The 278,818-nt window shown below is 51.0% G+C and overlaps 10 protein-coding genes across 34 annotated transcripts; 5 read left to right on the top strand and 5 right to left on the bottom strand.

Annotated features, from left to right (window-relative positions):
* The first annotated feature begins 75,635 nt into the window (after positions 1-75,635).
* Positions 75,636-78,557, top strand: NTMT1 (N-terminal Xaa-Pro-Lys N-methyltransferase 1). 3 transcript variants are annotated; one of them, XM_082776002.1, is made up of 5 exons: positions 75,636-75,654; positions 76,337-76,384; positions 77,144-77,326; positions 77,437-77,689; positions 78,019-78,554. In XM_082776002.1, exons 3-5 carry the CDS (start codon positions 77,165-77,167, stop codon positions 78,273-78,275), a joined length of 672 nt encoding a protein of 223 aa, XP_082632128.1. In that variant the 5' UTR covers positions 75,636-75,654; positions 76,337-76,384; positions 77,144-77,164; the 3' UTR covers positions 78,276-78,554. The 3 variants fall into 3 exon arrangements, with proteins under 3 accessions (XP_082632128.1, XP_082632127.1, XP_082632129.1); XM_082776001.1 differs by having other exon boundaries at positions 75,641-75,675; XM_082776003.1 differs by lacking the exon at positions 75,636-75,654 and having other exon boundaries at positions 77,139-77,326; positions 78,019-78,557.
* A 769-nt stretch (positions 78,558-79,326) lies between these two features.
* ASB6 (ankyrin repeat and SOCS box containing 6) lies at positions 79,327-83,567 on the bottom strand. The gene is made up of 7 exons (XM_082775951.1): positions 83,529-83,567; positions 82,923-83,138; positions 82,475-82,656; positions 82,288-82,394; positions 81,881-81,989; positions 81,681-81,767; positions 79,327-81,172 (listed from the first exon to the last, which is right to left on the bottom strand). The coding sequence occupies exons 2-7, from the start codon at positions 83,033-83,035 to the stop codon at positions 80,493-80,495; spliced, it is 1,278 nt and encodes a 425-aa protein (XP_082632077.1). The 5' UTR covers positions 83,036-83,138; positions 83,529-83,567; the 3' UTR covers positions 79,327-80,492.
* Positions 83,568-88,771: 5,204 nt separating this feature from the next.
* Positions 88,772-108,677, top strand: PRRX2 (paired related homeobox 2). Of its 3 annotated transcripts, XR_014318813.1 has the most exons (5): positions 88,772-89,145; positions 105,171-105,355; positions 105,489-105,667; positions 106,180-106,440; positions 106,708-106,718. XR_014318813.1 is itself a non-coding variant. In XM_082775593.1 (4 exons), exons 1-4 carry the CDS (start codon positions 88,902-88,904, stop codon positions 106,313-106,315), a joined length of 726 nt encoding a protein of 241 aa, XP_082631719.1. In that variant the 5' UTR covers positions 88,772-88,901; the 3' UTR covers positions 106,316-108,677. The 3 variants fall into 3 exon arrangements, 2 of the variants coding, with proteins under 2 accessions (XP_082631719.1, XP_082631718.1); XM_082775593.1 differs by having other exon boundaries at positions 106,198-108,677; XM_082775592.1 differs by having other exon boundaries at positions 106,180-108,677.
* A 4,474-nt stretch (positions 108,678-113,151) lies between these two features.
* PTGES (prostaglandin E synthase) lies at positions 113,152-131,523 on the bottom strand. Of its 6 annotated transcripts, none has more exons than XM_082775378.1 (5): positions 131,394-131,523; positions 120,633-120,762; positions 119,780-120,068; positions 117,889-117,971; positions 113,152-115,828 (listed from the first exon to the last, which is right to left on the bottom strand). In XM_082775378.1, exons 3-5 carry the CDS (start codon positions 119,885-119,887, stop codon positions 115,579-115,581), a joined length of 441 nt encoding a protein of 146 aa, XP_082631504.1. In that variant the 5' UTR covers positions 119,888-120,068; positions 120,633-120,762; positions 131,394-131,523; the 3' UTR covers positions 113,152-115,578. The 6 variants fall into 6 exon arrangements, with proteins under 6 accessions (XP_082631504.1, XP_082631508.1, XP_082631506.1 ...); XM_082775382.1 differs by having other exon boundaries at positions 119,780-119,967; XM_082775380.1 differs by lacking the exon at positions 131,394-131,523 and adding an exon at positions 128,513-128,530.
* A 1,264-nt stretch (positions 131,524-132,787) lies between these two features.
* Positions 132,788-135,630, top strand: LOC309885740 (torsin-1A-like). The gene is made up of 5 exons (XM_082776000.1): positions 132,788-133,026; positions 134,086-134,354; positions 134,437-134,612; positions 134,787-134,914; positions 135,047-135,630. Exons 1-5 carry the CDS (start codon positions 132,840-132,842, stop codon positions 135,289-135,291), a joined length of 1,005 nt encoding a protein of 334 aa, XP_082632126.1. The 5' UTR covers positions 132,788-132,839; the 3' UTR covers positions 135,292-135,630.
* A 794-nt stretch (positions 135,631-136,424) lies between these two features.
* On the top strand, positions 136,425-141,626 carry TOR1B (torsin family 1 member B). Its single transcript, XM_082775961.1, has 5 exons — positions 136,425-136,686; positions 136,771-137,036; positions 137,822-137,997; positions 139,021-139,148; positions 139,562-141,626. The coding sequence occupies exons 1-5, from the start codon at positions 136,497-136,499 to the stop codon at positions 139,837-139,839; spliced, it is 1,038 nt and encodes a 345-aa protein (XP_082632087.1). The 5' UTR covers positions 136,425-136,496; the 3' UTR covers positions 139,840-141,626.
* A 991-nt stretch (positions 141,627-142,617) lies between these two features.
* LOC309885701 (torsin-1A-like) lies at positions 142,618-148,269 on the bottom strand. Its single transcript, XM_082775930.1, has 5 exons — positions 147,981-148,269; positions 146,972-147,237; positions 144,798-144,973; positions 144,584-144,711; positions 142,618-143,953 (listed from the first exon to the last, which is right to left on the bottom strand). The coding sequence occupies exons 1-5, from the start codon at positions 148,210-148,212 to the stop codon at positions 143,703-143,705; spliced, it is 1,053 nt and encodes a 350-aa protein (XP_082632056.1). The 5' UTR covers positions 148,213-148,269; the 3' UTR covers positions 142,618-143,702.
* An 865-nt stretch (positions 148,270-149,134) lies between these two features.
* Positions 149,135-154,227, bottom strand: LOC309885445 (splicing factor C9orf78). Its single transcript, XM_082775355.1, has 9 exons — positions 154,111-154,227; positions 153,226-153,285; positions 152,467-152,518; positions 152,197-152,267; positions 151,949-152,026; positions 151,277-151,474; positions 150,764-150,900; positions 149,905-150,003; positions 149,135-149,456 (listed from the first exon to the last, which is right to left on the bottom strand). Exons 1-9 carry the CDS (start codon positions 154,191-154,193, stop codon positions 149,365-149,367), a joined length of 870 nt encoding a protein of 289 aa, XP_082631481.1. The 5' UTR covers positions 154,194-154,227; the 3' UTR covers positions 149,135-149,364.
* Positions 154,228-154,282: 55 nt separating this feature from the next.
* USP20 (ubiquitin specific peptidase 20) lies at positions 154,283-189,079 on the top strand. Of its 9 annotated transcripts, XR_014318799.1 has the most exons (29): positions 154,283-154,470; positions 154,719-154,856; positions 155,269-155,307; positions 157,761-157,865; positions 158,230-158,283; positions 159,006-159,068; positions 159,211-159,342; positions 159,927-160,023; positions 160,185-160,254; positions 160,865-160,978; positions 162,075-162,153; positions 163,446-163,887; positions 164,801-164,938; positions 165,940-166,052; positions 166,499-166,671; positions 167,157-167,251; positions 167,811-167,844; positions 168,303-168,348; positions 168,619-168,799; positions 169,237-169,363; positions 169,478-169,647; positions 170,290-170,371; positions 170,773-170,881; positions 171,274-171,376; positions 171,638-171,709; positions 172,741-172,925; positions 182,533-182,824; positions 188,570-188,710; positions 188,861-189,079. XR_014318799.1 is itself a non-coding variant. In XM_082775339.1 (27 exons), the coding sequence occupies exons 4-26, from the start codon at positions 157,785-157,787 to the stop codon at positions 172,899-172,901; spliced, it is 2,736 nt and encodes a 911-aa protein (XP_082631465.1). In that variant the 5' UTR covers positions 154,283-154,470; positions 154,719-154,856; positions 155,269-155,307; positions 157,761-157,784; the 3' UTR covers positions 172,902-172,925; positions 177,946-179,397. The 9 variants fall into 9 exon arrangements, 7 of the variants coding, with proteins under 7 accessions (XP_082631465.1, XP_082631466.1, XP_082631470.1 ...); XR_014318800.1 differs by having other exon boundaries at positions 188,570-189,079; XM_082775339.1 differs by lacking the exons at positions 182,533-182,824; positions 188,570-188,710; positions 188,861-189,079 and adding an exon at positions 177,946-179,397.
* Positions 179,880-275,563, bottom strand: FNBP1 (formin binding protein 1). 8 transcript variants are annotated; one of them, XM_082775354.1, is made up of 18 exons: positions 247,726-247,847; positions 244,974-245,089; positions 240,987-241,043; positions 238,347-238,494; positions 227,170-227,232; positions 226,329-226,433; positions 214,263-214,391; positions 212,361-212,507; positions 207,167-207,364; positions 205,630-205,812; positions 200,223-200,324; positions 196,670-196,705; positions 193,156-193,265; positions 190,384-190,516; positions 189,097-189,218; positions 188,486-188,622; positions 187,460-187,618; positions 183,259-184,769 (listed from the first exon to the last, which is right to left on the bottom strand). In XM_082775354.1, exons 1-18 carry the CDS (start codon positions 247,834-247,836, stop codon positions 184,735-184,737), a joined length of 2,091 nt encoding a protein of 696 aa, XP_082631480.1. In that variant the 5' UTR covers positions 247,837-247,847; the 3' UTR covers positions 183,259-184,734. The 8 variants fall into 8 exon arrangements, with proteins under 8 accessions (XP_082631475.1, XP_082631480.1, XP_082631477.1 ...); XM_082775349.1 differs by lacking the exons at positions 183,259-184,769; positions 196,670-196,705; positions 200,223-200,324 and adding an exon at positions 179,880-182,333 and having other exon boundaries at positions 188,486-188,625; XM_082775351.1 differs by lacking the exons at positions 196,670-196,705; positions 200,223-200,324; positions 247,726-247,847 and adding an exon at positions 275,375-275,563 and having other exon boundaries at positions 188,486-188,625.
* Positions 275,564-278,818: the final 3,255 nt, after the last annotated feature.

The following is a 278,818-nucleotide window of genomic DNA, read 5'->3' as shown; positions in this document are numbered from 1 at the left end:
TGAGCAGCGTGCCGAGACCTTCCCTCAGAGATCTCCCACCTCCAGCAATGGCCTCTGAGAAGCCTCCTGAGCAAGGTGCCAACCCTGCATCCCCATGCTTCGATAGCCAGGGTGGTTTTATTCCTTGTGGCTTTGGCACTTGCTTCCCATGACCTCTGGGCACCCGCGTGGGACGCCCGTTCCTGCGCCGTGCTCTCCCCATGGCCGTGCTGCAGCCGCCCCAGGCTCTGCTTGAGGCGTACCCATCAATATCACTCCTGCTGATCGTTCTCCCTGCCACAACTTTAAATCCCCACCTCGACCAGCCTGGGAGAGCTGGGAGCACAGCGTGAACCCAGCTGGCTTGGTCCAAGTGCCGAGCCCTGGGTCCGCTCTGGTGCTGGGTGTCCTCGCAACCTTGCCGCAGCGCCGCGTTTTGTTTTGGTGGAAAGGAACCAAAAGAATGAAGGGAAATGCTTACCCACTCATTTTTAATGAAGATCCTGACTTGGGGACAGATCCTTTGTGCAGATACGAATGTATTTATGCTGGTGGCACCTTGCCACCGCCGACACAGCCACTTACACATTTCGTAACGTGACAGCAGCGCGGATGAGGCAGGACGGAGCACAACAGCCCGAGAGATCGGGGCTTGGCCTGTCCTTCCCCTGTTCTTTGTGGGGTTGTGCTGGCTGATACCAGCTGGGGAGAAGGTGCCTTGATTTATCTTTGATTTTTCTTTGATATTTTCAGAGGAAGGCCGTGCTCTGGTGTTCAGTATTCATTTTGCACCCGTGGGACCGCTGCGTTTGGGGGTTCTGATGTGAAGAACCCCTCGCGAAGCCCCCAAGCTGCAGGGCAGGAGGGATGTTGGGAAGCAGATGAAAATCCCAGCTTTCATCTTTTGTCCCAAATAGTATCCGAAGGAATTTGTACTATTTTTACTGTTTGTTTTTGTTTCTCCCCTCCCCTTCTAACTATGCACCTTAGCATTTTCTGCGCGCCCTGTCACTGGGATATCTCCACTTGGACTTTGAAACAGATTACTCAGCTTCATGGTTGTTTAGAATAGTTTTAAGTTATTTTTACTATCCAGCCCCATTTTCTATCATCATGCTGCAATTACTGGAGTGCCGACTCTGCAGGGGAACACTTGCTTCTTTTAAACAAATGGTTTCCTTCGGAATTAAAAAAAAAAAAAAAAAAAAAAAAAGAGTTCATGGAAACATTTCTGTGGGCCTTTGATTATTAATTTGTTATGGAGGGTCTAATTCTATCCGTATAAAAATACGAAATCTTAATTTTAGAAAACCTAAATTTGGAGGCCACTTTCGCACGGAGGCAGTTCCTTTAACACGGGCTTTGGGGCGTGTGCGTGTCTTTCTTGTTAAATGGCAAATCTGCTTTCTGCTGGCGCTGTTATGTGGTTAATCCTGTTGGGCCTGATCTGATCCTCCTGGCGCTGGCGAGAACCGAGCAGGGCTGAATATCGGCGCCGGACCGAGGGCAGCCGCGGGGCTGGCTTGGACCCGCTGCCCCCAGAGCTGCTGCTGCTCCTTCTGCCTGCTGGAGCCAGGGGCTCAGCCCTGGGGTTCAGTGGTTTTACATGTGCTAGGAAGGGCTTTGTCCATTTTTTTTTCTTTTTTTTCTCCACTTAATCAAAAAGGAGAAAAAAAAAAAAAGGGAAAAGTCTTTGCTGTCTTGTTGGATCCATAAGTGTGATTTATTTATTTATTTATTTTGCTCATGCAAGTGCGGCTGGAAACAGCTCAGACCGAGCTGGTTTCCAAACGGGGTGGCCCAGCCCTGCTCGGGGCATTTTGGGTTCATTCGCATGAGCTGGGGCACCACCCGGCTGTGGGTTTTTCAGGGAAAGGTGTGCTGGTGCCTGCCCCCGGTGACGTGCCACCTCCTCCTGCCCTGGCTCTTGGGGACGCAGGCAGTGGCTGCACCTTGTGCAGGAGAGCAGAGCCAAGTGCATTTGGGGGTGGAGGTCCAGAGAAACCCAGGATGGGTGGGATTTCCCTGGGCACCTAAGGATGGGGGCAGGCTCTTGCCTAGTGCAAGCACAGCTCTGCCTTTAAGTCCGAGGAGGATTCACCCTGACTAACCAAAACCACATCTCGAGGGATTCCTCCTCCACCAGCATTGATGAGGAACCCTCCTTGCTAGCCATGATTTTAGGTGCTGGGGATGGAGGTGCCCAAAGTGCCTGCTCCCCTGGGTGCAGCATAAACCTCACCAGGCTGTGGCCATCCCTTGGGTCCCCCATGGGGACCAGTGTGCAGGGTGTGAGTTTCCCAGTCGTTGGCTCCGAGCAGAGGGGTGCTCGGGCACTGGGGAGGGCTCCGTGGTGTCTGGGGCTGTGCTGGGAGCACGTATGGCTTTTGGCCAGATTGTCCCCTGCCTCCCCCTTCGGGGCCATGGGAAGGAGAAGAGCAGAGCCACATTCCCAGGGACGTTTTAGGGCAGTGCATGGATTATTTTTTTTTAGGGAGGGAGGGATGCGGCGCGGCGATGCTTGGCCTTTGGGTGGATTCCTCTCTCCCGCTGCCTCCCAGCTCTCCAGGAGCCTCTCGCTGGTAGCGGGGAAGGGGTTAAGGCTTCCTCGCTGCCCAGCCTGGGAGCAGCCGCCTGCTGCTGCTGCTGCTGCTGCTGCTGTGTTCCCCTTCCGGGGCTGCTGAGGTTTGCTGGTATGCGTGCAATGCGGCGCCGGCCGGCCGCGAGCACCCAGCCCTCGCCCGAGCGCTCTGAGACCTTCCCGGCACGGCCTCCCCTCCCCTGCTCTTCCCCCCCAGCACTGAGCCATGGGGCTGGGGAGCTGGGACCTGCCGGGAGAGCAAAATCAGGGGCTGGAGGAGAGCTGGAAAAGGGTCAAGCTGCCAAGCAGCGTTCCCCTGGGCTCCCCCACTTCGCTCGCCCAAAATGCTCCTGAGCAAGGGAGCATCTCCGGGCTCGTCCTGGTGCTGGCCCAAGGTTTTGTGGCTCCTCCTTGCTCACCTCTCTGCCTTTATGATGCCAAAGTTGGGGACGAGGGGGTGGCAAAAGGCTTTGGATGCCCCCAAAAGGGTTGAACAATGTGTTTTGTGTGGGTTCTTGCTTCCTGGGGCACGGGAGAGGGGTTAGTGCAGACGCAGGAGCTGGAAAATTGCAGCCACAGCAGCAGAACTCAAGCCGAAACGTAGCGAGACGCCTCGGAGGGGAGATGCAGGCTGCCTGGAGTTGTCTCTGCACCAAAAATTTATATCCCTTATATAACTGGGGAAAAGCAAACAAAGAAACTTGTCTCCAAGTGGGAACGTGGTGTCACTGGGAGAAGTCCCCCAGCAAGAGCGAGCCTGCTGATTTACTCCCAGGGCTGTTAACTCTTCGGCAGAAGGGCGATGCTTTTACGGCTAAATTCTCAGACAAACGACTCTTGGATATTCCTGAAGAATTGTGCGCGTGGGTTGCCTAATTTAGGCAAGCGGCAGGCATAATTTTTCACTCTGGAGATTTATTTTTTTTTTTGGTTTGCTGCGGCTCGAGGGCCGTGCTTTACCTTGGGTCCTCGCGCAGCGCAGCCATCCACGCTGGCAGGAACCATCTTGCGGAGCGAGGCTGCTGCAGGGCGCTAATTTCGTAGGCTCAGATAACACAGCCTCTCTAAAAATGTCGTTCGGGGGCACTCGTGGGGTGAGTTTGACATCGCTGACTTGTGCTGGGACGCCTCGTGTGTGCTCCTGGCCCTCCTGCCGGCAGCCTCGCTCCCGGCTCCTGGACGTGTGAGGCTGCCTCAAGGGGGACGCAAAAGAATTTCCTTTTCTTCTTCTTTTTTTTTTTTTTTTTTTCCCCTACTGTCGTTTAATCTACCCCAAAGTGATAAATAAAGTCCCTGGCCCTCGGTTGCTCCAGGCTGTCAGGCTGATGCCAAAATAAGATCAGTCAAAAAGGGCGCAAGGGGAGATCAGTCAGTAATGGAATTAAAAGGGGCTTGGTTTGGGATAGTGGCTACACCATAACTTTCTTATTAACTCCAGATAAGCTAAAAAATGAAATTTATTCAACCAAAAGAGGCATTTCAGATGCCAGTGGCAATAGACTTGATGGTTGTGTTGTGTCTTTTTTTTTTTTTCTTTAAGTTCTCGGTACGGGCAATTATCAAATTTAGCTAATTTGGTATGAGCCTAATATCAACACAATCAGTAATATATTTACACTTTCCAAATGACGATAGCCAATAAGTTGTTTTCCTGTTGCTTTCTTGAACTCCACTTTCTTCTGCCTTATGTCTCTGGTGAGACACGGGGTCAATTTCTGGGTGGAAATCCCCAAGTTCCCCTTTGAGATCCTGTCCTTTCATGGGGGCAGGATTGCTGTCCTTTCACGGGGGGCACCGTGACTGCAAAAAATGTAATCAGACTATAATTAGCAGCGTAAAATAGCTACGTATCGCTGCTTGCTGTTGGGAACGGGGCCGCTCTTGTGCGGGGTGCTGCACGAACGGCGGCACCGACTCTGCCCAGAGCATTTGTGCCGGCAAATCCCCAGCAGCTGACCCGGAGGGCTGGGATCGTGCGGCGCGAACAAACAGCTCAGCTGGTGCCCATTGCCACCGTAGTCTTACTTTGGGTTTAATTTTTCTTTTTAATTTTCTTTTTTTTTGTTCTTTCCCTATTTTTTTTAAGGGAATAGGGCCTCCACGATCCAGTCTGTGCATGTGCGTGTACGTGCCTCTTTCTCTCTCTTTCTCTTTCTCTCTCCATTTGTTCCCGCCTCCCCCTGTTTTCTACCCAGCGACGAGTTTCAATTACGTTTGGCTGAAGGGTAGAGCTCTTGCACGGCTCCCGCAAGTCTTGTGAAAATGGGTGGGTGGCTAAAGAGGAGAGACTCGAGCGCTCGGCAACTGTGTGCGAACCCAACCCTTACGAGCCACCGGAGAATCCACGTTCGCTTCGTTTGCTTCTCCAGCCAGGGGCTTGTTGGGAGGTGGGCAGAGGGGCAATTAAACGCAGCCTTGATGACCACGGCTTGGGGGAACCTGGACGGAGCGGGGCTGGTGGGGAAGGTTAGCCGAAAATCCCCTTTCCCCTTTAGGGTCTGTAGGTGCAAGGGCAGGCGGGGCTGAGTCAGCCGCCTCCTGGCAGGCGGTGAGATTAAATCTGGCCCTAGCAGGGGGTAGCTGCTAAGGGAGGAGGAGGAGGAGGGAGGCTCCAAGCCAGCTTTTCCCACAGGAACAGAGGGGCCGAGCCCTGCTGGGGTGAGGTTTGGGCAGCAGGAGGTGGTGCCCGCAGTAACGGGGACACCGAGCCGCATCCCGCCGTCCGTCCGCAGCCCTGGGACCTTCGGGGATGGACAGCTGAGCCTGGCAAGCTCCCGGTGTCACAGAGGGAGGACAGAGCCAGGGGGATGTGACACAGGACGGCAGCTGCTGGTGCCTCCTCGTGTCCCTCCCCAAGGGACCTTTGTGCTTGGCTGGCTCGGAGCCCACCGTGGTGCCCGCACCGGGCCCCGTCCTCGCCGTTCCTGCGGGTCCCGGAGCTCACCTCCGCTCCCCACGTGCGTTTTTTCAGCGCCGTGGTTGGGGAAGTGAAAGCTGACACAAGTAAATATGTTGACAGCCTGTTTGCAGCCGGCAGGGAATGTAAATTATCTCATTTGAACAAGGCTAACGCGGAATCGAGCCGTTGGTCCCAAATATCCCTTATAAGTGCAGATGAGAAATATTCACGGCACCTTCACTCCCAGAATATCGCTTTTATCTTTGTGGCTCCTTGAGTGGCAACACAAAGTTACTGATTTTGCACTTTTTATGCATCTGAACCTGCAGACTTTGAAATCAGTCGGTCTGCCTGTGTGATTTGCCTCGTTAGCTCCGCACCCTTGCAGGCACCTGGGGGTGATCTGCTCCGTAACCTCACTGAGCTTGTCTTGGGGGTGACATCCCATCTTGGGAACGTCCCAAGAAGGACAGTGGGATGGACGGAGGTGAGTTTGGGGTGGGTCCTGGGGCATGGGAGATGCCCTTGAAAAGACAAACCTGCGTGCACAGTGCTGTGGCAGGGCAGATACAAAGCTCCATGGGGCCAGCAGAGACTCCCGAAAGCTTTGGACCAAAGCCATTGCTGGGAGCCACGCTCTCCAGGCTCAGAGCCTTGATTTTTGGAGCTGGCTGCACCCAGGGCCAACGCAGGACGTGACTCTTCCTGCCCGCTTCTCTGGGTTTCAGGTGCCAAGCTGGGATGCGGAGCTTGGGCTTCTTCAGCACACCCAGGTGTCACCCATTTCCTCCGTGGAGCCCTGCTTAGGCTATTTCAGGGTCTCCGTGCCTGGAGCGTTGGGCTCCAGCTCAAGCAAGGAGCCACGGGGTTGGCTCGGGATGGGGATCCCAGGAGCTCGCCCCCCAGGGACGGCAGCTGGAGGTGGAAACTCACTCCAGGGCCTCACCCTCCTACGTGGCAGCCTTTGCCAGCGAAGGCAGAAGGTCAGATCGCCTTCAAACCTCGCCCGTGTTGGCGAGTGGCCGCCTTTCTGGCTTTGCTTTTTTGCTCCGTAACAGGTTTTTCCCTTTAAGAATGCAGAAGATTGATTCCCTTGCAGGGCACATCGCCGAGGCGAGCCATGTCCAAATGGTTTGCACGTCTGCATTTTTTACTGCTCTCGTTTAATATGTATGCAAATGCAGTCTCTCCTGTCCTCACTCTCTGTGTGGGTTTGCACAGTCAGGAGCACATTCCCATTACCGCTGCCCATCTCCTGCTCCGCTCGGCATTCGAGGAGACTGCCTTTGAAACGCTGATAGATGGAGGTGCAAGGGAAAAGAGAGAAATGACGGATTTTCGTAATTTCTTGGTTGGGGAGGGGTGGGGTGGGATGGCGAGGCAGGAGGAGTTGGGAAAGCAGAGGAGGGAGGTTTAAATATATGCAAAATTGTTTATTGGGAGAAAAGGTGGGGGGGGGGCGAGGCCTCCAACTCGGAGAGTCGGAGCGTGGATTTCGTATGCCGGTCCATTTTCAGAGCGTCGGCTCAGAGGATTTTAGCTGGAGGTTAGGGAAAAATCCAGGCACTGGCAATAATCTTGTGATAGGGGAAAGACGCCGTTTTTCTCCCAATAAATAGACACGTGTTGCAACCAAAGTTGGGGCTTCGGTCCTGAAAAGCAGGGGTGTCTCCTCTTTGGTAAATAAAGGGCGAGGTGTCCAGAGGTGTTCCCAGCAAAGGGTGGTGTATGGCTGCTGCTGCTTTCTTTTCCTTCCTTTTTTTTTTTTAGTGGCTGTATTTTTCCAGAGCACTTCAAAGCCAGCACCCGTGAAACTTGGACACTTGTATATCTAGCTCTACGTCTGTAGGAGTAAAATGGGAAAGGGTGTGCACCAGCCAGCACCAAAATGTGGGAACCACCTTTGGTGGCCAAAAGCAGGGTAGCTTTTCCCATCCCCAGGTGATTATATTGCTTTTTAAAGTCCTGTTGGTTGAAGTTGCAGATCTCCGGGCTTTGCACCTGCTTGGAGGTAACGAAGGAGGCTGAAGAAGTCACAGAATCACATCCAGGTTGGAAGAGACCTCCAGGATCACCTGGTCCAACCTCTGACCTGACACTAAGCAGTCCTCCACCAAACCAAGGTCCTGGCTCGTGGGGTGGGAAGCAGGGGACGAGGTGCCCCCTCCTCGCCCTGATCATTCTGGAAGAGAGATGAAGGTTCGTGCTGCCTCCCACCCTTTTTGACAAAACTTAGGTCCTTTAAACGTCCAAGGGCCGGATTTTCATGTTTGTTTGAGTTCTGAACCCCGTCACGTGGAGCCAGAGCCCTGTTTTACAGAGCTGCTGATCCTGGCTGGGCGCCCCGCACGGCGTGGGGCTGCGGGGAGGGAGCACCACGGGGGGGCTGCAGGCAGCCTCCTTCTACTTGTGCCCCCTGGGGCTCTGCCTGGAGCACCTTTCCCAAAAATCCTCCCCAAAACCACCTCCGAGGGGCTCCTTCCTTTCCTTTCCTGAGCCAAAACCGGGCTTTTTTTGCCCTGGGAAACCCCCTGGGCTGCGGCGCAGGCTTGTCAGGGATGTTTACTTTTGCATCTCCAGTTGTGCAAGAGTGTTTTGTGTCTCTGCAGCGCCCGGGTGTTGTGAAAGCCCTTTCCAGCAGCCCGCACGGACGTGCCCCCGCATCTCAGGGGGGGTCAGGCAGCAGCCAGAGCAGAACAACAGCCTGGCCGTGCCCAGCCCTGTGCTGGGGCTCTGCAGAGCACAGCCCTCGTCTCTGCTTTTGGCACGCTGTCAGAGGGATCAAGGGGGGATGTTCAAGAAGGGGCTGGGTGTTTGGACGTGCTCAGCTCCTCTGGTGATGTGCAAGGGCTGGTTCTGTTCATGCAACAGGCACGGAAAGCCTCGATGACCATGAGTCCGGAGCTCTTGCAGGCAGCCCGGTCCTCCCTTCACCTCCCCTCGCTCTGGGCAAGAGTTTAGGGCTGTCTCCGATGCAAAGGGCTGCTTCTTCTGCTTCTCTTCTTTCCGTGGTGTTTGGGAAGCTTTTTCTGTCCCCTGTTATCAGCCGTGGTGTCCAACGGGGCAAGGCACAGGGCTGCCCTAAGCAGCCACATCCCCTCTTTGCTGCCAATAAATATCTCGTGCCGCTGGGTCCTCGCTCGGGCGAATTCGTGTCGCTTGTGATCACAGGCTCCAAACTTCCCCCATTACGCTTGCCTTTTTAACAGCTTCTTTTTTTTTTACTGGCGAGTAGATTCGTGGAGCCTTTCTACTTCCTTCATCTGTAAATTGTCCTCCGCACAACTAAGAGACCGTTCCGGCTGGGGTTTGATGTGTTTGTCGCCCAACAGATGTCTGGGTGGTTAAAGTGCCCCCTGAGTACAAGTATCCTGTGTTTGCGAGCTCTTTGATAGTTGGTGCAGGAATCTTTTTGTTCTTTCTTTCTCTCCTCAAGTCCTGGGGGTCTGGAGCAGATGCCTGCCGCAGCCTCTCCTTTGTTTCCTGCTCCTGATATCCGTGCCCACAGTGTTGCTCCTCTACCCTCTCCCTTATCAAATTAGATTATCTCCCTCTCGTAAGTACGTTTGACACGTGTAAAGGCGTGATGAGCATATCGCAGCGCTGGGTTCCTGCCCTTCCCCTCTCCGTGCTCCTCTCTTGCACCGCTCCAGCCTGGCTGGGCAGCACCCGGGAGCGCGGCGGCACGCTGCCAGGCGCAAGGAACGGTGACAGCAAGGCCAGCGAGCTCCTTGGATCAGGCACAGCAGCCCTTCCTGGCACGGCCAGATCACCTTGCATGGGAACCCAGGGCCCATTTTGTCTCGGAGCTCTCAACCATGTCACCACGACCCTCGTTTCACCGCTTTTCCTCTCCGCTGATCTGTCTCCGGCGTCTCTCCCCGTGCCCTGGACTTGGCTGCGGGCACCGAGGCTGCTTTTCAGTGCTGTGCGCTGCCCCTTGCCTTGGCTCCCTGCCTTTTCACCGGGTTTCCTGGTTCCCACGTGTGATCCAGGAACCCTCGTTGTTATTCTGTCCTTCCTTCCCCGTCACAGCCCCGTGTTCCTGCTCCATCTTTCATGAAAAGGTCTGAGACTGAAGGTGAAATGTGATAACAGCCTTCAAAAACGTGTCAGCGGCTGCCGCAAACAGGGTGGGAATAAACGATTCCCCGTGTCCTCCCGTGGGTAGGACAAGAAGTTACGGGCTCCAACTGCGGCGCTGAGGGAGATTTAGGTCTGGTGCTCAGACATCTCGTGGCTGAGGCACCGAGGGGGCTGCCTGCATGCCCCGAGGGGCAGGTCATGGGGGCAGCTGTCAGGGATGGCTGTGGGGAGCCGAGGGGAGCAGGGTGATCCAAACGATCATTTTTCATCCTCGCTGTCCCCCTTTAGCTCCCCTTCTGTGTGCTGGAAGCCTTCGGCAAGGCAAGGAGCTTTTTGTGTCTTGCTCAGCCGGGCTCTTTGCTTTCCCTCTCCGTGCTTTTTGTCTCTGTTGCAGCAGTTCTGGCAAGCGCGACTGCAGCAAGCCTGGAAATAGCCCCGGCGAAGCCGCTCCTCCAAAAAAACCTTTCCTTTGTGCACGGTGGCTCTTTTCAGCCCTCGTACGCCAGTGGGAATGACGGCAGCTGCAATCAGAGCCCACTGGGACACGCGATAGCGACCAAAACAAACGTTTTGCTGTGCCCAGAGGGGTCAGGATCGAGGCTGGGGCAGCCTCGAGGACGCTGCCGAAGGTCCTGACGGGGAGCCCACAGCGAGCTTTGCAGGGGGCTGCGCTGGGTGGGAGCACGTAGGTGGAAGAGAAATGGAGAGGATGGGTCCTGGAAGCCGTGCCCCAGGTGGTGCAGGGCTCCCCCCATCCCCTCCCCTGCTTTGGCACATGTGTGGGGGTAAAGGGTTGTGGGCAAGGGGGTCGGGAGCTGTGGAGCTCCCACCTCTCCTGACCCCGCACCATCTGGTATCGTCAGCCTCGAGCTGGGTCTGGGTCCTTCTCCGCTCACCAGACCCCCAGCCCCTGTCCCCAGGATGCCCGTGGGCACGGGGTGGCCCCGTTTCTGGGTCCTGTTCATCCGTGACCCCCTTCATCCACCCCCCAACCCTCCCCACCAGCCCCCTTCCCAGCTCCCCAACAGGAGAGGCAGGCAGGGAGAAACCAGCGGATGAATAATTTATCAGAACGATGCAAAATAGGGTTTTAAAACTCTCCCCGTATAAATATTTATTTTTGAGTCGTTACCACCGCAGCCGCCTCTCTCCCCCCAACCCCCCCCCCAAAAAAAAAAAAAAAAAAAAAAAAAACAACACACAAAACCCTTCCCTTTTTCCTTCCCGAAGCCCCCGACAGCCTTGCAACTATCACGACTCTGCTTGTTCGCCTTTGCTCCGTCTGCCTGTCTCTCCCTCACTCGCTTTTCACATGATCTGAGCCCCGGTGCCAAGCGCTTCCCGGGAAGGAGAAAAAACTCTTTTCTCGCTCGCACACACACACACACACACAAAACAACAACCGGGGAAAGGGAAGGGAGGGAAGGGAGGGAAAGGGGGGGGGGAAGAAATGCAGAAACACACACAGGCACACGCACAAAACCCTTTGAAGCCTGTGAAGGGTAAGGGTTGTTTCTGTGGTAACGGCGCGGGGATTGGCGGCGGGCGGTGAGGCCCTCGATCCCGCGGCGGTGCTGAGTGATTAATGAGCCGGCGCTGGGCTGCACGGCCGTGCTCGGGCCGGGACGGGCGCCGCGGGGCTGATCTGCTGCCACCAGACCCCGGCTGCCTTCCTCTGCTCGCCCCGGGCAGATCCAGCTCTGCCCTGCCCGGGCAGGTGGTGCCCCGCGGGCCATCGGCACCTCGAGGGATGGAGAGGTGTCCCCAGGAGTGTTGGTGGTGGTGGTGGAGCATCCTTGGGACTGCAATGTCTGTCCCATCCCATCCCCATCCCCATACCCCATCCCCATCTCATCCAATCCATACCCCATCCCAATCCCCATTCCCGTTCCCAGTCCCCATCTCCAATCCCATCCCAATCCCCGTCCCCATTCCCAATCCCCGTCCCCACCCCAATCCCTTCCCATCCCATCCCATCCCCATCCCATCCCCAATCCCATCCCATCCCAGTCCCCATTCCCCATCCCCATCCCATTCCATTCCCATCTCCAATCCCATCCCATCCCCACCCCATCCCCTCCCCATAACCCACCCCACCCCATCCCCCCCGTGCCAAGCTTGCCCTCCCAGGGCTTTGGCATCTCCCGCAGCACCCGGAGGGCTCAGAGCCACGTCAGTGCCTGGTTTCAGTCCTGTGGCTCACGGCTGAGCGGGGAGGGCTCTGTTGTCCCCTCCTGTGGCCATCCCCAGGGCTGGCATGGTGCTGCCATATCCAGTGCCATCACCTCTTGAGCCGGTGGCACAGGGTGTGGGTACCACAGCCCAGCACGAGCTGCAGCTCCTGGGGACCCGACTGCAGCAGCAGCACGCTTTGAAACACATCCCGTTTTGTTTCCTTTCCTTTTTATTTATTTATTTTTTTTTTCCCAAAAGGCACAGAAGAAACGCGCATCACTCACATCTCTCGGGCAAACAATAATAATGAGTGAGTTTCAAATCTCTTCCCCCCAAAATAGCCAAAACAGAACACGCGCAGCCTTCCAGAGCCGCTGCCTGAAACAGATGTGCTGCCAGGGAGGCAGCTATTTATAATGTGCAGCCTTCCCTTTTAAGCCGTGGTGACTCCAGCCCTCGGCTCCCGCGCTCATCAGCTCCTTTTGAAGCCTGAGCTCTAATCCGGGGACTGGTCCTGGTGCTGCTAAAATCCCCTCGTAAACCCGCCGGGATGCCAGCGAGCCGCAGCCCTGCCTGCTCACTGCCTTTCGGAGGTGCTTTATCAGCCCTGGAGGCTGCTGGGCACGGGGACGGCGCTGGGCTCCCGTCGGGCACTGTGTCCCCGGTGTCTCCACGGCTGCCTCCTTCCCAAACCCTAATTGGAGAGGTTTTGCCATAGAGAGGAGGGTGAGGGGGGCTGGGATGCTGTTGCTGGAGGTAAAAGGCTGTTATGGGTTCGAGCCTGGGTGGGTTTGCTCCTCGGGTGCTGTTTGCAGGATCCAGCCAGCACCAGAGGAGAGGCTCGAGGGCGCAAAGAGTGTGGGACGAGCCCGCTCTGCAGCACGGGGAGGAGGAGAACTGGAGAGCTTTGTGTTGAAAAGGAGGTTCAAAGGGGTTTGCCAGCATCAGTGCCCACACTTGGGGCTGGTGTTCGGGGCTCCTGCAGCGTGTCCATGGGATGCGCTGGCGGTGCCACGCACTCTGGGGCAACGGGGTGCTCGCGGACCCCGTGGGGCACCCGTGGCCAAACGCCACCGCCACTGCTCAGGTCGCTGGCTCCCGGATGAATAATTTCCCTGGTATTTCAGGGCGGGGAGTGGGCGGTTAGGCAACGCAGCACACGGGGAAGCTGCTCCTCGCCAGGGCCCGCGCTGCCTCCCGGGGCGCCGCCACCGCTGGAACCGGCCGGGCTGGTGCCGCCGCGCCGCGTGGGGCCGGCCGCAGCAAGCACGGCTCTGCCGGCAGCCCCGGGGCTCCAACCTGGCTTTGGTTTCCATCGTGCCTCGGTTTCTGCTTGCCTTTCTCCCCAGCGAGGCGTTGGAGTGGTGATCGCTCCATCCAGACCGTGTGTTTCGGGGTGGCTCGAGCCCTGCTCGCCCTTCTCAGGGGGCTCAGGGCACGGCCGGGCAGCGGGGAGCTGTGGTGGTCGGGAGGGTGCTCCCCTCCCGTTTACAAAGGGCAGTGCTCTTGGCAAATGGATGGAGATCTTGCAAAACACCCCAAGGAGCAACCCACACGGAGCTGCTCTGGTTTGGCTCCCTGGGCACGTGCCCACCGCTTGGCAGACACCAGGGGCTGTGTGTCCGTGGGCAGAGGTCACCCTGACCGCTGTGCTCTGCCCTTTAACCTCCAAAGCCCGTCTCAAGGGTGAGCATTCGCCCGTCCTCCTGCCCAGTGAGCTCACAGCCTGCTCAGCCAGGAGGAGAAGAGGGTGCTGGTTTTTAAGTGGCACCGGGAGCCGTCTCCAGCTGAGGATGGGATGTGGGGAAGGAGCTGATGGCTCCAGCAGCACGACGGGGAGGTTTGGCTCAGTCCGGGGGGACACAGACGGCTTCCCGTGGGGCTGGCATCCCCGGCCAAGACCGCAGCCTTCCCGGTTTCCAGTGGTTACAGATAAACCTTTGCTGCTGGAAGAGGGGCTGAAATCCAGCCCGTGGCGGTGCAGCTTCTTAAGAGCCAGCCTCGTTGCAGCTCGGTTAATTATTAATAGGACGTGGGGAAGAAAACACTGGAAAGCCCCAACAGCTCGAGTCAAGCCGCTGCTTCATCTGTGTCCAGCAGCGTGGGCCTGGCTTTTCCCCGACCCGAGGGGAGATTTGGAGGTGTCTTTTCCAGCGACTGCTGTCAGCAGGCACAGAGCTTACCAGAGAGGCTCGGCCGTCCCTCTGAAAACCACAGCAGGCAGAGCCCAGGAGCCGAATGACTCACGTGGGGCTTAGCTCGCTCTGTAGCAAAGATTTAGCCCCCGAAGGGATGAAGTCCTGCTTGCCAGCATCTCGGCTCAGCAGGACTGGCAAGATGCTGGAGAGGCAGAGCCCACCAGGACAGAGGTGCCCCCGCCTGGGCACCCAGCGTGGGCAGGATGGGACCCCGAGGTGCTGTTTGGGCTGTGTATATGCAGGGAGCCCGAGCTGGGGGAGCTCAGCACAGCAATATTCATGAGAAATGAGCTAAGGGGGAAAATCCTCGAGGACCTGGTGGGCTTCTTCTCCTAGATTGGGCTGTGGGTACCAGGGATGTCTGAAATGGGGAGGCGTTTCCACGGAAAGCAGCAGTGGCTCGGCAAGGGGACCCCAAGGTGTGGATTTGGGGCTTCCATCGGGGCTGCAGGAGTGGTGCTGGATGTGGGGCAGCCTTGCTCCTCCTGCAGCAAGGAGACCCCAAACCACAGGGGCAGGGGGTGGCTGTAGGTGCCACCAACCCACCCCATGAAGACCCACAGCCTCCCCTGGCATGTTCCCCTCTCCTTTCGCCTCCCTTCTGCTCCCTCGTTCCCTTTTCTCTCCCTCTCTTCCCCTTGCTCCACCCCCTCCAGACTCCTCGGTGGGGCATTGATTTTTCCATCCGTCAGCGAAACGCCCGAGGAAAATGAAAGAGCATCTCCGTGATCGATCAGGAGAACTCTTCAGCCTGGGGTCAGCACGGGCTTGAATCAGCTGCTCCCCCGGCATACAATTACCCCCTCTCTCCCAGGCTGGGGCTTTTCATGCGCCTGCGGGGCTGGGGTCGGGCAGGATCGCTCGGGAGAAAACCTCCCCGCGGTGCCTCGGTGCTGCGCACGCGTGCACGGAGCTGCCCGGGGATGTTTGGGGTGTTGTTATTTTTGGGGCTCAGCTTTTGGCTGGGGTCCGTGTGCCTGCGCTTGCCTCATGCAGAGCGAGGTGTGCAAGGTGGGCACGAGCACGCGTGCACCTCTCCCTCTCCGGCATCGATCGCTCCGTGCGGAGCGGATCCCTGCAAGGGCGGGCAGCTCCGAGGCTGCAGGTTTAAAGCAAGTGGAAAGAAATTCAATCCAACAGGAGCTGGGCGCCCAGCTCCCTTCTCTCTTTTGAACATCCTGTGGGTAATCTGGCGTCAGTCAGGGGAACTTTGTTTAACCTGTGAGCGTTGCATCCCGATACAAACGTGGAGCTAACCCAGTTTCCTCAAATCTGTGTCGCTCCGCTGATAGCAAGGGAGAGAGGCTGGCTTATGCAAGTGGCTAACCTGGGATCTTTCCATTATTCCCTGCAAACAGAGCGCTCTGGTGAGCTGTCACCAGGCAGTGTCACCGCTGGGGTCAGGGGAGGCAATGGGGACAGGGGGACTCCTTGGGTTTCTCTGATGATCCACCAGCTTCTTGCTGCCCCTTGGTCACGTCCCTTGCTCCTCCCGCAGCCTTCTCTCTCCCAGGTCTGAAAAATGAAGACAAAATACTAGTTGACTTGCTGGGAAGCTCTCAGCCCAATTAAGAAGTGCGTGCTAATTAAAGCGAGCTCCTGTTCACATCCCATACCCATCGGTGGGGCGCTGGGAAGCCCGGGGATGCGGGACGGCGAGGTTGCGACAGAGACAACACAAGGCACTCTGACTGCAGAACAGAAAGCGGATCCACGTGTTAATCTGGGAAAAAGAGTGTGAAAATAACCACAAATCCTTCACGACTTTGTTGTAATTTCCCCCCAGAAAGGATGCAGGCAGGAAAAATGCGCTGCTCTGCTCTCCAACCCCCTTGGCTCCCGGTGGCCCCGCGCTCAGGGCCAGGCTGAGCTGACCCCGGGGGTGGTGCGAGAGGAGCTGCTCTAGCCAGAAACCAGCTGAAATCCGGGGGAAAGAGGCTAATGGCTGCATTTTGTTGGGCGAATGGGTCCTGGGAGGGAGCCCAGGGCTCTGCACGATGCTGCCTGGGCTGGTCCTCGGCTGTCTGCACGGAGGAGACGTGTGGGTGCCCGGGTGGCACGGCCCCGTGGCCGGCATCCGTGGGCGCAGAGCGCGGGCCCCTCCTGGCCGCCCAGCTGCCTTTCTGCTCCCGCTCATCTAATTAACCAGCAGCCTGGAGAGGCTGAAAGCAGGGCAGCAGGAGAGCTGCGGGTTTTATCCAATAGGTTCCCGTCTCCAGCTCGGGAACCAGAGGAAAAACCCTTTTCATGCAGGCAGATCAATAAGCAGGTGGCGTTCCCCCTCCCTTCCTTTCACCTTCTCTAGCTCTCCTTTCCCCTCCTGGGCATGGGATGGTTTTTCAAAGCCTGCAAGGGTTAACAAGAAGCGACATTTTATTTTGCTGCGCATCCTTGGTCTCTGGAAAGAGACGCTCTCCCTGTTGCTTCGGCTGTTGCAAACGCATTCTTCTTCCCAAGGTGTCTTCCGAAAATTAGCTCCAGCCTGTCATCAGCGGCGGAGAAATGATTATGGAAAAGCAGCTGTCCGTCCCCTCCTGCCAGCTCCCAGCGAGGCAGCGGGAGGGGTGACGGCTCCTCTGGGTGCCTGCTGCTGGCAGCAGATCCCGCGGTGGCTGGTGCCAAGGCGCTGGTGGAAGGAGGCAGCCCCCAGCTCCGGCCGCCCCCTCCTCATCTCAGCGCACGGAGCAAGAGCGTGGAGGTGGCCACGGCCACGGGGAAGGCAGGGTCCCAGCAGGGGCGAGTGCCTGCAGCCAGGCACGGAGCCTCGACCTCAGCTCAGCAGTTGACGTGGTTTGAGGGTAGGAGCACAGCTCGGTGCTCATCCTCAGGCTGCTGCTGGCTGGAAGGGGCTTTGACCACAGAAATGGTGTGGGGAGAGCTGGGCAGGAGGCACAACACCTCCCAGTGCTGTCGCTGGGAGGTTTCAGAGGAGCCTCACGTGTGTCCTTGTGGGTTTTCCAATGAATCCTGTCCCCGCAGGTGGCAGCTGACATGGGAAGGGGCTGCTGAGGGAGCCGAGGGTCTCCTGCTGTGCGGGTGCCGGCCCGATGCTGTCACCGAGTGTTGTTTTTCTTTTTTTTAACAACGAGAAAGTTGTGCAAATCTTCCCCCGAATGTCAGCCTGCTCCTGCAGCCTGCAAGGGGTCTGCTTTAGCTTCTGTATTGTTTCTCCCCACAGGAGAGAAATCACTGTCCTATTTCTTCATGCCAAAACGAGGGACTGGAAACAGGCTGAAGGGGAGAGGAGCTGGACGGGTGCCCCGGAGGCTCACAGTCTCGGAGGAGGACGGGCCAGGCTTAGGTTACCGTCTCTCCGTCCCTTCCCTGCCACCTCTGTCATTAATTAGGAGCTGGCTTTATTAGCTGCACTCCTGCACCAGGCTTCAAACGGTGCCGAGCAGCACCTGAGCCTGGTGCTGGATGCAAAAACCTCTCCGGATGCTCCAGCCAAGTGGGAGGTGAGCTCTGCACCTGGTGACGGGGGAGCCCGCTCGCAGCCAGATGCAAGCCCTTGTGCAGCTCTCCCCCCTCCTTCTCCATGCCCTAGCCTCAGGCCAAGCAGGGAAAATCCTTCAGCAGGACCCCAGCTGGGTCTGCTCGCTGCCTTTCCATAGCAACAGTCCATCAGGGGGCCGGAGTCAGCAGCGAAAAATGCTGCCCCCTCCTTCCCTCGCCTCGCCTGCCGGTCGCTATTTTGATTGCATTCCTGGGGAGCTGGGCTGCAGATGTGGTCTCCTTATCTTGGGAAGCTCTGAGTCAGTTTTTCCCCGTGCGATGGAGCAGGCGGCTGAGGTCTGCAGGGAGGGAGAAATAGCTTCTGAGGCATGTTGGGGGGGGCTTGTGCTGGGGACAGGGATGAGCCCATCCCAGATTCACGGTGCCCCCGTGGCACAGCACGTCTGCAGGACGAGGGAGGTGTCCCTGCAGTGTGACCTTCATGCAGCCTTGATATCTTGGCCAAGGGAAAGGAGGGGAGTTGGCCCAGGAGTGCTGTGGGCTGGATCCTGCCCCCAGGAAGACCCAAGGAACGCGTCCCCAGGAGAGGAAAGGCATTCTCCCCATCCCCACCGGCACGTGTCCAGGACACGGGCACTTGGCACTCCTCGACGCACCAGCTGATGTGCCAGCTCAAAAACTGATTCCCTCCTGTTTCCTCTGGCTGTAAACGAGAGCAGGATCTGGCCCTGGGGACCTCACCGACCCTCCCGTGCGCTGCCACGAGCGGGGCTGCATCCAGGTGCCACCAGCACGGGTCAGGGCACAGCACCGGTGGCGGTGCAGCTGGGGGTTAGGCTCAGTGTGCCTCTCCTCTTTGTTTTGCTGAAAGGGGAGCTGCTTTTTCCCCTCCCTCACACTGGTGGCTGGTGGATAGGGTGTCCTCTGCTCGCTTTTTGGCTCAAAAAGCTCACTCCTAGGCGCTTCGCCTCGGAGAGGTGCCGTCTCCGTGCCAATGCTGTCAGGGAGTGGGGAGTCCCCGGTGGCCGGCCCAGGTTCAGGCTGGAAGCTGAGCTGCTACAAACCAGGGCTCAGCCCGGGCAGAGCCAAAGGAAGGTCTTGTGTAAGGTCTGCTATCAATCCAGAGCATTAACCCCGCCACGGGTCGTGTGCTGAATAATCATCAGTGCAACTTCCAAAAAAAAAAAACACAACAAAAAACCAACAAAACCACACAAAACAGCCACGTTACACGGTAAGCACATTTCCCTTCTCTTGGTGAGCAACTTGGCTCAGGTCTGCCAGCTTTCCCCCAAAGCCTGGAGGCTCAGCCAGCCTTTCTGCCTTCTTAGCCTTCGTGCTTTGCTTTCTCCTTTCCAGAGAGGGGCTTCGCACGTGGACCCCCGCCTCCAGGAGCCCACGATTAAATGCTTTTTGGGGACAGGTGGTGCCAGGGGGCTTCAGGGATGGAGACTAGAGGAGAATGGGGACCCCCTCTCCCTTTTTAATCAGGACCAGGGGCAGCAGATTTGGGGGCAGCCCCTGTGGGGCCGGGCACCAAGGGATGTCCCGTGCCACCGGGACCGGGGGACCTGGCTTCGAACGTGTCCTCCCGGAGCTGCAGCCGGGAGCCAGGGCTCGGGAGAGGGTTTCTATAGCAACTGCTGCCACTCACTCCCCATCTCGGATGTAAATGAGCGAGGATTTTATTAGTGTGCAGAATTTCAAGAGGCGGGAGCTGGCGGAGAGACCTCGTGGCAGGAGCGGGGCAGCGCCCGCCAGATCAGGAGCATCTCTAGGAGTTTGGTGCCAGGACAGGCTCTGGGACATTGCACGTTGCCCAAACACCTTGCTTTTTGCCCCAATGACTGCCTGCAGCTCTGAATGGCTTTGGGTTTTCCCCCAAAAAATGTTGGGGATGGGGCACGGAGGCTGCAGGTGGGGCTGGCTGACCTGCCCCAAAGCCTGTAGGGTGAGCTCTGTGTGCTGGCTCGTGACCCCGATGGAGGCACGGTGAGGTGTGAAAGCCCAAAGCCCCTCTCTTTTTGGGACACGGTCAACCCCAACAAGGCATGGTGATGGGTCTGGCAATGTTGGTTAGGAGCCAGCTGAGCTGCTGCTTGGGTTTGTTAGAGTAAGGTGCTCCTTATCCCACAGATCCTGCAGTCCTAGTAGGGGTGGGAGTAAGGAGGGAGCAAGGATGTAGTAAGGAAGGAGTACAGCCTCATGGGGTCACCCAGGGCATCAGCGCCCCAGGACTGGGGAGCTGCATTCAGGTCCTGGCGCTGAGCACTCCAGGTGAGAGCCCCCTGCCCCTTTCCCCGCTGGCTGAGCCACCCCTTTAATTAGTGTTAACGAGGTGAGACCTTCCCGAGTGACCGCAGCTGGGGCAGCACAGCCCCTAAAGGGTTGGTTCTCGGTTAAAAAGTCGGTGAGGAAGCTGTGGGGTGGTTTGGCAGAAGTGCTGAGAGCTGCCCAAGGTCTTCAGCAGCAGAGAGGTAGGAGCTGGGGCTGCTTTTTGGGAGCTTAGGGGTGGGAGCACACTGGGGTCCTTGCTTGACCAAGGGTTTTTTTGGGTGGTTGGGCTATAGGGCTGCTTGTTAGGTGGGATCAGCTCATGCTTAGGCTTTGATGTGAGCATCCCTGTCCTTGGAGGAGCAGTCTGGGCTGTGAATGCTGTTCAGTTGGAGCTATCCTCTTCATCTCCTCAAGCATAAGCAAATAAGTGATTGTAAAGTCAGCTGCTGCACCCAAATCAAAAGGGTGCTGGAAGACTTGTGTGAAAAATCTTGATTTCCATGTGCTTTCTGCTTCGTGTGGTCAGGAGCCATGTTTTCAGGACTCATACTCTCACCCTCTTGCCTCTAACCACAAGGGCTGTGAATTTCTTTCTTTAATGAAAGAAAAGTTGTGGGCTCTGGATTTTTTTTTTTTTTCTTCCTTAACTTTGTGACTCTGGGAACTGGGCTTTGTGAAGTCAAAAGGCTTTGCACCATCCTGTGATATTGCTGTGCTATTTGCCAGCAGTGAGTTATAACAGGATGGTGATGTGTAAGGTTTATGTATCTAGTGTAGATATATCAATATGCTTCTGTGCAGTAAAAAAAAGAGGGCTGGAGGAGTCCTTAAAATGCTGGAAGTGTGGGGCTGGGCTGGCTGGTGAGTATTTGATTTTTATTTATTTTTTTCTTTTTTAAAGTAGCCTGAATTTTGACTTTTTTTGGTGTTTGAGTGCCCGATGCTCAGTAGGGATGGGTTGTGCCGGGCTCAAAGAGAGAGGACCCCAATGCAAGGCTGGCCCAGCTGCTGTCAGCTCCTCCTGGGGTAACCCCAAATGCTGATGCTGCTGGTGCTACAAAGCTTCCTCCTCTCTTCCCGCACGCTGCTTATGCTCTGAGCTTATGCAGCACTTCTCCTGGGGTTGTTTTGCCCCGTCCTTCGCCCTTCTCCCTCTTTTAATCCCTCAATGCACTGTGGAAGCACCAATTAATTAATCTGAGTAATGGCTGTTATTCGGGAGCTGCCTTGCTATTTGGCTGGCTCTGCTAGGGTGAAAATCTCCCATTCGGGCTCAGAGGGACCTGGGAGATTGGTGCTGTGGGGCTGGGGCTGTCCCTGCTTCCCTGGCCGTGTGCCTGGATGGGGACGTGGCACAGCACAGGGGGGCTGCGAACGGCACGGCCGCTGCCTGGAGGGGAGCACAGCCTCTGGGGATAAAGATAAATTGGCCTCTTGTAGGGGGCAGTGATGAAAAAGCTGGATGTGCTGATAGTGCAGCTTCAAACGGACCCGTGGGGACTTTGTGTTGCGGATGTTATTGTGAGTGGGAAAGAAATGGGGTGAAATGTGGGGTAACTGGGCTGTGAACTCAGCAGGGGGGTCAGCGCCGGTGTGGGAGGCACAAAGCAGGGATGAAACGGGGGTGCTGGGTGGGGAAGGTGAGCCTGTGGTGGTTGTGGTCAGATGAAGGCTTGGAGGCTCTGTTTCAGTGCCTCTGAGCTGAGTTTGGGCTCCGGGTCTTGGGGCCAAGTGCCCCTGAGCTGCTCGTGGGATGGAGCTGGAGCACAGGGTGTGAGAAACGTGATCTGTCCATCCTTGAGCTGAGGGAGAGACCACCCAAGCCTTCAGCATGGAGATAGCTTCTAAAAGCATCCCGATCCCCTGCGAGCTGGCTGCTTTTAGGGGAGCTCATCAGCTCTCAGCTGCCGCTGTGCCCCCTGCTCTGTAGGGCCGTGGTTTTTGGATGCTGGGGTCAGCCCAAACCTTCCCCAGGGAGCAGGACATCTGCCTTTTGGAGGGGGATCAGCCCCAGGAGCAGTGGGTTTTGCCTGAATTCATGGTCAGGGATGTAGCAGCCCAACAGCACCCGGGTGTCCTCCCCAGATTTGGGATGAGGAGGCCCCTGGAGGCCCTGGCTCGGAGAAGTGACCTCTGCTGAAAGCAGCTCATCACGTGCTAGCCCTTAAGCATGTCCTTCTGTTCCATTGAGGAGAATAGACTTGAAGTGCGTGCTTGAATTTAAGTGTATGGTGAAGTGCGTTCCCGTTCGCGGGCCTCAGATAGGGTAACGACTGCGGGAGGGAAGCCGGCCCCGATAAATCAGGAGCTGGGCTTGCGACACAGCCGGGGGCTCGTTGCCACATCACACGAGGCTGATTTTGGGACCGCTCGCTTCCCAGCCCAAGGGACGGGGCCCTGGCTTTGTCCTGTCCCTCTGCCATCCCGCAAAGCCTCCCTGCGTCATCCCCACCCCAGGCTCCGTCCTTTCCTTCCCTCTCTCAGCACATCGAGCCTTCTCCCCAAGGCCGCTCCTCTCCTCCTCCCTGCCTGCAGAGCAGAAGCGCCTGGCCCAGATATTTTGCTCCACATCAGCACAAACCCAACCCTTTCCATCAGACGGCTCGGACAGGCACATCCAGCCCCGTGGCTGTGCTGGGGACACCCCTGGGTGCCCCTACCCCTGCCTGGGGTTGCGTTCCCCCCTCCTTGGGCACGCAGCTGGCCGGGAAGCTGGAGCCTGCGAGCAGCTCCAAGCGCAGCAGCAGCAGCCTCTGCTTTTCCACACGTCGGTATTTTTAGCTCTGCTGTGCATTAGCGTGCAGGAGCTCAAACTGCGAAGCCTGGCTGAGGTTTTATCTGTTGTGACAGCCCTTAGGGCTGTAGTCAGACACTCTCTCTCTCTCTCTCTCTCTCTCGCTTGCTCGTTCCCTCTCTCCTTTTTTTCTCTCTCTTTTTTTTTTTTTTTCTTCCCCCTCCCCAAAGTTTGCAGCTTGGATCCGCTCCCTGTGTGTGGATACGCTGCAGCTGTCAAGACAAAGGACCAAAGGTGGAAGATCGGGTCCAAAGCGTGGCCTGAGCCCCTTTAACGGGGAGCTCTGCCGAGATCCTTTCTGTATTTTTCCACTCCTTGTTGCTGCTGTCAGGGCTGGAGCTCTGAGCTGACGTTGCAGGGTTAGGTGCTGGCTCGCCCTGGTTGCCCTGACCCAAAGGGTCTCCAAAAAGCTGCGCTGGCCAACAGCTGCACCTCTGCTGGGGACAGCAAGAAGGGGAGCAGAGGCCAGCCTGGTCCAGTGGGTGCTGGGGCTCAGAGGGCAGCACGCAGCCCCTGTGCTTCTGCTGCTTTTTCTTAGCTCCTTGTGTCTGTGCAAGCATTTAAAGCAGAGGTGTTGCCTGTTCTGGGGCAGCTTTAGGCTCCAGGCACCCCAGAGAACTGGGGAGAAATCAGAGTCCCCTCCAAGTCCTTTTCAAGCCTTGCTGCAGCTCAGCTCAGAAGGATTTTCCAGTGCTTGACCTCCTTTGATACAATGAGACTCCTGTATCCACCCTGACTATCCGCAAGCACCCACTGCTTTTGTTTGGTTTCAAGGGTGGATTTTCTTCTTTTTGCTTCTTTTTCTGGGCTCCCCTAAGCCATTCCGGAGGACAGGGACTTTCCCCCAGCACCGATCTGAAGCAGCATCTCCTTCCTACCCAAGTGCCTCTGACAAATGAGCTGGAAATGGGGTCGCAGGAGAGCAGCCTTGAAGAAGCCCTTCCAGAAGGACGAGGAGCTGTGGGGCTTTGTGATCCGTGTGCCAAAGCAGACCCAGCCTGGGGAGGTCTGGGCCCAAAGAGGAGCAGAAGTTGCCTGAATATCTGGTGCCCCTGGAGCTTGTCCAAGGTCAGGGAGGGAGCTGGTGGCAGAGCCAGGAATGGGCTCTGGCTTCGTGCCCCGTGTGCCCAGCCTTCCTCTTCAGCCCTCAGCACACGTCTGCTCCACGTCACTCCTCGTGTCCTTGTGCAATTCTGTCGTTCCCTGCTTTGTGCTCTGGATCTTTCTCCCCCTGAACTGAGAGCAGGTAGTTGGTGTGTATCTATGTTGTATTTTCTCCATCTATTCAGTTCTCCTCATTGCTCCCAGGATGTAAAGGCAAGCAGCAGCTGAAGGATGCTCTCGGAGCAAATGCAGGGTGTAGCCTCGTTACTGAGCAGGGGTGGCCATGGGGTCTGCTGGGGGGAAGCAGACAGGGGGGAGAGGTGTCTGTAGGTTCCTTTGTCTGTCCACACTTGTTTTTTTTTTTTCTGGTGATGCCTCCTTTAGAAGCACAGCAGGTTCAGCTCCCACATCCTTGTCTGAGCTGGTGCTGCCGGATGCTAAAAAGGCTGCAGCCATGGGCTGGGGGACACCAGGGCTGAGGAGAGCCAGCCTCGTTACCCTGTTATCCAGGTATAAACCCAAAAGGGGAGCCCAGGGTGTCCCCCAGGTCCTCCCATTTCATTTGCACTGATGAGGAGTGGAGGGACGGCCCAAAGTTTATCTAGAAAGCCCACATCTCGGGCAGCTTTTCTAATTAATCATCCTCACACTGTGTTTGTTCTGCTCTCCCCAACAGTTCCTCCTTTTCTTTGCTGGCAGCAGCCAATGCCGTGAACCACGGAGACCAGCTTCACAGCGCTCCTGCTCAACCTGCAGCAGGGAGCTCTGGAAATAGCTGGTGCCTTTGCCCTTTTGCAAAGAGCACCCAGGGATGAGGATTTTGCAGCTCAGCCTGTGGTGCGGAGCAGGGTGCGGGGGGGGGGGTTTTGTTGTGGCTGTGTGTTATCTGTGCAGGCTCTTTGTGCCATGTGCGAGTCCCAGGTAGCAGCCGGAGCATGGAAGGTGTCTCTGCACTGAGCTTTTCAGCATCTCATGGCCTGCAGTGGGAGTTTTGTGTCTGAGCAGCCCCCAAGCAGCTCTGTGGGGTCGGGCTGCTGGCATCCTCATCCTCTTCTCTCCCAGCCTCCTGGGGAAGCCCCGCTCGTGGCTGCAGGGGATGGATGCAGATGCTCTGCAGCCACGGAGAAGCCCTGTATGGTCCAAGAGCCCAGGTACGGGGCTGTTTGATCCTCTCTGTGCTCTTCCCTTTGCTGAGGGAAGCTGCAAAGGGCAGCTGGAGCTGGCTCCTGGTGCGTGCAGGAGCTGCCCCTGCCCTCTGCCATCACAGCGTGGGGCTGAGTGGGACCCTGTCAAGAAGCGATCCTCCTCCCAGGGATTTGACACCTGAATAGCTGGATGAGATCTAGGAGAAATTAAAGATCTGAGGAAAATCAAATGTCAGTCTGGGAGGTTGAGGGCTCTCCTTGAGGGATAGGGGAAGGTGGTATTTCAGGGGGCATTTAAACTTTCAAAATACCCCATGGCATCCACATTAATGCATCCTCCTGCTTGATTAAAATTCCTTACAGACTTCTAAACACCTTAAAATTTGGGCTTAAAGCACCTCAAAAATGCTGGTTTGGGGCAGATCTGCGTGGGGGCACAACCCACCGACTGCGTGTGCTCGGTGCCGTGAAGCAGCCGCTCTCCCCTGCCTCCTTATACCCTAAAGCTGCGCGCGGTTCCCCTGCTTCTCGCCCATCCCACTCCTTTGCCTCCCTGCTCCGGAGCTGTCTCAGGCTCTCGGCACGTCCGATGCCTCGGCGCTGCCAGGAGTTTGCTCTCCAACTGCTTCGCGGCCCCCTCGCGCATGTGGGCACGGAGGGGGGGCTGCGCGCGGGGAAGGATGAACAGCAGGAGCGTCTTCGGGGAGGGGATGGGGGAAGCATGAAGGGGGGAGCGAAGTGAGAACAGGGAGGAGGAGGGAGAAAAGGATGCTGCCTTGTCTGTTCTCAGATTTATATTGGTCGAACTGCGCTGGATTAGCTAAAAGTGGCGCAGAGCTGCCTTCCCCTCCCCTCTCCTCCAGGCAGGCACTTGTATTTGGGGCTGAATGCTTTAATTCCCTTCAGCTTCAACCTGCTCCTAATTGACTTAGACCACATTGAAAGGAGCTCGGCTTCAAGAGCAAGTGGCTGCAGCAGTTGCAAAATTGCACCTTAAGTTAAGGCAGCGTGATTCTGCGCATAAAGAGACCTCGAGCTTGGTGCGGACGTGCGCGGGGATAACTGTGTGCAAGGGGCTTGTGCTGCGTGGCCCTGAGCCTGGGCTGCTCCCCTCTGCCTTGCTTTTGGGCAGAGCAAATTGGGGCTTGGGGCCAGGGAGCTTCGAGCCACTGGGGTTCAGCTTTTGGGAGAATTGCGGTCCCTTCTGAGTCCTCTCTCTGCTCCATCCCTTTTCTCCCGCTGCAGATGTCTGCTATAAAAAAGAAAAAAAAAATGTCTCCACAAACAGCGTGGTAACATTTACTGGAGGGCTGTTTCTGCTGCACATCTGATGTGTATGACAGGGTCAGATTAACCCAGCCTCTGCTTTCCAGCCACAGCTATTTTGCAAGCACCAAAAACAATGCGAAACAAACCAGAGGAGCTCCGCTGTCCTGTCGAGGAGCTGGCAGGCTCGGGGATGTGTGAGCTGTGGGGATGCGCCCGCCTGGCTCTCAGCAGGACCAAATGCTAGGCATGGAAGATGAGATTGTACTTTGGGGATGAATCTGGTCTCCCCAAAGTTGGGCTTTCATGTGGCCAGGGATTTTGCTTGTTATTTAATGCCGGGGCTTTCAAAGAACAAAAGGAAAGCTGTGATAGTAAGTGGAAGAAAGCACCTAATGCTGGGGGGTGCTCCCAACACCCCCTCTTCCTCGTGGCTCTCTTATTGCTCCTGAATGTGTCTGACCTGAGCCCAGGAGCCTTTCTTCTTCCTGCTGTGCCCTCTCCTTCCAGCTCCTCTGCATCTTCCATGGCCATTTTGACTTTTGTTACGTTTCTTTCTCTCTCTATTTGATTACAAAAACACAGGCTTACCTGTGGTTCTGGCTCAGCTAACATGTTAATGACACATTTAGCCTTCTCTGGTTACTGGTTCTGGAAAACAGGGCTGGAAGGGACCCTTTGGCACTGACGTACCCCCGTGGCAGGAGGATTTTACCTAATAATTTTACCCTTACCCAACTCCTCCCCAGCAGGTAGGGTCTGTCACCCTGCTCCCTGGGGCTTCCTCTGGCTGAGGCCTGCAGCACTGCTCCCATGGGTGCTGCCCAAATGCTTTGTGTGTCCCCTTTGTGATGGGGAGGTGCTTGGAGCCCCCGGGGCTGGAGATAAGAGCTGTGCCCCCGCTGCTGCTCCATGGGTGCTCCATCCACTGCCCTCTCCCTTTAATGGGGTTGGGGGTCCTGAAAATGTCCCCCCAAACCCTGCTGCACAAGAGGGCTGATGAGCACCCCTGTAAATCCCCGCTCAGTGCTGGGAGCCTCCAGGGATGGGGGCTGAGGTGGGCACGGAGAGGAAAATTAGGGTGAGAGGAAGGTTGGGAGGTTGAAGAGGGGGGAAAAAGCCCCCCAAAACCTCCATGGGGAGGGAAGCAGAGCTGGAGTGGAGCTGCTCGGGCTGATGGGTTGCCATGGCGATGTGATGAGGAAGAGGGAAGGCAGAAAATCGCCTGGTGTGGGGTGAGGCCTGCAGGGCCCATAGCCAGGCCCCCGCTCCCCTGCCCCACTCCTGGCTTCCCTCCTCTCTTTCAGTTTTCCCTCCCTCCTATTCGGTTTTCCTCCCTGAGGAGCTGGAGACATCAAGGAGGTGCTGAGTTTTTTCTCTTCAGTTTTGGGGCTGAAGGGAGCGAGTGGAGGATGCTCCTCTGTAGGGCTGGATGCGGCCAAAGCAGTTCCCTTTGGGGCTAAGGTTCTGGGGGCAGCCCTGTCCCCCCCAGGGAAGACCTGAACAGGTTTGGGGTTAGATGTTGGAGGGCTGAGGGCTGGATGTGGAGATCCCTGGGCTGTCACAAGCTTGGTGGAAATGCCTTTCCCTGTCTTCCCCAAGAAGCCCCAGAAGAGCCCTTTGTCTCCACGGCTGGACTGGGAATTCGCCAGGAGAGGTTTTGGTGACTGAGCCGAGAAACTCGCGGTGTGGAGGATCCAAGGCTCGTTATCCAGATGGTGTGCGGGCTGGGCTGCCTTGTCTGTCGGCTCCTGAAAGGTGATGCCTGGCTTTTACGGGAGGAAGGAGCTTCTGTTTCGCATGCCAGATCACTTTCCTTTTTGGCCAAGTGGTGCTTTGTAACCACGACGAGTCATTTCCCCTCCGTGAGTCAACCCCGGGCCTCTCGCAGGGTGTAGATGGGGACCAACCGTCGAGGCCAAGCTCTCAGGAACAGAAACCCGGGCTGCCCGTGGGCTCGGCCGAGGTCTGCACTGGGGAGAATCCTTGTGTGGGGCTGGGGGCTTGCCCAGGGACCCGTGGCACCCACCTCTTCCCTTTGCTTATTCAGCAGCAAACGCTGCCTTTAAAGCCCCAGCTCATGCAGCCTGGTGGTCATGAGGTCTCAGCTTGAATTAAAAAAGCTGAAGGTAGGCTTTGCAATTCTTCTAGCAGAAGGAAAATGTGACCTAAAACACCAGGAAGCCGAAGCTGCGTGATAACCAGCCCAAGCTGAGCTCTCCATAGGCACTCATTCTTTAATGCCACCCTCTGAAGTCCTGCTGTCTGGCTCTGCCTGGGCTGTTGGAGGAGAGGTGTTTGTCCTGGGGGGGCTGGAAAGGGACATGGAGCCCTTCCCTCCCTGCCTGGCTTCCACCACGTGTTTATGCCTGTGCCGGTGATGTTCCTGGCACAAAGGAAAGCTCTGTAGCTGTTGTTTTAGAGGCTGGCTCCTCGTGAGCTGCACGGGCAGTTGCTGCCTGTGATTTCCAATGTGTTTGTGTTTTTTTTCCATACAACCCAGCTCTTCATTGCAAAGGAGATGGCTGGGGGTGTTTAGATGCAGCTGGAAGCGTGGGGGCAGAGCCTCTGACCTCCCAGCCCCATGCAAACCACCCCATACAGACAGCTCCTTCATTCCTTTTCCCAGACTAAGGAGGGGGAAGCACACAGTTGAGGTTTCCAGGCGTTGGGATTCTTCACGGGAAAGTATTCCATGGCTGAGGAAGCAGAAAGCTGCCCGAGGTTGAAGAAAGGCCTCAAACCTGTAGTAAACTTTGCATAACCACCATTTTTTTATCAAATCCCCTGGTCTTACGTGCTTTCTGGCCAGTGTCCTGGGGGTCTGGAGGTGGTAGGATGGGGGTTCAATCTGTGGGTGCTTCCCCATGCCTCAGTTTCCCAACCTGCACAGCAGTGCCTGGGAAGCTGCTTTCTGCCCCTTTTCTCCCCTCCTCTTGTCCTGGAAGTACTTTGAACATGAGCATTTCTCTGTGCAGTCTAAATATTAAGTGTAGCTTGGCTAAGAGTTCACCTAAAACTGGGTCTGGGCAAATATCTGAAGGTCATAAACACCCGGCTGAGTAATTATTTAGAGTGGTCTAAGGGATATGGGTAATGGGATAAGAGAAAGGGAGGAAAATGTAGCATAGTTATCAGAAAATTCTCCCTGACACCATGCTTAGTGCTGCAGAGGGAAATGTAGATGTCCTTGGTAAATCTGAAGGGGCGATTTATGGATTGGTTCAAGAGATGGTGGTCAAGTCCCCAAGGAGCAGCAGCGAGTGGTCCATGTCCTGGGACTCTGCAGACTTGGCTTTGAGAAGCAGGTAGACCACGGGACATGGGGTGAGAGACGAGCTGATTCACAGACAGATCTTGTACAGATCTTGTTGGTGTGCAACCAAGTGGCTCTGAACTGCCCAGGAATAAGTTCAGGGTGAGAAGTGAGGAGCTGGAGGCGGGGATGAGGATCTTGTCCAGCCCTGCTGGAGCATTTGAGGAAGCCAGCAGGTTTGGAGATGGGGCAGAACTGTCTGCATGACCTGGCTGCTCGCAGGCAATGAACTGGCAGCCTCCAGCCAGTCCTAAATTCCTGTGTGATGTGCTCTGTGAGGCTGGGGCCATCCTCACATGTCCGGTGTTGTGTTCCTAATAATATTCAGAGCTCAGAGAGCAGCAGGCTTCCTTGGCAAACATTTGGATGTTCCCCAGTGCATCTGGAGAGTTCCCTACCTTAGTGGGTGATGCATCTTGTAACACTAGGGCTGATATCTATGTTGTTTTTGTAAATGAAACACAGAAAATTGCTCACTGATTTGAGGCTTGGGCTGAGTTGCCCTTTTGGTTGGTTCTACCTGGGCACTTGTCTTGGAGATGCCTCTGATAGGGGTACCATGCACTGAGATGGCTCTTCTGATCTGATCTCCCTTTCCTCAAAGCTACAAGAAAAATTAAAATGGGGTGTTTTCAGGAAGCTTTAGGTGCAGCTGAGTGGCATTTCTGGAGGATCCTCCCTCCCCTGCATATCCCCTACCTAATGAAGGATGTGAGATGTCTCTCCTTGGGCTTTCTCCTCTCCAGACAGACAGATGAAAGACTGCTTGGAAGGACGCAGGGGAGATCAAGGGTTGTGAGTGCGAGGCCAGGGGCTGACACGGTCCTTCTTGGTGTCATGTTCAGCTTATCTAACCTCAAGGATGTGTGAGCGACAGCAGAATGGAGCTGCTCAATGCCCTGCTGCCCTGGCTAACACGGGAGGACAGGCAGCAGGGACAGACAGACCATTTTGGACAGACAGACCCTCTCATGGAGTGAGGAGCTGGGTGAGGATCAAGGATTTCCTGACCTCCCTCCAGACGGGCATTACCTGCCCATTCTCTGGCCCTTCTTTCTGTCCTGCTCCTCGGCAGCACTTTGCATCTTGCCCAGTAATGCCCGGGTTCCTTAATAGCATCTCATGTGGGATTTTATTAAAGGCTTTAGGACAATCCCAGTAAATTATATCTACTGCGTTCCCTTTATCCATTGTTTTGTTGATTCCAGCAGAAATCATCTCCCAGAGCAGACGTGCATGCCTCACCTTTCAGAAGCCCCCAGTTTGCTCCGTTCCTCTCTTAGCCATGTAATGTTTCAATTAATTTGTCTGCTATCGAGTTATTGTTCTGAGTAGCCCTCAGAAGGGATGATCTGAGGAGCACCACCGGCTTTCGTTGTGCCTAGGATCTGGATGTAGCAATCAAAGCTTCTGCTCTCGGGTGCCGAGAGGGATGTTTTGGTGGGATGCTCGCAGAAGTGCTGCGTGTGTTGAGACAATCCCTGCTTAGAGGAGCCGGGGACCTCCTGGCGATGAGATGTGCCTAAAATGAACCCCAATAGCCCAGGCTGAGGCTGTGAGATGTGATTTCAGGAGGACACTCATTTTCAGTGATGGTTGAGCTGCCTGAGCACTAAGTTGCTCCGGCTTCGTCCTTGAAACCCAACGAGCGGGAGCAGCGTGCGGCCGGGCTGGAGCGGGGAGGAGGCGGTGAAGCCAGCCCGGGAAGGGTTAATCATTTCCATTGCAATTGTGTCATCTCTTTGGGGACCTCTCGCTCATTTTGCGAGCGGCCGCTGAAAGCCGAGGCGCGGGGGCTCTTTCTTATTCAGCCGCACGCAGCGTCAGAAGCACCGGACAGCCGCACAGCTGTGCTCAGCCGCCTCGGCCGTGCAGATGGATGGAGAAAAGGATTTGTGTGCGTGTGCTTGCGTGTGTGTGTGTGTGTGCGTGTGTGTGTGCCTGAAACCTAATTGTCTGCTGTCTAATCCGTCAGCCAGGGGGACAGCTTGCACAAGCCCCTTCCAGGCAGGCTGATAAATGCAGCGCTGCCAGGCCCCGTTGCGATGCGCTCGGCTTTAATTGGGGTGGCTACGTGCGTGGGCTCTGCGCGCCTGCCTCTGTGGGTGCTGCTCGTGGGGAAGAGGGAGTCTGGGGTCCCAGGGGATGGAGCGGGGCTGGAGGCCTTGGGAGCAGGTTTTGGCACTGTGAGCTGGTGCTGGGCTGGGTGGTTTTTTACTACCTGGCGTAAAACCCAGGGCTGTTCTATAAGAGCAGTGGCAATGACAACAGCACTGGTTTGGGGGGCTCTGTGCCTCCTGAGATGGGGCTGGAAATGAAATAGAGGGGTGTTGGGGTTTGGGGATCGCCCAGGGTGTGATGCAGGAGGCACTGACAGCAGTGATTGGGCTTGGAGATGGCACCTGTGATCTTCAGCGTGGTGCGAGGAGCAGAGCCAGGCTCAAAGTGCCTCCCGAGCACGTGGCAGCTCAGGGACTTCCCCAGCCGGAGTGGCGTTTTGTCTTTAATACTCCTCAATGGATTTCCCATGAATTTGTCTAGTTGATTTTTGTAAACACATAAGCTTTAATCATCCCCAGAGAGCTGTGGCAAGGGCTTCCACTGCTTAACCACGTATCACGTGAAGAACCGTCTCCTCTTGTGTCTGTTGAACCCGCTGCCTCTTAATGTTATTGGATGCCTCCTAATTCTTTTATTGGGAGATGCAGCGAGCAATCAATCTTGGTTCACCTTCTTGAGGCCACAAACATGCCTCGCTGGCTGCTTGTTTTCCAGGCTGAGGTCTTCCTCCTGTGGACTTGTTTTTTGATCATCTTGTTCCGGATCTTTTTCCAGCTCTGCTGGTGATGTCAGGACTCCACGCCTGGTGTCATCCTTGCTTGTTATACAATTAGGGGTGATGTCATGATTACAGCAGGTGGTATTTGCATCAGCGTTGGTTGCTTGGTGCGTGTTGATGTCAGGCGAGCGTTGTGTCCTGCCCAGTTATGAGAACTTCTCATGAAGCTGCTGATCCTCAACGCAGGGGTTTAAAATAATAATAATATTTTGCCTTTGAGTTCCCTGCCTGAAAGGGACGGTGCCAGGCTGTTGTTTTTCAGCAGCCAGTGTGCTTTGCAAGATATTGCTGACTTAAATAAGCGATGTGTCTCAGTTACTTCACCCCCCCCCCCAGGTGCAGTCACCTCCAGGCTGGTGCCCACCAACTCGTCCATAATAAATGCACATCAGGTTTCAGGGCAGGTGACTCAAGGGAATCACATTTCCAGGAGGGATTATAGGATGGCACTCTGGCTGCTTGCTTGGCAACGTGACTGGGTGCCAAAATCTCCCCTCGTGGCTGCAAAAGCGTGCTGTGGTGCTTGGGGACCCCCAAACCTTTGGGAAGGACATGGGTGGAGGTGGCAGTGGGCTCGGTGGTGGTGCTGCAGGGTGCAGGAGGGGTGTCACTGCACATGGTCATCGTGGCCTGGCCACATGTGGGCACCTTGTGCACCCCCTGGAGTGCTGGGAGCCCCTGCCCATGGCTCCCTGTGCCCCTCTCCCTGCCCTCCTCCTCCCTTTGCCTTCTCTTTGCTTCTCTCTCTCCACACCTGCTCCTCTCCTTCCCTCCCCTTTTTCCTCTCCCTCTCCTCCTCCTCCCCTTGCTTCTCTCTCTCTCTCCATCCTCTTATCTCATCCCCCTTGTTTTTCTCCTCTCTGCCTGTCCGGCTGATTTACATGCATGCTGCGTTGAAGCAGCTCAGCTGGATCTAATGCCTCCTGCCGCGAGGAGCAGAGCCGGCTCCGGCCTCGGTGCTGCACTTCTCCGGGCAGGGGAGGGAGAAGTGGGGCCACCACTTTTGGCCCCTTTCCTCGTTGCCTTTCCCTTTTCATCCTTTTTCCCTTCCAGCCCATTTTTCCATTGCTTCGCTCCTCCTTTCGCTCTCCCTCCTGCCAGGTCCCTGACCCACGTCTCCTCCAGCCTCCCGTGCCCCTGCTGAGCAGCTCCCCATGAGACCACTGCTGCTCTTGGCTGGGAGAGGAGGGACCAAGAGCCTGCAGCCAGCTGGAGAGCTTGGGGGGACTGGGGGCATTAGGCACTGACCCGGGGATTGCTGCTGAGCGCTCCCAGGTGGGGTCTCGGGGCAGTTTTCCTCCACCCCTGTGTCCATGCCGAGAGCAGGGATCGAGGTGCCCACGTTAATCACTGGCTCTAATCACTCCCATTTCCATTTGGCTGATTTGCATTTCCGCAAGAGGAAGATGCCCTGATTAATATCCCCTCAGAAGAGCTTTATTGCGATGGCTCCTGCCTCTCTAATTGGAAAGTGGTCTTAACCTTTCATGCAAGTGGCTGGGACGTTCCCTGCCTGCCAGAAGCCCCAGGAAGGGTCTCTCTCGTCCTGAGTTTTAGGGGAGAGGAAGGTTTGGAGGCTCCCACTCTGCCTCCGAAGCAGGGCAGGAGCCCTCCACCCAAAGGGGATGCTCCTGGGGGTCCCAGCTGCAGTCCCCAGGGCTGTACCCACCTCCAGCATGGGAAGTTTTCCCAACAGAAGCCGCAAGGGGACAGGGAGCAGGGGGTTGTGCTGGGGCGATCCAACACCGGCGAGCACCCAGCCAGCTCTGAGCAACCAGCTGGGTGCTCCTGAGCTCGCACCCATGTCCTAATTAATGACCCAGGGAGGATGAGCTCCTGTGATGACAACAGAGCTGTTCCCCCTCTGCCCATGTGTGGCAGGGAGGCAGGATCGGACCCAGCCGCTGGGATCCTGCATCTTTGGCTCCCCAGGGAGTCCCAGGCCCACCACCAACCCGTGCTGGCAGCTTGAAAGCCTGCCTTGCACTCGGCTGCTTTCTGATCTTCAAAGGCTCCGGATGCCCAAGGAAATCAGACCTCGTGGCTTCTCTTCCAGTGCAGTCCCCAGCTCCCAACTCTCGTGCAGTTTGTTATCCCTGCCGTGTGCTGCTGCCTCCCCAGCCCTGCGTGGCGAAGGGGCACTGCTCTGTGCCTCTTCCTTGGGTGATCTCTTCCAAAATTTGCTGCTGAAGGAGATGTGTGCGTGTGGGCATGGCCAACTTTATCCCCCCAAACCTCCCTGCTGGCTTCCTAGCACCGCCCAGGGCTGTTTTAAGACCCCAACTCATCTCCCAGGTGCTTCAACCTCCCCTTCCCTTTCTTTCTTAGGTTAAGGAAGTGATTTTTTGATTATCATTACTTTTTAATTTTGGTGTTTAAGCTGCTTTAAGGGCCGCAGCAGCGAACGTTCCCGATAAACAGCCTGGGAGATCCAGGGAATAATCTCTCTGCTTGGTGACGGCAGAGGCGCATATCGCAGCTGCTGGCAGCGCGCGGAAAGCTGGCCTCATCCGCTGCGTGCTCCAGCAGCCCGGGGAGGGGAAAAAATTGCCTCCGTCCTTAATCACAGAATTTGAAATCCCAGCTAGTCTGCACCTTTTATTCCTCAGGTTTATGGGGTTGGTTTTAGCCTCTGAGAGAAAGGGCGATAACTCCCACCCCTGTGTAACCCTTTGCATACAACCGTCTGCAGAGCTGTGGGGTCGATCTTGGTGTTGTGGTTTTTTTGTTGTTGTTTTAGGGTGATGTGATTTGCTGAGAAGTCTGCCCCTAGACCTGCTTGTGCCGTGCAGCCTGCAGAGAGCTTTGTGCAGGGCTTTGCTGTGTGGCTGGGGGGAAATCGGTGGCTGCTGGGTGGGAAGCAGGAGCTGGGGAGGGGGCAGTGAGCAGCAGCTCGCTCCCCTTCCCCAGGGACTCATCTGTGACATCCTTGTGGTACCTTTCTCTTTGGGGTCTGGGAGTGGCTGTAATTTTTTACAGGTCACAAAATGCTGTTGGCACAGGCTGTTGCATGCTCTGTAGGCTTGTTTAGCACTGTTCTGGTTGGTAAAAGTGCATGTGTTGAAATGCATCCTTCTCAGGGTGCTGGAGCGGCTCCCCAAGAGGTGCCGGGGAAATATGGCAAAAAGGGCGGATGGAAGGATGGAAAAACATAGGGAACAGCCAGAGATGCTTTGTTCTCGCCCCATATACACATCAAATATCAGCCTTGGGGCTGATAGAGAGTGCTCTAACCCTAGCCTGGAACCAGCCTCTTTCTGCTGCCCTGTCCCCTCCATCCTGACGTTGGGGCTGGGTTTTGGGAGCACCTTCACGCTGCAGCCTGTGAGTGCTGGCAGAAATCACACACTGACCGACACGGGGCTGCCATGGTCCAGGGCTGCCCGGGCACTTGGCACTTTATCAGAAACTTTCCACTGAGTTCAGAACATCTCAGCTATTTCTGTGAAAAAAATAAATTAAAAAAAAAATCTAGGCTGATTCAAAAGGAAGAAAAGTGCTACTGCTTCAGCCAGGTCTGTTCTCAAGCAGAGCATGTTTAACATCCAAAAAAAAAATCCTCCTGTTTCTGAGTAAAAATGCTCAGGCGTTGACTATCAACGTGAGCAGCATCGCTCAGGCAAATGGTGTTTACACCCCGAAGCCTTCAGACTTTCTAGATTTCACCTGCTTCTCGGCAGAACCCCCTTGAGAAAATGTTACCAAACAAGGCAATACCGGGGTGGATAAATTGCCTGGAACAAATGAGCCGGAATTCACACGATCCCATTCTTCATGTAGGAAAGGTGTCGCTCCTCCAGCAGTCCCCGGGGCGAGCGCCCACCCTGCAGAGCGTGACCCCGTGGTCTCCAGCCCCTGCTCAGCACCGGGCACCGCGGTGGCAAAGGGCTCGCAGGCGCTGCGGTGCTTTCTGCCATCCCTTGCTGGGTGCATTGGGAATCATAAGCAGCAGCAAAGCGAGCTTTCTGCTTTATTTTTTTTTTTCCTAGATGAAGGGAAAGAGGGATTTTGCGAGCACTTTAGCATCGGCTGCAGGAATGGGGTGTCGAGAGGGAGGATTGGGGCTGCTGCTGTGAGAGCCGATCCCGCTGCCGGAGGCGTTTTGGGACACGCACCCTCCAGTCGTCACCGCCTGTCCCTCTCCTGCTGCAGCTATTTCTGCCTCAACTTTCCACCGAGCTGCTTCCAACGCTTCCCAGTCTAAAACCATGCTGGTTTAGACAGCCAGTTTCATCCCCCCTTCCATGTCTCGTTTGCATATATTTGCATAGCACACAGGTTTCTGGGAGGGGAGGAGGAGCTGGAGAGGCACATCCTTTATTCCTTTTATTTTTTTCCCCCTCTCAGCAGAATTGCATTTATTTATTTAAATCTGGTGCTGTTGCTAAGAGGGGCTCACTCCTCGCCTGGTCCCGCGGATGGGGCTGTAGGGGTGGGTTTGTTCATTTTTGGATCAAAATTTTTGACTCGAAAGGTGTTGAACAGGTGCACCCGGACCCCATCCTGGCATATTTGCCATTCCCTTGGCCTCACTTCCAAAAAAGCTGCCCCTTGATGGAGGCACTGCTGCAGCAAATGGTGCCCCCACTACCCACAGCCAGCCTGGCACCTTGCTGGGCTGGAGCCCGGTGTATTTTGGGGGGTGGTGATGGATGTTCTGGGGGGAATTGGCTTTCCAGGTCTGATTATTTTTTTTTTTCTAGTTTCCCAGCCAAATTGGAAATGCAAACTCTGGGCAGGCGGAGCTCCTGCATCTTGGCAGCTGGTTTTCCCTTCCAGGGATGCTCTGGATGCAGAATGCCCCCAGGGTCAGATGCGAGCCGGGTGTAAACTCGCAGGATTTGCCGCTTGCTGGGGGCAATCACACGGGTCCCAGCACTCGTCTGCCTTCCCACGGCACCTCTGCCATCGGGCTCTGCTCCTGGCTAAAAGTTCCTGGCTGGCCCAGGCAGGGGGTGACGGCACCCTCACCCCAACTCCTGCACTGGGATGGCTGCAGGGAGGGGAAAGAAAACTCCTCTTTTCGCTGGGCTCTGCAGGGTTTCCTTTCCCCAGGGGCTTTGCTGGGTTTGCATTCTCCTGTCTGGTCCCTGTCTGGGTTTGGTTGCCTCCTCGGCTCTCCTGAAGGTCTCCTTCCCGTGGGATTTGCTGCTCTTCTTGGAAAACAGCAAACCTTTTGGAGTAGGTTTCCCAGAGCCTAGCCATGGTCCTGCTTGGGGACCCGCAAAGAGCTCCGTCCCCATCCCTGTGGGCTCGTTCTTGCTTCTCCCAGAGATTAGAAGGCAAGTCCCTTGATGTCCTTGCTACAATATTTTTTTGCTCTAAGAGGATCAGGGCACCTCCTGGCTGTCCTACCAGGTGGAAGAGCAAACCAACAGGGCTGTGGGTGCGCAGGGCTCACCTCACCGGGATGGATTTCTCTTTCTCTTGGGGGCAAGATGAGGGAGACCAGTTGTGTGTCGAGATGGGGAGGATGAGGATGGTGATAGTGCTGCTGGGACCAGGGGCTTGGGGAAGGGAAAGGTCCCCGGGCTCCAGCAGCTGCCAAGAACGCCTCACGCCTGGCTGGGTTTAATTTTTTTGTGCTAACTTCTGCTCGCAACGAATGAGGGGTTGTGGTTCCTGGCGTTCAGGAGGGCAGAGGCGAGTGAGGGAGCTGCTGGCTAGGACCAAGCAAGGAAGGCAGAGGGCTGGCTGTGGCAGGCATGGCACAGCTCGGCTTGGCACGGCTGCCGCGTCCCCGTGCACCACTAGGACAGGGCAGCACCGGGTGGTGGCTCGGCTGTCACCTGGGAAGGCGAGCTCCGTGCTGGCTTTCTGTCTCCGGGTGCTGGACACCACAAACCTGAAGACCTAAACCAGGATCAAACCCCCAGCTCTGTGCCACGGGGACCCCAACCCCAAGGAGCCCGGGGGCTCTGCTGGGAGCGCCCTTTGCTCCCGCGCCCTCTGGCTCGCCAAGCTTCCCCAGCGGCGCGGCGCGGAGGCTGTTTGTCTTCAGCTTGACCGTTCCTCCGCCTCCCCCGCCTGTCTCCTCCGCTTCCTCATTCTCGGTGTCGGGTTGAGCAAGAGCAGAGCGGAGCCTCCTCGGGATCAGGGTGAGGCCGGGGGGGCCTTGAGTTCCAAGTTCCTTTTTTTTTTTTTTTTTTTTCTTTCCTCCTCCTTCGCCCTGCACACAAAGCCGGGCTGTGATGAAACTCCATCCCTGCCTCGCTTGCAGCGCTCACGCACGGCACACGCTGGAAATAATTGTCCTTGGTGGAGCTCTGCGAGCTGCAGGGATTTAACCAAAAAGAGGTGGCAAGCAGTTTTATTTCTGCGCTCTGCATTTCAGTCTCGCAGTGGCCCCTGGCTACAAGGTGGCTCGGAGGCAGGCATGAGCTGGGGGTCTCCATGCCCTGGGCCCGATCTGGGAGCTGTGTGACCGCGTTGTGTAGCACCAAGCCCAAGTTTCTGTCTCTTGCCGTTCAGCAGCGCGTATCGTGTTGGGCTTGACATGGCTTTGATCTGCTGGAGCTCCAGCGGAGCAAGCCGTGGCTGCCTGCAGCGCACCGTGCAGTGCTGGCACAGCTATGGGTGTGCTCCGAGCCCTCTGTGAAGTCCCTGTGGGTTTTGCCAGGGTTGGGGTCCCATCCTGCAGGGGAAATTTCTGTAGGTGCCAAGCCTTAGCGAAAAAGCAAACGTGCTCTGGCTCTGGGGCCAAGCGTTGGAGGTGTTTGGAGCAAGGATTTTGTCTGAGCGTCCTTAACGGTCCTTTTCCAGCACAAAAAGGGCAAGGACAGGCTGGCCAATGCCACCAGAACATCTCAGAGCAATTCTGGGGCTGTGCTGAGCAGAGCTCAGCATTTTCGGGGTGTCCTCAAGCTCCTGCATGGGGGTGCGTGCTCAGCACCCCGGGCACAGCTCGCCCTTCCCCTGTTTTGCTCCTCAGCCACACCAGCTCTCCTCCTCTCCTCATTCCCCAAACTTGCCAACTCACCCCGCAGTATTGCAGAGCTTGTCAGGCTTTTTCCCAGTTGTGGAATCTCTCTCCACAAAAACATTTTGTTTTCTTCAAAATCCCTATTCTCGTTTTCTTACTTTTTTTTCCCCCAACAGCCAACCCATTCTCCCATGAATCTCCATAGATTTCAGCCCTTGGCCACTGGGGATCTCCGTTGCTGGCTATCTCCGCTGGCTTTAGCTCTCTGCGCTTGGTCAAGGTCAGATGTGGCTCTTTTTTTCTGCTCCCACTGGAAACGAGCCCAAATCCTTTTGCTGTGGAAACGCGGGGCTGGTGGCACAGCGATCCACCCTCAGTGAGCACCCGCCTGCCACCGCTCCTGCTCTCACCACTTCTGCCTCCTGGGGACGTGCCAGCGAGGAGCAGAGATCCGTGCAACCCCTAAACTAACTTTCTCCCCCCCAAAAATCAGGCGGATGCGATCCCACGTGTGTTCCTCGGGGCTGTGCAGAGAGGCTCGTGCATTATTTACCGAGCTGTGCAGCCGGAGCCAGCCCTGACCCTGCTCTTGCCCGGCTGAGATCGGCGGCGGAGGGAGCGAACCCCTCCTGGTGGCACGGTGCCGGTGGCCGGAGCTGGGCTCAGGTTTCTTGCTGGATGGATCTGGTGGCCCAGCAGCAGTGTCTGGCCCTGCTGCCCCTTGGTGTGGTGCTTGGGGTTGGGCTCAGCCCCTTGTAGCCCCCCGGAGCTGCACCCAGTGTTGTGGTGCTGTGCTGGGGGCGCGCGAGGCGGGCTGACCGTCAGCCCTGTGCGAGCACTCAACAGCGGAGCCAAATTCTTGACTTTTGGCCCTTGGCGGGGGAGTTGTGGGGTGGGGAGGAGGAGGGATGTGTTGTGTTCGAGCCCCGTTTTGCCTCCACCACCCCCTCACCATGAAAACAGCCCCAGCAAAACGCTGCACCCACAGGCACGCAGCTTGGCCCCCTCCGCTCTCCCCATCGGGGCCGGCTGGGGCATGGGGGCACCCGCATAACACCCCCCTTTTTTCCTCCCCCCTTTTGTCCCCCTAGATCTCGCATCTCCTAAAAAAAACCCTTCTCCCCGGCTGCTTTTTTTCTCGCTAACCTCCACTCGCTTTGCCTCTCCTCCCCTCCCTCCCTCCTCTCCATCTCCCTCCCTCCCTCTCTCTGGGGGGAAAAAAGGTCATTGCGCAAATGATTAGTCAGAGCTCAGTTGCTGTAGCAACCGGCTGCTGGAACTGGGACAGGCGTGCAGCGAGGACAACGGAGAGGTCGACCATCAGCGAGGGCTGGGGAGCCCAGCCTTTGTATTTGCTTCCCCGAGCTGGCGAGCGAGGCGGTGCGAAGCCCCCTGCCCCACGCCACGCATGGGGATGCGTCCGTGCCCGGCCAGGGTGGCAGTCCCCGGGTTGGGACGTCGCCCCCGTGGCATGGTTGGAGCTGGTGGCTCGGTGCCATCACGGTTTTGGAGCTCCCTGGCTTCTCCTGGCCACGTGTGGCTCTGTCCCTTGGGGCCGTGCCCCTGCTTGGGGCAATTTCCCGCAGCCACGCGGGGCTCTGGGGCTCTTTGTCCCCTTGTGGCATCCCGCATGGGGTGTATGAAGCTGGGTTCCTCCTGTTCCAGCACGAGGAACTGGGTGTTGGCTGTGTCCTGCCTACGTCCAGCTCCAGAGCACTGCTCTCCATCTGCCTCTGACCCCCTGAGCAGCTTCAAGCAGAGACCTCTCCAAATCCTCCTCCTCTGCTCCCTGCCCCAAGCTCAAGGATATCAGCGGTGGCTGGGGGCTGCTTACCCCTGGAGGGCAGGGTGAGGACCCTGCTGGGGAAGGTCAGGCCACGTGCAGGGTGGTTTGCACCCTGCTGTGGTCTTCAGGAGGTTTTCTTGCCAGGCTCAGCCTGTCCCAGTCCAGGAGGAGCAGTGGAGCCTGGCGGGACCCTGTGCAGGGCTGCAAAATGGGGAGAGCAGAGGGGTCCCCATTGCAGTCCTTGCCCTGGGCAGCGCTGCCTCTGCAGCTCCACAGCTCTGCTATTTTCCTCTTTAGCCCCCCAAATCCTGCTGTGGCCCTATGTCTGCCTGTTCCCATCACCAGCTCAGGAGCAGACCCGGTGTCCCACGTTAGGGTGAGGTGGGAGAGCTGCCTCCATTTCTGCTGTTTGCCTTGCACACCGTTCAAGGTGTGTAGAAAGCAGGTTTAGCTCGTAGCACACGCTGCCTTTGGGCTGCTCCCTGCTCTTTGTGCGCTGAGCAGGGATCTGGGGCCACGCTTGCTGCATGGGGGGTAACTGGGCTTTGAGACCCCCAAGGGAAAACGCTCGGGAGGAGCTGGGGGCTGTGGCAGCTCCGAGCTGGTACCAGTGCTGCTGGGGAGGGGATGAGAAACTTCAGGAGCATCTCTGGGACAGCCGGCTGGGCTCCGGATGGTATTTAAGGGATGTCTTTGGTGTCCTGCATAAGGTCAGGCTCTGCCCATTCATCTAGGAGGCTGTGGTTTGGCGTCCTCAAGCCTAGGAAATGATTTTAGCCCGAGTTTGTGAGAAGTGCAGGAAAAGGCTATTTATGCAGAAAATGGCTTCCAATAAACAGGCTTCCTCTGGGTTGCAGAGAGAAATTGCTGAGATGTGCTGGAAGTCTTTTCACTTTGCTGGGACCCTCCTTGAGTGCCGAGAGAGACCTGGCTGTGCCGTGCTCCCCAGAGCCCTCCTGGTAGCCCACTGGGGTGGCTGCAGATGGAGAGGGGCTCGGAGGGCACTGCTCCCACCATTTGCCTCGTCTCTCATCTCTTCCTTCGTTCCTTAAAACCTCATTTTTTGAAGCCGTGTGGCTGCAGAGTGCTGGCAGGGGGTTGGCTGCTTTCAGGGCTCCTTTCCTTGCCGTAGCAGAGAGGAGCGCAGCAGCGTGATGTAAGAGTGGCCTACAGGCTCAAAAGCCAGTAGGGAAATAAAAACAAGCCAGCCACTCTCCTTCCTTTTTTTCCTCTCCTTCCTTTTTTTCTCTTGCAAATCTCATCATTTTAAAAGCTGTTCCCTGTTTTTTTCCAGGTTCTGGAAATCTTTGGGAGATGTGAATGCTCGGAGCTGACCCCGCTGTGTTTGCGCTCTGCTTACCTTCGGTGCTGGATCCGTGTTTTCCTTTGGAGGTGGTGGGTGCAGCTTCAGTCCAGCTGACTAATATTTCAGGTTATCAGAAATGACAAAAAGAATGAATGAAAGGCCTCCAGGAGAGAGGCAAAAATCCCTGTGACTCATTCCAGTGATTTGCATTTGAGCCCGAAACCACAAAATGGTGCCTGCTCCCTGCTGCCCCTCGCAATGTGCTGGGAGACCGCCACCACCCAGAGCTGGGTCCTTCTCCCTTGGGCAATGGGGCCACCTAGTCCCCAGCCCATCACTGCTCCTTTTTGCTACGTCTCCCCCTTTCTCAGCGCCCTCTTTGCTCCTGTAGGACCCCCAGGGTATAGGTAGAGGGGTGGCTGTGCTGGTGCTTGAAGGCTGCAACCCCTGGAGGGAGCATCCTTGAGCTGCAAGAGGCAGGGAGGAGGTTTGGGAATATTGGCCGACACTTCTTGTACCTGCTTGCTGATGGTGTCTCTTCCACCTTCTTATCCAACATCTTCTGGAGCTGTTTGCACCCTGCTGTGTCCTGCAGCATGACTCCCAGCACCGCAGTGCCTGCTTGGTGAAAAGACCCCGAGCAGGTGCCTTTTTGTGCCAAGCCTCTGCTCTGCTCGTGCCCTACTCCCAATCTGTGTGGATGGTGCTCATGGTTCCTGCATGTTTTGGGTGCTCTGTGGGGCTGGGAAGGAGCATTGAGGCTTTTTTTTCCCCCTTCAGGTGATATCTGAGAGACCTGAAGCAAGCAGTGCTGCCTTTGATGGTTTGGGAGCACATTTGTGGCTGTGTGACAGCTCACGGCTTGGAAAGGGCAGAGGGGGGGAAGACTAGGGCCACCCTAGTCCATCCCACAGCAGTGGTGGAGGTACATGCTGTCCGAGGAAGTAGGAAAGGCCTAAAGGTATTTAAAAACAAGTGCTTGAGGTCTCACCCACACCACTGCTGTGCTGTGCTTTGCTGGGAACCATCTGCAGGGCAGGATGGGGCCGGCTGTGAGGCCCATCTGCGGCGCACACCCAGTGGCAGGATGGATCCGGGCTGGAGGAGATGGGCAAGGAGCACGGGGGCGAAGGACTGAACCCTTTCCCTTCATTCTCCTGTCTTAACGCACTTCTGCTCCTCCCAAGAAATGTACTTGCGAGCGTTTGTCAGTGATTGCCATCGAAACCGGAGAAAATCTATAAGCTGGGGTCAGGCTCCTCTTCCAGGCTGTCGTGTCAGGAGAATCCCTCCGCCTCCTCCCTAAAACCGCAGGGAGCAGCCCCCATGCTCAGCTCTGCAGCTCGCTGACACGGGCACGGTGCTCGGGAGGTCTCCAGCAGATGTTGGCTGGCGGTGGCGAGGAACCGGAGCGGTGCCTGGGGACACCACGGGCCCGGGGAGGTGCCTGAGATGAGCCTGCTGTGGGCTTGGGGTGATGGGGTTTGGAGGAAGACCCTCGAGGGAAACCCACCGCAGAGCTAACGCGTGCTGTCCTTTGGTTCGTGCTTTTGTTGAGGGTCCTGGCTTGGTGCCCGTGGGCTGTGTGGGCAGGGAGTGCCCGAGGCCAGCGGGGAATTGTTCCCAGCCCAGCAGCTCCTTGTTGGAGAGGACGTTTCACCCAAATGGGATGTGGGCTCGCTACCGAGCGGTGATCAGGCAGCATGGGGAGGAGCCCAGATGCTCGTCTTGGTGTTTAGCTCACTGTGGGGTTGGGGGGAGCACGAGGAAGACGCTCTCCCCCAGGCACAGCAGGGGCTTTGCTCGGGGTTTGGCACATTGTTGGTGGTGCCAGTGGGGTGGGTGCTCGAGCGCCTGGCTCATGGTGCTGGGCAGAGACCTGCAAGTCAGCACCTCCAAAGGGTTGGAGGGTTCCTGGGTTGGTAATCTCTTAAAAGATCTCTTAAATCTCTTAAAAGTTGAATATTCATCAGTGCCTGATGGCTTATTTCTTGTGTGCCTGTGAGAAACCACCCAGCCAGCAGCTGAGGGAGCGCCTGATGGTGCTGGGTGCTGGCGCAGGGAGCCAGGCTGCCTTTCTGCTCCTTACCCACCCCATCTCTTCCACCTGGCCTGAGATGAGCCCCCAAAAGGACCAGGCTGGCTGTTCTTTGGTGATGTGCACCCCGATGGTGAGGGTCAGCCCTACTTCACCCTGTGAGGGCGGTGAGGAACAGCACGTCCCCGCGCAACCGAGCCCCGAAACGGCACGCGGGGAATGACGCAGCGAAGGTGAAATATCAAAGGGAGAAGGGGAAGTGCGTGGCAGGAGCAGGGGAAGCAGAGGAGAGAATAGCCGGAGCTGACCTCAGCGGGGCGGGAGCGGGGTGGGGAGCCCGGCTGCACGCATGGAAGGGAAATGGGGAGAGGATACAGCTGGGACCGGCCAGCGCCGCCACCGTCCGCGCCCTGTGCACCGGCACGCGCTGGCCCTCGCTGTTGGATTTGCCTCTTCCCCCTTTCCTAAGGGCAGGCGTTGTGGATGGAGCATCCCAGCGTGGTCCAGAGAAGCTGGTTGGATCCTTTCTATACCCCTCCTGTGCCTCCCAGTGCGCAGGGATTGCAGCAAAAGCATCCAGCCTGGTGCCACCGAGCGCGGTGCTCGCGTGTGGCTGCGTCCCCGTGCCATGGGTGGGCAGCTGGAGGAGCCAGCCCCCATCTCGTGCTCAGCATCCCTGCTCACTGCAAACCCCACTGCTGACAGCCACGGTGCATCCAGACCCGGTTCTCTGTGCCCTGGTGGTGATAAAGGCAGCACAGGACAGGGTTTTGGCCATCGAGCCTTCCCCGGCAGTGTCACGGCGATTGGGGCCATGTGCTTGGAAGTGGCACAAGCCGTCCCAGGGTCGCTGCTGTCCCTGCAAGTGCTCCCAGCTCTGCCCAAGGATGGCTGACTTTTTTTTTTTTTTTCCAGCTAAAAATAAAACTCCACATGCAAAAAAAAAAAAAAAAAAAAAAAAAAAAAAAAAGCCCAACCAGCCCTTAAAAACAAACGCACGCAAAGTTTTCGTGAAAAGAAAAAAAATAAATAAAAATCTCAACATAATGGAATTTTTCCCTTCTTCGCAAAACTGCCTGTGACATTTCTAAATGAAGGGTTCCTCCCGTCCTTCTGCTTTTCCCCCTCAATCTTCAGTGAAATTTCTTCCTTCCCTAAGTCGCCCTCTTCTCCTCCCTGAGATAAGCTCCCTCAGGAGGAGTAGCAGCGAGCACAGGGAATGTTTTTTCTGCAATGTTGCTTTTTGAAAAAAGGATAACAAGTATACTAGAAAAAAAAAAAAAAAGGAAAATATATTTTTTGAACCTATTAGAGTGGGATTAATAAGTTTTATTGTTTTTCCTCCCCTTTTTCAAGCAAGTTCTTATCTGCTCTAAGCTTTTGGTGTGGAAGGGCTGGGACAGCGGATGGCAAGGAGCAGCTCTTTGCTTTGCTCTTTCTTTGCGCAAGGGGAGAGGATTTTCCCCCCGGTTGTCTTCCTTTGGTGCTCGAGAGGAGCCCTGGGAGCTCGTGACGCTGTTGCCACCAAAAACTCAACACCTGGAGGGATTCGCACCCCAACCATCTCCTCTCTCTTTGCTCAGAAATCGGGGGAGTCAGGGTGGATGTGAGGATTTGGGAGCAGCACGGTAGAGCCCCCGTGTTCTGGGGTCCCTTCCCGGCTCTCCATCCCACTTTCTGGTGACCTTACGAAGGCCACTTTGTCCCTCTTTGCCTTGGTTCCCCGACCTGGGGAAGAGGAGGGCTCTGTCTTTGCACCCATGGGGTTTATTTAACGCCCTGTGATCGTGCTGAGTTGTTGCAGGAGTTTGGTCAACCACGACCCACTCGGATGGAGCGAGGGGCAGGAGTTTTCCTCCTGGTTTAGGAACCTCCGGGCGCTTTTCAGGAGCAGCTCCTGCTTTACAGGACTGGAAAGCACCAGAGATGGAGACGTTTTGTCCTCAGCCAGCAAAGCTCCATGTTCCCTGGTGCCCAGAAGCAGCACCCAAAGCAAGCCATGTGCCAGAAGCTCGGTGTGCCTGGTTCTGCCCAGGAGCAGCAGTTTTCTGTAGGTTTAGGGCTACGCAACCACATCTCCTGCCCGGGGACGTGGTGCCAGGGCTGAGCTCTTGGTGTGACGGACGTGCCCTGGGCCACTCGCTCCTTCTGGCCCCGGAGGCTTTGCAAAATTCTTGGTGCCAAGAGAAGAAAACACCCGAGGCTGTGCCACCCCAGTGCAAATCATCCCCTGAGGTCCTGCCTGAGGGGACGGCGTGGCTCAGCCCCACGTACCCCATCCCTCGCTCAGAAGGGACATCTTGGGAAGGGGCTGGTGCTCGTGCCTGCATCTTCGCATCCCTGCAAACCTCCCTGCCAAACTGCAGGGGAAACAACCTCCCCCTGTGCCAGCACCGCCTGCCTGCAGCCCCCGTGGAGCCTTACAGCCCCCGGCCGTGCAGAGCCGGAGCGGGGAAGGGGAGCAAAGCAACCACGCTCCGTCCAGGCTATTTATTTTGTGCTGGGGTAAGGGATTTTTTTTTTTATATATATTTTTTTTTTGCTTCAGACATGCGATGAGTGTGTTACTCAGCCATGACTCGAAAACTTGTGAGCAATAAAGTCATCCTGAAGTCTGCCAAAAAAAAATCTTCGCAGCACACCCACCTCCTCACACGTTCCCACTGTAGCTCCTTCAGTGTGATCTGCTGCCGAAACGCGGCTACCTCGAGGGGGGCTGCGGTGGCCATCTGGGAGCTTGCGGCAATAGCCCATGGGCACAGCATCCCGGGGTGGCACCTGCCTGGGGATTGGGGCCATCACAAAAATAGGGGGTTGGGGCTTGCTCCAAAATCCAGGAGAAAACAGGGCTGGAAGGGCGTGGAGAGGCCGTGTACCTTGGTGTAGTCCTCCCCCAAAGAATGGGTTGGGTCCCACGTTGTTGGGTTTGACTTTTTGGGGTCCAGACCAACCCCAAATCCCACGTGAGGTGGAGAGACATGGCCCTTGCACCTCCTGAAGGGAAGGGACTTTCAGGAGCAGCTCCACGGGGTCTTGGGTCCGTACGTGGCCCCGTGGGGACTGGCTGCACGTGGGGCTCCCCTGGGGCTCCGGAGCCCTACACCAGCCACCATTTGGGGTGGCCATCGGTGGTGGTCCCGGGAAGAGGTGCCACAGAGACGTGTAGGATCTGCTGCTGAACCAGGCAAGTGGGGTTGGCGTTGCGCATCAAAACCCAAATTCCCATTACCGGGGGCTGCACCGGGAGGCAGGGGGGAGCCGGAGCCATCACCCCTCGGGGTAAAGGGTCTGATGTCTTTGGGACCGGGGTGCTGTTGGGGTGGGATAACGGGGCTGCCAAGCTCTGGGGAAGCACTGGGGTTGGCCATAAGGGAGAAGATTAGAGCCAGAGGCACCCCGTAACCTCCCCGCGGGCGGGCAGCGGGTTGGGGGCAGCACCCCCCCTTTGCCCGAATTACCGGGGTAAAAACCTCCTCCGCCAAGGCCTCCTCTCCCCACCCTTTCCCCGCGACGGGGCCCTAAATAATTGATAGGCTGATAAATAATAGATCTGGGATTTGCTCCTTCGCTGTTCTCCGGCGGGGCGTGCGCGCTCGCAGCCTGGCGGTGCTGCATTAGGGTTACAGCGTGTGCGTGTGTCGGACGGGGTAGGGAGCTGTGCAGAGAGAGAGGGGAGAGCATTCCGGGGAGATAAAGGGCTGGTTTGATGTGTGTTCATGTGGCGGGGCTGTTTTGCCTTGCATGCCTTTCTCTTTTGCTTTATTTTTTTTTCCTGGAGTGAAGCCTGGCGCCAGCAGTCTGGAACCAGCCTGACAAGCTTTTGAGTTATGGAAAGGGGGGGAGGCGGCGGGGAGGGGGGGGAGGAGAGAGAAAAGAGGGAGCGAGAGAGGCAGGGAGGGAGGAGGAGGGCGAAGGGAGAGGGAGGCAGCTGGGCTGGGGGTTATTAGGGGAGAACGCACACAGGGGGCTGGAGAGGGGGGTGGCGAGGGCTGGGGGGCTACCGGGGCTGGTGGGGAGGGGACGGAGCTGGCTCCTCGCAGACCTTTCAAAGGAGATTTCTTGCACTGGGGGGGGAGGGAGAGGGGGAATTGAGTCATTTTGGGCATGAAACGCAAAGCTCGCCGCGTCAAGGAACAAGGAAGTTTTTTAAAGCTCCAATTAAAGGGCTTGGAGAGGTCCGGGGCTTTTAAACAGCCTCGGGAAGGGGGGGGGGGTGTGTGGGGGGGTCCTGGCTGGCGTTCAGGCTGCCGGCCCATCAGGACATTCCTTTCTGCTGAACGCTGCTGCTCCCGGCCCTCTCCTCCTCCTTTTCCAAGCTGCCGTCGAATCCTTTCCAAGTCCCGCGTCCGAACCCGGGGAACTTTTTGCTCCGTTTCATCTCGCGCCGCCTGCCTCCCCCGGCCTCAGGCTGCGCTCGGCGCTTTGATCCCGCTCCGAGCCCCCCAGGCGAGGGGTCCTGGGCTCACAGCTCACCCCCAGGAGCCAGCAGCAACCCTCCCCGGGGTGCTCTCTGCCCATTATTGCCCCAAAATTCCCCCCATCTGGAGGATGGAGACCCCTCATTTGCTGTCACCTCCCTGCTCGGCTCCTTGCTGCCCCGTGGGGGGCACCTGGCCCTGAATGGGGTGGGGTGGGATGGGGTGGGGTGGGGTGGAAGCACCCGCTGGGGATATCCAGGGGGTGGCCTGGGCAGAGCTTTTGGAAGGGTCCCACTGGGGACAACCCGTGGGGAACGTGCGAGCACCGTGGGGTGCCCACGGGGACAGCTCAGGACCTGCTCCAGGGCTTTCTGCGGCTCCAAGATCGTGGCTGGCATCCCCCGCAGATGCTCTGGAGCAGGGTTAGTGGCGCATTTTCCTCCCAGGTACCTTCTCACAGCCTTCTACAAACGCCCAGCACAGGAGGAAGCCCTACACCAGCTCACCTGCCCGTGCTCCTGAGCCCTGGCACCGGGACGGGGCTCGCCCAGGCTCGGGGAGGGAACTTGTCCTGCTGGGGCTGGGGATTTGGAGCTGCCTTTTGCAGGGGCTTTGTTGGTTTTTTGTTTCTTTTTTTTTTTTTTTTTTTTTGGTTTCAGCACAGCCCGTTTCTCTCTGGCGAACGTTTGGGAGAAAGGAGTTCTTTGTTCCAGATTGAACAGCCCGAGGTCTTCAAGTCAGCTCGTGCGGGGAGGCAGTAGGTGGGCTCTGGGAAGTTGAGGTGTCCGAGGGACGGGCTGGTTTTACACCGCTCGAACCCCTAAAGGGAGGAAACAGAATCGGGGTTCGTGCACCCAGCTCCCAGAGCAAACCCGAGCAGGAGCGCTGCGACGCGCCACCACCATCTGCCAAGGCTTTGTCTTCGCAGAGGAGGTGGCAGGGGGAACACCCAGCTTTCCGAGCTCTCCATTACAGGTTGCTTCTGAGCTGCGGCTCTTCGGAAAAAACACTTCTTTCTCTGGGTTTCCAGGAAGCAAAATGTTGCCCTCCACTGTTTGCTGAGGATCTGGAACACAGCTCGCTGCCTCGCAGCCCAGCTGGTGCCGTGCTCCGGCACCACGGCCCCTCAATCCCATGCCAGGAGGCTCGGGGAGGGACAGCTCCTGCCCAGCCTGGAGGCGCTGAGCAGACCCGCAGGAGGTCCTGTGCCCCTCCGCCAGCCCCCGATCCCAAACGCCTCCCGCTCTCGGGGCTCCCACCCTGCACATCAACGCAGGGCGTAGCTTTGGGTTCAGTTTGGACCAAGTTGGGTCCGCTGAAGAGCAACCTCCTCGCGCTGCGTTTCGTACAATAACAGCCCTGAGCAGCTTCTGTGTGCATCCTGAGACCAAATTCCTCCATCCCTCCCTTTCCCTCTGTTTCTTCTCGGTGCTTATTTCATCTCTTTCAGGTAACCATCAAGGCGCACGGGCAAACTTGTCCTCCAGCTCCTCCTGGCTGGAGATGGATCCATCCTGCTTGGCTTCACAGACCTCCAGCATTTAAAAGTTGGGGTCTTAGACCAGTAAATGGAGGGAGAGATTGCTCTTATCCGTTAGGCGAGGAAACTGAGGCACGGGCTACTCATGAAAAGCAGTCGGAGCTCAGGGCAAGGATCTCTGCTGGCTTTCTCTTGGAAACCTTGGCTCCCTTTGTGCTCGTTGCACCTCTGGTTCCCGAGATGCTGCTGGGAGGGAGGTGACCCCGCTCCCCTCCCTGCCCAGAAGGGAGCTGTTGGGGACGGAGCCGGGGACATGGCCCCGTGCCCAGCTCCAACCCGCTCGCAGGCGGCAGGCGGAAATAAAACATAATTCGGGGCTGCCGGAGCCGGGGAAGAGCGAGATGAGTCTTGGTGGGGAGACCAGCCTCACCTTTCATATTCTAATGCCTTGCCTTTGCCTGATTTGTGAGCTCTGGGGAGTCCTGCTGGGAATTCACTCGAACGGAGGCACACGCCGCCGTCCCTCGGTAAATTACACAGAGATATAATGAAGGAGGAGAAATCAGTTACTCTGTGACTGCGGCTCCCCAGGGGACCTTAATTCAAATATTTGTGGAGCTGAGCAAGTGGGGCGTTGGGGAGCCGCCGAGTTGGAGTGTCTCCAGGCAGGTTTCTTGCAGGTGGTTGGTGACGGCGGGGCCGCGCGCCGGGCTGAAGGAATCTCCTCAAAGGGGGCTTTGGGCTCCTGATGGCGCTTTGGGTGGCGTTAGCCAAGAGGAAGATGATGGAGGAAGATGGGGCCGTGGTCCAGGTGCAGCACATGGGGCACAGCTCCAGGCTCTGCATCACCCCAGCGCTGTCCTGCAAGGACAGGGACAAGGACAGGTACAAGGACAGGGACTGGGACCTGGTTGGGAACAGCCCTTGTGAGGTTCCCTGCAGCGAGAGGGGAGCAGGGCACGTGTGGGTTTGCATAAAGGAAGCCAGCTCCTCTCCACCACCACGTGGCCTTCATGTTCAGTAGGGAACGTAGAACGGGCTCCACGCTGCAGGGCAGCCAGGGGTGGGCGAACCCCGCGTCGCTCAACTTAGGGATGAGAAAATCCATTTTCCTCCAGCTCCGTCTCCAACCTGTTCCCTCCTGCACCCATGGCTTTCTCCTGCTTCTCCTCCCAGGGCACACCAGTGCTGTAGACCTTCGAGAGCAGCCAGGACCCTCTGTGCCTGGCCAGCACGCCGCGCCGCCAAACGGGGCAGAGCCGGGGCTGTCCCCACTTTTGCTGGGTGCGTGCAGCACCCGCGAGGTCCCACACCTCACCCTCAGGGCCCAGCCTGCAGCTCCACGAGGCCCCACACCGTAACCCGAGTGCTCAGAGATGCCAAGAGCGATGCAAGTGAGCGTGAGCACCCGCAGCCGTGCACACAACCCTCGTGCACACCCTCGCACGTGCACCAGCCACCAGGCCTCTCCGCTGCCGTGCCGGCACCGAGCGCACAGCAGCCACGGAGGCGCACACACGCTCACTCCCCACCGGAGCAGCAGGGCTCAATTTCATCTCCTGGTGCCGGGGCTGCCCCATGCCACAAGGGTAATCCCGTTCCCACCCCGTGGCACCCATGGGTGCCCTCCCCTTGTGCGCACAGCGCCGCGGCTCTGCGTGCACACGCGGCCGCGCACGGATCTGCAGCACGCCAACTGTTGGGAAGGGGAGAAAAAAAAACAGATTCAGCCGCGAGAGAGAGAGAGAGAGAGAGGGAGAGAGAGGGAGAGGTGGCGGGGGGAGAGAAAGAGAGAGAGAATGACAGACTGCAATCCCCCTTGAGTGCCTATCCTCATGAATATTAATAAGGTGGTAATTAAAATGCAGGGACACAGCAGGACGGATGCAGGCGCTGCCTTCGGAGCGCTGGGAACGGGGGGAGCGCGTCTTTCCAGGCAGGTTTTGATTCCGTTCTCTGATGAAAAGAAGAAAACGGAGCCTTCAACTTTAATCAGTTTAGAGTTTTTTTGACACGACATATCTTTAATTGCTGAGATTTCTGCTCTTCTCAAACCCGGCTCTACCGTCTCCAGTCTAACCGGAGATAACGAGCCGCGGTGAAGCGCCGCGGATCCGTGCCGTGTTTACGCCTCGACTTGTTTGCTACTTCGCCGGGGTTTCACTTCTCTGCCTCGGGTCGGAGGGCACGGCCCTGCCGCTGCTTCCTTCTGCAGCGAGGGGTGGGCGGCTGGAAACGCAGCCCAGCACCTCTTTGTGTAGCCCCCTCCCCACAAAGCGTCCCCATCAGCTGGGTGCTCGCCGTAACGCCACCTCCCCTGGGTAGGAGGGCTGGAAAATGGGACCTGGGTGGTGGCAAGAAGCTTGGGTTGGGCTGGGGAGGGCTCCTGAGGAGAGACATCCACACCAGAGGAGGTTCCTCCAGCGTAAAAACAGTTTTCTGCCATGATGTTGAGTTATGGAGGAGGAAGGAGGCTTTTTTTCCTCCAAAACCGGGGGTTGGAGGTCAGGTGAGGATCCTCCGGGGGATGCTCAGGACAGGCTTGGAGGTGAGCAAGGTGAACCCAAGCTTTCCTTGCTCTTGGAGACGAGAGTCCAACGGGTCTGGTCCATGGATGGTGAACCACATTGCTGGGAAAACAAACGGGGGGCGATGGTTGGTGCCCAAAGGGGTCGTGTCTGGTGTGGGAGCTGGGCCAGGGCAACCCAGAGCTGGGATTTATGAGGGGCTTTCTCACAAAGGGGGAAAAAAGGGCCCACAAAGTACCCCAAACCAGCATGAATGTTTGTTTCAGGTCTGCTTTGGGCAGAAAGGTTTTGGTTTCATCGTGCTTGGAGGGTGCTTAACTTATATTTTTTTTTTAGGTCTCCTCTTTCACACTGAGATTATATTTGAGCTGGAAAAAAAAAAAAAAAAAAAAAAAAAAGTAGATTTATTGGAATGAAAAGGTCACAAAATTATTTTAGAAAGTGCCCAAACACACCGATCCATCACGTGAACGATGGAAGAGGAAGGTTTGCATCTTCAGAGCCTCCTTCCCTGCCCCACACCCACCATAACCCTGCCGAGAAGGAACAGCAGAGCTGCAGCATCCCGGAGCCCTGGAGATTTTGTTGTCTGGGGGGACAGTGTTGGAGCCTAATGGGGTCTTCTCCACCTTGCCTCTTCCCCGAGGGATGTGGGATCCCTTCCCAGTGTCCAGGACGTGCTGTAGCAGGTGAGGGCTGCCTGCTTAGCCCAAGAGGCACCGGAGCATCGTTCCCTTGAGGCTCCAGCCAGCTCCCCAGACCCTTTTGGCCACCCGGGAGGACGGCGCCTGGGGCTCGGGGCTAGCAGCAGGGCTTGGCCCCACCAGGCTGATACCCTGGATGCTGCAGGGAGCAGAGAGGCTCCTTGTCCTGGTGCGAGGAAGCAGCTCAGCCATCTGTGGGCTTGGCTGGCTTCATCTCCTTGTAAATCCATCCCCACGTGGAGAGGTGGTGGTGGGTCTGGGTGCGGGTAGGGGCTGGAAATGGAGCTCAACCCCTTGGCTGAAGGGTGCTGACCCAGCTGAAGCTCTTTGCTGAGCGCTGGCTTTTTGTCCGAGCCGTCTCCCTGGGAAGCAGCGGTGGGCGACATCTCCCACCTCCTCCCCAGGGACAAAAAAAAAAATCCCTTCTGCACAGCCTGGCACCGGGGCGAGCTGCAGCCAAGAGCGATGGTGAAGAGCCACGAAGCAAATATCTGTGCGTGCCCTTAGCCAGCAGGGTCTTTGTGATGCTTTGTAACATGTTTTGGTGTGGCAGGGCTGGGGGAGTGATTTGCATCTCCCTTCTTGGCTTTTACTGGGGTGGGTGCTGTGGTTTGTGCCTGGGGTTGGAGCTCGTTGTGCAGAAAGGCCTCATGGACAGGCTTTTCTTGGCCTCGTTGGAGCTATGAAACCCAAGGAGATGCTCTGGATCCCCACCAGGCAGGATGGCACATGGAGGGGACAGTCAGGGGATGGACAAGGAGCCGGGAGCTGGGAGAAGGGGGCAGCTGGGGAGGGGGCAGCACCTAGGGGCCAGATAAAGCCAGAGGGAAAACCAAGCAAAGCTGCCTTGGGCACCATTTTTGGGGGCAAAAATAATCTCTCCATTTTTTTTTCTTTGTTTGTTTTTCTCTCCTTTCCCTGCTTCTCCTCCTCCTCCATCCCCTCCTCTCCCTTTTCCTGCAGCGCTAACGCAGCCGGTTTGAGGAGAGAGAAGGGCCGGGTCTCGTCCTGAAGCCCCTCCACCCCAAAACCTCCCCACGTTTCCACCGAGCCTGTGCTGAGGAATCACTGGGAACCGCCAGGTTTGCCAGGCAGACACCAAGACAAGGCAGGGTGACAGCCCTACATGTGCCCGGGGCGGGGAGCGCAGCACCCTACAGCAGCCAGAGGGAGAAAGGAGTCACTCGGGACAGGATTTAGGTGGTGGGGAAGGGCCGGGGAAGGGCCGAGGTGACGTGCAAGGGAGCCGAGCCCTGGCTGGGGCTGGAGCGCAGGGGAGAGGCTACAGGATGCCCCCCGGGCACTGCTTCCTCGTGGCACCCCTCCAGCAGTCCCCGTCACCCCGAGTCACATCCTGCTTGTGCTGGCTCGTGCCTCATCCTGCTGCCTGCAGTTTCTCAACCCCCCTTTCCCTCCTGCCAGCGTTTCCTGGCCGCTGAGGTTGCCGCAGGGCATGGGGGGAGCAGCAGGGGAGCAGCGAAACCCTTTGGGGGAGCTCCCCAGGCACCGGAGACACCGGGAAATTTGGGATCGAGGAGCAAACGGGTGCGTCCTGGCTCGCCCGGGGATGTTTGGAGCCTGACCCTGCTCCTGGCTGCTGCTTCATCCCCTGACCACAGGCTCTGATTTTGCAGCAGGCTCTGGTTTTGGAGCAGGCTCTGGTTGTGCAGCCCCGGCTGCTGCTTCCCGAGGTGGGAGCGCAGCGGGTGCCCGTTCCCCGTCCCTCTGCCGAGCCAGGGAGGTGGCACGCCGTGTCCCACGTCCCTGCCCCGGGCAGTGGCTGTGCCAGGATGCTTACACGAGCAGAACCCAGGGCTGCAGAAACCTCGGTGCTGCGGCGCTGCCAGCGAGGAGCCCAGCCTGGTGCTGCAGTCCCAGGCTGAGCTTGGGTCCTGCAGAGAAAAAAAAAAAAAAAAACTCGGCTCCATCCTGCCCTGTCCTACAAAACTGAGGCTTTGGAGCAGAGCCCCATCTTCCTCTTTCCAATTCCCTCCTGCCAGAGCAATCCCCATCCCCTGGGGTATGCTGCACCTCGCTGCGAGCATCCCAGCAGATAAAGGGTCCCCTGCTGGCTGCAGCCCCCCCTGAGCCTCCCCAGCTCCCCGTGCTTCGTGCCCGGAGCCCTTTTCTCCTCCGCAGCCCCATCCCAGCCCCATTTCTCACTGAACCAGCGGGCACGGGGTGAGCAGCAGCCTCCTGAGCCTCCTGGCTCTGCTCAGCGCCGGGGTGCTGGGCTTGGCTTTCCTGGCTTTGAAGTGTTTCTGCCACGGCCAGGAGGCTTCGAGGGGAGTTTTCGGCTGAGCAGGGGGGTGCTGCAGTACAGCAGCGAGCTGGAGCCTCGGGGAACGGGGTCAGCTCCTGCCTCTGCCACAGCCTTGCTGGGATAACCTCGGTCGAGGCTTTTTGTGGGGCTTGCCCTGCTTTCAAACAGGACTCCCTGCTTCTCCTGCTGTGCTGCTAAACCCGCTTGTGCCGAACCCCTGGCTGGGAAGGGAGGGGAGCAGAGGGTCCCCCCCAAAAAACCTGCTTTTTTAGCAGCTAGCCTTTACCGGGGGGGTGGTGGGGGAGCTCTCTCCCCGCGGGGTTTTCACCCAGGCATGACATTGCCTTTGCTTGCTGCTTCCTACCCACGGAGCTGGAGGAGAGGCTGCTGGCTCCTGCCAGAGCTGCACTGCAGAGCTCTGAGCCGCAGCTCCCCACGCCCGGGGCTCGCCAGCCCCATCGGGGGACCGGAGGAGAGACCTGGGGCCGTGGGGCAGCTCCGAGACCCCTGCCAGCATCCGTGGGGCTCCAGCTCGCACCTCGCCTTTTGCTGAGGCCTGTGGCAAGTCGCAGGCTCGGAGCTTTGGGGTTTAGGTGCCCTGGAGAGCAGCCAGGGTGGGTGAGGAGCTCCGCGGGGAGCACGGCACCTGGGGTGCCGCGTTCCGCCTCGCCTCCCCCACGGAAAGCCAGGACACATCCAAGGGAGCCCCTGGGATCATCGCACCCACTCGGGGCTCAGGGTTGGGACCCAGGGGTGCCAGCACGACGCATCCCACCTCCTCCATCACCCTTCTCCCCGTGCCCAGGGCAGCGTGGCCGGGCACCGAGCCCACCCAGGGGTGCCGGGGCGATGGAGCGCGGGTGGCTCCTGCCTGGGGGAGCCCTCGGCTCCCCGCTCTTCCCAACAGAGCACGCAACGGTTAAATTCCTTTCCAGCTGAGCTGGCAAGCAGAGCCCAAGCATATTAGTCAGATCCCTGTAGGGGGTGGGGAGGAGGAAGGAGCAGGCAGCGAGGAGGGGCCGGAGCCCAGCGCCGAGCGCTGCTATTCTCCGGGGCGAGTGCGGGGAGGCAGGCGCAGCAGGAGTTGCTGCTTCCCAGAAACTTGATTATTTTTAACCCAGGAAGAAGAAAGGAAGGAAAGGGGAGGGGGTAGAAAAATAAAATAAAATAAAATAAAAAAAGAGGGGGTAAATCTGGAGGAACAGGAAAACAAGCAGTTGGCATTTGCACACAGCTTGGCAGAAGGGGGGTGGCGAGGTGCTGGGGTGCCCGGTGCATGGGCAGGGGGACGCAGAGCGGTGCCAGCCCTGCCTGGGGGTGTCCCCGCTGGGTGCCCCAGGGCTGCTGGATGTGCCTGGGTTTCCTCCCAGCCTTTGCTTGCAAGTGGGGGCTCTGCAGCCTTGTGGGGCTGGGGCTGGCAGGGGCTCCATGGGGAGCTGGGGGTCCCCAAATCGCTCTGGAAGGCTGGCCAGGCTGCCCGAGGGAGGTTTGGGGTTTTTTTTTTTCAGGCAGCTGGAGAGGAGGTATGGCAGAGGAGAAAGTGAGGTCTTGCTTCTTTCATTGCCCAACAACGCTGCAGTGGGAGTCTGGCACAGGCGAGCTGCAGAGCCCTCTTGGTGCCGTTCCCACTGCGTTACGTGGATGTGTTTGGTCTGAGGTACAAAGCCCCTGGTGGCTTCGCAGCCCTGATGGGACCGTGGTGGGACACGCTGCAAGCCAGACTCCCCGTTGCCCAGGGCCAGCACGGGCTGGCACAAAGCTCCCCATGAAGGCCAAAGCCTTCCCCAAGCCCACGAGGTGAAGAGCTGCCCACCCCCAGTATTTCTGCATTGCTGCAGCACCCACGTTTGCGTGGAAACTCGGTGTCCCCTGTAGCTGCACCACCAGCCCGAGTCCTTCCATAAAACATCTCGTTCTCCTTGGTAGAAATCCTCATTTTTGTGCTTTCTTGTGCTGCTCGCTGCAGCCCTGCTCCCCCCGCGCTGCCCAGACCCCAGGGATGTGAGCAGTGGGCAGGGAGGGTGCTTTTCTCCTGGGACCATCACCTGGAGAGCCCTGGGTGGGGAAATGTGGCTCTGCATGGCCAGCCCACCTCGAACAAGGGGCACGAGTGCCTCCCCATACAGGCGTTGCCATCTCGGTCCTTTGTAGGACTTCTGCTGTCATTTTTTTCTGGTCTGCTGCAGGGTCTCACACAGCAACGTTGGTGCCATCTTCTCAAGGAGAAGTCCTTGTTTTAGCCGACGTGGCCAGGCCTGGTCAGAAAATGGATCCTGTTCCCCAAAGGTGACGATGACAAAGAGTTCACCCGAGCCAGACTGGGTTCGGAGCAGGGAGCGGGCGCCTCTCGAACTGCAGAGCAGTTTGCAATTTTTTTCCATCTAATTTTGCTTTAAACCAACAAAACCTCTCGGCCTCCTGGTCGAGGTGCCCCTGCTCTGCTGGGTCTCGGTGGGGGTCACCCACATTCAGCCCCCGGGGCAGGGTCACCCCGTCCTGGCCACGCAACCCGGAGCTCCCTCGCCCCCAGCCCGGCTCTCCAGTGCGCAAACCCTGCGAGCCCCTGGGTATTCCCCTGCACCTCCCTTTTGAGCATTAACAGCACTAATTAATCCCGGGCTGTGCTCGGTGCAGGGAGGGATCAGCTGCCTTTCCCAGCAGAGGGGCCATGGGGACGGTCCCCGGAGCCATAGGGCAGGGGAAGGTCCCCTCCTCGCTCAGCTCTCGGCACCCACATTTTGGGGACGGGCAGCGAAGCCTTGGAGACATGGGGTGGGATCGTTTCGGCTCCCCAAACTGGAGGCAGGGCAGAGGGAGGACACCCAGCCTTCCTCCTGGCCTCTTCCTCTCCGTCTTACTCGGAGCTGGCTCTTGCCGGAGGGTCGGGGTGGGCACGGCGTGGGCATTTGGGTGCACGGCAGGAATTCCTGACTCTCGGCCAGTTTTCGGTGTTAATTCCCTGCTAGGAGGCTCCAAAGGCACAAAAACCTCTCAGAGGGCAAAGGGCCTGAGAGGGGAAGGGGTAACTCGTCTGAGAGCAGCGGGGAGGGAGGATGGGGAGGGGAAGGGAGCAGCAGGGAGAGGGAAGGAGATTTTCTTGGGATTTTACCCAGGAGAATTCCCATCCTTTCCTTAAACCAGCAGAGCTGGAGAGCTTGCCCTGCCAGAGCAGCACACCTCGGGTACCCACGGGGAGCCTGAAGCACCGACCTCCCCAACCCCAATCCCTGCACCCCGGCACCCAGACAGCCCAAAAAAACACCCCAAAAGCAGCAAAGAGCCCCAGGGCTGCAGCAGGACCCGCTGCCACCCCCAGGGTCTGCAGGCCGGGGCTGGCACCCATCACCCCCCCGCCACGCAGGGCGCACGGGGCCGGGGTCTGCGGGGAGCGAGGGGTGACCGAGGGCCCTCCGAAGAGCCCCTTGTGCTGCAGGGAGACCAGCTCGCCGCTGGCAGGGTATTTTTTTTTTTTTTTTCCTTCCCCGCTCTTTGTTAAGCTCCCTTTCAGCTGAAATGGCAATGCCTGGGTGTTCTGAGCTGACAATAATTGCTGCAGTCTAGACACTGTCTGGTATGAGGCACGGGGAATCAAAGAGGCCCCTTCTCTCGCTGCGACTTTCACACATGCTCCCTCGCTCGGGCTCCTTCCTTCTCCCTCTCCCATGTTCCCTCGGTCTTTGCCTCTTTTTTTTTTTTATTATTTATTTTATTTTTTTTTGTTATGGCTCCCCTCTCTCCGCATCTCGCGGAGATGGAGGAGAAGCGTCAGCATCTTCCCCCCCACGCGCTCCCTCTCTGCCGTCTGTTCCTCTCCCGGCTCCCCCTCTCCCTCTCTCTCTCTCTCTCTCTCTCCTTCCCTCATCTGTCTCCTCGCTCTCCTTCCTCCACTCTTACCTTTATGCTATTCCCTTCCTCCCAAAGTTAGCAGAGAAGGGAGAGGGTGGGGGCTGCCTGCGCCGGGCTTTAACTCCTTCCTCGCCCTCTCGCGGCTCTCCCCTTCTCGCTGGGTGCTGGGTGCTGCCTGTGGGGCTCTCCTGGCTCCTCTGGAGGTGCAGGAGGTGCCTGCAGGGGTTGCAGTGGGCTGGAAGCAGCCTCAAGCCCCTTGCCAGGAGCCGAGGGCTGCCCTGGCACCCTCACCCTGGCACCTTCACCCTGGCACCCATGGGTGCGCAGCTCCCTGCGCCACCGGCACCGAATGGAGCTGGGCTGGGTGCCCTAGGAGGGTGCCCGCAGCCCTCAGCATCGTGGTGCTGCAGGTCCAAGGAGGTGTGACAGCTTCTGCAGCGCCTTTGTCACCTCCATGCCCAGTCCTCGGCAAGGGAGAAGGCGTTTGGGAGCCCTGGGGGGGTGGCAGAGCTCCCCAACCCCCTGCTCGGGCACAGCGCCTGTGCCCCAGCCCCAAACGTGGTCCAATTCTCGCTGGGATGTCTCCCAACCCCGAAGGAACCCATCCCTACCCGCTCAGGGACTTGGGTTGCTCCTCGCAGTGCTGCAGCGAGCCAAAGGAGGTGGTTTTGTAGCCACAGGCCCATGGGGACATCGGTGCTGTGGGGAGATGGCTCTGAGCTCGCGGCACTGCTGCTGCCTCGGACCGGACGCGGTCTCCATTTGGGGAGCCGCGTGGCACTTCCAGTCGTGCCCAGAAATCAGGTTTTTTGTGCCATTACACCATTAACAGAGCTCTTCTAGCTCGGTTCTGGACTTCTATCAAGCCCTAATTTCTGAGCAAAAGCCCCTTTTCCTGTAAGGCCCCCCCCTAAAGAACACCGAGGTGCTGCACACGCGTCCTGCTTGCTGCCAGATCTCATCGCAGAGGCAGGAGCACCAAAGCTCCCACTGCTGGGGAAACTGAGGCACGGGGCAGGGCAGCCCGCTGCCCCCACGGGACCACACAATTCTCTTCTTTTGGGGTCCAATTTGGGGCTCGGGTCTCCCCGTGACTCCCCCCACCCCGCTCGCCATGGCCCAGCATCTCGGTGGCGGCCGCGCTTGCTCGCTTACCGCGGAAAAGCCACATTAGGAAAGTATGCGCCGTGTTTTTAACGGCCTATAATGCAATTTAGCAGCTGGAAACGAGGAGGAAAGCCAAGCCCGTGCGAGCAGCCAGATCTCCGCCGTCCACAGGCGAGCGCTCGGCGGGCTCGGTGCGTTTTGCCACGGCCGGAGACGTCGTTTGGGGAAAGGGGCGAGGGGGAAAAAGCCTCGTCCTGGGAACGGGCTCTGCCTCCAGGGTGCGGGGAGGAGGCGAGAGGAGCCAGCAGCTGTAGGGTGACACGTTTGTCCCCAAAACCACCGCTGCTTGCCTCTAGCTGGCCAGGTCTGGCTCCCCCAGGAGCTGGGTGTCTTGGCTCTGCTTCGGGGCCGGGATTCTTCGCAAGATCTGGCAACGGGGCTTGCAGCGGGGGTGGCCGGGAGCCGAGCTCTTCTCAACATCTGGTCCGCACCGGAGGCACTTCGGGGGCTAAAATCACCCCCGCTGCCCCTCGTCCCAGGTCCCACTTGCACCTCTGCCCTCCTGCAAGGCCCCCAAGGATTTTTTGGGGGGACATCTCCCAGTCCTGCACCGGGGGAAGATCCCGTGGGGAGGCTCATGCAGGAGCTGCTTTCCCTGGAGCAGCAGGGGGACGGGAGCCTCCCGCAGCTGGGCTGGATCCTGGGTGCTCTGCGCCATAAAACCCAGCACGGGACAACCAGCGCCTCGTGGGCTGGGGGCTCAAAGCAGGGGGGGCTTCACCGTGCACTCAGGGGCTGCTCCTGCTGTCCCCTGGGGATGCTCAGGGCTCGTTTGCACAAATTTTGGGGGCTTGATGCAAAATCTCCCCGTGGTGGTGGTGGCCAGGATGCAGCTCCGCAGGGAGCAGCTGTTTCGCCTGGGCCATGATTTTTGTTGATTTTTTTGGTCTTTATTTTTTATTTTTTTAATATATATATATATATATATTATTTTTTTTAAGTGGCCCAAATGCTGCTGTCTTCATGGCAAACTCACTTGGCCAGATGCTGCCCGCCGGTGATGCCCGACAGACAGAGGCAGCCACGGGCTGGTGAGACCTCAACGGGCAGAGCCAGTGGTTAAAAATAAAAACAAAAAGGCTGTGATAGTGCGAGATAAAACAGGAGAGGGAGCACAGGAAGGGAAACAACTCGCCCAAGGGCATCCCTGGGCCAGCAGCAGAACCAGGAATGAAACCCAGGTGTGCCGAGGTCCCTGGGCTGTGCCCACACCCATGGGTGCCGCACGCTGCCGTCCCCGGGCAGGGGCTGCTCGGTGCACAGCTGGATTCCCAAAATCTCCAGCACCTTCTGGAGCCCCGCCGTGGGCTGTGGGGCTGCTCTGCACGTGGGGAAGGGGAATCCAAGAGATTTGGGGTCTCTGTTCCCCTTCCCGTGCCACCCCGTTGGGAACGCTGGGGGATGCTGGCTGATAAGGCAGAGGGGCAAAAACACTGCCTTGATTTTGGAGCTTATCTCCAAATCCTGATGGAAACAGACGCAGAGGGAAGCTGGGGACGTTGCAGGGGAGGGGACTCGCACCCAAGTGCAATGGGGCTGGGGCTGGGTGATGCTGTGTGGGGTGGATGTGGCTTGGTTTGGGGTCCGGGCAGCTCTGGTAGAGAGATACAGCACAGGGGGAAGGAGATTATAAAAAATCTGGGGCAAAACCAAGGAACTGGGGCAAAACCGTTGGGTCAGGGAGGGAGAACCAGGCTGGGGCACCTGTGATCCCCCTTCCCAGCCCTGCAGCACCCTGAATCTGGGAATCCTCCTTGTTGTTTTTCGTTAATTAGGGGCTCAGTGAGGAAGAAAAACCTTGAAACCAAGGAAACGAGGGAGACAAAAAGGAAAACGTCGGCTCCTGCGAGGCGCAGCAAGCCGGCCACGGCACCCCGGGGTGAGGCTGGGTGCTGCTGTGCTGGGGCACAAAGGTGAGGGGGGCAGGAGAAGGGGGAGAAGGTGAAAGGAAGGGCGATACGGGGGGGGCAAGTGGCTGAAGACGGAGTCCTTTGCCTTGAAGGAGGGATGGGGAGCGTTTGGCAGGTTGGGATGGCTCCACGAGGGAAATCCTGTGTGCCAAGGTGGCTTCGGCCGCAGCCTGGGCCACTTGGAGGAGACTTTTGGTGCGGGAGGTGCGGTGGAGGAGGCGAGCGGAGGTTTTTAGGGGAAGCTGTGGAGCAGAGAGCAGCTGGGGTGGGCTCAGCGAGCCCACGAGGAGCCGGTCCAAAAATCCTGGGGACAGCTCGGGATGGGCAGCGCGTGCGGGCGGGCGCAGCCACGGCCGTGCCCAGCACCAGAAATCGCAGCGCTCCGGCTCAGAAGCTCCACCGAAGGCAATAATCCCGGCCAGGTTTGTGAATTCCCCCTGAACAACCCCAAATTTCCCCACCGAGGGGCAGCACCCCCCAGATCTCCATCACGGCACGTGCCAGGCGACACGAAGCGGCGTTTCGACCCAAACCGCCCCGATTTTCCCCCATTTGGGCTGGCACCGAGCAGCATCCAGCTTACAGGGGGGCACTCTGGCAGCCCCCTACCCCTCTCCCCGTGCCCCCCATCCCCTGGCAGGGCGGCTGCCCCAGCTCCGCAGCCGCCTTGCGCTCTTTTCCTGCGCGTCCCCCCCCCGCACCCCGAGGGTTTTTTCCATGACACAGGCAGAGCGAGCGCGGAGCTGCCTCGCGCGCCCGGCTCCCCCGCCTGCAACCTCTGGCACCGCTTTTTCCAGCGGCACATTGTGCAAATGTAACCTTTCAGCAAGCCGCTCCTACGGCAGGAAGCCGTGGGGCCGCGGCTGCTGCCAGGAACGCAGCCGGCGCGGAGCTGGAAGGCAGCCCGTTAATCAGAGCCGGCTGACAGCGAGGCGCAGCCTGCCCGGCAGATTTCGGCTCCCTCTCCCTCGCCCGGCCGTGCCTGAGCCTCTCCTGCTGGCTGCGGCTCGGCTGAGCTTTTCCTCCTGCCTTTCTGCCTCCTTTTCTTCAGCCTCAGCCTCTTCCTCACCGGGTGTCCGGCTGGGTTTGCTCCCTGCTCCGGGCTCCTTGCTCCTTGCCGTGTGCTGTGCGGGGTGAGAGCTGCCCTCGGCGCAGGATTTGGTGTGCCCAGGGGCTGGGGGGGTCCTTGGGGGGCTCTGTTTGCCATCCCCTTTGGCCACAGCACCCTCCAGAAGCGATGCTTGCACCCACACCAACCCAAAACACACACCAGGGCATCAAACCCATCGCCACCCGGCACCACCATGCCCAGGACTCTGATAGAAACCCGTGTGGCTCCAGGGGGGGCTGACCGTGGGGCAGAGCCCCCATTCCTGAGCCCCCCCAGACCCTGGGATGGGGTCTCCCAGCAGGAACAGCCAGCCCAGAGCTCCCCAACAGGCACAGCTCAGCAGCACGGCAGCGTTTTGCCCTCTGGGAACAAACCAGCAGCATTTTGGGAAGCCTCTTGCCCACCTCCAGCCAGCCGGAAAACCCAAAACTGGAGCTGTGGGCCCCGCGGGGAGCTTTTAGGCTGGGGGAGGTGGCCGGGGTGACAGCCAGCAGTGTCACCTTGGGTGGAGTTTCCCCAGGCTCATGCCCTGGGGGTGCCCAGCACAGACCAAAAAAAAAAAGGGGCAGGAGCCCTGCGGTCACCTCCTGGTGCCCTGGGCTCTCGCCCCCTGCCTGCCTTTATTTTTCATGTCGTTTTCTTGCCGGCTTCGAAGCACTGAAGTGCTGCATTGTAGCATCTGTTTTTGTGGTATTTCCAGCCCAGCTGGAAGCAGGAGGCACTAGAAACCCAGAGATGGAAGGAAAGAAAAAAAAAAAAATCAATCTGGCAAGATTTCATCGTGCTGCCAAATTCACCAAAACCGGGGTGCTCGGAGAGCCTTGCTGCTGGCGCTCGAGCCCAGCTCCTCTCCTCGTCCACCCTTTCCTAATTTCTGGGCTTTGCTTGCCCCAAAACCATCCTCTTATTCCCCGTTTCCTTTCAGGACACGGCACAAAGCACAACCCCGGTGCCGGCGTCGGGGCCGGGCGGGTGCCGCAGCCGCTGAATTTCTTTCACCTTTTCCTCCGGTTGCCAATGGTCCGGGAGCAGATGGCGATTTTCTCAAGTGTGTCCCTTCTTCGAAGGCGCTCACCGAGACAGCGACGGCTCAAACAAATCCGAGCCCCCCTGCAAAGCCATCATTTGGTCTTCCCATCTGCCCAGCCTCTGCTTTCGGCCCCGGCTCGGCTTCAGCCAGCTCCGACGAGCGGGGCAGGATGGGGACGGGGTCGGGGTGGTGTTTGTCCCTGTCGTTCTGTGTTTGTCCCTGTGTTTGGTTGTGTGACACGGAGCCGTGACAGCCAGGGCAGCCTTTAGGGTGGACAAATATCGGGTGGAAAGCATTTGGGGGTGTAAGCAGCCTGGCCTGGCCCGGCAAACCCCGGGTGCCAGGGGCGCGATGCAGCGGGTTGTTTCGGGGCCCCTTGTTCATTATTAATTCCATGGAGGCTGTCAGGAGGTTTTAGGATCCCGGCGGTGGGGTTTTGGGGTTTTGGGGCTGTGCTCGTGCGGTGCCAACGCTGGGTGAGATGAGCTCGGCTCTCCCCAGCAAGGTGCCCGGTGCCAAACTGGGGAGCTGCCTCTCCAAGGAGGCACCGGGGGGGTTGTGTTCAGCCTCCCCGCCTGGACCAGGAGCCTTTGGGAGGGGGCAAAGGGATGCTTTTAGTCCACCCAACCCCCCCCAAAAACCAGGAAACCTCATCGTGTGGCTGTGCACGGGGCCCCCAGGCCAGTGGCACAGCCGGGACCCCCACCTTCAGCGCCCCAAAACGGGGCTGAGCCAGGGGAACGCGCTCTGGGGCCGCTCTGCCCCATTCCCAGCTGCATTTTTCCTTCTCCCCTTGTGCCCCCCACCCCCAGAGGAGGTCTGTGGGAAGGGGCCAGGACCCCCTGGCAGGGGCCGTGGGGAGGGGGCCGCTGTGTAACCGGACCCCCCTGCGCGGCCCTGCGCCAGGAATGCCTGCGCCGAGGGGGGGCTGCCAGGGGCTGACAAAGGGCGAGAGGCTTTGAAATGCAGTTTCCTCTCCCCCTTCCACCTCCCCCGTGGGTTAAACAAATAACCCCCCCCCGGCCTGGGGATGCCTCCCCGCCTCGAGCAGCCTTTTGTTCCCAGGCTTTTGTTTGGGGAAGGGGCCGGGACCCCCCCGGCTTCCCCCAGGGACCCCCATGCGGACGGGGTCCTGAGCTGCCCGGGGTGCTGAGCCTGAGGCAGGAGCCCCCCCCCCGGCCCTTTTTGCTTGTCCCCAGAGGCAGGAGAAGGGAGCTGCTGCTCGTCCTGTCCCCGCTGTGTCCCCTCCTGGTGTCACATCGCCACCAGCCTTCGGGTCTTTACGTGGGTACCCCCACCCCGGGCACCCCCAGACGGTAATGTGAGGGGGTCCCTGCACCCATGGGACCTCAGAGGAGTTGGGCACTGGCTGCGTCCTGGTGGAAAAAGCCCAAATCAAAGCCTGGGGGTGCTGCAGAGACCCCTGCCCACCAGGAGCCCCTCGGGTCACTTCTTATTTCGCATCCCAAAAGCCAAGGCACCAATGCCCTGGGCAGGCGTCGCTTCAGGCAGCCTCCTTCTGGGGCAAAAAGCTGGGGGGAATAAAACCTTCGGAGGGTGAAACAACCCAGATATGCCCATGGAAACCTCCAGCCACCTCCCCTGCCCGTGATGCTGTTGTGCTGTGCAAAAACAAAAACAAAAACCCTCCAGAATTAACCAAAAGCAAAAGGTGAGACCCGAAAACGAACCCTCCGGAGGGCAGCCCCTGGATGGGAGCACCTCGGATGTTGCCTGCTCCTGCTCTGCAGCTGGAATCACAGAAAATAAATCTCAGTTTGGTTGTGTGTGTGTGTATCGAAGCTGTGAAAGCAGCCCTGGGATGGGTGGAAAGGTTTTGTCCCACCTCAGCTCCCCCTTCCCATCCCCATCCCCTTGGTGCTGGGGGCGCTGACGCTGCTCCAGCCTCTCCAACCAGCCGGGGCTGGGGGGCGAGGAGCCTCTGGGGTCACAAAACCTCCCGGATCCCCCCCACCTCTGTGATTCCCCATCACCAGGAGGCAGAAGATACCCCAGGACACGGCTCCCTAAGGGCTGGGACCCCCGGCAAAGCTCTGCTGGGGGCTGGCACGGGGCAGCTGGGGGTGCTCGGAGCCTTTTTATCCCCTGAGTTTGCGGCTGGGGTGCCCCCAGGGAGCTGCGCTGGAGCTGCACCGAGCACCCCAGCACCTTGAGCACCCCAGCACCCAGCACCCAGCACCCCAGCACCCAGCCCTCCAACCCCATCCGAACACAGCGGGGAGGCTGCAGCCCCCCGGGGGAGAGCAGCCCCGCAGCCCCAGCGCCGCGCTCGTCACCCAGACAAGAGATCAATAACTAATTTCGCTGCAGCAGCAGCGCGGGTTTTTTTCCAATAATTGTGAGCCGGCGGTTGGGAATGAGGCTCTCAGCACCGCTCCACACTAACCTGCACCCGATCAATCGCCACACCGCTGGGGCAGCAGGAAAACTCATTTTTCTCTTTTTCTTCCCTCTCGCCAGCCTCCTCCGGCTCCCTCCTGCCTAACCCCGGCTTGGTGCTGCCAGAAGGGCTTGGGAAGGGTGGAGGTTGAGTCCCAGCGGGGTGCGGGATGGGGTTTTGTAGAGCCGTCCCCGTGCTTGGTGGCAGCCCTGGGCTGCTCATCCCGTGCCATCCCACAGCCCTGGAGGTTTGGGCCCATCTCCCGTGGGCCAGCACTGAGCATGGGGCTCAGCACCCCGCCTGAGGATCGCTGAGGGGTGTTTTCACCTCTCCTTCGTGGAGATGATGAGCTCCCGTCGGGTGTCCTGGCTAGCGGGCTGGGAATTTAGTGGCCCGTTAGAGCCTTTACGTCATGGCCCTTGTATTTTCAGTGACACAGGGAAAGCTGTAAGATATCATCCTCTGCGGGGTTGGTTTGCTCTAGGGCATGAGCCCTGCTGAGGTTCTCCCCTGTCATTTAGTCCTTCTCCACCTGTAACTGCACCGTGCCTCAGTTTCCCCACACGTAGCTGTAAGAGCTGGTGCTGAGAACACCCTGAGCCAGATGGGGCTGGGCCTGGGGCTGGAGCCGGGGCTGGTTCCCAGCTCAAAGGGCTTGGGATCCCCACGCTGATCTCCACGGTCCCCAAATCCATGCACCCAGGGAGCGATGGCATGCAGCACCCCCCGTGTGCTTCGCTCCAGCCTGGGGACGGTGCCACAGGGGTGCGCAATCCCCCCCCCGGGCAGGTTCATGCCTTTCTGGTGACTCCTACAATTCCTATTTCCCTTAACCCTCTTTCTAGGTGCTGATTTTTTAATTCGCATCATGCCCTGGCTGTGTCAGGCTTGCAGATCTCGCCCTGGCACCACCTGGCCAGCAGCTACAAGTCACCAAGGTTGCTGCCCGATAGCACGAAGGATGGCTATCAGCACGTAATTCCAGGGCTATGGCTAACATAGTCCTTGATGTGGCAAAACCCACAGAAAACCAGCACTGGGGCCCTCGTCCTAGCTCCCTAATTTCAGCCCTGGCTCCCCAGGGGCACCCCCGTGAATTGACCACCGCCTTCCCTGCGCAGCGCCAGGCGACGCCTGCATAATTTCAAAGTTTTATTACGTGCCTCCAAGGCACTTATTGATCGGGGTCCTCTCCAGCCGATGGAGCTTTTAGCGTGTCCTGAGCAAGGCTGGAACCTCAGCCCATCCAGCTTACCAAGCTTCAGACCTCCGTGGCATGGGATGCTGGCTGTGCTTCCCCTTGGGTTTTCGGCTCCTAAATCTGAGCCCAGGCCAGCTCCCCAGGTGGGGTCTCCCACAGAGAAGGATTTTCCTGGAAGGTGAGTCCGAGCTGTGTGCTTGGCACGCGGGGTGAGGGCAGCCGGGGCGCTTTCTGCCTCGCTGCGGCTCCGGGTGCTGCTCCTGAGTGGCACCAGCAGCCCCCGGGGGGATGCTCGAGGGGTCCCGAGCGGAGCTGGGAGCAGAGGGCACAGCTTTCAAACTTTTTCTTTACCACTGTCAGAAGCAGTGCTGCCATCGAGGGCCACCGAGCTGCCACCTAGGGCCACCACGGTGCCATCGACGGCCACCCGTCTGTGTTGGTGCAGGGCAGTGGGCGCACCCCCAGCCTCTTGATGCCACTGCCACCCCTGGGGGTCTTGGCACTGCTGGGACCCCCAGCATGTGCATTTTGGTGGCAAAACCCCTTGCACAGCACTGGGGGAGCACCACCACGATGGCCCTGGGGATGCCAAATTGGCCACCTGCACCCTCTCCCAGTTTTGGTGCACTCAGGGGCCACCGTGCTCTCTCGTCCCGGTGCCCCCCAGCCCTGGGGGCTCCCGGTGAGGGTGGGGACATCAGGAGGGGACTTTTGGGGGCCCCGCTGCCCACACGGCTCCTTTAAGAAGCCCACAACCAGCTCCAGGAACGAGCTCAAGGTCACAGCAGGAAACCTGCGGACTTGGCAGCGAGGAGGAGAAGGGAGCGGGCGGAGGGAGGGAGGAGGGAAGCAGCCGGAGATAAAACCCAGCTCGCCGCCAGGGAGCAGGGACGCTGCCGGGGGAGCCACAAGGTGGGGCGCAGCGGGGTGCGCAGCAGGGGTCCCACCCTTGGGTGCCCAACCCCAACACCTCGAGGCCCCTCTCCGCAGTGCCCGGTGCCCTCCCACCTGCCCAAAGCTGTCCGAGCAGAGGAAAGTCCCCTCCTGTCCCCACAGCCACCCTGTAACTGCCCTCCTGGAGCTGTGTCCGTGCCACAGGGACACCCCGCGAGATTTGCCAGCTCTGTGGGAGCAGAGCAGGAGGGAGGTGCTGGCCAGGAGGGTCGGATCCTGCAGCAGCTCCCAGCGCTTACCTTGCCCGGATGGTTTCATTTATAAAGCAGCAGCTCCCGGAGTCCCGCGCTCTCTGCCTTCATCCCAACCCTGGGGGATCTTTGGAGCTGTCCTCACCGTCCAGCACAGGGACTAAAAAGTACAACGCAGAGCCCCAAAGCCCAGAAAGTTAATGACGATTATAAAAAAGCCCTCCACAGCTTGTTTTTTAAACCCTTGGCATTGCAACTAACCTCAAGATTTCGGGAGGCCGACTTGCCCTCCCAAAGGAGGCGTGCGCCCTCCCCATGCCCACGGCCAGCTCGGAGCATCCTGGGGGCCCGATCCTGCCCCACCACCTGCAGCACGTTTACGTGCACGGGGAGCCGCTGCCTCAGCACGTTTTTGGTGGGCCAAGCATGAGCAAAGCCAGGACAAATGCCTGCTCACACGACCCGACCCTGGAGGAGACCGGAGCCAAGCTGGGTTTTCGCAGGGGCTGCAGCGCTGAGGCAGCTCCTTCTGGGCTCGCTTTGGAGATGCCCGATTTTAATTTTCATCAGCAGAATTAATCTGCGGAGCTGGTTTCCCCTCCTCCCCCCTTCTCCTTCTTTTCCTCCCTGGTTTAGAGGGAGAATCTGAGCGTTTCTCCGAGGAGCTCGGCACCATTAACATTCACTCCTGGCGCGAGCCAGCCGCGCTGCAGCACCAAGCGCAGCCCTCGCTGCGGGGCCTGGCGTTGGCCGGGGGGGCGAGGGACAGGGGAACCAGCCCTGACCCCTCCAGGCACCCTCGCCTGGCCCCATCCTCACCCCTGGAGGGGGCTGCTTTATTTTTGTCACCCCGGTCTTTTAGGAAAACGAAGGGCACAGCGGGGAGGGGAGCAGGGTGCTCCTAGCGGTGCTCAGCCCTGGCTGTGCCCAGGGGGATCCTGGCTTCAGGCTTTGCTCTGCAGCCTCTGGGCTGGCTGGAAACTTGGGGGTTTTGGCCAAATGACAGCCAAAGTGCTCCGGGGATGGGGCCTGAGCTGGGGGGAAAGAGCAGCTCTAAATCTTGCAGGAGTTGGAGTTTTATGTGATGCAGGTTGGTGGCCCTGGGCTGTCCCGGCCTTGCATAAAGTTCACAGAATCACAGAATCACAAAGTTGTGGGCTTCTTTTTTTTCTTTTTTTTCTTTTTTTTTTTTTCTTTAATAAAGATTAATAAAGATGAATTAATTCCTTATTACCATTATTATTACCACTACTATAATTATCTCAATACTGCTGCCCCCTGCAATAACTCACACGATTTCTGCAACACCTGCACAACCCCAGCCTGCGGCGATGACCTCCAGCCCCGGCCCCGAGATGCCACCTGCCCCTTCCCCGTGTCCCCTCCACGGTGCTGACCCCGGGGACTTCATCGCGTCCCCCTGAGCCCTGTGGTCCTCCCTTGTCCCAACTCAGCATCTCGGAGCTGTGCCCCCAGATCCACGTGTTGTGCACAGCCCAAGCTGCTCCCAGCTGGGACGGGGTGAAGGATGCAGCAGCTTTGCAATCAGGGGGGTGCCGGTGGGTAGCAGCAGCCCCTCGCAGGGAAAAGGGACTTTTGCAACAACCGCTGGCCTTCAGTTTAATCAAAGCCAGCAGCCGTGCGTGCACAAACCCACCCGCGGCACCCGGCTGCTTAAACCCTTCCCTCGGTGGCAATCCGGCGATCAGCTCCGAGTGGGAAGTGCAACCAAAGCAGCCCAGCCCAGGAAGGAAAAAAGCAGCAAAGAAAAAAAAAAAAAAAAAAGTTAAGTTGGGATGGAAAAGGAACGTTAACTCCCCGCCCCGGATGCGGCAGCCCTCTGACCCCAAAGCTCATCCCAGGCAGGCGCGGAGGTGAGCGTGAGCCTCACGCTGTGGCGTGCCGAAGCAATAGCTGCCACGGGCGCTTTTGCCTGGATGGAAGGAGAAGGTTTTGCTTTATCGGCATTCCTGGCTCCGTGAAGCCCTTTTTTTTCTCTTTTTTTTCTGGCTGTGGAAGGGATAAAGCCCCGTGTGCTGAGCCCGTCGAAGCCCAGGCACGCTGCTCCGCAAGGGCAGGAGGCGTTTGCCGAAAGGAGACGCCGAGCGCTTTATTTTTAGTCCCGGTTTAGCAAGTATTAATTAATAAGAGTGTGCATGCTAATGCTGAAACGACACAAACTGCAGTGCCCGAAATGAGTATTTGGGGCTTGCCTGAGCAAGGATTTACGGCCGCATGAGTTAATGGGTGCTAAAGCATTGCTCAGACTGCAGGGACAGGCTGACAAGGTGCGGGGGGCCACACTCTGACTCCTCCGTGCAGCACCCAAAAGTGGTGGGAGGCTTTGCAAAATTCGTTTCACTTTGGTCTGTCCCAGGTGGGGCTGCACTGTGTGGGTTATGCCTTGCAGAAGGTTTTACCCATGGAGAGCTGCAAGAGCGACCAGAAAGTCATCAGTACCTACGGGGAAACTCCATCCCATGGGGGGCACAAGCAAAGCCAGTGCCAAAGCCTGAGGCTGCTGCTCTCTTTCCCTCTCTGGGGCAGCTGGGGGCTCCTGCTCATCCCAGGGTGCTGTTTCGGAAGGGGACAGAGCAGTGTGAGCACGCAGGGAGGTGTCACATTGCCAGGGTACCACGATGCCATGTCTCAGTGGAGGTGTTATGGGGGAAATGTGCTGCATCAGGGCTCAGAAGTGGAGGAAAACCCCTGTTTTGGGGGTTTGGGTGCCCCACCAGAGCCACACATATTTTGGGGAGATTCTGAGCGCTTGGCTGCTGCCACCCAAAACGGTTGGGAATTAGGGCGAAGTATTGAGTCCTGCACCCAAGCCGGCATCGTGCCCCTGCCCCAGCGTGCTGGCAGTGGTCAGCTTCGTCACATACAGCACAGGGGCTGCATGAGAAGCCCTTGCCCACGGCCTCACCAAAGCCCCAGGGGACTGAGGCGCCTTCCCGTGGGCTGCAGGGTGGCCCTGGCACGGGCAGGGGTCAGCTCCCCAAGCGTCACCTCCCCACGCTGCTCTGCAGCGGCTCGGCTCCTAGCATAGAATTTTAATTTGGTTAGTTGAGTTCTTTAAACAGTGTGAACTTGCTAAGTGCCTTGCATATTTTATACTCACGAGTAACATTTATCAAACAGAAAGTACAATTAATCAAACAGGGAGCGTTGTAACTCGGAGCAGTTTGCCTTCGCCCGCCTCTCTCCCTCTGTGCCGCCGCCTCTCCCTCCCCTCTGCCCCGCACCGCGCGCCGGGGCCGTGTCACCGTCACCGAGCTGGGACACGAGGGATGCACGTAGTGCTCACCACGGCTCTGCTGATCAGACACGATGCTGCACCCTACGCGCACTCTATTGCTCGCTTGCTCTTTCTCTCTCCCTCCCCACCACACCAGACATACATATTAAAAAGTTTTATATATGTATACATAGTTTCTGTGTATATATATGCATGTGTATACAGGTACCCATATACTTACATGTATATCTGACTATCTGGTGTATAAAAATAGCTGTATGTAGGCATGGTGTATACAGTACATCTACATACATGTATATGCATGTATCCATAAGTATTTGTATGGATATACATAGTCCAATTGCTCTATGGAGATGTATATACATGCACTCATATACATGGTATTGTACTCATAATGTTATACACATGGTCTATGGAGATAATTTATATATATATATTATGTTATCTATTATCCGGTATCTAGTATATAACATATAAATACTATACAATGTATAGTACAAAGTATCTCATATATAGCTTATAATATAAAATGTATAGCATATAGTATAAAGTAAATAGTATATAGCTTATAGTATAAGGCAGTATAAAGTAAAATATACTATACACTATATACTATATACATACCTATATATATACTATATATATATAGTATATATATAGTATATATATAGGTATGTATATAGTATATAGTGTATAGTATATATATAGGTATGTATATAGTATATAGTGTATTATATATATATATACTATATATATGTAGTATATATATAGGTATGTATATAGTATATAGTGTGTATATATAGTATATAGTATATACATGTATATAGTATACATATAGTATATACTATATAGTGTATAACATATAACATATAGCACATAGCATAGACTACACTTCCCATGTAATAAATCGATTTTATATACTTAGAACTGCCGGGCACCAGACAAACAGCAAAGGGACGATGACCTCTGCCCCTAGGCACGCACACGGTGAGGGCAGGGTCACCCAAACCAGCCACGTTTCGGCTCTTGGGGACGTGGGGACAAAGCCCTGGCTGCACCGGGTGGACACCGGCACTGGGGCTGGGGGGGCTTGGAGCTGCTGGGGCTGGTGCTGGGGCACCCACATCACCACCAGTGTGGGGAGAAGCCTGAGCTCATTCATCACGACTGCCCAGACCGGGCCTTGGCTGATGGAGTCGGGGGCTTGCAGGGGGTGAGCCCTGAGCCCCCCAAGTTGTTCTGAGCCCCCCAAGTTATTCAGATCATGAGCAGGGCACACGGAGGGATGCGCCTTGCCCATCACCTGGAGCAGCTCACACTGCCCTGGTCACCTCTCCTCCAAATGCTGGTGCAAAACGAATTAGAATTAATTAATCAGAAAAGGGCAATAAGGGTGATTAAGCACCTGGAGTGTGGGGGGGTTCACTGGGTTTTGTACAACCCAGCCAGGAGCAGGGCAAAACGGGCCGCAGGGCCAGGGCCTTGGGCTGGGGAGGGGATATTTTGGGTTTGCTGTGAAATGGGGGATTTTCATTAAAAAAAAAAAAAAAAAAAAAAGAAACACAACTCTATGCATAGTTTTTTCTTTCTGTTGAGTAAAATCGTGAGGGCCATTGGCCTGGCACAGCCAGCATTGGGTGAGGAGAGCAAGCTGCTGCCTTCTGGAACCTTCCACATTCAGAGAGGCGAAGCCCCCACCGCCCCTCCTGCCCTCGGGGGTCTCCACAGCCCTCGGGGTTTTGGGAGCAGCAATTTGGGGGCAATTTCCCATGGTCCAGACTGGGTGCTGGGGCCCTGTGGTGTCTCTGGGGCCTTGTCCTGGTCCGGGTGTCCATGGGTGCTTAGGGGTGTTCGGCCCATTTCTATTTCTGTTTTTTTGTTTGTTTTTTGTTTGTTTTTGTCATAATTTTGGGCCAGGCTCCAAAACTGGCCTCCGTGTTAAGGTTGTGGGAGCAAAGGGGGGTGTCAGGGGTGAGACAGTTGCAGAGGCAGCAGGGGGGCAGCTGCGGGATGGGGTGAGGGGAGGCAAAAATGGGGGGGTTGGGGGCATGACGGGGGGAGAAGGTGGGCTTTGTGGGGAGAGGTGACGGGATGAGGGGCAAGAGGATGAGGGGGGACAGGATGGGGGGTGACGGGATGAGGGGTGACAGAGTGAGGGGTGACAGAGAGAGGGGTGACAGAATGAAGGGTGACAGGCCACGGGGTGACAGGCTGGGGGGTGACAGGCCAGGGGGTGACAGGCTGAGGGGTGACGGGCTGGGGGGTGACAGGATGGGGGGCAACGGGCTGAGGGGTGACAGGCTGAGGGGTGACAGTGAGGGGTGACAGACCAGGGGGTGACAGAATGAGGGGTGACAGGCCAGGGGGTGACAGGTCAGGGGGTGGCAGACCAGGGGGTGACAGGCTGAGGGGTGACGGGCCGGGGGGTGACAGAGTGAGGGGTGACAGGCCAGGGGGTGACAGGATGGGGGGTGACAGGCTGAGGGGTGACAGTGAGGGGTGACAGAACAGGGGGTGACAGACCAGGGCTTGACGGGCTGGGGGGTGACAGGACGGGGGGTGACAAGACGGAGGGTGACAGGCCAGGGGGTGACAGCCTGGGGGGTGACAGACCAGGGGGTGACAGGCGGGGGTCTTTTAATCCTTGCAGTGCCACCCGCACACCCTCCGTGTGCGGACACCCCCCGTTCCCGTGCCGCCCCCCAGCAGCAGCCGCTGCCCGCCGGCGCCCCCCGCTCCTCCTCCAGCGGGGCAACAGCGGCACCGCGCGGCCGGGGGGGGGCACGGCTCCCGGGGACGGGACAGCACCGGGACCACGGGGCCCCCCCCACCCCCACCGGACCCCCCCCTTCCATAAATCCCCGTTCGCAGCCCCCCCCTCCCTTAATACCCCCCCCCTCCCCCCGTTTCCCGGTGCTCCCCCCCCCCCCACCCCCCCCCGCCGGTAACGGAGGGAGGCCCCGCCCCCCCCCGTGCCCCCCCTCCCCCCCGTCGCGGTGACGTCACGGGGAGCGCCGCCGCCCGGTGGGTGCCCGTGGCCGCCCGGTGAGGGGGGGGGGGGGGGGGAGAAAAAGAGGGGATTTTGGGGGAAAAAGGGGGGGGGGAGCACCGGGGGGAGCGGGTACGGGGTTGTGGGGTGGGGGGGGAGAAGAGGAAGCACCGGGAGCCCCACACCGGGACCCCCCCCCTCAAATTAGGACCCCCCCCGTTGCCACCGGGACCCCCCCGCACACACCGGGGCCATACGGAGCTGGGGGGGGGGGTGGGGAGGTGGGGGGGGTCCGTTTAGGCCTCGCTGCCTCTCACCAGCCCCCCCCCCAACCCCTCCGGTTTGTGCCCCCTCCCCCAGCACAGGGAACCCCCCCCAGCGCCCCCCAAGTGGGTGGGGGGGGGGCAGGGGCACCCCCAGCACCGGTTACCGGGACCCCCCCCCCCCATAGACCCCCGAGGTGGGGGTGTAGGGAACGGGGGGGGGGTCCCCAGGCCTAAAACCAGGCCCCCTCCCCGGCCTGCAGCCTCCCCAGATTTGGGGATTCCCCCCCAAAACGGGGCTGTGGGGCCAGGGGGTGCCCACAGGGTCCCCATGGGGTCGGGGGGAGGGGGGGGTCTCACCTCCACCTCTTCGGGGCCGCAGTGGGTTCCCCCCCCCCACCTGCAGTACTGCGGTATTTTGGGGCTAAAAACCTGTTTTTTTTTCTCCCCCTAGAGTCCAGCACAGAGCGGCTCCACGCCAAGCTGGCCCCCCAGGAGTGAGGTGAGGTCTTTGGGGTCTCCAAACCCACCCCGAGCCCCCCCGGGGAAGGTTTTCGGGTGCTGTGACACCAGGAACCCCTCATATTTCTGTCTGTGGAGGTGTTGGAAGGGGCTGAATTTAGCCTTGGGCCACTTCAAATCCTGCTGCTAATCCCCCCCGGCGTTAATCAGACCCAGGGGGGGTGAGTTATGGGGTGTCCGGGGGGATTTATGGCTCGTAGGGCTGATTTAGAGCCTGGTTTTGTTATATCACAAATATCTTAGCTCACAGGCACGGCCAGGATTTACGGCCCTCGGGGAGGTGCTTGGGGGGACTTCCAGCAACTCCCCCTGGACCTGGGGGGTTTTGATCTGGTAATGCTCTTAAAAGGGGAAGAGAGGAGGCAGAAGAGGTGAAATGGGTGGGTCAGCCTTCAAAAAAAAAAAAAAAAATTGGGGATTTTAGGGTATGTTGGATATTTTGGAGACCCTCCTTGCCCAGGAGGGTCTCCAAAACTCTCCAGCATTGAGGTCCTTGTTCCTGCTTGTTGTTCCTAGAAGTTTTTAGGGTTTGAAGTAGCCCTGGTGGGAGGGAAAGGGGTGTCAGGCACACATTGGGATGCTCAGAGAGCTGATCCCACAGCCACGACACCGAGCTGGGGATGGCGGTGGTGCTGTCCCACTGTGGGGCTCACCGGGAGCCCTACCTGGGTTGGGGGGGCTTCACGCTGGGGGGCTTCTTTGTTCCCGACCCGTGTTTTTTCCCCTCCTGGAAGAGCAGCGAGTCCCCCGCTGGGCCAGCATGTCGAGCGAGGTGGTGGAGGACGAGTTTGAGTTCTACTCCAAGGCGGAGAAGTACTGGAAGGACGTGCCCGCCACGGTGGACGGCATGCTGGGGGGCTACGGCCACATCTCCAGCATCGACATCAACAGCTCCAGGAAATTCCTGCAGCGCTTCCTGCGGGTAGGTAACACGGGACGAGGTGCTCCCAAAGCCCAAGGCTCTTCCCTCTGGGCTGCTCCTGCTCGGTTGCCTCTCCGGGGAGCTCAGCCCCTCGTGGTTTTCGTTCCCAGGATGGCCCCAACAGGACGGGGACGAGCCGCGCGCTGGACTGCGGGGCGGGCATCGGCCGCATCACCAAGCGGCTGCTGCTGCCCCTCTTCAAGACGGTGGACATGGTGGACGTGACGGAGGATTTCCTCACCAAGGCCAAGAGCTACCTGGGCGAGGAGGGCAGGCGGGTGCGCAACTACTTCTGCTGCGGCCTCCAGGACTTCAGCCCCGAGCCCAACTCCTACGATGTCATCTGGATCCAGTGGGTCATCGGTGAGGGGCGCTCCGTGGCCTGTCCTCTCCCCGTCCAGCCCCACGGGCACCAGGGAGGGCTGGGATTGGGATCTGCCCCGTGGAGGGTGTCACACTGTAGGGTCTTTTTCCCCCAAACCCTCAAGGCCCAAGGTGTGGGTGGGACAGAGTTGGACTGAGCCCGTGGGACGCAAGTTGGACCCTCCCCCAAGCTCTCCCTTGAAAATAGGTCAAATATTTTGACTGCTTGGAGCAGGAGGGATCCTAACAGCCTCCCCTTCTCCATCACGCTACCCGGGGGGGTGGTCTCACACCCGCTAACCCCCCACTCTGCTCTGCTTCCCCCCTAGGACACCTCACGGACAACCACCTCTCCGATTTCCTGAAGCGCTGCCGCGCCGGGCTGCGGCCCAACGGCATCGTGGTCATCAAGGACAACATGGCTCAGGAGGGAGTGATCATGGACGATGTGGACAGCAGCGTCTGCAGGGACCTGGACGTGGTCCGCAAGATCATCCGCCGCGCCGGGCTGCACCTCCTGGCCGAGGAACGCCAGGAGAACTTCCCCGACGAGATCTACCACGTCTACACCTTCGCCATGAGATGAGGCTGCCCGGCGGCCGGAGAGGGGGGGGAGTCTCTCTCCAAGGCCAGCTCGGAGCAACAAGGGCAAGGACAGAAGGTCCTGCCGGGGCCGGGAGGGGGCGAGGACCGTGCCTTCACCGCCGGGGGGTGGCCAGCGGCGAGGGCGTCGCGACTCCCTCTCCTCCGGGGCTGGTGGCGAGGACGGGGCTTTGTCTTCCAAAGTTGCTGCTGGTTGTGGAAAAAAAAAAAAAAAAGAAAAAAAAAAAAGAGGTGTTTGCCAAATACACACTCCTGCTGTCGCACTCCTGCACGTGGGCTTTGTCAGGCGCAGCGCCGTGGTTTGAGGCCACGCTCGGGGGCTCTGCCCAATACTGCTCGCTCCTTGGGCACCCATGGGTGCTCCCTGCTTCACCAGGGGCTTGGTGTGGCTGTGACGGGCTGGACGCCCCTCCTCGTGTGGGAGTTTGCCCCTTTTCCCACTCCCGAGCTCGCTGCTGCTCACAGAAGCGAGGGTTTAACTCAGCAACAAGCTGGGTAAAGCAAATGGGAGAACCCCCCGGTGTTTCCTTGCAGTGGGCTTCGGCTTCTGGGGCTCTGAGGTGGGTTTTAAACCCATCAGGAGGCCCCCCAGGTGCACAACAAAAGAGAAGGGAGCTGTAATCCTGGCTCCCTCGTGTTCTCCAGAGATGTGGTAGCGCAGACAAAGCCCTGCCCTGCCTCCTGGAGCAATTTTACCAGCCCTGGTGACCCTGAGGAGAGATCCAGTGAGCACTCGGTGTTAGCAGGGCACCTGCTCTGAGCTGCCCCCTGACACCCTGGCACTGCTCCCCCAGCTTTGAGCGCTCCCAGCTCTTCCCCTGCCACATCCAGAGCATTTCTGCCAAGCCTCACCCCGTGCAATTCCTCCCACCCAGCACAGAGGTGAAATGAGTGGGCAGGTCCCACACGGAGCCCTCTTCACCACCCAAGCCCCCCCTGCAGAAGAAACGAGCCCCTGGCTGCTGTTACAAAAGGCTTTGTTTAATCGCTCTTTTCCAAGGGATTTCACATTTTTTTTTGTTTTGTTTTTGAACATCAGTTCCTCGGGACGCACAGCCCGGACTCCACAGGGTGGGAGAAGGTGAAGCACAGGAGCTGCCGGGAGGGCAGCATGGGGACACCCCTGCAGATCCCAGCTCTGCTTGCTGTAAATACCTGCCCACAGGAGATGATTTCCTTCCTCTTCTGCATCCGTTCTGAGGGCAAGGCTCAGCTCCACGGCATCTTTTGGACTTCACAGGGATGCCCAGGAGCTGCCAGACGGCTGCAGCAGGCTGGGACACGAGACCTTCGTGCCCAGTTCCAAAGGTCGGGGCTTTCTGTAGCAGCCTGGCAAGAAAACCCCGAGCTCTGCTGCAATTTTTTCTTCCTGGGCAGGAGGCGCTGGAGCTCGTGAAAGAGGAGCGTGTAAAAGGCCCAGGGATAGGGAGAAGCAAGGCACGGAGCAGTTAGCTGCCCAATCCTCCTCCCTGCACGCACAACACCGAAAAACAGCCACTTGTCTCGGAGCCCAGCGCCTCCAAGACGCATCCCCTGTGCCGAGAGGATCGAGTGCTCTTGGCAGAAGCTCTGAGGGCGCTCAGCAGCCGGGCTGCTGAAAGCACCACATCGGGGCGCAGAGCCAGGGCCTGCCCCCGTCACAGCAGAGCAGGAGGCACAGAACTGGATGCCAGTGCTCCCCTGGGGGTCTGGCTGCACTTGGCACCTCTCCGTGCTGCTGCTCAGCCCCCGGGACAGGCAACACCTCTTCTCTCAGCACCCAGAGGTGTCTCACAGCTCTGCCCCTCGTCCAAGGCACTGCTTCGCCCACCGCAGAGCCAGCAGGGCTGGAAGGAGGGGAGCTGTGCAGCCACACTGGCCCTTCACCCAACACCCACACAAACCTTTCTCCCCAGTGTCTCCCTGATTTCCAGCAGCCCTCTTCACCCGCAGAGGGCCAACCTCCCTAACAAGGTGCTCGAGGAGTATCCCCCGGGCTCCTTCTGGTGTAAAATTAAATCAAAATAAGCAGGTGTTCATCTCAGAGCCTCCACGGACGCGCGTGCAGCACGGTGCATGGAGAAGCACGGCCCTGAAACACAGCAGAGAGGCCCCGTGAGCACCCCTCGCTGCAGGGAGACCCGGTGCAGAGCAGCGAGCTGCTGGCTGGCCACGGGCACCACGAGCGTGGAGAGGGGAGGTGGAGAGGCACCAGCCAGGCTCAGAGGTCCTCGTGCCCAACAGCAGCGTGGTCGATGAGCAGGTACCACTTCAGCCTGTCCGGAAGAGGTAGAGCTTTGATTTTAACATCTACAGGCCAAGGCTTAAGGCGCTGGCGGATAAAAACCCTGCAGAGATGTTTCAGTGCCTGGGGGGTGTGCTCCAGCTGCTTCAGGGAGCAGAAGAGAGTCCTGACCTTGTCCCCGTGGTACCTACAGCTGCTGGTGTTGACCTCAAAGTTGCTGGGCAGCCGGATGGCTTGCGAGCTGGCCATCATGAGCTCCAGCAGAGTCTGACCCTTCTGCAGGAGGTCCGCGTAGAAGCTGTCCTCTTCGGAGACACTGAGGTGAGAGCAGAGGCACTCGAAGACGAGCTGGAAGCCCGACCAGCAGGCAGGGCCGTGGAGGCAGCAGTTGTAGGCAGCGCCCGACTCGAGGAGGAAGCGCAGGAGCGCGAAGTGGTGCTTGAAGTTGCTGAGGCAGAGATGGGTGAGGGATTCAGGGGCCGGGCACTCGCTGGGGTTGGCCCCGTGGGCCAGCAGCAGCTGGGCGACGCGGAAGCAGAAGCCATTTGTCACCCGCGCCTCCTCCGTGCTGCTGCTGCACACCCCCTCGCCCAGCAGGAAGATGAGGGAGGTGAAGACGGTGTCGCCGTCCTTGGTGGTGGCCCTGACGTCTGCACCTGGGGGGGAGACACGGAGAACGGAACTGGGAACGCAGAGAAACGGAGGGCACCCAGCACCAAACCCTCCTCTGCTCCCTTCTCCTTCCAGGGACGGGCCCAGGAGACCACAGAATTACCAGGGCCTCCCCGCTGCCTGCCCCAGGCAGAATTTAAACACCAGGACAAGATCGTTGTCTCCCTGTTATGAGAAGCCCAACACGTGCTCCACGAGGAGCCACGCTGCAGGCCATGATTTCTGAGAAAGACATTTTTCTCTTTATCCTATTCTACCTCCTGCCAGAAGCAAGAAGCAGAGAGCACGATTTCTACATTTGATATGTTTATCTGGGAAGCATCCTTTGGAAAAAACACAGCCAGAGAGACCAGGACAGCCCTAACCCTGCCTCTGCCAGGCTTTACTCTTGCTCAATCAGGAATGCAAAAGAGTCAGGAGGGCAGCACCCGCTGCTGTACAAAGAATCAGCCTGGAGGGGCTTTTTGTGTGCAGAGGGGAGCTTCTCCTCACCTCCTTCCAGCAGCAGACGGATGCTCTCGGTGTTGTGGATCTGGACGCCGTCGCTGCTGGCCAGGGCGTGCAGCAAGGCTGTCTTTCCTGCAGTGGCAGAAGACAGATAAAAATAAAAAAAAAAAGAGCTCCACCTAGAAACGCTCACCCCAGAAGCGGCTCCCTGCTCTCTGCAGGAGCACCCAGGGGGGCACACCCACCGTTTTTGTCGGCTGCGTTGACGTCAGCCCCCAGCTGAAGCAGCCTCTGGAGGCACGACAGCCGCTCGGGCTCCTCGCTGGCCAGATCAAGGGGACTGCTCTCATGGATCTGCAGAGATCGAGGGGGAAAAACACAAGCATTAACGCCTCTTTGTGAGCTCCTCTATAAAACCCCTGCTAGGGCTTCATCACGGCCAACATCAGAGCATTTATTTCACCCCATCCCATTAAAATCAAGAGCGACAGCCCCTCCACAGCATCCCAGTGACCACAGCTGGGTTAACCCAACCTCCTCCCACCCACCGCAGCAGGGACAGGTTTGTTTGGCCAAAGGCAGCGTCTCAGGAGGCCCCCAACAGCAGGTGACACCCGAGGGGGGAGCTGTCCCCAGGCAGCCAGGTCCGTACCCGGTCTCTGCGGTTGATGTCCGCCCCGTGGCGCACCAGCAGCTCCACCACGTCGGGCTGGTTGCGGAGCACCGCGATGTGCAGCGGGGTGTAGTAGGTGACAGGGTCTGGGGGCAAAAACACACCGTGTTTTTTGGAGAAGGGAGCAGCCCCGCATGCCCCCCACCCCCCTTCCCAGCGGCCGTACCTTCGAAGCTGAGGTCGGCGCCGAACTCCAGGAGGATTTCCGCGGCGGTGACGAGCCCCAGCTCGGTGACCTTCAGCAGGGCATAGCTCACGCCTTCCTGGTAGAAGGGGGAGTGGGTCTCCCTCTCCAAAACTCGCCTCACAGCCGAGAGCTGGCTCCTGTCGCTGCCCAGGCAGGCAGGGCTGGGGATGCAGAGAGAGAGACGGTCACTCACCTGAGCATCACACGTCTCAGATGGGTTTGCAGAGGTCAAAGCAGCACCAAAGAGAAAGAAAAAGCCCTGCTCTCTCCTCTTGTCCCGCAACCTGGTGCGGTTTTATCGATGTAGGCAGGCTCCTGGGGAGCACACACAGCCCCGTGCTTGCGCTGCTCCAACCCCACGCTCCCAAAGGTTCCCTGGGACCGGCAGCCCCCCGGGACAGCTCCGTTCCCAGCCCCATCCCGTTACCTCTCCAGCTCGCTCCGCCTCGCCGCGTCCTGCAGCGCCAGCAGCCCCAGGATCTCGTCCACCAGGGGCTGGTACTCGAAGATGATCCTGCGGAAGCCGTGCAGGAAGGGCATGCTGCTGCCGCCCGGGGGGGCCCCTGCATGGCAGTGGCGCCTTGCCCCACGCAGGACTGTGGAGGGCAGACGCCAGCAGGGCCTGAATTCCACGGGATTCCCCCTGTTTACAAACAAACGCGGGTTTTGAGAGATTTCACAGTTAAAAAGCACCCCCCAGCCGCCTTAGAGCTTTATAAAAGGCCACAAAGGGCAGCACAGCCCCCCCACACCCCTCGCCCTTATCTCCTGCGGGCAGCACAGGGCAGAGCCGGGCCCGGGGCCGGCCCCACCCGCACAGGCCCAGGCCCCACACACAGGGCCGGGCCCCGGGGCCCTGCAGGCCCCTCACCGGGGGGGGCGAGCCCCAAAACCCCCCAAAACCTCCCCAAACCCCGGGACAGAGCCCGGAGCACGGTCCCGGGGCCTCCCAGCCGCCCCCTGAGGCTCCCGAGGGTCCCACAAGGCCCCTGGGGGGGTCCCGGTGCCGCAGCCCCCCCTCCGCCGCCCCCACCTGCCCGCCGCCGCCACCGCCACTGCCCGGAGCGGAAGCGGAAGCCGGCGGCTAAGCCCGGAGGGGGCGTGGCCTGGATGGGGCGTGGTCTATAAAAGGGGCGTGGCCTCGTAGGAGGGGCGTTGTTTGGGTGGGAGGCAGATTGGGCGTGGTCTGAGGGGGCGTGGTCTCGGGGGGAAACGTGGTTTAAAGGGGGCGTGGCGTGAATGGGCGTGGTCTGAAGGGGGCGTGGCCTGGTGCGCGCGCCCGACAGGGGGCAGCAGAGGCCGCGCGGCAGGTGGGGAACGGCGGGGGGGGGGGGGGGGAGCGGCGGCGGGGGCGCGCACGGGGGGGGGGGGGGCGTGCTCAGCCGGGCGCGTGCACGTACAAGGTGCACGCGCACCCCCGCCTTGCACACTGCTCCGTGCACACGCAGTGCACGCTCACGCCCGTCCGTGCACGCGCACACCCAGTGCACGCTCACCCCGTGCACACCCAGCCATGCACACCCCCACCCCGTGCCCCGACCTGCTCCATCCCCCAGGAAGCACCCAAGGGTGCGGGTGCCCCCTCCCTGCCATTATTGTTATTATTATTGTTATTATTGTTATTGTTATTATTATTATTGTTGGTTTTGTTATTGTTATTGTTATTATTATTAATAATTATTTTTACTATTATTGTTATTCCGGTGGAATTTCCAGCTGCATGGAGCTCCGGAGAGCTGGCCCTAACCGAAGCCGCCTCAAGTTTCCTATTTACTTTTATTTATTTTATTTATTATTTTATTTTATTTTATTTTATTTTATTTTATTTTATTTTATTTTATTTTATTTTATTTTATATATTATTTTAATTTTATTTTATTCGGGGGATTTCTTTCATTCTGGCGGGGCGCTTCCAGCTCGCGGCGTGAGGCAGAGGGGGCGAGGAGGCCGCCCTGCCTGGGCGCTTTTCTCCTGCTCCCATCCCCAAAACCCTCCGTGGATCCCCCAAAAACACTCCATGGCCCCCCAAAACCCTCAATGGATCCCCCAATCCCTCCATGGACCCCCCCAAAAATCCTCCGTGGATCCCCAACCCCTTGGTGGACCGGGCATCGCCACCATCCCCGTGCGCACAGCACCACTGGAGACCTCCTAGACCCAACCTCCCCCGGAGGAAATTTCCCCATTTGGAGGGAATTCACCCCAAAAGGGGGCTGGGACAAAAAAACTGACGCTGGTGAGCAGGACACGAGGGGGACCCCGACCCCAAAGACCCCCCCCTGGGGTCACGGCGGGCGTCGTGCCGGTGCCCGGCCGGGATCAGCCCCGGCCTCCCCAGCGCCTTGGCGGGGCGGCCGGGGAAGAATGCGAGCTGGCGATCCATCAGGGAGACAGAGCAGCGGCGAGCCGAAGAAAGAGGGGCATTTTAGGAGGAAAGCCAGGGAAATTTGATCATTAAGAAATCCTCCTGGCTGTCTGGGGGAATTTAATTAAATTGCTGGAAAGGGCTGTGAGCACATCTGGATCCAATATGTGCAGCTTTGATTTTTTTTCTTTCTTTCTTTCTTTTCTTTTTTTTTTTTTTTTCTTTCTTTTTTTTTTTTTTTTTTAGTTCACTCTTTTCCCATCTCGCCGTTGAAGGGGGTTGGGGGGGGGGCTGTAGGGGGGGGGAATAAAAGGGAAATAGCAGAGCCACGGAGTATTGGTTCATCTGGGACTGGGATTCCTGGCAGGGAAAGAAAGAGAGCGAGAGAAAGAATGAGCGAAAAGAAAGAGACAGAACCGGGGGGAACGGGGAATGGGGGAGAAAAGGAGAAAAACCTTTACCACGGGCTGGGGGGGGGCACGATGCCACCAGGGACAAGGAGCTGGGGGGGGGGGGGCAAGGATGAGGCGTGGGGCACAAGGTGGGGCATGAGGCACCCTTGGGTGCTGGCAGGGCTGGGAGCCACTTGTGGATGCTGAAATATGGGGGGGGTGCCCATATTTTGGGGGCCAAACCGAGCACGGTGCTTGCCCCGATGCCCCCCCCCCCGGTGGCTCAGCTGGCCCCGAGCTGCCCCATCCTCATGGGTCAACAGGGCCCTTCTGCACCTCCAGCGCTGCGAGGTTTGGGGTGCTAATGTGGGGACGGCTGACCCCATCCCCTGGGGGGGGGCACAGAGGTGCCATCCCGAGGCTGTCCCAGCCTAATTTTGGGGAGGGGGCTCAGCACGGAGCAGGGCACAGTGGTGCCACCCACCCCGGGACCCTCTCCGTGTCCTGGCCAGGCACCGTCAGCCCCCGTCTCCATCCCGTGCGTCCTCCTCGTTTATGGGGCACATAACCCGAAACCCTGGGGATGCGGGCACCCCAACCCAGTTTCTTTGCAGAATAATATAGAAAGGGCAAGATTTGGGGAATATCGAGGAGAACGAGCATTTTGGTACTGAAAGGAGCCCCGAGTGCACCGCGCAGCACCGGTGCCCGCGGCGCTCCCACCCAGCATGGCACAGCCACGGGAGGTGGCTCAGGAACACCAGGAATCCCCTAGAAGGACATAAATTGAGATGAACCCAAATTAAGTTGTCCTTTTTTGTTTTTTTTTTTTTTTGTTGTTTTTTTAAGGCACCCTCAGGGAGCTGAGCTTTGGTCCCCCAGCCCCTCTCGGCGGTGTCGGAGCGCTCGCCCCTCTCGGGTTTAGGCACAGCAAACGTGCTTGGCTGCGTTTTCACCAAACATGCTTTGCTCAGCACGGCTGAGAGCCACCTTGCCAGCTCCGAGGTCCAGTTTTGATCGCTTAAAATGCATTTTTCAGAAAAAAAAAAAAAAAAAAAAAAGGAGAAGATCTCACACGAGAGGCTTGGGGAATGACAGGAGAGGGGGTTTCAGACAAATGGGTCTAGCTTCAGATGCCTTGTGTGGCTGGCGGAGTTAAAAAAAAAAATGATGCTTAAAAAAAAAAAAAAAAAAAAAGCAAATCCTAGAGCTAAAAAGGAAATTGCATTAATACAGATTGTTTTATTTAAAAAAAGCAAACCCTGACCTCTACTTCAAAAAAGTCATTAGACATTCTCCTTCTGAAAGGCCGACAGGGGATATTACTGAAAGGCCAGTTAATTTCTCAATGACTTACTGTTCTTGCTCTGCTCATGGAAATGTGTAAAGAGTCGGAGGGTAATTTAAGGCACCCTGCAGAAAGGTGTGTAAATCTTTGCATGTCTAAAGAAACTTTACCAGACCGCTAGGATTGGGAAAAAGAAAATGCTTGCCCTCTTTTTTTTTTTTTTTTCTCTCTCTCTCTCTCTTTTTTTTTTTTTTTTCACTTTCCTTTGGAACTCCGATCCCCTTTGATCATAAAAAAGGTCATATTTCACCCAAAAAAATATCGGCAATCACAGGGCCCGAGGAAGTGCGAACCCGAGGGGGTTTCGCCGACGATTATTCCCCCCCGTTTAATTATTTAATGCCAGGGGCTGAGCGAAAGGCCTCTCCCCTGGAAGAGCCAAACGCTTCCAGAACGAGCTCTGGCCCTGAGCGAGGAGGCAGGGGGGCAGTGCCCGGGGCTGCCCCCTCCCACCCCAACAACCCCCAAGCCCCCCAGCCCCCCAAATAACCCCCAAAACCCCAACGGAGCCGGGCGCATCGCCACCAGGACACCAAGCTCCAAGGGGTCGCCACCATCCGCAGGGGCCGGGCTGTCCCTGGAGCTGTTTGTGCAGCACCCGGTGTCCCCCCCATCCTGGGGACAGCACGTCCTGGAAGCCACCGCGGGGAAAAAAAGTGGAATAATGTGGATATTGGGCCAAGGGGGGGATGTGCTGGCTCCTCACACGGCCCCAGCACGTGGCACGTCGCCCCCCAAAGCTGCCTGGAGGGCTGGCGGCGACGTGTGCCACCCGTATGCCCCGTGCCATGCTGGGTGGCACGGCAAAACCGGAGTGACACCACCTCCAGGTTTACACGGGCAAGGGGAGGATGGGGATCCGGAGCTGATTCCGGCCTGTATTCAACCTTGGGGCCAGCAGATCGGGCCAGGAGGGGCAGTAAAACAGCCCCCAAAAAAAGCAGGAGGGGGGTTGGGAGGCCGGGCTGGCTCGTTTTTTTTTTTTTTTTTTTTTTTTTTGCACGCTGCGGGAGCCCCCCCGCGGACTCGGAGAGCCAAAATCTTGCCTTCAGCTACACCCCTTCCAATCTGCCGAGCTCTGGGAAGCTGCTTCCCCCGTCAGGGAGATCAGATTTGGCAGCGCTGGCTCGCTTCGAAATCCGCACGCCTCCGACTTGAAGGGGAGAGGGAGCGCAAGGAAAAAGCTTGCGACAAATGTTAAAATAACTCAGCCGGGGGCTCGCCTCCCCGGGACAAGGCTTTTTGGGAGCTCAGAGCCAGGCTCCAGCACCCAAACTTGCACGGTTTCACCTCGAAACCCCCGTGCGCCCTGCACCATCCGCGTGCGCCCGCAGCCCCATCGCCCCCCAGCCCCAAACCCCCCCCAGCTCTGCCCCCTTCTCTCCCATCGCCTCCTCCATCTACACACACACACACACGTATACCCCTAGCGGGACTGGATTTTAAAAGAAGGGGGGAAAAACTCCTTTTTCCTCTCCCGGCGGCTGGTTTTCATTAGGGAGGTTTCTTTCGCAGCCCCAAGGGAAGCAGCCTATGAGTTTTTAACTGTGGTGCAGGACGTAATTATCTCATTAAGGCGAGAGAGCCAGGCTTTTCCCAGGAGAGGTGACCTTGCTCCGGGGTTGCTGGGGCTTAGAGGAGGGGGGTAGAGGTGGAAAAAGAGGGGGTAGGGGGGGGGGCCGTGTCCCCCTGTCACCCGCGGGTCACCTCTCCCCCTCCAGCCCCATTTGGGGTCGGGGTGGCGCAGCCCCCCCCCCCCTGCGGAGCGCGGCCGCTTCCACTTGTTGATAGAAGCACTTGGAGAAGGGCTGGGGGGGCTCGCGGGGGGGGCAAAGAGGGGATAGCGGGGCTCTGCCCCCCCCCCTCTCCCCATAAACCTTCCCCCTAACCCCCCCCCGGGCTCCGCTGCCGCCGGTGCTCGGCCCCTGGCAGGGGGCAGGTCGCCGGCCCGGGGGGCGAGGGGCGAGGGGCGAGGGGCGAGGGGCGAGGGGCCGCCCCGCTCGGCTCGGAGCAGGGGCGTTTGTTTGAACAGCTCCAGAGCAAAGAGCAGGGGAAAAAAGTTTGGGCTGGGAGCGTGGTTTTTTTCCCCAGACGTCAGCACAAGGCGGAACAGGGGCTGGGGAGGGAGCCGGACTCGCAGGGCAGCCGGGATTTATTTTATTTATTTTTGCCTTTTTAATTATTATTATTTTAATTTTTTATTATTATTTACTTGGAGGGGGGCGTGGGGGGGGGAGGGTGGAGAAGGGGAAGGGGCCGGGGAGCGGCCCGGCACCTCGGGGTGGGCTGGGGGTGGGAGCCATGGACTCGGCGCCAGCCTTCGCCATGGACAAGCCGTTCGCCCCCGGCACCGTGCGCGCTCCGGAGCCTCCCGAAAACCCCCAGGGCCGGAAAAACTTCAGCGTCAGCCACCTCCTCGACCTGGAGGAGGTGGCGGCCGGCATGAACGGGACCCCCCCCGCCGGCCCCCCACCCGCCGGGGGCGGCAAGGCGATGCCGGAGCCGTCGGGAGGCAGCAGCGGCAGCGAAGCAGCGCCCCAGGACGGTGAGTGCCGCCGCCCCGGGATGTCCCCCCCCCCCGGCCCCGGTAGCCTTGGGGTTGGGGTGACCCCCCTGCACCCCTTTGCCCCCCCCCCCGGCCAGGTTACAGCCCGTGGGCAGCGCTGAGCAGGGGGGACAAAAGGGCTCGGGGTACCCCGATGGGGGGGGAGGCGGGATGGGGGGTGAGGATGTGGCGGGGGGAGGCTGAGGGGGGGCCGTCGGAGAGGTGGGCGACCGGGGGGGGGCTCAGGGATGCCGGTGGGAGAGGAGCCGCCGCCGCCCTGAAAGCCCCCGACGGCTGGGACAGGGGGACAGGGACACCGGGGACAGGGGGACAGCGGGACAGGGGGACATCGCGCCGGGGGGGGGAGGCACCGGGCACCGGAGGTCGAGGAGGGGGGACACGGGCACGGCACCGGCCGGGGACACCGCGCCGGGGGCTTGGGGACACCGCTGCCACCGGGCGTGCCGGTGCCGAGCTCCCTCCCGGTGCGTGCCGGGGCTGCGAGGCTGCGCGCCCCCCCCCCTCCCCATCCCGGGGCTCCCCGGGTCGGTTTCTGCGCCTCGGGAGCGGAGGCGACCCCGGGGGGAGCGGGGGGACCGGCCCCGGGACCGGCCTTTGTCCGTGCGCTCCCCCCCGGACCAGAGGTGGGAGCCGGTGCAGCCCCCGGAGCGCAGCCCCCGGAGCGGGTCTCATCCTGTCCCGGGGGGCTGGGGACGGGGCTGGGGCCGGGGAAGGTCCCGGTACCCCGGTTCTCGTCCGGTCCGAGCAGGAGGAGCACTTGTACCGGGACAAACCCGCTCTGCCCGGGCGCTTCCCGGCTCCGGAGCGAGCAGGATTGGCCCCGTCCCCGCTGCACGGCCCCGCTCCTGGGGTACCTGGAAGCCCCCCCGGGGTGCTGGAAGGGAGAAGGGGCTGGGGAAGCTCGGGGTGGAGGCGCAGACCCCAAACCTGCTGCCGGGCTGGGCTCGGGTACCCCCAGCTTGTTTCGTGCCCTGGCCAGGGCCTGACCCGTGCCTGGGCAGGGGCAGGGGGCTCAGCCCCCCCGGAGCTGCAGTGAGGGGTCCTGACGGGAGCAGGGTGCTCCCCGTGCCCCCTCCTTGTGTGTGCCTTGGGGCTGAAGCACCCTTTTTGCCCCCAACTTATTCCCTGCACAACCTCCTTCCCCCGCAGGGAGAGCCCCCCACCCTCCTCGGGGTGCTGAGGGCCGGGGGCTGCTTTCTGGGGTGGTTTCGGGTACTTTTGGTGGTGTTTTCCATCCTCCTTCCCCTTCCCTTGGGGTTTGTTTGCGTTTCTCACGTTGCCTTTGGGACCACGGGGGAAGTTTTCGCCCACGGATGGGACCATACAGGGGGGGCTGCAGGCAGCACGGGGCGGGCACAGCTTTCGGACCCCCATCCCATCCTACAGCTCGTCTCGCGGGGCTATTTGCAGAAGGGCAGAGAAATCACCGCACTGCTGAAATCCCAGCACTCCCCAAAGGGGCTCAGCGGGGACCAGGAGTGCTGCAAGTACCAGAGAGAGAGCCGAGGGGGCCGGCTGATCCTCACCAGCCCATTTTTTTTACCCTGGAAGCCCTTTCTTCTCGGGGCAGAGCCCCGTGGGTTTTGGCACGCTGATCCTGGCACCGCTGGAGGAGGGGGATGCTTCCCGTTGGCACCTGCTTCTGCGAAGGCACCGGGACGAAGACACCATCGGCACCTGGGATGCGCCAGCAGCGCGTGCAGGAATGGAAACCTTTCTCCCCACCATCCCACCTGGAGAGGGAAGGAAATACCTGAGGGATGGGAGCTGAAAGCAGCAGGAAGACGAGCAAGGAAACGGAGCGAGAAAACCCCAGTGCGTGAACACGCTGACCTGTGGGGCTGCCACCACCGGCACTGCCGGGGCTGGGATGCACTTTCCGAAGTTGGGATGGGGAAACACCAAATACCAGGCGAAAGCCCTGCCCTTGCCCTTCAGATCTCACCATGCATCAGCGTGATGACAGCAGAGGAGTTTTTTTCTGGTAGCGCTAGCTTTTGTCGTCGCCCTAAAGCGAAACGGGCTCCTGGCGTCTTCTCTCTTCTTCCTTTTCACCCTCGCTTTTTTTCCTCCTGCTGGGTGCAGGTCTGGAGCCCCACGGGTTGGTGGCAGCAGGTTAATTATCAGTGCAAATGAGCCCTGTATCCGATGTCTCTCCGCAGGGTGCAGCTCGGTGTCCGGCTGGGCGGTGGTTATTGGGGTCATTGCGCTGCTGGGCTGAGGAAGGGTGGCCCCAAACCTGCTGCAGGCACCCCATCCTCTGTGCAGGGCTCACCATGCTGGAAAAGGGAGAGTTTTATGCTTTCCTGAGGAGGATCCAGGCCCTTCCTCAGCACCCCAAGTCCCACAGCCCTGTATTTGAGGTCCTGGGCTGCCCAGCCCCTGCCCCAACCCAGCCCCGAGGGCACCCAGCGCATCCTTGCCGAGGGCTGGGCACAGATAACAGCTCTGCGACACATTTCTCCCCAAAGATAAGAGGCAGAAACCCCACAAGCCAGGCAGGACAGCGGCAGAGGAAATGGGAAATGCCACGGGGGCAGCGAGGGCTCGTCCCCATCCCCGTCCCCATCCCCGTCCCCATCCCCGTCCTCCCCCGGAGCGGCGCGGCAGCCTCCCGGCGAAAACCTTCCGCACAACTTCTGAGGTCTTGAAAGCTTGTTCACCTCCTTTCATTAGACTAACAAATAATGTGTAACGCGAAACATCTGTTAACAACAGCCCTTAATGTTCTCAAGATGATAAAGCAGGAGGGTAATTTTAGCCAGCAGGCCCTGACTGATGGCTTTTCAAACAATGAGCGGCCTTTTGGTGCTGCCTGCCGATGGGAGAGGGTCGGGCGCTGGCTCCGGGGGATGCTTTGGGGGCTGGCTGGGAGCTTGGCGTGAGCCAAGGTTGTCATGGGCTCGGGGAAGGGCTGCGACCCCATGGGAGCATCCCCAGGGATGGGGTGGGGTGGGGGAGAAAGTGTCCATCGCCTGCACGCCGGGAGATTTTGGCTGGTCCCAGATGGGAGCGGGCGATGGGATGGGGCTGGGTGGCAGCCCCGGGCACCCCACCAGCAGGTCCAGACCCTTCCTCTACCCGTCCCCTCGCCAGGATGTGGGGGGGACGAATCGCCCTTGGTCCTGGCGTGAAGCGAGAGGCTGCACCCAAAGGGGCAGAGGGGGGTTGAGGTGATGGATGTTACAGCAAATCCCTTTTAATTACACAAACAAGGGCAGATGGAAAAAGGAGAGGTGAAGCAGGGGCTTGGTGACAGCAAGGGGCTCGCTTTTGGGGTCAGGGGCTGGCCGGTTGTCCCAAGCAGTCCCAAAATTTCCTGGGGTCCTAGGTCACAAAATACATTTGTGCCGTGCCTTTCCTGCCTTCCCAAACGCTGCATGTCCCCATCAGACAGGGGCACAGCTCGGGGACACCTCGGCTGCTGGAAAAGAGTCGGTTTGTGCCTTTGAGGCCCTGGGGGCTCCTTCCTTGGGGTATTTGTGCACTGGGCTGCAATTAGGGACAGCAGCGTTAACTCATGGCCAACCCCTGCGCCTGGCCCAGGGGAGTACAGGCCCGTGGGGACCGGCACATCGCAGCCCTAAATCTGCAGGAATTTCCCCTGTGCCTCCCCCGCTGGGGGTGCCGGGGGAGGCGAGCTGCTTCGGTCCTTGTAAGGCCAGCACGGGTGGCACACGGGGCTGGGACAGGAGCAAAACTCACGTGGCCGTGGTGCCCAGGGGCTGCGTGCCACCGTCGCTGTCCCCAGGGTGTGGGGACATCTCCTGCCCTGCAGGGAAGGATGCAAACCCCAAGGCGAGGGGTTGTGTCCGCACAGGGGTGCTGCCCGTGGAGCTGGGAGGGGGGACACAGCACCACCAGGCTGGGTGTCGGAGCCCAGCACTCCCCCAGAGGTGCAGCATCCATCGTGCAGGTTGATTAATTGCCAATTAATTAATCCTGGCCAGCTTCACGGGCAGGATCTGAGAGCATCCCAGGCAAAAAAAAATAACGGGGAGGGACCCACCTTGGCCCTAACCCCCCAGTCTGCAGCACAGACCCTACAGCCAGACACCCGCTCCCCAAATGGGGACCCCCCCACCATGGTCACCCCACACTCCTGCTGCAGGACCCCCCATCCTACCTGGTGGTCCCCCAGGTGCAGTGGGACAGGTCCCCGGGTCTTGCGCATCCCAAAACCCTGCAAACCACCCCAAAACAGCACAAACCACTGCCAGGCACGGAGATACCCCAGCTACAAATGGGGTTTCGGGCGTGGGTACCCCAGAACCACTGCTCCCCATCCTCCTCCAGCCCCCAAGGGTGCCATCGCCCTCTGCTCCATGCCCTGGGAGGATGCTCCCAGCCCCAGGCTGCTTTCAAGCCCTTGCAGACCGGTGGCACCTGGGCTCCAATTTGGGTTGGATTTGCCCACAAATGGGCCGAACGCCCCCAGCTGGGCTCCAGGACCCCCCTCCCGGTGTGAACACCTCGCAGCTCGGGGACCTGCAGCCCCTGGCAGCGGTGCTGTGCGCTCAGAGCCCTTCCCAGCAAAGAACTACCAGCACGTGTCCTGCAGCGTTTGCACAGCTCTGCGGGGCTGCTCGCCTCTGTGGCGGGGTAAAGCAAGCCATTGCCATGGGGAAAAGACAAAAAAATCCTAAACCAAGCACCTGGAAATCCCCCTTTCTCCCCTATTGATGTGATTTTTCTCCCCTCTGCGCCCCCAGCAAGCTGGGTTTTTGTGGCAGCGCCGCAGGGGATGCTCCTTCCCCCCTCCTTTCCAGCAAGAAACGGGTGTGGAAACCTTTTCTTGGTGGGGTCCGGAGGGGACAGAGGGGTCCTGCGTGCCTTGGGGACACGGGGCTTTGCCCTGCTCCATCAAGAGCCCCCCCAGCAGCTCCGGGTGCCCGGTGCCACCGTGCCCAGCCCTGGGGGAGCCCGGACACGGGGACACCTTGCCTGCCCCCCCGGGCTGTTATGTCTAGCATGACCAGGAACAGCTCAGTGCGAGACTATTTCCCCTCTCCTTTTGGGCTGTTATTTCAGGGAACGGGGCTGATTCACAGGAAAAATATGAAATTTTCGGCTCCGCACGGCCAAGATGGGCGAATTTCAACGAATCAGCATTTTAAGAGAGCCTGGGCGTGTGTCTGTAGCTGGGAGGCTGATGAAATGATTTAGGGCTTTGAGGCTGCCTCGTTAGAAACCCTTCCCCTCTCCCAGGGAGCGGGGCGATCGCCCCCTTTCCCAGGGCTGCTTTCCTCTGGCAACAGGCAATTTTTTACCCCCCCCGGGGGGGCTGTGAAATGATTGAGCCGAAGGGATGGGGTTGGAGGCAGGATGGGGCCCGGGTGCTTTGCTGCGGTTTAAGCCCCCGGCGGCTCGGGGCTGGCAGAGCCTGGGCGTCCCCCGGGCTGGCACCGTGTCCCTGCCTGCGGCGCGCTCGGCGGGAGCAGCAGCTGGAAGGATTTATCCCGCGGGGGGTGGCGAGGCTGGGACAGCATCCCCGTGCCACGGGGGAAGCCCGGAGCATCCTGTAAAACACCAGGGTCGGGGGCTGAGCTGGGAACGGGGAAGGGTTTAGCTCAGGGCCAACACGGCTGGGTTTTATCCCGGCTGGAAAAAGCAGCGGGGAAGAGGGAAGAAGCTCCGGGCACCGGTGGCCACGAGGAACCATCCCCTGCGTGGGGCTGGCGGTGGCCAGGGAGGATGGGGCCAGCCAGCCCTCCTGCTGGGAAGGGGCTGCCTCGGGCTTTCAGGGCGAGATCTATCACCCGCTTCCCACCGTGCTGCAGAAAAGTTTTTTTTTTGTGTTTTGTTTTTATTTTCTCTGGACACCCCCAAATTTCTGAGAATTTGTTAAAAAAAAAAAAACAAACAAAACACCCTCACCCTCGAGGCGTTCCCAGCCCAAGGGACGCGTGGCTGCGGGCGACCTTCCCACGGCGCAGCGAAACCAGCAGCATCCCTCCCTGCCCCAGGGACCCCCCCCCTGGCACAGGGAACGGGGGATGCTGTGGGGACAGGACCCTCCTGCGTGCCCCCGAGTGGGGCAGGGGGTAAAGGGGCCGCTGGCTCTGGAGGATCTGGAGAGATTGTCCCACCTCGGGGCAGGGCACACCGCTGGGGACACCAGGAGCACAAGCGGGGTCCCCATCGGGAACCGAGCTGTGCCTGGCACCGGGCTGCAAACAGCAGCTCCCCGGGCAGGCGCTAATTAAGCAGAGGACCTAACGAGGCCGCCACCGTGCTGCTCCTTGCCCCCGGGGTTGGGGGGACAGCGGGCGGGCTGGGGGAGCGGGAGCGAAACCTCCGGGGGGCTCCGGAGCCTTCAGAGAACGGCAGCGCCAGCCGCCGGCCCCCTCCTCCTTCCCTCCTCTTCCCCCTTTTGGAGCGGGTATAATAAAGCAGCTTTTCAGCTGCGGCTGCAGCGATAGATCAGGAAGAATTGTATGAGTCTATTAAAGTCTGTGTGTCTCTGAATGGAGACTGTGGCTAAGCCAGGCGCCAGGCTCTCGCATTGAACCAGATGTGTGGAGGCGCCATCCTTTCCAGCCACTGAATCTGAGAGGCTGCAGGCTTCACACGCAAGGAAACTGGAGTGCACATGGCAGGGGAGCCGGGGGAGCGCCGGGGAGCACATGGCAGCGCAGGGGAGGGGGCAGAGCCCGGCGTCCCCCCCCTCCTGGGGGGGGAGCACCCGGAGAGGGGGCAGCGTGGCCGTGGCGGTGGCTCCACGAGGTGCGGGCTGCTCCCCGGGGTCTGCGGGGTGTTAACGCAGGGTGGGATGGCAGCCTGAGGTGTGCGGGGCACGGCGGTGTTATGGGGGGGGGAATTGCACCAGGAGATGTGCAGAGCTTGGGGGTTTTTGGGGGGTGGCGTCGCACCCTGAGGTGCTCAGGGCACGGCTGTTTGGGGAGGTGCATTGCACCTGGAGATCTACAGAGCACGGGGGGGTTTTGGGGGGGTGGCACCGCACCCTGAGCTAAACAGAACCATGGCATTTTTTTGGGGTGGCATCACAACCCCAAGCCATACAGAGCATGGCAGAATTTGCGAGCAGCTTGCACTGTCCCCCCGAGCTGTTGCAGGAGATTTTTTTTTGGGGGGGGGGTTCCCTCGCTCCCTGAGCCGCGCAGGGCATTGCAGTGGTGGTGGTGGTGGGGAGCTGCAGCGCACCCCAAGCCGTACCCCAAATCCAGCAGGGACGTTGCAGGGCCACCGTGGGGGAGTGGCACTGAACCCCGAGCCGTGCAGGCGCTGCAAGAGGGGCAGGAGCATCGCAGCACAGCCCCTTGGTGCGTGGGATTGAGGAGTTTCGAGGTGGGTGGATCCCACCGCACCCCAAATCGGGGGGGGTCGGTGATGGGGGAGCCCCGCATCGCGCCCCGAGCCCCGCACGGCCGTGGCCGTGGGACGCTGCCTCCTCCCCGATTTCACTTTCTCATCCTCGGCCGGCCACATGGCTGTAATTTGGGGGTTGTAAATACCTCCGGGGGATTCCTAAATTAAAAAAATAACTGTTTTCGTTTAAATTAAAAGACACTGCAGCATTTCTATTAGTATTAGGGGTTTGTGAAACCTAAAACAAATGTCAGAACTGAACTACCAGGCACTGTCCCCTCGGTGTGTGCGTTGGCTCCGGCACCACCAGGGTACCCATCGGGTCGTACATTTTAACGAGTTTCGTAGAAAAGAACCCAGAGGTTGCTGAATGGTGCCCCGGGACCCTAAAAAGCAGCCCCAATGTGTCCCCCACTGCGCTCCTGGATGGGTTTTGGGGTCCCAAGCATGGCAAGAAGGCGCTTGTCTCCCCAAGGAACCAGAGGGGACGGTGCTGGTGTGATGAACGCGAGGCTCTTGGCTCTGCCACCCTTTCCAGAGCAGGACCCCGAAGCAGCCCCCCAACCCCAGCACCTCCGAGCATCCCCCCCCCCCAGCATCCTCCCGCAGCCAGCACCTGCCCCCGGGGATCCCGATCCAGGACCCTGCGCCTTAACCTGGAAACGGTTAAATGGGCTGGGTTGAGAAAAAAAAAAAAAAAAGAAAAAGAAAAAAGATACGAGCCACTTATTAAAATGAATGTTTTACAATAAATTTGGCGAGAGGCCACCGACCTCAAATGAAAACCAGACCGAAGGACAGCAATTCTGCTGGCTGGCGAGGGTTTCCAGGATGAATGCGTGTGCAGGCGCCCACGGGGTGCTCCTCGGAGCAGGAGGGGGGGGACGGGGTCCCTGCAGGCACCTCGTGCCCGGCCCTCGCCCACCCAAACTTGCCGATGGCCCCGTCCTGGCACCCTGACCCGTGGCCGTGGGCTGCAGGGTGGGTTTTTGGCAGGTGCTGGTGTCGGTGCCTGCTGGTGACACGGGCGCTCGGTGGCATCTCAGCCCCCAGCCGGGCTCAGGAAGGAGCAGAGAGGCAGACGGGTGCCAGGGGCTGGTCCCGGTGCCCAGAGCTGGCCTGAGGGGGGGTCCTGCGGGGTTTGCGCCGTCCCCCCCGGTCCCTGCACGCCCTCTTCCCCCCGTCTTGGCAATGACCCTAATGCAATTAGGGCTGCGCTCTAACCTGGAGGGCTGGTGTTGGGTTTCAGTGCCAGATGCCATTGGGGCTGGCTCGCTACGGGCTTTTGCTTATTAAATTTCAAGAAACCACTTTTTTTTTTTTTTACTTTTTTTTTTTTTTACTTTTTTTTTTTTTTTTTTTTTTTTTTGCCGGGGGTGGAGAGGAAGGCTGCGATTGCCATGCCAGGGGGCTCTGGCTGGGGGCCATCCCCCTTCACGGCGTTCCTGCTGCGCGGCCATCCCCGAGCATTTTGATTTTCGAAGCACCCTGCAAAACTCCCCGGGCGCTATCCACGCAGGGCACCCACCCCCCATCCCCGGGTAAATCCACTTTGTAGTCAGAGAGGAGTTTTCAGCAGGTTTTTTGCGATCGCAGGTGGGTGCTGCATGAGTCTCGTTAGCGTTAATTAGCTGCACGTGCCCAGTGCCCTGCTGGTAGGGCAGGTGAGCGGTTTTAGCACCTCCGTGGCTGTGACCGGGGAGCTGCAGGGTCATGGTTCTGGGTGCACCAAGTGTGTCTGAAAGTGGTTGTGCCTGTGGGGTGGGAGGGAAGCAGCATCTAGCCCCATCGGCCTGGGTGCAGGATGGTGGAGTCCATCCCAGTATCGTTCATCCCAGTATCATCCATCCCAGTATTATCCATCCCATTATCTTCCATCCCAGTATTGTCTCTCCCAGTATCATCAGTCCCAGCACCATTCATCATCCCATCCCCATCCCCATCCCCATCCCCATCCCATCCCATCCCATCCCATCCCATCCCATCCCATCCCCATCCCATCCCATCCCATCCCCTCCCACCCCACCCCACAGTTCCCATCCCCTCTCCCCACCCCGCCACCGACCCCGGAGTCCCCCGGGGCTGCCCCAAACCTCTCCACGTCTGCAGCTTTCTCCTGCCCCTCTCCCCGACTCCTGGCTCCCCGCAGCAGCCCGTTCCCACATCTGTTAGCCATCAGGGCGCTGCCAGGCCCCGCTCTCGGCTCTTTTCCTGCACGGCACCGGTGGTGCTGGTGAAACCGAGAGGCTGCGCCCCGGGTGGGTGCCCGGGGGCCCCTTGGCAGGGCGATGCAGCAGCCCTGGGGCTCAGCACAGACCCTGTGCTGAGCTCTTCCCACCACTAAAGCTCTCCTGGCCGGCAGATGAAGGCAAAATTCCCCCCCCCAAAAAAAATGCCTCCTGGCCGGGGAGGCTCCCCACCGGCGGCTGGGGCAGAGCCAGCGCCTTTTGTTGGCCCGCGGGCCCCCGCCGTGGGGGCTGGCAGTTTTTTTTCAGGAGGAGAAAATTAAAAATTCCCGGTCCCCCGTCGCTTCTGTGCCGCTCGGAGGTCGGCCTGGCTCAGCACCACCAACCCGCTGCGGTGCAGCTCCGGCCACGAGCGTCCCCCCCCCACCCCGAGGAGCCCCCCGTCCGCTGTGCGCTCTGCGCGCATCCTCGGGCACAGCCCCGCCACACGCACCGCATCCTGATAGCCTCCGTGTCGGCCTTTTGCCCAAATTTGGGGCATTTTCGAGGGACATCCCACAGCGGGACTGGCACCGGGGAGTTTTTTAGGGCTCCGTGTGCCCCCAGGAGCCTGGATCCCCCCCCCCGGGTTGCTGAGCTCTCCCCGTGCCGCCAGGGAAAGCGGGGTGCAGGACGAGTGCTTATTTATTCACCGGGTGCTGTGTCCTGGTAGCAGCCAGCAGCTCGGGCAAGTTGTGCGAGCGAGGCACACCCGGAGTGTCACCGGGGAGTTTTGTGTCCCCACTGGGGTTGTTCTGGGGAAGGGAAGGGCAGGACCAGGCCCTTGTCCCCGAATCAATCCAACGAGCAGCCAGGGGTTGCGCTGGAGGAGAGCTGGATGAAAGCGCAGGCTTCGTCTTCCAGGGTGTCCTCCCCAAACCACAGCATCCCGGTCATCTCCTGGCTGCTCCCCTGCCCGGCTCCTTGTCCCCTCCTCGCTGTGACAGATCCCGATCTCGTTCCTCCGGGGCGTTTGGGTTTGCAGCAGGAAAATCACTGCCTTTTCTGGAGGGCTGGCTCTGGGCTGTGAGAGTGGCTGCTGCGGGGCTCAGACCCTCCCTACGAGATGCAGCATCCCATGGGACCGGGCTGCTCTTTTCCAGCTTCGTTCTGGCCCCCAGACCCCATAAAACCCCCACGGTCCCACCGTGCTGTCGATAGGGATGGGTGTCCATGGCTTTGGTGCCGCTTAGCAGCCGACGGAGGGTTCGGAGCCCAGGCTGGGCACATCCCCGTGGGGATGCGGGACGAGGTCCTGCTGCCCTTTCCCCAGAACCTTTCCCGGGTTCCCCGCGGGCAGGACCCTGCCGAAATGTGGGTGTCCACGGCGCTGGGTGGCTGCTGGCTGGTGCGGCGGCGGCTCCATAACCATAAAACAGTCGGCTGCTGCCTGTCAGTGAGCGGAGGCTAAGACCCTCCCGGGACAGCCTTGGCCTCTTTCTTGGTACAGGCTTTCGCTGCTCCTTTTTAACGGAGACACTTTTCCCCCAGCAAAACTGGCAGCCTGTAAAAACGTGTCAGCGTTTCAGTTTTTTCACAATTAATGAGGTGAAACATCCTCGGAAACATTTTGCTGTAATGTTTCTCCGGTAGCTGAGACTTGCCCCTCTCTTAAATTTTTCATGTAGGCCACTTGAGCCGGGAAAGTTTCCTTCGGACTCAGCACATTTGGACCCCCCCCCTGGGTCTCTCCAGCCCCCCGCTGAGGCTGGGGCTTTGCTGGGGTTTTGGGGGAGCTGGGGCTGCCCTGGAGGCGCAGGGAGCGGTGGTGGGATGGGGCAAGGGCTGGAGCCCTGTGTCGACAGCAGGAGAGCCCGGAGTGGGGCTGGCAGCCCCGGGACACCCCGTCCCCATGCCCGTGGGGTGGTCCTGGGGTGGGTTTGGGCGATGCAGCATCATCCTGAGCAAAGCTGGGCGCCGGCACCCCGGGGCTGGTGGCCCCAAGGGTTTCTCTGCGGGAGCTTCCAGCTGCTCCTCACCTTCCCTGGGCTTTCGGAGATGATTTGGGGAGATCAGAGGTGGGGTGGTTCCCAGCATCATTTCTGCCACCAGCCCTGTGCCCAGCAGACCCCTCTCCACGTCCCCATCCTTCACCCGGCTCCATCCAGAGCACTGCCCCAATGCCCCCAGCCGCTGCTTCGGGCAGCTCGGCCGCAAGTTACGGGAAAAAAAAAAAAAGGATCCGGAGCAGGGCAGGGGGGAAACCCCCAGAGGGAGAAATTCCCGGAGCAGGGAGCCCGGCACGACCCCGAGGGCAGCGCTTCCTCCCCAATTACGGGGCCGCGAGGAACAAGTTAACCGGCCGCGCACGGACGTCATCGCTGGAGCCTCCTCGCTTCCCCCGAGTATATAACGGGATGAAGGCAGTCCACATGTTTACCGAGAGAGAGAGACCATGGGAGAAACGAAAGACATTGTTTTTCCAAAGGATTTCTTGGCTGTAAAAGGCCTCCACCACCCTGCGGCTTCCCTGATGAAGGCCCAGCGTTAATTTGTTAAATCCACATCAAGTGCCCGGAGAACCAGTTGTTTATTTTTGCTAATTCAGCCGGCCGAGATCAAATTGGGGTTTTATTTGTTAAGGATAAACCTTAATTAATAAAAGCTATTTATTTGGTTAGAGCCGGCCGCAGCCTGAGGGTCAGATATGCCGCGATCATTATTTCAAGTAAAACAAACCTAAAACGTCTCTCAACAGTTTGAGAAACGTAGAAACTTAGAGGGCTGAATTTATTTGTCTTAGGAAGAATTTACAGCTAATTCCCTCCAGGCTATTTCAACCCTTAAATTATACCCAAGAAGAAGAAAGAAAGAAAGAAAAAAAAAAAATGCTGTTCCAGGAGGAGCAGGAAAGTAAATGGTACGGCAGATTTGATCATCTGGCTGGGGGGGGGATGGAATTTAAGGCTTAAAAGGGCCTTGGCAAAGGGCTTGCAAATAAATGGAACGTGTGAAATAATTTAATGGCAGACAACTGCGGCCGGGCCAGGGCTCAGGGTCGGCGCTGCGATGGAAAATGGAAAGCACGGGAGGAGAAGGAGCACCAAAATCCATCTGGAGGGTGGGGAGGATCCCGCGAGCATCCCCACGAGGCCAGCGCTGGAGCTGGGCACGGCCCCACGGTCCTAAATCCAAGCCGGAGCCCGGGTGGAAATCCAGCACGGATCACCAATTCACAGCCCGGCACGCCGTTCCTGCGGAAAACGAGTCAAAACGGGGAGGAAAAGGGCAAGAGGCGGAAAAGCGGGCTCGCTCCGTGCTCAGCTAAACCAACACGGCTCTGACCCAGCAGCGCTGGGGCCACTGCTCCTGCAAATGGGCCACGACCGCGCGCTCCCCCCCTGCCCCTGCCCCTGCCCCTGCCGCGGGGCCGTTCTCCAGCAGCACGCGGTCCTGGCGGGGCTCCTGCCCTCGTCAGCACAATTTGGGGGCACGGCTGGGGGTCCCGAAGTGATTTGGGGGATGCCCGTGGTGGCAGCCCTGGTGCTCGGCCCCATCGGGACGTGTCGTGCCGTGAGCCATGGGGCTGTGCGAGATGCCCTCTGCCCTCCCCACTGCCATCCTTTGCTGGGCAGTAATGGTATCCCCATTTTGCCCCCTTCCCCATGCTTTTTTTTTCTTTTTTTTCCTTTTTTTTTTCTTTTTTTTTTTCTTTTTTTTTTTTTTTTTCCCTTTGGAGGAAATTGTAATCAGTGGAAGGTAAATACGCCGAGGCAAGGGGGGGTTGCTCAGACGTCCCCTCTGACCTCCGGCTTGGACAATCAACCAAAGCCCCAGCCACGCCGCTGGCAGCCCCCCCAGGTTACAAGTGACAAACTTGGGGGCTCAGCTTTCACCAAAACCTCCCCCCAGCCTCCCCAGGTGAGGCTTTGGGGGCAAAAGAAATTCAGCATCGAGCTGTTTTTGACTTCGGGCAATTGCAACTCTTCTTCTTGGAAAGCCATCAGGGTGCGGAAAGGTTTTCTGATTCTTCCGTGAAGGTTTCGGTGAATTTGGTTAAATCTGATTCCCTCCGGCTGACAGCGAGGTGGCAGCAGGTCTTTGGGCTCCGTGGTGGCAGTGACATGGGGATGGGACCCAACCTGCCCCCATCCCCGCTCCCTGGGTGCTTTGAGAGTCAAGTTAAGCAAGCCCTTCTCCTCCTTTTTCTTTTCCTATTTTTTTTTTTTTCCAATTCAGGATGGGCGAGAGCAGCCATCGCTTACGGACAAGTCCTATAGCCAGAATTTTAACCGGGAGGAAATCAAACGGGGTCCATCAATTTTATTTATACATTTAATAGGGGTCTGTTGAAACCATCGCTCGGAGCCAGCTGGGTGGGGGCCGTGGGGGACAGCACTTTCTGACCCAAAACCAGGTCCCACGCTTCTCCAGGAGCCTCCAAAGTGAGCACAGCCCAGGAGCAGGCACCGCTCACCCGCTCCGTCCCACACGTCCTTCCCAACCCGTGGCCCCGATTCGGTCCCTGGCTCCCAAAAAACTCAGGGACAACCACGGCCGGCCTCCATGTATTTTAATCCAGCGGCTCGTTAGCTCGCTGAAGGAAAACAGGACCAAAAAAGGAGTTTAACTAAAAGGGGCAACTGGAAAGCGGAGACTGGCAGAACATTTGAAGCGGCAGAAACAAGGGCTTGGAGGGAATCCGGGGAATTTTATTTGTGAGCCTTTACGCCAACCGCAGCGAGGGGCAGCCTGCATTCTCCCAGGCAGGAGAAGGGCCCCAAACCCACACGTTATCACCAACACGACACCGACCACAACATCTTCACCCTACCGAGAAGCCCACGTCCCACCTACAGCAGCACGGGCAGCTCCCAGCCCAGCGCACAGCCAACCAAGGTCCAAAAGCACCCAGAGCACCATAAGAGACGGTGGTTGAAGCAATGCCACAGGGTTGGATGGAGCTACTTGTCCTCCTGGCCATGCCCTCCAGCCCCAGGACAGTTTTTCTCCCCCACGGTCCCAGCAGCTTGGCCCCATCATGACCAAAATGTTGCAGCATCCCTGCGTGCGCCCGGGGACCGGGGACGGTGCCGCGTCCCTGCGCCTCCTGCTCGGTCCCCCCGTGGGTCGTGGTGCTGGAGGCACCCGGAGCTCCCAGACCCTGCCTCTGGTCCTCGTGTGGCCAAGCCCTGGAAAATTGACCTGCTCCTTCCAAATCATGGCCAGCGATGGAGAGAACCGACCTGCAGCCCCTCCTGCTCTTGCTGCACCCCCCGAGCCATTCGTGTTTCGGGGCGGGCTGCCCCGGAGCGTGATGCACAAAGGGACCCAAGGGGCTTGGTGGAGAGCTTGCTGGCAGAGGTTTCACAGCTTGAGTTATTCGGAATTAAGGGCCAAGAAGGGTTTTTTGGCCTTAAGATCTTGGAACATGTTGTTTCCTCCTGCTCGACATCTCGGTGGTGTCTTGAAGCAGGGGAGTTAAGATCTTTTCCAGTAGATTTTGTTGCTCTCATATCGTCTGAGAACCCTGCACATCTATTTAATAAGTATCAGGATAGCTTATTAGCAAGTATTTGTTTCTTCAGCACAGACAGGGAGCAGTAATTCCTGCCATCGTGGCCTCTGCACTGATACAGAACAGAAAACCCGAATATAACCCTGCTATGAATCAGAGCGATGCCATAAAACTATTAACATTTCAAATAATTCCCAAATACTTTCCCACCAGTAGGTACAGATTGGATCCAGATGCTTTATTAACGGAAAAAATAATTACCCAGTACCTCCATGAGGAAGATCAGCAGCGCGATGCCTTTCCCATGAAGCCTTCGCAGGCAGCAGGCCGGGTATCAGAAAAAAAAAAATAAAAATTCTTCACAAACTTGCCTAAACCTGAGGATCTAGTGACAAAGAGCAGATTAATCCCGGCCTGGCGGAAAGCCCAGGATCAATAGGGAGAAATGAAGCTACACCCTGCGCTCCGTGCTGCCACGAGCCAGCGGAGGCTGAAACAAACCCGGGGGGGAGCTGAGCCCCAAGGGACGCGGTCGTGTCTCTCCCTGGCTGCGTGGATGGGGTTTGGGGAGCATTGCGGTTTTGGCTGTGGGATGGTGTTGTTCCGACAGAGCTCCGGAGGCTGCTGGAGGTGGGAGCTGAGCCCCAGATCTCAGGGGTGTTGGTGCTGAACCTTGGGTTAGGAAGGTTTAGGAAGGGCTGAGCCCAGGGCACCTCTGAGGTCTGGGTTTGGGATGAGAGTTGCCCCACGGGAGTCTCCGGAGGCTGGCAGCAGAAATCAGATCCCGGAGGGATTTAGCCAGGTGTGAGGACACCAAAGGTGCTGGGTTTAACCCCAAACTCCAGCAGGTCCCGAAATAGGTTTGGATTCCTGTGAATGCTGCAGGGCTGTGTGCGTGTGGCCATCACACGTGCCCAGGGGAGCGGGGCTGGTCCCGAGCCTGGTGGGGTCTGTGGGGTCTCACGGGGCCTCTTCTGGGATCTCCCCCCTAGGCGAGAGCCTGAGCCCGAGCCGCGGGGCGGCCAAGAGGAAGAAGAAGCAGCGGAGGAACCGCACCACGTTCAACAGCAGCCAGCTCCAGGCTCTGGAGAGAGTCTTCGAGAGGACGCACTACCCCGACGCCTTCGTGCGGGAGGAGCTGGCCAGGAGGGTGAACCTCAGCGAGGCGAGGGTCCAGGTGAGCGCAGGTTTGTGAGGCAGAAGAAGGACCCCTCTGCCTTCCTCCCCCGCACGCCACCGGGGTCTGGGTGATGGGAGGGACACCGGGGACGTCCCCGGGACCCCGCTAACGCCTCCCCTTCCCCGTGCAGGTCTGGTTTCAGAACCGGAGGGCCAAATTCCGCCGTAACGAGAGGGCGATGCTGGCCAACAGGTCGGCGTCGCTCCTCAAGTCCTACAGCCAAGAAGCCGCCATCGAGCAGCCCATGGCACCGCGGCCCACGGCGCTCAGCCCCGAGTACCTCTCCTGGACCAGCACCTCCCCGTACAGGTGGGTGCAGGCACCGACAGGGACAGGGTGCCATGGCAGGGACCGTCCCCAGCTCCGTGGCAGCCCCGTGCCACTGCTGAGGACACGGGGAGCTTCCTGGGGGTCAAAGGAGCTAGGGGCAGGAGCGCGCACGGGTTTGTTTTGGGGAATCCACACCAGCCCTGGCTGCACATCCTCTGCCCCCTGCAGAGCAGCCTCCATGCGTTTTGGGGCCGGGGAGGGGCTGGTCCCCACAAGGGGCCCTCCTGGCCTCGTGCTGACCCTTCCCACATCTCGGTGCAGGAGGTGGAGCGGGTCCCTTCGGTTCCCAGCTCTCCAAAAGCCAGCGGCAGGGCCTCCTGGCACATACTTCGAGGGGTTCCCACATGCGTCCAGCCACATAAAAATGCCGAAGAGCCTTGACTGCTCTTGTGGGAGATGCCCTAAGAGGGAGCAGCCGATGAGGGCTGGGAAGCCGGCGGGGCGCGGGGGCTCCTGGGCCGAGCCTCATTCCTCCCCGCTCCCCCCCGCAGCACTGTGCCGTCCTACAGCTCCAGCGGGACCGCGACGCCCACCCAAGGGGTGAACATGGCCAACAGCATCGCCAGCCTGCGCCTCAAAGCCAAAGAGTTCAGCCTCCATCAGAACCAGGTGCCGACCGTGAACTGACCGGGGGAGACCCCCCCCGTGGCCTCACCCAGGACGCAGAGCAGGGTCCTGCACCGGCCGGCACGACCCCGCTGCCCACCCGACGGCTCAGCACCTCTCCTCTCCTCTCCTCTTCCCTTTCGAAGGTAGAGTCAAGTCCCAGTCCGAAGTGGCACATAATTATAGCCACATATGGAGCAAACTTGGTTAGAAACTTGCTTTTCCGCACACCCTTATAATAAAGGCTATATATACACACACATACCCCCCGCACGCTCTTCGAGGACAAACAGACTTGCCAAGCGAACAAGAATTTGCTTCCAAACATGGAAGGATCTTGGACTTTTGGATTTGACCAATTTGGGTATCTTGCCCGGAGAGCCAAAGAGTTATTGGGTCTTCTCCTCCCGCAGGGCCGGCACGCAGCGCCGGGAGGATCACGAAGCTGCACGAGGCCCATTTTTAGGGCCCCCCCCACTTTGTGCCGGGCTGCGACCCGCGGTGCTCGCCCGTGCGGCCGAAGCCGACCCGTGCCTTCAACTCCTCGCTCATCGCCAGCCGTGGGGCTCGGCAGAGACTTTTTCAAGCCAAAGGCTCTTTCCCAGCTCCTGTCCCACCGGGCTCTGCCCCTCCCCAGAAGACTGAGCGGGGTTGGAGCATCCCAAAACCCTCACCGGGAGCCCTCGAGCTGTGGGGGGGACAGCACCGCGCCCCGGCCAGGCACCGCCGCCCCACGGTTGGCCGGGGCTTTGCCAGCAATCCTGCAGAGCCCCAGGTCATTGAACCGTCCCAGGGAAAGAGAAAATTGGAAAAAGCTGTTGGTTTCAGCTGAGTAGGCGGCTCCCGGCGCTTCGTGCCAACGGCAGAGCCGGCTTCGTCTTCCGGAGGCACAGCCTCCCCGGCGGCAGCTCCGCAGATGTGCCGCGGAGCCCGCGGCCGGAGGCTCCATGGGGCATTTTTGTGTTCGTGCCCAAAGGAAATGGTTTCCCCCTCGCCCCACCCCAGCACGCAGCCGAACCAGGGGGCTCCTTTTTGTAAAATGGGCACGGGGGAGGCGGCCTCGCCCCAGGGCTCCAGTTCTGATATCGCAGCGACGCGGGACGAGCTGGTGCTGGGGTGGTGGAGGTTGGAGCCCAGGGAAAACGTCCTCGGGAGGCCACGGCACCCAAGGCAAGGAGCAGCAGCCCAGTGCCAGGTTGGACGGGTGGAGAAGGCACCGGCCCTGCCTCTGCAGAAGGGCTTCACCCAGACGGGCTGATGGAGTGAATACGGAGTGGAAAAATCACAGAATTGTCAAGGGACCTTGAGAGATCACTGAAATGCAGCAGCAGAGCTGAGCACAAAGGCAGGGAACACCAAGATGAGCACCCACCGGTGCGCAAAGCCAAGGCCAAAAGCACCCAAACCCCTCGCGTGCCCACCCGAGGGCATCCTGCCCCTCTCCCCCCCCCCCAGGGCTCTGGCCACAGCCCTGTGCAGCTCCCAGCGGTGACACCAGGACCTCGGGGACACCCCAGGTGGTGCCTGCCCGGGGGCTTCACCCAGCACCCAGAGCCCCCACAGCAGCCGAGCTGGGATAAGCCTGGCCCCTACCCTGCTCCAACCTCCCTGCCCCATGCTCTGCAGCCAGGGAGGGGGCACAGCCAACACCACCCACCCCTCACGGGGGTACAGGCACCCCAAGGGGGATGCGCTCACCCCAAAAGCCCAACCTGAGTCCTCAGCTCTATCTTCTCCCCCTCTTTGCTGGGTGGGAAGGACGCAGCTCCATGGATAGCCACAGCGAGACACCGCGGGGACCTCAAAGAGCTGCTGGGGTGGGGGCAGCTTCCCCGCAGAGCAACCCCCCCAGGAACAGCGTTGGGGCAGGGGGCGAGGGGGTCCCATTCCCATGGAAAGCACACGGGGCTCTTTTTCCAGCCGTACGAGCTGAAACCACAGGGATATAAATGTCGCTGCCTCTTTGCGAGCATTAATGAAAATAAACCCATCTAATAGTTTGCAGATGCCGTTTCTGTAAACCTAAAAAAAGCAGGGAATAAATATTTCTTCACTAAATATCTATATGTATATATATATTTGAAAACATTCGTTCCTAATCTTCGGGCCCCTCCTTCGCCACGCTCTTGGCAGCTTATCACGGATTGTCAGTCAGCGTCGAAGCCTCACCGAGACGAGACGCAAATTGCACCCACGGAGGGGTATCAGGACGGAGGGATTAGTGTAACCTGAGCTTGCTCTCTCCCTTTCTATTTGTACATTTCAATTACTTGTAACAAGATCCACGGTGGATTTTTAATTTTTTTTTTTTTTTTTTTGCATGTCTGTGTTTTTTTGGATTTTTTTTTGTAAGGTTTCTGTAAAAACAACTCTTGTGAAATAATGGAGGAATAAATATTTTACTGAGTAGAGACTTGTCGGCTCCCCTACCTGCCCTGGCCAAGCGGCACCTCGCAGCCCCCCCCCCCGGGCTGCTGAGGGATTTGCTCTGCCCAGGGTTGTTGCTGTTCATGCCAGGAGCTGCTGCAGGTCCCCTGGAAGGTTTTGAAGGATGGGGAGAAACCCCATCCGCCTTCACACCTGCCCCCGTTAGGATCCAAATTGCATCCTGGGGTCCCAATTGGTCCCTGCACCCTGGGAGAGGGGCAGGGGGGAGCGTGCTGGGGGGCCCCACGGAGCCAGGATGGGGCAGGGGACCTCGGTCCCGCAGCCAAGCCCTGTCCTCAGGCTGGGGATGCTCAAACTGCAGCACCTTGCCAGGTCCATCCCAGTTCATTACAAGGCAATGAGAGCAGGCTATGGAGGGAAGGGAGCACTAAAAGGTGGGCTCAGCTCACTTTTCCCCTTTAGATCCATGCTGGGAGCAGCAGAACGACAGGGACCTGCCCCCAGCAGCCTGCAGACCCCCCAAAGCAGCACCCACACGTCCCCCTGCAGCAGGGCAAGGGGCTGAGATGGGACGAGGCCAGCAGCAGCCAGCAGAGCCCCTCACTGCTACGTTGTCAGGTCAAATCCAGCATCACAAATGGGGGTGGGAGCCTCCGACCACTAATTGATGCTCCGCAGATGTCAGGGGTGAGCATCTGCTACAGAAGGCCTGTCCTCCCAGGATGAGCGCTTGTCTGCAGGCACAGCAGAGACCAGAAAAGCACACAAATTTGGGAGCCAAAAGGACAGGCAGAAAGGTCTGGATCTGCCTGGAGAAGAACCCGAGCTAAGGAGGCGGCCGCCTGTGCTCTCATCGCAGCCCCGTGCCGATCCCAAGGGCACCGACTCGGTAGGGGCTGAGCATCGCCAGGAGCAGGAGGCAGCACCAAACCCTGCACACCAAGGCAGGCGCTGACCTGGCACATCGGACCCAGCACCCACAGCTGGTGAACGTGAAGATCAGAAGGGCAGGAACAAGGCACAGCTCACAGCACAGGGCTCCAAAACGCAGGAGGACAGCGGAGGTGCCACCGAGCAGCCCCGTCCAGCGCTGCTTGGGTGGAGCAGGAGACCAAAAGGGGTGAAGTGGATTCGGAGAGGGTCAGAAAGCCAACGGCGGGTGGATCTGCGGCAGCGAGACGTGGCCCAGATGGAGCCATGCACACAGCAAAGTCGCTGCCCTGCTGATTTCCAGCAGCAGCAGGGCTCAGTGGGGAGGACACCGCCTGTTTGCTGCTTTCTACCACCTGCTTCAGTCCCCCTGAGCCAGCTGGCATCACCGACAGTGACACTGACCCCTCCGCTAGCCATGGTCCCACACAGCAGCAGCTTGACCCCCCCCATGGGCTCCGTGCTGCTTCACTGCTGCTCCATATCCACTTATTTACCCCTTCAGGAAGGGACTCGCAGAGCTTTATGGCCATTCGTCCCGCCTGGCCCCAGGCAGAGGACATCACCCAGGCAGCATCCTCACATCCTCAGCATGTGGCCAGTGCAGAACATCCCCTTGGAGGGCATCCAGCCCCGAGTCAAGAGACCCTTGGAAGCGAAGACCTCGCAGATCCCAGGGCAGATTGCTCCAGTGACTCATTCCCGTTAGCTGCTGGAAATATGTCACTTATTTCCTGCCTCTGCTGCCCCCAGCTCGAGCAGGAGGTCCCAGCCGATGTCCCGCTGGCTCCTGGAGCTGGTGGGCTGCAAGCCAGGAGCCAGGCAGGGTCCACACATCACCGGGGAAGGGATCTGCCAGGGATGGGGAGCTCAAAGGCACCATGCTGCCTCCTCGTCTCCCAGCACAGGGGGCTTCTCCTCCTCGGCAGCGGTCCGTCACGGCCACATCCAGCACCAGAACCAGCTTCTGGTCTCCATCCCCACGCCCTAGCTCGGGCTGGAGGCTGGGAGGGTTGCAGGGCCGTGGTTTTCAGGGCCGTTTCCTTCCCTGAAGCAGCTGGTTTTCAGCCAGCCGAATCCCAAGCGAGAGGTCTCGGATGATGGGAGGACCATCCCGCACCCCTCTCCTCGTCCCCGACCCCACAGCCCGATCCCGGCACGGGGCTTTCCGCCCGATGGGAACCTGAAGTCTGTCCCGGCGATGTTTTAACGCAATTTTTTAATATTTTTTTTTGGTGTTGTCATCAGCACCGGCTGCCACGGCAGCGAGACAAAACAGAGCTCACATTTTCCAGCTCGCCGGGATGCCAGCCCCGTTATCCCTGTCCAGCCCCGTTATCCCCGGCCAGCACCTAGCGGCACAGCACCCTCCCCTCCGGCTGCGCTGAGCCCTCTGGTGGCAAGGGGAAGGCGCAGCCCCCCCCCCAGCCACCAAATCCCCGCCGCAGGGCACCCACAGGTCCCCTCCTGGCCCAGGGGATGCGACAATCCCCCCCCCAAACCCGAGCTGTTCGGAGGGAGCACCCCCCCGTCCTGCAGCGGGCGCTTTGCTCCTCGCTGCGCCTTCCCCAAGCCCCCAGAGGACGCAGCCCGAGGTGGATGCGGGGCTTTAGGGGGCTGCCCCTTCAATTTGGGACAGTTTGGGAAGCGAGACCCGCTTTGCAGCCGGTGTCACAAAGCCACACGGCAGGCTTGCTGCTGGGAGCCCCCCGTGCCGCCCCTTCCCCAAGCAGCTGCCCCAGGACCCCTCCCCAAACCCTCCCCGATGACAACCCCAAGGAGCAAAGTCACCAAACCCTCAGCAGGGGACCGAGGGGCTCGACTTTGGGCACAGAGGAGGGGGTCCCCCAGCTCCAACCCCCTCCTTGTCCTGCCCAGGACCCTCAGCCCTCCCCAGCACCCCGAATACCGGGGGGGGGTCCCCTCCTTGTCCCCGGGGCTGAGGGTGGCTTTGGGGTGCCCCCCCGGCCCGCTGCCACACGAGGGTGCTGCAGCACCACGCAGCGCAGCGCCGGGTGGCCCTGGGGACACAGCCCGGCCCCGCAGCTCCTTCCCACCGGCTTTTCCAGCAGGGGTTGGAAATATCTCCCCTCATCTCACAAAGCGGGGGGACCCCCCAGCCTCATCCTACTTGCCCCAAAAGCCACAGCCCCCCACCACACCGCTCTGCCCTCTCCGCACCCACCCCTGCCCAGCTCCCTCTTCCTGGGTGTCCCCAGGGCACATCCCACGGCTCAATAGCAAAAATCCTCCAAAATAAAGCTTTCCACAGGCTACCTTGAGCCCTGTAAATGCCAGGGACCAGGAGGGGAACACTCATCATTTCCCTAGAGGCCAAGCCTGCTGGATGCCTGTACCTGTAGAGCTGGCTCCCCGCTGTCCCTGTGAGTCACAGGAACACGGAATCCTCATGGAAAATAACAGGATTTGCATGGCAAAAACCCCACAAAGGGGACAAACAAAACACGCTTGCTAGAGGAAATGGGATTTGGGGTGAGGGCAGAGCAGGCTGGGCACACGTGGAGATGCCCCAAAACCCAGGGGAAGGTCAGGATGGAGCGGGGTGGGAAGGGGCAAGCACAGAGCCCGGGGGAGCGAGGGGTCCTGAGCTGGCTGCAGCAGGGGAAGGGGCTCCTCGCTGGGTCCCCGCTTGCTTTTTTCCCCCACCTCCAGGGTCCCAGGGCTCAGGGTGTGCTGGCAGAGTGACTCATATTCAAATCCCTCGGCACCGAACGCCGCAGATGTTTGGTCCCAGGTGGGGTGTGCAGGGTGAGCGCTTTGTGTCTGAGCCAGGTGTGGAAAACAAGCCCTTGGCACACGTGGCACACACACACGCTAACCCGGGGACTGGTAGCTGCAGCCACAGCCCCTCCAGGAGCTGCAGGGGACACCGGGGATCCCTTCCCACTGCACCGAGGCCAGAGCAGGAAATTTGGAGCTTCAGGATAACGTTTGAGCCAGACGCCCAAAGCCAGACGGAGGTGGAAGGGCTCAGCACGGGGAGCAGCGCTGGGTGAAGGTGCTGCCCGCAGGGTGCAGGCAGGGAGCTCCTCGCTGCTCTGCACCCTCCTGCCCCAGGGGACAGCACCTTGGTACTAACGGTGAGCAGCCCCGAGCTCCTCAGGGCAAGAAGGAGGATATCTGGCTCCATCACCCACCTCTCCCCCCCCCAAAAAAAACCACCCTGTAACACCCTGGCTCCCCACCAAGCCTGCTGGGTGCCTACCCAGGCTCCCCGCTCCCCCACGCGCAGCCAGCTGCTCCCAGTGACACGGTGCTGGTCCCAGTCCCGGCCACGCAGGGCCCAGCCGGGCTCTGTCCGGTCCCCCACCCACCTCCCTCCAGGGTTTCAAAACAAACGTGATGGCTGGGCCTCTCTGAAGTCTGCCTTGTGGGCTTTCTCTGTTTGTTTTCTTGGAGCCAGGAGAGTTCACGTTCCCAAGCTTTTTTTCCCTACAGCCAGTGCAGCAGGGTTTATTATTTTTTTAATAAAAAAAATAACAAAAAAAAAAAAAAAAAAAAGCAAGCAGAGCTCTGCACATAACCTTGGCTTCCCCGAGCAGGGCACCAGCCCCAGGCACCAAACCAGCAGCTGGGAGGAGGCTGGAAGGATTCGCAGCTCTGGGGGTTGGGGTTCCTGCAGCCCCGCTTCTTCCTTCCCATCCCGAGCCTCAGTCCAGCTCCATCCCAACACACAGCAACGTGTACTGGATGGAGGCCATCCCACAGAGCCACCACCTCCCTTGCTTGAAAACAAAAAGCAGAGGGAAAGGAGCGCCTGCCAGGGGAACCATTTTGTCCACCCCAGCCACCTCGTGCAGGCACGGGGCAGGCAGTGCCTCCCGAACACCGACAGCTTAAGGAAACAGGAAGGAATCGGGGAGGTGAGGGCTCTGCTTCCTAGCCAGTTCCAGCAAAAGGAGGGGGCTGCTGAACTCAGAAAACACAGGTGGCTCCTGTATAAGCCACAAGGACAGCATGGAAAACAACTACAGCTTACCTGCACATCTCCAGCCCTCCGGGATTTAAGCACCAGCTTGGCTCCACGAGGAAGGAGTGCAGGGAGAAAACTTGCTTGGAAAAAGCATCTCCCCTTGGGAACAGGCATGGAGAGGGGCTGGGGGCACAGCAAACCTTACAGCAGCCTGCTGCTCTGACAGGACAGCCAAACACAGCTGCTTTGTGAGCCCCAGCTCTGCTAAATTTAAAGGATCAGCACAAATGATGCCCACCTGGAAAAAAAAATTCCTCTCCAGGGCAGGTGGGCCTGGAGGAGGGGGTCCTCGTGTCTCCAGGAGCCCCGGGGGCACTGCTGGGGCTGGGCCCAGCTGCTGGCCAGCTGCATCGGCTGCTCCCGAAGGAAGGATGTATCAGAGCATAATGATTTGTTTTTATTGGGAATATTTGCTTCCTGCCACCAGGATGCATGTGCGGCAGCAGAGGAACGCGCAGGGGGCTTGAGACCTCGTGCGCCGCGTGAGCCAGCGAAGGCTCGTGACGAGGGGAACCCCCCGGCCATCTGCTGAGCCGGGGCTGTGCCAGCGAGATGAGGCCAGGGACAATCTGCTGAGCCCTCCCCGAACTGCTCAGCCTGAGGCCACGTCTCTGCTGGGGGCTCTGGACGGGGGCTGCTCCCCAAATTGGGTGTGGGTTCAGAGCCTGAGCTGCCTTTGCCCCCCGTGCGCTCTCGGTAAGAGCACCCAAGAGGAGAGTGTAGCAAAGGGAAGAGCTTTTGTGCTCAGGACAGCTGGAAAGGGAGTTTATTTTCTGCTCATCCTGCCATCTCCCTGTGATCTTAGCAAGCCCTGCGTTGCCCTCAGAGGAGGCCCTGAGCAGCAGAGGCTTCCTCCCTCCTGCCCTGCCCTCCAAAGGGGCGCCCCATCGCCTGCTGCCGCTCGGTGCTGGGGGACAGCTGCGTGGCAGCAGAGGGCTTGTCCTGCAGTGCTTGTCCTCCTGCAGTGCTTGTCCTCCTGCAGTGCTTGTCCTCCTGCAGTGCTTGTCCTCCTGCAAGGCTCCGGTCCCAACCCCTCTGCTCCACCACCAGCCCTTCACGCAGCACCACGGAGCAGCAGCAGCACCCTCCTCCCGCAGGGGCACATTTTTGGGCGCGTGTTCAAAGCGGCTCCGCTCGTTTCCAGAGCTCCCTGCCAGCACCAGCTGATCGCGGCAGCGGCGGACAGCAGGGGGACAGCTGAAAGGAAACAACCCCAAAGCAGCCACGGCACGTTCCCCAAATAGCAACGGGCTGCCCCACAGCCAGGGAAAGGCTGCGAGCGGAAGAGAAGAGATTTACCCCGCAGCCCCAGGAGCCTTTCCAAGCATCAGCGTGCGGATGCAGATGCGGGCGAGGGCGCAGCTCCCTGCAGGGCAGGCAGTTCCTGCCGGCTGTTTTGGGCACATCCCTGGTGCATCCCATGATGGGGCCGAGACCCAAAGCCTGGAGCAGCTGCCCCTGATCATGAGAGGGGCTGCAGGGGGCTGCGCTCGCCCCCGCTGCGCTGGCTTTGTGGTGCTCCTGGCACCAGGAGGGTGTTTGCTTTTGTCCCTCTGCCAGCACCCACGTCTGCCAAACGAGGGCTTCTGTTGGGCCGTGGGACTGCTGTTGGCTTTTTTCTCCCTGATGCATGGGGTGTCAGTGACTGAGGAGAAAGGACACATCTTCCCCACCCCAGGCTGGGTCAGTTAGGCAGAAAACCCGTTTTCCTTCGGTGAAACCCCTTCCTCAAGGACAGGACGCGTGCAGGAGCGAGGGAAACCTGCTCAGAATCCCCTCCCTTCCCCCTGGGGTCTCCCCTGCCTATTTTCCACCGCCGACACGGGGACCTCACAGCGGCCACGTCACAAATCCCCGCAGCGCCAGCAGCACCCCCCACACCCCAACCCGCTCCAGCCGGGGCCATCCTGGTGCCGACGCAGCTGCAGAGAGCAGGACGAGGAGGGTTTTGGGTGGCCGGTCTTGTTGGGCGTTACCAATACGGGGCGGCGGCGAGGAGGATCTGCAGGGCCATGGAGAAGCAGGGCAGCTGCGCCACGCTGTAGGCCACGGAGCGCGTGGGCGCCCTGAGCCGCAGGAGGTAAGCCAGGGTGTGCACCACGCGCCCCACGCAGAAGACGAAGAAGTGGAGCCTGGCCACCGCGGGGCTGGGCTCCAGCAGGGAGTAGATGGCTCCGAGGAAGAGGAAGGGGAAGATGTTCTCCATGTCGTTGCGGTGCGCCCTGGAAAGGGAGAGAAGGTTGCTCGTTCCCAGCGGGGTTCCCCGCTGTCTCCCAGCCCACCGAAGGGGTGGATGCAGCCCCCAAAAGGCTCCGATCCGCCGCCCTACGCATGCACGCAGCGGGATTTTGCACCTGGCATCCCTCCGGAGGGGATGCTGTGCTCCCAAAACCGGCGGCGAGCTGCCCTCCGTGCCTGGGACGCCTTTGGCGCGGTGGCTGACAGCTCCAGGGCTGGAGTTATAAACAAACAAAGCCAAACAAAGCCAAACAAAGCCCCTGCGCGGAGCTGCGAAACGCTGCGAGCTGGCGAGGGGCCAGCGCGGCACGGCCCCAAATGCGGCCGAGTTGCTCAACAAGCGGGTGGTTTGCAGGCAGATGTGTCCCTGGGATGGGAGGACTCGTGGCGTGTTCGCCCCTCGCCCCCTGCCCGTGGAACCGAGGTGTGTTGGGGCTGTGCTGACAGCCGTGGCCCAAAGGGTGACCCCCATGGATGGCCACGGGGCCAAACCCTGCCCGCTCCCTAACTCCTGTGCCCCAGCATGTTCAAATGTCCACAAAGCCTAGAGAAAATCTGCGATAATTTCTTCTCTGAAGCAAAAGCCAAGATGTTTCTGCTACTCTGTGCAAGCTGAGAAGTGGCCGTGAGGTTTTAGGCTGCTCAGACCCAGCTCATTAGTGCAGACATGGCTGCGAGGAGCCTGGCTGGAGGCTGGCTTTGCAAACAGAAGAGGAGCTGTGTTATAAAGCCCCTCTCCTGCCCCTGGAGGAAGCAGGGGAGATGTCCTGGTGTCTGCCCTGGCTGCTGCACCCCAAAAACACCAAGCTCCTCAGGACAAAGTCTGCCAAAACCTGAGTTGCTTCCAGCCCTGGCTTTGCTGCTGTGTGAGGGTGATGCCCAGGAGAGCTTCATCCAGGGCTTCCAGCACCCCGTGAGCCCCACAGGCAGCAGCAGCACGAGGGCTCTGCCCACTACATCCACCTCCAGGAGGGGCAGAGCCCGGCCTCAGGGCCCTGTCCCCCAGCGAGGAGGGATGGACGTGGCAAGGAGCCCGCTGGACAGCCCATTGCAGCAGCTCTCTGCGTGGTTTTGGGGCAGGAGGGAGGAACTGGCCTGGAGGAGGCACTGAAATGAGTCCCTCAGCCCCACCGTGCTGCTGTGGGTGCTGTGCACGGGTTTCAGCTCGTGGCTGCTCGTCCCTGCCACATCCAAACCAGTCCCCAGCAACCCAGCAACCCAGCCCGGCAGAGCTGTGGTGGGGCTGGAAGGACCAGTGAAAAACAGGGAGGAGAAAAGTGTTTTGTTTTGTTTTGTTTTGTTTTGTTTTGTTAAAAAAAAAAAAGCTAATTGTCCTTCCAGGGCTGAAGCTCAGCCAGGGGCCTCCAGGCAAGGCGAGGGGGAAACCTCACTTGCTCCACGCAGCCTCCACAGCCTCCAGCACAGCACCAGGGCCGAGCACCCTGCTGCACCCTAATGGGGACAGAGGCCTCGGGTTTAATTTGGCTCCCCCAGGGCTGCAAAAGGATTTGTAAGGTCAGACCTGGCCTGTGCTCACCGCACAGTTCAAGCCCCAGACTTCCCCAGGCTGCTCCTCCAGCTCCGGTTATTAATTTTTTATGGCAGCCTGTTTTATTTCTGACTAACCAACAAAAGGGTTATGATTAACATTGCTTCTATTATTTTCTTTCCCCTAGCAAGCGAACAGCTCACTGCCTCCTCCTCCTAACCCCTGGCAGCCCGGGGACTGGGTGATACGGGAGGTTTTGCAAAGCCCACCCAGCGCTGGGAGCAGCCACGCTGAAATTGGGGTCGTGTCAGCTGTGGGCATGGGACAAGCCCCCAAGGGCCAGCAGGGCTCTGAGCACTGGGGTTTTGTGGTGTCTGCTGGCCCCAAACCCGCGTCCTTCCACTTCTCCTCGCTCTAGCACACACCAGGCTCCCGTTAAACATTAGGCTGCCCTGGTGTACAGGGGCCTGCCTCGGACCTGCAGGCATTCCACCCATCTGGGTAATTACTTAATTAATGACCCTTTTAGCTTTCCACGGCGGTCCCGGTACTCGCCTGCGGCAGCGCTCCACGTCGGGGTCCTGGCGGTAGTACTGCAGCCCCCCGTTGCGCAGCGCGTCCTCGGGGTTGGCAAAGGCCTGCAAGAGAAAAATCCCCCAAGGGGGGGCTGTCAGGGGACACGTCTCCAACGTGGGAGCTTCATTTAGGGGTTTTGTGTGGATTTCCGTGCAAATCTTAAATGGGGAGGTTAAAAGAAATCGTTAAATCCGCTCAGCCGGATGGGAGGAGCACAGTCAGTGCTCGCTCGGGGCCTCTTGTGCTGCACCTCGGGGCGTGCTGGAGATCATTTGGGTGCTCTTGGTGGTGCAGATCCCTGCCAGGCCCCCATCCTCGGCTCACCGCGGGGCCCCCAGCCCACCCTGGGCAGCAGGCAGGGCTGAAGAAGGGTCAACATCTTGCCTGGACGCCAAGGAGATGTGGTTGATCCGCCACATTTATTGCAGGAGGTCCCAGCTGGAGCTGGGAGTTTCCACCCCAATGTCCCCATCCCTTTTTGGAGAGCTTACAATGCTTCCTGGAACTCCACAGGTGGGCTTTTTGCCCCTGGCCCTCGAGACCAAGGAGCTCTCTGAGCCCGTTTCTCACCACCCTTCATGAACACAAGGGCAAACGCACCTCCACGTGCACCACCCTGGGGGTTAAGCCCCGCTCAGTCCCCTGAAAACCCCACTGCCCCCCGAGCAGATCAGAAATTTGGGCTCCAAGCTCCCGGGGGTCCCGTGCTGGCCTAGCCCCAGCCCACTTCTCTCCGTGAAACCCTTTTGGAAGAGCCTTTGCCAACCCCCGAATGAGATCACTCCTGGCACGGCGCTTGCAGACGGTGAAGGAAGCATCCAAAAGATAACAGGGAATGACAGATCGGTTTGCCCTACCGAGACAGAAAATTCCCTGGCTGGCTTTTGGGCACCGATGCTCTGGGACTGAAACAGGCCCCAGGGGAGTTGGATTCGTCATCAATGGGCTCACAAATTGAAATGATTAATGCAAGCTCCCCACCTATGCTCAGAAGCTGCTCGGCAGGGACCTGTTTACACGCGACAGCTTCGCTCTGCAGCCTGCAAGGGACCCTGGCACTTCCTTCAGTCGTGTTACAAGCCCAGGCTGTGCCAGGGCTGCAGCATCTCTCACAAACTCAGGGAGAAGCCAAATTGTTAGCTGTGATGTTGCTGCAGCACAGGACTGTCCATCTTTGCATTTTGCCTGAGAGCAGAAATTTCTCCCTCGCACTCCCCTGATGCCGCAGGAAATGTCTTGAATGGTTTTCAAGTTATTTTTACAGACAGCGGAGTTTTGCCACCAGCTCCCACTGGGCTGCAGGCAGTCAAGCTCCTGCTCCTTTTCTCTCTGTGTCCAAGACCCATTTCCTCCCGCTATTGTTTTTGTTCACCATGACTTTTCACTCTCCTGGAGCGCCCACGAAGCGATTCAGCCTCTGAAAGCACACGAGAGCTTTCTGCTCCATCACAATGGTTTCTTCTGGCATTTCAACGATCTGTGCTCAAACCTTTCTTTTTTTTTTTTTTCTCCTGTTCTTCCAGACACAGCAAATTAACTGTAAACAGAGCCTCCTTCCAGAAGCAGCTCACCTGCATGGCATTTTAAATCTGAAATTGCTATTTAGATTAGGATTCAGGAACGATAAACATCAAGCTACAGATGGTAGAAACAAACAAAAAGAGCCAAAGAGAAGCGAGATATTTATCTGCCGCAGCTATAAAATATGTTTTGCTTTCAACTCAAGTCAAAGGAAACCCGCCTTGCTTCTGCAAAACTTTGCGGCGGCCTTTCCAGGATTAAAAGAAGAAAGGGCTCGCAGAAAACCCAAACAGAAACCCAGGCGAAAAAGCAGAAATGGGTGAGGAAGGGAAAGGAAAACGGAGCGTACCTTATTTCTGAGTCTCACTTGCCCCGTAATGATGGCGACGACGTACATTTTCACAATCAGGACCGTGCTGTAGAACGCAAACGACAGGAACACTTTGTTCTCCATCATCTTGGGGGGAGGCTCAGAGCCACCCGGGGCCGTCTGCAGCGCTTCCAGCCCCCGGAGCTCCTGCCTGGGCTGCGAGGGCTCTGCAGGGGCAGGGACAGCGGCGTGTCAGCGGGGCTGCAGGCAGGAGCAGGGGTGTTTCGGCACGGTTGCTCTCTCGGTGCAAGCCCACAGCCTCTCGGAGCTGGGCAGAAGCAAACAACGAGTGAAAACCAAGGGTGGGCAGCAGAGCGAGCCGCTCACCCTGCTCCGTGCTTCTCGTGCCCCCCCTGGGATGTCCTGAGCTGGGACACGGCTCCCTCGGCTGCTTGGGGGGTGCAGCAAGTACCACTCAGCCCTAAAACCCCCCGCCACGGCCCCCCAGACCCAGCTCTGCTCCCGGTTGTGTCTGGAGCTGCCAAGAGCATCCCTCACCCATCAGTGATGGGTGGGAGGGAGGAGGATGTGGAGAGAAGGAAGGCACCTACCTCGGCTGCACCCAGCCCGTGCTGCTGTGCTCCCTCTGTCCTGGATCCCGCAGCCACCCCTCCAATCCCACAGCCACCCCCACCGTGGCAGTGCTCCCAGTGCTCCCAGTCCCGCCCAGCATGGGCTGAGCAGAGGCAGGCAGCTCTCCCCTCCGCTGCCACCTGCCAAGGGACAGGGGACAGCAGAGCCCTCCCTTGTCCCAAAAGGGCACTGGGGTGCTCCCGAAGCCCCCAAGCACCAACAAAACCCCAAAGCCCCGAGCAGCAGAAGGAAAACTCACCGAGTCTCCCGTCCCGGGGACAGCGAGGCTTGGGATTTCTCCAGCAAGGTGAAGCAGGGGAGCCAGGTACGACGTGATTCCAGGTCTAGAAAAGCGGCACCTAAATTTGGAGCTGCCTTTCCTCAGCCAGCTAAAAAAAAAAAAAAAAAAAAAAGAAAAGAAAAAAAAGAGCAGGATTTAAGCCTTCACGGAGGGGTCGCAGCTCCGCTGTGAGCCTTTAACTCCTCCTTCCCCAGCCCACAGCGAGGGGCACAGAGGGGCTCCCCCAGCCTGGATCTGGGGCTGGGTTCCTTTAAACACACACCAAGACGTGTGTCAGGCACATGGAAACTCCCAGAGATCGAGCGGAAAATGAGTGCCTTGAGGATGTCAGCGGTTTTTTCATTAGCTGTTGTTTTAGACTAGAAAAAGTTGTTTCCAGCCACAGAAAAAAAAGCCCAGAAAACCAATGAGCAGGGTAGGATGGGCGGTATCTGTCGAAAGAATCTCCCGAAGCACTGCTGCTTCTGGGTCTGCTCCTGCTCTTTTGTGCTTTTTAACCTTTTAACTACCCACTGAGCAAGCTTTGCTCCAAGAGGAGCCAGGACCAAGCTCAGGTGCCAGCCACAGCCCCTCCCTGCTCCACGAGGACAGATTTAACCCCAGCAGCTCGCAGCCCCCTCTCTGGGGGGGCTCGGGGCAGGACGGAGAGCAGGAGCCCCCCTCTCCTGGCGCAGAGCTCTGCCACCTCTTTGCATCCACCTCTGGATCTCCCTCGCCGTGATGATCTCCTCTGCGGTGATGCCATGGACCCCAAGGTGCTGTGCCAGCCCTCTGCTGTGCACTGGCTTGTGTGCATCAGCCCCACGATGTTGTGAGCAGGAAAATGAGTGCTTTGATGGGCGAGGGATGCTCTTGGCAAGAAGGACCTCGGTGCCCAAGGGCTGGGTGATGCGAGGCACAGACCAGCCCTGCCACAGGAGCAAAGGTTCCTCTGGGAGCCTGGAGCCAGGGCAGGCTGCCGGGTCCCTCTCCGACCCCTCACACCCTGCTCTGGGTTTGCCAGCCGAGCCCACAGGCATCCCGCAGTGCCTTTGTCTTGTGCAGCACGCCCCGCTGAGCAGCAGGATGGCACGAGCTCGGTACCACCTGCAGGCAAGCCAGGACTTCTCCTGGCAGCTGGAGACGGATGGACGGACGGACAGACTTTCTCTGCGGTGTTATTCAAGCACTGGCAGGATGTCCTGGCTAATTACATCAATATAAATTACATGAAGTGATCAGGAAACGCAGCTTTAGGTGCAAGCCCCTGGAGCAGACCCAGACACACACGCTGGATGTGTGGGGTGAGATCCATGGTGTTTAAACCTGCAGCAGGCACAGAAAGGGCCTTCTGCTGTGGGTTTCTGCATTTCAGCCCCCTTCCCACGGGGCTGAAGCCCGGTGCTTGGATGGGGACGAGGGGCAGAAGCCACCTTTGAAGGCAGAGGGGATGCCCCTGGGATCCCAGCCTCACCTTTTGGGTTCCTCACACTGCAGGACACGGCCTCTGCAGGGCGGCACCTTCCTGGCACGGGGCAATGCCGGCTGCCAGGAGCAAGTTCAGCCCCCCCACAGGGTCAGGAGGAAGCAGGCTGTTACTGTCAGCGTGCTGATCCTCCTACACGGATCGCATCCTGCTGGGACAGAGCCACTGCTTGAACATAAACCGTGTCCTAAGGGCAGTATGGCTTCACAACACAAGCCCTGCCCTAAAGCCTTTAGGGCACAAGGTCTCAGCTCAGGAAAAAAAAAATACCCCAAAACAACCCTGCTAGCAAAAAACACAGCGTTCTTTGGAAAACGATTAATAAGAATCAGGGCCAGGCTTTGAAAGGGTTGAAGGCTTAGTCGCTGGGTGAGAGTGACCCCAGGAGCTGTGGGGAAAGGAAGAGGGTTTTGCTGCATGGCCCCAGGGTGCTCCTGCCTGCTGCTGGCCAGGGTGCAGAGCCCTTCCCCGAGCACAGCTGGGATTTTCAGCCACATTCCCAACTTGATCCGAGGCTGCTGCCAGCGCAGGTGCCTCCTGCCCCACTTCTCCCAGCACCAAGCCCGGGAGCAGGCAGATGGGTGCCAGCCCTGGGGAACCCAGTGATCCACGGCAGGCAGCGCTGCTCCAGCTCAAACACAGCCACGTTTTCAAGTAAAGGCATGAGTCGTTTCGGCTATTTATCAACCAGAAAAGCGCTCCACCTGCGCTCCCTGCTCAGCCTGCATGAAGCCAGGGTGACGCAGTTGGGCCCTGCCCCAGCTGGCAGTGAAATGCCCTTGCCCCACGCGCAGCTCCCTGTCCCCTGGGGGTCTGCGCTGCTCTTTGGGGTGTATGGGACAGGAGAAGACACCACAAAGTAACTCGGCAATGAAACCAGCAGCGTGAGCATCTCCCGAAGCTGCTTCAGCCTTCCTGCAAACTCTCGGAGATTTTGTCTGTTGCTTTGTAAAGCACTCTTCCCCACAGCTGTACTGGCAGGAGCTGCCTCAGAGGCCTCAGGCACAAGGAATGTGCGATGGGACTCTCCCAAATTGTGCTTCGTGCTGGGGAAGACCAGATGCTGGCAGCAGCAGAGGGGCCTGGGGAAGGGGTGCAGTGGCTCGGGGTCCCTAGCACAGCAGAGGAGCGGAGGCAGCTCCTGTTCCTCCTCACCAAGGCCAAGTGCACGAGGCAGTGGCACGTCCTCCCCGCTTCTCCCTCAGGGCTCCATCTGCTCCCAAACCCCACAGGGCTGCTGCCCTGCTCCCAGCCCCGCTGTAGCCCCGAGGAGGTGAGGCCATCAGGCTGCGAGCATGTGGGAGGCAGATTATTTTTTCTTGGTCTGAGCTTCCCATGGATTCACGCCTGAGCTTTCTCTTAGAGGAAAGAATTCCTTGGCTGGGCTGCAGCACACACAAGGATGCGGCCCAGCTGGGAGGGAAGCTCCTCTCCTCTCCTCTCCCCTGCTTTTTTTTTTCTCCTTTTTACCCAGCTGGCCCAAAGGCTGGTTCCTTGCAGAGCTGCACCTGCCACTGCTGCCATGGGGTGAGGGTGGGCGACGGGGGACGGGGCACATGAAGCCAGCTTCTCTTGCTTCACACTGCATCAACTCACGATGTGTTTCTTTTCCCCAGAACCAGATCCTACCAGCTGTAAACAGCATGAAAAAAAAAACAAACAAAAAAAAAAAAACAAAAAAAACCACTTAAGTTATTGGCCAAAACGAGGGGGTTTCCCAGCCAGGCTGGGGAGAGAAGAGAAATAAATCCCGCTGCCAAAAATTCCAAAATCAGGAAGCGTTTCTGAGACTTGAAGCAAGCATTTGCAAACATACAAAACAGATGCCCTGCTGGGATGCTCTTGAGCAAGAGTGAAGGTAGGTGATGCTGCACGGTCCTGCCCTCACACGCTGTGTTTTTCGGGGCACGTTTTACAGCTGTGAGAGCTCTGCCTAACACGGCCGGGACAGAGCGCAGATGTGGGGCCACTTTTCAGCCTTCCAGAGGAGCTTGAAGAAGAAAACAACCCAAGGAGGCTTTTTCTCCAGGGGCTGAGCACACTGTGACCTGCTGGGCTGCCCCACAGGGCTCTGATCACCCTCAGGAACACAGTGGGGTGCCCACCTCAATGGCAGGGACCTATTTGGGGCAGGTGGGAACCTCTCAGCTCCTCACTGACCCTGCCTTGAGACCTGGGATGAACAGCAGAACTCACCCATTTTGAAGCTTTCTGTTGAAAACGGGTCTTAAAAAGGCGTTTTCAGGCTGCTGCAGCGACACAAAGGTAGCACAAGGGGAAGGGAAGGGGGCAGCATGTCCTCACTTCTCCCAAAACCAGCGGATCAGTGACACCGTCCTGGCGAGAGCAGCTCCACAGAGAGCCTCCCTTCACAGCCTGCCACAGAGCTTCACCCACCGCAAACCTTTCCAAAACACGGTGCTTCTTTTCAAAACCCCCGAGTCCTCTCCGTCCCCTCCGTCGCCCCTAGACTAAACAGGGCTAATTCCTCCCTCCCGTCTTCATAGGTCATGTTTTCTAAACCCCTTTATCACACACGCCGATCTCCTGGAGGCTCGCACTGCTCGGGGCGAGGCACTTGTCCTCCTTCCCCAGCAGGCCTCCGCAAACCGCCCCGAGCTCCTCACCTCACCTCAGCCATGCTTTCCGAGCTTAGTCACCGAGAATGATGTGGCAGCCACCGTGAAGAGCTTAAATCAACCAAAAAACTGCACTTCCTCTCCCTGCCCTCCTCTCCTCCCCCCACCCAGGAGCTCGGTTACCTCGCCTGAGGTGAAACCAGGCTGCTTTGGTGGCTCCTTAGCGGGTTTTCTAAACCCACAACAAGGAAGAAGGGGTTGTAGGACCAGCTAACCTCCCAGAGGGAATGTCCAAGTGACATCATGGGACGCATCATAAACGGAGATAAACCGTCCTACAGCTTCAATGAGCAACCCACCAGCAGGCCTCCAGCAACCTGACGGGCCCGGTGCCTCGATGGCTCTCCTGACTCGCCGGCCGTATTCCCGTGTCCATGACGTGCGCTCCAGAAATCTGCTCCACGCTGTGTTTATGCAACCACGACTGCTTTACACAGCCCTCCACGAGGAGAGAGGTTCTCATGTACAAATATTTACACCGCTGCAGAAGGCATCTGCCTAGCACGGCACGTTTCTGTGGACAGTGCCACCGGCTTGGCCAAAACCGAACAAGCTCACCCATTAACAAGGGAGAAGCTGGACCAGGTGGGAAGAGATGAGGGCTGCAGGATGCCGAGGCCACGTTATCAGGGCTGGAGCTGCCCCAAAAGGGGACTTGGGGGATTAAAAGGGTTTTGTGGGATGCTTGCTGGTGGAAGGGAGCAGGGAGCTGCCCAGCCATGCCTCAGGTCCACCACCATTTCCATCACCTACCGGGGGTAAAAAAAGCAATGGACTGGGGCTCGCTGGCCCCGTACACGCCCTGCTGACCTTCAAAGGTTGGGGATTAATTTAAGCTCTGAATCATGAGGTTTAATTCTCTTTCCCAAGTTGTTGTTGTCATAGCTGACGGTAATGCTTGATAATTACACGTCTCGGGTCACTTTCCCAAACTGCTAAAATTAAATTGCCCGGCTGACAATGGACAGTGAACTCGCTACAGACAATGAGTTCCGTAATAAAACACAGTTTAAGTTAAGATGATGATAATAATCTTTTTATAGGATCTGCCTCCCCTCTTGTTCGTGTCACAGAGGCACGCCGGGGGTTAGGAAGAACGGCAGTTCTTGCTCAGCTTTGTCTAGCGTACTCCTCCTTTGATACATATCTGTGAAACCACCTCTTACTCAGCTTTATCACAGTCCCGTTCACTTTCATCTCTCTTCAAAGGAGATTCCTCCGTGCTTTTGATTATCCCAGTCATACTTTCTTATTTCCCTCCAACGCTGAAGCAAGCAGATGACCAGCACATGACTCCCAGCTCACTACGCTCCGACCGTCCTCCGGCCTCCTAAGAGCTCGTTTGTCTTTTAAATGCCACCAGTCCTCACTGAGGGGGGCTAGGATGACTCCGCACCAAGTTGTTTAGTTCTCTGGAGGGGCTACTTCCAAACTGAAGGAATTCCAGCTATGTTCTGGCAGGAGACAAGCCCGGGACACTCACCCCGCAGCCATCCGGCAGCAGATCTGCCTTCTCATCTCTGTTTTTCCAGGGTGTTTCTGTATCCCCCAGCACAATCTCCTCTGCTGCTAGCACAGCCCAAACACTGTTCTTTGTCGAGCGTGTCCGTGCTGTTTTCATCTCGCTCCAGCTCACTGCCAGCCACAGGGTTCCCAGCTCTCACACGCATTTTAACAATAGCTGGAAACCGAAGCCCTGCGTGCCATCGGCTATTCATAGCAGAGTCCGTTCTCCTCCCTGTTAGACCACATTTCTCCTGGAAAGAGAACCGAACCTTTTCAGATCCCTCCCTGATGCTGGCAAACAGCCTCCTCGTGCCTTGTGAGCAGCCAGCAAGCACCAGCCCAGCTCGGAAACCTCCAAGGGCAGCCAGGCTCTGCCTGTCGGAACAAATTGGGGAACAATTACAGCAGCACATGGCTACCTCCTGGTGGATCTACGTGTCCCTCAAAGCCAGGTTAAAATGAAGTTGAGGTCTTTAGCCAAGCATGAACCAGAGGAGCAGGAAAAAGAGAGGCGCCAGTTGGAATAGCTGCTTGGCAGGACTAAATTTGGTGGCCTGTATTTACTGCTCTTCCACAGGAGATGGGCGAAGGAGCAGGGTGTTTAGCTTTGCAAACCCCGAGGCAAACGCAGCCTGTGATTCGAGTCCAGCCCAAAGCCTCCTGAACACTTTCAAACCCTCTTTCACCTAAGGGTCCCGGAGCGCTGGACGATGATTCCTGGTTAATAGCTCCACCACCTTATGTACATTGGATGAGATACAAGCCACTCGCCACATCAGAGAGCCCATGACCGGAGGGCACTGGTTACTTACGCCCTATAATCCTCTTCCCGTAGCGATCCTCCCCCGCCACGTTGAGTGCAGTGTTTTCTTACTTAGTCAGGTTCAGGTTTCATCCTTTCACACAGTTTTCATCCCCAAGTTATTATTTTTTGCAATAGAAATCAAGTTTTAAGAGAGAAGGAAACACGGGGTAGAGTTTCCCTATTATTTCTTGCTCTCTCGGTGAGAACTGTTGCTACACAAACGGGCTCGGACGAGAACCACTCCGCTCCAGCTGCTTCCAAGCCAGCCTGGAGAACAAAACCAGAAAGCAGGTCCCAGCTCCAGACTGGAACCCCACAAGAGTCTCCAGTTTCAGATTCTGATCTCAATTGAAAAAAAAAATAAATATGGGAGTGAGACGGGCAAAACCCAGCCTCACAGCATCGCCACCCCACCGATGAGGAGCTCACCGAGCAGCTAAGGTGACTTCTGCACGGGGTGACACCTCCGTGGCCAGACCCTTGGGGTGGCAGTGCAGTCCCCAGACCTGGTCACTGAACCACAGATGATGTGATGTCTGCACCGGGAGCTTACGAGTCAAAACAGAGACTAACCAGCAGCACGCAGCGCAACCTGATAGCCCGTCCGCTGGCTGTCATCTCAAATTTGCCCATTTTTCACTCTCGATCTTGCACAACACAGGCCCTGAAATCCAAGCCCAGAGGCAAGGAGGCAGGAGAGGAGCCAGCCCTGGGCAGTGAGGGGTGACGAGGTGATGCTGGTGGCACACCGGCCCCCTCCTGCTTTGCCTCTCTCAGCCCAGGAGGATTTGCATGGTCCTCCTGTGGCTGCTGTGTTGTGCACCTGGCTTTAGGTGACACCGTCAGACCTGGACTATTCTGCCCTGCAACCAGAGACACCGGGGCCAGCACACAAAACACCTGGAGCCCCATTGTCCTCGCAGCTCAGGTACTTAAATCCTTTACAGAGGTTTTCTCCAAACTGTATCTTAACCTCTTCCCTCCTGGCACCAAAACTAGAAACACCTGGAGTGTGTTGATGCCACCAAAATCCATTTGGGGAACAAATGCCTCTTAAAATCGCACAGCTATGGATTTGAAAACCCCACTCTCAGAGCCTGTCACTCCAGCAGTCCTGGCATGTCCTGGTGCAGAAAGTTCTGTCCTCCCAAAGCCAAAGTGCTGCCCCACCGTCCCTTCTCCCCCATGGGCATGCTGTGGGGTGAGGAGGAGCAGAGCCAGGTTGGGTGCTGGGGCACGCAAACACCTCCCTGTGCTTGTCCTGAGAGCACTTCTCCATCCCTCTCCTTCCTCATTGCTGGAGGGGATGAATACAGCTCAAAGTCAGACAGGCACCTCAGCAACAGCTCCCAGCCTTTAAGGAGCAGAGCTTTAAGGAGCAGAGGGGCACCCGGCCACCCTGCACCTACCCCTAAAACATTACCTTCCAGGGGAGATCCCACAGGAGGCAAGGCAGCAGCTTCGCTCACCCACACCGGTGCTGTAGGTCCAGCGTGGCTGTGAACACCTTTCCTCCTCCTTTCGCTCCTGTCCCCACCAGGTCACACCACCCGGCTGGCTCCACCTGCTGAAAACCACCCGCTATCAGATTAAAAATCCCTTTTTATTTTTTCCTCCCTCTGCAGACCGTCAGCATTCACCCAGCAGCATCAGGAGCGTTGATGAACCTCGCTTCCCCCTCAGCTGCTGCACCTTGCTCGGGGTAGGTGCTGCTCGTACAGCGCGCTGAGGCTGCCCCCCGACTGCAATACAGGCTCTGGATAAAAGATTTCAGGTTGGGCACCCAGCTGGGAAATCCTTTCCTCTTGTAGGGGAGAACCTCTCAGCTGTGCTCTCTGGAGACAGCATCCAGAGGTAAAAACCCTACAGGTACATCAGCACTTCGCAGGGGTTCAGACAAAGGGATTATTTCACACGGGCAGAGGTTTTTGGACACGGGCACGAGGTTTCCCCTTCACCCACACCCCAAACACCTCCGTACTATTCCTCGTTGGACTGTCCACCCCCAGCAGCACACGCTGACATGAGGAACTCTGATTTTGTGTCCCAGACGAGGATTTTTAAACCTGCTCAAGGCAAATCACATCTCAGGCTCTTCAGCAAAGACATCAGAGAGAGAGCAGAGCTGCTAATCCCTTCGCTATAAGCTTTCCAGGTATGAACGGTCACATTAAGAACTTCCATTGCCTCCAAACCTCAATTTCCCTACCTACGGGAGGAGGATGACAGTCTCTTGACTCCCGGGGTGTTGCCAGGATTAGACAATGTTTGCTCATCGTTAATGTAGGTTTACGGTGCCCGGTGTTTTTTCTATAACCACCACGTTGCAGAAAGGCCAACGAACACATTCCGGTGAGTCAGAGCCTTCCCGCAGCGTCGGTGCCGTCCTCAGAGCTCGGTATTTGGATAAAGCCCACCGCAACCCCCTCCTTCAGAGGTCCCAAAGTACGTCAGAGCGACAGCCTTTTCCTGTCGCTGCCTCGTCTCTGTGCTCAGGGCTTGGAAAGATGCTGCTGAAATTGAAGAAGGGGAAGAAAACAAACCCAAACCGCACATACAGAAGAGGAGAAAAAAAAAAAAGTAAAAATAAAAGTCTCCTCAGAACAATTTCGAGCATCAGAGAGGGTCTAGCTAGGGTCAGACAGCAGGGAGAGGAGCATGTGGAAAGAGGTGTGCTTAGGTAGAGATTAAAATAATGATGGGAAACCAAACCTCTTTCATGGAGAAAAATACAGAGAACCTTGGAAATATAGAGAATATACATATTTTGCAACAAAAACACTGACTTTTTTTGGAAAGAGCATCGCTTCCTTGACCATACAACTCTTCCCGGATACCTCCTGCACTCCAAGGACACCAGGCAGGGCTGAAACCCCGATCCCTATCGCCCTGCCCCAGGACTGAAGATGTTTTTTCCTGGCTCTGCAGGTACCCAGCCCTGCTAACCAGCCCTGTCCCAAACTCCCTCAGTTCAGCCACGGGGCTGCGAGCTCGCAGCCAGCCCCGGGAGCGCTGCCTTGAAACCAACAACGCACAAATCAAACCGTGGGCGGGTGACAGCAAATTTCAACATACGGAAAGCAGAGAAAGGGCAGGCAAAGCTCTCTCCTGGGACTTTCTTCTCCTCACCCTTGGCCTTCAGCACTCCACCTCTGCATCCCCTGTCTCTCCCTGTGCAACACACCCTGCCCACCACCTCCCCTATCCCCTATCCCACCCCTGCCTACCCCCTGCAAACACCCCACCTCCTCCAGCCCACCCCACCGCTCCCCAAATCCCTCCTTTCCCCCGTTTTGTAATTCCCCCATGCCTTTACCCCTCCCACACCCTCGCCTTTCCCCCCTCCCACTCCCACCACCCATCACGGGCACCCCAAACCACCCCTTACACCCCAAACACTTTCGGAAAATTCTTCCCAGCCACAAATTTCCAGCTCCCTCAGCCTGGGGCGGCTGATTCACCATGACTGGCTGCTGGCTGACCGCCCCCAGCCCTACGCCCATGGGGGCCGGTGTCAGCACAGGACAGGAGGCCAGTTTGGGGTTTTTTGGGGGGCACAGGAGGGTGCTGAGCAAGGTGCTCATCAGCACAGCACAATTGGCAACAAGACGGCACGCTGCACGCTGCGTGTGCGGGGTCTGTGCTCCACTTGGAGCTTCCAGACAGCTGTTGGAGGAAATTGCCATCAGTGTCAGCCTCAGCACCGCTATTAGACATCTCATCCATGTCCGGGCCCAGCTTGAACCCATTTAACTTGTAAGGGATAATGAGATAACAGCATGACATGTTGCAGCTGAAGGTTATTTAAACACCCATCTGGTACCTGTTAGGCAGCATACATCCTATTGTTGTATAGGAAATATATGCCACCTCCCTCCCATATGGAAAGGAGAAGATCTATAGATGTGTCCCATGCTACCCCTTCTTTGTACGTGAATGAGATAATTCGCCTTCTCTGCGTTGTTTCTAGCGGCTCACTTTACATTTTTTAACCGAGTTTGGGAGATGTGGTCCCCTGCAGGCTGGTGGAAGCTTATGGGAGGACACAAGACCGAAGTGAAGGATTTGTCCCCCTCACACAGTCAGTCAGAAGAGGCTCGTTTCCAGATATATTTGAGGAGAAAACATAGATTATCATCTGTGAAGCCTACACACCCTTCCTAAGACACAACTTGCTGCTGTGCTTTATCCCAGAGGGGTTCAGGGCTGAGCGCCCAGCTCACCGTGCTCAGGACCCTGCTATTCCTACAGAGGAAGGGGAAAACATCTGTGGGGTGAGCGGTGCAACTTGCCTGCACCTTTACCTCGGATGTGCAGCCAAAGAAGCTCCCGATCGCAGCCCTGCCGCCTCGTTTCTTTATTCAAACTCTCCGTCCTCCTTCGGGAGATAACTCGGGCTGCCCTCAGCCCCCTCTGAGGTTGCCTGGTGGAGCCTGAGCAGCCCTGAGCACTGTCCTGTCTGATGGCCCAAGAAATCACATTTCACAACCCAACCTCTGTTTTTAAGGCGATGTTTTTAAAAACCTCCTTTCCTGTTTTGCTCAGGAATGACGTTCAGTCCCTGCAGTCCTCCTACCCCCGTAAATTCTGGCCCAAACCCTTTGTCTGACACCCCATCTAGCGTTCAGCCCAGCCAAGTGCAGAGGAGCGGTGCGCCGAGGAAACAGCGCTGGCTGGAAAATTCCCAGTATTTTCTTCAGCCGTATCAAGCCACTTCTGTAAAAATATCCTTTGAACTGAATTCAGGAGAGTCCAGGCAATGAGGAAACCTGCACGATGCCTCCAGTGCTGATCCCTTCCTCCAGGCAGCCTCTGGCTGAGCTGAAGGAGAGGTGGCAGCCTGACAGCCCAGCAAGCCCAGCTCCGTGTGCCTCAGCTCCTGGGCAGCCCAGGAGCTGAGGTTTTGGTGTTTTGGGGACACCCCCGTGGGGGAGCCGCCTGGGCAAGCTGCTTTGGAATAAAGAGCAAAGAGCAGGAGCTCGAGGGCAGCTGACAGCGAGCACCTGAAATGGGCAACGCCATCGCTTTCCCCATAAGCGGCACAGGGCAAACCTGGTTTCAAGAGACATCACATCTTGAATGTGTGTACTGGCTACCAAATAATGCTGTTTGGTGTTTTTCCAGCGAGGCTTTTAAAAATAAAGCGGGGATTATTTACATCTGCTTTTCACGTTTTATCGTTTTAAAAACTGTTTACTGAGAAAATGAAAAATGTTTCGCCGCCTGTCCCTCCCCTGTGCAAGCACGCTGTTTTGGCAGGGCAGGGATCACGAAGCTGTCAGGACGAAATACCTGCTCTGAGAACCTGCTTGCAAAAAGCAGCTTTCTGATGTGTTCAGTCCTGTGAGCTGCACAGAAGGAGACCTCTGGGCTGGGCGCAGAGCCCCGCGCTGAGCCCAGAACAAGCGCCGCTATGTTCCTGTAATCACCAGATCAATTAGCACCTCGCCTCAGATGCCGTGAGGCTCCAGTCCTGCTCCCCTCAGAGCTGGGCTTGTTCTGATCAAATTCTCACTCTCCCCACGCGGTACCGCCCGCTCCTGGGCGATGCCCTGCTCAGACACTTTCACTTCTCCCGGCACAGAGCCGTAACCCTGCCCTTGACACGAAATCATCGTCACATCCAGCTTCCAGGAAATTCGGCTCCCATTCGCTGGCACTGCCTGAAGCACCACGCTGCGGGGAGTTGCTCTGCAATTTCTGTTTCGCTTTGTTTCCCTCCTGAGCCAGGCTGGCTTTCAGTTTCCACCATGAAGCCTCTGAGCCTTGGTGTGTTCTTTCTTCTCGTGCCTGCCTTGGTGCCAGCCTTGGACCCGCTCAGCGCTTCGCTCCTCATGGGGGGGGCCGCGGTCACCTGGCAGCTCTTCTCCCCGCACTCCTGGCTCAAGTGCCGTCTCCTGGAGTGCTGCAATGTGAAGGACACGCTGAACTTCTCAGGTAAGGCAGTGGCAAGGGCACCAGGAGCCAGCTGCCAGTGGGGCCTGCTGATGGTCCCAGGGTGGTGAGGGCTTCCCTCGTAACGCCAGCATCCGCGGGTGGTCGTGGAAAGATGAGAGTCAAAGCCTCTCCAGAAGGCAAAAGCTTCTCATAAAGCTTATCCCGCACGTGGCCACATACCCTGTTTGTCATACAAGGACTGGAGCATTTTCCTCGCTCGTGTCTTGGTTTTCATTGGCAGAAGCAGGCAAAATTCTGTTGGCAAATTTAAGGCTAAGAGCCAAAAATCCCATGTCATGAGATGGACACCCCGGTGGTATCCCAGCCCCCAGTCACCAGTGTCCTATAATTGATATCAAGCGAGCAGCAATCAGTGGTAGCTCTAGGGGTCAGAACATTTGCCATTTCATTTCCCCGGGCCAAGCAGGCTGGAAGTCTCCTGAGAAAGGGGAAGACGGGCAGCTGGCTCACCCTGCCTGTGGGGAACTAGTGCAGAGTCTGAAAAAAGCTTACACAACCTTTCAACCATAAATTCTGGATCCTGCCACTCGAAAATCCCCAACCCCTTTGTCATAGGACTACAAATATTGTTTCATTTCAGAGCTGGGACACAGATTTCAAAGGGAATTCTCAAGCACTTGAGACCTGTGTGCCTCCAGGTACTTCAGTGCATCTCTTCACACCAGCTCTGGATTTGGCTGGTTACAAACAGGACGGTTTTTAACACGGAAAAAGAGTCGTGGTTCTTTTTTAAGAGGATGTGATACAGCAACAGAAGGACTTATTTCTATAAATATGAGGTGTGCTTGATGCCACAAAAACTGTTAAGGAGAATTTAGTGCATGTAGAAAATGTCTCTGCAAGTAAATTAGATCCCATCCCAGAGCTTCACGGGAGGCAATAGGTACCGTGCTGCTGGGATGTCTGCCCATCTCTGCTGGTTCAGTCTCATCATGGGCTGAGGGCAGGGAATATTTGTTCTCTCTGATGGTCATTCAGCTATAGCCGAAAAAAGGGAGGAATAAATGGCATTTTCTGCCTCCCCTCTCATTCTTCCAGTTGTGAAGATGGATTTGGAGCGAAAAGTCTTTGGCCAGCATCTCGCTGTCCAGTTAGTTCTGAGAGCTCTGAATGCAAATATTTACAACAAACGGCCCAAGAAACCCCTGGTGATGTCCTTCCATGGCTGGACTGGAACAGGCAAAACATTTCTCAGCAGTATCATCGCAGAGAACCTCTATCAGCCTGGTGCACCAAGAAGGAGTTTTGTGCATCACTTCAACACGGTGCTACATTTCCCACATGCCTCACATGTCCATCTCTATAAGGTACTTCCAGCTTCACCTCATTTTCTCTAATTTGTCTGCAACTGTGAGTGCAAGCCCCAGATAACGTTGCCTCTTCTCACAGGAACAGCTGCAGAACTGGATTCGGGGCAATGTCAGTGCCTGTCCAAGGTCCCTTTTTATCTTCTCTGAAATGGATCAGATGCCACACGGCCTGATAGACTCGATTACGCCGTTCCTTGGCTACCATGAAGAGATTGATGGAGTTTATTATGGCAAGGCGATCTTCATCTTCTTGAAGTAAGGAAAGCTTAAAAAAGGGAATTACAGTCCCAAAGAATCAGCAGGGACAAAGGGAGTAACAGTTTTGTAATAGGTTTGTGGCTGACTGCAACTTAAACCACTGCCAAGATCTGTGCAATACAGATGGCAAAGACACAGCTCTAATGAGCCCATGAATCTCTTTCCGAACAGCAATGCAGGCGGAAATAAGATAACAGAGATGACTCTTGATTACTGGAGAAGGCCAAAGAGAAGAGAAGACATCCCTGTGAAGGAGCTCCAGGATCTGCTATCTGAGGAAATTTTCAGGAACACAAACAGTGAGTACCTCTGGCTGCAGGTTCCAGGACCGCTGATGTCCGGTGTCTTCTGCAGACTGCTCCAGGAGGTGGGCAGCAATGCGCTGGCCTCCACGGCACTCGGATGGGAAAGCTCCCCATTCTCTCTTCTAGGTGGTTTCTTTCAAAGTCAACTGATCCAGAAGAACCTGATTGACTATTTCATCCCTTTCCTTCCTCTTGAATATAAACACGTGAAAGAGTGTGTCCGGAAGGAGCTGCGTGCACAAGGGCATCCTGAGGACGAGGGCCTCATCACAGAGATTGCCTCGGCAATGACCGACTACCCCAGTGGGGAAAGCATCTACTCCAGCAAAGGCTGCAAGACTGTTGCCTCCAGAGTGATTCTGAGCATCTAGACCTCACGAGGCCAAACGCCTTGTGTTCTTACTGCAAGACCAAAGTAGATGAAAGAACCAGTAACTCCCTTCCCCATCAAGCTACACGTTCTTCCTTGATGGGATTCAGGGTTTTCCATAGCAGAGGGGCCTTGAGATAAACACAAAGGGCAATGCAACAATCACAGCACAGAGTAAGCGGAAGAGGGACGTACACGGAGGATGAGGTTTGCTCTCCTTGCCACACGATCACCCCCAAATGTAAGTATTTCAAAGAGGACAATCTCCTGCTTTTGTGGCAGGACTGTTTGCACCCAGCATTACACTAATTAATACAATCTATTAATAAATAACCATCATGTGGAGTAGTATCTGCCTGCTTTTTACAGTCACCCACCTTCTTCACAGCAATCACGCAGGAGATCAGCACCGCAGCTCCTGCTTTACAGGCGTGGAAACCAAAGCATGAAGGAGGAGACCGAGTGGTCCAAACCCAGCCAGAGGTCCGGGTTCAGCAGCCCACCCGCACAGCACCACCGCCTCACGCCAACGGGACCATCCCACCTTGCCCAGGCTGCCACACTGTTCCCTCAGGCTGTGGTGAGGGAGCAGAGAGGAGGTCAGGGGCTGAGGCACTGTGGTGTGAGAGGTTAAAGGAGCTGGGGGTGATGCCCAGGGAGCTGTTTTAAGTGTCTCCACTCTGCTCTATGCTCTGCATGTGGTTAACATCTACGGTTGGGAGCCTAGGGGATGTGCACGGAGGGCAGCCACGCTGCGCCCTGGAAGCTTCTTCAGGGGCAAGGCTGGACGTGGTGCTTGGGACGGGGTGCAGCGGTGACACGGGTGGCAGGGGCCCGGTTGGACCCGGTGGGCTCGGAGGTTTCACAACCCTGATGTCACTGTCAACATGGGTTTCGCTCCTGCTGCCCCTCAGGCATGAGGTGGGATTGTGCCCACACAGCCCCCTCAGCAGGGCTCAGCTGGGAGCTGAAGCACCAAGTCCCGGTCCCAGCTCCCCCATGACGTCACCAGGCCCTCATGCTGTCACTCCTAGCCGTGACGTCACCCCAAGATCACGTCACAGCCCTCCCGAATCACCTAAAAGCGCACCCCCCCTCCCTGAAACGCCCTTAACAAAGATGGCGGCGGCGGCTACAGGCGGAGCAGGCCCGGCTTCATCCTCCCGCCCGCTGCCGGCGGGAAGGAAGCGGGGCCGTGGAGCCGCCATGCCGGGGGCAGCGGGGCTGCTGCTGCCGCTGCTGCTGCTGCTGCCGGGGCTGGCGGCGCTGGAGCCGCTCAGTGTGGGGCTGGCCATCGGCGTCGCCTCAGCGCTCACCGGTTACTTATCCCACCCCAACTTCTACTGCAGCTACGTGGAGTGCTGCCCCAGCGCCGGGCACCGCATCAACGCCACCGGTACTGGGGTTGGGGACAAGGGGAAGGGGACGGGGGGCAGCGGGGAGCCCAGGGCTGGGTTCTGAGGGTGGCATCTCCCCGCAGCGCTACGGGAGCAGCTGGACGAGCGGCTGTTCGGGCAGCACCTGGCCAAGGAGGTGGTGTTGCGGGCCGTGACGGGTTTCAGCCACAACCCCAGCCCCAAGAAGCCGCTGACGCTGTCGCTGCACGGCTGGGCTGGCACGGGGAAGAATTTCCTCAGCCAGCTGCTGGCCCGCCATGTCCACCCCGCCGGGCTGCGCAGTAAGTTCGTGCACCTCTTCCTGGCCACCCTGCACTTCCCGCACCCGCAGCAGCTGCAGCTCTACCAGGTGAGCATGGGAGAGGCACGAAATTTTGGGAGAGGGGACAGGGAATGGGCAGAGCGGCTGCCCCAGAGCCGTCCTGCCCGCCGGTGCTACCTGCTGCTGGCTTCGTGGGAGAGGAGCCTGTTGTTAAAAGCTCTCCTGAGAACTGGAGCCCTTTGTCACACTGTGCTTTGGGGTTGTGGCTGGAGCAGCCTCAGGGCTCATTTGCTTCTTCCATAGTGGGCTGGGAGGGGGATGCAGGTGGGAGAGCTGGCCCGGAGTCACCAAGGAGTGTTTTGCACCATGTAGCACCGTGCAGAGCACTAAGAACCACATTGCTGGGCCACGAGGAAGTGTAACTTGCTTGAGAGCTTTCAGGTGACTTCAGTCCTTGAAACAAGGGACTTCTCAGCTTCACGTTTCAATGCTTGAAGTTGCCCCAGGCTGATGAGCTGGTAGGCGTGGTTTCTGCATGGAGGAGGAAATGCTGTGAAATCAAACAGAAAATACTTTCGTTTCTCCAAGACTTCCCATCCTAGCCTGACTGTAGTGTCACAGCCGTATGCTAAGCAGGAAGAAAATGAAAGTCTCTGATTTGTGAGCAGGATCTGAATTCAGTTAAATTCAGTGTCACATCAAAGGTTCAATCGCAAACATTTTTATGGTCGTCTCTAGGGTACAGGATACAACCAGTGAGCGCAGGATCTGGGCGGCTGCAAGGGTGCCCCTGGAGTCTGTGACACGTGGCCACCGTGCAGTACGTCCCCTGCAGCCCTGGCTTTTCAGTGTTTCTCACCTTCTTGTTCCAGGAGCAATTGCAGAGCTGGATTCGGGGCAATGTTAGTGCCTGTCCTTACTCCGTCTTCATTTTTGATGAGATGGACAAGATGCACCAGGGCCTTATCGATGCCATCAAACCCTTCTTAGACTATTACGAGCAGGTCGATGGGGTGTCGTACAGGAAAGCCATCTTCATCTTCCTCAGGTCAGTAGCACTTCTTTCAGTTGTTGGAGACATCCAAATAAATCTGTATTTATGATGTTAACGACGTTCCCCTGAGACCTAGCTCAGGTACAGCAGAAGAGCTGCCCTGGGGTGAAGACCATCCCTCAAAGACAGAAGGCAGCACCCTGCACTTGTGAGCGCAGGGCCCGTGGCTGTGGTGGAGCAGTTCTGACGGCGCAGCAGCTCACTGCAGTGTGCTGAGCTCGGGAGACTGGCCCAGAGCACGGTTAAGCTGAGAGCTCAGCTTTTGGGACAGTTCTCTGGGGTGGGTGCACCGTGTACCGGGTCTGGCTGGGATGGAGTTAACTTCCCCCGTGCAGCCTGTTTGGTGCTGTTTTGCATTTGTAGCTAAAGCAGTGCTGATAACACCCCAGTGCTTTGGCTGTTGCTGAACAGTGTTTGCACAGCCTCAAGGATTTCCACCCCCCACGCACACAGAGAGAGCAGGCTGGGGGTGGGCAAGGAATTGGGAGGGGACACAGCCAGAAGAGCTGACCTGAACCACGTAGTGCCATGCTCAGCAAGAAAAATTGGGGTAGAGAAGGAAGTGTGAGGTGTCAGCCTCCAGAACGACAGCTGTTGAGAGACTGGCTGGGTACTGGTCTGCCTGGGAGGATGGCGAGGGATTTCCTTAGCCATGTGCTTCTTTTAAATTTTTATTATTGTCCTTTCTCTTTCCCTTATCTACTCAACTGTCTTTGTTTTGACCAACAAGTCTCCTCACTTCTGTTTTTCCTATTTTTAACTCCTGTCATGCTGGGGGCAATGTGGGGAAGTGAAAGTGGCTGTGGGAGTGCTTGGCTGCTGGCTGGGGTCAACCTGCCCCACACTGATGGCAGTTGATAAGAAGTGGAGATTTTCCCTTACATTTTGGCTTACAGCTTTCTGTTTTGGTTACTTCTGCGACTTCAAGGCGACTAGCAATTCATGTAACCAGCTAAAAAGGAATTCTGGCTTAATTGTGTCTCAGCTCACTGCTGTGAACTTTTCTTTTATGGACAGCAATGCCGGTGGTGACTTAATTAATAAAGCAGTACTTGACTTCTGGACAAGTGGGAAGGACAGGGAAGAGATTCAGCTGAAAGACCTGGAGCGTGTGTTATCCGTGGGAGTCTTCAACAACAAGAACAGTAAGTCACTTTCCCCAGAAAATGGGAAGTTCCCTTACTTCTTGAGACAGGGTTATTTCTGCAATCTGTTCCTCACCTGCCATGACCCTGCCCTGCTTCCTGTGACACCCCCACACCTTCCTGTGGTGTCCCAGCTCCCTGCCCTTTTGTCCCTTCACTCCAATGTCATCCTGCCAGGGGAAAGCTCTCAGCACAGAGGGTGCTATGTGGGGACACTGAAGAGTAGCAGCAACAACTGCAAGGTGCAATCCCTCTGCTCCATGCAGCTAACCAGCACGCCTTGCCTCCCTGGGCAGCAGTCGAGATAAATTGCTTTGTGAATTCAGCCTGGTCTGCTGATCCTGCCCTATGCAGGCCCAAATTAAGAGGAAATCCTTCCTCAGTAGCTGTTTTAATTCCCCCTTCTCCTGCAGGTGGACTGTGGCACAGCAGCCTCATCGACAGGAACCTCATTGACTACTTTGTTCCCTTCCTGCCCCTGGAGCACAAGCACGTGAAGATGTGCGTCCGAGCTGAAATGAAAGCCCGTGGCCATGCTGTCGATGAGAAGGTTGTGGAGGCAGTGGCTGACGAAATGACTTACTTCCCAAAAGAAGAAAAACTCTACTCCGATAAAGGCTGCAAGACTGTACAGGCCAAGCTGGATATTCACGAAGACATCGCAGTGAAATACACGAATGCCAAGGATTGATTACCCCTCACCTCTCCAAAGCACTGCCAGAGCTTTTGGAAACTTGTCTATTTGCACTTTTTTTTTTTTTTGGTTGGTTGGGTTTTTTTTTACTATTGCAGGGAATATGATGAAAATTCTGGAGAGAGCAGTGTGGGCTTTTAAACTTTTTTTTTTTTTTTAAAAAAAACAAAAACATAAAATCCCACTGTTCATCTCTAAACTGGCTGATACCCAAATATTGCCCCCTTTTTTTAACCTATAGAAAACTTCTGAGCATGGCACATACAGCGCTGGATAAAGCCTCTCCTCATTTGTTAATTGCTGGGATAGTTAAATCCCTGATTTGCCTTTCCACAAAACAATTCAAAACTGAGGAACTCTTGCAGGCCATTATACACCCTTCCACGTACACAGAAGGTCATGGGCTAGCGAAGTTGGAGGAGTTTATGGTGTGATCCTGCCTGTGATGTTGTCTGCAAGGGTACATACCTCGATATATCGCAGGGAGAAGGTGCAGTGTTGGAAGGCTCCCTGTCCTTCACAGCAGCCTGGTGCTGTTGTGGCTTCTGCTGATGAGATCCAGCTATTTAGGATCGGAACAGCAGGATTCTGGTTTGACTGTTACATCCTAGCACGTCTCCTACTGTGGTAATAAGAGAAAGTCACGATGAGCTCAGAAGATCTGGTACTAAATGGGGGAGAAAGGGAATGAATGTAATGACTTGCCACTCCACTCCTCTGGGGAAAAAGAAATGGTGATATTTTCTCTTTTAATACTTTTCTGAAGGGACTGGACTTACACGGTAACTCCAGGGTGTCTGTCTTCCTAAACAGAGGGGTGTCACTTGCAACCTACTAGGCTGGTGTCTTCTTCTTAAGCAGAAAACTCGAGGATTTGACTGCTGCAGCTCGTCAGGTTAGGCTGGGCGTTTGTTCCAACAATCTGAAGTTCTCAAGATCTTCGTCAGTCCCCCGAGCTGCATCCAAGAGCCTAGGAGTGGGTAATCCCCCTCTCGCGCTGCTTGGAAGACACGTCCATGGCTGAAGTTATTTTTAAGAGTGTATTTTTATACTGAAGTGTAAGCAACAAAAATGCAATGCTAGAGAACCAGAGAAGGGAGTCTGGGGAAGGAGCTCAGCCTCCGATAACCCCACACCTATCTAGTGAAGTTTGTTTTATAGGAGCTTTTAATGCCAAGTGGTGTCTGTGTGGAAGCGTGAGTGACAGTTTAGGAGGCTGGGAAAGATTGGTTTAACCTTCACGTGTGTGGTAAGGCTGGGGTTAGACGTTGTTACAGCTTCAATTCTTTCATCACCTATCCATCCCTGGTGCAGGGCAGCAGTACCTATCACCTGTCTGACTGCAGTGTTTTTAAACTGTTTTAAGGCAGCGGGCTCTTCGAACTGCAGCATCTAACCCCTCACCCATGCTTAGGCTTACAAATGTGACGCAAAACTTATAAGCAAATTAACATAATAATGTTGAAGTTGCAACAGAGAGCCCAGCGTTTATGTAAGGCTCTAAATCAGAAGTGTCAGTTGCCTTTTACAGCTCCACGTGGAGTTTGTCAAACGTTGGCAAACTCTGACACTGATGCAATCTCCAGAGCCAAATGCTGGCGAGCTGTTAACCTTGGGACATTGGACTGTTGCTTTTCCTAAGTAGCATTTTGCCTTATAACTGACTTATTCATAGGTGTAAGCATCACCAGGTTCAGTTACTCCAAGTGCCAACTACTCTTGCAGTTTCAAAACACTAAATAACCCTGCTGTACTGCAGTCGGAATAAATCGTAAGTCACTTTGTCTCTTGCCTTGATTATTTCCAGCCCTAGAGAAGTCCTGTTTTATGGCAGCTTTCCACTAAGCCTCCTTTAGTCCTGCAGGATCAGAAGGATCAACTCTGGGAGCGGGGTCAGGCGCACGAACACTTCTCTCACCCAGCTGCAGGCGATGCTCCGAGCCAGGTCTGGTTTAGAGAGGGGAGATGTGACAGGGAGCCGGTCTCCACCCTTCCACCATCACTTCCACCTCTGGGGAAAGCTTCTTCCATCCACTCTAAGCCACCTCGGGCTTGGCTATACTGAAACACTTGCTGCCAGTGCCTGTCAAATGCTCGTGTTGATGCTGCAATAGCACGAAGCACAACTAAGAGGCTGGAAGAGCCACGGTGCTGCTCCTTTGGACAGTTTCCTCTGAGAAGCTGCCAGGCAGCACCACAAGTTTATCATTCCCATGCCTGCTTTTTTCCATCAACTGGTCATTTGCTAAAATCATGAGGTCAAAGCAGCAAATAAATACCTGAGGCCAGAGCACTGGCTTGCTATCAGATTCTAGGCCATTAGCATATTGCACAGCTTCAGAGCAGAACTGGCCAGTCTTAATGACTTGTTTTTAATCCCCTTGGGGAGAAAACTTGAAGATGCTGCTTCTGAAAACGCATATGGCCTCGATCACAGGTAGGTAGGCAGTGGCACCATGGTGGGAGGATGAGAAGTGGGGTTTTACCTAGTTTCTAGAAGACAAGTTCATCCTTACAACAGCATTTAGCACATCTGTAGCTAGAAAGCCCTCTGCAAAAAGCATCTGAGCGCAGCCAGTATTAACGATCTAGTTTCCAGTACAAAGTCCACTTGATTTCCTTTCACCAGGCAGCAGAAAAAAGAAGCACAGCTCCCTGCACCCATTCCCTTTGTAGTCAGAAAGGGAAATACCTGCACTCAAGCACTGCAGAACGCTTCAGAAAGCATCAGGTCACTCAACGCAAAAACACCAGAAGGTAGCTATGAAATATGTTTCTGATGAGGAAAGTTTATTTGTAATAGAAACTGGAATGAAAAAAGCCTCTGCATTTAGAAGGAAGTCGGGCACTCTGCAGTCACTTCAGCTGAGAGCTTTCACATTGGTCACAAACGCATTTGTATTGCTCTTCATCCTTACCTCCAAGGCATGCAGGGTTGTGAGAACAGGAAAGGCAGAACCCTGCAATTTGGTTTCTGAATTCTACAGGGGGGTGAAGAGGAGAAACCTCTTTTCCAGTTCCTTGGTGTAAAATTTAACCTGTACACGTTTCCCATTACGTTACAGCCTTCCCATGAAGCTGACCCAGCACTCGCACAGCAGGCTTCTCTCCCAGGAGGATCACTCTTAGGGCAGAGCACTGTGGGCAACTTTATCCATTAAAAAAATAACCAAAAACTGGAACCAACTACAGTATACAAAGATTTTTCACTTATTTCCTCTTTCTACTTCATACTAAGTCTTCCCACTGAACAGTATTCACACCAAAGAGTTTCACACTAACTTTGACTCAAAGGAAGCCAATTTATAGCACTGTTCTGAGACAGACATCGTTACTGCACTGCATTGGAAAGAACATACGTATTTTTTAATTACAGAATGTTCCCTTATCTTTACTGTGGCCAAGCTACTTGGGGAGAAAATACACGTCTGCTTTTAATGCTGTTACAGGAATTCACCCACACAAGCCCAGTGCTGGCTTTCACAAGCAGGGACTTTGATCACGATTCTCAATCTTTCCTAGAGACCATCCACATCAAACCAAAACCCAATCAAAATCAGGTCATAATCTTAGTCCCAATCTATGTGCCAGCAGCCCGCCGAACGGTTCCGGCGATCGATACACGATTTGAGAGGAGTCTTGGGCACGATCAAAGAGTCCCCATGTTCACAGAGCAGCTCTTCCTTACCTTGATGGCACAACACGACGTACCTGGGAGCCGTGACAATAAAAACGCAGAGGCACTGCCACTTATTTACACACCAGTTTAAAACAACGGTCCTTTCTTTACAAAGTGCTTAAAAATGAAATGTCCCAGGCTCTTCATTTTGTGATTAAGTTAAATTCGCAGCAATAAAGCCTTAGAAGTCATAGTAATAATCCAGCTTCGCATCCACAGTTTTACAGCCTTTATCCGAGTAAATTCTCTCCTCTCGGGGGAAGTAGGTCATCTCGTCTGCTATCCTGGTTAAAATGTCTTCATCCACAGTGTAGCCACGTGATTGGATCTCAACCCTGACACACATTTTCACATGTTTGTATTCCAGAGGCAGGAAGGGAACAAAGTAGTCAATGAGGTTTTTGTCAATCAAGGTGCTGTGCCAAAATCCACCTACAAAGGGAAAGACAAGGGCCTTGTTTCCTCTGGTTAAACACAGCGAGATCACAGCCCTCTGCTACCAACCAGTAAGCATTCATCTGTATTTTTAGAGCCCTGTAACACACAAGTCGGTTCATTCTCATGGTGCTTTTTGTATGATCTTACACACACAGATGTGCACGGCCTGTTGGATCTCTTTCCAACAAACACATTTGCTCCCCAGACACTGGTCTCACACCCTCACCTTTTTCACGCAGAGAAGAGCAAATTTTCTGTTAAGAGCAAGACAATCTGCTCTGGAAGAGCTGATTTATTTTTTTTTTCCCCAGAGCCTTCATCCAGCCTTAGATTTCTTTTATTTTTGCTTTCCCCTTAGCCCATGGGCATGTCAATAAATGCAGAGCACAGACTTCCTCCCATGTATGTGAGCCAACCAAGGTGCACGCAGAGCTCCTAACCTCTATTTCCTCACAGGAGCTGTCCCACAGGCCCCCAGACTGCTCTGTGGCTCCTCAGTAGCCAAACCCCAGAGGTAACACCAAGCAGAAACCCACAGCAGTCAGAGTACAGCTCGTACACTAAACGAGACCATCGCTTTTGTGGGGCTTTCAGCACCTCCAAAACGATCACAGTTTCACTCACTATTTTTGTTGTTGAAGACAGACACGGACAGTGAGTTCTGTATGTCTGTGAGCTCTATGTCTTCCCTCGTCCTCCCGTTTCTCCAGAAATCTAGCGCCAGCTCCGTTATCTTTTCAGCACCAGCATTGCTAAGAGAAAACAAAGGTTGTACCCGAAGGTAGTTTTAAAAGGCACCAAGCGCACAGGACATCAAGCCTGAGGTGTCACCTCCTACCTGAGGAATATGAAGATGGCTTTCCGGTATGACACTCCATCCAGGAGCTCGTAATAGTCCAGGAATGGCTTGATGGAGTCGATGAGTCCTGCGTGCATTTTATCCATTTCATCAAATATGAAGATTGATCGGGGACAGATGCTCACGTTTCCCCGAATCCATGATTGCAACTGGTCCTGAGTGGCATGAAAACAGAAGCAGCTGAGAGAATTTGCGTTGAAAAGACAGAAAACAGGACTGGTGCCCATTGGGTTTTGTATTCTTTTCAATTGTGTCACTTCAATAGCTTTGGCTTCTTGGCTAAAACATGGCTGAAAGCTGTAAATAAAACTTATAAAACCAAATGTCATGCTAGTGCTGGGAAATTTTGAAGACACCAAGAGACAAGACTGAACAAGCAGGAAATCTCCTCAACAGATGTTCCTGAAAATGTATCAAAAATGAAAGCCTGTCATCAGGACAAAGGACAGGTACCACCAAGGAACAGCAACACAAAGCAAAGCCCTGTCAAGTGAGCTGATTACTTTTGGCAGCACTTTGGTCAAAACTACAAACAGTGTTATATTTACTACGTGAACAGCACCACCAAGAAATGCCACCTGTAGTCACCAGCACAAGTAGAAACAGAATTCAGTTCTCAGCCCTTAATCATTCTGAAGTTAAATGAAGACAATTATGGGCCCTTCTTAAACCACAGCATTGCTCAGACAGGCTGATGCTTTACTGTAAAGATTCTCTCACTTAATGGTTACATCTTCCTCTCGTGTGACATTTAAGATAAATAACAAAGTAAATCAGAAAAAAATGGGTTGATCTGCTGGCAAATGAATGAGAAGTAACCGCTCTGACCGTTTCCAATGATTCATCATTTTTTGAGATTCGCTGCACAACCAGGCAGCAAAGGAAGGTGGCATTGGATATATTGTGGACAAGGAGTGATTGTTCCTCCTACTGCCACGGGCAGCAACTTTACCAAGCAGTGCGTTCATCTCAAAAGAAAAGCAGAAAAGGGTCTGTTTTATTTTAGATCAGCTCAGCTGCAAGGAGGATAAAAGCAAGCTGTAAAAGAGGAAACACTTCTGCCATTTAGAAAGTAGGCTTGTAGAGCTATTCCTATTTTCGACATTCACAAATGGATTATAAACATCCGGTACTAGAAAACACAGCCCTACTCATTCAAACTCTGCTGTTAACACGGTTAAAACAACAACAACAACAACAAAAAACACAACAGAAAACATGCATCTGAAATACTGCCCCACGATATCCACCTGCCTACAACGCTGCACTGATGCTTCCCAAACCCTGGGAATGATTCCAACTAAATTTACCTACACCCTTCTGGCAACACAGCATTCTGTTATTTTGTTTTACAGCTGGGAGATGGTAGCATAGCAAAACTAAACAACTTGCTCAGTACAAGAAGCAGGAAGTTACACACGTGCCTCAGACAGCAAGCTTCAGCTTTCCACAGTACCTAACGTGCCTGGCGGCCACCAGACAGCTCTCCAGTGCCACAAACTATTCCTTGTCTTTCTCAGTGCCCCTCAGCAAATCATCTAACCATGGAAACCTGCCCATTGACTGTTAGCTTTAAGTCACACACATTTCTAAGTAAAGTGTAGAACGATAAAAATTAACCATGTTGTTCTTCCCTAAAGAGGGGCTCAAAACACATGCAAAAAAAGTCTTTACTTTCATGGGAAAACCCGTCCTGCTGTATGTTAGGATTTAACCAATTCTATGCAGAAGATTCCAAAACTGCCATTGGGTACATTTTACAGCATAAAAGAGCACCTAGGTTTTTAGTTGCAATGCTGATGTCAGAGAACATAGGAAGTCCAAACATATAATAATGAGAATACAATTTTAGACAGCTCATACAGCAGCTTTATTAACCACGATTGTAGTGAAAAAGCATTTGGGCTTGGGTGTGCAGTCAGTGCTGGCAGAGCCCGTGGGGTGGCGCAGCCCAAAATGCCTTAGGTTGGGTACAGGAGGTGCAAATACCCCCCACTGCCAGCTGTTAGGCACAAGGAACGTTCCTCTTCTTATGAAAAACTCAGCCATGTGTCTCAAATCATAAAGGTTAATAATTATAGCACCACGAGGCTGTAACGTTCACAACTGAACGCAGCAGTGACTGCTGCCCCCTGCCGCGAGTTCTGCCTTACCTTGTAGGTGTTGATGTCCTGAGCATGAGGGAAATGCAAAGTAGCCACAAACTGATGGACATATTTACTCTTCAGACCGTTTTTATAAATGCTTTCAGCGATTATCTTACTGACAAAGTTTTTGCCTGTTCCAGTCCAGCCGTGCAAGGAGAGGGCAAGAGGCTTTTTGGCATTCTCGTTGTTGAGGAAGCCCTTCACGGCCTTCACGATCACCTTGCTCACCAGGTGCTGCCCGAAGAGCTTTCTGTCCAGGTTCTCCTGCAGGGCTGGGGAGCAGGACGACGAGGTCAGAGGCGAGACGGGAGGAACCGCCCGCGGCTCCCGGCCCTTCCCCGGCCTCACGGGAGCCACGGGATCAAAGGGCTGGCCGAGCTGGAGTCAACCCGCCGTCCCCTCCCTGTCCTCCAGGCCCTAATTCCCCGTCCCCCTTCCCTATCCTCAAATTCCCCATGCTCCAGGGCCCCCTTCCCTGTTCCTTGGGGTCCTTTGGGGTCCCCTTTCCCTGTCCCCCCAGGACCCAATTCCCCATCCTGCAGAGCCCCAGGACCCCCTATCCTCAGGTTCCCTTCCTCATCCCCCAGGACCCCAATTCCCCATCCCCCTTCCCTATCCCCCACCTCCCATCCCCTTCCCCATCCCTTCAAGACCCCATCCCCCAGAGCCCAATTCCTCACCCCTTTCCCCTATCCCCCTTCCCCATCCCTCGACACCCCCTAGCCCCCAGATCCCCTAATCCCCCTCCCCACCCCCCTAGGACCCAGCCCCCTGCCCTCAGAAGCCCCAACACCCCCAGTTTCCCTTCCTCATCCCCGGGACCCCAACTCCCCGTTCCCCCATCCCCAAATTTCCTGCCCCCCCCTTCCCCATACTTTGGGGCCCCCTTCCCCGTTCCCCCAGGACCCCAACTCCCCGTCCCCATCCCCCAGGACCCCCGGGACCCCCCCCAGTCCTCCCGCAGCCACCACAGGACGAGTCCCCACCATCCCCTCATCCCCTCCCCGCCCGGTACCGGCGGCGGCCCGCGGGTCGTGGCGCTGCAGGCAGCACTCCCTGAAGTAGCAGTAGAGCCGCGGGTACGAGATGAAGCCGGTGAGCGCCGAGGCGGCGGCACCGGCGAGGGCCAGCCCCAGGCTGATGGGCTCCACAGCGCCCACGGGCCCGGGCAGCGGCGGCAGCAGCAGGAGCAGCAGGACCAGCGCCAGCCCCGGGGCCGCCCGCGGGCCGCCCCGCCGCCCCGTCATGGCCCTCACGGCCCCGCCGCCTCCCCGCCAACGCTCCAGCCCCGCCGCGCCGCTTCCGCCGCCGCCATCTTGGGACCGGGCAGAGGCGGAGCTGGCGGGCGGGGCGGCGGCCATCTTGGGAGGGGCAGATGGCGCTTCGAGGGTGGCGGCGGCCATCTTGGGTGTGGCGGCGGCCATGTTGGGAGGGTGCTGTAATTAAGGGATGCTCATTAAGGATGGGACAAAGACCGCAGTCAGCCAGCCTGGACGTTTTGTTTTGTGTTTTTTTTTTTTTTTTTCACCCCCTATTTCTGGCTAAAGGAGCAATTGGGGTTACCCCCGGCCCTGCAGAGGAGCATCATCAGCTGTAAAGGCAGCTGTGCCCAGCCCAGAAGGAAAAAAAAATGTTCGTTTACCACAGTTTCAAAACACTTTTATTGCTTTTAAATTCAAAGTTTTGCCTTCAGGCTCGCCCACAGGGCATTTCCCGGCTGGCAGGCTGCAGGGCCTCACCCCCAGGTGCCCAGGGAGCTGAAACGAGATGTTCCTCAGGCTCCCCAGGTACAGACACACAGCAGTCAGTGAGCTGCTGCCAAGGCCTACAGGCAGAAAAATACAAAAGGCCACACACAGTACAAAGCCCATAATCCCCATGCTGGGTGCCTGCTGTCACTCCTCACACTGTGACACGACAGCACTGGGCTCCTCCAGGAGCACCGAGCTCACTGCTCTGCACTGCACTACATGCAGCGAGGGCCCTTGGGAACACAGAAGAAGTGTTTTACAAAGTTGCATCCTCCCCAAGATGGCTTTAAACCTTCCCTTCAAATTCACAAGGCAAACAGCACTGCTGCGTTTAAACTATCTATGTTTTCCATACTGTTTAAGGTGTAAGAATCTGTAAAAGAAAATGTGTTTTCCCACTAAAAAAAGACGAAAGCTCACATTTTTATAAAAGAAGTTTTATAACTGAAAATAAATTATATACACAATTTTACCAACCAGAGTTCACAACCACCTGCAAACTGATTCACTACAAGATCACAAGAAAAGGTTTGTAGTTAACACCAGCACGCGAAGGCAGTGACTCTCCACCTCCGTTTCAGGACACTGACACAGAATTCTTTATTTGTAGAAAACAAGAACTTCTGCAAAGACTTCAGTCCACGTTCATTAGTATCGCCTGTTCATCTTCTTGAATTTCTCATAGTGATAATCGTCGGTTGCTTTTTCATTGGGTGGACGTTTGCGATTTGGAGGAGACCCTTCAAACAACAGAGAAGGAAATAAATAACATTTCCTGTCCTTTCACATACGCAACAGAAAGAAGTTTTAATTCTACCACTTTCCTTACGAACTCCACAGAACTACAGCCCCTTGCCATGAGAAAAGGTATTCCTTTAGTAACCCGTGCTCCTTAATCTAGTGCCCTTTGTCATCCCAGCTTTCAGCAAACCCTTGCCCATCAGCTTGGCCAATGTGTTTCGGTTCTGACCTTTGCTACTCCACCTTCAGGAATCCCTAAAACATCCTCCATCCTGTGTGACCTGCCATGGGTACAAGTGTAACTGCCCCCTATGGACTTCAAATACAGATTGCTTCACTTCCCCACTAACTCAGGGCACCCACAGAAGAGAAAGCAAGAGCAGCTAGATCGGTTCTCTGTTACATTTCAGCATCTTCCTCTTACGACATTTCAAGTTCGGAACTTACGCTCAGGTTCTGGCCTCTCTGTATCCCCCACTCTCAGAGGACGGGGCTTTGGCTCTTCTTTATTTCTTCTCACTGGTGCATTTAGCTCCTCGTGATAAACTAAAGGAGGGAAAACATCAGATAAGGAACATTTCAGAGGCGTGTTATTTAGACAGACGTATTTCTATTTGTTACAACTGATCTTTAGCAGAAAGAACAGAACAAGCATTCCTGTAATTGGCTTATATGGATAATCAATGCATGCAAGATGGGATACAGCAAATTTCAGTAGCACTGTTTCATCAGAAGTGGTCCAAAGATTCTTCATTTCCTTTGGAACACACAAATCTGACTCCAAATCACCTCTGTAGGCGTGGTTAGACACAGTAGAAGGCTGCCTTTCCTCCAGATGGCTGCAGTATGAGCGTCTCTCCCGGAAATTAATTCCCATCTCCTGTCTAGTAAGATCTATGTATGCTTGACCACCTGTGTGCTTTGGCAGCCCGGAAAATTGATTCTCTAAATTATAACCCATCATTTATAATCACAGACAAGGCAGGCATTTACAGCACACGTTCACGGAACAACTTAAAGAAAAAGTCTGGAAATTTATGAGGCACTGTCAGCTGGGAGTTCAAGAGCAGAAAGTTAGGCCGTCAGTAATACGTCCCCCTCCTTGCTGATGGATGGGAAAAACAGGCCAAGCCACATGGGGTCTATACGAGCATCCCAGAGAAAGGAATCAGACAGCTGCTTGTGCTGATCCATGAACTAATTTCTCCTGAACCAGACTCCACCCCAGCTGACCGATTTTCTTTAGCAGAAAGAAAGCAGAAAGGAGCAGGTCACACCTGGGTCAGGAGAGCTCCAGGAGACTTACATCTGTTGTGCTGGACATAGTTCACAGCCATGTTCGTAGGAACAAAGGAAGTTTCGCTGTCTTTCTTTTTGTTCTGCTGCTCTGCCAGCAGCTTGGCCTTTGCCTCTTCAGTTGAGATAATGTTTTTAATTTTTGCACTAGAAGGAAAAAAAAAATCATATTTAAAAACAACAACAACAAAATCATATTTAAGAAGGGTAACAGGCAAAGGAATTATCCTAAGCAGAAGGATTTGGGTGTAGTAATAGCGTTGCTATTGTATTTGATATGCTTTTTGAGGGAGGAAGCAGCGCTATAGAAACTTTGGTGCTTAGATGCTTTGCTTCCAAGGCACAAGGTTAAGCTCACATCTGCTGAACACCTCACTAATCCAGACCAAGGCTGAACCCCATCACAGAGCGCGGTGGGAGCTGTATAATCCAACCACACCACTGCTCTGCCAGTCAAAAGCCTCTAGTCGCAGTGCTCCCCCGCCACTTCAGGCCACGACTACCAGCTCTGTGAACAACGTACTCGATTCCCAGATCCACTTCAGGGATGCCGCTTAGCATCTGGTTGGACAGCATCTCTTCAGTCTTCTTGGCAGAGGAGACACGGATGTTCTCTGGCAGCTCATACAGAGAGTCCTCAGCATTCTTAAGCTTCACCTTCTGCTCCTCATTCTCCACAATTCCTTTCCTCTTCTTCAGCTCTGTCTCAATGTACTTCATCCTAAAGTGCAGCACACAAGGGACACGTGGTATTTAGCTCTGCTTTCTGTACTCTGTTCCAACGCTGCTGCGCACAGCTGCGAGCACTCTGTGAGCGCTCAGTGGCTGGGAGGGAGGAATGAAAAATGTTTCCAAAAGCACTCAGCTAACATCAACCACATGAAACAAGGTATTTTCAACTCTGTCCAAGAAATGACCAGATCCTCCAAGCTCTTTCACAACCAGCAGGGAAGGCGGCTGCTGGTGTTTAATGCCACATTGCCCGGCTGATTGGCACCTCCCAGCTTTGCCCAAAATGCCGCCTTAAGTCTGGCAGCCAAAAGGTGAAAGAGCAAGCAAAGGTTTCTGTGAGAATCAGGAGGATGTTTTGGGAACACGCAGTACTGAAGATAGGAAAACAAACAGCCACAACAACTGAGAGAGGACAGCCAACCCAGAATTCAACATCCCAGTCGCACAGTGCAGCTCAACTTACATGTCAGCATCTTCATCTCGCCTGTTGGTCTCAGCCGAGAAGGAGGTTCCCAAGTTGAGATCTTCCTCTTCATTAATCCTAAATGGAAACCACAGCACTGCAGTTGTTTGTTTTAACTGATTTGACAGGTTAACAAAACAGGAGCTAGCCAAACTGAATTATATTAAATTCTTCAGCATCTGCTCAGTTTATTGCTGTGTCTTAATACCAAGTCCAGGGAAAGGTCTTCAGAGCTCACACGCACCCACCTGTCCTTGCCTCGTTCTTTCAGTTTCTTCATGTCCACCATCCCCCCAGATTTTATCTTAAATGGGTCATCCTGGAATTTAAGAAAAAATGAGAAACCCTGAAGCTTCCCTTCAGCTTAATGCTAGTTTTCAAAATCTGAATGAAAACAAAGAAAACCACTGAGCTGTGACATCAGCCCTATTCCAGGCCAGACTGACCCACTGCACCACACCGCTGATCTCTCATCGTTACAGCTTAGCAGCGAGGTGCTGAAAGCATCGAGAACTTACCACAAGCGTCGCTTCTTCTTGCAGCTTCTCTCCCACAAGCAGAGCTACAGCGCTAATCAGGCAGATAAAGTAAAAAATTAAAAATCAGTAGAATTAAACATATTGCCAACAGCACCACCTTTGTTCACCCCTCACCAAATCTAACACGCGATCTCAAACATTTCACTTGTGCTGAGTTCTCAATCCTCTTAATCCCTTCACATGGGCAGAGGACCTATCAAGTTTTAGGGAGACGAGAAGATAATGCAGAGAGATTTTAGTGCCTTACTAATTTAGATTTTAGTCACCAAAACAAGGAACACAGCTCACTGCTGGGGCACTTTTCAAATAGCTCACCAGCTAACCAGTGACGGTAGGTAAGAGAGGAAAGAGGGAAATTAGGATGCAGATGAGAAGGGGCCCAAGTTACACCTACCATTCTGCTATGTGTACGGGACAGATGTAACCTGATTAAACGCATTTCATCATAAAAAAGATTAAAATTGGGATTTAAATATTTTTAATATTTTTTTTTTTTTATGGACACAGAACAGACTTTGCCCACTGTAAACTGATACTGAACTGCGTGCCTGTAACTGACTCACCCTCTTTTCCATCCTCAGGTTTTAACGTATAAACCTCTCTATCAATAACATCCTTTTGGCACTGCTGGACAAGCAGCTTCCTATGGAAAGGAGGCACAGAGCAATGGAGAAATTCACTGCTCCCTACAGCACCAGACAGAGCACATCCTCACCCCCCCGGTGCTGCAGCCCTTACCTCACCCCATTGGGTCGCTTCCTGAGGCTCTGCACTTCTTTGGCTTCCTCGAGTTTTAACCTGAAGAAAAAACGTTGGACTTGGTACCTGATGCTTTGGTTTTAGTTATTTCACTTGGTTTGGTTTCATGCATTTACGTATTAGTGCCCGCCTACTTTTACGGTTACACATTAAGTAGACATTTTCTATTTTACCTTATTAAAAGTTTTATTAAAGAGATCAGAAGAAACACGTGGCATCAGCTGGGCTGCCCCTCCAACATATCTGCCCTCAGATGAAGAGCAAAACACCCAGACCCCGCAAGGCTTCAAGGAGCCAATATGGAAAACACGAGCCGGGCATCCCTGCCCCTGGATTTGGTTTGTTGAGACCTCCAGACAACGAAAACCTCCGTAGCAGTAAGGCAGAGGGACACAAGGAGCTAACGCGGGGCTCATTTACTCCTGCAGCCACCCAGTGAGCTCACAGAACGACGCAGCCGCTTCTGTCACAGGGATGCGACAAAACGCTCGTTTTGGGCAAAACCAGGGGCAGCTCTGGGGCCGAGAGCTCACGGAGATATCAGCGCCTCAGGAAACCCCGCCCGCAGGGTTCCGCGGGGTGAAAGCGCAGGGAAGCGGCGGGGAAGGCCGCGATATGACGCGATAGCACGCGATATGACGCAGCACGACGTGACATGAGGCAGCGTGACGCCGCGCAGCGATGCCGTGACGCGACACAGCGGCGTGGCGCGGCGGTATGACGTCACGCTGCGGCACGGCAGCGCGACGTGACGCCGCGACACGACGCGATATAACGCGATATGCCGCGACATGACATCACGGCGGCGCGGCAGGCCCAAGCAGCGGCCTTGGCCTACCTCCCCCGCGGCCCCCGTGCTCTCACCTGACCTCCCTGGCCAGCTCCTCGTCCTCCTCATCCTCCTCGGGTTCCTCCCGGCGCTTCCTGAACATCCTGGCGGCCGCCATGCCGCCCCGCCCGTCCCCTCCGTCGCGGGGTGATGACGTCACTCCACCGCGCCGACACCGCCCCTTCCGCCAGGGCTTCGGCCTGGCAAAACGAGGGGCGTGCCCCGCTCCCTCCGCTCCGGCCGCGCCCCGCGGCCCCGCTCCTTTGGTTCCCCCCCCGCCTCAAACGTTCCCCCCGCCGCCCTCCCGCTCCCTTCCCGGCGGCGGGGCGGGGGCTGCGGCCGCGGAGATCCCCCGGGGGTCCTTCAGGGATCCCCAGAGGTTGGGCCGCGAGCAGGTGAGCGGGAGGCGGAGGCTGGGTCCCGGCCCTCGGCCCCGCTCCCGAGGCGCAGAGGCCGCAACGGCGCCCGTGGGCCTCAGCAGCGGGGCCCGGGGGCTCGGGGCTGGGCTGAGGAAGCCTCGGGAGGGGCCTGCAGAGCCCCTCGGGGAGCCTCTGGTAAAAGAGGGGCGAGCCCCAGCCGCTGTGAGGATGTTTATATATCTAGGGCGATCCCCAGACCCTCAGTGTTTAATATTTGTTTTCAGCCAGGTCCCCAAATCTCCGCGCCGTGCTGACCCCCCAGGGCTAAGGCTCGGTGGAGACGTGCCCGTGAGGAGAGCCGAGCCCGCGTCGTGCTGAGGAGCCCCTGGATTCTGGCTCTTTCTCGTCCAGAGAGCGGTTGGGTAAGTCATTCCCGTCGGTAAGTCATTAATTCCCTTCGGTAAGTCATTAATTCCCTTCGTAATTCCTGTCGTGGCGGTGGGTTGTGCGGGATGAGCGAGCAGATCTGGTGATCGCCTTCGTGAAAGCAGTGCCGGGGCTTGGTTTGGTTTGTGCCAGGCTTGGTTTTATTTGTTTATTTATTTATTTTTTTATTCGTTCCCTCTCCGAATCTGCGCGCTCTGAATCTGAACTGTTGAAAACCGGCTTTCGTTCCGGTAGCAGACCGAGCAGTTGTTTTGAAATGAAAATAACAAGAGAAACGTGTCGCCGTGCAGGCACAGCCGCTGATTTTGGCAGCGACTGAAGCGAGCGAAAGTAGGTTGCAGTTGCCGTGGAATTGTTCTGACATGTTCACGTCCTGTTCTTCCCCAGCGCTTCTTGAGAGAGACAGGCTGGAGGACTTGTTTTAAGGTAACTTTTTTTCCTATTGTGCTCAATACGTTCTGACAAGCAAAGCTAAGCTTTCTGGCAGTGCTTTTGTTATTAAATTCCTAGTTTCCTGAGCAGCGTTTGAGAGCTCTTTGTGCCAGGTAAAGCTCTTGGGGCAGAGCTGTGGGGAGGCAGGGATTTAGTACTTTCGTCTGAACAGCCACAGCTCAAACCTTTCTGATGCGTTTGGTCAGGGCTGAGAGGAGAAAATGATGATTTTGCTCTTTTATTTAGGAAAGGAAAGGAAAGTGTAGGTGGGAAGCTCGGCATCCTGGTGCTGGAAAGCTGAAAGGCACGGTTTTAATTTGGAATGGAGGGGTGGTCCCGTGGAATGCAGTAAAACCATCCACAAGACTGTGCTTAACGTAGTGAGTTCCAAAAGCAGTCTCCAGTTAGCTTAAACTGCTAGAGATTAGGGGGTCTGGAGTTCGTTTTAAAGCAATATTTTGTTAATTTGGTTTTCTGGGAAACCTCTTTTGGGAAAGGGATAAGAAACCAGGGAAGGCGAAATAGCAAAAATGGCACTGATACTAAAAGGAGTCGGTTTTGTAGAAGGATCTCTGAGTCTGAAAGCGTCCCAGTTTTCTGTGTTAGCCACGGATACAGCGGTCTTGTCACTTGTCTGTTAAATCAGTGTCTGTTACGAGGCACTGCTCTGCCTGTCTGTGAAGCTGCCTGACGTTACTCGGTTGTTTGTTAAGCATCTCTTCACAGGTTGCTGTGATCCTGGTTCCAACCACAGCTGTTTGTAGGATGTCAATATGATTCCTTCCCCCTCCAGTTTTGCTTTGCTCTTCCAATTCAGTTCCAAAGAGTGTTGCAAAAACACTGTTACAAAATTATCCTTGGGGTTTGTCTTCTGCCAAGGCAAGGTGCTAGGCAAGCTTTTCAGCTCCCAGGATGCTGAAATGGCTTATTTGTTTACCTCTCTTTTTTTTTTTTTCTCTGTACTGTTAGTGATTCAGACCAAGTAGCACTGGAAATTCTTTCAAATGTCCTCAAAATGTGAAAAGAACACAGAGTAGCAACCATTGTTAACTTTAAGTTCATCCAAATTTTTAGTTTTTTTGGTAATGATGTAAGCTTTTCATGTCTGCTTTGTGTCCAGCCAACAGCAATATTTTGGATCCTGGGTTGTGTTCTTAATATTACTTATCTTTTTTTTTTTTTAAACAGTCACAAGTGAGGTTCCTTGCTCTATGCTTAAGAAACACAAACCCTTTTTATCTTCTTTTTGTAGCTGCACGTTTCTGAGACATGTTTCAAGTCTTTAATGTGCCCGTGGACCACCATGAAAGTGTTTATTGTGCTCGGAAGCATGCAGCTCTGAAATCCTCTGTGCTTGCAGCGCTTGGATGCATGAGATGGGTGGAACAGGGTGTTACATTTCGTACAGTCTTTGAGAGCTTTGTGACTTGTTAAAAACCTATATTAAATACTAAACTTCTCAGAGGCTGAAGACTGGTTATCAGTTACAGATCTTTTAAGTCTTATTCCCTCTTGCACAGCTTCATTAAAACAATCATCATATTTTTAACATTTGATAAAGTAGCGTGATAAGGGACTAAAGGTTAGATACAAATCAGCACAGTATGGGCACCTCGAGGCCCCCAGACACCGTATGCTAAGTACTTGTCTTGGGCTGCAGCGCCCTTTTGCTTTTAATCTGAGTTTCATGCAAACAAGCTAGTTAGATTTGTATCTCTTCGTGCTGTGTGTTTGTTTGGCAAGAGGAATTACGTTCAGACCACCACATTTATTTTCCCATCCTACCTGCTGAGCTAGAACATAAAACCCATTTTCTAGGGGGAAAAGTGGAGTTTATCAGCCTAGTCAGGTTAATGGAGTAGTGTATTCATGGCACGTAAGCCCAGTTAAGGTATGTAGGCGAGGCATGTGTGAATTAAGGGCAGTTTTTATTTATTGCTTTAGGCCCCTGCATCGTTCAGAGATGCTACGTGATCAGTCTGGGAGTCTGAGATTAAGATGAGGGTGGTCAGTGGCTCACTGTACCACTGCTTTCATTTTGTGGTGTGATTTTACCAGCTACAGCAAATCGTCCCTCAGCTTGATAGCTTACCTGAAACCAAACCAGCAGCTGTGCTCCTGCTGCTGTCCCTGCGTGCTGAGCACCCTCCTACATTTCTGAACACACATTCCACGTTACACACATTATTAGCTTTGTTCATGTGTTTCCTCCACACCCCATTGCCTTGCTCACTTACCTACAATATCGTAACACAGCCGCTCTAAAGGGGGTCAGAACTGTGCTAGCTAATGTCAGTGGGTCCAGATTTAGATTTGTTTTGGTCTCATTGAACCTTTAAGATGAATATTTTAACCTCCAATATACAAAACAAGCTAATTTCTCTTCTTGCAGCCTGTGAGAGCAATTCTGACATGTGACTGAGTAGAGCTATCCTTTCCTGTCCTAGGAAAACACCCTCCCACAGGTGAGAATGGGGGAGACAAGAGACATCTGTCCTCACCTGGATTCCATAGGAGAGGTGACCAGGGATGATCTGCTGCTCAAATCCAAGGTACAGGGTGTTCTGGTTGTCAGTCCTTTCCCTTTTTGCTATTGTGCATGTTTTTGCATGTTTGCTTTTCAAAGAAAATGCTGCCTGTCTCTGTAGAGAAGAGTACCTTGCACATGTCCCATAAAATAAGCCCCTGTCAGTCCCATCTGGTGTAGTTCTCACTGACACTGTATCCTGCTCAGATGTTTCACCTACCTAAGGCACTGCAAATTGTATATTTAATTGGAAGCATGGGTTTAAGAAATGAAATACTGTGAGCTGCAGGCTGGGGAGGCCCGTCTCACTGAGAAGTTTCCCAATCCTGAAGGACTAGATTACTTTAAACAAACAAGCAAACAAACCTTCTTTTACCATGAATATGCAGGGAACCTGCCAGTCATGTGGAGCTGTGGGACCAAATCTCTGGGCTTGTCTTCAGGTAAAAATGGCTTGCTATTCGCGTGCATGATATGGTGGGGCTTTTCTTCAATATAAATCTAAATAAAAATATAAAAAGAAGATGTATTTGACCAGGAAAAAAAAAAAAAGAAAAAAGAAAATCAAGAGGGGGCTTTGCGGTAGAAATATGCACTGTTTTTGATGGATTCCAAGAAAAAGTCTCCCTAGATTGAAAGCTAATGCTGTCAAAATACACTCAGATTTAACAGTTTGCTTCTCATAGGTGATTTCCCCCCGAATGGCCCCACTAGGAATGAATATCATTCCCAGCATCGACTGCCTCTGCTGGCAGCTGTGAAGGGAGGCTGCAAGTGTGAGACTTCAGAAGAGAGGGCAGGTGCTCAGGGCAGTGAGGCAGAAAGGAATGACAAAGGGCACGAGGGTGGGCAGGGGCAGTTTATTTTTACACTGGAATGCCCAGATGCTTGGAGATTTGGCAAATGAGCTGCTTGTTGGAGCAGTTGCCTTGGAATGGGGAGGTTACACGGGTGCAAACCCATGTAGGGTTTGCAGGTTTTCTTTTCTTAAATTCAGCAATTCCAAATTTCTGTCTTATTCTGGGCCCTGGAAAAAAAGAAAAAGGCTAGGAAAATGGCAAGATCAGTTCTGAAGTTGCAGCTGCTGGTAGGACTGGGGTTGCAGACTGTTTTGTGAAGGGTTTAATTTGCTGTGCCACTGTACTTTTGCTCTTTCTCTCACCAGCTCGGTTGTTCTTATGTTGGTTGTGGGGAGTCCTTTGCTGACCACAGCACGCTTCACGCACAGGTGAGCTTTTCTCTGCTGCCCACCTTAAAACAGAGAGAATTGGATTTTTCCCATTACCTAATCCTCTTCTACGGTAATCTGGTGGTCATGTGTTTCGGTTTGAGCCAGCTGTCAAATCGTTATTTCATCTTTCAATTTCTAGGCCAAAAAGCACAACCTGACAGTGAATCTGACCACTTTCCGGGTCTGGTGTTACGCCTGTGAGAAGGAGGTGTTCTTGGACCAGCGGCTGGCCGCGCACCCGCAGTCACCGCCAGTGAAGTTCACTGAACCGGTGGGTCTGTGACACAGCACGGCAGGGTTGGATGCTTAACAGGGTTTTTGTTTACCCCTTGCAAAATTAGCCAAGAAATTTCCACTGTTGTCCAGGCTATTGTTGTGATAAGAACTCTTTCGCTGAAGGTGGCAAACTGTAGTCATATTCCAATAGCTTTATCTTACAGAATCTCCCCACAAGACGACTTACAAATGAATTCAATATCCATTTTGATTTTTTTCTAACCTTTCCTAGCCTCTTCTGTGGGGCATCTGTTTCTGGGAGGTATGACAGCAGCTATAACGTCTTAATTTTCATTGCATAGCCTATCAAAATTTTAGCTGTCAGACTGGAAACGCATGTACTTGTGACACTGCTGCGTATTCCCGATGCCTCTTTCATCATGCACACTGGAAGCAGTAATTGTATCATTTCTATTTCCTGTGTGCATTACTGAGAAGGACAGACAGCACAACTGGTTCTTCTCTCCCAAATGTGCTTTTCTAAAGGCTGGCTAGATTTACATATAAGATGATACCTCTCGTAACTCATCTTCTGAAGTAGGACTCTCACTGATGCTTATTTTTCTGTCTTTAATCTAGGATTCTCCATTGCCTGCTCACCCTTTGAAGGCCGTTCCAATTGCAGTGGCTGATGAAGGCGAATCCGAATCCGAGGATGATGATTTGAAACCAAGAGGTAACGCTGCATCGAGTTGATGAAAGGGCTGTGAGGGTAACTCTGCAATAGGAGCAGAGTGCAGAGCCTCCCTAGCAAGGGCCAGATTCCCTCTCCTTTGGGAAGGAATGTAGAAAGCAGCACTTCTGGAAAGTTTCATGCTTCTCTTGTTTGTGCTTTAGGCCTTACTGGAATGAAAAATCTTGGGAACTCCTGCTACATGAATGCAGCACTTCAGGCTCTCTCTAACTGGTAGGCATTAGGGCCTTTCAGTTGAGTCTTTACTAGACTACACTAAATATCAAAAGTGGCACCTCTGATCTGAGTCCTTTGTGAGTCATGCAAAGAGAAATCAGCCAGGCTAGGTGCAGAAAAAGGAATATGAAAAGGAGTGTGAAAAATTTAGTGTTTAGGAAAACAGAAGTTTTACCGTAGGAAAATGAGTGAAAATAGAAGTTTTAAAGTAGGAAATGGGTGAACTCGTGGCTTGTGTATAGATGAATAATGGAAGTAAATCTTCTTTCCACTGTGAAAGAAATGTATTTATCACATGGGAAAGCATGTCACCTCTTTCTGTTCTCCCAGATGATATCATTGTAACAACTCCTATCCTAAAATATTCGGTAGCCATCCTGCTGAAAACTAGTTTCAGGATCTCTTCTCTATACCCGGTACAGATTCACATCAGCTTTTTCTATTTAAGTTAGAAACTAAGTCTGCATCTGAAATCAATTCTTCCCTTGATTTAAAAGCAGTATCCTACGCATGTTTTTAAAAAGACATGCATTGAAGTTTTGATTGATCTTATATAGAGGCAAAAGAGAAGTCTCTATGTGCTGAATTCTTTGTTTTTTCCTGGTAGCCCACCTCTCACACAGTTTTTTCTGGAATGTGGTGGACTGGTCCGCACAGATAAGAAACCAGCACTGTGCAAAAGTTACCAGAAGCTGGTGTCTGAGGTTTGGCATAAGAAACGGTGAGTGGTCGCTCCCTAATCTAATCTGGACAGTTTTCATGTATATGTTGGTTCTGAAATACAGCATCAGCAAAAAGAAGTGGGATCTTCAGTGATAAAGGCACCTTCTAGGGCAGTCAAACCCTGCATAGACAGGTATGCATGGATTTCCCCTTATCTAGGAGATCCTACATGCTGTTCTGGTGCATGTTGTTGTCAGTGATCAAAATAATACATTCTTAATAACTTTAAAAAGGAATAATGGATAAAAAGATAATGGAATAATGGATAAAAAGATAATGGAACTCTCTTGGCTATTTCTGAGTCTGTTGCATGGACTGACCAGCACTTGAAGGCACTGCTCTTGATTAGCAGAGGGACTGATGATTTGGATGGAGAAAGTGGTACAGAGCTGACACTGAGATTTTACCAAAGAGAGTGGAAAATGCAGGTGGCTTTTTGGGAAGTGTTTGCTAGTGGCTCACCTTTTAGACTAGTTCAAAGCACAGTGGTAAATAATGCAGCTCTGCTGAAATTAAATGTCTGCTCTGTGCAACTGTAATTGATTGAGGGGGAAAAAATGCAATACTGTTTGGATTCCTGGTCTGATGTTTGTTTCAGGTTAGTTTTTAACAAGGGATAAGCAAGATGCAGAGCAAAAGTGAACTGTAACTTTATGTACCAGGCTGCAGACTTTGAAGCAGAAAAATATCAATTTAGTATTAGTTTTGACTTGCCTCATTTACTGGTCCCTGGCCAGCCCACCCAGATTTTGAGACAGACGTGCTGCTGCAGAAGGAAACTGAGTAACTAACTGCAAAACCCTGCTATAGAGAGAATCACTTGAGACAATTCAAAGTGTGGACAGAGCTTTAAATTAAACGTGCTCTGGGGACGATTCTGTCTGGAAGGATAGGCTGAAATGACTAAGATGTTTTCCTTCTCTTGATTTGTATGTCACCCAGCTAATAGAGGAACTAAGACCAGGATTTGCAGGTGCATAATTATTTTTTGTCCTCTTTAACTAGCGACCACACCCTGTTCTGTTGCTTATTGCACAAACTGGCTCCAGGCCTGATAAGCAAACTAACTTCTTTTTTTCTCCATATTTAAACAGCCCGAGTTATGTTGTTCCAAGCAGTCTATCTCATGGAATTAAACTCGTCAACCCCATGTTCCGAGGCTATGCACAGCAGGTGGGGCCTCAACACAAACATGCCATTATTACAAAGATGGTGATTTTTTTTTTTTCCTTCCTGCAATGGTGGTGTTGTGAATAGAGAGAAGAGCTTGAGCTCAGGTGTCACGCCTGTCTTGTGTCAATATTAGTGATCTGATGGAGCACTTGGGTGGGATTCAGGAGAATGGGTTCTCTTCTAGGCTCTGCCTCTGGCTTGCTGGTTCCAAGTCAGTGCATCTTCCTGTGTCAGCTTCATCATCTCTAAAATTATGATGGTGACCTCCTCTATAAAGGGCTTTGAGATCGATCGATAAGTGCTATATAAGTTGGGTATTGTTTATTGATATTATAGCTGAGAAACCTGGATTAATCTGTACTGAGAAGCTAAAAATACCGATGATCTATATTCTTTTTCTGGGGAATTACAGCCGACTAAATCTCATTTGAAAGATAGTATCTTCTTCTTTGAAGTATTTATCGTGGTCTCCAGTGTTTATTCTTTAGAATAAAATGTAAACATCAAACTATGTTTGATTTGAAAATTTACAAAAGAAAATGACAGTAGACAGTATATCTAAACTGTGATTCTGACAGCAAGTCAAAACAGAGGATAAAAATAATGATTAATGAAAGAATTTCTATATTTATCTTTGATGTGAAGTATATTGGATTGGAAAACTTAGCTGTTATGAGATAGAGTTGAAAGGAAGACAGGGCAGGCTGAAAGCCAAGCTTCTTTAAAATAACAGAAACATCATAATTAACTTTCTGGAATTGTCAAAATACCAAGTTGCTTTCAGCAGTTCCTTTGAAGGCAACATATCACTTCTTTTACCATGCATTGCAAATTTAGGAGCTTGCACCTTGACTGTATAGTCTTTGGTTTCTGGTTCCATTCCCTATTTATTAAAGATTTTAATCTGCCCTCTCTGAGAGGGATTCCTATAAGCAGACATCAGTGTTCATGAAAATTGTTTTGTGGTTAGGAGTCTGTTTTCTATGGCCTGCTGCCTTCCTCGGCTTTCTCCTGGTCTCTTGCTTCTTATCAGTGGTAAAACCCTGACAAATAAGATCGTGGTTTGCATGTTGCAGCTGCTCTCTAGTTTTCCTCTGTGTTTTTCAGCTGAAGATGTTCAGGTAAAAATACAACTCCAACTCCCTGCTTTAGGAGGGTCTCCGTGTGTTACGGAGCTGGATAACTCGTGGGCAGCATTGAAAGAGGCTGTGAATGGAGCTGTATCTGTTTTTTGCCCCTTGTTTGCCCTATTTCTGGATGGATGCTAACATGGAAATACTGCTGCTTTTCAGGACACTCAGGAGTTCCTGCGCTGCCTGATGGACCAGCTCCACGAGGAACTGAAGGAACCGATCGTTGCAGAGACGAGAGATTTGGATACCAGTGACCAGGATGACAAGCGAGAGGGTGACCGAAGTCCTTCAGAAGACGAGTTCCTCTCCTGTGACTCGAGCAGTGACAGGGGTGAAGGAGATGGTCAAAGCCGGACCACAGGGAGCGTGGGCAGCAGCTCCCTGGCAGAGACAGAGTTGTTGATCCAGGATGAAGCAGGGAGAGGGATCTCCGAGAAGGAGAGGATGAAGGACAGAAAGTTCTCCTGTGGCCATCGGCGCAGCAACTCGGAGCAGGTGGACGAGGATGCAGATGTGGACACTACCATGATGCCAGTGGATGGCAGAGCCTCACCCGAGATGCTTCCAGCTCCCCGTCCTGCCAGCCCATGCAGGACACCAGGTATAAACTTCTTCCAGGCACGGTGGTTTTTGAGATGTGGTGTTGTCCTACATGGGTGGTGGTGTAGTGCAGTGGCACACAGCACATGATGTGTGTGTTCCTTCTGTGGGTTTCAAAAGATTTGACATCCAAGACTCTCTGCAGTGTCTCTGGCAGTCCTTCTGCCTTAGTGCACGCTTGCTTCTGTAAGAAAACCTAAGTGAGCCAGGGAGGTGCTTAGTCAGGCTGAAGTGCTTATGGAGCTGAGCGAAGCCTACATCCTGAGGCAGCAATAGCTGCCTCTGCCAAGCCTGCAGATGCAGCATTTGTGCATTTTCCTAACTTAAGAACAAGTTTTGATGTATATACATTGCTTTATCTGATAGGCGGGCTTGGGGAAATGTTGGCTGTGGAAAAAAGACATGGAAGAAAATATTCATTAATGTTGGACTACAGACTCAAGAGAAGAGGGTGATGCACAGTTTGTGCCTTTTGGTGTGTTAGGGAAAAGAGCAGCTGTTAAGATGTAGGTGTGGAGTAACCCCAAACTGAACATATCCGATCTTTCAACACTTCTTTATGTAAGAGTCTTATTCTGCCAACTGGCACTGAAGGCAATGTTGTTTATGTGGATTAGGGATACAGGAGCAAGCTGTAAAACCTAATTAGTCACAAGTGAGAAAAAATAGCAGTTTTTTTTTTTCTATATATATAATTATTAGCTGTTCAGTATAGCTCTATATGCACTCTTATAAGTGCACTGAGAGCTGTATCTGCCAACCCATGCAAGTAAGACAATTCATAACATCTGAACTGTGAGTGCTGAGAAAGGTTCTGTGCTGGAACACAGAGCTGGGCTGACACTGACTCTAAGAGTTGATTTTCATAACAGGTTTTCACCAGTGCTCTTCTGCCTCCCCTTTTTCCCAAACAGAACCTGATAACGATGCCTATGTGCGCTGCTCCTCACGCCCCTGCAGTCCTGTCCATCACGAAATGCACTCCAAGCTCTCTAGCAGTCCTCCTCGCTCCAGTCCTGCCAGGCTCGGACCTTCCTACGTCCTCAAGAAAGGTAGTGCAAAGGGGTCGGGGTATGCTGGGAGGCAAAGGGGAGCATGTGGAGGAGGGGTTCAAAGAGGAAAGAAAGATTTCATGATCCTTGGTTAGCAGTTGTAAGAAGTGCTGATCCCCCTGGAATATCAGTGCTTTATAAAATCATGCCAGGCAAAGACTACAGGAAACCCACAGGTAACTCTCTGGGTACAACAGATGTTCTAGTATGCTCATACTGGGGCATGAAATGATTTCCATGTCTATGTCTGCATGCTGTGTTTAAAAAATAAAGCTATGAAGTCCTAGGCACGAGCCCCGTCCTTTTAGGGAAGCGTGTGTAAACGTTTGTCTGCCAGGCTTGCACGTCATAGCACGTGGGTCCAGGAAGTGTCAGATGATGTTTTACTGAGAGAGAGCTTCTGGGCTCCTAGATGTCTTGGGCTCACAGTAATAGAATTAAACTGCAAATGTCAGTCTGGTGGCGGGAGCATTGTTACAGTTCAGAGCCTGGTTTCTGTTGTGTCCAACTGTCTTCTTTGTCCCAAGCAAATTGCAGAACAAAATCTCAGCATTGCATACCAGCAAGCACAATGACATGTGCTTATACCACCGTCCCTACAGCTGTTCAATAATACTGTTCTGTCCAAAACCGTGCCCCAGCCCCTTGGCTGAGGTCAGCACAGCCGCAGATGTTCTGGCCTGATGAAAAGCGCTCTGTCTCCATGCCTATGTGCCTAGGGAAGGAGGTTTGTGATTAACCAAAACTCTGTGTTTGGCCAGTCCCTGCTGTGCAGTCTTCTCCAGCACAAGACACCTGGTGAACACCTGGTAAATGTTAGAGGGGAAAAAAGGGACAAAATACATGGACAGGTGAGGGGGACAGGAAGTCAAGTGTAAAGCTTAGAGCAAAACACACAGGATCAATCAGTTCTTGTCCTGTGTTAATGCGTGTCTGTGTGACTCTGCATGAGACCAGAGACTGGGAAAGAGCTACTACGTGGTGGTCTGTCTCTCTTTCAGCCCAGATGCAGGCTTCTGGGAAAAAGAAGAAAGAACTTCGTTATCGCAGTGTGATTTCAGACATCTTCGATGGCTCCATTCTCAGCCTGGTGCAGTGCCTCACCTGTGACAGAGTGAGTCTCCTGGTAGCTGTCAGTCCAAGAGCAGTCTTCTAGCTCATAGAGCTCTTCTTTGGAAACGGAGCTCCTATTGCCAAATACTGTGGGATGCATTTTGGAGGCCAGCTAAAATGTTGAGAGGGGGGTGGTGGAGGAGGTGTGAGAGACCTGCTGTGCCAAGAAATTGTCTGCCTCCATAGTGGTCTGTTTATCTGTGTCACTTAGTTGGTCTAGCAATATCACATTCACATCAGAAAACAGATTCCAGTGCCACAAACATGACAGGAGTCTTCCTGCTGACAGCAATTCAATAATTAGACAGAGAGAGCTGCTCTTAGTGCCAGGCCAGGTTTCTAGCCCAGACAAAATCCAAGCAGTGATAAAAGGTGATGATGAAAGTCAGGTCGCAGCTCCGTTACATGCACAGGAAACCCAGAACTCTTCCTCTTGGATATTTCCAGGTTTCTACAACAGTGGAGACATTCCAGGACCTGTCACTCCCAATCCCAGGGAAGGAGGACCTGGCCAAGCTGCACTCTGCCATCTACCAAAACGTGCCAGCTAAGACAGGGGCATGTGGGGACAACTATGCCTCACAAGGCTGGATTGCTTTCATCATGGAGTATATCCGGAGGTGTGTTCCCTGCGTGGGACCTCTTTCTTCTGGGGTTTGCCCTGCAGTGGCTGGAAGGCAGCTGTCCCTAGGCAGTGGTGCTTACAGCAGAAATGCCAGTTGTAACCGTTCCTTGGACAAGGACAGTGTGTGGTACCTCACGGGTCTGTTTTGGCCTTTTCACGTAAGCCAGCAGCTGCTGTTCTGCTTCTGTCATTCACCTTGAGATCTCGTGTGCAAATGATAATCCCTCAGTTCTGCCTTTAGCTCTGTCTTGCCCTCCAGAGCAAATGAATTAGCAGTGTAGTTCTCCAAATCGCTTCCAGTTTGAGCAATTAGAATTGGGTTATCAGCTGGGAGAAATCGTGCTTTCCCTGTGCCATGGGGGTGTGTGATGAGCTTAGGATGTACAGCTAGAAGAACGCCCGTCCACGTGGGGTTTTGTAAGCCAAAGTGTCCAACTGCTGTACGTGTAACTCTTTCTCTTGATCTCCTTTCCTCTGCAGATTCGTGGTGTCCTGTATCCCTAGCTGGTTTTGGGGTCCTGTTGTGACGCTGGAGGATTGTCTTGCTGCCTTTTTTGCAGCGGATGAGTTGAAAGGTGAGTTAGCTTCGGTGGGGTCTGACAGCCAGAAACAAGAAAAACTGCAGCGTGTTTCACATGCATTTGGGGGGCGGATTAAGTCTGGAAGGCATGCTGCAGTATTTCACTTAGGATCTGACACTACCAATACTTGACAGTTCAGCTTCTCTGAGCAGAAATGAGTTTTCCCATGCTCTAGGGTGCTGTTTGTTCATTTTGAATGCGGATGAGACTGTTCTTAGCAAGGAGCAGACATGGAGCAGACATGGCTGTTAGTTGTCTTTAAGTGCTACGGATCCTTTGCCTTCTCAGATTCTTTGCTTTCTCCATTCATTCCCTAAGTCCTAAAGGACTTAAAAAATTTGCTGTATTCACTTCTGTGTGAATTTTTCTCCTAGGTGATTCCATTCTCTTGCCTACATTTACTAAGGGAAATAGTTATTTGGATCTCTTCTCACCCTTAGAAGAGTTTCAGGATCAACTTAATGTGATCTTTCTGCATGAGATGGAAATGTATTCATATCAGAGTTGTGTGCTCTGAGTAACTGCATAACGGCTTTCTTCTCTTTGTCTACAGGGGACAACATGTACAGTTGTGAACGGTGTAAAAAGTAAGTCTGCTTTCCATGTATTATACCTCTGGAAATTTGTTTCTTTATCCTACGGTTAAACATTTTGTTATACCCTCTGCCTTGACATTTCTTCTGCTGAATGTCATGTAAAATCTGCCTTGTCTTAAACTGAGTTTCTCATACTGAGTGTTGAGAAGTCACTGACTGCAGGTAGGAGAAGTGCTGGCTTCAGGGGGGGGAAAGAAAGGAAGAAGGGTATGGACAGGGACATGGCTTGGCAGCAATGGAGTTACTGCATTAGAAGGAAGAGGCGTGACAAACCGCTCGTGTCGTGCCTCCTTTGGGAGGGATGTTGCAAAAAGCCTGAATTTGTTGCTGCTGCAAGTCAGCATTTGTCTTGGATTTCAAAGTGAGCAAGATGCAGCCAGACAATTGCCTTGCCTTTTGGCATCCCTTTACTTGAGAGTTTTCTCACAGCTAGTTTCTCTCTCCCTCAGATTGAGGAACGGAGTAAAGTACTGCAAAGTCCTCCGGCTACCAGAGGTGAGTAAGAGCACCTTGTTTCTTACTTTTCTTTCAGCAGCCACTGTTTGAGGAGGTAAGGCTGGATGTAGAACTGAAGTATCAGTTTTGGTGGCAAAATCCTGTATCTAGACCAGAAGAGACTTTCCCATTTTAAGCTGATAAGCCAGCAGGATTTGTGGCTAAAAGGAAAAAAAGCTTTGCAAAGATCAGATGCCCAGAGATACGCTGTTGGATCAGAATACCCACAGCAAAACTGCACTTTGTTGTTCTCTGTCTTTGGCCTTTTAGATTCTCTGCATCCACTTGAAACGGTTCCGGCACGAGGTGATGTATTCCTTCAAGATCAACAGTCACGTCTCCTTCCCCTTGGAAGGGCTGGACCTGCGACCTTTCCTAGCCAAGGAGTGTGTCTCCCAGATCACCACCTACGACCTGCTGTCAGTCATCTGCCATCACGGCACAGCAGGCAGTAAGTCCTCCTTCCTGGGAGTACACGGCAGAGGTGAACGGGAACGAGACGAGTATGAGCAAGGCAGAGTGTGTTCTGCTATCCCTCTTCTGGGATCAAGTGCAGTGTAAGGCCTGCTCCTGTGTTTCCCGGCCTTGCTCAGCCTCTGCCCTTTGAGAAGTGAACTCGACAGCTTCTGACAGATTCTCTGCAGCTGCTGTGGCCTCACCCATGGGTTGGCCTAGAGGCCCTTTCCCAGGAAGGCAAACCATGGTGACAGTGACAGACTGCCCTGCTCCTGCAAAGCTGCCTGAACAGGAATTATTATTACTATTATTATTTTGTTCTCTCTCCTGTTTCTGCTAGCAGCTAATCCTGTTGTGCTGCTGACCTTACCCCGGGCCTGAGTTCCACCTGCACTCTGAATCTCAGCTGTGTTGTATTTCTTTTTGATGCAGGTGGGCATTACATAGCCTACTGTCAGAACGTGATCAATGGCCAGTGGTACGAGTTTGATGACCAGTATGTCACCGAAGTCCATGAGACCGTGGTGCAGAATGCAGAAGCCTATGTCTTGTTCTACAGGTGAGCAGCACCCCAGACGCAGCAGTCTCTTCATGGCTGCAGAATACTTAGAAATATCGGTGGAAAACTAATATTCAGGAATTGCTTCATTTTCTCTTTCTTTCCCTCCTTAAGGAAAAGCAGTGAAGAGGCTGTGCGAGAGCGTCAGAAAGTCGTGTCCCTTGCCAGCATGAAGGAGCACAGTTTACTCCAGTTCTACATTTCTCGAGAATGGCTCAACAAATTCAACACCTTTGCTGAGCCTGGTCCCATCACCAATCACACCTTTCTGTGCTCTCATGGAGGTAAGGCGGTGCTGCTGAACCTGGGAAAAGCAACTTTCAGCTATGCTTTTTTGCTTCCTGGTGCATTAACAAATGCAGAAAAAAAACTTCAGCTGTAGATCTGTTACAGTGCATGCTTCAGTAGGATCTGCTTCATTTGCAGAAGCTCCAGCCCGCTCAGGGAGAGATGAGAAAATTACCCCATTGTCCTGCTGATCAGAGGACCGGAGGAATGGCTAGTGCTGGGAAACAACAGCGTTCAGTTCCCTACTTGTTTTTAAAAACAAACCTGTAGAAAGCACATGAGACAATGTTGATCTGTGTTACCCTATCAGCAAGGTTGTTCTTCAGTGTTTGGACAATGGAGCACACACTGCTGAAGGGAGCTGATACCACGTTTTACTGTTCTCTTACATCCGTCATGCTTGGGAGCCCTTGTGTTTGTGTATCTCCAGTTGGAAATGAAGCACTTGATTCGAAATTGAGGCTGTGAATCGAGGAACTTTCAAAATCAATTATCTCTTTAAGATCTTCTGTTACCAGAGGAAGCAGATTCTGGAATCAGGGAGTTTTCAGCAAGGAAGATCTCTCTTTTTGCTATTTGTGTCTATCCAACAATAACAAGTTCCCTGGTTAATTCTCCTCCTTGCCTTTCTTTCACAGGCATCCCTCCTAATAAATACCATTACATTGATGACCTGGTTCTGATTCTGCCCCAGAACGTGTGGGAGTATCTCTACAACAGGTAAACGTTACCATTTTGTTATTTGTCCCTACGTATTTTGTTTTATTAGATAGTCTGCTTGGGGTATTCCCATCTCAGGCACTTACGAAGACACAATGCCTTCCAATGGCATGTTAAAAGTATGAAGTACTTGGTGTGGACTGGCAAAGACTTGTATTTGGTAGACCCTACTGATCTAAACCAAAAGGAGCTGTATCAGTGCATTGTCCCAGAACGATATTGTCCCAGAACCCATTCTGTGTTGCATAAAGGCAGCAGTCTCCATTCAGAGAATAGCTGCAGATGCATCTCCTTCAGTGCTGTCTGGAGCAGTGTAAGATTCTCTCTGTGGTATTCAGGGCTGGGAAGCACTTCCATTTTCCTGCAGTTCTGCATTCCTCTCCCTCTCTTCCTGTGCTCAGGTTTGGGGGTGGCCCTGCCGTGAACCATCTATACGTGTGCTCCATTTGCCAAGTGGAGATTGAAGCGCTTGCCAAACGCAGGAGAATTGAAATCGACACCTTCATCAAGGTTTGTATGGGAAGGATCTGGAGGTAATGGCAAAAGGTTGAGGTGGGAAATGGAGATCTGTCACAGGCAGTCAGTGGAAAACTGTCACCCTCATTTTTCAAACATGATCTAGAACATGGTCAGGAGACTCATCCTGGGGTTCTGCATAGCTAACACCATGGGGAGGGGCAGCTGGAATACAATAATGCTGTGTGTGACTGTGCAGAGATGTAAAACTTGAAGCCATCCTAGTCTCTTGCCTGCTCTAGTTAGCAGGAACAGGTTGCAAAGAAGGTGGTGGAATTACAAAGGGTAGTTCTGAAGAGTGGAAAGGCTGCCTTACAGTTAATGGAAGGGGCTCCTCTGGATCTCAGCAGTGACTAAATCTTTCCTGCATCTCTCTGCTCTCCCAGCTGAACAAGGCTTTCCAGGCAGAGGAGTCTCCAAGTGTCATCTACTGTATCAGCATGCAGTGGTTCCGTGAGTGGGAAGCCTTTGTCAAAGGAAAAGATAATGGTAAGGAGCCAGAGACCTCTGGAGACTGGTGGTGGTGAGAGGTAGAATGGCAAGAAGTGTGTATGCTCGGTGTGCCTCCTCCGTGAGCGCTGTACCTGACAGGAACAACTTGGGGCTGCGAGGAGTCCAGCCACCCAGACTGCCTGCAGGGCCCCCAGGGCAGGGCAAAAATAACAAGAGAACTAGCATGGGAAATAAGCTGAATTGGGTGGCAACAAGGAATGCAGAATGGTTTTAAACGTGTTGGTTCTTCTCTTACAGAACCTCCTGGACCAATTGACAACAGCAAGATTGCACTCACAAAAGCAGGTGGCCACGTGCAAGTTAAGCAGGGTAAGGCATGTCCTTGCCATCTCGTAGTGCTTGAGCGAGAGTATTCCCCTGGGTCTGTCTGTAATGAAGCAGGAACAGAACACGATGGTGTTGCAGAGGAACACAGTTCTCTGCACATCTCTGTGCTGACAGCCCTGAGTGAGCCATCTCGCTTCTCCATTGGCAGCTCCTGCATGACCAGCTTGCTGATGTGACCTGTTAGAGCAAATCCTGCTGTCCTCCATCTCCTGCTGTTGCTGTCCCCAGATCCTTTCCATCATTTCCCTTTCCTCGTGTTGTATCTGTGATCTTGTGTTGCTCTTGCCTTGTCTTTACTCAACATCTGCTGTGGTCCAGCTTGTGAAACAGCACTGATTATGCTGTCCTCACTGGACTGCTGAGCTTTCCTGCCAAGCAGATGAAGATTGTATTTGTATCTTGGTTATCTCTCAAAGCAACTGCTTCTGTTCTCCTCCTCCTCTGTAACCTTCATTAGCAAAGGTCTCTGCTATCCCTGCTTTGTGTTTTGAATACTTTTTGTCCCTCTTAGGACAGCTTAGAGGAGTGTTTTTAGTCTCTGAAGCAGAGGAGCCCCAGCTGCCTGGGACTGGTGTGTCTGAGTGCATTTCTGTAGGCCCCTTGGGCTGCCAGAGCTCATTCACTGCTGGGCACGAGAGAGGTGGCCAGGCAGGCCCTGCTGTTGTGGCCTGCTGCTGCTCAGTTCCCTTTGAGGCCAGGAAGAAGTGACTGCAGTGGGTTCCACAACTGTCAACCGAACTGCAGCGGAGCCTCGGTGGCTTCCAGCAGCAGGTGGCACTGCAGAGGGCTGGAGGAGACGGCTGCTGCTGCTGCAGCTCTGGTGCAGGGCTGCCACCGGGCGTGGGCTTTGGGTGACTTGGACAGTGCAGCTGCAGGCACCAGGTGTACCTTGCTTTTGGGAAGATGTCCTCCGTGCTGTGATGTGTGTCCTGGTTTCAGTTAGGACACAGTTCATGTCCTTTCTGTCTGACGGCTGCACGTCTGCTTATCTGCATGTCTGCTGTCCTTTTCAGGTGCTGATTATGGGCAGATTTCCGAGGAGACGTGGATTTATTTAAGCACACTGTATGGAGGGGGGCCAGAGATTGCTATCAGACAGAACGTGGCCCAGGTCCAAGAACTGGAAAACCTACACGGGGAGCAGAAGATCGAAGCAGAGACCCGGGCTGTGTGATCTGTGCAGGAGGGGGCAGGGAAGGTACGGCACAAATATGTCTGCGTGGGGATGGATGGCTGGGGAACCCTGAGGAGTCAAAACGCTTCCTTTATCTGGTACTCGAGGTGTGTGCAGCTCCCACCACCACTGCTGGGGAAGGCAGGTTTCCTCTGCCATCCTTTCATGGGGCTTTGAATATAGGGGTAGTGCTGGGAAAGACCGGGAGAAATCATTTCTCTGTAACTCAGCTTTGCAGCCCCAGTGGGGAAAAAAATGGTGGTGAGACTGCAGCTAAACGTCACTAGGATCTGTTTTGACCTGAGTCCTCTCCCTTTTGTTTGCTTACAAGAAATCAGCACTCCCAGCTTGCCCCGAGCAAACTGAATCTCTCTGCTCCTTTGCAGGTTTTGCTTTTGGCACTTTCCTTTTTAACCCAAATGTGTAAAGACAAAATGAAATGTTATTTATGTTTCCAGTGAGCAATGTTGCAACTAGAGAAACCTGTTTATTTGAAGTTAACTAAAGCCACAAGGTCTCCTTGTAGTTTTGTGCTGATGGTGCACAGCTGTCACAACTTCCTAGTTTTGCTCTTTATCTAATTCCTGCAACTTCAGTTGCAACTCAGAAATTTTGAAATAAGCTGTTTCTTTCTCCCCCAAGCCCTAAAGTCGCACCTTCACCATCCTGGCAGACTTTTCTTCTCCTTGTATCTGATGCCATGTGTTCAGCATGTTCTCAGAGAACAAAGCTGGAAGACAAGTTCTCCTGCACACTGGCTTCCCGCTGTACTGTTTCCTCTAAAGCTCCTGGCAGCTCTGTAGATATGGGATGCAGCCTTCCAGGTATTAAACTCACAGGGTTGGGACGCGAGCAGCTTCATCATAAAGCTGTTTGATGGTTAGATTTCCTTGGAGCAGGATACAGGACTGCTCTGCTGCAGGCTTTAGGGCTCCTGGGCTGGTTCATAAGCCCGGTCTCTGTTCTGAGAAGGACCCTGCTGTAAGCCTAGACCTGGCTCCACGGCTGTCCTGAGAAGCAGAGGGTGTGTGAGGGAGGAGGAGGAGCCCATTTGTTTGCACAGGGCCTATTCAGATGGGTCAGCCTTGGCTGGGGCAGTCATTCAGCGCTGGGGAAGGTGCCTGGTTGAGCAGGTCCAGGCTGTTGAAGCAGCTTTTTAGGAACGAGCTGCTTTCTGCAAACAAGCCCCCACCTGTGTGCTGAGGTCATTCTAGCTTCTCAATGCAGATGTTACTTGTGTATACAGTGGCTCATGTAACGAACAGAAATAACTAGCTCCTTAATCTACTGCCGCTAATGCAGCCATAGAGTATCTGATAACAGCCAACAGAGAGGCACAAAGACAAGAGGCTAAACACTACTTTTCTTAGCAAGGCTATTTCCAAAAGTTCTTCCTTCATCTAAGCCAGCGAGGCACTAGTATCACCTTGTACGCCTGTGCAAATGTTTCAGTGAGCTTTAGTGGAATCGGAGCGAGGCAGAGCTGGCAAGGCAGAGCTGACCTTTCTTGGGCTGAGGACCCGAAGCGCGTGCTCATCGTGGTGCTGGAACCTGCATGATTCCACAGCACCAAGTCTGGCCACCCCGTGGTGGTCTGGGGCTCTGAGCTCCCCACGTGAAAAGGGAAAGAAAGGGAGGGGGGAAGAGGAGGGCTGCTCTTTGACTCGCAGATAAAAGGTGGAAAAGTGTGTAGGAGAGGAGAGTTAGAAAAATGTGGCCTTCAGATTTTTTAGACCAAATGTTTGCTGCCAACAGCAAATTCTTCTTTAAAAAGAGTGTCTGTAAATGGTTCAGCATGTTAGTTTTACTATCCTGTTTATTGGATGCTTGTATATATCCAGCCAGGCCCAAGGGGAGGTCAAAGAATGAGCCACTGTTGGGATTTCTCTTTGTTTTAAGCTTTGTTAGCCACTGCAGCCTTCTTTGAAGCTGCTGCAGAGCCTGTAGGGCTGCATGTCTGTGTTGTCTGTGCTGTTCAGAGGATGCTGTACAGATTGTAATAACACTCCCGTGCTTAAGTGTTAAACTCTGTGCTAAAAATGTGTTACAATAAATATATGTGCATTCAACGAGTTGCATGACTGCTGCCTGCAGGGCCAGAGGGTCTGACAGTTTCCATGGCACCTACAGTGTTAATGAAAAAAACACAGAGAAAAAAAAACAAGTTTCTTGCTGCCAGGAGGCCTCGCAATAACAGATCCTTCTGAGCAGCAGCAGTAGCCCAGTCCATGAAATCATACTGCACTTGCACCCTCCCCTTGCAGCTTCTGTTTACGAAGATTTCCTGTTCGTGTTGCTTCATTCGCTGAGTTTCAGCTGCCTGTATCTCAGAAAGCCTGTGTTGTCCAGGAAGCAGGTGCTATCCGTGACCATCAGCGTGATGGAAGTAACAAGCGAGGGGAGAGGCTGAAGTTCCACGGAGCTGTTCTTAGAGCCTGTGTGGTTTTCTGTCAGCCTTGGGTGGCTGACGATTTCATTACTGATCCAAACCTCTTCTCTAATCACACTCATGTGCATAGCTTTGCTCGTGGGCACGATGCAGACAGCAGCATTGCCACCGTGTGCCAGGAAACGCTAACTAACAGGCTGGCAAGTTCTGCCCTTGTGAGCAACGAGGTTGCTAAAAGAGGTAGGTGATAGGAACACTGCCCCCAGGGGTGCGGGGCTGGAAGAGGCAGGCGGCTCGCTGCCAGCTTGGCAAATGTTACTGCATTAGCTGAAACTTGGACTATGTGAAGAAACAGAGCTGGAGCTGGGTTAATAAGGACACGCAGCTCGTTCTCTAGCAACTTGAAGTCGACCGTCAAAACTTGCATCTAGCAAACAAACCCCGTAACCTCAGCAACTGCAGAACAGTTTGTAGCATTCCAGGAGACGTTAACAAACTACCTCCCCTAGGGGTGGATTATATAGTGTCTAGACAAACGGCTCAAGCACTGCACTGGCAAAACCAGAGCGGTACTTTTTGTTATTCTCTACCCATTAAAACACTCAAAAGCTTAGTTCTGCATCTATATTTCATTGGAAAGCTGACCTCATTGTTGCTGTTCTCTGCCTCTCATAGTAGGTGTCTGGGGTATTTTCTGAGCACCTCTCACTGCAGCTAGCTCTGTGACCCATTGTCAATGTCAGCCAAATGTTATGGCTGAGCTGTATCAGCTCTTTTTGCAAATCACTTCCTTTTCCCTCTATTTTATCAAGTCTCTTGCTCATTGTAAAAAGAGGAAAGAACTGTTCCTGCATTGGACTGATGGAGCTAGCCTCGCTAGTTAGCTTATTTGCTCCCTTCCCCGGTCTTCTGCAAGTACTGGGGACTGTGCTTTACACGAGCTGCTGCTCTGTTGCCTACTCATGCTTAGACTACGGCCTTACAGACACAGTTTTGAGGCAGCTGAGGCTGTGATACAGAAACGTTAAGTACCCTGCAATGACCTGCACCACACCCTTACCTTACGGTGCACGTGTCACACCTCCACCCTGTACAGGAGAAATCAATAGCTCTTCCTTCGGTGATCCAGGGCCAACGTACTGGAGTTTCACCCCACAGCTTATCTTCGTGACCTCTTGCTTACCTGGTCACAGCCTTATTCTGTACCACATTGGTGCCAGTGGCACCTCTCCACCCTCCAGAATGACCAAAGTAAATAGCATTCTGTATTCTGGGACATGTCCAGCAACATACCTGGTGTATGTAAAGCTCATTTTATTCTTCTCCTAGTTACTGCTCACCTTGGCTTCAGTTTCCTGCCTTCACTCACTCATTTGGTTGTGCTGTTTCTATTTCAAGTTCACAATGCTAATAATACCGCTTAAGATAAAAATGAAAGCGCCAGACTGACACTCCCTGCTGTTCGTTGTTTCCCCCAAAAATGCAAAGGCATGAAGCACATTATCTCTCTGCCCGGTTTTAATAAGTGTTGTTAGTAAGTGCTGACAAAGAACAACTGAAATTGTTAAACAAAACAGCAATCTGATCTTAGATCTCTATATAACTGCTTCAAGTAGAAGTATCACCTACTATGAGCTGCACAACTGCAAATCCTCACGGTTCCTAGATGAGGCTACTTCCAATGATCTGGGCTAACAGGTGATGAAGAAGCTGTCCAGAAGCTAGTCAACTTTTTGGCTCAGCTAGAGAGAGGAAGAAGAGATTCTTAGATTAATGTTCTCAAGGACAGGGAAGCCTTTTTAGGTCAATCTAGAGCTTAATTGCAAGGTCAGAGTGTCAGCAGAGCAGCACCGTGCAACACGGCACCACACAGCACCGTCCATGAATCTGGCACACCACTTCAGCCCCACAACCAAGCAGAGGGTAGAGGCCGTGCTGATTCCCAGAGTGAGAAAGTTGTGTTACACTTTAATTACCTGCCCATTTCTCTCTATTTCCCTGACGCCCTGGTTTATAGAGCCCCTGCTTTCCTACCGCAACATTTGAGGGAGCCGAGGGAACTCCCCATCCGCCAGTCCAGGATCGCTTCCTCTTTGGCACAAGCTGTTTCTCTCTTAAAAAAGAGGAAGGGAGATTTGGTCCAGCCACAGTTACTTTGTGCTGTTAACGCTGGACAAAAGACATAAAAGCAAGACTAAAGTTGCCAAAGGAACTTCACAAGTTGTCTGAGTCCTAAACCATGCACTTGTGAGCCCTGTGCCCTTTTCCCCCCATCGCTGTCTGGCTGCTGTTCCCTCTCCATAGCTCAGTGGCCAGAAAAATGTCTGCAGGGAGGGACTGTCTCAGTTCTCTGCGCAGACACCCACCAACTGCTGTGTTCAGCTGCATCCCTTACATTTTTTTCATGATTCCCCATCCAGGTGCTGGCCAGGGAGCCAGGTTCCCATCCTCTCTGATGAACCACCTTTCCCCAAACCTGGGCAGAAAGAGCTCAAACAGGAGGCAGCTGTAATGTGCAAATGCTGGAAAGCACAAGCACGGGCTGAGAAACAAAGCAGCACCTCGGCGCTCATTTCAGATCTCTCCGGGGCTGTGGTGAGCTTCAGGCATTTAAAATGCAATCTTCTAAAGATGTTTTTTGTTTCTCTTCTAAAGGAAAATAAAGGCAGCCAGCTCCAGCAAAGTACACGCACAGTACCCACAGCACCTGGCAGAAGATTTCTTTGGAGCCCCATCCATCCACTATTGACCACCCCTTGCACATTAAAATAGAATTATAAATATCCTTATCCAGCCTTACAGAAACGTATCTGGTTTTCAGATTATTCAGTGAAGGGAAACAGCACTGTATTTTGTACCTCTGTCTGTTCCTGCATGCACATACAAGTGCATTATTTGCTAGGGTCACACAAGACTTAATTTCAGTTTATAAGCAATTAGGATCAAAACCATCTGCCAAACCTTCCAGTTAAACCAAAGCATTCACTATGGGCACCACAAGGCACAATTCTGTTAGAGGGAATATTTTCCCCGAGCTTCCAGTTCCTGTGTCCTCCTCCTGAGGTAGGAAAGTTTAAAAATAAAACAAAAAATAGACAACAAACAAAGAATACCTGCCTTACCCAAGTGCACCAACAACTCCAACCAGAACGATGCTTTTTTTTTTCCCCCCTCGAATAACCAAATTAAAAAAAAATAACAACCCCCCCCCACCTTTTTAACGTTCAGTGCCAGCTGCTGGAAAGGTAAAGCTCTGATAAAATTGTGTCTCACAGTGACCTGCTGGGAACTGGCTGCATAGGACAGCCACCCAAAGGTACCAGGCAGAGCCACATCAATACTCCAAACACCTGCAAATTCTGGTATGAGAAACAGAACCAAAAGCCAAGCGCCGTAAGGATGCCATCATTCTTGTGAATACAGCAGCTAGCCACAAACACTGCGCTGGAGCAGGCCGTTTCCGCTTCTCCGCTGAAAATTTTACAGCTAGATCTGACTACAACATCCATTCCCAGGCAAGGTGAATGCTGAGGAGTAGGAGAGCAGCTTAGGGGAGTTTCAGGCTATAAAACTGATGTCTGGCTGAAACAATAAGTCACAGCTAAATTCCCTTTCTCCACTGGAAATGTTTGTGGCAAGACAGAACGGTCACTGGAGAGCAATGGATATAATGCCTCGACAAATCAGGGAGGCCCCGGCAAAGAGGCAGAGCCTTTTTTATTGGGAAAGAAAAGGAACAAAACCATTTTTCTTCTTCCCTGGAAGATCAAAAGGGTCCAGTGAACTAGATTTCTGGAATTAAATGTTTATTTAAATATGCGGATGACTTTCCTTTCATTGTTACAAGGTCAATATTCGCTTTCAAATGGAAGCACTTTATTTAAGTTGAATTCTGTCTCCAGAAATGAATGGGCAACACCAGAACCTTTTACATTGGCAATGAAATCACAACACTGAGATGCCACCGAAATCTAGAGATCAGTGCTCAAACACACATACACACACATATACAAATAAAAAAAGTGCTCGACATCATCATGTTAAAATAGAATTTGGCTTTTTTTTTTTTTTTTTTTTTTTTTTTTTTAGGTCTTTTGACACTTCAGGCAGGAAAAAAACAAACAAACAATATGCATCAAACTAAATGAACCTCTGAAAAATACTCAGCATTAAACACAACTTTCCGTATCAGTAAATATGTTTCTTCTCTATTTACAGATGTTAAGAAAGGGCATTAGAGACTTTTGCTGAGGACAACGTGATTTTGTAGGCTGTACAGTCCACAGTTCTGGGCAGGATTAGTAAATTCAAGCAGAGTTTTTATAAGCCAGTCACATATTTAGTCCTTCAGATTCTGTAAAGATAAACTCAACAAAAATGACCCATTCTTTACCCTGAATAAAGGCAGCAGAATAAAGATGTGTAGGCTACAATACGTGACTGTCACTAGTTTTTCTTGTATTTAGTTTTAAGATCCAGGCATTTGGGAACTACTTGCCAAGTTTATAAAAACTCTGTAAACTCTGGCCTTTTCATTAAAACGGTCAAAGAAAACCAGGCAGCTAAAGCTAATGCTCCTTCTAAAGCGCTATTTAGCGACACAGACATTGCAATTGTTCAAATGTTCCACAGAGGCTGACAATAATATACTGTCCACCTAGATTAAATATATAAAAGCAAACTTTTATCTAATTTGTACATAGATGGCACAACAATAGGTGAAAACGAATTCTCCTAGCTGCTGATTCAACAGTGCATTGGACATGAGAATAAAAATACTGCAGCTAAAATATTTTAAAGATATTCTTGCACGCCTGTTAACTGCTTAACCATTTAGATCCCCTGACGGCCGTAACGTTGGCTGTGCAGTGCAGCAACGCCTTCGCACCGCTGTCACGGATCCCTGGCCGAAGCCACGGGTCCCGAGGCTCTCAGAGGCTCGTGGATCTAAGCAGTTCAGGGACCACGGTAGCAGCAATAAGGATGGCAATTCCCTTGGGGATGACCCTTCCGACTCCGGTAACACTGTAGCTGAGGTGTCAGTGCTGGTTGTGCCTGCCCAAAGGCGCAGGCTCCTGAGCCCCTTTAATTAGCTTAAAAAAAACGTATAACCTTTTGCTGGTTGATGCTCGCAGGTATTAAGCACCATAATACGACAGCTACAGTCCTAATTGTAGGGCTGAGGGACGTTGTGCTACTGGAAACAAAAATCGGGATCTTGAATGGAGAGAACGGGACAAAAGTCATGGAGACAACGTGAAACTAATTCAAAAGTTACTTCATCCTGAGTGGGGATGACCAAAGCAGTCCCCAGCGTGGAGAGCACATGATTCCTGGACACGTTTCCGTATGCTGACCCTGCACAGAAGCGCAGCAGGCAGCAAAACGCCACGCACACACGTTTGTCTGCAAACTAAACCTGAGAGGCTGCATTTTAGGGTTGCTAGCCAGAGCGGCTTCCATAGCAATTTCCTCCAATTCTGGGGATTTTACAAGAGATGCTGAGGTTCCCTAAGAGCAAGTAGATTTCCCCCAGTGATGGGCTGATTTATGAATAAATTAGGCCCTCAGGAGCTATTGGGAGCAACTGACTCTTACAGGGCTTAACCACGTACAAGATTAATATCCTAGCAACAGTAAAGATGCAGGGGAAACCAACACTTTTAAAGTACAGAGGTTTAGAAAGCAATTGACCCCTTCTTTAGGCAGTTTAGGTCCAGATCATGTGGTATTTGGAGGTATTAAAACTTCCTCTCCACTGCATGACATGATACAGTACAGCATCGCTTATGCTACTTCTGCTTCAAATAAAACCACGTGGAAACAGGGTGGCTGAGGAGTAAGTCACAATTCCTGTCTGGCTTCTGGGTCGAGGTCCAGTCCACGACAAGGTGGGAGAACGAAATAGAGTGCAGTTTCTTTTTTTCTTCTCTTTTATTTTTCTAAAAAAATTCTGTTACTCAAACATTAACTGATGAGAACGCACAAAGAGGTCATGCAAAAGGAGAAGGCAAGTCTGAAACGCTGAAAAACAAACCAACAAAAGAAAACTGCAACGAGATTAACGACGAGCCACAAAATAACGTGGCCCTCAGGAAGGTGGGCGCAGGCAAGGCAACAGGGCGAGCATGCAGACCGAAACAAGAGCAAAATGAGGTCTTTGTGACAAGCAAAATGGGGCTTCAAACCAAAACGCCAGTGTCTGTGTTTGTGTGTGTGTGTCTGTGTGTGTGTGAGGAAGAGGAGGGAGAAAGGAGGGGGGAGTAAAGAGGAGGGAGCTGAGAGAACAAGCAGGAAAGCAAGTGTACATACGTGAGCTTGAAGGCTTTCAGGAAACAGCAAGGTCATAGGGATTTAATACTTGGAATGAGCATCAGCCTAGATTTAAAAAAAAATAAAGGCTGAAAAGTATTAGTGACCTTTTGGGGAAAGCAGAGTATTGAATAATGCACGTGGATAAAGTTTAATATCCGCAAATTCAGAGTCCAGTCCAGCTGCCGTAACACTGTTCCCGGAGTGGCTTTCTGTGTGTATTACACCTCCTTTCCAAGCTACCTGATGAAACTACCCGCAGGATTAGCGCTAAAGGCACCACGTGAAATGCTGATGGACCAGTGCATACATTCAGATGGACTGAGGGACAAGGGAGGAGAGAAGACAGACCAGTACATGCGTGGGACTCCCTGGTTACCCTTTGCAAAGGGCAACCAGCGGTCCTGTGACCGGTATCGGGAGCAACTGGGTGGGGGAAGTGTTGGTTATTTTTTTATGGAAGGGCAGTGCCAAGCTGGCAGAAGAGTAAGGAAGGCTGATAAGTTAATCTGAGCCACAAGTAGCATGCCATGAAAAAGAGCAAGCATCTGAATGGTACTGGGATGGAATTTAGGTCTGAGTTTTTCAAGTGGGAACTCCAGACAAGACTGGGAGTCTGGCTTTCCGTGGGTGTATTTTAACTGCCTGCAGGGTAAACAGACCATTTTGTTTCTCCTTCTGTGACAAGCTCGCCCCGAGGTTCTTGCACCAGCACAAACACCTTTAGGAATCTAAAACATAAGAAAGACAAAAAGAAAGAGACTGGATTAGAAAGAGACTGGGGAAAAAGGAATCCCTTAAGAGTTGCACTGCCTGCAGGAGATTAAAGGAAATCCAAGCACCTACCAGGTTACAAAGAGTTAAGAAAAGCTCCTGAACTCAGGCATACATCACCAGCAGTCATCATTCACCCTCAGCCCTTCCCTCCAGGAAGCATCGCTGGATCACTGCTCCCCCCTGGGAGGAGGATGTAAAACCCTGGAGCAGGACCCTGCCAGCACTTTCTCAGTGCAACAGTAGAGAAAACAAACAGCTTTCTCCTTTTCGATCTGCTCAGAGTGCTGTAGCTGATCAGGTGATAGCTCCAAAGACCATGACTGATACTGAAGAACAACATGAAGCTAAAACACAAAGAATTTCGCAGATGAGACCAGACTAGCTATCCTTTACACAACAGGCTGTGAAGATCCTTCACTTCTAAGGGAAGCCCAGTAAGAAGCAGGTAAGTGACAGTGCTCTTAGCTTCTAAACTCACGCTTTGTCACATCCCTGTAGCCACAGACCGCTGGCTGAGGGTAAGTTTTCTCTGTGGTCAAATAAAGCTACAATCCAGGAGTTTGATTTGGCTGAAGAGGCTGCTGTATCAAAGGGGATGGATATAGGATGAGTCCAAACTTCCCTGACACTTGGGAGCAGGTTGGAACCTTCAGATCTCCTTTGCACCCACTTCCGTAACAATAACAAAAGAAAAAAATCCAAACGATAGCACAAAAAATGTTTTCACAGATTCACAACAAAATATTCTTCCTGAAAAAGAACTGCATTTATACTTTGTGTATCTCTGTGTGGGAAGCACGTGAAAAGCAGCTCTGGACCATTTCTTTGCCATTAATAAAGTTAAACTTAAATGAATAGCCATTAATAAACTCACAGGAATGAGAAAATATAATGTTTATTAGAAGAAGACACCACGGTACATCAAGCTATAAAGAGATTCCTGACAGATGATGATTCTTCAAAAAATAGGAATAGAAATGGAACAACCACACTGGCCAGATTTAACAAACTTTAACACAAAACAAAAGTTTCTATGCAATTCCAACCAGATGCAGGCAGCTGAGTAACCAAAAAGGCTTATCAATGTAAGGACTGAATAGTTACCAAAACAACAGCTAGGTTAAGCAGAACAACAACCTATAAAACCATTTATATTTATATATTTATATAAAAGGATAAAACCAATTCAAATTCAAGTAACTTTAGTTTTTTAAGTTATGTTATATACAATTTTTTTTTATACTGGGAGAACTAAGGACAAGTATTTAACAAAAGGATTTTAAAAAAAAGACACGGTCCAGTTTATAATTAATTACCATTTCCTAAATAATTTGGCAAGCATTAAATAATCAGATATATCCTAGATAAAAAGTGCATCAGCATGGTTAACTTTCACCTATTTATTTATATAAGTCAAGGCTCTGCCTAATGGTTAGAGCAAGCAAACAGCAGAGCCACAATGCTGTCTGTAAGGGATTTATTTATATAATTGGGGGGTGGGGAGGTAAACAGGAACAGACCCACAGTGGCAAAGGAACTGAAATGCTAATCAGCTCAGGGCTCCAAAGCTGTTTTTCCTTGTTGTTGTTCTCCCCCCAGGAAGTTTAATTTCACACATCAGTCTGCTCACTGCGCATCAACCCAAGCAGCCAGTCCTTCTGGTGGGAGCACACAGCATTTTTGCTCGGTGCAATGCAGAGTTTACAGAACACCAGTTACTTCGTGCAAGTTTCTCGTGTGTATCACATTTTATTTCACAACATCCCTCAGTGAAAGGGAGCTTTGTTCCCAAGCAGATTGAGGTACCACATTTAATAACACGGAATGGTCAGTCTTGGGCAAAAAGGTCCAACTAGTTCCAGTATTTGTCTGTTGTCAGCACCAGACAGCTGACAGGTAAAAGCCCTGCAAGAAGCGACACCAACGTGCGCAGAGGAATTGTGTTCCTTGTCCCCTAGCAGTTAGAGGTTGGCACAAATCCCAAAACGTGAGCTTACAGCCAAGAGATCCAGTTCTGAGTCTGCACGGTTTTAGCATTTATAATAATTTCCTGCATGCATCACAAGGAGAATGAACCGTGTTGGCTCTCCTTTATGTTAGGAAGGACAACAATGCTGTTTACAACTGAATTGGTACAATCAGGCCAGTACTTTTATTGGCAGTGATGCACATTTAAATTTCAAGGAGAACTTATACATGCATCAGCCCAGGGAACGGTACCTAACGGAGTCTTTCAGTGATGGAGATATGACTTGTGCATTCATCTCTTCTAAAAGAAAACCTTCTGAAATAGATCTCTTAAAACAATCGTAGCAGCAAACCAGTAGGATAAAAGGTGAACAGGCCTATGCAAACCTACTCAGAGATTTTCTGAAGTGATTTGTACACATCTGAAAAAAAAAAAAAAAAAAGGCAAAACAAGATAGACATTACTGTTCTTTTTGCAATAGGGTTTGCTACCAGCCTCTGACTGGAGGTATTGTAAACTTTACAGGCAGCCCTCATGCAAGTATTTGCAGAAACACACAGCCCTAGGCTGGCTTGCATGATGACTGTGGTCAGAAGGGTGGCTGCAGCACACGACTTACCTGTCCCATCCATCTCAGGTGCTGTAGCACTACAGCCCTGACAACACAGCTTTCAGCTAACTGGAAAAGCACACCAGCTGCCAAGTGGCTTTTCACAGTGCATTTGACAACCCCATTCTCAGGAACCTGCAGCTCATGACAGGCAAAGCCTCATCATGCAGGCAGGCCTGCAATGCTATCGATTCTGCTGGCTGCAAGAGTCATGAACATGCTCAGTTGGTGGAAATGCTCTTAGCGCTTCACACAACTACATTTAGAGGTACCAGCTGCTCGAGCATCTTTTCAAAAGCAGGAAAGAATTACCAAAGGTTATAAATGCCTTAGTACTTAGTGACATTTTCAGGAAAGCTGTAGCTCCCATTTTAAGTATGCAAGGACTGAGTAAGTCACTTCTACTGATGTATTAATATCAAATGAGAATATTCAACTTGCAATATAGTTTGACTTTTAAACACAGCAGCATCTCCCACAAATCTTTATACTGCTACTGTGACATTTTTTGGGAATTTAAATTTTTCAGCAGAGATTTGAGAAAAAAGATGTAAATATCATAGTTAATTTACATCAGGTATTCACACATCCAGTTGATTTTGTTCTTAAAGTCCAGCAAAATTAATGGAAAACCTTAAGGGATCAGGAAAGCCCCCACTGTTGCTGCAGAAGTGACTGCAACTGTAGCAGCACTCACCTACCCCCAGCACAGACTGCCTGTTTAGGACCATTCAGCTTCATGCTGTAATTTGCATTATACCATTAACAGACTAACATTATCTTCTGGCTGGTATTGTAATGCTCCTGCAATATTCTTTTTTCAGGAGAGTAAGTTAAAGAAAAGTTTCACTGCTCCAGTTAACAGGACTGTGCCAGAATTTGTCACCCTACCCAGAGAGATGCTTTGTTTCATTTCCTATCCAACCCACTGCTCTGCTCATAAGTAGGTGATTTGCTGTACCTGCCCTCTGATGTGAACCACACCGCGTATCTTGGGCACGAGAGCCATGCTCATTCCTTGGGACAGATTTAAATGCCATACTAGCTTAGCTGTTTCAAGCAGCCTACTCTGCTGAAAGCAAATTTCTCCAGCAAAATAATAACGTGTCTTTCAACTACTGCCATACACAGAGCAGTCAATCTCCAAAGGAGAAAACACTGAATTATAAGAAGGGGTCTCTCATTCTGTGCTGTCTTGTTCTGAACATGAAGGAAAACGTACGATCCACAGCCGTCTTTCAAAGGTTAACAAAAGCAGACAGAGAGGCGCTAAGCTTTCTGCGCTCTTTTGCATCTCAACTGACTCTGTATTTGCCAACACAAACAAAACTACTTTATGATGGCAAAATACAAGACCCCTGACATTCATCTGCAGCAGACAAGGCACTGCGCTGTTTAATACTGAATCCAGGAACAGCAAACTAATCAAGTTATAGTGCTTGTTTACAGAGAGAGCTCTACTCTCTCCCAACTGTCTGCAAACCCCTGTAAGAATGGTTCAACTTTCTTTTAAATTGGATGAGGCACCTTGCTTCACACCCAGAACTTCAAGGGCTAGGACACACAATAATCTGAAGGGTTAAATGACTAAAAAAATAACTGTTTTGGAACAAATGTCCTGTTTCAGAACAGGATTAAAATAATTTGTGTATTACATTACCAGGCGTTTACATGTTAGCATGTGTTCTAGCCAGTATTTCCCTGTCCGCTCTGCTTGCTTACACAAAACATCTATTTGTGAGGAGTCAAAAGCAAAAAAGGAAGCAGAAGATAGCCCAGTATAAACTCAGCATGCCTCCATTGATTGCGTGTGAGCAAAAGATGAAGCCATTTCTTATGGGTCATCTGAAATAACCGTATTTCATCTGAAATAGCAAATACATCCAAAAGACCATTTTCTGAAATGTATCAAGATGGAAAAGAATAGAGGATCTTCCTTAATGTCAATGATTTAAGGATGACACAGTGCCGTGTAGACACCTGGCAAGATCTCTCCTTCCTCTTCCAAGGAGGCTAACTAAATGACGAACAGCTTTCAATTCAAAAGGTCCACAGAACTCATTAAGCTCCGAAAAGCTACAAGACTGAGATACAAAACAGCAGCTAAATATTTCCTATGTAACGGTTCACTGAACCAGTTTGGAACAATTGACTTGTGAATACCTCTGAGATGCCCCCTGGATATCTAAGAAAAGCCAATAATCATTCCAAACGGCTGTTTCCTGCACTAAGTTGGGTGTGCAATGGCAGTGACAGTTGAATAAGCACCTACTAGGAAAGGCTGCATTTTCCCTCTACCACACTATCCTCCTCTGATCAATAAAAAGCATGTTTTGCATACAGCACACGGTATTAGTCCACGTACAAAATAATGCGCTTTGTGGCATTGTACAGACTTTTAAAAGGCTCTCTCTGCAACGCAGAGCAGTTGCAGGGTTGGGTATCTCTGTGAAAGCAAATAAAGTAATAATAATAATGGTATTAAATATAAGTCATAGCACCTTTGGCATTTTTGTCCAAATAGACTTCAACATACGACGTGGGGACGTAGCCCTCCTCATCTTCATTCCTTCGGATTCGCGTCCACCCATCACCTTTGTCTTCTTCTATTACATAGAGCATTTCTCCTTCTGCTACAGAAATTGTTCCTTCATTCTGACCTGAAAGACACAATAACATGGATTTTAAGCTACCGTGTGCAATGGGAATCATAGATGGAGTGGGGATGCTTATGGTGTGTAGGGGCAGGGTGCTGACACCTTTTTGTGTCACTGCAGCATGAACAAGAATATATGATTCTGGAGCCAAGAGAGCACGCTCAAAGAACCAGAGAAATGTGATCCTAACATCAGGGTTGCCATAGGAAATGCTATTGCCACCAACAGAGAGAAAGCACCCATGAGCCTCACAAAATTTCGTGTAGCTAATGTCCAGCTTTTACAACTGCTCTATTGGAAAGCAGTAATCACAGGCCAGAGCGTTTATTTACCACAGGCAGCCTAAAATTACAGGGCAATGTACGTACCACTAAGAACTGACTTCGAATGAGTATCATAATCCTAAATAATGCTACCTTTACACAAATTTCTCCTCGCAGCAGAACTCCCAAACACGTAACATAACAGATTTTTCCACCAGCGGTTTGTACAGTGCTCCTGTGATAATATGATTAGAGCTTATCTCCCAGCAAGCAATCCCAGTCAAAAAATTCTCGTGGAGACCTTCAGTAAGTATGGGATAAAGCACACTGAGGGAAGGAAATGCCTTAAATAGATAATGTTTTATTCCCTATTTCTCCCTGGCACTATAAGGATGCACAGTTCTAGATTTTTTTTTTCCTTGCTGAGGCCCTGCAAAATGCAAAGGAAATCATTGTCCTGATGCCTCTGCAAAACAGAATCAGACCAAAGCCTCACTCAGCCTTTCTTTGCCTACTTAAGTGCTGAAGGGGTTAAACGGATGTTTCCCACTTGTCATAGGAACCAAACAAAACAGTAAGCAAAACAAGAGTAAATGCTGAGTAATACCTTCAAACGTATAGAGCGCTTTACATGTTCCTATGGTTGGTAGTGGTTCTTCATCATCAAATTCATCATCAAAATCCGTTGCAGGTACTTTCATCTCAGTCTCCTGACTTTGCTCTTCTGTGTAACTGCCATCTGGGCTGCTCAAGAGAGGAAAATACAGAGCAACTATAGCAACCAGCCTCGGGAGCAAAGAGGACGGCTTGTTTACCAGATGCTTAAGGCAAGGTGAGCAACTCGAGCTGGAGCCACTCAGCAATTCCAAAGCGTGCTCAGGACAGGCTGCTACCACTAGCAGCTGTCACAACACAATGGGTAAGACTAGTCATTTTTCTCTTCAAAAGCTGTAAAATATGTCCACCTCACTTGCCTTCACAGCACTGAGCACTGGGGCTATTATAAATTTCATCATACTTAGAAAAGCAGCTGTTCAAGTTGGAATCTTCTATATGCTAAAAAGAGTGAGCAAGACTCCCTTCATGGAGTGCCTGCCTTTTGTCTGCTCATCGAATAAACTTCTGAACGCTGCAGAGCAACAGCTTTCCTGTTTAAGAAGCTCAGGAAATCAGGTTTAATGTCATTCCAAACAAGTCAGCTCTGTACAGATACTGTACCTCTCCCGGTCCTGTGCGCAGCTGTTTACTGCTGAGGTGTTCTGGGCTTCATACAACCCGCTCTGCCGTCGGGCTTGTTCAGTCCGCATGGGCAGCCTGCCCTCCACCTCGGCCAGCCAGCCCTGCAAAGGAAAAGCAGCGGTCTCACACATCCCCGGTGCTTAGACTTGCAGGGGGACATATGTTGTTTTTACTTTGCTTTGTTATGTTTGACATTCAGACTACGGAACTAAAACCAGATTGTAAATATTTAAAAGTTTTCTTTTGAGTTGCAGTTGTTCGGTATAAATAGATTCTGTATGTTCAACATTTATTAAAACTCATGGTCTTGCCACAAAACACGCTTACTGAAAACTTGATTCTTTTGTGATGCTGGGTGCTGAAAACATCGAGTTAAGAGGAGCAGTTAATAGCTGTTTGGACATGCTGCTGCTCTCGTCACAATAAAGTACGAAGATATGTGGCAGTTTAAGTAGTCTCAATAACATCAGACACGCAGCAGTCTTAGTGACTGCTGAATGCAAGAGGAGTAATCTGGGGAGAAAAAAAGAGCCAGTGATTTTCAAATGGCTAAGCAAGCAATGGATAGTAAAGCCAACGACTGCAAGAAACATCTAAAATTAACGAGCTTTATATCTTTTTATGTTCATAGCCTAACTTAGAGAGTGAAACCTTTCCTCAGTCCTATAATCCTTCCAGTGTAATTATAATGGGATACACTTATAATTGCTTCTTATATTCTAAATATTTCTCATACTCTTGAGATTTTGCATCTCTAAGCAGCCTTCTGTTAATGGCAGACTGTTCCTTAAAATGTATTTCTTCTGATGGCTTCTGTCTTGCTGTTAAGACTTTAAACAGTACTTCACATTTACGTTCCTCTGATTTTCCACAGACATCTGTAACATGATGCTTCAAATTATTTAATTAAATAAGCATCTGAACCCCTCTGAGCAGTCCAGAGAGTGCTACATTTTCTCTTATTCTCTACTTAGCACAGCTTGTTTTCTGTGGCAAATTAAAGAGCATGCAAGTTGGCTGACAGTCACAAGAGATGGTACATATTTATGTTACACAAATAGGCTGAAAGATCTCAATTAAGTTAAGTGCTTAAGTAGCACTTCCCCATACATAGGGAGAAAATGCTTCAATACATCTCTATCTAGAAATGCACTGAAGCACCTGCTTAGAATCGAGCATGTGCTGAGCTACTATCCACTGAAGCAAGGCGTATTCACTTAGACCAGCATCACTAATGTACATTTATTCTTGTATCTCTTCCCATACCTCAAATTTCTGAACTTCTAATCGTAGCTTTTCAATGTTCTGGCCGAGTTCTGCTAATCTGTGGTCCACACTTGCTGGATCTCCCATCTGTGGGTTCTTGATATACACATCTTTCATTTTCGTTAAGGCATCTCTGAAAGAGAAGAAAAACAAAGCATATAAATGCTAGTGCACCTGGGGGCAAATCTCTTTCTCTAAACAAGGGAAAGCAAAAGGATAATAGACTGCCTTTTCTTTACTCTGTGGTTCAAGTCTTATCTGTTAAAATGGTAATGGGGAACATCCAGACAGGAACTTTTGTCTTGTATAGAACCAACCATCAAAAAGTGACAGCAAAATCACTCACCAAAAGAATTCACATTGTCAGAGGTGGAAGGGAAAAAAAAAAAAAAAAAAAAGCACGAGTGTGTGATACCTTTACCTACAAGGTAATGAGAGGCACTGTCCACAAGCCTAACTCTTCAGTCCTTACATTAAAAGGAGCTTCTTACTCTACAACCAGCAGAGGGTTTTTTACATGAGCAAGGCTGGCAGCTGGAACATCACCAGAGAACCGTTTGGCCACACAGATGTACTGCATTGCTACAAGCACACACTGCATTGAGACCAAATGACTCGAGCTCCATGTAGCCCACATGAAGAACCTCAGCAGAGATGTGACTGGATGCTTGGATAATTGCCTTTTGCAAGGCAAAAGAATGAATTTGGTATTGACTTTTAGCCTGACACACTGTTTTACTTAGTACTATGATTTCCACTTGCCAGCCCAAAGGGTGGGGTGGCAATCTCGAGGGGGTACGACAAACAATTGCATCATTCTTCTCCATCACAGGCTGAAAACCAATTGAGAAGCTAGGACGAAGAGCTGGACATGGACGTATTAATAACAAAAACGGAGTGATAACCAGGAATTCCTACCTTGCTTGTTGGATTTTGTCCTTTGCAATGCAAATCATTTGTAAGATATTTATTTCACACTGCTTAAAATGAAGCGAAATCCAGATGGTTTGCATGTGTCACAGCATAGCAACAGATGGACCTTAGGCCACATAATGCGACCCTGCATCCTGTTAAGTTATACATTATTTTTACTAGACTGTTTCTGGGGGCTGTGTTTCATATCAACCCAGATGCCAAATGCCTTGGGTTTCAGAGTTGTTAATTTTAGGGCCTACTATGATGAATTTACCAACATGAATGTAGTACATGCATGAGATCCCTTAGGGAAGCCTGCGGAGCTTTCACTGACAGCAATGTGCTGCCTTTGACGTGAGGCAAGCTGAAGCTGAACTTAAGGAAAAAAGTTATCTGCATGATGAACGTTTCAGAGCTGAGAGATGGCTGACTTACGAGCCAATTTCCTGTATTACTGGCACAGCTATTCGGCTTTTCTCTAGGCATTACTTGGGGGGAGAAAGGTTAATGTCAGTCCCACGACTCAAGTTAACACTCTTTATATTTTAGAGTTTCCCACCAAACTCTTGACAATTGCAATCCTGTGCCTGCTTTTGCTTTGTGTGTAGAGAAAATGAGAAAAAGAGTGGGTGGCAAGGAAGCGGGACTGCTCTGTGGTTGAAGCCCTAAGGGACAATATTGCAAACCTATGAGTCATGATGATTTTAATTTTTTAACTCTTGCTTAACTGCTGGTGCTACTTCCTCAATCATATGCTATCTTCATTTTAAAATCGCTTCATTCTGCTCTGATTTCATATCAGGTTTTAATATTGGGTTACCTCAGAATCAATACAGAGCAGAAAGGAAAGTACATACAGAAACAAACATTAACTTATCACAGAGGGAAAAATGCTATAGAAGTAATATAACCATGTGCAGTCTTCCTTTCTCTTTTATGATATAAAGTGTAAAAGAGATGGTCTGGGTTACCAAACCAACGTAAATAGGATCTTCAAAGCAGAAAACGTAGGCATATCTTCACAAATGCGAAGCAGTATTTTGGGATGGACTAATATCAGTGAGGCTGAGTCTTAAAATCATTCAGAGAAGAAAAAAATTGTCTCCTACAAACAGAGCATGCTGAATCTTTAATGCAACTGCAGGAGCCAGAATACCAGCAATCACTGGAAGCAACAAATACAAGCTGCCAGAATCAATAAAAAGTGTGTAACTAAAATGGTCTTGTTCTCAACCACAATGATAAACAAAACCTTGTAGAGAAAACATCCACAAAAGCACAGGACTCATCTTTTCTGCTTCCAGGAAATGTATGCTACAGACCAGAGTAGCAGACCAATCAATCTGCACTTCTGACGATGTTATCATGCTCATAAAGCCTCTTTTATTGGGATCTACCCGTGCCCACCTTTGCCCATCATATGTTTATAGCTGACCTGCTAAGTGCTGAGAGGTCTGATTGTGCTCCTGATTGAGAACGTACTTACACCCTGTACTTACCTAAAATAAACAAACAAACAAAACAGAAACCACACCGCCATCACCCACCCCCAGTACCAGATCACATCAGCCAAAAACTGTGTACAAAATTGTGTATCTAACACTGATCTTTGTCTAGATCGTGACTAAACTGCTACTACTCTGCTGCAAAGAGCCAAGACAGAATCTCCACAAAGAAGGAAAAATTGTTTGCAGTTATCGCATATCTAATTCCCATTTTTCGCAATATGTAACCTCTGTGCCTTTTCTTGGAACAGCACCTTAGAAAACCCTAGAACCTTGCTCTTACTTTGCAGTTGTTTCAGGTCTGCTGTATAAGACCACCTATTTCATTTTTCATTGGGGGGCGTTGGCTTACCTTTGATCCATTTCCTTCTGAATGTCTTTGTTTAGTTCATCGACTTTCTGCTGAAGCTTCTTTCTTCTTTGCTCAGGTGGGAGATTGCTGAAGTCTTCTGGCCCAGCTCCCTGCAGAGTGGAATGGGGGAAAAAAGAAAAAGTCAGGATCTAAAAGAATCATTTCAGGATTGCATTTTGACAATATCTCACAAAAATCTGTGAAAAAACACAACGAATGGTCTGAAGCATTGTTATTGCTTGTACTAGTACTTATCAGTCCCTAAATGGCTAGGAATCTGAGTGCCTAACTACTAATCCCTGGACCTCGTCCCACTTTCCTACCAAATGGCTATTGGAGATCAGCAACTAAAGAATGCCAGAATTCAATGGCAAAGCTGAAAACCCATTTTTATCCACATTTAATAGCAGATTTTAACAGAGTTCCATTCGAATGGAAAGTTTGCTATCCCTGTCTTTCCCTACTCTTCGACAGACAGCAACCCTTTCGAGCAGTCGCTAGCTTCTACTCCTGTTTCATAGTCATGCTTCTTGTGCCCACTACTAATTGCTGGCTTGCTCTACATAGTCTGAGGGTTGGTCCAACGTGCTTAACTTATGTCAGGACTCTCCTGAACACAGGAAGGTAACAGAAGCACTTAATACGGGTTTATACAATTTAAGAGCACATTGCACACTCTCTGGAATCCACGTTTCACATCCAAGCCTCAGTATTTCCTTTCTTACTTCTGTTGGCATAGCAATCAGGAATTTTATCAAAGCCACTTCAAATAGATTGAAGTCATAACTCAAGGAAAAAAAAATGGAAGACCACAGTGGTTCCCCTTGTGTGATTCTACTTAAAACTCCCCTTTTCTGCCCTCAGACTGCTATGGCTATTCTTGATCGTCCCAATGTGATATTGCAGGTAGACTTACATAAAATGTGCCCACACTATTTTCAAAGTACCAACAGTTTTTGGCTTCTAAGAAGGCAAGGAGGAAAGTTTGGGTGAGCTATAACAAATACATTTCAATGATAACTAGCTGCATTGTAAAAGAATGAGTTTCTTTCATGTAATCTACAATTTGTAAAGGTTTTTCTTGTCTTGGTTTCTGCTCATTCCACATGCCATTTCTAAGAGGGAATACTGGCATGTGCGAGACAGAAGGGGAAAAACCACAAAGCTGAGTAATGCAATTCAATAGCTCAGGAGCTTACTGAAAGCTGGTGAGTGAAGTTACAACATTAGTTTTGCTCAAATGCCAAATGTTTCTCTGAGAGGAAAGTGGTTTAGTGGACACTTGGCCACAAAAGCTGCCCATTAGACCCCTTTGGCTCTGCACTGAGTGTGCCCTCTGAGACAGGGCACTCTCTTCTGCGTTCACAAGACATGCTATCTATAAAGAAAGCATGCAGGTGTCAGAGGGATGGAGAACTACAGAGAGGTAATCTCCTCCTCTTCTGCTCTAGTAATTGCAAGAAAGCAGAGCAGAGCCTAATGAAATGTTCAGTATAAGACAGCACATGCAGCTAAATCAAAGCCTGATCTTCTGTGTAACAAACTCTTAAAATTCCATTTTATGATACAATGGGAAAGCAAATTTAAAATAAATGAGGGAAACTAAATAAGTTGGACTCATTCTAAAACTTGCGTCATTTGCAGTCCTTGCAGTTCCGAATTACTGCTCATGGTACAGGAAAGCTGTATTTTAATTAGTTCTTTAATGTTGATAGCATTTTGCTTCATAGTAACCCCCCCCCCCCATCACATTAACTGTAAAATATATTAAAACAGTCTAATCTGCACACTAAAGCCATGCATATGTTTTTAAGGCAAAGCATCTGGATATAGCTTCATAAATGAGTAGTTAAAAGAAAGGTTTTTAAGATGTTCTACTCAATTCTATCCAGAAGAGACAGAGATGCTTGAAAATATCCCCTGTTATACTAGATTTAGTCAAACCAACTTGGAAAAGCTTTTTTTATTTTTGATTCTTTGTTTCAACCTCACTCAAAAGCTCCAGGCTGGGCTAAATTCCGTATCTGTGCTGACAATGCTTCAGACCAAAGCACTAGTGTCGCGTGGAAATGCATGCCTGAGAGCAGGTGAACTCACTGAGACTGGATTCCGTGCTTGGTAACTTCCCACCAGAACAGAAGCTACAGATCCTCTTCTAGCAGAAAAGAGTCAAGGAGCAATTTTTGCACATGCTGGGCACATTTCATGCTCTCAAGCAAAAGACGCCTGGGCTATCTCTTTAGTAGTAAGCACTGCCTGTGTTTTCTAGAAACGCACATCTTTTTGGTTTGTGTAGTTCTTGGGGAAAGGCCAGGTCAGCCATTTGTTTGGGGAGGCTGTGTTCCTACTCACTAAGGCTTGGCTCAGCTACCCAGCACGCTGACTTTGTGGCCAGGAAAACAACAAATGGAAATTCTTGGTATAAACCCTTTGGGCTAATAGGCCAGCGGATGGCAACAGCCAAAAGAACAAGGTTTGCAAGTAAGCTAGGGATCTCCATCATCCCTCAGGCCTACCACAGGTCTTCAGGGAAGCAATACTGCAGTGAAGCCAAAGCGAGTCGCTGTGGTGCACAGTGCAGCAGCAGGGCTTGAAACCTCCAGAGACATACCAGAGCTACAGCAGGCAGCTCTCAGCGCACAGCCCTTTCCTCAGAATAAGCTGCTACAAACAGAACAGGTCCAAAATGATGCATCCATGAACAAGGTGTGTGCAGGGAGGAGAGGAGTAAGAGGCAGAGTGCACCTAAAGGCACTGATTGGTGAGGAACAAGAAAACTTTGAAGCTAATGCAGTTCAGGAGCTACTGGGGATCCTCGGAAGCTCCCTGAGATTGCAACCAGTCATTTGTGGCTCCGGCATGCTTGCACCAAGTGGGTCAGCAAACCAGTCGCATTCCCCTTGTGACTGGAATCATCAAAGGCAAAAGGAATCTCCACAAGCTATCAGGAACATCAAGGCGTGGAATATCTCAAGCAGTACGGTACCTTGAAAGTAAAGCTGAGCACCCAATTTGCTTTCCCCATGAGGCTCACCCGTTCCCTTTCCAACCCAGTAACATTAGCTTACCGTAGTTCAAGCAACCTTCGCAGCTGCATCCGAGATAGAATTTAGGATTTGTACACATAATTTGCAAGTTCAAATCAAACTGAGTTAACCTTGTTGGTTAAGGTTTACAGAACTGTAATTAATATCATTATTAGTTATTCGGAAGGACTACATAGGGCTGTAAAATGTAGGTGGTGATGCAGATTTCCAGTAATACCTGGACACAGAAAGTAAACTTGGCAGCTATGTTACAGTTAAACAAAATGCATGCATTTCTCTCTGAAAAGGGTCCAAATATGGACACCTTTATTTCTTTTAATGTTTTAATTTATACTTATACAGTAGCAGAATTACTTGATACTGTTTTTCTACATTTTCGTAGCCCTGGATTACAAAAATGAAAGCTAAACTAGATATTAGAGTTAATTTTTTTTAGCAACTTATTAGAAAGACTGAGTTCCGATCACCTCTATTAGACTCCAGACCTGTGTATTCAGAGTTATCTGATAAACATCAAAAAAAAAAAAAAAAGCAAACACAAAGAAGAAACAAATTTAACAATTTCAGTGTCATGTCACATGTGGCACAGTGCACATTAACACACACAGAAAATTGTGATTAAAACACAGGACAGGCATGCTGTAAATGTGCTTACCAGCTTGAGAGAAAGCTTCATGTAAAAATTGGAGAGATACAGGGTGGGGGGAAAAAGAGAAAAAACAACAGTGCATCAGTAGAAGAGGAACTTTTTCAGGCTGACGTTACAATACAATGACACATACTCCCCTTGCTGTTGGAACGCAAAATGGGTAATGCTAACAGATCTGTGCAAAAGTTCACAAGAGGGCCCAGCATTACCAGCCAGCTGCCATTTCCTCGCCAGGAGCAGGGATGGAAGTGTTTGTTGTACCTCTGTACATGTGCTTCGGTACTGCAGGTGAAAATCTGCCCTGGCCTGGCTCATTTACAGCAGCTACCACAGTGATTCTCTCATTAACGCAACAACTTTGAAGTGGAAAAAGCCCTCTGAGCTTGCAAATGTATGCAAGTGGCTTTAGATCAAAAATGTTGAAACGCAGTCACAAGCATCAGCTGCTTTATGCAAGAGAAGGGGATGATGACACCTGGCCAAAATGCCATGAAGAGGCAAGGTGCTATTGCTCAGCCTCCTGCTGCATGGTGCCATCTCCAGGCACTTCCAGGAGCCAGAGCCTCGCTCTCATGCCCGTGGCCAAATATCCCTATTTACTGGGGACAGCGCCATCCGGGCAGTCTCTTAAGCCATTTCATGTTCTTGAACAATTCAAACACAGACACTCATCATCTCAAATTTATTTTGGCCACACGGTCAGACAAGGTCAGGACCAAGAACAAGGAAAAAAAAGAATCCCTTCTCTTTATACCAAATCGATTCAATGACAGCCCAGTAAGACATTATTCAAGCCCCTTAAATGATTTACATGATCTAATTTTTCAAAGGTTAACACGTTTCCTGGTACAGAGCCAAAACGTTATCTTTTACTTACTCTGGGAAAGAAAAGAGACTGCAAAAAGTGAAGTGCACACGCTTAAAAACCTACACAGCAGCACAGCTCGCCTCTGTCCTACATCACTTACACGTCCAGCTCTCAACAGTGCTGCAGGGCCTCAAAGTGACAGGTGGACAAATGTGCTTGGGCAGGCGACCACCAAAATTACCAAAGCCCTCTTCCAGTGTTGCAAGATGTTATGACAGCTGCTATTCATGACGTTTTCCAAGAGATAGGGAGCCTTAGTGTCACAGCGCCTTTCTGCTCTATGCCAAGGAGCACAAGCTGACTGCTATTCAAGATACAAACCCAGATTTGAAAGGGAAAATCAAACCTGCATCCAGCCTCCTCTTCCAGTAACCTGCACTGTGACTGTGCTACCAGATCTCTGGGGACAGTCGTGAAATGCTCGATCCATGCAATAAACTTAAGTGCATTAATGTGTATGCAGTATGTTAAAGACAGCTGAAAAGTGAAAATAGGGAAACGCCTCTTGCTCTAGGTGACGAGCATATTGTCAGACTTCTGCATGTTCTTTTCAAGAGTTCTCTGTAATTATTACCACTGATAGCTCCCAGATATGGTGCTCTCAGAATCAGATGCTCCATTTTGTATTTTGTATTTTTTAGCAGGAGCACAGTTCTTTCAGATTGGATTTAAAATAAAGGTGGCTCTACATCTATGGTGTTTTTGACAGCATGCCTAGCAAATACAGGATTTTCAAATAGAATAATTATCACTAGTTAGAATTTATACAGTGATATACACCAACCATTCAAGGAAAATATACGGTCTTAAAATAAATAGTGAAATCTTCCCTTTGAACTGACAATGCAGCAGTTAAACTTCCCTCTGAAGTTCATTCTTCTAGTACGTAAACGCTTGACAATCACAGTGCAGTGAAGAAATTTACTCTCTTAGCTAAGAGGCCACTGAAAAACCAAACACAACTAATCCATTTGAGAGAATAAATCACAGAAGAAGAGAAAATGAGCTAAAACGTGTTGCCGAAGAAATTCAGCGGAGGCAGCTTTGGTTTGCGTAATTGCTTTAGCGTTCCTGTGAACTTTAGCATAGACGTGATCAGCACAAACTGAGATCCTCGTACATAGAGATACAGACAAGACTTATGGTGCGGAAGAAATATTTACCTATGAAGCGCTCTATCAAAGGCACAAATGTAGGCTACATGCGCTAGTTTCTACACACTACTCACTCTAAAGGCACTATGCTACTGCGAGGAACCATCTGCATCAAGACTAGTCTTTCGCTGTGAATTCAGCAAATTTGAAAGTGATTACAGACACTGTATGCCAAATTCGTACACTGTTAAGTATGACAAAAATAGAGAACTTATTAAAAGCATTTCCAAAAAGACCACATCGGGGCTTGTTACAACCAGTACAAATAACAAAGCAGCTCATGGACTGAAAACAGTGAAATGCTGAAATACGTCATAGTCCGTTTTCCATTTTTGAAATGCATTGGTGATTTTACATGACAGCGATTCAATTGCTATAAGCAAATATAAGCAGACAAAATAAATCTGCATTAAACATTCACTAAATAATTACTTTTGCCCACTCAGTTGGGTTTTCAAAGCTAGAAACTTGCTTACAGCTCCTGGAAGAACCGGAGCATTTTTCCCTCCAAACGATCAAATAAATTGCGTTGCTATAAAATACACAAATCTGTTTCAAGTTGTCAATTTAAACCACGTCTAGCTTAGTCTTGCAGGGAAAAGATGAAGAGCCTGAGAGCCACAAGCTTCAATAACACATGAGAGCATGAAAGCCAGCAAGTCCATGTGTTATTGGACAGTCACAGACACTAACCTCACTTACAAAAAACAGGGTTGAAATAAAGCACTGCTCTTCCTAGAGGAAATTTTCTTTTTTTAGTGCTCCTGTAGCAATCTGCCCCATACAATGCTTTATCTGGGTATCAGATTTAGAGGTCACAAGTACTGATTCCATGAACTATCATTAGAGAGAGCTCGGGGAAGCTTCAGAAAGCTTTTCAGAGCACTCTACCACCAAGGCAGAGAACGTGTCACCGCACTGCTGTGAATCAGGGGTTGGCTCCTGCTGGTCCAGACTGCACTCATAAAATAATTCAGAATAAACGCATGGAACCCACCTGTAGTTCTTTTTACCCAGAACAACTGAGTTGTAAAAGCAGGTTGGGTAAGCCTACAAGCTTAACCAATTTATTTTTTTTTTAAGTTATTTCTTTTACAGCCACACACACTTAAAGCAGTTCCCACTGTAGTCTGAATTTCACAGGTCCAGCTGCTTTAATTCTGCCAATTTCAGCATTTCCAGGACTAGCAGACAAATCTTCCTGCACACAACACAGTAAGCTGCAACTTGCCTCTCACCAAGGCTGCAGTTTGCCATTTATCTTTGACAAAGCACATTTCCAAAGCACACTCTAGCGGCGTTGTAAGTGGGGTTAGCGACTGTGCAGCGACGGTATGGGCTGATCACACCATACGCGGACTTACAACATATTCCCTAGCCTCAATGGCACACGTGGGTGTCCCTAAAGTCCTCTTCATGAGTTCTTTGTGAAAATACAAAGACTGTGTCTGCTGGTGAGTCAGCAAAAGAAAACACATCCGTTACGGTGGAGACTAGCACAGCACCTGCGTTTACTGCTTCTACAGCAAAAGACAGCTTGGCGCTTAACGAACCTTTAAGTGCAAAGTGGAAGCTTGTTAGATACTAGGTGAGTATTAGTAGGGTTTAGCACTCTCATAACATTTACATCTCATATTTTTTAAAGGCTAGCTTAAAGACGTCAGGTCAGAAAACGTCTCTGCTGGAATAAACCACGGCTTTACCGACCCCACCCACCCAACACCCGGCTCTCGGCAGAGACACACACACACACACACTTGCATACAATAATGAGTATTCCTACAGGCAGGAGCACAGCAGGTGAAAAGGGGTGGTTGGGTTTGTTTGCTGTTTCTGCTCGCTCACAGAACAAATCAAGTAAAGTCACTCAGGCTGGGGGAAGAGGGCGCAGGGCATCACACAGGCAGGACAAGGTAGTAAGGGGAAACGGTAACTGGTGCAATGGAAATCAAACGCCATCGTAATGAAGTCAACAACTTCCACTAAGAAGGAAACCACAAAAATCCCTCCACTGTGCCTTACGGGGCTGCCGGGAGACTGGGGCTTGGGTAGCGACAGTGGGATCTGCATCCCAACTCCCAGCCCAGTCTCCGAGCAAAGAGAGGAAAAGCAAACCAGCACAGTGGCACGCGGCAGCTCGAAGGTGTAAGTTCTACCCCTGGATTTTGTTAGTTCAGAAGTATTGCTCTTTAAATAAAGGTGCTGATGTTACTGCCGGTATAGCAATAAAAGAAAAGAACACAAAATTAACATCAACTAGCAGAGTACCGAGTTTTCTTTGTCCTCAAAATGGAATTAGAAAAAGCAGAGCAAGCATAAATGAAATTATGACTTATGTAAGTGGTTCCTCATTTTTGTACTCTTCTGGCTTTAACTTCCCTAAAGAAACAGAGTTGATTTTAAGCACTATACTTTTTTTTTTTTTTTTTTTAAACCATCTTTTTAAAGTGTTATTAAAAACAGCACTGAAAATCTCTGCTTAGAAGACTTTTTTCCCCTCCTCTTCTAGTTCTGATCCATGGCAAATGCTGTAACAATTTTACATTATCCACTACAGTGGGCATTTCTGCTGTTGGGGTTGGAAGAAACTTTAAAGAAAATAGGAAAACATGATTAGAAAACCACAGACGCTGACAAGAGTCAGCACCTTTTTTTTTTTTTTGTCCTCCCCCCCCCCCCCCTTTTTTTTTTTTTTTTTTTTAAACAAAGAGGCTAGGGTTTTGTATTGACAGTGACCACTGATACTGGTAGAGGTACCTCTACATTAACCTTGTATCTGTTCTAAATTGCCCAGGCATCTGTTTCCTTCCATGAAAACAAGATTCACTGGATTTTTAGTTTGGAAGCAAAATTAAAACCAGACAGGGCACAGGACATATCATTACTAATTACATAATTCATTTTAACAGTCACCAGTGATTTTTCTGCTTTAGTTTTGTAATTTCTCTTTCCAAATGCAACATAAGATGCTAACCCAGAACTTCTAAAGGAAATTAATAAAACATGCTGCCTCTCCAGACACATTCAGATCTCAAAGACTTCATGGAGGAATTGTACGGGAATCCATTCCCTCCCATTTCAAGGATCAATTACAACACGCAGTTCTGCTGCTTGCATTTATCCTGCTAAGCTTTTGTTATCTACTGGGCCTGCTCACAATAAGTAGTTCCTTTCCATGCACTTCTTCCTTAAACTAGTGCAAAAAAGGAGTTTCCTCTGAAATAAACAAATTGTTACACTGCCTTTTGTAGGAGTTAACAGCTCAGTTTATTGACAAAGCCAGGAAGGACCTGACATGGTCCCAGGACACGTACCTAGGGACATGGTTTAGTGGGTAATATTGGTGGTAGGGGGTGGCTGGACCAGATGGTCCCGGAGGGCTTTTCCAGCCTTAATGATGCTATGATTCCATGACCCACTTCTTGACAATTTGCTTGAATAATCTACGATAATTTTAATTACCTAAACGCTGAAAATCTCCTGTGGCCACCTTAACTGCAAGGTGTCTGACTAGAGTGGCATTTTGCCTCTGAACACAACCAGCAGTGCAGAGACAATTTTCAAAGCAAATGAAATTCTTCAGTGTCCAAAGCCAAGCACCCATAACGTTGTGCTGTCCTCTCGGTTCCCTGTGTGACCTTTCCAGAAGTTGCTTCACTCCCATGTATCTGTACGGGTGAAGCATTCTGTGCAGAGAGCTTCTCCCCACCTCCTCATCTGATTTCTCTGGTAAGATCACAATCCAGTATTTGCAACATTACTGCTCGTGAGCAAATTCAGATGCTCTTGGATTTGGCAGTAGGACAAGAAGATGGGGAGGAACTGAGAAAAGGATATCTTACAAAATTTAACATTGTAAAAGCAGAATTAACGGTATTATCTAGCTATGCTGAATATAAACGGGCCACATCAGAGCTCTCAGATGAAACAAATGCCAACAACTCATTTTTCATCTCATAAACAAACAGGATTGGGGGTAGAGGATTGTCTTTTTTTTTGCCTGGTTAGAATTTTATTTCTGAAGAACATAAAGCACTTTCTTGACCTTTTAGTCTGAAAGCCCAAATCACCAAGGACCTTTGATACGTGAACTTTACAAATTCTCCAGTCAGACAGAGCAAGCTGCCAGGTCTCAGCAGCTCCTCCTGCTCCGTGTTTCTAGACGCACTCAGTGGCCTGAATTTGCCCCTCTAGAAAAAGCTACAAAGACCTGAATGCTGGCCACCAACTTTGTTGGATGAGTCAGGCAGGAAAACCATTTAGATACAAACATCCTGGTAGCAAACAGGGGAAGGAAACAAAACCGGAGACCTTCGCAAAAGGTTCAAATCAAGATTTAGCAAGAGCCGCCTTTTTCACATTTTTAATGAACTTGTCAGCAGAAATTAGAGGGACTCCAGAGAAAGCTAGAGGAAAATATTCTCATCATTTCACTTTTCACACAAACCAGTGTAAAACAAAGCATGCTTAAGACTCGCTTGCACTTCCCAGATAACACATGTTGGCATTTCTTCAGGCTAATATTAAAAGCAACTACTCATAATTGCTTACATGGCCAAATACTCACTAAAGAAGAATTTGTACATTTGAAATATGAGCTGGTGAATTGCCCAGGGACCCGTAAACTAGCATTTCTAACTTGAATTAGAAATATTCCACATTATTTCAAATCATCTGTTCGGTGAACGGCACTACTGGAGGACTAAACTCCCACCTTCAGCAGGGCCTTACTGGCTCAAGCATCTCAGGACCACCAGAAGCCAGCCCACCATGGCAGTGCCATGAAGACAGCCACTGCCAGCACACCCTGCAAGCCTGCTGGTACAGAAGCAGAACTGAAAGACTGTTTTCCCCCCTTAAAATCTACCCAGAAGAGATGCTCTGAGCCAAACTGCAACTGAGGGGAGGGAAGGAGGTACGCTTATAGAACCTGCCCTAGGACAAGTTGGAAACTTCCCGCTTCCCCAGTGACAAGCACCAGAAAAGGGTTAGGGTTTTTTCGGTTATTTTTTTTTTTTTTTTTTTTTTTTTTTTTGATTCTAGCCTGAATACATCATTAAACAATTCCTTAGAAAAGAACCAAAAACTGCTTTTTTTTTTTTTTTTTTTTTTTTAAAGTGTCCTGTCTGTAACCAGATGAGACAGAATACTGTTTACGACAGTGTTTTCAATTCTCTGTGACTAACCACTGAAGTTCCCCACTGAAATCATCTCTACTTTTATACCGCTCCAGCCTTCATCCCTAAATGTCAGTGCAGTCCCTGGAGCAGAATTTGGGCTTTTTAATATAGTTACTTCCTTGCTGTTAAAATGTGTTTTAGACCAGGCTGTAAGATATTGAACAGTTGTGTCTCCTTCCTGTAATTTTTGTAACAATGATTTTAAAACCCTTAACCCAGGAGCCAAAGCAATACTGCACTAGCAAATTCTCAGCACAGTCATGATGTCTGAGTTTGTTGGGAATTATTTTATTTGTTAGTTTATTATAAATTTGTTTCAACACAAATGCTCTGATGCAAGTTTACTAATATAGCTATGGTTTATTTGATTTTTTATTTTTTTTAAAGCAAGCTCTCAGTTCAAGCCTCTCCTCCACAATTTGAAAGAAAGGCAGCTATCACTGGCTATTGAAAATACCTTTTCAACTTCATATTTATGCCAAGGTATTTCATTGATATTTAAAGCGTCAAAGAGCCTGTGGGACTTTAATTTTTCTATGGTCACTTGAAAAATTGTGCAATCCATATCATCTGCTCTAGGAGACGTGCAGACATGAGAAACTTGCTGAGGAGCAGGATTTCATAGGAACTCTACAAGAATCGTATCAAATTTGCCTATCTTACTGAAACTTCACAGGACACAGGCAAGGTCCTTGGGAACCGCCAGGCCCAAACATTCAGAGCCAAGTGTAATCAGCATCTCTTAGTGGCTGGGTTAAATTCAGTCCCCTAGCATCAGCAGCATGGCAGCCCTGGTGTAAAGGACTCCTGAACCATATAAACGTCTTTATGACCACCTAGGACCTGTTCCTATTTCACATCTCACATGTTTTCTTACCTGAAGACTCAGACTTAAAACAAACAAACACTTCAGCACTTGACACGCTGTCTATAAGGCTGAGTCTCCAAAACAGAAATCGTACACAGGTTTGTGGCACCCTCAGCCACAAAACCCAGGGATGTCACTTTCCTGTACACCAAGGGGTGTCAGGTCTTTTCAGGGAAATGCCTGAACTTGCACCAACTGAAATCAGAAGAATTCTTTTCTAGCATCCCTCCTAATTTACTGCCCTCCTTTGGGCAGAGATACTGAACTGAATCTACCCTGCAGAGAAGAAAATTTCCCACCTAAGGGGGCAACCTTCAGCATCAGGTTCATAGTAAGCCTCTGAACTGCACTCCTCCAAAACTACTCTGCCACAGACATATGCAGGGCTGAATTAATGACTTCGTGACTTGTACGTGAATATTAAAGTTCAGCTCTTCTATACTTTGGACTACCACACTTTTATACCACCACCACCCCCCAAAAAGGGCCATTTCCATCAGGAACTGTACTTTTTGTGGTTTCATTGTGGGGTTTTTGACTGCAAATGACTTTCTAGGTTGGGATTCCTTGGATTTGTCTGCATGTTATGATAAAACACAACGGATTCATTCACAAAACAAAACAAGTTTTTACATAACAGAACGTGCAATAAAAGCGCAAGAAAAAAAGAAAAGAGAAAGAAAGAGAGGTATCCAGAGGAGAACTTACCCCGCGCTTTAGGCTCCTGAAGCAGTGGATTTTGGGTTTGGAGGTCATGAACTCGTTGAAGCGATGGGAGAGGGGTTCCTTTTGCTGCTTGGGAGACTGGGGGCCGTTGGGAACAGCAGAGGGTGAGGCAGAGGCAGGGGGAGGAGGAGGGGGCTGATGGGGGGATGTTAAAAGGGACATAAGCTACGTATAAGAGATGGAGAAGTGACAGAATAAAAATCAAAATAAAAAGATAAAACACAAAACGAAAATAAGCATCAAAAACAATATTTGAAATCCAGAGAAAAAAAACAATTAATTAAACATTAAAGGCCATGGTTCAAAGGAGGGGGGGAGAGCAGTATTCGAGAGTTGTGTTAAATGAAGGATGTGATAAATGGAAGTTTTTAGTAAGTGATGCAACAGAAGAGTAACACAAAGTATTTGGACAGGAAGCTCATGCAGACTCTTCCATGCAGCACTATCCCCATAAACTGCCCTGTTCTCACTCTGTTGACAGCTCAGAATAATGCATATGGACAGAGCTTTCAAATACCTGAATTTAAATGGATCAGATAAGGAAGGTACCTTAGTGCCCAGTAGCGTTTCTATTATCTGGAAAACAACAAACCACATTCCTTCCTGCTTTCAAATCCGACCTCATAATGTGCATCAAACTTCACTTTTACAAATCCTCAGAATTTGCTCAGGAGTTGGCCCTGGTTTTTGCTTCTGGCTACACTGATGAAAGCACCAGAGAGCCGAGTTCCCTCTTACACCAGCACAAGAGGAATGACCCATTTTGCTCAGGTAGGATTTGGGGACTCACTGGAATCATTAGAAGTGGTTTGATGAGGGTCAGAGCAAGGAGATCAAAACAGTGAAGCTGCTCTGGGCTTCCATCAGTGTTACTGAAAACTGACCTAGCCCAGTCATCCTGCCACGTTCTGGTAACCCCACACGGATGTTGCCATGCATTATGGTGTAAAATATGACAGCGAAATGAGAAAGGTTTAATGGATACATAAGTTAATACGGTCTTTAAAGTCAACTGCTCAGTTAGTTGTGCTCCATTAGTTATGCTAAAGGAGAATGAATTGCAGAAATTCCTCCTTCCCCACCACCCAACTGCAGAACCCGGCACACAGACTGAGGAGGTAACTCAAATGAAGCTAAGGAGAGTTTCAGAAGTGTCAAACAGCAATGCCACATGAAAGCTTCCCCGAAGTAACAATGTTAGTTAGCACACGTGACACTACGTAAGTGGCGTACAACTCCTTCTCTGAGTTAGGAACAGGAATGGACCATGGCACAGACACGACAACCAAAGTTAAATTAATATAAAAACTGCAACATAATTAAAGAAATTACAAAGAAAAAATCAGATATAAAAAACTTAACCAAAGACTTGCACAAAACACCATAGTAAGACATCAGTTATTCACTTTCTGAAACTAAAGTTCTCTTTAAAAAACTGCAGTTGTCAGGTTCACTAGACAAGACAGAGGCTATTGACTACAAACATCCTAGCCCTAAGCTCAAGTTTGCAAGTCAGTACCTTATTTTTCTTGATGAATGGCCACAACTTGCCCTTGGACTTGCCACCAAACTTCGGCTCCGATTTCCCATCCCCTCTGGAGTTTGAAAGGCTGGATTCGGAGACAGTCCGCTTCATGGGCTGAGTGAAGTCCTCAAAGTCCACATCTCCTGGAGGCTCGAACCCCGATTTAAAGGCTTCTATTACCATTTGTGAATCCTGAAATGGGACAGATCCAATACAAAGGTAAATACCTCAGATGAAGGCTGTCATCAAATTGGTGGCACAGAAGACCAGTACAAGGACAAACAAGTTTGCCTTTGAGGGAAACAACCTTCACTGGGACCAGTCTCATCCTGGCACATCGACACCCTCCTAGAACTTGGGATTGAGATGAGTTTCTCTGCTTTCTGCTCCAAGATCAAGGCATTTTTCATTGGACCTATTTTCACTACCATAATGTGCTTCAAAAAGATGCACAGACAGCATTAGCCCACCAAAACAAGGCACTCTGCCATGTATAACTGAGTGTTCCCAGGTATTTCAGTGGCAAGTGAAGTTAAAAAGCAACAAGAAACCCAGCCTGTGTCAGTCAGAACATGCTGCAACTGAGATCGTAAACGGCCACAATCTCAGTTTCAGAATAGAACACAAAAAGGAGTCTGAAATAACACAGGTGACCTTTGCTCTCAAATAGTCCGTAATTTGTGTTACAAAATGCTAGTTCCTTTTGCAAAGGTATCACCGAGACCAGTCATTACTTAAAATACCAACAGATAAAAAAAAAGACGACAGTCTATTCAGGAAAGCAAACCATACACCACTATCATTACGGCGTGAGTCATTGTAGCTAACTGCAGAGGATGCTCAGGAAGAGCAAATTCAGGTCTCCTCATTCCAGCCTTCCACAAGCTGCAGCCTGACCTCAACCCAGCGACCCTGGTTTGTTTCCCATGAAAAAATCAAAGTTCTGGTACAATCCCCTTGTAATGGCTTTTTTTCTTTTTTTATGTCCACTGGTAAAAATGCCCGGGAGCTTATTGTTAACTCTACTTACTAGAGGACAAATCCTGCTTCAGTAACTGAACAGATAAGTGACTCATAACAAAGTTGAGGTCCAGAATTGCTGGGCATGCAGCTGTAAGCAAGCTTCTGGAAAGCCCCAGTTAATGCTCCTGTCTAACTGACCCCCAGTGACCACACTGGCACGAGTTAACTGGTCTGTGCTTGTGAATGTAGCTACAGTAAGTGGCAGGAGTTTATCTTCCGAGCTTTATCCTACAACTGGAGCAGCCCAGGGTCCCGCGAGCAGCCAGGCACCGTGGTGCTGCAGTGGCTGGTAACCCCAGTGCTGTCATTAAAGCCTTGTACTCTTCTGGTGCCACTAGGAGCACTAGATGTACGCTCTGCAGTGGTTTTGCTTTTTTTTTTTTTTTTTTTTTTAAATCAGAAGAAAAAAATGAATCAAAAACCAACAGATACCATTTTTCTTGTTCAGGCTTACAAGCAGTTAATTATACATAAATGCAGATATGGACTTCAGCTTGCCAAATGCATCTAATGGCCTCTGAAAAATAAAATAAAAAACATTTCTACTTCTGATGTACTCAACTTCTTGGGAAGGGAGCTTTTTATATAATACTGTTCTAACAGTTTTCGCTCTAAGATCATTAGAGGAACTGTGCCACAGCACACAAAAATCTCATTAGCCTCCAGAGAACAGCACCATCATTCTACTCGGAGAAAAAAGATGAACTTGTTGCTTTGAAGGCATTTCACAGCTTCTGCTCATGTCCGTAGGTAAAACAGTGTTCACAAAAAATCTAGTGGGATATAAACTTACTCAGAGGCCAGACACAATTAAGCAAATCACTGCTACAAGACAAGCTTTGCAAAAATATCCAGGGGATTGCGTAGCAAATTAAGGCTTGAGATCCTCAATCTATTAGGTGCACTGTAAAATTCAGACAGAACTTTTGAAGGAGGTAAATCACCGCTTTCTCCGTCATCTCATCCCAGTTTGGCATTAAAACTTTTGTAGGTATAAGCATTTGAAGAGATTTTAAACAATAAGCATGAAGACGAGATGAAGAAGGAAGTGACAAACACACACGAGGTTCCATACAATACTTTACAGGCTTTTCATGCTATGCTTAGAGCCTTTCATTTTTTTTTCTTTTCTTAACTGTACAGTGTTCCTTCCATTTCGTCAAAACATCCTTCCACTACAATGGAGCTAAAAATATGCAGCATGCTCCATATATCACCAAGAGATAATGTCATAACAGGAACTCCCAGATCCGTAACAAATTCATTCTATCTGCTGCTGGAGCCTTCAGAAGCCAATTCTGCCCAGGTTCACTCAGCAGTCACCACAGCTCACCCTTGCAATGTGACCTCTGTGTTATTAGAAAGGGGACATGGAAAAGCAGCATATTTATAGCTGCATTAGAAACACAAGGCTAACGAGCGTTCCCAGCTATATCCAGCCAGTTTCCATTGATATTACTGGGAGCTGCACACGCTCTGGTGAGGGCAGAAAACAATCCTGCTTGCACAGTTGCCAGTTCCCTAACTAAGCCTGAACAACTGGCCATTTTGCTAGGGGCATGAGGCAGAACTTTGTCATATTGAAGCTGCAGAGAATAATTAAATTATTCCATATATTGTTCTGGTTCTCAACAACATCTAATGAAATAGAGACCCTGAAAAAATACAGTTTGCCAGACTCCTGCTACCACCTACAGAGCTGGCTGTAGAAAGGAAGCCTGTTGCTAGCAGCCTGCACCTCCACAGTTACAGCTTGACTATGGAACTATGTCCTGACCTACTGCAGAACTACACAATCTTGATCATCGGTTCACAGATGCCACAGGAATCCCTCCAAAGGTCTGTGTTTGTAATAAACCTACCTGAAGCTAAAAATGGATTATCAGAAAGCTCAGAGAGACCCACACGAAGTGCAAGGTTGTGCCTTTTTTTTTTCTCCCCCTTCTTAAAACAATAATACCTTTCCATCGGCTGGTAAGGTTTTCCTGACAGCAAAAAAAAAGTTGCAGAACTTGCAGGTTCTCACACCCTTTCAGCTAGAGCTGACTCACATTTGGTACATAAGGTAAAGCACTAGAATCGGTGCTTTCTCTGTAATTATTTTCTTTCTGACCAATATATCTTCTATACTAGTTGTGGCTGTTCCATTTAAAGCCCTGGTTTCTGAAATTACCAAAAAAAGAACTTCCATTTACCTCTCCACTTCTTTAGCAACTCTGTATGTGATAGCTGGACAAAAAGAGTGAAAATAAAACCAAAGAGTACCAATAAGGAGCTAAGTAAGAACTCCAGATGCATCACTGCCTTTTGTCAGTACCCTAGGCTCTGAGCTCATACATTTCAAGTTTGGTGATACTGTACTTTTGTTTATGATTACCAGATCCTGGAGATCTCCTCCCAGCTGGGTAACACATGTCTGTGTGGGCTCAGAGTTTCACACAAAGCTTTTCCTGCTCAGCAGGCTCTTGGTTTTGCTCACCATTGTACTAGTTCTATTATCACCAGCTGTCCTTGCATTCAACTTTCCTGGAATCTGACCTCATTTACAAAGCTGACTACAGCTCAGATCTAGTGACTTGCCTATCCAAAAATGCTCAGGTTCAAAAAAGGTGAGCAAAGGAGAAACCCTTCAATTTGGACTTTCAAAGAAAATAAACTGTTCTGACAGTAGTCTAAGAACTGAAACTTCTTTCTTACAATTTTTCTTACAATTTCTTACAAAAAGCTCTGCTCCAGAGGTTGAAAGTCCTTAATGATATTTTAAGAAAAGAAGAAACATTTATGGACAATCTGTTTTCAGACAGAACACACTAAACCCTTTGTAATTGTTCAGATGTAACAATTTTGGTTAAATCCATTTTTGTTAGCATGGTGTTTTCAGGAGAACCCTTGGTTTTCAATGCTCAAAATACCTTTTTCTAATGTCATACTTGTGCATGTAAGCCAGCAGTCTGACTTATTTCTGTGCAAGAGAGACCAAGTTGAGCAGAAGATTCAGTGGTGGCGGTGAAGCTGGTTCCAACACCTAGCTTAAGTGGTTTGTGAGTTTCTCCTCAGACTGTGCTTGAATATCTGAGTAGGATAGGCCTAAGAATGAATCTCTCCTCAACACAATCTTCACCATACAGCACCAAGAACTGTACCCCAAAGAGGGTGCATTGTTCAAACATGGGAATCTGTTCCCCAGCTTCCCCTTCTCCTACCCCAAAACAGTAACTTTCAGAGTCCTTGGTTTCTCATGCTGCTCTCTGTGAGAGCAACTGCTGAGCAAAAAGTAGGGGATTCATTTCAAAACCTCAGCCTCAGGCTTATGCTGCCAATTAACTGCAGTCTCCAGGCTCTGGGCACTGAATAGCTTAGAAAAGATTCCAGTGAAAAAGACGTATGGGAATTTCAAACAGCCAGCAAGACACATGCTGTTTGTATTTGAAGCACTAATGTGATCCATGAGAAGGGCTGAAAGAGGAGGCAGAGACTTCATTTACAAAGAGAGCAGATCATTCTGAAAAGAAAATAGGAAACACATTCACCCTTGTGCTAACCGTACATCAGCAAGCTCAGCCCAACTCTTCATCGGCCTTCATCAGGAAGGCTTGTTTTTACTCCGACAATGACGTTCAGAAATCAAGACTTGTGAGAGCTCATTTACAGATTTACAGATTGCTAGCAAGCCTCAATTCTTCAAATAAACAATTTAAAATAGAAATTTTGCCAGAGTTGCTGCAATAATTTATGTAGCCATTACTTTAAATAATTCCATTATTTTAAGAGTAACAAGATGACATTCCTGCAACAGTCCATTTGCTATTAGATATAGAACTCATCTGAATAAGAACCAGTGATACTTCAAATGATGTCCATCATTTTCCTTATTCTAGACTGAAGCCTTTTTTTTTTTCAATAACAGTATTTCAAAAAATCATTATCCTATCAAAAGGAAAGAATATTCCTAAAAGAAAAAAAGCATGGCATTTCCAGATGGTAAGAAGTCTTAGGAGATAATCTACCTCAGACAAAGCAGTCTGGGACAAAAGCCTACCATTTGTTTTAGTTCTATGATTATAAAGCCCTCACACTGTGGTTTGGACCCAGGATTTGAATCTCCATATACAAAGCGATCAGTACTAATGACAGCAATTAACAGTCCAAGCAATATAACACTTACGTTCTTGTGATCAATTGATTCTGCAGCTTTTGTAATTTCATCCAGACACTTTCCAATGATAGGGATCACTTGGCGGTCGACGTCTGCGAAAGTTTTCATGGATTCACCTATCCTCACAATTCTTCTTTCCTCCATCTCTTGTATTTTCTAAAACATTAGATTTCATTCAGATCAAATATCGAGAGTAGCTTCACAGTTTCAACCAATTTTTCTTCCCAGCAAACACTGGCTGCTTTAAAAATGCATGGTTTAACTATGTTTTTAAGAATAGACAAACTAGGACAGCTGTTCTCATGAAGGCAGCAAGTGGTATCATCCCCTCAAACATCTAAATCCCACTCTAAAAGCAATCTGTTACTATTACTGAGAATTTTTCAATTAACTTTTTATGTTGAAAAATGCTGATTTGTCAAAATCCCAGTTTTAGATGTTTGTAAGAATGGTTCTTAAGGCTGTTAATATAATTTCCGGAACAAGAAGTTCTCTTCCATTTTCCACAACATGTTGTGAAAGCGCTCATCTTCATTCCACTGGAGAATCCAAGGGAACAAAAAAAAAAAATTTCGATTTCCCTCCTTCCCCCCAAGAAGGTAATTTTTGGTTTATGGGCATCACACATTGTTCACATGAGTGTTTCTCAACATGTGCTCCCCGTTACTTGGTGGATTCAACACCACAGCCTCCAGCACCTATTCCATGGATCTCTGATTTAGAACAGAGGCAAGGGGGATGTAGTATAACACTGTTAAAACAGATTATAAAACAGGATACAGAAGGGCATGAACAAGAACTGCCTGTTTCACATTAGACTGCAGGACTCTTCCTGAGTATTGATAACTTAGAAATCCCCATTACCTTGACTAACACACAAGCAACAAAATGAAAAATTGAACAGTTAAAAGTTGTGCTGTAAAGAATTTCTGTTCCTTCCCTTATTTCACCATCTACAAAAAAGTGATAAAGCTTCTTAGAGCACTGGTAGTGAAAAGGAAACTTCTGCACTACTTTAAGCATGCTCATCTACAAATCAGAGCACTTTCCAGATTTAGGGTTAAATACAAATATACCGGAAGAATTTAAAATATGATGCCATGGAAAATTTATCTCAAAATACTGGCTTGAAATACAGTGAACAAAAGAGAAGGTGTCCATTTGGCTGAGAAGCTACAGTTATGGATAAGAAAATGCTTGCTTGCTATGCAAGTATCCGTTATTTCTGATCAGATGCTAAGCATGTGACATTTTCTCCCTTAAAGAGGTTGTCTTTTCCACTTCTTGACTCTCATGACCCATTACAATGGAACAGTCATTTAGAACTTCTGTTCTATGACATTAATCTCTTTGTTCAGCCAAGCACACGCTCAGATCTTCAGTCAGAACAAAAAAAGCTATCCAATTTGTACTTTCTCTACAGTCTTTCTTTAGGCATGGTAAGACACACTCAGCAAGTGTGCTTAAGCCCTTTGACATTCACTATTGAGTTTAACTCCCCAATAATTCTGCAAACATCTGTGAAATCTGATTTCAAAACAGGTTATAAAGACTGTGAGGCTTTACAGATGTAAGGATGCCCAGCTGCCTCCTGCTCCAACAATGCAAATAATGCTCTCATTCCCCAGCTGCATGGACACAAGAGTTTAATACAGAAAATTGTGACAATACCAAGGACGACTGTAATCTGTCATGACAATTCAATGTTGCCTTCCTCCTAAGAGAAAGGCACACTTACATACCCAAGCTCTCCATCACTTGGGTTAGCAGACTGTGTACAAAATTTGCTAACAACAACAAAACAGCCAAAGAATAAAACAGGATCGTAGAATCAGGCCAACATGCAATCCATCCCTTTATTTTTTTTCACAAGTGTATGAGCTACTCTAGATCAGTGCCAGCAAGTCTTACCTGGAAGATGTTTGGTATGTGTGTGTAGTAATGATCATGCTGCTCACTGTTGAACTTCTGTAGAGTGGAACAATATTCTGCTTTGCTGTCTTCTGCCATTTGATGTCGCAGCTGGGCTTGCTGTCTCGCCTAAAGAAACGCCAAAAGTAGTTTATAACTTCCACTACATGGAAATAAAATTACACTGCATTACTCCTCATCTTACCATCCTTACCAGTAGGCAGCACAGACACATTAGCATATGGACCTCCGAACGCTTACACTTATGGCTTACTCCTATACACAGATGTGTGTGAAACATTTCATCTACTTCAAACACAGGTCTGCAGTGTGCACCCCAGGGATTCAGTCCTCTTTCTTCTGTTAAATGTGGCAAAGCCTTGCCCTCTGTTGAACTGACACTTTCCTGCCTGTTCCTATTTGGAATTTTCAGTTAAATTGGTCAAAATCTGGCGTATGAAAGACTTGTGCTCCTAGTTTGCCTACAAAATGATAGCTCTCACAGCTCAGCTTGCATCCTCAGAATGAACATCTCTAGTCGTTTGCCATCTTCATAGAACAAACCTGCTGCCACAGATCTAGCAGAAGGCAGTGCCTGCTTCCTCCAGCTAGTGCGTGTCCCTTTGTGCTTGGAGCTGCCACCCTGTTTTTGCGTTACAATATGTTAGTTCCATCAATCATTTTGCATTCCATAAACCGTCTCCCTTCATACTACATGAAGATACAACCTATGACTAAACACCACAACAAGTTTGCCCCTCTAGTAGCCCCCTTAGGGGCAGAGGCTTTCTGAGGACACTTCGGGACACTTTTTCATCCCCTGTATGCCCTACTGGCTGGCACCTGCTTTTCTCTACCGAGCTACCTACCTATTGGCTAGCAGTATCTTTTAGAGAAAGGGGAGGGACAAATGGTTTGTCCGACTTCACACCCTCCAGCCAACATACTCATGACAAAACATCTCAATTAGTGTCCCCACTGTACTCTCTGCAAAGTCCTTTATGTGCACTTCCTTGAATAGAGCTGGCACACTGTGTGCAAGGAAAGGGGAGCCCAAGGAGCAGCTGAAACATGATTACCTTCCTATTTTTACCCACAGATCATTTGCTTTGCTACCCAGCATAGCTGAGCACTGGGCAACTACCCTCACTTCTTGCCTTAGAACAATCTGTCCCTGATTGACCCTCCCGTACTTTCAGATTACTCTCCTTACAGTTCTGCTTCCCAAGGCCTTCTGTTCTGTTGTCTGTTTCAGTGCCCAATATTATTCCCTTGCTGTCTATCCCATCTGTTTAATTTAGCTGCCTTTTCCTTCCTTGCTGCTGGTCTTCATACAGAAACTCTTCCTTCCTTTCCCTTCCCACATGGCTCCCTGCACCTACCTGCCTTCGCTCCCTACCCCGTGGTCACTTGCTGAGCCTCTCCTCTTGTGCTCATTCACAATTTGCATCCAACCATCCAGAGCCGTTTTCATTCAGCTCCCACACAGCCCCTCACACTGCCACCTGCCCCAGCAGAACCTGCTCCATGGCTGTGGACCAATCCTTGCTACAGTGAAGCCAGCAAGAGCCTTGCCTCTTGGCGTTGTATATCTAATCCATAATCCATCCTGTTTGCACTTATTTTTCAGGCACTTGAAGTCTCGTCACCCTCTGTTGTCTACCTAGCCCTGGAACAGTCCTGCAAGTATTCAGCAAATATTAGGTTTTGATCGCTCCCTCAAATTTCAAAATAGCCCCTTTAAGAAAGGAGAGAGAAAGACTGCTTAAAAAATTAGTTAAGAGTATTTTTGGGTGTTTCAGGGAAACCAGTACAACAAATAATTTTAATACATTCTAAGAAGTGGACTCCCACTGAAAACAGTTCAGAGAGGGGTTAGCCTTTGAACTGTTCCAAGCAGACAATAGTTTCCTGACAATAAATCCATGAAATACCAAATCATGGAACATTTTAGTAATCATAACTGGAAGCTAACAAGTTCTGCCAAAAGGTTTCAAATCTCAATTTGAAAAGAAATAGGCTTTTCTTCCACTTGTCCAGCTCACACCTCTCACCTAATAATTTATTTTGCCTCAATTCAGCTATTTCTTTTGCAAGTGCAGTCAACTGAAGGAGTTTCCTAGATCTCCTTTCACATTCTTTCTACAAAAACAACAATTCAAGCATAATGAAAAAATGCTGGGCACTAAGTGCATAACAGGAGATGAAACAGTAGCATCAAATGGAAAAAGATTGTGACTATGACCAAATAAATAAATCCAGTATAAAAACTTGCATCTTTGCCTGTTCCCCAAGAGTTTTAATTGTCTCTCCCTCTTGCAAAGGAAGCAGCATCGGGAACTCTACCTGGTGCAATGAAATTCCAGCAGCCATATAAACCATTTTTCTACCCAAGTGCTTGATATGATTTATTGAACCTTATCATCCACGCACTCATCTATAGCTATGTTAAACCCGAGTGGAAAACAATATCGCCTTGTACTACAAACACACGAGCAAAACAAAGTCAGCCATGGAAAGCTGACAGCTGGAAGAGTAACGTGCGGTTGTCTCCCAGCCCCTTCCTCAAGTCCCAGCTGCCAGAGATCAATATTCATTTGTGAGGCCCATTCTCCTCAGCTACCTAAGAGCAGCCCATTGTTTGAGCTGACTTCTATGGAAGACCCAGTCCCTCTTAGCTTTTTTTTTTTTTTTTTTTTTTTTTAAAATGTAGTGCAACTCAGGAATTTGTCCCTTGACTCTATTTTTGAAACAGAAAAGCAAGAAATTCACTATTACACATTTCCAGTCAGAGCCAGCAAACATTAAGCCTCCAGAGTTCATTCTCATGAGCAAGCTCACTGGTGGGGTATGGTAACCCTGAGCTGAATGTATACAAGAGTAGATGCTCTGTTTCCAAAACTATCTTACTGGCCCCAAATAAGAGGAGGCAGCAGATGAATAAGTAAAATTGGGTACATTCCAAAACCAAAAGTTTTTGTATGAGAGCCCCAGTGATGTTTTGTTTCTCCTGGCCATTTAATGCATTTGGCAAACTTCAAACTTAAATATTTTCCAATGAGGTATGTTTCTTAAAATAAAAACATGAAAGAGTCTACATTTTTTTATTACTTCATTTGAGTATGTCACTTACTCTAACATCATCACTTCTAGTATTAGCAGAATTACATTTTATAAGTAGGCTCCTGCACTCTGCTGAAGCATACAATGATAAAAATGAGTCGACGATGTTAAGTGTCACATTCAGAGCAATGGATGCAGTGGCCTGAAGCTGCACAGTCACAGGAGCTATTTCGGGAGTAATTTACAGTTAAGCTTCACAGAAAATTTATTTTTATCTTCTTCACTGCTCACTTCTGCATGCAAACAGTTTCAGAGAAGATACTTCTCAGGCTTTTAGAATTAATGTTAAAATATTTGTTCTGAACAGCATTTTCAGGAGAGAAGGCTTTGGAATACCCAGTTTCTGGAAAACCAGACCATGCCTTCAGATACGGGGTGATGCAGCTTTCAGCTAACGCACACTCTCCTTTTAACTGTGCAGGGATGATCAAGCAGGAGCTTGGATTTCTAGCACCACATGTGAAACCACAATCCAGATCAACAGACTGCCAGGTCACTCTTGGTTAAAACAGAAGTCAGGACTAGGTACTTGTAACACTACAAAAAAAAAAAAGACAAAAAAAAAAAACCCTCCCTTTGAAAGGAAAAATGAGTGAGGTCACTTTCAGCCTCATGAAAAAGCAGAAAAGGGCATTTAAGGGATTTGGGGGGAAGAAAAACATTTTGCTTTTCTTTGCAAAAGATACTCAGATCTTGTACGCACTTGTTAAAGAAATTCATATCCACCCCCAGAGCACACCTTTGTAACCTCTTGTAGTCCCCAGATAAACATGTGCAGTGCATATACACACAACCTCCCCTCCAAAGTCTATTTTTGTTAAGGCAATTCTTCTGCGAACTCGTGTGGCAGCAATAAAACCAGAAGGTCACATATGCTACTGCACTTCTCATCAAGAAAAGCGCTCCCAAGAGCGAAGGACAGCCCAGTATCTGCAGCACCATCAGCCCTGCAGCAGGTATATTGGTAAGCTTAGAGCTTCCACTGCCATGGCAATTGAGATCTGAACACAATCACACCAAAGCACTATTTTCTGTAACTTAGAGAAAGATATAGGTGAAGGAAGCAAAGGAGAAAGAAAAAATACGCTTTCTGCCACTTCAGTCTTCACTACAGAAAAGAATGAAGGATATTTTGCTGAGAACAATTTCTAAGACACATTCCAGAAACAGCTAGAGACTCAATGGACACACTGTCTTCTGGGTTTACACAGACAAAAAATGCAGCCCCTCCGGGCTGTTATGGTGGGAGTGATATGAATAACTGAAAAGGGCAGAAAAAAGCTTTGGCTGCTATTAAGCTGATCTGTACGGAGTGGAACAGTTCAGCTTCTCAGCCATTGCTCATGTCCAGAATGGCAGAGTTTCCAGTCAAAACTCTGGTGTAACTTGCTTTCTTCTGCCCCCTCTTTTGAAAAACACCAACAAACCCAGACAGCATGTGAGATGCATCACTGCCAGGCCGCTGCCTGCCAAAACAGATCTGTCTTTGGTAAATCCAAGATCAGACTGAAACGCAAACACAAAAATCACCCCCCCTCACCCCTCGTCGACCGTCCAATCCCTTCAAAATAAGTTAATGATAAAGGCAGACTCAGAAGCACTTCACCAATGTCAGGAATGCTTTCAATTGCTCACAGATTTTTCAGCTGCAGGCTCTGACCCTCCCCACCCAGCCAGGCTCACATTGCTGCTCTCTGTTGCGAGCAGGCACTATCACTAACAGCAGTGGGGCGTCTCTTGGTAGCAGCAACACTGGCAGCATTTGCAGAAGCATTAATAACAGTGGGAACTCTGCCACGGACTTCAAAACAGGGCCAGGATTTCAGGCTTTGATTTACATAGCCTCCAAGTCAAGCCCCATTGTTTACTATTTTACAATAACCAGTTTGGTCTCTCTGAACTGGCACGCAAAAAAAGTTTCAGAATTTGCTTCCCTGAAAGCAAGAAGGCAGAACGGGACGTGTGAAGTAACAGATAGGAAAGGAAGAAGAAAAATCCTTACTTTTAATATTAAAAGGAAATAAAAAAATCATCTTCATGACAACCTGCGAATCCTTGAAATCCTTTGGTCAAATAAAACACGCAAACAAGCAAGAGGTGATGGGATAAAAAATCTTCATGGTCCGATCTCAGGGACAGTTATCTGGTGAATCCGTATCCCACCTCATTCTGCCAGGTGACCAAAGCATACGCTAATAAGAGATGTACTAAAGCAACAAACCACCAAAACTCTAAGGAGAAGGGTGGGCCACATCTAGCAGAGCTGAGAGTGCAACACTAAGCACCCTGCACAAGGCTCTTGCACAGCTTTTTTGTTAATCTGGACTGGTCTCAGCTGCACTACTAAAAAAATTAAATAGCAACGAGGACTCACCTAGCTGTGTCAGTCAGCTTTATACTCATGCCACCAGTCCTGCAACTGCTCCAAGGCCCTAGCAAAAAGACCCATGCCTCAAATCCAAAATTTTGTCTCTTTCCACAGCCACTCTCACATCACCAACACCAAATATGCAAACTGCCTGGGTGACCAAAGAGTCAAATGGGCAAGAGGGTCAGAGGGACAAATCTCCACTAGCAGCCTGCCGCACAGCTTGGAGAAAGCCAGTCCCATGAGGATGCTTTAAAAAGTCTGCTTGATTACAAAAGAACGAGGTGTTTGCACAATAGGTAGAAGAATATTTGGAATTGAGGGAGGAGGTTACCAGAGAGGTGTCTGGAGCAGCGGCTGACTTTAAATGATTTCTGGAGACCTGTTCAGTTGTACTAACATAAGCAATTAAGTTCTGCAGTGTATAAATGTGAGTATGGAATATAAATAATGGAACTTATTTCAGGACTGTATAATACATTGCTTAGATCATACTTTGAATACTGGGCATGGTTCTAGTAATCTCTCTCCAACAAAGGTTTTATAAACACTGCCAATGCAGGATGAATAGTCAGGGCTGAAGACAGTTACCATATGATTCTGCTAGCCTTAACGCCTCACTTTATGGGTACCACACATTCACTTAAACTGAACAGCTCACAAACTTAACAGCCAAATTCTGAGGTCTCTGCTACATTTTCCCTTAGTTCTGACACAGCTGAAAAGCTCTGTCAAAATATTTTTGACAGAATAACTACAGACAAGCTTTCTAACCATATAGCATAAACTAATTGCTCTGCACGCTAAGAATTCCTACGCCTTGATTCAAAGGGTGGTTGATCCTTAATTCAGGAGTTGTTCTTAAACCTCCCCTTCACAACCCCCTTTTTACCTCCGTGACTTGTTTGCTCCACTCAGCAATCCGCTACCCAGTAGGGCTGCATTGTTATGAAACTGTCAAATTGCTACGCAGGGCATTATTGCAGACGGGTACCGCTAAGAGGGAACACATTCAGATGGATTTCCTAATCCTATACTAAAACTGACTGGCATTTTTGCTTCTTGATCTCTTAAGACCAAATACAGTGTCTGTATGGGATACATAAGGGTATTTATAGTTTCCCAGATGATGCTTCTAGGGTCATTAACTCTTCATAGACTAGAAATCAGAGCTCATAAATTAGTCATGAGTCCAAAAGGGAAACAGCTGCTGTATCATCTCAGCGTTGCTGATAGCAGGTTGTAAACAAGGCTTATTCTACCAGAAACGCAAATGACCCTCCTGAGGGACTTCCTACATACTACAATGCCCATTAGGAAGAAGCAGTTCAAAAAGGAGATTGGGATCTGCATAAAATAGAGAAAATATGTTAGTGTGAATCTAATGGCTTTAAATCATGTTACTGAGAAAGGACTGCCCTTGAATTTACGGGAAATTTGACTTGCATCAGAACTGAAGACACACAAGGGTTCGGTCAGTTCCAACAGCAGAGCAACAGAAACACAACTGCCTAGTAAACATAAGGAAAACTCAGCACCACGCAGAGAACGCGGGGAAGCCTTATGCAGCATGTAGCTAAGTAAGAAATGCACAGGGCTCTCCGGAACTATGTCTGGGACTGAGCCTCACCCACCTCACCTGTCTTAGTGACACAAACACTGTCGAGGTTTTCCAGCCTCTACCATCGCCCTCGCACGGCACTACATTTTCCAACCGCTGACAAGTTCAGTATGGCAGTAGGTGCCTCAAGTCGGATGAGCCAGGGGAAGAATACAACAAACCTAATTGTCACAGCGCAGATGACTCAGCAGGTCCTGAAAAACTGGGCTCATTAAGTAGTCATGGTGTGCAGAAGGAGGGCACCCACAGTCTCTGGCTATGCTGCAGAGTTTACTGCCGACAGCCTTAATTGACTAAAACCTCAGTGACGCACTTTGCAACAATCCAGCACCGAGCTGGAGATGTTCCTTTGTGGCTTGCATGCAGGGTTTCAGCGATGCTCACTCTATCCTGCTCCGTTGTGACTTGATGCTCCTCTGACGAAGCATGCTGCAAACAGTGTATGGATATGCTGAAGCATAGCTGAGAGATTTCTCTGGGGCCTAACTAAGAATAGTTTAGTTCATCCTTCACTGTAAGGATGTGTAAATTCTTAATGAAGAGATTTGCGTCCTGCAGCGCAGCAGCCTGGCTGCTGGAAAAGCAGTTTAACACTTGACGGTGTAACTGCATTCGCAAAGGCAGGAAGATCAGCTTATTCCAAGAATCTTTCTAAGTAGCAGTATTTCTTCATCTATGTTCCGTACGACTCTGCCAGTGCTTCAGCTCATGACTTTCCAGTGCAATGTAAATGGACGTCTGTTGTGGTAAGGGGGGCGATACAGGCTCCTTACATTGCATTAAAATTGGCTGGGTAAGAAAGCAGTAAGCGTGTAAGAAAGCATATTCACCCAGCCTTTCTTAGTGTAGGTTGAAGATATACTGAACTCAGTCAGTCAAAACCTCCAGAGCAAAACAAACATCCCACCTCAAGTACGAGCAACATTAGGACCTTTTTGATTTGTGAGAGTTCATGTCAAATTTGCACTTTTAGTCTCTCACTACTTTCAAAACCTACAAGACGTTTACATCAATCATAAAACCACTTAAGGTGGAACACCCCGAACACAACTGGAACAAAAAATAAACCAGCACGATTAGCCCTGACTTCAGGACAGCAGTCTGGGAACTCACTCCCAGCTCATTTTTTGGGGCTCACAGCTGAAGTTGTTTTCTGGCAGAATTATCACCTAGGACCCCCACACACGACCGTGCTACTCTTCACCAAGGGACAGGTCCTGCCTAACTCAGGCTACCTCAAGCTGCTGCCCTCTCCCTCAACTTCTGTGCTAATCAAGATGCAAAAAGCATTCATCCCCTCGTACGGTTGGCCCCAAACCACTTCCTCCTTAAAAACAAATTCTGAAAAATCCACTTTGAAAATAAACCTTTAGAGAAGCCAGCTGTTTTTCTTTTTTCTTTTTTTTTTTTTTTATTGCAAGAAGTCTGCAAAGGCACCGCTGGGTACCACATTATCCCATAAAGATGTCAGCTTTTTAGTGATTGCAGCTCTAAAGAGAAGGAACAAACAATAGAGCACTTCCTTATAAGTACACTGCCTCTGCGCTGGTGACAGAGACCATTTCCCCAAATGGTCAAAAAATTGAAGCAACTCCACTGTGGTTTTTTTTTGAAAAAGAACTGCTTTGAAAGCTCACATCCCAGTGCGATCCAAGCAAAGCTAAAGCTCACAGTGATACCTACAAGCCTGCCCAGTGTTTTCATCAGCACGTTCCACCATTTATTTATTTTATAAGGATATTTTCACAGTGCAGTTGCTCGCAACACAGTCACTCTGACTTTGCTAAGTGGAGCAGACAAAAGCCTTGAGCATAATACGCTTTGCATTCACACCAATGTTCCCCCTACAAATGCTGGCGGCTTGCACTTCAGAGACTCTGTGCAAACCCAGGGAGGGGAACTCGAGTGCTGGAGCCCACTCCCCTGCAAAGCCTGCGACCCCTGCCGAAACCTAAGCACAGCCCTTTGCTCCACGGTACTAACACCAAAAAAGGAGACAGGAGGAAGCAAAGCTAAACACCCAGCTCCCTCAGCTCAACCCCAGGCTGGCTGGCTGCACCCACGAAGGGAACCACGCTGGACATCGGAGCAGCACAGACAGCATTGCCCCCTGCAATCAGGAGCGGTTTGGGCTGCCATTAAAGATGTCCATGCACACCCAGCCCTGCCTCGAAGCACACACCTGAGGCCCTTTGTTATTTTGCCAAGCAGTCCTGGAGAAATAAGGAGGAAAGTAACTCCTAATTAGCTTCTCTGCCACTATTCTGGTTACTTAATCGTAGCACACTGTAATGCCAAGAGCTCTCCTTTCAGCAAGGCCACGTTAAGTGCTGGTAGCTGGCAGCGCTAGCACCGAATTTCTTGCTGCAGTCGTCAAAGGCTACGACTATTTAAAGACTGACAGATGAGAGCACGTCAGATCCTCATACAGTTGAGCATGAGGTACATCAGGCAGTTGCACACATTCTTTTGATTGCATGTGTCACTGTGATCACTGCAGAATTTTAATTCCGTTACCCTGCAATGCGCGATGCAAAATATAACTCTACTGTCTGCTTATATTCGCAGGTAGAAGCTGAAGTAGCCAAAGTGTCAATCTCAAGCCCAAGAAATGAGGACAAACGATCCCACTGCTCGAAGAGCACCTTGTTCCGCCAAAGTGAATAGCACTGGCTCCGAACACAGCCAAATCGTCTGCTTTCCTGGCCAGACAGATTTTTGGGAGCAAGAGCGCAGCTGCCAAGCTGTGAGGGGCAAGTGAAATCAGAACTGCTGCAATAGGAGGAGGAGGGAAAAGTCATCATAGTGCTCCAGCTGAAACCCCGGGGTTTCTGCATCTCTCCCTGGAGCAGGTCTGCAAGAGCTGCCCGGCAGCAGCGCGGGGCGAACAATATCCTATTTTCACTGGAGCCTTATGTAAGGCAGAGCCAGTCACGTGGGCCGAGGGAAGCAAAGAAAGGGCATTATTCAGAGCCCGGCATGGATGAACCCAGTTTAACACATGCACTTAGAAAACACTGTTCTCTCTGTTCAGTAATATTATTTCACATTCCACTCGTTTTGATAACCTTTTCCTTCTCCATCTACTCCACTGGCTGGCTGGAAAGCCGACTAATGCCTTCTCCAGAGATTAGCCAGCACGCAGAGCTGCAGCAGAGTTTTGTCTTTCAAGATGCCACTGAGCCTCATTTTGCAATAAGTAATTTACAAACAGACACACTAAAGAACTAGAAAAATTTAGCTGAGAAGCCCCTCTGCTCCACTTTACAGGGAAAGAGCAGCAGAGGAAGGATTGCTTCCCAGAATGTACCTAAATCTATAGCATACATTGCCAACATGCATCCTTCCACGCCGACCAAAAAAGGCCAGCATTAGGAACTGATGTAGGACTAATGAGTCCCAGCTCCCTATCTGAAACAGTGAGCCATGTCTCTCTATCCCCTTTGACATGACCTCAGCTTTGAAAAAAAAAAATCTCGGGTAAGTCCTAATTTCATCTGCGAAAAAACATATTTTAAAATCATTTAATACAGATAAAGCAGAGATGATCCTTGTCTGCCAGAAAAAAATTGTGTGGGGCCTTACATCTTTGACAACCCTGTGCACTCATTCATCTGTAAAGTGCGCTGCCAAATCCAGGTGACAGATAATCAAATCTGCAGGGTGAATTTAAAACTAACAGCCAAGCAATTGACAAGACCACAAAGCTGTTTGTTCCTTTTAATATTCAGTAACACTTTGGGAAATTTTCCTGTCTTTTCATTTACTGTTGTCAATTCTAATAGCAATTTGGATACTGTGATGCTCAGCATACTAGAAACTTCTTAAGATCCCACAAATGTAGAGCAAATTTGTATTTGATAGCTTCCTAGGATTGAATTAACTGAGTAGAGAATGAAGCAGACTTCTTGAAGAGCAAAACCTACTTTTTTTTTTTTTCTTACAGGGACAATCTTGGACTATAAAAGATTCACTTCACACTTCTGCAACAAAGTATTTGATATATGTTCACTCCCGCTTTTTTTTTTTTTTTTTTTTTTTTTTTAAAGAAACAAACCTGTTCAAGTATTCTGACTATTTTGTTCCTATGTCAATCAAACTTTTCAGCGAATACTATCCTTATATATTACAATGGGGTGTTTCTGGTCTACATTACTGAATTATCTGAGCAGATGTCTAATATCAAAAAGAGAAGCAAGCTAAAGACACCTTTTCCCTCTCCCTTGGTTTCTTAAGATACAGGTACTTCACTTGACTGAGACATTTAAACTTAAATTTAATTCAAAATCGGATGTACAGAAGGATGCTTTAAGAAAAAGTATTTCACAATGGATATGCTGAAACACGAATCTATGCTTAAAATTAGACATCAGTTCAAAAGCTTCACAAAATCAATCACAAAGCCACGTGCGACTGCAACCAGACAGCAACTTACAAATAAAAGCTACGTGCTATCTGTGACAGGCAGGGATTTCAGGGTACTCCATAACATGAAAAGCTGTCCTGCTGTAAACCTAGGTCTCTGAACAACAATCCTGATATTATGTCACTGCAGCCAATGGCATCAGGCCATTTTTGAGGTGTTGCTCAAGAAGGCAGGAAGTTTGTCCACCTGAATCAAAGTTTGGGTAACTGCAAACGTTCAGATGCAGGGAGCCTTAACAAGATTGAATGTACAAAAACTCTGGGGTGTTAGTTAAAACTGATTTTGCATAAATGTATTTAGAACCATGTCAGCTACGTTAAATTCTGACATCATCTTTCTGAAGAAATCTGACTGTGTGTTTATAATTTTTATGCCAATACAGCTCCCTGCAGAGCTCTCCCTTTTTTAATTAACACATGGACTGGCCAGTGAGGCAGTAAGCCTCAGAAGATTTATACTACCAGTGGGACTGAGGACTTGAACCTATTCATCCATGTTTACAAACAGCCTCTCCACCCGCTGGCTTACCTTTTCAACATCTGCTTTTGTAACATTGATGTCAGCATCCATTTTCTCAAAATACTGCTGTGCTCGATCAGCTTCTTTGCAGTCACGTTCAAACCGCCTTTTACTCTGAAAAGGAAAAAAAAAAAAAAAAAAAAAAAAAAAAGAAGAATCTTTCAGCATGGGAAAGAAACACAAATTAAAACTCTACCTAAAATCAATAACTGACCCTAAACTGATCTGCTGTAACAACTGCCAGGAGATTCTAGGACTAGCTTGTTTACATTGAAGAACTTAATAACAGTTACCATAAACACATCTTTTTTCTTCCATTCTTCAGACTGCTTCACTCTACCAATTTCCCTGCTATTTGTAAGTAGGATTTGTCATTTACCTTTATCCCCTTTCGTTATCCTCTCCTGCACCTAAAATTTCTCACTGGTTCATGTGATGAATGCTGAGCACAAATTCCAGTGTATTTGTTTCTGAGAAGCAGCACCTTACTAAAGAGATGGTCACATTTGATTTATTCATGCAGGGTGAAACTATTCAGCTTGTGGAGGAATATCTGAATAGCATCCTTAGGGACTATGCATTTCAAGCAACTCTTGGCACACTTTTCAAGTTGTATCAAATGAAACACTACTCACCCTACACATAGATCCCATGGAAAGCCAAATGTACTATTTAAACAGACCTTTTTCATACCTACCAGTGTATTTAAAACAGCAAAGTTCTAAAAATCACATTTCTTCAGCTTTTATCCACACACCTTTCATATTCTAAATACAAAGTTTGGAACCATCTCTATGAAAAATGGTATAAAAATGATTTAAATGTCACATTTTAGGAAATTTCCACTTACAGCTTCAAGTTGTTTCCAGCAAGTTTCAATGTGCTGTTGTGCCTTTCTGCCATCGTGGAAGTGCTGTTTAGAAAAAGATAAAAGGCAATATTTTGAACAACAAAAGAACAAATAGCTAATTATGTTCAAGGAGCTCTTTTCCAGATATGAAGAATAGAATAGAATTTTCCAGAATAAAACAGAAATGATTGTGACAGCTGTGTTCTGCAGCTCTGCTAAATTGAGCAGGTGTATGACGACTATCTAATGTCTCAGCAGGCTACAGATGTATATTTGCATCAATTATAGTGGTTAGTTAGTCTAAGTCTAATTAATCCCTTTAGCAATTCTACCTTGTATTATTCACTGTATCTCATAATTATTGGTTTCCCATAGTATGAAATCTGAAGCACTTTCAGCTGAATAGGATCTTTTTGATTACTGACAGTACATTAGCTCTAAATTAAAATTTCTCTCTGCATGGAATTTACCAATATGCCCTTGATTGACACATTCTAACAACTGATGTTCATCCTGATTTTCATTCAGACTCACCAGACAAACCTCTTCTAGTTTCTGACTGTGCTTGTGAAGCCAGCTGCTTATGTCTCTGGGGAGGTATTCAGTACTTTGGGTCCCTCCACAAGCCCTTCTCTCCCACACACTGTGTGCACACATTATGGTATTACAAAAGTTCCAAAATATGAGCTGTCAGCTACACGCTAAGTGACAAGGAACATCTCCTGACATGCCTTTTGGGGCAAGACTCTTAATTACATTAATGACAGCCTGTTTAAATAACAGTTCTTAGCCTTTACACAATGCCCTTCATCAGAATCCAATATGCTTTAGGTATTACCCCCCATGCCTCGCTTTTCCTCAGGACAAGCAATTTGCTGAAGACCATTGCACAAGCCCAGGACACAGCTGTAGAGACCGGGGATTTGAACGCAGAGCCCAGCTGGCTGCTGGAACAGGCTGTTCTCCTTACAAGCCACCTTGCAAAATAAATAACATAGCAATCTACTAATATGAAGAGATGCCTTTCCACTGTATTATTTTTTGGCAAGGAGGATGTTTTACTCAAACACAGGTATGGCTTCAAACTGCAAAAATAAAGGGCTGGTATTGCCAGGTAACCCTACAGCACCTCACCAGAAGCCACACATAGTGTCCCACGTGGAATCAGAAATTAGATTTAACTTAACACGGTAGCAGCAGCCTGTTAGAAGAGCTCCGATCTCAGGACAGCAGCCTGCCACAAACCACCAAGGTCAGGAAGAATCTGCTTACAAGCAGCGCTGCTTGGTTTTCTGCATCTTGCACTAAACCAACCAGCGTTTTCCTCTGTCAGAGCAGCAGGTCTCTGAAGCAAGTGCAGCAAGGAAGTGTCGTAGCACCTTTCTGCCTCCACCAGACAAGCCAGACCTTACTCAAGAGAAGCAAAAAGGCCCCAAATTGCAATTCTCTCATAGGATGTCCAACAGTCTTCCATTGCCTTAAAAATCTGAAAACCCCTCAGCCTGCCAGCACTCCAGACACTGTTCCCTGCAGCCCCAAATGCCTGCTGTTACAGAGGGGTGCCTGGCTGTAAGATGAACCTAGGGACACTGCACAGCTTTAACCTTCTGGATAGCATCCTTCTCTACACAAAAGCTCTTGAAGCAGAGAATGGAGGCACGACATTTCACCAGGGGCACGGGAAGTGCCCAGCTCTGCCCCACACTCCTACCTATTGTGACCAGCAAGTGTGAAGCACCAGGCCAGCAGGACAGCCACCTTCTGCCAACATTCACGAGATCAGACCTCTGCCATCCATGCTAGGCTTCTCCAAAACCTCAGTCACCGCACTGTGACATTTAAAAACAAACACGTCTGTGAAACTGCTGGGTGGCAGGGGGAGATTCCATGTGGATTTCGGTTCCTTTTGTACATTCCCATTTCCCTTAAACTCTCCGTGTGACTGAGACGCTGCGTCTTCCTTGCTAGAGGCTTGAAATATTCCTGATTTCAAGCTTGCTTTTGTAATTAAGAGTTTAAGAAAACAGTCCCAAGGAACAACTGCAATTTAACACTACATTTTTAAACATTTTGCTAATGAGCAAGGAATATGTGGAAATTTTTAACAGTGAAGCTGCAAGTAGAATTACTTGGCCGTCTCCACACTGCACTTCCTGCCTGCAGCCTCCCTCGTCCTCTGGTTGTGTGCTTCCCTCTGCTCTGCCTCTGACTTCGCTGGAGTGTAGGAAGGGACTGGATCTGGGAACAGCTGGCCTGCTTGAAACCTAATACTGGCGGTGACCCATAACCCTAGGAAAGCAACACGTCAGGTTAATTTAACATAACACAGGTGGATGTGGGGGCTGAAGGATGAACCCAGAATCTAAAGCATATCAGATGAGGTTTTTAAACCAAGTTTTTGCAGTTAATCAACAGCGTAATTTTCATTTTTGCAGGAGCCATCCATCTTCCTTCCAAATTTGTCTTCCCTGTAAAATAAACCTCAAGCTGGCCAAAGTACATACGAGAGCAGTACACATGAGCAGGAAGACCTCATGCTGCTCGTACCTTGCTACATTTTGTGAAGCTCATTTACAGGAATGAGCAATGAGATGTACAACGGGCATTACTGAGGACTACTACACAGCAAAACCAAGGAACTGATGTCGTGTGACAGTCTGATGTACACAGGTTCATTGTGTTTTGCAGATCTCACTTGTAACCATTTTCTAAATATACTTGTAACCCCTCAGTTCTCGCTGTGTTGTCACGTACATATATTTGCTAGTGGAGAGAGAGCTATACGTGATGAAAGATACAACATTTATTGAGAGCACTTCTGGTTTTACACATCATTTGCACTCAAAGGATGATTTCTGCCTTCCAAAACCTCATTTTCATACAAAGCAACAAAGAAAGGTAGCAAATGCTACCACAGCTACCTACATTTCTTTACTATTCCCACTTTAAGGTTAAAAAAATTGACAGTTTGGTTAAATGATCTGCTCGAAGTCATACAGGAAGCGTGCAGTTTCCTCAAACCCTGTACTATCTTCAACTTCCGCAAACTCATTTCCTTTAACAGACTTTAAAATCTTCTGATACAGCAAATGCCTTCCAGCTTTTTTTTTTTTTTTAATTAAGTTAAAATAAAAAAAGATCAATTTGTCCTTGACAAGGTTTCGAGATCCATGTTCTAATTTAAAGATATTATTTCATTTGATTAGGGAAAAAAAGATTGGTTATTCTACACTTGGAGATTCGGCAAATAGGAATTTGACAAATGATTCAGCAAATTGTATGGAAAGCTACTATTCCTTATTAGTCACACACATTTCAGTAATAAATTTGACAACAGATTCTTTTTTTTCCCCCACACACTGAACATCCAAACTAATGCACTCTAATCAGACTTTCCATTTAAAACCTCACACGCTCTAAGCAAGATACTGAGTTAATGAATCACGCTCCAAGCATGCCAGTACGACATTTGCAATGGTGGCGTTGGTTAAGTGCCACGATTTCCTCCAGACTCCTTTCTGCTATGTCCACAGCACTGGAAACACCCAAGAAAGAGCAGTTCCAGAGAAATCAGTGTTCTTAACTACGTGGCTGGCTTAATAAAATCAGTGCAATGGATTACAAAACCCCAAGAGAAGAAAATTAAGGTAACGTGTAACAAGGAAAGTGTTCTTAGCAAACTAAAAAAAAAAAAAAAAAAAAAAAAAAAAAGCATACTGACCCTCCACCCCTGAAATGAGGTGCAGAATTTTCAGAAGTTTACGGGGGCTGTCTCACAACCTTCACTCTCACAAAAACCTGCAAGCAGGTTTTTAAGTGTTCATTATCTCCCCAAAACACCTTTTATTCTATATTTATGAGACTTACGCTAGCAATCACCACACTGACTTCATGATTTCCCTAAAAAACACTTCATCCAAGCATTATACCAGCTAAAAAATAGCGTAAAACACAGCAACTTCAGCCAAAAATTGTCTGGATTGCTCCAGACACTTAGACCAGCATGACAGCATGGGTGCTCATGCTGTACCAAAACCTGATCATGGGGAATATTTTACTTATGAAAGGCTTAAAAAAATTAAAATGCCTTGTTTTTCTTAGCAATTGATTGCATGGTTGAATTTAAGGTCTGCACATTACAGTCTGTTTAAATTACAAAAATACAGATTATTAAATATGTCTATAATATATAAAAATAAACTCAAGCATAGCATTTGGTTCATTTGGCAAGAATTTTCAAAAGATATCGTACACATACACATTTCCTTTTCTGTTTTCTTTGTTCAAGCTAGATAACGTATTGAAAAAACAGTTACCTTTAACTTTTGTAACTTGCGTCCTCGGCTCACATTGATAGACAATGCAAAGTCAGTCCTAGCAATGTAGTTTTATTGATAAAAGGAAGCACTATCAACGCTTTTATCACAAATGATTCCTAAAGTAATTACCAGTGTCTAAAGCATAAATAGAGATGGAAGTCAGTGAACATTTTTTTCTCAATTTTCCCAGCTTAATTCGCAAAAAGCCTTGTCAAATGCTTTTCCTTTCCTCGCAAAAGACAGGAAATGGCCTGAGAAGAGATCTTTGTTTCCAAGAATAACAACATGCTCTTGAGGCCTTATCGCTCTCATTTGTAATAGCAGTAGTAGAAGACAGCCCTGTGAATAATGACATGAAATACGTGCCTATCTTTGCACACTTTCATCACTGCTACTTCTTAATATTGTGGCACAGCCCTGTTTTCCTGTGCAATCCTCACCGTGAACATTGTTATTCTTAACGTGGAACTCCCCTGAGACGTGGGTGAATGGGAATCTAGCCAAAGCTGGTGTGAATTTGACTGGAATCGTCTCCTGGAGCAGTGTGTGCCAAAGGAATCGGTTACAGAGCACTAAAACCCAAGTGTCTCAGACAAAGGCTAGATCAGCTGCACAAGACAAACAAGTAGCAGATCAGGATCACGCCTGCCTGGCGATGTGCCAGCAGGGACAATAAGGAGAGGAAGAGCATAGAGCTAGAAGACACTTTGTGACAGCGATGTCTGGGGATATTTTGTGCTGTTTCATGCTACATAGCCTCGTAGTCTTCCTTACACCCAAGTCTGGCTGGGGCTTTGTAAGGCAGAAGCAAGCAACTTGTTGGACATGGAGATGGCTCCGTGGCGTGCTGATCCTCACGGCAGAGCAGCGCTGCGTGGCTGCAGTTCAGCAGCACAGGAGCAGAGCCACGGGGTCCTCCAGCACGTCCTGCCACGCTGACATCCTCCAAGGCAGCAGGCCAGAAGGCCAGGGCTCCTGGGAGCTCAAACAGGTATTGCAGTGCTTGGAGATCATGCACCCCACTCAAATCCTGCCCTGGGGTCTGATCACGTCCTTAAAAGCCCGGTTGTGCTAAAGCACCCTGCAAGAGGAAATCTTGGGGCTTCTCCATAGGAGATCCAACTTTAGTACCGAACACCAAGGTACAAAGAAAAGAGCTGCCTACCGGTGCTGATCAGCATCTCTGGCCCTCAGGCATTGCAGAGTTCTGCACAGAGCAGGGAAAGTGACTGCTGTTAGGAGACATCTCATCTCCCCCCTGTAACAGGCTGTTCCTCTGAAGCACAATGCTCTGACGAATGCACAGAAAACAAGACTGCATTTGCTTGCAGCTATATTGTTTGGCAGCATCCTTCACGGAGTAAACAGGAGTCAGTTTATTCACATTTTTATTTCAAACTTCACTGTATCCATTCAAAACTGGGTAGTGCAAGACACCAAGTCCAATGGTCTAAACTTTAACCCCACTAAAACTAACATTCACAGTACACCTTTCAGCTGAACTGGGTATTGTTGTTAGCTTCCCACCCACAAATGTTTTGGAAACTTGGGTAAGCACTTGCTTTCTCCCATTCCAGAACCATCTTTGACAGCAGGATTAGATGATACATCCAAATATTTAGCACAATTTCATTATATTTGCGCTATAGTTTGGGGAAAAAAGAAACAAGGGCTCATTAAGCATATACAAAGTTTATTACGATCTTCCCTAAGCAGTTTGCTGCATTCCCTCATTTCTCATAGCTGCTGCCTAACACTGACACAATTTAGTTTCATGAAATACAGCTGCACTGCCTTGCAAGAAAGAGAGGATGAGCATGTGGAAGGGAATTGTTGTGCAGCATACTGAGCACAACAGAATCTCCCATAAATGCCCAGAGTTTTCGTTCTGTTCATAAGCAGCTCCTGCAGGCTTCTAGCTGCCAACCTAACTATTCATTCATTTTTAGTTTTTTTTTTTTTTTTTTTACCTCTAGGCTTAGGCCAAACCTAAATCCCTCTAACTGCATTCGTTGGGGCAGTACATTGGGTAAGTGGATAAGTCACAGAAGAAGAGCTGGAGTAAGCTCAGTTTGAATCTAATCAACCCAAATCTGAAGTATGGCCAAGCCTTTCCTTCCACTCTGTCCCTTTTCCTGCTGTCTGCGTTGCCTCTTTAGTTTCTGGAAGGCAGCAGCGTGTCTCCGCACCTCTGCAGCACAAGGCACAGCTGTGCTCCAAACCTGGAGGCACATCCAGAACGCCACATGGAAAATCCATTGTGCACTTGACAGGGCTGTATTCTGCCACCCTGCCTCATGCCTGCACGGTGCAACTCCATGAGAAATCCTGTCGAAAACCACAGGACTATTTGCAGAACAGGGCACTATTCAGAATGAACGAACGTGGCAGAATTCCTCCAATTATTTACTTTTCATCAACACCTGAGAGCCTCTGAGAAACAGAAAGTTCTCTGAAATGCACACCCCCAGTATGAATACACACAGGGAGGGCGCACATGCTGCACCATGAAGAACCAGACCATTTTTACCCTTGCAGTACCCATAAGGATGCATTCATTCCCTGCTCTGCTTCTATCCTGGCACAAAATGGAACGTATTGACATCAGGTAAATTCTCTCCCAACCACAGAATCCCAGTGCTGCACCAGTTCAGTCTGCAGCAGGGCTCTTGGCTTGTGCTTGACTTTCATGCTTGATTGTATGGAGCCAGCCGATCCCCGTGGGGAGGTGGAGGTAGAGGTGAAAGCAGAAGCAGTAACAAGAGGGATAGTTCATGACTCCCAAACACTTTTTTTTAGCAAAGCTGATGCCAGAGCAGTGGCTACACAGAAACACAGAGCAGCTGCTGCCAGAGGAGGCCTTGAGTCAGACCTGGTTTGTGAACAGGGACCCAAAATGAGGATTGTCACAGGAATTAATTTATGAGTTTCTATCCAGGCAAGTGACAGCACTGAAGGTCTTCCTCAGCCAAAGTTGAGAAAATGCCTAAATCATCTCTCTTGAGAAGCTTTAAGGAATTAAAAAAATAAAAGGAAATCCTCAGTGCTTGGACTGCATTGGCTACACTTGCTCAGAAGTCCAAGCACTGGTGCCACCAAAAAAGAAGGTAGCAAAAAATAGCTGGTGTCTAAATTTATGCATATTCTTAATAGAATAAAACGTGCTGAGTAACTCAGTAGGCACAGCAACGTGGAGGAGACTCCCTCACCTACGCAACCAAAATGCTGGTGATCATTCTCCCACAATGAGAACAAGTGGTCTGCTTAGGAGCTGCTGTCACAACCAGCAGCAGTCACGCTGGGTGGGAGTAGAAGTCTTGAGTACATCTCCAACCTGCAAATGCTTGTGAAATAAAGGAGCCTCAAAGGAGCCTCTCCTGACGTTACCAGGAGCACCTCCTTTTCTTTCATCACAGATGAGCAAGATTAAGACCCAATTTCACAGGGTGCCTGGCTCAAACTTGACAGCTTCCACAGTTACCTCAAAACATAGTCCTTGTGAAATTGGGACTGCACAAAGAATGCCTGTAGAAGTTCTTTCCCTGAACCACGCTGGCGATCCCCCACTCGTTGGTGTGGTTTGATGACAGACGTCTTTCTACAGTGAAGGGGAACTCAGGCACAGCCTCAACAACCCCAAAAGGAAGATGGATGGTTTATGACCTTCACATGCAGCATAGGAACCGACATTTCAGCTTGGAAGTAGTTATCAAGGTCAGTTGAAAAAGAGAATTACTCACATGAGAGCACAGACACACCGAGATCAAGAGAGCACAAAAAGAAGTGAAAGTGAGGAACTGCACTGTACAAGTTTCACTTCACCGGAGAGCTGGGAAGAACCGAAACAGTGCAAGGAGTTCTCCCTCTTACACACACAAGCTGTATGGGAATAGCAGGCAGGGTGTATGTGCAGCTCCTGTGACTGCAAGGGCAGAGCACAACATCAGCTGGTACAGTATTAACGTCAGTGTGGGCTATGGAAGGGGAATGCACAACACAATGAAAGTGAACACACCGACCTGCGTCGCTGAAGATAATTGAGTTTCACAAAAAGATTCTTTGCCTGATTTCTTTCTCTAGTGAGCAAAAGCCATCATATATGTAATCGGTAAAAACAAAAAGTAACCCAGGACTCTCCCCAGGCTTTAAACCAGGCCAGGAGAAACAGGAGTTATCTGTCTTTTGAACAACAGCACCAAGCCACTGTGAATTTGCAAGTCATCCTGCTTGTTTTTAATTGGCTTCTTGCCATATTTTCACCATTAGCAACTATCAAACATGGAAAACTTTACAAAGGCATGTATAAAGCACACCTTTTTACACAGCAGTCAAACAAACTCACTTAAAAATTGCACACAAACTGAGTTTTATCCAACAGGAAACTAGTGTAAGGCTTTATATACTATCAGGTTCTGTGCTGCTTACTTACAGGCTATGGGCTCGTAGCTGTCACAGAGGAAAACAAAGAAGTGTGATTTACTTCTGTGCAACCAATCGCCTGCTGGTGTAATTCCACTTTAATCAATAGAGCTAAATGAGCATGAAAACAGAGTAATGTAGGCATACATAAGACCTTGTGCATTTAAACATCACCAGCCTCATCGCTCATGCCTGCTAAATGCACAATTCCTACTGCGTTTTGAAGGGATTCCCTTTAGAAATAGAAGCTCTCAAGCCTGGTGCATTTGTCTGACCACTTTGCTGTATCTGAGTACCCCTTTTACACACTTATGCTTATGATGCATCTGTGTATCATTCCCCTTTTCCATGGAGAAAAATTATGACAATAAAAGCAAGGGTGCTTATGTAACTCAATCACACTGAAACCACTGGAAGTTTGTTCCATTTTACACGTATTTAGGCTCTTGTATCATTTGGATTAAGTCATTCAAGAGTCTAGACAAGAAGCCCCCCCCCCAGGTCCTATTTGTGGATTATTCCTAGACTCAGGAATGATCACCTTTTCCTACAGCTTGCAGCAACTCCTAGCACAATGGCTGATCACGCATTAAGCAGTAAGCACAAGAACTCTGCCAGCAATATTACTGGAAATCCCAAACTGTTCATCAATTCGTATCACAAGAGGTTTTGCCAGAGCATCAGACCTCTGTGATATTTACACAACAATCAGCTTACCCTGCAGATCCCAGCATGATTGATGAAATTGTGTTTTATGGTATGTAATGAGAGAGACTATGTATGAAAAACGCCTGAAGGCAGAAGCAATTCCCTTTTCAACACCACTTGCTCATAAACGAAAAATCCAAAGGAATCAGACAAGGATTCATAATTCACAACGTTTGTACTCATGTTACAAGAACAAAACAAGCACCCATGACTGACAGCTATCTTCTGTTAAAAGCTACAAGTTATCACCAGCAGCGCATAAACACAGTCAGTTCCTTTTTTTGCTGTTCCTATGCTGTATTGCTGGACTGACATTAAAATAATTTGCTTGTCATTCACCCATCAGATACTTCTGAGCCAAACTTACTATAAAACTCTACAAGCATAAGAAAAAAACAATACAGTTACTGCTCGCATTCTTTACAAGATACCAAGCCCTTCATTATTTTACTTAAGATGTCCAAGAGATATTCCAATCACTTCATAAGTCCCTACAATTTAGAAATCAGGTAAAAATTAGAAGTGACAACAAAACACCATACAGAACACTTTTTTTTTTTCTTTTTTTTGGACTTTGCATATTGTACAGAGTTCATATGGAATAAAAGGTCACAGAAGCAGCCAAGATAACTTTCCCATCCCAACTATATGCAAATCACATTTCCATGCTGCTGGCCAAATAATGTGTTTCTAAAAGATTACACACCATTCTGCAAATGAAAGGTGTGTCCGTATGTTCATATCCGCTGTTGACAGGCTTACTATTCTCATACTACACTTCGGAAAACACAGTAATAGTCAGGAGTCTGGTTTTGCAAAGCACTTTAACACAGGCTTAACGTTTAGTGGGGCTATTTATAAATGCTTAAGTTTTGCTGGACTAACAAGAGCACTTTGCACTTTCCATAATGGACCAACATTTTGGCTACCATCTGGAAGTGAAGTATGTGGCCTGATGCTCCCTTGCCCTGTTGCACTTTGCTTAGCCGTTTCATACATGGTTTATGAATATTTTCAACAATAATCCTTAGGAACGGTATTTTATGCCCACGCATTCCAGGGATAAAAGATTTCAAGGCAGGGGAAGGAAACAAACACATCTCAGCTATACGCCTTTCACAGTTGGTGACATGCAAATTAATCAGCTTTCAACTTTTGCTGTAGTTGAGGAACCTGCGTGCCTGCTACCAGTTAAAATACAGTATTAACAAAATCCTAATTTTAGTGATCTTGAAAGACAACAGGTTGAAAAAAGAGTCATCAACATCACAAAACAAAGCAGACCCCGCACTTCTCGTTATAAATCTTTTTTGAAAGAGTTTTGTTGACTAGATCTGGCTGAGAAGCAGGAAAACGTGAATCAAGTTCATAATAATAATTCTTTATGAAAGTTTCAGTAATACAGCTTCTCTGTTTATTTCATGCTTTATGTGGTGCCTGGACTCTTCCCTAAACAAGCTTTTGGCTAACAGAGCCTTGAGCACAGATGGGTTTCTGACCTTATTTAGCAGGCATTCTCCTGAAGGCATAGCTGTCTGATTTTATAACATTTGATTCAAACGGTTCAGTGCCTTGGCCAGGGCATGTAACCCACTTTTTTAATGCTTGGTTCATTAGCAAAGCTTGTGTTTATTAACTGCATGTTAATTTTGCTTAACATTGAACTCCACTACCACTAATTATCTGTCTTAATTAGCAATTAATTGTGAATAATAAAAAACATTCAGTTACCGATTTCCTCTCTTGTTTCAGCTCCTGCACAAAGCGTGTTAACTCTCCAGTGATAAGAGAGGTCATGTTCTCTGAAATGACCTCATGCTGTCCGGCATAGTCATTCATTTCATTTAAAGTGGCTAGGAAGGCTTTAGTTGATGTGTACCTGCAGAGGACAAAAATGCATTTGGCTTTTAGTCCCTTTGTTTTCAGACACCCACACTGCAAAGGGAGGTTGTACCCTTCTGAAGCATTTACTATCGTTGCACGAGACTGAGTACAAATTAGCACAGGTTCACTTGAAAATGCCCTCAGAAGGAAACTGATCCCGCACACTGACGGTCTGATAAATTTATCTGCATTTCGACAGTTTGACATTGGCTCTTAGAACACAACACTTTGAGAAAGCCAAGTGTTTTTATCAGTACTGCTCTGGGACTTCACTGCTCTAATCTTTACTCACCAAACATTTTCGAGTTACCCTCTTTCAAGTCCTACAATTCAGTGCACAGAGTCAGTGAACTCTACACCTGGCAAAATCCAACCAACCAACCTTTGGCTAGCACTGTGCAGAAAAGGAAACTTTTCAAAATGTTAGTTGGATTTAGATTAGCTATAACTTACAAAGTTTTCCAAAAGACAGTGAATTTACTAACCAGGTGTTCATTGTCAAACCACATATTTTGGTCCCTTCCATTGCAAGGTTTACTTTTCATATTACTCTCCAATACAACATTCCACATGTTATTAAAAGGAAGAAGTGAACATCTGTGCACACAATTTCAAAAACAGCAGGTGATGTCACCAGCATATTCAGCACTGAGCCAACAGAGCTGCATTTAAATTCCCCTGCTTGTTGTACTGGTCAGCTGGAAGAACACTGCTTTGAAGCGCTGCACTTGCGCACGCTAGGAAAACTATTAATATTAAATGGTAGCAGTTTGCACAAATAACATCACCTTCAGGCAAAAATCCAAAGCGAAGGGGGGAGATTCAGAGGAAATAAAGCGGAGTGGTATGAAAGGAGATGAAAGGCATTGGAGAAAAAACGGGGGGAAAAAAAAAGAAGAGACCCAAACCATTAAAAGCAACCACATTCACAGTCAAGCTGCAGTACCTCAAGAGACATCCCAGCTGCAAAAGCCAGGGGATCCAACCACGGAACTACAGACTGATGATAAACTTGAAAATGCATCATTTTTAGACAGGCTGTTTCAATGCAGCATCCAAGGCATCCAAAGGTCACATGACAACTCCCCAGACGTTAGAGACATGGGGACACTCCATTTAAAAGGGCAAAGGATACACAGAGTCTTCTGTGTCACATTGCATGAGCTACTTAGCTCCAATATCCTTTTCCAGCAAAGGAAGATGTGTCCAAAAGGTTGTTGTAAACTAAAAATACCAGTTTATGGTATAGCTACCCAAAGACACATTTCTTCCTAACCCCAGGTACAGACCAACACAGCCAGTGTGCTGGTAATATGAGCTTCCTTGTGTAAATATCACTGTTTCAGGAAACAATAGCATCAATAAATGATTCCCAAACAGCGTTACTAAAAATCAATCAAAAACAAAATGAAAAGGCTATTATCTTGGTTGATACAAACCAGCAGGGTAGCTGTACAAGCCAGCTGGGGAGGGGGGTCCTGACCCAAGAATTTAAATCAGTATAATAGTACAGTTGGACCTGAATCCAAACTCCTTTGAAGCGTTTCAAGTTTCAAGGTCAATGGTTCAACTCTGAAGCAGAGCAGCCTCCTGCAATTTAAGGCTGCAGGGTCAGAATCTTTTACAGTGCCTTTGCTCAAAGCTGATGCATTACAAAACAATGAAGTTAAGGAATTTTAGAAAAAGTCAGATTGCTCCACAGAAAAGGTTACAACTCTGGCTTATAGCTTGTCCATTGGAAGGCTTCTCCTCTAGAAAGCTCTCTTTAATAATATCTTTGATCTCAGCAAGGGCAGGAATGTGTTGTGGTCTTTTTTTTTTTTGACGTGGTTTACAGCCTTCCATATGCATTTTCAGTGTCACTGAGTGGAGGACCTGTGCTTTGAGACTGCAGTCACTACCTGCAAACATTACGTTAGTGCCCTGCCACCAGGGAGACAGTCTGAATATCTAAATAAACAGCAGGCACCTGAGGCAATGTAACATCCTTCAACAGCAGCAAGTCATGTGTCGATCCGCTCCAGGACACTGCCTGTTACAAGCTACATCTCTCTACCTTACTCTTCAAGAGACCCCGATTTCTCCTGTGGAGCTACAACACGATCTCTTTAATAACATACTAGACTGCCTCGTCAGTCCATTAGAGTAATTTAATACTTGCATGGACTGCTCAAGTTTCATGCTAAAATTAACAACTGCTTCTGTTCCTGCTGAAGGTAATTAGAGTTTGGTCATTCACTTCAAAGAACCAGCACTGTATAGTCTGGCTTGAAGATTTTAAAGTACATTAGAAAAGACACAAAAGAAAAAAAAGGCATCTAGTACCCAGAACACATATATAAGCCTGCTTATGAATATATGATCTCTCTCTTCTCTAGAGTTCAATGCAAGTTTTTGGTTTAGAAGCCAAATCCTTGTAGGTAACCTAACTATAGCTCCCCTTCCTCTGTCAATGAATGCTTACCCAGCAGTAGATCATGAACGTACCTGTACTCTTCCTCTTCTTTGGAGTTCTTTTTGGGTTGATATTTCTTCGAAAGGTTCCTAAAATTAAAAGCATATACAAAGTTAAATTTTAAATACCCTTTAAAATAAGTGGATGGTCTTTGCATGCACACAGTGGCACTTCAGTTTTTATTTGCACTGGCTAGGTATCTACCTTATCAGAAGTATGACCACAAAAGAAGGGGCCCCATTGTGCTTCCATCTGCATAACTGCAATGAATTAACAGGCTCTGAACCCAAGAAGTTCATAATTTAAAATCATAATGTCAATACGCAACGCACTTGAGTTCTGGTTCTGCTGATGCACATCCCCTTTGCCCGAAAGAACCTTTTACAACCCTTTTCCTGGCCCTCAGACACACAGAGAAGCTGTAAGAAGTCCCCCCAGTAGAAGGTGCTATTCCACACACAAAGGCAGGCAGCTCACGGAAGTGCGATTTGCTGCAGGAGATGACTCTGACCCAGCAAGTTTGCCTGTCTTTTGCAGGATGCTTCCAAGGAAGAAAAACAATCCTGGTAAAGCTATGGGAAGCTGCACTGAGATGATACAAATGGGATAATTCTGTGATCGTTAACTGATGCTGGCAGAAATGTGAAATTTGATTATTCCAATTAGCACAGACGATTACATCTCATTACTACATACGCAACTAATGATTTCATTTGAAAATATTGATATCCTTCTCCAGTGATCTTATCTCGAGCAAGGAAGTTGAACCTATCTTGGTTAGCACACCTGACTTGTTCTATAGCTTTCATTTTTCCTGAAAAAGATGACTGCAAACCCCTAGCCAGCAGCAAATCTAGGATTTACAGAACACATGCTGTCCACCACTCAGCGCACCTTGCTGATGCTTAAAACCCAGGATGATGATGCATATTTGGACTGTAGCGCAATGTAACACCATACATGATGCAAACCAGGGAGCTGCCACATCTTGCTTAGCAATTAAAGCCTTTTCAGGGCTGCAGCACTGCGATGTCCTGCATTTTAAACTCAGCCTTGTTACTCTATGCCTTCCTGCAGCCTCTGTTACCCTACAGTTAAATAGAAACCACTTGGGTTAACTTTACAGATTGTTTTTCACTGATTCCAAGTAACATTTCAGTGGTACTGATGCAATCGTTGACAGACGAACTACTAAAATTCATTGGCCTATCTATGCTATTTTTTTATTTTTTTTTTTGAGAATTCCCAGAATTAAGTCTTTTCTTTCTGAAAGAGCAGTTTCTTTTCAAGTAGGAGTAACCCAATCCTTGCTGCATGCTGGTTTTACTGCTAACTGGGAAACAGCAGAGCCTCTTGCCTCACTTTTCTTACTCATTTTGTTTTCCCTAAGGAATTAAGTAGCATCAGCACCAACAGAGTTCTAGCCAGAGCCCTGGCAGACTTGGACAGTTCCTCAAAATGTAAGTATCCCTCCTGGGCGGCCCCCAGATAAGCATTTCCATTCCAGCCTCTGTCTTCTCTGAAAAGAGGATGCTCTGGAACAATGAACTTTTCTCTAGTTCTGCACACAGCAGTTTCAACCAAATATCAGCACAGCAACAATTCTGCAAACTGTTCTGCCTGATTACGTGTGGATAGGAATGCCTCCACACACCTGCTTGAAGAAGAAAAAAAAAAACAGAAGGAAACACATTGAAGACTAAACTAATAAGGTATTTTCATACTCAGGATGGACATCTCCCTACTATCATGCTGCCCAAGTAATTCAAATACAAGGCTACAGTCTACCGAACCTCTAAAGGTACAGAAATGCTACTGGGTCAGGGTAAAACAACAGCAGACAGTACGCTTTCACAGAAAACGGATTTAGAAAATATATAATAAGGAACAAAGAAAATAATAAAATGTTTAACCCAGTTGCTAATCCCTATAATGCACTTATAAAAATGTACATGTATATCATATTTAACAGGGTTTTTTGATTTCTGTCTCCTCTTTGTTAATCAAAAAAGTATATAGGGTTTTAACCATGACGCCCACAAAAAAACAGAAGTGATACAGAATCCAGAAGTGATACTTCATCCAGTAAGAGCCAATCTGACTATCACATGTTGAAATTCAGTGTGCAATTATGCAGTGTCAGGAGCAAAATATTGGCCCTTCTCAGGTTTAAGCTTGAAAAGCAATGACACCTGCAAATCTAACAGCGATTAAAGCAGCAACTAACGCATAAAAACAAAAGATCAGCAATAAAATAGCAATTCTAAAAAGATTCTGTGCTAGCCTGTGCACCTGCCTCCGATTTGTGTTTCTGTCTGCCTTTCACTCTGCATCATTTTTATGCCTTCCTAGCTTGTTTCTCTGCTCCCTCATTTTCACTTCTGACACCTTATTCTTTCACACAATTATCCATCAGAGGCTCGTGATTCTTAGAGTAATAGCTTTAGATAACCTTCTCTCTGACCATCTCCCACTTTCCTTTAACACTTTGTTTGCTCATTTATTTTCATGATTATGCTCTTCATGCCTAAAATTCATCACCCTTAGAAATTCAGTGGGTCAAGGGTGTGATTCTTTGTAAGACAGACTTGCTCACACAGGTAATCTACTGGGGTTTCCCAGTCTACTCATGCTCTCTTCCACCTCACTCTGCCTCTGTAACTCAGTCTCTTCTCATCTCCATAGGATGTGAGCAATTTGTTCCTTCACAACTTATATTTTCTATTTCCTGCTCGTCTATATAGCAGAAACTCTGGGAAATCCTTGTGGCATTCCCCTGAGAAAGCACATAACCGTGAAGGCAGGGCTTTATCAGGTACCAGCCTCTAGCAAATAATAGGCCATTGCCCATGTCAAAAGCCATTCAAACTAAAGCATCAAAAGTTCTGAGCTAGCTTTTTTTTTTTTTTTTCTTTTTAATAGGCATTTTGCTTTAGGTATATACAGATCAACTAGAAGCGCAGATCTCAATCTCTATAAATACCAGGAAGACGGAAGGAGATTCTAATATGTATTATAATCATGCAGGGGGAAAAAAGGGATGGATTTACTGGAGGGGTTGGGAAGCATTAGTCCTGTACTCCCCCTCCCAGTTAGCTTCCATCCCCTTCACCCCTTCCACTTAATCACCCTGGGCACTAGTGGCTGCCAGCTATGTTGCATCATAGCCTCTCTCCACAACAGCTGGGCTGTGCTCCCCACTAACCCTTGTTCACTTCTCTTCTGCCCTTCTGGGGAAAAGGGTAAGAGCTACCCATTGTGGGGTGGTTCTTCATGCCCCTTCCCTCCTCCCTCTTCTCCATTCACAGTGGGTCTGACCTCAAGGAATTGGTTTTCAGGGTCTGGTTCGCTTATACTCGTATCCTTACGTACAACCTGGCGGTCAACCCAGAAAATACCCAGAAGGAATTTCCAGTAATTTAGCTACTTCAGATAAATTCCAAGGACCTCAGCTCTGTTCGAGACACATTGCAAGAACATTGGCAAGACTCTAAAAGTGTCAAAATTCAAATCTTAGGCTGCAATATGACTGTAGACTAAATTTCCACGTGCCGAGACTGACTTTCTGACCTGCAGTTTCTTCAACACCAGTTCAACGAGAGGTTGAAGTGTTCTTTTCTTATGAAAAGAAACCCTAAACTTTGTCCTGTAACAAATTATTATTGTGCCGAATTCTTAAAACCTTCAGAATTCCTGTGCAGTCCTAATTTCATGGAAAACATTACAACTCTACCCCAAAGCCTGAGCCATTAACCATGAGTAAATCACGAGTAAGCCCCAGTGTGCTATTCAGTCACCTAAATACCCTTACTTTTACAAAGCATATGATGTTTAGCAGAGATAAAAACCAGCATGTTAAATTAATTTTAGCTTTCCATTCTTTAAACTAAAGCTATTCTCCATCTAAAAGCAATCATTATAAGCTACACAAATTACCATCACTGTAACATGAACTTCCAGATGATTACAGGCGCTGAACAGATGCAACTCAAAGTCCAGAACTTTGCATATCAACTTACCTAAGCTGCTTTGCATAGCTGAGTTCAATCTCTGTTCTTTCTTTTACAAACTTGATGTATTTTTCCAGAACATCAATACCCCATTGCGTGTGTTTTTCTAAATTGTCAAACTGGTCCTGCAACGAAGCAAAAAAAAATAAAAATGTTTAGTCTCATTGAACATAGAAATAACTAAAAATAATTTCCAAAGTACATATCGCTACAAAGTGGTATTAATATTTTCCATTGCCACAGTTAGACATTTTTGTAGCAACGCAGGTTTTTTAAATCAACAGAAATCTATATTTTAACATGAGGCCAAGTCAGTAATGCTCTTCGTTCTTCATTTCTGAATCACTTCCATTTCATAAAATTCTGGCAATTTAACTGAACACAATTTTCTAATATCAAGACATACCAAGACAAATGATAAGAAATGGATACTCTTGTCAGAATTTTATTGCACTCTAAGAGTTAACTGGAGTTCCATGAATTTGAGGCCTACTCCTAATTAATAATTCTAATATTAGTCTAAAAAATAATTTGAATTCAGCCTTTGTCAGTGCTAAGAATTTATAATACCTCTTAGAAAAGCGAAGGCTTTCTACAGAATAGAACTTACTTCCCCCTACAGCCTCATGATTTGTTCAAAAATAGAAGATGTGCTAGCAAATGATGCCACAAAATTACATTAGCTATGTTTACAGCAATTCTTCTTGTCTATCTACTTTTATATACAGATGCGACTTTGTTCTTCAAAAATCACTGCCCTCAAAAACACAGTTACACATGTTTTCACTAAAGTCTTTTTCAATCAAGAACATTCCACAAGTCAGTTTGGGATTTGCAAATGCCAAGAGAAATTAAGCAACTCTAAATCCAAATTAATTATCCAAGCCAACTTATCACTATATAGTTAACCTGAAATTACTTTTATTTTTTTTTTTTTTTAATGTAGTTACTTCAACCATACTCATATTCCATAGTCATCCATTCCATGTAGCATTTCAAAAGTCACTGTTTCTACAACGCTTTTAAATTATGTTTTAAGCAAACTTGGTATCTTGATATACTGCATACTTAATCCTACCGAAATGCAACGTAAACAAGCTATTTAATATCAGCCTGAATGACTTGGCAGCAGGTTCCATTCTGTATTACGTGGAAAGCAAAGAAGAGATTTTGTACATCTGTGGTACAGAAGTTAGATTTGCAATGTTTTCCAAAAATATCTATACACCAAGAGATTTAGGTCAAATGCTTAGCTGCCATAATTAAAGCTTCCGACAGAAGCGATGCTGCTTTCTATCTGTCTTGTGATTACCAGTTTGTAGGGCTATCATCAAGCGTTATCAAGGTGCTATAAACCCACTTCCTTAGATGCACAAAGCGAAAAAAATAACAAGCCTACTACAGAGCCTCGTTTCTGACTCTGCTGCTTTTAAGCAAATACCACTTTGTGTGCTGCAGCGTTTCCGGTTCGGACAGAAAATGAGATCGTATCAGGAGAGATTCTTCCAGCGCTGAGCAAGACAACTGCACACAGAAGCTGCTGCTTGCTAACGAAAGTGTATTAAGTGTATTTTGAAGGAAAGAAATCAGAAATGCCTTACAGGAAGAAAACTTGCAGAACTATCAAGAAACCAGTTAAAACAGCAGGTAACATGCATGGGGCTGGACACATCGGCTCTGGGTAGCTGCACGGTTGCTCTGCTTTAGCATAAGGGACTGCTTTAAAACCATCAGCCACAGCAGACTAGGCTTCAGTTTAAACAATGTCAGTTTTAGACAACGAAAGAGTCACAGGGCAGGGGGAAACAGCAAAGTGCAATCGTGTACAAAATACCATAATAGCAAAGAACTCCTATGATGCCCTAAGACCCGTGCTCCAGAAGCCATGGAAAACATGGTTAAAGGCAACTAAAAAGGAGGACTCAAACTGCACAGAATAAAACTCTGATATCCAGCAAAGTAAGTCACCCTTAAAGCAAAGTCATGTCATGCACTCAAAAAGAGGATGTCTGTATTCTGCAGAAGGCAGAGGCATGTACTGTGCCGGCAGGTATTTGCATACAGACCGCACAGCCAGGGAGAGCACAGCGATGCCGGGGTAACACACACACCTTTCCTCGGCCCGCAGGGCTCCCAGCAGTGCCTGAGGACCACAAGAGGCAGCTCCTGCTCAGTTCCTGATATACAACCTCTAAATCTCACAGACTACGCTGGTGTCGAGAAAGTGCTGCAAACGTGGCCTTTGTAAGGGTTCTGATAAAGAGGCCGTCTAGCTATCCCACGCTCTGCTCTTCCACAATTTACATTATTTAACATAAACACATGCATATAAAATAAATACCCGGCAAGGCAGTCCAGTACCCACAAGTTTACATATATTCACACACACTCCCAGCTTTGAAAAGGGAAGTCTTAGGTAGGGAAATCCAAGTGCTAACCCCCTGTAAGCAAATCAGACCACTCTTCTCAGATGTTCTGTACTGCTAGCAAGAAACTAACTTGCATCTTACTGTAACCCTACCCAAGAGGAAAGGTCACAGCTTCCCATTAGGGAAGAATGCCCTTTGAGGAGGATCGTGCCCTTTGAGAGAATTCAAACTGTGCTAAGTGCACGGAAAGACACCCTGGAAAAGCAATCTTGGTAGTGGCTTGTTATTTTCTGAACGAAAATCACCAGCAGTACAAGCCTCTTCCACCACCGCCTCCCCACCTCCCACCTCAGGCTCTGTTCTCAGAGCATCCTTTAAAGTAGGAAAAAAACCTGCAGATGACTCCAAGAAGCTAACACGGTCTGCTCTGTGGTCCTTTGGATCAATCTGGTGGGCTGTTTCGGTGGCCTCACTATGTCACGTCTGGAGAAAGAGAACTCCATGCTGTGCAGAGGCGAACACACCGTGCTGCTGCTGTCTGATACACCGTGAGAAAATGCTAACTTTCTATTTATAAAGCGAGGAAAGAAACTTGTGTCCCACACCGAGTGGTAACTAGAAGAACCTTGACCAGATGAAACGATGAGCACTAACCTCTGCTAGCAGGCAAGGTGAAATATAGCTCCTTTCTGCAGACTTTGCTAAAGATAGAGTTTCTGTCCTTTTCCGGGCATTGAACAGTTTTGGCCTGAGTGTCATTTCACTTAACTGCCAACGCCCTGCAATGATGTGCTATACTGGGGTCATGTGCCCCTTACCTTCAGTAATTCTGTGTGCTCCTTAAGGACGAAATAAAGTCAGTAAAATTGAGAGCATGAGATTTGAAAGGAAAGAATGCAGCCAGAGGGGCCTACACCATGCATGCCCTCCTCGTGTCCTGCATCTGCTCAGCAAGCTGAGGGTAGGGGAAGGCTCTGCATTAAAGCTAACGAAATCTAATGACAAATGAGGGTACACAGAAGGCTTTGGTCATCAATTTAATTTACAGAATTCCCAAATCGCCAGTATGTGCAACCAGTACAAAACCACAGTCTCTAAAAGGAGATTGACAATAATCATCAACAATAACATGCCTTTAAGAAATTAGCAATTTTAAGAAGATTTAAAAGGCATTTGTTATTTCCAAAGGTCACCACAAAAATACATTACTACTTGGAATCCAAAAAGTTAAAAAAACTAATAGACTGCTTCCCATAAGATTTCCCATAAGTAGGTTGGGAAAGGAAAAAATTGAATAAATTTCTTCAAAAGACTCCCAGTACTTCAGTACTACATTTCATCTCAGTTTTCACTGAACTCCAGAATCATTATATTGCATAAAGCAAGCACTTAAAACAAGTAATTCCAGTAAAAATGGTATCATGAAGAGGGCAGAGCCAGCAGTAGGTCAGCTAGCACTTGGCTAACCTAAGCACTTGTAGCACCAGGTGTAAGCGGCTTCTTGTACTCCAAGAGCAAAACTTCGCAAGGGTTTCCAAGCCTGGAGCTCAATAAAGGTATCAAGGTCCCACTGAAAGCCTGGGAGAAGTATCTACTTTACAAAAAGGAGCAAGAGTGGAGGGTGTGAGGATTCCCATGGTGTTTGCACAACCAGGAGCAGCCTGATGGCAGCAGCACGGGCACAGAGCTGGGTGCACAGGAGCAGGTTACACGCGCTGCTTCAGCTCGACGGGGATGCTCAGCAGCTGGAAGCTGGCTCAGATCCCTTGATGAGCTGCTGCTTCAGCTCTTCATTCCAACCTGCACATCTCTGTTTCTCTTCTGCAGTCTTCTCAGCCTCCCACTCAGAGGGCAGTAGAAAACAATACATTCCACGAGGCCTTTAGCACTCTTTGAGAAAAGTGAGAAAACAAGATGAGAAGCATGGCGAGGTACTCAGCTCCCACCAGACCACAGGGTGGGGAGACAGAAGGGCACTTTGTGCCTATTTTCTGTAAACCCAATTGTTTTCTAGAACGGTTTGCTACTTTCCTCTGACTCAGAGGCCTGTTTGCATACAGAAACACTCCTGAGCAAAACACAGTAGTGACAAACGAGGTGTGTGGCCGCAGCCCCCACGTTACCATCTGTCCTTTGGCCTTCCAGTGGGCCAAATTGCATCCTCCTCCATTTCCAAACCCCCGTGCTTCCTCCCTGTGGTACCAACAGCTTGCTAAAGGAGACACAGAGTCCTGAAGGGTGCTCAGGAAGCACACATCATGAGAGTGCTCGCACAGCTGGGACTTGTTCCTCCGTTGGACCCCAGCAGCTCCCACCAACAGTGCCACTTGCCAACACAAACACCGAGCCTCCGGGCGCCGGGGAGCCAAGCACACGAGCTGAGCCACCCGGCTCCACGTGGGTGGACAGCACAGCCTCTGGCTGCGAGCTGCCGCAAGCAAGCTGCGTCTCCGCGTCTCTTCAGTGCTCAGCATCTTCTCGAGCAGCTAGATAAAAAATGTAAACTCCAAGGAGGAAAGAGCTTCGTCGCTAAGCTGAATGGGAACTGGGCATCCACATACCCAGCGGGCTTTGAAAATTTCATTCCTAAGGCAAAAGTGTTTCTGACTTTGTTTCTGTTTCCATTAATTCCCTCCCAGTATTTTTACCCAAATAACCTCATGCTCACGCATACTTTCTGAAACTCAGCTGCAGCCTTTTTACACTGACAATGCTTAAAATGGAAATGGCCCTGCTATTTGCTTTTCCTTGTTTTAGCTGCTACTTTAAGCTGTCAAATTCCCTCACTTCTCAAGTATTCTCCTGAAGTCACATTCACCAACATAGCAAAGTATTTTGGGAAGAAGAAAGTTAGCCATTAAAAAACCCTCCCTCCATTCCTAAGCCACAAAACATGGAGTACAACCAGTTATTGAGCAATAATGTTATTCATGTGGTCTTCAGGGATCAGGTCAGTAAGATATTCCTAATTCTTTCAAGAGTGCTTTCATCTATTGTGAAATCATCCAGCTCAGGGCTCATTCAAATCCAGGGATGGACGAGACCTTCATTTTCACCAACAAACCCAGAGGGGGCTGCAGGAGAGCTGGGGAGGGACTCTTTGTCACGGGGTGTGGTAATAGGACAAGGGGGATGGCTTTAAGCTAAAAGGCTGTAGATTTGGATAGGTTTAGATATAAGGAGGAGAATCTTTACTCCGAGGGCAGTGAGGCCCTGGCCCAGGCTGCCCTGAGGAGCTGGGGGTGCCCCAGGCCAGGTTGGATGGGGTTGGGGGCAAAGGGCTGGAACTGGGTGGGCTTTGAGGTCCCTTCCAACCCAAACCATTCAGTGATTCTATGATTTTGGGAGACTTTGCCAGTAAATTCTGCAATTTTAATCATTGTCATCTGTTCAAACCTGCTCAGTTAGGGTTAGGTGGCGATGTAACCAAGCCTAGCTGCCATTCCTCCTGCTGCTTCCACAGGTAGCAGCACAGGAGCCAGGAGTTAGGAACACCAAAACAAAGCCAAGTGGGGAATTTGAATGCTGCAAATTCAGATGCTAGTAACAGAGAAACAAAGCCTTTGTATTTAGCATAATCCTCCTATATTACTAAATCCTGCAACATAATAAGAAAACCACGATTATTAAATGTTAAAAATATTTAAGACTTTCTACTCTCTTACTCTCTGGGGAATTCCATTCCATCTCCTCCAGAATCCACTCTCCTAAAAATGTATATTAGAATAGGGGAATTGAATGTGTTTTTTCCCCCCCCCCCCCCTGGTTCATACCTACCCCTCCCCCATTGATTTAAAAAGAGGAAACGTCCGTTTCTATAGAAAAAAGGAATTAAAAATCAAGAACATTAAAGTAAATTAGTATTTGAATACTGTAAGTATATTTCAAAAACTTCAAATTAGATTAAAAAAAAAAAAAGGCTGATGAACCCTGCACAAGCTCAGTTAGGTCCCGTATGGCACGATGCAGTGCTAGCAGAATACGACAGGGTTCAGATACACAGGTTCTCGGAGACCTACAATAAAGCTACATGCAAACGTAGCAGTCTTCAGGCAAATTAATAATGCAAAACCAAAAAAAAAAAAACAAACATGAAGTACAAACTACCAGTGCAAGAGCCTTCAAGAGAGCAGAGGGGAGCAGAAAATGAGAAAGCACTTCAGCATTTGTTGGCTCAGCCACTGCCGGCGAGAGACCACGTCCCACACAGAACTTGTCGGCTCTCGGCAGCGAAATCCTCAGCTAACGACAACTGAACAAACATCTGTGGTGATCCACGCCAGGCATTTAAAACAGTACTGGACACTGACCTTTGGCTTCGAGCAGCACAAATAAGGAGGACTAAGAGCACCAGAGAAGACAGACCGACGAGAAGGGGAGAACATCTCTTTTTGGTTTACACTGAAGTGGTGCTGTGGCTTTACCGCCTGCTTTACGTGGGTCGTGGAAGGATTACATTAGTATATCCGGTCCTCACTGATAAAACCATTTACAATCACATTTTTCCTTCTGATATCCTATTGATCCACACTTAGTTTCATTTTAACCTTTAAGTATTAAGTTCTTCCTGACCTTCCACCTTAAACAAGCATATTTCCACCTGAAATATATGGTAAGTGGCCCAGAAAAATCTGATCTGCTCTCCCCACCTCTATTTCCTCCTAATCTCCATCCTTAACTCATTTCCCATAAAGACCAAAAGTTTTTTTTTATTCTTTTCCCTCTTCTGATGCTCCTCTGAACTTGATCTAGACAAGAAAAACGCAAACAAGATTCTGCACTGCATTTTTAGACAACTGAGTGCGCTTCAAACTTGTGGGGAAAAAAATCCCACAGATCAGGAGTGGAAACAGATTATGGTTTATGTTGAAATATCCTATATGTGGCTAGATGAATTCACCTCCAATTGTCCAATATTAACATTAGGAATCAAGCAGCCTGCCTTCCAGCCTTGAGACGCTTTCAATTTTCAGCACTTTTGTGACAGGTTTAATTTAGGGTTTAAAAATAATCTTGCCCCAGTACAAGAGCAGGGCCCTGTGCAAAGGGTGGTGATGGGGCATCCCTCTAATTGCTGCTGAGACCAACCACACACATCCCCACCCCAAAAAACACCTTCCACAAACTCAAGAGTGACCCCTCCTGCCAATTAAGCAGAAGTGCTGTCTCACGTGCAGGTTTCAGCCATCCCCTAACAGAAATCTGACTGAAGACAAACAGGAGGTGCTTCAGAAAAAAGCTTCCGAGCCCACAGCCCAGGGGCCAGCACTGGAGAGCACAAGGAAAATCAGAGCCCCACTGAGCTGGGCCAGGTCCAGGAGCACGACAAGACCTTCAGGGTGTGCAGGGAGCAGGTTGAGCTGTGCCATCTGCCAACCAGACCCACCTGCAGGAAAGCTGTGCGGGTACATCCCCACCCACCGCCACGTGGAGCTCGTCGCTGTACCAGCAGAGCTTTCAACTGGCTTTTAGAGGAAGTGATTCACAACTCCAGAGCACCGCAGCAGGGAACAGGGACCATGACAGGCAGCCCCAGTGCCAAACAAGACCTGGCAAAGCCTGCAAGCAGCGAGGGTGGCTCACAGAGAGGAAGCCCAGGGTGTCAGATGGGCAACAAGACACCTACTTGGCTGCTCACTGGAGCGCAGCCCAACCCTTCGCATCGTGACCCACTTTGACACCTCTTCTGGGAGCCCTGGAGGACCTGGCACACGGGTCACAGGAGGCAGCCTCCCTGCACGAGTACGGCCACTGCTGTGGCTGCCAGGTGCCCGTGCTGAACGGCAGAGCACCAGGCTGCCAGCACGAAGCTGGGGGCACTCCTTGGGCCAAGCCACACAGCCACAGGCAGCCCTGACTCATTCATCCAAGCCTGTCCTGGTTCCCAGGGCTGCTACAGACTGCCTTCCCCAGCACAACCCACAGAGGACAACCCCAAAGCCTGCACCTCCACCATCCTGGTATCAAACTAAAGCCTTCTGCCCCCCCCAGCCCGACGTATCCTGCAAAGGATGTGGTAGCGCAGAGCTTGCGGTGCTGCTCGAGCAGCAGGGCAAGTAACAGGAAGGAAGGTGTGAGAGGATGTGCCATCGGAGAGAGGATGTGGTCGCTGCTGCAGCTCGCAGAAGGTGCTGCCAGAGGGGTGACAGCAGAGAGCAGTGATTAATTCTGGGGAGCGGGGCAGGACGGGAACAGCTGAAGCAGGGTGGGACAGACCCGATGAGCAACAGGCGACTCAAACAGCAACTGAGTCAAGGATACCGGGACTGGGACAGTTAGGCTGTCCTTCTGCAGGCAAGCAAAGAACAGGAAGTCTGACTTCCTTAGAACGGAGATTTTTTTGTGAAATTATGTAGGTTACGCACCCTGGCTGGCACGTGCAGATGACCGTAAGTCCATCCAGCGTTATCTGGCATTATCCAGGCAGCGTTTCAGTTTTATTCAAATGATTACCTAAAAAGGCTGCACCGAGGCATTACAGACTCGACACAAGTTGTCTGCTGTTACCAGTGGGAAGATATTTCAAAGAAAAGTTGCGCAGTTCCTCTTTTAAGAGCTGTGTGCATCTCAGAGGTGTCATGGTGTCCCATTCTTGAAAAATGAATGCTACACTTTTCTTCGAATACAGAAAAGGTAAGGCTCAGAAAGCCCTGCTTGCCATGTCCAAGGATACTTTTCACAGATGACCACGCTGCAGCAGCAATTCATTTCCCTCAAATAAGTTTATACATTTTGAGGTTTGAGGCACTGCACGAGCTTGCCACAATGAGAACCATCTGTCACAAGCAGACTGCTCGGCAATGAACACTTCTGCGAGCACACAGTTCTGCTTACAACACACATACAAGAAGTCCCAGAATGGGACAGAGTTTTGTTTCAAAATATAGCATAATGTGCAAATTACAACCCAGGATATATGAAAGCTCTTAAAGATCAAAATAATAAGACCTCAACTAATGCCAGAAGTAAGGTCAGAAATACCAGTGTTTTAGTGAAGGGCTGCATTTCAATCCTTTTTCTGTACATCTTCAGTCACTTAAACTGAAGACAAATGTGCACATGCTGCTTCTCCTTTTGGTGGTACTAGTGCCATTCATCTGATTTATGCAGACTTAATCCCAATAGACACAGGGGCAAACAGCAGAACTGGGACCTTAAAATCCAGATAAATTTCCTCAGACTCATTAGCTAAGCAAAGCCTAAGCAGAGGCTGGTAACTACTAAAATCTTCTGGGGCCCAGAGAAATGCTGCATCTCTATCATTAGCATTAATGATACCCATGAAACTAGTTTGAAAAACAAAGAACCAAAACAAACAATGCTAACCTCTTCCTTCTGCTCATCCTGGGGGAGGAGGAATGGGACAAGGATTCAGTTTTGCTGACAGTATCCAGAGCTGCAGCCTGAAAGCTGCAATGGCCCACAGGGATTCGTCGTTCTGGTGCGTGCGCTATAAACAAGAGCTTTGAAAATGAGCAGACTCCGGCGTGTATCGCCCTGCCGCCGGGACGGCATAAATCAGGAGGAGCAGCACAGCTCCACATTGGAGCTGCCTCCCTCCGGAGCTGCAGCGTGGTAACAATGCTAAATACTTCTTGTTGTTGTTCCAGTAAGATCTTTCAGTTGACAATGTCGCAACTCCTCGCTGTTCCGCAGCACCATCCCACTTCCCTGATTTAGTACGCAGCCATTCTTTTATTCTGAAATTATTTCAACAAAAGCAGTTTTAGAACTAACTCCCAGTAAATCTGCTGGTGCCTGACTATGCCTCTGGATTAACTGTTGACTGATTTTCATCCTCTTTTTTTTCCCACTGTGAATCTCTTCCTTAATAATACCAGCTGTTAAAACAAAGATCAACAAGATCTCCTGCCCACACAGTTTCCCCTTTGGGCAATTGTGTACTGATTATTAAGAGCGAACCATGCAGTGCTCCTGCTCATCACACGGGTAGCTACAATACAAAAACAAACAAGTGTGCTAATACACTTTTAAAAAAAAAAAGACACACACAAAGGCAATTTTGCCCTCTTACACAAAATCACACAAAGTTACAATATTATAATCTCAACCACAAGAACAGTACTTCAAGTTGTAGTAGTCTGTGGTAACATATTCTGGGGAAAGAAATCAGCTTCTTTGTAAACCGACAGCACGCAGGATGCATCACATAATATGTAAGCAGCTCTGCGCATCCTCAAAGCGCATGATTTGGTTATCCAGCCTTTTCTGCTATAATCCTGGTGTAAGCACAGAGCTGGAGTTCAGGACCAGGATCAATCCCCTTCTGTTCATTGTCTTCAAAACAGTTATATTCGGGTGGTGGTCTTATTTTTCTATATAACCACTTAAAAAAAACAAACAGTGACCATGAGCCATCCAGAGAGCCCTGGATCTCTGTGTCTAAAGGTGGCCCATATGGGCTACATTAAAAAGAAAGTAATGCCTGGTATTCTCAATAGCAAAACCACTGATCTTCTAATCTGCATGAAATAAATCACCTGTCAGATGTAGAATTTCAAACTGAGCATGCCTTGGGTCTCTTTTCTATACAGTTGTTAAGCCTAAAGATTTTTTTTCCTCAAACAGAAGAGCCCTTACTCCTCTTTGCCACCGCCTCTGGCTGTGAAGCACTCCGAGGGGAGACTACCAAGCTCCACTGCAGGCCTGGGCCTTCTGGGATGTTTACGCTAATGTTTGGAAAAAGAGGATGTTGTAAAAGTCGCTGTAATTTTGTTCAGCAGGAGGCTGCTGCCTACAGTCATTAAATGTTTTCTACATGTTTTCTTCTGTTTCAGCTGGAGCAATGGCGATATTGACAGTGAAAAACCAGCCCCCCTTAAGTGTCTGCAGCCCTTCCCTGAAGTTCAAATTAACAGTGAAAATCTCTTAAGCTAACTGTTCCCTCCTCTCTTTTCCAAATTAAATGGAACTAGCAGCTGATAAAGACTGAAGTACCCCTTTGCAGATGGGGGTTCAAAAAGCGCTTAATATCTGAAATACCGTGCCATTACAAATACAGCCCTAGATCTTTCAAGGACCACTTGAAACTCAGGACCAAACAACATTATTGCATTGCCTTTAACATTTCTATCTACCACTGCATTCCATTTATAACCCAGGAATTAGATCTGGCGCTTCTGCTCTGATTCAAGAAATATTTGGTTTCCAAATCAGGAGACACATACGTCTAAATCAGAGGTATATGGCAGTCAGGAAATCTAACGCAATGAAGAAAATGACTTTCCCTTTTCGTAACAAAGGGGTTCTGAGCACGCAGCAATTTAAATGCCTGCAAGCACAGGCATAAAGCCACCTTAAATTTTACACACAAAGTTGATCACTTCAAAGTTGAACAAAGTGTCCAAAAATGCATTTCATATTTCAGTACTATCCACTCCCACAGACAACAGTCAAGCAACAGTGGAAAATAATAGATGAATTCTGGAAGTAGACCAGAAACAGAAGTAAACGAGTTCAGGAGAAGGCTGTTTTCTTTGAATGCACCCACAGGAGTTTGCCACACCATTCTTTAAACAAGCAAGAGCCAACATTTTCTACAGCTATGAAAACAGCAACCAAGCCATTGAGCTAACATCCTGATAAATATTTTCCTATTATCTATTAGGTTATCATCATCTAAAAAGTTGGGATGAGAAAACTCTTCAGAAAAGTGACTAACCCCTGCTGGATCTGCAGACACTGCAGAAGTTCACAGAGCGGGGCTTTTTGTCTTTGTTTGGACACTGACATTGTTCCAGACTGAGCCCACCTGCATCAAATACCTCAACCTCTAGCTGAACCTTGAGGTGCCCCTTCTCCCCTGCAGAAGATGTGATCACTCACACAGTCACAGACCTGTCCATGCAAACTCAGACATGGCCAAACCCACCCTAACGTGCCAACTGTACTGCTGACATCTTACTAGGTGTCAGGGTATACATTGCTATCTGTAAATAAGGAGCCCTGACAACTTCAGTGACAGCATTTTTTCCTTTGGAGGGAGAGACCGTGTATTCATTCATTCTCACACACAGTTCTCTTCTTTTTCTACAAAGCTTGTCCTCAGGTACTGTAGTACGACTCACATTAATTATAATTTGAGCTCATGTTAAGTCAAAGATTAAATCTGAAGAAAAGTAATCACATTTCCCTTTGCCAAATAATCACTGTATGAAGCCTCTCTGAAATCACCCTGCCCTCCCCAGTAGAAGCCTCTCTCAGTTCAGCAATAAGATCCCAGCAAAGCTAAATGAATGCACCAAAGTAGGTGGAATAAAGAAGGGGAAATACTGTGCAAAATGCTGACCCACCAAAAGCACACAAAGCATTTGTTCAGTAGGGAAAACGAATAATTGAATCGGAGGCAAATTACCAAACAAACATCAATTAAATTACATGCTACGATACAAAAGGAGGCTCTCCCACGCACATCTTGCCTTTGCAGAGTCAATAGCACAGCACGCACACAGCCAAGCTACAACCTTCTGTGGATTGCGGCTGAGCCATCGAAGCTACTTAGTTGAGGATGCTTGAGATTCTCCAAGAGGCACAAGCCAATTGCAAGCATCTAAAGAGGTAAATGCAACTCCATGGCACCAAAGAAACATTCATCCAAGCAGTACAGAGATCACGTCACCGAGCTTTGTAAAATAGGAAGAAATAAATGTTTCCTACCCTACAAGCTTGACATTCACAAAACACACAAAACTAGAGTCTTGTAACCCCATCATCTTTCCCATCCACGTAGAAGTTCCTGCCAACCTGCTCAGAGCATCTGAAACTGGTGGTAGCAGCAGCAAGGATCTGGGGGTGGCCCCATGCTAGCACTGCCTACACATGAGGTGCTGCACACATGGTGCCGACACCAGGCTCGGCAACACAGCAGCGGAAAGTGGGGAACCACAGCACAGCCGGTGTGACCAGGTGGTTTGCTGCCTGTCCCACAAAGCATCGCTAATAGGGCCACGCTGTGAGCCCCGGTGGAAAAAGTTCAAGCTCAGTTTGCTAGCTAAAAGGTAAACAAAAGTTACAGGCGCTAGGAAGTAAGCAGGGCAGCAGTACTGACTGAACAAACCTGGCCTGGCAAAGGGGGGCAATTCAGCTCACTTGATCTTAGGTCCTTGGGTTCAGACAGAAGTGTGGGTATTTTATAACATGTGCTATACCGTGACAGCGACACCAGGGTATAGGTGTCAAGCCTTCAGAAGGCTTGAATAAGGGTGCATCATCACACCCCTAAGTATTCTTTAGGAATGTAATTTCAGTTATCTATTAATCGAGCTTTCAAGGCATAGAGAAGAAATAAAAACACTAGCCAAATTAAAACATTTAGAACTGCAGTGCAATGGAGCTTGGATGAAAAGCCACATGTCTGTCACACCAATTCCCTCGCCCCATCTTGCAGGGCTACGTGTTTGCCTAAATCTATTATCACTGAAATAAGTGTCAGCACTAAATGTTTTGATTTGATTCAATTCTTGAACATGCAGCTGTGACAGCTTTATATTCAGTTCTGAACAGTCAATTGCTACGAGCTCACGCTCCTCAGACAGAAGTATGGCTGCAGCAGGTAACAAAATGATGCTTCACCCATCTAGGTAACTCACTGAAATGATTGGGTTAAACAGATGCTTTGATTTAGAGATTGAAAAGCTTAAAAGTAGACTTTCAAAAAAAAAGTTTAAGACTCTAAAAATCTGTTCACATCATTCCCGTCCAAGAAGTGCCAGACAGAATAATGTTTTTGAGAGAGAAAGGGGGTATTGGTATACTACACAAACTGGTTCTACTCTGCTGTAGAAGCGTCAACTTGCAAGCCTACAATGGTGCCATGGGAAGTACCCATAAAAACATCAGGTTGACTGCACCCAGTCTCATTAAAGTCACATTATTTTAGTTTACCTAAACGTAAAGACAACCACTTTGTCAACATAAATCCTAAGACTGTCTATTGAGATTAAATGCTTATTAAAACGTGCAATAATGTATCCATGGGCATTATATAAAAGCATTAATGAGCCTCATATAATAATGAGCTATACAATAAAACCTAGAGCACAAGGAAACTCCAAAACCATTAATACTACTAGGAAAAGGTTCTTACTAACCTTGCTAAGCACAACATTTTTCAAATATAGATCTTGAAATTCTTTATAAAGCTGGTAAGGCTACAGCAAGTAGACAAGAATTTAAAACTCTCTTTTAAGGAGTTTAGAACCAACAAAGCTCCCGGTATTTTAGTGACACTGCAGGCTCTTGGAACACTGAAGGCATTTACAAGTGCTAGCAAATTAACATGCTGCACCAACTCATTTGGTGAACAATCTCATTCAGATCTTAAGCTGCTTGTCCTGTGTTCTGAATGTGTTAGCAGGCTGAAAAAATCTGAGGCGCCAAAGATATTTTCTGAAAGGGTGCTACAGTTTTTCAAGCATAAAGCAGCTTGCTGTACTTTGGACTGATTACTGGGACAGCGATAAAAAGCATTCCTTCCTGAAGACAAACGAAAACAAAGACCACCACATGAATAGTGACGTTATTTGTTACAGGACTAACATAAACTAGGGTTCAGTGTTATTAAAATTTTCATAATGAAAGTAATGGGAGAGCTGCTGGTCCAGTTCTGAGCCAGCAGCACAGCACACCATATCCTACAGGAGCATTTCTTAGTGAATTATTTCCCTAAGACTGTCACAAAAAAAGCATGCTATGCACAGAGCACGTGTGGTGAAATCTTGCGAATAGAAGTACACCACCACACGATGTTGGTTTCCGCTCTTCACATGTTCTTGGAAGAGCAAGTAGAGGACTATCACAACAGAAAAATAAACAGAGGGGATGCTTACATTATAACGTGCTGGCTGTGTTGTCCTGTCATAGCAATAACAAACTAAGAAGCATCAAAAAGGACGGCAAGCGTAGTGCTGCTCTTTCTACCACTGCCATGGGAGGAAATGAACAACTCTTTGCTCTGGTTCCAAAGTAATGGATTCCCCAACTCTGAAGTCCATCTGGCACAAACAGCACCCGCAAGCTGTATACAAATCTCTTAAAGTTCGCTTCCCCATACGCCCACCATTCAAAATAAGCGGCTGATAACACAGCAGTGACGCCAAATTCCAGCAGTTCGTGCATAAAAATGCCGCAGACAGCTCAAGAGTAGGCTGGCGTCTTGCAAGAGAACCAGAAATTTAGGCCAGCTTGTAGCTACGCTCTGCCAGCAGCAGCAGAAACAACGTGACGTGCAGAATACCACCTCAGTCACTTGGGTCGCTCTCTCCTCAAGCCAGAAGAAAACTGCAGCCCACTTCAAACGCGATTTCTGCATGGTTGGTTCTACAGCAGGAGCCTGTATGCTGGAAGGTGGCAACCAGCTCACCCCACGCGGCTGCATGGGAGGCAGAAGTCACCTTTGGAACGGCCAAGTGGGTACTCACCATGCAACAGCCTGCAAGGAGGGATAAGTGCTTCTTACAGCCCGTTATTTTTGAGCAGGGTCATCTAGGCATCTTGTAATTACTTCTTTAAGGAGTAATTAATGCTGTAAGTGAAAACATTCTATCCTCTCTCCATCACCCCTATGCAACTTGACAAGCCTAGATGAGGAGGCTTAAGCAGATGTCATTAAATATTGATGTTATTTGTTTTCATGCCTATTTATTTGAAGGGAATTAATTACTGTATCGGAAAAATAGTTCTTTGAAATGCAGCTATGACACATGCAGACTTCTTAGAGCATTCAATGAACACAGCCATTCTAGCAAAGTGAATCCATTTTGGGAATCTATCAGCATATTCTATTGATTTTCAATATAAAAAGATACAGAGTAAATAACCTATTTTTAATGTGTAACTTTGGCTCAGTACAGTAACTATTTACTAATTTACAACATGGTAACACATGAAAACTTTCATAATACAGGTGCAAGAAAGATTATTTTTTCCCCAAGCCAGGACAGTCATGAGGTTGGAAAGGTTTGAGCCCTGCGTACCAGGTTCCATGTCCTTAAGTGACACAGGCTGCTTCCTTCTCATCTTCCTCATCTTTAATTCATGTCACACAATCTGCAAGATAGGGCCCACTAAAATTGCTGCATGTTTGCAAGGAATTAAGAGTTGTTAGAAGTATGCAATAAAACAAAAGCCTCTACTGTTCCTGCATAAAGTCTCCCCAGAATGATCCCACAGGATACAGAGGCAAGTTGCTCCTGGCAAGTCTCTTTCCAGTGCTCTGGAGTCTTACATTCAAAGTCAATTATTTCTATTTCTGTGATGGTTGGTATATTCCATCCATCTGTACGAGGCCTTCCTTCATCCAACATGACACTTTCTGACTCAGAACTCAAGTCTGAAAGGTTATCACACCATGCTTCTGTTGACATTTCTGGAAACATAGATTGCAAATTCTAAAGTACATGGTGACTTGAGCTAATCTTAAGAGTAATGCAAAAGGAGAGACAGAAAAAGAGTATATTTTGGTATAAATAATCTACTCCTTGAAAGGAAGGCATGTGGGAAGACAATGGAAGATAATGGGATAGTAACAAAACAACTGGTACTGCTGCAGAACATCAGAAGAGTGAAATTTTACTTTACCAGAGCTCCAGACTGAAATGTAATGCAGAATCTGCATGTAAAAGCAGAAAAGAATTTTAAGTGAGGATAAGAAACACACAAATGCTTTAGAAAAATATGCCTGAAATGAGACCTAAGGTTTTGAACATTGCTTTGCCTTGCAAAGACATTGATGCAAACAACGACAGATGTTCAGAGAGCAGAGTCAGCATTACTAAACTAAGCATGATGATCTAAATTTCTTATTAACCTCAAAAAAAAAGCAAAGACCCATAGAGCAAACAGACACAACGGGTACATAAACAAAAAGATCAGGCCTTTAGCTCTTATCTACACTCAAGTAATTGAAATTACTCACATGAGTAAGGGCTGAAGACTATGGTCCAGTCTCTTATGTGACTTAGTTTATCAACGACTCAAAATACAAGCCATTTCTAAAGAAACAGATATGCTAATAAAGACAACCTGAGTAATGCTCTACACAAGCACAAACATAATGCAAAATGAAGCTTATCATAAGGGCTTCATATTAGAGTGACAGTAGTAGCAAAGTAAAACAAAATCCCATGAGTTTATCCTCTCCCTGAAATTAAAAGACTGTAACTTAAGGAAAAATAATAAATTTCACAACAGATAACCCCCCCAAAAGGTATATATACTTCTCATGTCTTTGCTTTCTTGCCACCCTTATCACTTCTATTCAATTGCACTTTTCTGTCTGGCCTGAAGAAAATCACATGCCTTATCAACTTCAAAAACAGTTGTCTGAAAACACGTATCTTAATATAGTTTAGTACTTATACAACAGTAGTTAACATTATCTTGGGACAGGAAGATCAGAAAAATATTTTTTTTTTCTTATTGTGAAGACAAAAAGTAGAATAAAGATCTTCCAAATCTGGACTTAAACACAAAGATCAGTTACTTACTGCATTTTAAGAACAATTTTAAAATTGATTGCTTAGTTGAAGTGGAATTCTTAGGTAAACTGAGTTACTTATCTTAGAAAAAAGACAAAAATCTAGCCTCGATACAGAGGTGTTCTGTGACAGGAGGTCTACCAGTCCTGCAGTAATCTGTATCACCTCCCACTGTTAAAAACAAACATAAACACGTGCCTGCCTTCCTCCTCTTCCCCTTTCACCCACTACATTGTGTTGCCACTTCGCTGGACTGAAAAGCACACGAGCACAGAAGAAACGCCCTCATTCAAAGAAGCACAACAGGAACCTCCTGCCCAACCTTTGCCACGCGTGGATTAGACCTACTGATCTCCACACAGCAACTGGAGCTGCTGGGCACAGCTCCATGAACGTCCCATGACTCCCCAACTATTTTATAACACGGGGAAAGACCATTCGCTTGATGAACAGTTGAATCATCTAAAAATATGAGAGAGGATATTGACTTGAACCTACTAGATGTTTATCTGCCTAGCAGGGGAAGAAAGCTTGGCCTCTGAACCAGGGGAGGAGGGAGAGGAAGAGAAAGACAAATGCATACTTACCTCTTACACAGAGGATGAGGGTAAGAAAGGGAATTTCTCACAATTTGCCAAGAACATCCACTCCCTCAACAAGGACACTGAGGTCATGGAGACAGCACCTTCCACTTCACAGAGTTCAGAAGCCAGAGCTTTGGTCCAAGGGTTCACTTGAAACCGTTACTGCCCTTAGCCAAAAAACAGGAAGTAAGGAGTTTGTTTTCCCACAAATCCTAAAAGTTTAAATCCGTTTCCCAAATACTGGAGTTTTGGCTGATAAATACAAATGGGTGGGCCGTGAACCAGTAGGACCAGGGAAGTTTACGTTACGGTAGGATACCTTGGCAGAGCATCTCTGAAGCCCGAGCTCAGTGGAACACAAGAGGAAGAGAGCATCCACCAGCTTCCATGGGGACTTGCCCCATATCTTCACAGGCACAATTAACAAAGAGTCACTCTAAAACTGCCCAACCTTTATGAAGTCCTCAGGCCTTTTGGATATATTTGTTCTTTTATGGAAAGGACCCCAATATCCTGCAGATGGAAAGCTACTGCTTACCTGGTTTAGTGTGCAGACTGCAGTAAAATGAGACAAGGTGGCCAAGAAAAGAGGAAGACAGAAGCAGTATCATATGCTCTACACCCCCCCCCTTTTTTTTTTTTTGATTACTCATGTATATAAGTGACATTCATAATTATGAGTGTGTGTATTCAGCAAGGTTACTCACACATTACAGTTAATTCTTGCTTATGAGCACTTAATATACAGAACAAAACTCAGTCATACGATTCCATTCCTCATCCAAGTTAATGATAGGATTTCCAGAAAAGCTGAATGCAACCATGACATTTTTATCCTCAAGAGACTCGTGTAATTGTAGACTCTGTAAATACACACAAGTAAACACAATCTTGAAATGCTGCAACATTAAAATGTAATACAATATGCAAAGGTATCCACATTTTCTCTGTAGTGACTTGTAAAAAAGAAAGGTGTATTTCCCAGCTTTCAGATGCTTAATTCTACTAATTTAATATGTGACCATACCTATTTTTGGAATGATGATGGAACACAAACACAAAGGAGAGAAAACAAATTATTAATGCAATACCGTGAATAGAGCTATGTAGTTCATGTATTATTTTTTTTTTTCCTTTTCTACCCTCAGAGAATCTGAGCATTAAGCACTGTACCACACAAAGAGAGTGTATTAGTCTTCTTCTTTGAGGGTGATTTGTGCCTGCAGCTTATTTTCTTTTTGTTTGGGGCTCATTTTCTGTTTATTTTCAAAATTCTCCTCATCCCAGAAAGCCTCTCGAAGTGCATTAGGGCTTACACATTAGTCCCAGACTGTTTAATTTAGCCCTAATACCTTGAGGAAGCTTCAGGATGGATTGTTGCTATTCTGATTAAGGAATCAATCTCACCCCCCGCTGTGAAGGTTGAATGAATGCCTTGCCCCCAGAGGGAAATCAGCATTGCTCCACTGGCCAGCAGCTTCCAAACATTGCATACTCCAATGCATTATGAAGACAGAAAAACACACTTAATTCTTTCATTCTGATTTTAAAATAGGGTTCTGAATTTCCACTATTTTGACACTTAAATGAAAGAGATTGACTCTTCAAGAAATTCTAGCTTTTTACTACCCCACCAGTGTTCCCGATCTTTTTGTTCCCAGAGGTTAACCCACAACCAAACCACAAAAGATAACCGTACCAAGCCAACAACACATTCAACACTCAAGTTAACGTAAACATTTATACTTATATGCCTGAAAACCATACATATTGAAGAAAGCTTTCTGACCCTGCATGAGTGGAGTGTGCAACTTTGTCATGTTGTTAATAGCTGCAACTATTAAGTGTTTCAAATCAACTGCTAATAACCAAGAGAAATATTTATATTTGTATTGTTTAGCCCAGAAAATGTTTTTCTTAGCCGGAACAATTCAACACACTCCCACAAACAATATTGCCACTATTACACACCAACTTTATAGTCAAGACCAAGTATTTTCAAAGAGCAACCAAGGGTGCAGATGGAGTCTCCAAAGATCCCTAAATTAGGTGCATGTGTTTCCCAACAGCACATCTCTTGCAAAAGTCGTCTGCTTCCAACAATTATAGCTTTCCTGTTTCAAGATAATTTCATGCCAATCATACTGGAGCTCTGGAAAAGGAGCTTTCAGCAATTTTGTACATAATACTGGTATTAAGATGACAGATGAGAATCAGAGCAGAAGCCACAATGGGAAAGGAGAACAGCCCACAGTCACGCAGAAGAGGAGGTGCAGAGGCGCTCAGAGCTCATATCGTGCTACACCAGGAACGGATGCATGCTTCCAGGCTGCTCTGTTGGGCTACTTCACTGCACCTCAGAAGGCTGTACACAGCCACAGAAACATTATTTTGCCTTTAAATAGCTAGGATTCAACCCTATCTCCCCCCACCTTCCAAAAATAAGGTTGTAAATCCCCAAGGCACTGATTTAAATAGGAAGCGAGTCACACATATCATGTGATACGCATTCTGATTACCTAAAGGATAGATAGGCTGGTGCATCTGCCCAGCTTGCAGTTTGGGTTTTCGGGTAAAAAGCACACAACAGTGATCTTCAAGCACACCTCGATGACTGGTGGTGGGCCGTCCTCGAGGAGGATCCCATGCAGTCTTTGGGATCATCTGATGACAGTGACATTGAGAAAAGCAGCACTGGAATTACTAACCCAGACGTGCACTTCTGAAATGCTCAGGGGTTGTGCACTCCACAGTCTGAAGGACAGCTTTGCTACACAGTCCTTCAGCTTTTACACGTTCAGAACATACACCAGAAAGCATCCTCTGTACAAGGATGGTTCACATTTCAGAGCTGTGAGGAAACACAAGCTCTTGACCAGCACACCCAAGTCTTTCCTTTTGCCCTTCTGTCTACACTTCTACTGTAACAACACAAGCGAAATCATCTCAGACACTCAGACGGGAGAGGTGAAAAGACATTTATGTGGTGCTCTACCACAGCTCTCTCACTTTGTCCATTGCCGGCTTTCCTTTCACTAGAGCAGGATCTTACTGACACATTCTTAATGAATACCACTCCTATACGCTCCACATTTGAGAGATCAACAGCCCTCGTGAGGGCAAGAAATATTTCCCTTCCTCATTTAACTTCTGAGAAAACACACTTTCATTCACTCACTGCTACGTGCCGATCTTTTTTTTTCTTTTTGCAAATACAGGATAAGTGACTTAAAGCAAAAAAAATGAACTGCTTTAACAGAAAACATGATGCAGAGTGAAAAACATTGTCTATGTGTATTTTAAAGCTATTTGCTAGACAGTTCCTCAGACCCTTCTACACAGAAAGAGTGCAGAAAATGAAAAAATGAGTGCAGGGTGAAAAAACAGCGTGCGTGCTTCTGGATAAAGCTCTCACTTGGGGATGCAGTCAAATATTCTCTCACAGTGAGTAAAGATGCAAAACGCAACCACAGAAGGCAATGTGCATACATTTAAACCAGTAAGTCAACTCTACTTAAATATTACATGGAAAAAGCCACACAAAAATTGCAACGCTACAAAGCCAAACATGCAAAAGACAGCTGCTAGGTCCCTTCACTGCTCGTCTTCCCTACGTCTCATCTAATCTTCATCCTTTGCCCCACACTTCTTCCTTTCCATTACTCTTTCTCCTGATCCCATCGCATTCTTGGCTTGCGACTGCTAATGCACTGCTCTGTAATTGTGTGCACGATCTCACCTCGCTCTCCCGGCCCTACCAACCCTACTGTCCTCACACGCCCCTTATCTAAGTTGTCTCCCTGTTCCTGGTTCCCAGGCCTCCTGGTTTAAAGGCCCTATCTCCTCCTGCTGTTCCGTTTGTCCAGTTAGCTCTGGTTGTCTCAGCCTCCCAGGCTGGCAACCAGAACCTCACACGCTGCCAGTTCCAATCATCTCTCCTCCATTCCCACTCCCACCACCCTGACATATCACCACAATATCAGGCAAAGTTCCCAGGCAAGCAGCTCCACATTTCTGCACCCAGTTCCTACCCCGAGCTCTCCTCCCCCTTCCCCAGCACTGCAGGCTCAAGCCCGTTGCTTCCTCTCTGCCCACAGCATCTCCTCCCCCTCAGAGGAAGGTGGCAGAAGAGCCACTGCCATTTTGCTGAGCCCTCATATTGCTCCCTTGCTGCCTACCACCTAGGGCGTGAGCAGCCAAGGGACATTTGCCATGGGTTGGCACAGCCTTGGACCCTCCCTGCAACCACACAAAGCCCTCCGAGGCTGAAGCACCTCGCTCCCACTGCGACTGCTGAAGCCTTCAGCACTATCTCCACTGAGTACTCACAGAGCGAGATTTTTCCAAAGACTTACAAGCTTGCCTAATTTGGGCAGATTTTCTCTCAAGACCAGCAGAAGGCATATCCCTGTTCAAGAGCTATTGTTTGCCAAACTTCAAATCCTTCCTCCAATGAACGCGAGCACTGCAGCTTTCTAAAACCAAAGAGGCAGTGCACTTAGCACATGCGAGACACTGGCCCTGGTAACAAATTAATAACCCTGACTAATCTAAATAATAATAAAAAAAAAAAAACTGTGAGGCAGGCACATAGAAAATGACACTGAACATGCCAAGGTGGAAACAATTTTAAGCCACAGAACACAGAAAATCCTAACAGAAAGTGTTAAATCACCTTCATGAGAAGAGCCACCAGTCTAGAACATAAGCTAAGGGAGAAAACTGTCCCAGGCAGCCCATAAGCAACTTCCCCGAGTTAACAGAATTGAGCAGTCTCCAAGAATTCAGTTGGTAAAAAAGAGTATTTGCAACATCTCTGCAAGACAAACATTCTCCTTTCACGTAGATAATACTCCTTTATCTGCATATCCACAGACTCAGTGCAATGCAAGTAAAACTTTTGAACTATAAAACGAATAATTGGTGAGAAGCGTACCTGCTGTTCACAGGGAATAAGTGTAAACTCTGCAAACTTCCCTGCCCTTCAGATACAGAGCTACCAGCAGCACCCACCTCACCAAAAGGGTAGAACTCAAAGATTTCTTTTATTATTATTTTTTACATTTTTTTAAAGTACAAAGCAAAAGCACTTAAATACTGAACAAGAGACAGCCAAACGACATGTATTTGAGATAAGAAGCCTACATGATTTCCCCTACAACAACAACCACCACCCCCTATGGCTTTCTTTATGATTACGGGCCGTGGGGATGCCTAGGTAGCTCACTGGGGACCACCCTTCTAAACCAGACATGAATTCCAGGGAGACTCCGTTTCAGAAGTTTAATTCCTTCACTTGGATTTTGAAGGTGGCTGGGGGATTCCTGCTGTTCTTTTGGTTGTATTTCCAATTAGATTGAGTCTTCCCCACATAAATAAGGGACAGCATTGCAATAGGACTGCTTCTCTGCAAGCTTTACAACACACTCAGTTACTGTAGTAATCAGCAAAGTAATCAACCCTGAATAATCAGCACTTCAATTCCCGCACTTTGTACTGCTCTATACTGCAGGTAATCTAGAAACCCCATCCAGACTTTTTTTTTCCTCCCATTTTTAGATGCAAGGAGGAACATTTCACTAAGGCTATCCAGACAACAGAGGCAAAGCAATCATGTAAAAATTCCAAAGGGATCCAAATCACCCCCATCACATCTGCTTGAGAAGATGAAAACTGTCACATCCTATACATAGATGTGTGTACATAAAACACATACAGGATGGGAAAAAGTAGTGGATTTTAGAGCCAAAACTATTGCTTGCAAAGGAGAACTAAGACTTCAATATGTCAACAGACAACAGTGTTTTTCCTCTCACCAATGTAACTAGCTCATTGTTTAAACAAAGTGTGAAAAAGAAAAGTGGAATTTCCATGCGTGGAAGGAAGAGGAGATGTTTCATCTGAAAAACGTAAGGTTATGTTGAAGGGGGAAGTTATTTTAAAATATTTATATGAATGCTAAGGAAAATCAACAGAGCATTGGATTTGGGTGACTGGATTAGATTCAACGCATAACCAATGTCAGCAGCACTATTTCAAACAGGATGAAAATGAGTTTCCAAAAATTCATTAGCAAGTTACCTTTCAGCAATCAACAACAAAGGCACTCATGTAAAGCGCATTATTAAGTTACAGTCCAGCAGCGGCTCCTGCTCTTCATGTGGAGCATGGCTTTTGAAATTCTGCTTTAGCAGAATGTTTCACAACATGAGTAACACTAATGAGCTGCAAGGAGTCCAGAAAAACATTGTCTCATGTTTGACTGCTTTCCCACATGGTTCAAGAAAGCGGGGGATCTCGGGCAGCCACAATACAGATGGGACGATTCTGTGACTGGGAGGGAAAAAAAAAAAGAGAGATTCTACAGTCTTGACTCATGCTGAAAGATCGTAAATCCCCCAACAGTTAACGAATAGGTAGAAAATATAAGAATAGGCCAGGGACAGAATTATAGAAGTCCTTTCTTAAAGCAAAGTAGAATTGTAAATGAAATTACTCAGACACACATTCAAGACCTAGCGACCTCTTTAGAAACCAGAATGGAATCTTTCTACTCAGCGTGCCTGGAAGCACCACGGCTGTGCGCGGAAGCCCTGCAGCACAACCCACTTCGCTTAGACTTCTGAGAGCAGCAAGAGTTTCCCTCAACACATCATCTTCCCCAACTACTTTTAAGATAAGGAAAAAGACTGCAGTAGCATTAATTTTAAAGAACACATACAGGCTGCAGGAGCCTGAACTACCATCCTGTGCTAGGCAAATGCACAGAGGTGTGTATTGCAGAATTAAGATACTCTCTAATGACTCAACATCTCTATAAACAATTTCTTACTCAGTAATCTACATACACAGACTGACCACTTAAAACAGACAGTGATCCACCGTGAAATAAGAGGGAGATATTCCTGTCAGACATTTTTTGCTGCTTCACAATTGTCCAAATAACTATGCAGAATACTGAACTAATGAAAAACGTACTCTGCTTTGAAGTGCCCATCTCCAGCATTCTGTACACAGCTTTTACAAAGGGCCTTGAAATCAACAAGCCAAAGTTATAAATATGATGCATTTACTCCTGACCTCAATTTTTTCATGGTGGTGTGGTTTTCTTTTCCTCCTCCTTTCTTCTTCAGACTCTCACTATTTACTTTTAAGGTGCCTTACTCTGGGTCACTCTGCCTTACATATTTTTGTAGGTCAAGTTCCACCACCCTCTTTGAAATGTAAGAAAGTTTTAATGTTATTAAATGAAAACCAAATTTCTACTAAAATGCAGAGGCAAAGGGGGGCAGGGACACAGTTCTGCCTCTAGGAGTTGTCTGTATGCTGTTAAATAAGTTGTAACAACTCAACCAATTTACAATAAAATTCACTTTTCATAAAAGCACTTGCCATTACAAACTTTCTATCTTGCAAGCAATCCACCCAACCACCTTTGAAGGTTAGACCCGTTACCTTATATTAAGGAATCTCTAATAATGAATACGAAGAGAGTTAATTAGAAGTAGTCTTGCTTGCTAAATCAAGAATCTGTGCCCTTGTCCCATCAGAGATCAATGGCTTTTCCTTTCACAGAGATTGAAAGTTAACACCCCAAACCAAGAGCAATTGGGTGCGGCTGTGGGTGAGGGACCATGAGGGCAGAAGGATTTATATTTTATGCACTCAGCGAAACAAGATTTGGCAAATAAAATTAATAATCCAGTGCCTCAAACCTAGATCCAGCTCTGCAGATCCTCTTACAAGGGAGCATGCTGACAAGAACAGAGCCTTCATTTAAGATCACATTTGACTCCAGCGCCCAGGAAACAGCACTTTGTAATGGCATCAAGGTCAAAGCCACCTAGATTCTTCAGACAGATTCAGAAGGTGACTCACCACTAAATGCAGCACCTATACATTATAAATACTGTTAAAGAACAATACTGCATTCAAGAAAGTTGAAGAAATTGAAGACTACAGCTGTTTAAACACTAATTCTGCTGATGAATTAGATATGCAGGTACTGAAGGAGGAAACAATTTATCAGTTACAGGTAGGAAGCAGGCCTTAAGTTCTCAAAGGCACACCTACGTTTTGCTTTCTGGCTACAAGGAATAATTAGCAGAACTTGGTCTACAAGAATCCACTTGTCTTCATTCTGTAAATTAAGAAATTATTATTGCCAGAAAAATCATTTCCTAAATCATAAAAACGTTAGAGACAATTCACATTTATAAACAGAATGAACTCTATACAACTAAAATAACTCCCAACGAGATGTATTTATTTCATACTGAAGCACATTGAACACTGCAAACAAAAGGCCCAATCCCCAAAGTATCAGTCATGTGAGGAGTTGGCCAACAGAGCCCCTTGCGTAAAGGCAGCAAGTCCTTTGCAAATAGACTGCTCACCTTCTTGCAGGTTGAAAGGACATTGACAGCTGTTAGCAGACACCCAGCCACACAAAGGTCAACGAAAACTTGGATTAAATCATATTCTCACCACTTAATCTTTTTTTTTTTTTGAACTTTACATTGGGGGGGTGGAATCAAACCCAGGGCGTCTGCACCTCTGAAACACTCAGAGCAAATAGATGAATCTTCCCACATTGAATCCCTTTGCTGCCTGCACTTGCCACGCTGTGAGACAGTGTTTGGAAACACCAGAGGTTTTCCTGGACCACTTAACCACAAATTTACACGTAGCTCCCCCAAACTACACACTGTACCGAAACTTATCATCAAGAGAGTTCATTCCCTTCAATACACCAAGCGCGCAGCCACAGCCTTTCCCACTCAAAAGACAAGGACCGAAGGGCTGAGGTCGGTTTTAGTGCCGTTTGCTGTGTAATTCCTACCACTTGCTTCCAGGGCTCCATCCCACAGCAAAGGCCGCTGGTGGGAAGTCGCTGAGAACACAGCAGCATTTCACTAGCTGAGGCAGAGCAGCTGGACACGACACACTGGTAAGCATGTTCTTCCTCATTACCCAAGAGAGGGGAAGGATGAGACATCTCAGTGTGCTTTACAGCCTATCTCCCTCAAAGCCTAGTTAACCAAAGTCCCACATCGGGTCTCTGCGCTGGTACACAATCTCTAATTACCACTTAATGCTAGCGTAAGTATTTAGAAAACAGTGGGAATGTGAAAGACCAAACACAAAGCAAGTTCTGTGATCTCCTACCTGCCAGCCCTACCAGCTACTCTTGAACCAGGGTGGAAAACAAAATGTCTCAGCCCGGTGATGACAATGTTGCCCTTCACCCACCACTTCCCAACTCTCACTGTTTGGGGTGCAGACAGACTTCTGTACTGAGAGCACGGCACAGCCACTGCCACCCCACGGGGCACCCCGCACACGGGGACCTCCGTCAGTTACATGAGGCCTTCAGGTTTTGCTCCGTCACACTGGATTGCTCGGAGGCCCCAGCTGATCTCATTATCCCGAGTGTTTAACCTCACAGTGGATGCAGACGATGCCCTACTACCTTTAATAGTTCTGCTCTGCTGGCTTTGGGTCCCTGTATGCTCTCAGGCCAAGCCTAAAATGAAACCAGAAGTCTAGATTAGAGTGAAATAGCCACAGAACTTTGCAATAGGATTTGCAGCCTAGAGGAACCAGACACCCTCCCAAAGTGCAAGGCTAAAAATCTGTGTTGGGAACGACATCCGTGTTACTGAAGGGGTTTTATTGCTTCTGAGGCACACGGCTTTCTGCAAGCAGCTTTTTTCCCCCAGTAACGCAGAGAAATCCTACCAAATCCATGCACATTAACATGCTACTTGCTCTTAAGAGTGACCTTGATTTTGCTTCTCCTTTGTTACATGAAAGGGGTAAACCCTGAACACGTGCCCACTCTGGTAGTTCTGCTCATCTGAGATATAAACTGCAAGCAACCACCACTGGTCTTCCAGCAGATTTTCATTTTCTAAACTACAATTGGAAACACTTCTTACCTCCTCAGCTTCCAGTCCATCAAATGGTTGCAGCAAACCATATCCCAGTCACACCCTAAAGCAGGCATTTGACATTTACAGCACCTGTTTGTATGCCCATTCCCTGACTACCTAAAACAAATACTAAGTTTTAAGGTAAACAGAAATTTAATTTTGTTTGAAAACCACTAGGCTCAACAAAGGCAGCGGTGTATATCAAATACAGCTTGGTTGTGAGGTTCCTTTCCCAGTGAAAGATGGATATGGCGAGGGTAATCAGTGTTTTGGCCTAGATACCCAGAGCACTGGAAACCGGTGAGTTTTCAAAGCCCTGCCCAATTGAAAACACAGCAAGTCCTGCCAACCCAGTACCAAGAATAATTTAATCTGGTTGCTCAATTATTTTCCTCAGTAAACCACTACACTTCTCAAAGCACATCGAAAACATGGAAAATAACACTTTGATGCTGCTAAAGACAGAATTTCACCAACAAAATTTTGGGAAAAAGAAGCTGTTACAAAGACATGCCTGCATGCACACCTGCAAAGATTACCATGAACAGAAAGGACTATTTATAAGCACTTCTCTGCTTGTTCACATACAGAAACCTCTCGGTATCGCTTGCACTCTTTAAGAATACAAGAATAGCTACTAAATCCATCTTGAAAACTCAAAATTTATTTTTCTGTGTCAAAATTGTTACGCTGGCTCATTACTTTAATTCCATTCAAACTGTTTAATCTCCCCCAAAGCATCCAAGATGCAGAAGGCAACTGCAGGTTTTCCCATCACCGTGCCCATGCAGCAGAGCTGTTTAAATACTGATCAATCACAGTAGCATCGTTCCAGCATTTCATCAGTACACATCGCCTCTGACTCCGGAATACACAAGCATACCACAGCCACCCCTCAGCAAGCATTTGCCCCCTAATTTACTATCTAGATCTAACCAGATCTAGCTGTATCATGACCACAATGTCACGGCAAGATGAGATGCTCACCGAACAGAGCAGTAACGCATCCCGGAAGGATGGCATTCAGCACGTATGGAAGAACCATTCCTCCACAGAGATGGTTTTAAAGCTTTGAAGTGCTTACATCTGAACTTACACCGATTGCCAGGCACAAGGAGACGAACACAGGAGCAAAACGCTGCAGCGTCCTGCAATCCAGATGACGCCCCAGCACTCATTTATGACTCCTCGTTGCAAACAGCGTTCCCGTGCCCCCCAAGAAGCCCACCCCAAGGAGCCCCCAGAGCCTGGAGAGCTGCTCGCCCGCCTGCTGCCCACCGCCACAGCCCTCGCTACCCGGCTTTGCTCCCAGCTCCCCCCTCACGCTGCCAAACATGGCTGCATCGCCTCCTCTTTGTGGCTGGCTCTGCCTTTCCCCTTCGCCTTCTCAAACTTCTCCTACCTGCCTCCCCTGCTGTTCTCCGAGCGGGGCCTGATGAAGATCCCCACTGGCCTTATACTCGCCTTTACCAGCTCCGCTTTTCCCACTGGGGGCTCGGCGTGAACCAGAGGCGTTACGCTTCCCACTTCTTCAACCAAGGAGCCTCTGAGCCCCAGCCGTGCCTACTCACACCCCTGGGGCAGCCCCTGCAGCCCCCATAGCCCCCCACATCCCCTATACACCCCCTTACCTCCACCCCACAACCCCCTCCCCACACCAGCCCCTCAGCTACCACCCCCTCCCCAGCCCCCCTCTCACCGTACCCCACACAAACCTCTACCTGAGATCCCCCCTACCCCAAATACCGCATTCTGGTGAGGGCTGCAGCTGCTTTTTCACTTATTTTTCCACACGGTCCTCACCCCACAGGGATCTCCCCACACGAGAAAAGTTTCCACGAAGGGGTTTGGGGGGGGAAAACGAGTCCCCCACCACAACCCCCTTCACCCCCTTACCCCTCACCACAACCCCCTTCATCCCCTTACCCCTCACCCTAATCTTTTTACACCCCTCACCCCTCAGAAGAGCCCCGGGGGCCGCATTTTCCCCTCAGCACGGACCGTTACAGCCCCCCCCTCACTCACCCACAGCTCCGTGCCCCAGCTCATGGCTCCGCTGAGGTAAAAGGGGGGCCGCCGGGGGTCTCGGCGCCCGCTTCTTTAGGCTGCCTCCCTTCTGCCTTTTCCCTCTACTGTCCCCCCTCAGGGCTCTCGGTGCCCTCGGCGGAGGCAAGGAGCGGGCAGGGCCGGGCGCTGCTTCACCGCCGCTCCCGCCTCATCGCGCCGCAAAATGGCCCGGGCGGAGCGGGGCGGGGAGGGGAGGGGGGGGCGGCGGAGGAGGGAGGGAGGGAGGGAGGCGGGAGGGGGGCGCTTGACAGCTCGGCCGCACTGCGCAGGCGCGGCCGGGTGGGTGTGTGGGGAGGGGGGGGGAGATGCGCGCACCGCGCAGGCGCACAGGCTGCGCGCCCCCGTGGCTGAGGGGGGCGGCGGGGACGCGCTCCCGCCCCCTCCTCAAGTGCCTCAGTGCCTCTTTCCTCACTCCCCCCCCTCGTGTTATTTTTATTATTTGCGTTTAGGCGTTATTTCTGTTTGGGTGATTGGGATGCGGGCATCCCCCCCCACGTCGAGTAAAGCAGCCCCTTCACGCAGGTTCTGCCCAAATCCAGCCCCACGCCCCAAACCGACCCAAATCCACAAATATTAAGTCCGCCATCTGCCACCAGTGTGCTCAGCAGGCGAGCACAAAAATAATCAAATTATCTGCTTTCGCATAAACGCGGGTTGTTGTAGCAATTATGCTGGCCTTGCAGAAAACGGCTCATTTCCTCGCCGGAGAAATAAGATTTATTTTGTGCTCGTCTTCCTTTGTAACAACATTTGTTTGAGCTGTGCCACACATAATCGGATTTTACATTTTTTGCTTTTCAGCTACGAGAGATGTAAACAGAGCTTTAGATTGCTGTTTTATATTTATTGCTGCATCCGTTCATCAAAGATTTCCACAGTGGGTAAAGAAGGGAAGCACGTCTGTTCACCTGAGAGGAAAGGTGTCTGCTTACAGAGGGCTGGGATCTTTTGATGAAGGAGATAAAAATTGACCAGCTGCTGCAGGTTTTATCTCCTTTAGATCAGCGCACTTTTCCTTTCACTAGCTGGCACTCGGATATTAACTTACATCAGAAAGAATAAGAAAATAATGTAAGTGATTCCAACGTTTAGAACAACAATGAAGACAAGTTTTATGCATATAATGGAACTGCATTTATATTTTTCCCTGGTTAGTTCAATTGGTTTGAACTTAAAAGTAGAATGCTGCTCCTCACACAGCTGTCTTTGAAGGGATGCAGAGAGCAGGCATCACTTTTATTCATCATTAAAAGTTATTACTTTTAAGAACTGACTTCATAACAACTGAGAGAGACACTCTTCAACTCATTTTACAGAGTAATTCTTCCTGCTATTGCCAACATATTTAAATATTTGTGCTTTAGGCAGCATGGCAGACACAACCACCGTCTTCCAAGGGCTTGTCCTTCCACGGACTCTCAGAAAAGGGGTGCCAAAGCCTGCTGTCCTTCCTTAGGCTTATGTCCACCCAGAACACATCACAAAACCAGACTCACGACTTTGGGAGAGCTTAATCTATAAATACTTGAACAAAAAGAATGTACTGAGTCCAAACACAGAGCAGTACTAGTATCATCTGAGGCAAATTTGCTGTGGAATTTCCTTTTGCACAAAGACCTGGGAGGGGAACAAGGCAAACCTGTTACACCAGCACGGGCAGGGAAACCTGTCCACGCTGAAAGAAGATAAAAAATGCTTAACTGGTTATAGAAAGATACAGGCCAGAAATGCAAGTTTTTATTTATGATGGAACATTAGAATCAACAATACCAAAATGTACGAAAATTTATTAAAATGTGTGGACAGAAGCTCAAGACAAAAACTAAATAAAAATGAATTCCAGATATTTCTGGAAGGAGACTCTCCCCTGTCTTTATTATTTAGTTTGAAACTCTCCAAGACAGGGACTGCCACTTACATTATTACTTTCATTTGTACAGTGCCCAAAACAGCAGGGCCTGCAGCATGATTGGTCCCTAATTGCTAATGTAATTAACAATGATGGGAGCATTATGAGCCCTTTACGTTACAGCATGATGCTGGAGGGCTCAGCAGGTCCCAGGCTCAAAAGAATAGTTCAAAATAACACTTAGAAAATGGATTCTCTCTCTTCATTTCTGATTTACACGACCCAAATCAGAGCAGTACAGAACCTAGTGGGGGCTTTCCTCTCAGCTTCAGTGAGAATAAGACCGTTCAGAGCTGTTGTCTAGATACAGGCCTATTCCTGTAAAATCTGTGCTTACCCCTCCTGTTATGATTTAGCATAGTCTCTGAACTGGATCCTAAGCAGAAGCAATTCTCTTTCTAAAACAGAACTTTATCTAAGAGACTCTAACCTTAATCGAAAGCAGCTAGATTAAATACCTTCTAAATCATTTAGCAGCCAAGCAATGTAAAACAAATCCCTAAACTGTAGTTCAGTTTAAATCCCTGCTCCCTAGGTCTAATCATGCAAAGCAAGGAAAATCACAGCTTGCAAAGTAGAAGCATTTCCAGCTTCCAGGACATAAGAGGAAAAGGACCCACCTTTCCCCCTTGGAGTCATCACCCCTGCAGCTGTTTCCCTTTTATTTTTTTATAATTCTGGCCGTATCAACCACATCCAAGACAAGTAATGTAGATGTTACTTGTAACCTCTCATACACTGGGACCAAAACAGCACCCGGAAAGGAAGAGGACACACCTTTCCCTAAGGCCACCAGCATTACAGCTGTTTCCTTTCTGCTGTTGCAACACTATCCAGCTCATTCAGACACACAGCAGGGGACCTTGGTTCTCTTTACATGTCCTATCAGGGCCCGGAGGGGCCTGATTACTACCTGATTAATGCCTGATAAACCTTAATGGTCATTCTCACCTGTGGCCTCCACCTCACACCCTCCACCCATAGAGGCAGGAGCCCTATTTAAGCTTTAGCCTGAGGCATTGTCCTCTGTTTGAGCTGGGTTGTAGGGGTACTTGTTTTATGTTTGACTATAGCTGTGTATGTGCTTGGCTATAGACCATGTTGTTGTAGATACCTGACTACCCTGAAGCATTGATCTCAGACCTGCCTGATCACTACAAACTTATCCAGGTATTGCTAGACTGTGTCTGACCTTAGTTACCATCAACTGAAATACTAATTTCTGAATTCACTATCTGAACTATAGGTTAACATCTCAATCCAGTTTTATCTATGCCTCATTGTTATGAGCTTTTTTGATGACCTGAGCTCTCAGCTGCTGTCCCTAGGCTTGTCTTGCTTGAGAGCTGAGGGACTGCACACAGCATGGTGAAGATCCTGCCCTGTTGGCTGCATTATTGTGCTCTGTGGTCTTGAGGGAACAGTGAGCCCTTGCTGCTGCATGACATGCCCTTATCTTCAAGAGGGGTTTGGATAATGCTCTCGGCAGTGTT

Source organism: Aythya marila (assembly GCF_965140915.1).
Source record: "Aythya marila genome assembly, chromosome: 19".
Lineage (NCBI taxonomy): Eukaryota > Metazoa > Chordata > Aves > Anseriformes > Anatidae > Aythya > Aythya marila.
Note: the sequence above shows the minus strand (reverse complement) of the source record. Positions and strands in the feature narration are given on the sequence as shown.

Bases quoted from the DNA above. Each gene is read 5' to 3' on its own strand.
- ASB6 (XM_082775951.1), bottom strand. From the start codon at position 83,035: ATGCCCTTCCTGCACGGCTTCCGCAGGATCATCTTCGAGTACCAGCCC. The intron at 82,395-82,474 runs GTACGGCCGCTG...TTTTGCCCCCAG, and splicing joins CGCCGACCTCAGCTTCGAAG to ACCCTGTCACCTACTACACC. The intron at 81,990-82,287 runs GTACGGACCTGG...CGATCTCTGCAG, and splicing joins ACATCAACCGCAGAGACCGG to ATCCATGAGAGCAGTCCCCT.
- TOR1B (XM_082775961.1), top strand. From the start codon at position 136,497: ATGCCGGGGGCAGCGGGGCTGCTGCTGCCGCTGCTGCTGCTGCTGCCG. The intron at 136,687-136,770 runs GTACTGGGGTTG...ATCTCCCCGCAG, and splicing joins GCACCGCATCAACGCCACCG to CGCTACGGGAGCAGCTGGAC. The intron at 139,149-139,561 runs GTAAGTCACTTT...CTTCTCCTGCAG, and splicing joins AGTCTTCAACAACAAGAACA to GTGGACTGTGGCACAGCAGC.
- PRRX2 (XM_082775592.1), top strand. From the start codon at position 88,902: ATGGACTCGGCGCCAGCCTTCGCCATGGACAAGCCGTTCGCCCCCGGC. The intron at 105,356-105,488 runs GTGAGCGCAGGT...TTCCCCGTGCAG, and splicing joins TCAGCGAGGCGAGGGTCCAG to GTCTGGTTTCAGAACCGGAG. The intron at 105,668-106,179 runs GTGGGTGCAGGC...TCCCCCCCGCAG, and splicing joins ACCAGCACCTCCCCGTACAG to CACTGTGCCGTCCTACAGCT.
- NTMT1 (XM_082776003.1), top strand. From the start codon at position 77,165: ATGTCGAGCGAGGTGGTGGAGGACGAGTTTGAGTTCTACTCCAAGGCG. The intron at 77,327-77,436 runs GTAGGTAACACG...TTTCGTTCCCAG, and splicing joins TCCTGCAGCGCTTCCTGCGG to GATGGCCCCAACAGGACGGG. The intron at 77,690-78,018 runs GTGAGGGGCGCT...CTTCCCCCCTAG, and splicing joins CTGGATCCAGTGGGTCATCG to GACACCTCACGGACAACCAC.
- USP20 (XM_082775339.1), top strand. From the start codon at position 157,785: ATGGGGGAGACAAGAGACATCTGTCCTCACCTGGATTCCATAGGAGAG. The intron at 166,672-167,156 runs GTGTGTTCCCTG...TTTCCTCTGCAG, and splicing joins ATCATGGAGTATATCCGGAG to ATTCGTGGTGTCCTGTATCC. The intron at 169,364-169,477 runs GTGAGCAGCACC...TCCCTCCTTAAG, and splicing joins GCCTATGTCTTGTTCTACAG to GAAAAGCAGTGAAGAGGCTG.
- LOC309885445 (XM_082775355.1), bottom strand. From the start codon at position 154,193: ATGGCGGCCGCCAGGATGTTCAGGAAGCGCCGGGAGGAACCCGAGGAG. The intron at 151,475-151,948 runs GTAAGTTGAGCT...GCTGCACTTTAG, and splicing joins CGAGATGAAGATGCTGACAT to GATGAAGTACATTGAGACAG. The intron at 149,457-149,904 runs GTAAGTTCCGAA...TGTTGTTTGAAG, and splicing joins AGAGAGGCCAGAACCTGAGC to GGTCTCCTCCAAATCGCAAA.
- PTGES (XM_082775378.1), bottom strand. From the start codon at position 119,887: ATGATGGAGAACAAAGTGTTCCTGTCGTTTGCGTTCTACAGCACGGTC. The intron at 117,972-119,779 runs GTACGCTCCGTT...TTTCTCTTGCAG, and splicing joins AAGTGAGACTCAGAAATAAG to GCCTTTGCCAACCCCGAGGA. The intron at 115,829-117,888 runs GCGAGTACCGGG...CTCCCTTTCCAG, and splicing joins GACGTGGAGCGCTGCCGCAG to GGCGCACCGCAACGACATGG.
- FNBP1 (XM_082775354.1), bottom strand. From the start codon at position 247,836: ATGGAGTTCTCTTTCTCCAGACGTGACATAGTGAGGCCACCGAAACAG. The intron at 207,365-212,360 runs GTAAGTGTTATA...GTCCCATTTCAG, and splicing joins AATCAATTGATCACAAGAAC to GATTCACAAATGGTAATAGA. The intron at 193,266-196,669 runs GTGATCGGAACT...TCCACTCTGCAG, and splicing joins AGGTCTGGAGTCTAATAGAG to GGAGCTGGGCCAGAAGACTT.
- LOC309885701 (XM_082775930.1), bottom strand. From the start codon at position 148,212: ATGACGGGGCGGCGGGGCGGCCCGCGGGCGGCCCCGGGGCTGGCGCTG. The intron at 144,974-146,971 runs GTAAGGCAGAAC...CATGCCACTCAG, and splicing joins AGGACATCAACACCTACAAG to GACCAGTTGCAATCATGGAT. The intron at 143,954-144,583 runs GTGAGTGAAACT...TTCCCTTTGTAG, and splicing joins TGTCTTCAACAACAAAAATA to GTGGATTTTGGCACAGCACC.
- LOC309885740 (XM_082776000.1), top strand. From the start codon at position 132,840: ATGAAGCCTCTGAGCCTTGGTGTGTTCTTTCTTCTCGTGCCTGCCTTG. The intron at 134,355-134,436 runs GTACTTCCAGCT...CTCTTCTCACAG, and splicing joins CACATGTCCATCTCTATAAG to GAACAGCTGCAGAACTGGAT. The intron at 134,613-134,786 runs GTAAGGAAAGCT...CTTTCCGAACAG, and splicing joins GCGATCTTCATCTTCTTGAA to CAATGCAGGCGGAAATAAGA.